General features: G+C 39.4%; 3 protein-coding genes and 2 long non-coding RNA genes across 14 annotated transcripts; 2 read left to right on the top strand and 3 right to left on the bottom strand.

Annotated features, from left to right (window-relative positions):
* Positions 1-17038: 17038 nt before the first annotated feature.
* On the bottom strand, positions 17039-67111 carry PLOD2 (procollagen-lysine,2-oxoglutarate 5-dioxygenase 2). Of its 3 annotated transcripts, none has more exons than XM_083848761.1 (20): positions 66757-67111; positions 53038-53129; positions 51512-51648; positions 45853-46016; positions 44605-44717; positions 42924-42987; positions 42066-42163; positions 39379-39480; positions 35268-35393; positions 34552-34673; positions 27493-27597; positions 26181-26306; positions 24787-24928; positions 23527-23589; positions 22199-22312; positions 21764-21829; positions 20686-20790; positions 19647-19793; positions 19281-19406; positions 17039-18170 (listed from the first exon to the last, which is right to left on the bottom strand). In XM_083848761.1, the coding sequence occupies exons 1-20, from the start codon at positions 66869-66871 to the stop codon at positions 18015-18017; spliced, it is 2283 nt and encodes a 760-aa protein (XP_083704887.1). In that variant the 5' UTR covers positions 66872-67111; the 3' UTR covers positions 17039-18014. The 3 variants fall into 3 exon arrangements, with proteins under 3 accessions (XP_083704887.1, XP_083704885.1, XP_083704886.1); XM_083848759.1 differs by having other exon boundaries at positions 53038-53132; positions 66766-67047; XM_083848760.1 differs by lacking the exon at positions 23527-23589 and having other exon boundaries at positions 66757-67103.
* A 22761-nt stretch (positions 67112-89872) lies between these two features.
* Positions 89873-103009, bottom strand: LOC310904445 (phospholipid scramblase 1-like). Of its 7 annotated transcripts, none has more exons than XM_083849191.1 (9): positions 102902-103009; positions 98363-98394; positions 97467-97568; positions 95442-95611; positions 94364-94406; positions 93044-93264; positions 92425-92586; positions 91244-91405; positions 89873-90303 (listed from the first exon to the last, which is right to left on the bottom strand). In XM_083849191.1, the coding sequence occupies exons 2-9, from the start codon at positions 98367-98369 to the stop codon at positions 90244-90246; spliced, it is 927 nt and encodes a 308-aa protein (XP_083705317.1). In that variant the 5' UTR covers positions 98370-98394; positions 102902-103009; the 3' UTR covers positions 89873-90243. The 7 variants fall into 7 exon arrangements, with proteins under 7 accessions (XP_083705317.1, XP_083705315.1, XP_083705319.1 ...); XM_083849189.1 differs by having other exon boundaries at positions 102702-103002; XM_083849193.1 differs by lacking the exon at positions 102902-103009 and adding an exon at positions 102702-102856 and having other exon boundaries at positions 98363-98389.
* Positions 102755-105311, top strand: LOC310904448. Its single transcript, XR_014588352.1, has 3 exons — positions 102755-102889; positions 103539-103651; positions 105174-105311. It is a non-coding gene; the product is annotated as an uncharacterized lncRNA (long non-coding RNA).
* A 2351-nt stretch (positions 105312-107662) lies between these two features.
* LOC310904446 (phospholipid scramblase family member 5-like) lies at positions 107663-262682 on the bottom strand. Of its 2 annotated transcripts, XR_014588350.1 has the most exons (16): positions 252282-252713; positions 215880-215925; positions 215286-215390; positions 134437-134663; positions 133626-133693; positions 130938-131089; positions 126968-127010; positions 125932-126152; positions 124688-124849; positions 123684-123845; positions 122632-122710; positions 120847-122545; positions 116417-119411; positions 116228-116256; positions 110418-111100; positions 107663-107800 (listed from the first exon to the last, which is right to left on the bottom strand). XR_014588350.1 is itself a non-coding variant. In XM_083849194.1 (12 exons), exons 5-11 carry the CDS (start codon positions 133636-133638, stop codon positions 122672-122674), a joined length of 792 nt encoding a protein of 263 aa, XP_083705320.1. In that variant the 5' UTR covers positions 133639-133693; positions 134437-134663; positions 215286-215390; positions 215880-215925; positions 261256-262682; the 3' UTR covers positions 120846-122545; positions 122632-122671. The 2 variants fall into 2 exon arrangements, 1 of the variants encoding a protein (XP_083705320.1); XM_083849194.1 differs by lacking the exons at positions 107663-107800; positions 110418-111100; positions 116228-116256; positions 116417-119411; positions 252282-252713 and adding an exon at positions 261256-262682 and having other exon boundaries at positions 120846-122545.
* On the top strand, positions 120823-123627 carry LOC310904447. Its single transcript, XR_014588351.1, has 3 exons — positions 120823-120934; positions 122329-122420; positions 123150-123627. It is a non-coding gene; the product is annotated as an uncharacterized lncRNA (long non-coding RNA).
* Positions 262683-279584: the final 16902 nt, after the last annotated feature.

Below are 279584 nucleotides of genomic sequence, written 5' to 3'. Positions count from 1 at the left end.
TTCTATTTACTGTTTTCAGATATATTGGCTCCTTGGTTGTGATGCTTTCAGAATGTGTTGATTATAAAATATTTTGATAAGCATTTTCTCCAGAAATTACATTTTAGCTAAAAATATAAGTAGAAACAACATGAGAAAAGGTTGTTTTATTATCTGTGGATCTCTATTGGAGGTTTTATTTTCTGTCACTATAGAAATGAGAAGTGTTTAGATCTTGGAAGAAATATCAATTATTAACAAACATGGTGAAGAAAGAAAGCACAGTTTTTCATGACAAATTACACCATAAGCAGAGTTCTGCACCCACGGCAGTCTGTTTGTCTCAGCCTCCCAAATACCTCCACGCCCATTGTGTATCAGCATGATGCTCGGTGCTGTCGTATCACTTCATTAGCCCAGAGCTTTGAGGTACATAGGATGCCCCATGTGCTTCTCAGGCTGCTCTGACTGCCACACTCCAGCTGTGAGTCTGCTCACTGCATGCCCCTGTGCAGTAATACGGGCACACATTGCCAACACCCGCTCCCATTCCTGCCATGTCCTGCCTCTGCTCTTGCTTATTATTTCTAGCAGATTCTACTACCTGTACCTAGAAGGAAACACTTTATTTTAGTAACTGACTGCAATCTGAAAGCATCACATGTCCAAAGTCTCAGACAGTGTTTGAGTGCCAAACACCCCCTGACCTGGCTTCTCAGCTGCTTAGGACCTGGCACATCTCCTGCTTCACTGCTCAGCTCCTCCCGAGTGTGGCTCCTCAGCCTCACTGAGAATCTGGCTCCAGGCTGTGCTCAGGATGTATGGAGACTATAAGTTACTGCTGAACAGGGACCTTCATGTAGCTACACTTGCTGGGCTACCAAGACTACTGAAAACCACCTGCATTAAACACTGTAGTTGATATGTTGCCCTAATAACTGAATTTCCTACTATCAAGATCATACAGTTCACATTCTCATCCTGTTATCCTTGTAATGTTTTCCTCAAGACAACCTCACAATTCAAAATCATAATCCTAATAATCTTTTTCCTGCAACACACTTAACTATGCAATACAGTTTAGGATGAGAAGCACAAAGAAAAAAACAGAGCTGCTATCTAGAGCCACTATCTATAACATATGACTTTGCCTTATTCTTTACAACATATTTCTCGTTGGCCACAAATTATAAAAGCGAATTTAGGGCAATTACTGATTAAGCGCAAATCAACAAAACACAAAGTCAGAGTAGATGCAAACCAATGCATCGGTAAATAGCCAGAGTCTATAACAACTCTAAATTAGCTAATTCGCTCCAATTCATTAATTTTTGAATTAGTAAACTGCACACCTGTGTTTGGCAAAGCCTGCTTGTTTCAGCTGCGGCTCAATGTTGCCCTCCTGTGGGCTGAGAAAAGGGAAAGCGTTGGTTTCTTCACACCTTTGACACACCAAGAAACATACGTGTGTGGACATCTTTCCAAATGTGATGGAGTGAATGAAGAGGAGCCAAGTCCCTGTGAATCATGTAAACTCTACATCCTTCCCCAGATTTATTCAATTCTGGTCTTCTTTCAGCACAAATCTGCTCCAAACCAGCCATAGGAATAAACATCAGCATCTTGCCAAATTATCCACAGCTCACAATGTGGTATGATTTTCTGGTATGACTTTTCAATATGGCTGACTTTCTCCCAGCTGAGGGAAGAAAAGTTATACCTGAAGTTTGCAGGAACAATGCGCTAATCTTCTAAACATTTTCAGCAAGTTTGTGAATTTGTGTCATCCTTTGCCTCCTGCCAGTACAGGTGCCTTACAACAGGGTCTTCAGTCTTGATGATGTCCCTGTGTAAAAAAACCTTTTGGCTTCCATTTTGATGAAGGCCTCTCCCTTGCCTACGGCTGAATTGCTCTGGGGACAGCATGCAGCCAGCTCAGACTTCAGTGAGTCTTCCCCTTCCCAAGGACAAGATAAAGGGGCAAATTCCCCACCACCAGGAAGTAGGAAAACCTGCAAAAACAGGGACTTGTGAAACAAAGACAGCCGTTAAGGACAAGACAATAATTGAGTTCTTCATGCTTGAAGCAACAGCTGAGAGAAATGATGGGAGTACCTCCATTATGGGCTATGGAGGAAAAGCACACACTCCTTTTTTCTGTGTGTGATGCAGGAGTAGTGACAGCTGTGAGGAATTCAAGGTACCTACAGCGTTTTGTTGTTCAAACCTTTAGTCATTCTTCCCACATCAAACCCACTACAGAACAGTGCTGGCTATGCTTTTCTTCCAGAGCATGTCAGTCACTGCGGCCAGGCTGACCCCGGAGCCTCCAGAGAGGCCTACACAGGGCTGAGGGACGGAAAAGGGGCCTGAGGCAGCCATGGGCAGAAACTGAGCTCCAGTCCCTGCCGTCAGGACAGCACAGGCCACCTCTGGGCCAGGACCACCTCAGGGAGACACGGTCCCAAGTCCAGCCTACTAAGACAGACTCTCCTCCTTCCTGAGCTGGTATTTTTGTCTCTCTGGAGCAAAATCACATTGAGCTCTGGGATGTTTATTTTCACTGAAGATGGAAGTTGTCCATAGCGCTGTCCTAAACCAAAAAAGGAGTTAAATCTTTAGCAATTGAGTTTGAATCTACACGTAGTCAACATGAAGCAACAGCTTGTGTAGTCTTGGGTCATTGGTAAATGCCACCTCTGAATTCAGAAATGAACTCTGTGGCTGGGCTCTGCTGATGCTATAGGCCAAACCAAAATCTCAAATCCAAACATAAACCCAAGCTGAGGAAGCTGAGGTCAGAAAATTGCGGCTTGGTTCTGTGTCTGGTTGCTACCAAGTCAAAGGCTTCCCTCTGGAAAACAGAGTGCTAATGATCAAGTGACAATCCAAATACAACCAACAAAGAAGCAACAAGAAAACATCTGGAAGCAATACGGGTTGGAAAAGAACACAGAGACGTGGCCAAATGCTTCATTGCCAAAGAGGCAAAAAAAAAAAAAGTGTATTAATGACAAGGGGCTTTTCCTTGTTTACTTTCAAAGAACATCAACAGAGCATCTGTACAGAATAAAAAACTAAGAGAGAAAGTACATACGTGGCTAGGGAATGAGGAAAGAAGAAGAAACTACTAGAAGAACAACTTCACAGTAAAGGAAAAGGCAGCTGTTTAACATGTAGTCATTTAAGATCTATGCGATAAATAGCATAATCAGTATTCATATATTTCTGTCCAATAAAACCTGTAAAAGCCCACATTTTTTCCTTAGCAATCACCAAGTTTATATCAGAAATTACTATGAGCTAGCAAACAAAGTCTAATTTCTCAAATTTCTATTGCTACAATCGATCTGTTGATTAAGCATCAGAATAATGCAAGGAGTCAAATTAGTGAAAAGCACTGCAAACTTTTACATTAATACATAGACAGTAGTGGATGCTGATAGAATGAATTAAAATTAATTCCCAGAGACTAGCTGGCAAAGAAAATATTTTGAAGCAGAGATAAATTTTAAGACAAACCTATGCACTTCCTGAAAAGGTAATTTTGCTACTGTTTGTTTGTAAAAGCCTGTTTTTTTTTGTTTGTTTTTTAGAAAAAAAAAGAAAAAAAAGAAAACCACCTCTGTTTCATTCTCCCACTGCTCCTTTAACAGAGTCATCACTGCCTGTCCCCTGGCAGGTCCTAGCAAAACAGAGAGATGCAGCGCAGATATTTACTCTGTGCTGTGATGTAAGGAGTAAGTAGCAGTAACATGCAGACTTGTTATGGCTCATAAAAAGAGATGCATTTTGCCATGTTGCCTGTTTCCCATTTCCCAACTCCCAGCGCCCATCTCTGGGTGGCTGAGACTCCCCCAGGGCAGTGGTAGCACTGCCTGCTCCTTCCCACTGTCCCTTCAGGCAGAGATCGTGGTGTGTGTCCTCAGGGACAAGCTTTGGTTCATGCCTTCCTGCTGAGCTCCCACCTCACAGCCTACGAACGCAGTGTACAGGAACCAACACCCTTCACAAAAAGTCAGGACAGAGGAAAATCTGTTGTCTGCAGGAATGGCTTTTTGAGGAGCTAGTTCTACAGCTGGAAGCACTTTAACCTACTGTCAAATTGTGTAACGGAGCAGGGGACAAATTATTGCCTCTTTCCAGCTCTGCTGAAGGTGAGTTCCTCAGGTTTTATTTTCTCCCTGAATCACTTCAGCTCTAGCCTAGTCCTCCAGTTAAAAACCCATTGTAGAAAGTGCCTTATCCAAATGACAATTCAAATAAAATATACTGCATGCAGACATTTATTTGTCCTTAAAAGTACCTTCTTTGATGGATATATACTTTCCATACACCTAGGAAATGAAACCCAAGCAGAGAAGAATTTGCAAGGAAGTGAGATCTGATGAGTAAGCAGCTGCTTTATTAGCAGCCATACAGCTCTTGATTTAGAGGTTTCATTCACTCTGAGCTGAAGAACATCTTGCCTGATGCTATAAATGTTGGCAAGAGCTAAAGACAGTAACAAGGACATTTTCATTGCAGCTCAGCCCTGTCGTTTGGGTCCAGTGAAGCTGAATGGGTGATAGAGGATGATGGTAGCAGCAATGCAGCAGTCATGAGCTTCCACATCTCTTTCTTTCCTGCAGTGGGGAAGGCTCTTGGGGGACAGCAGAGCCATGAGAAGCAGCAGCATTCCCAGCAGCTGCCTGGCAGCACTGGGCGTGCACTGCCTCTGCTTGTGATTTCCAGCCTCTTCACCAATGAAATCCTGGTCTCTCAAGAACTGCTTCATACTTTTAAAACTATCTGGATCATCAGACCATATTCAATCCTGGCCAAGAATGATCTCTCCAGATAAACACGGCATAAGTGACCTGGCTGAAAGCCCAGCTATGATGAGTACTGTATGATGGCCAGGGACTCTTGGGGGACACTGGAGAAGACCATGGCATTTGTGGAACAGTGCTGCCCTGTGGCACAAAAGCTGCTCAGCAGACATTAATATTCCCAGCAACCTGTTTGTGTGTGTGTGCGCTTTGTTTTTAATTAAAGAATCTGTTCTTTTTTCTGCCTTAACCTGAGTCAGTACAAGCAACCACAGCAGTTCCTGGGTAACTGAACAGATACTTGCTATATTTTGCATTCTTACAGGAAAGACAGTTATTAAACCTTTATGGTCCTTTGTTTTTTAGTGCATTTAGAAGGAACAGAAGTAACCACCATAAGTAACCACGAAACAGGATGAAGATTAAACCATCAAAAAATCCTTAAGTTTAGTTTATGAATTTCTTATTTTTCAGTCACTATTTTTAAAATGCTATCCCCACTCACCACAACTGAAAAGGAAATCATGCAACATGAAATGGTTCCATGTGGTCCAAAACCATAATTTCTCAGGTCATAAGGAAGAGGGAGTTGTTAATCTCCAGTAAGAAAGTGATTCTACAGTTATACCCCTCGATCTGCTGCACCAGTAAATTCAAATTCCAATCCAAAAATTCAAACTGGCTTTAATCACTAAGAAATTGCCTCTTCTCATGATAACGACTTCTTTTGACAATGAAATTACATTGAAACAATTGAACTTAGACAAGAGAAAATTTATGAGGTGAAAAAATGAAAACTTGGCCCTATCAGACAGTGGCTCAAGATCTAGCACAGAGCAGTTAAGGGAAATAGAATTATTTATTATTAACAATGAATCTTTATAAAACATAACAGCATGAGCAATTTACAGTTTTAAGGTTGATGTAAATCATTTTTCCATTTTGTCTTTTCCTCTGTAGCCTACACGCCACATAACCAGTTAGTTTGCTCACTGAAGTGTAGCAAGTTTCCATTTAACTTTTTTTTTTTTTTGGCTAAAGTGAGTAGGAAAAAACATCGGATTAGAGCTCATAAAAGTGGCTCTATCCACCTAAAACTCTTCCTGTTAAAGGACTGCAGGAAAGTGTTCTGTAGAAATATTTCTTAAAATATATTTTTAAGTTCTAAATTTTTTTTTGAACAGGCTTTGGGAAGGTACAAAAACATACGTATGCCTCAGTGGTCATGTAAGATATTTGACACTTTTTTGATAAGGATTTGAACAATTAAAACAAAACCAAACGACTTCAATTTTTGGAACAGTAAGTCATTTTAAAGAAACAAGACAAAACTTTACATTTAATCCTTGGAGAGAAGTTATTTTCTCACGTAAAAATAATTAGAAGAAAGACTTATGAAAGTGTTCCCACCTCCCAGGTAATTCATACATACCACATATGCCATCTGAAAAGGTAAATCCAACCAACATCTAGGAAAATAATAAACAATTTATTTTATCTGTCATATATTAACAAAGTCCCTATATTATTAATATTCAAACAAAGGTGTAAGTCAGAAATACTAACATTTCATTTGAGTGCCAAACAAGTGCATTAATGCCAGGTGCAGCAGAGATTTGGTACCATGGATTTGGAGTGTTCCCCACATACAAGACAAGGAAAGGGAAGAGATGCTCCCACGGCATTGCGTTGGCTGGCCTCGCTCTTGGCTCCAATGATCCAGAGATTTTGATTTCTTACCAGGAGACATTTTTAGAAAGAAGCAGAGCTGGACCGGGGAAGAGATCCTGCACTAGACATCAGCATGTTAGGAAAGTTTCTCTTGCTTTCTGCTTTGTGCATCGAGCTGGCTGAGAGCTGTGTCTGGTATTTGAAGCACGTCCCGTCCCACCAGCCCGCTTCCATCCCCCCAGGCTGGAGAGGGGCTGCCGGGAAGGCGCAGATGCATTGCGGATGCTCGCCTGGCCACCGAGTCACTCAGCTGGAGGTCAGAGCCAAGGCTGCAAACTGAGACGCTGCAGCCTCTTCCCAGATCTGGTGCCAAACAGTATGAACAAATCATTTTATTCTGAGCTTCAATTTTCCCATCTAGTTGCAAAATACTTTGACGCACTTAGATGAAAAGCTATACAAGTACTGCTGTATGAGTGGACACCACTTAATCCCCTTTCAGACTATGCTTTGCAACTACTACCTAAAACCGTGGTTATGCAGGCATTTTTCATGGTTTTCTTTTTCTTTTTTTAAGGCATATGCATCTAAATGGACAGTGTTCACAAGTGAATATTACCAGACTTGAATTCTAAAATTGTACCTTAATTATTAAGCTTAAGTATTTTTGAAACTATTATGTCTACCTTAATTTCTAGTATCATGATCCCTTTCTTTCTTTAGTAAGCATCTGTAAAATTCTATGTTGGCCACAGGATGGCAGACAGTATAAAGGCACTATTATGTTTTCAGCTTCTCACCAGGGAAAAAGCATGTACGTAAGGTAAAGCATTTTTTTCTTTCCATTGTCCTAATTTGCTCAATCTTTTATTAACTAGGTTAAATATTTGGACCTCCCCAGCAAATTATAGAAGACTGTTTATAGAACAGACATACTATGGAAATAAATTGAGAAAGATCATTTCAAGAAGAAACAAATCAGATGTGCAACACAAGTCAGATGTGCAAAAAAGCAGCAATTTGGAGGCGTGGGCCCAAAACAGATGTCCTTATTTTATTGTTCATACCTAGTGCTATTTTTATTGTGAGAAAATTAAAATTACTATACTTTTTATTCTTGCAAACAGCCTTAAGTAACCACCAAGTTAATTAAATTAAGGTCATTAATTAAATTAAGGTCCTGTTGTTGTGGGAATAATCAAAAATTACTCACAAATTAGAAGCATTTTCTTCCTTATTGTTTTTATTCTTGGTTCAAGTTTAGTGAATTTGAGATTAATAGCCTTCTGCCCCAACCTCTAAAGAAAATGAGCACTAAGTATCAGTAAATGTTACAGAACGCTTTCTTTGAGCTTCATGTGTTATGGTTTGGTCAAAGCATAATGCACTCTAGCTTGTAGAGGGCAGCAGTTCAGTTCAAACTGTTATAATGGTTCTTCAAATAATTTCCTGAGAGATGAGTACAGGCTTGACACAGTGCAAAGCAGTTCATCTAGTACCTATACAAGTCTTCCTACAGTCCTGAAGCTATTTGCAGTCTAAAAAGGTAAGGAAAGTTTTTCTTTGGCTCTTGGTTTGACTACATTTTTTTTCTGAATTGAAGGAGGGATGGAGACAAAGAGGAACTGGAGCATGGAAAAGCATTCCATGCAGAAACCATACTTCACAATTAAGTACCATTTATATTGCCAATGCTACTGGCTGGGTTGTTGGAGTGTTTTCTCCTTCCTCACAACACTTTATTACAAAGAAAAACATTCATAATTCAAAACTTAGGAGGTTGGAAAGCTGGCTGAAAAGGATGAATATTCTCTTTATCAAAGTTCACTTTATACGGAAGCTACCAACATGCTGAACTAAAGCCAGGTGGGGACATAGAAAGAAGCTCTGTATCTACAACCAATTTCCAGGTTCTTGAAAAAGTGAAATATTTAATAAAGTGGTAAGGAAGGACTGCAGGCATCTCTGTAATCGCTTTACCAGTGGACCACAGGCATTTAGGAAAATACTGGATTCAAGAAAGACGTTGGCAGAAAGTACAGAGAAATGCCATGTCCTAGTGCTCCACTTGTAACATGAAACATTCTACCAGGCAACACATGCAGAAGTCAGCACAGTGAAATTAAAAAATAATACACCAAACTCATCTAGAAGCTGATGACAAGGAAACAGAAAAGTAAACAAGTTGGGGGGGGAACTCTAGGAGTTCCCATTAGTGGCCTTATGAATAATCCTTGGTGCTTCGGATGACAAAACATGGCAAATGACAGCAGACAAGTTTGTTGGGGAATCAGCCTCATAGAGCAGACAATGAAAGACAGCAGAGGATCTGCTTAACTCTGACAATGCCAATCTTTTTCACCATTCCTTACAACTTAGCAACTGGATTGAAAAAAAGACACTAAATGCTATTTTTCTCCTTAATAGTAGAGCATGATATGCCATGTTGGTCACTCGCTTACTCAGTTCCACTGCCTTACACTTCTTTTTTTTCTTTTTTTTTTTACTGCAATAATATTCATTTCTTATGCATGAAGGCTTACAGCTTTACTTTGAATACAACCACTTGGCTCCACTGAAAAAAAAATAAATTTATTTCTTCCACTTTAAAAAACAAAACTGAAAATCAACCCAGTTTTCCTTCAGTAGATATTTTGGATCTGAAAACTTCATTATTGAAAGGAAAACATTCTTACGATTAGCAATAAATACTCTTCTTATCTCTTCTTGGACATTTAAGAGAAAAGATAAAAAAAACAGTAAAGTTTCCTATAACGTTTTTTCATAGGCAAATATTCTGTGGAAGGCATTCAGTCCAGAAGAGCTCCCTTGGCTTGTCTTTAAAGTAAATGAGTAGTGTTACAATATAGCATGCTGCACATAAAAACTTCAGCTTGAAGAAAAACATCAAAAAACGAAACAGCAAAAACAGTAGTTTTTTATATAGGAAAGATAAAACTCAACTTGTCTTTATAAAGTAAAAGTAATTACACTGTTCCGGTATCTATGTATGAGTTATAATACACAAGAAGATACTCTTCTCTAAAGTTTTTGTGAAGTGAAATATTTTCAGCATTATGAGACCAACTCCTTTTGCATGAGCAAAAAGCTGCAGTTCTCCTTTGCATATAGTATTTAGCTCCCATTATGTAAGGAAATCAAATAATTCTCTCTAATGGCATCTCCAGCACAAAACACGAGCTTTGCTTACTTCAGACCTCCAGCCTCACGGGGCACTGGATATACTTTGTCAACAGGACTTTCTTTATATATGCACACTCGGGTTATATATTTTATCTATTTATCACTTCTCACATTAATACATTTATTCCTATAGGCCTAGGGGCTTATATTTCTTAAGAACTACATGAACTTCCTTACTTCTTCTCTTAAATAAAAAAAAATCAAAAAAAATACAGTGTAGTAGACTGCCCCACACCAATGCAGTGAAAAAATCAGATTGGTTATCTGATTTTTTTTTTTTTTAATTAAGAGGCTTTTTGTAAGGTTTCACTTTCTTGGCTCTACCTTCTTTAAACTGTAAATTAGTTTTTAAACTTAACTCCAAACACTGCTACATATTCAAACCTGTCTTGCATTTTAGATCCATCTTTCCTACCTTAAGCTTCACTGCCCATATCGAAGAGAGCTTTTTATTTAATATTTTCAGGAAATCCATTCAAATCTCTAGGATTTTTACTGAAAATTCACTCAAATTGTACAGAAGCTCTACAATAAAAACACCTTCCTACTAAGCATAAATCAGTTTCACAAGTGGTGTTGAAATAGGACTTTGCCAACCACAAAGTTTTATGCAATTTTAATACAGCAAAGATGGCATGAGTTAAAGGATTTTTTTATTTTTTTATTTTTTTTTTTGGACTGAGACCTGAAGAACAACAATACTGGCAACAAACCTGTGCGAGACTCAGGCCAAGGCTGTTCTGTCCAAGACAAGCAGAACAAGAAGAGCAGCTTCTCCATTTCCTCATGGTGTTGCGCAGAGGTTGGAGTTACAGAAGCACTGACCACAGCGGGACAGGACCCTGTCTCCAGCAATGGTCAGAAGCAGGTCCCTGGGCAGGAGGCAACAACAGAGTAAAAACACAAGTCTTTACCTAGGTGGGCCCTTAAGCACCTGCAGTTTGGGGATGTTTTCTTAAAAACCCTCAGGGACTCTCTCACCCATGACCTTGAGCAGTCTGCTCTAGCAACCTGTGAACATCCACATCTTAAATACATGTCATGCAAAAAATCTTCGGACCCACTACTTTCATTTCATGCCTCCTTGCTCAATGTCTCTTCCAGTTAAAGGACTACCCCACTCACCACCTCCCCTCCATTTGAGGCCTCACAGACCTCTCTGACATCCTCTGCACCCAAAGAGTCTCAATACAAACCGTCACCTGCTTTGCAGGAAGAAAATTGATGAGCACTTCACGTATGAATTTTTCGCTAACTTATCAACTCATAGACAATTCCAAGTAAAGGATACTTTGAAGCTGTACACACACACTCACTCCAGCTGAAATTAATACTTGTACCAGCAACCTGCATTCACAAATTCAAATTATTGTTTAAAATCTATTCAAAAACAGATTCCTCTATTTGTCTTTTATTTAACTGTTAGCCTAGAATAACTTACTTGTAATGGAGTTTTAATGCCAGGCACGAGCCCCGTTAGGCAACAGTGCCACATGCAGTAGCATGCCCAGGGAGCTTCCTGGCTGAGGAACGATCACAAGGCTGCAAGTCCAGCCCTATGGTCGAATACCTGTGCTTTATGCTAACTCGTATTTTTGGTTGTCCATGAAGAGAGGACCCTTCAGGAAGCAAGTCTGCAGCTAGGAGTACTTCCTGATCTGAGAATTATTTTTAAAGAATGCTAAATCCATACAAAAATAAAAATAGGCCTTCAGGGTGCGGTATTTGGACAACATTCCTCAAGTGCCTCCTCAGGGCTCTGGTCATAAAAAAAATTCTCCATGCAGGTAGTAGTTTTGACATCTTAATGGCTGTAAAGTTTCCCTTTCCTCTGCAATATAATCTCTTTTTTTTTAAAAAAAAAAAAGAGCTTCTCTTTCCCAACATTTGAATGGTGCTATAGCTTTATAATGTCTTTTTTGTTCCTTTCAGACTAAAAGTAAATAAGAATGGGACCAACTTGGCAAGAATAGAACCATTTATTTGCTCAAGCAACATTTCAAGAATACCTGCAGAGCTATTTTGGAAACACAGTGGTATCTCTATTCAGCCTTCCACGTCTGTGTTTCCCAGCTTCAGGTAGGTTATGTCTGCCTACCGATGCAAAATGCACAGCATTTCCCTCACCTCTGTGTTCAGCTTGTATCTTGTTTTCCTATTTCTCCTTTACAATTTCTTTTGATGTGGATCAGTTAGTTCCTGGAAAGTTCCTTTATGTCAGTTTATTTACTTAAAATCAAGCCTTGGCTGCGTGCTTCCCTGTGCTCCCTAGCTTTCAGAACGTGGGAAACCCCTTTTTCCAAGTCTGAGGAGCACAATGGAAAACATCCCCTTTGCTGAACAAGACCGAGATACAGCCAGGCTTCGGAAGAGATCAAGCATGGATTTGTGTTCCTACACTCATGTGGACTGATGGATCATGAGGGGAAGACTAAAAACCCTCACTGAACACATAGCACGGCAGTGAAGCAGCTCAGTGGTTACCTGCTCCACCAGCCATGTGACAGGGCAGGACAGAAGGCTCGCCTGCAGCACCAGGGGAATGGCATTCACCAGTGGCTCACTGTGTCCATCTCATTCCACTGGCTCTATAAACTGCAAAAAAACAAGGTTATCAGGAAATATCTTCTATGCCTCATAGGGAAGCACACCACAGCTAGACCTTTGATATATAATAGCTCACCAACTCCTCTCCTAAGGCATCTTTCATTGCCACAGGAGCAGCAGTTACGTTTTACAATTCAAGGAGGCTTTAAAACAAAGATTCCTTGTCTCTGCCTCCCTCGCTGCTGCCTGTGTATATGCAAAACCAGTGCCTTTTTTTCCCTGTCCCTGAAAAACCAGTTCCTTTTTTAACCTGTCCCAGCTGGAAAGTTGAGATGTGACAAATGAATGAGATGCAAAGGGGGGCACAGTTTGGATCGAAAGTAACATGCACATGTACACATGCCTGAGTGATGAGGGCACAGGCAAAGAGAACCAAGAGTTCCTACCTTGTGTGGCCAAAACACTCATACAGACTAAGCGTACAGCTGCACAAGTATAAGAAGTAAGAATTTTCTCTTGTTCCAAGTAATGCTATCAAGATCTCTATTCTAATTCATGATGGCACAGCAAAGTCTGAGACAATATGAATCTGGAAATTTTAAGGCAAAATAATGTTTTAGGTATTAGGACCTTGACTGCCTGACCTACTTTATGTGGTACGTGTTTTAAAGAATAACCAACTTGCTTTATATATCTCATGATCCCTTGAGCTTGCAGAAGTGACTCAAAGATGAGTCTCTACGTTGGCTGTGCCAGAATTTCAGCATTGCATTTTGCACCCACTCACTGCATTCACCACTACTCCAAATTCTTCTAAGTGTTAAAATTAGCTTTCAGTAGCTTTTGCTTAACACTTTCTGCCCCAACTTCTCACACATGTTGCTTCATGCTTGTGACCCTTCCTTTGAAAAGCCACAATGCTCTCACACTTGGGATTTTAAACTCAGTAAGGATCAAAGTGCTGCCCATGATGCGACCAGTTTCCTCCATGCTGGCCAGGTCACAGCTTTGCTGCTTCTGAATCTGGACTGATGCCAGTAAAGGCTGTAAACATGCTGAGTGAAACCCTACCTTTGAACTCCTACCTTAATTTATTAAATAGCTTGATACTAATATGCTTTTATCAGATAGCTAGCTTATCTCATATTTGTTTCTGGTGCAAAATAATCCCAAGAGGTACTGCTTTAAGCACAGGCAGAACTGCTTCTCTGAAGTGATGCTCAATCCAGGAAACTAACTTTCCAAAAGTAATAAATTATTGAGGGAGAAAGCAAACGACGATCAACTCTCTACACATAGCAGCCTTAGGAACACGTCAAAAAATCAATTGCTTCTCAGATCTCCTTCTAGCTTATGGTCAAGGAACACGCTGTGCAGCTGTGCCGATGCTGCAATTCTCTGGGAAGAATTTTGAGGTTTCCTGAGCACTGACTCATCACCTCCTCATTTCCCCCTCCCAAGAATCACTAAAAGATAGACATCAATCTGTAAGTGGGATGTATTTATGCAGTTCTTAAAAACTATATCAAATGGGAATATAACTATAGAAAAAAAGAATACAGCTAACAAAAAAGGTTTCAATTAAGATGATAGAAGCATTTCTTTCCAATTGTGTATAACGTTTGATTTGTATTCAAGAACTGGATTTTGAAAATTGATAATGTTACAAGGTTCTCCATTACTGTTGAACAAGACAGTCTGCTTCATTAGATCCAGAATTACTCATTAAGGGGGGCTTTCTAGACTTCTCCCTCTAAGTATCTTTATCGCCTTATTTCCTACACATTGAAAAGAAAGCTATTGTGGAAGCTCTGCTTTGAATTAACATTTATTCCATGAATACTGTAAACTGGGGAAAAGACATGAAAAAGGCAGAATCAAATTGACTTTTGTTATTGCCTTACTGAAAATCCATCTTTCTTTTGGGCTTGTCAATCTTATTCTTATCAGTTCACAGTAAGAGTGGAGCAGTAATACTTTGGGGAAAAAAAGTGACAAATATTGGAATTCCTTGTTGTAAGTGATGTAAAAGGTTAAAAGTGTGAAAGTATTACTAAACATCCTGAATGTTATTTAGAAGTAGCAGAGTCTCACAAATATGAAGACAATCTATATCCTTTCAGTTAAAATAGTTAAGAAATCCTCTTTATCCATACGCCTCCTTCTACTGCCTCTTACCCATGCCATTCAAGTACTTAGCAGTGAAAAATAACGCTAGTGAAAGCAAAACAAACCAGATACTTTACAAACATCTCATCTGTTGCAGAGCACCTTTATGTCCCTGTACTCCCAAGGTCTCTCATACTCTTTCATACGCTTCTGGGATTAAAGTTACTGCTTTCTTTCTGAGGCACATACGCATGTCTCAAAATAAACACTGTTAGGGGACTGAAAAACCTTTTAAAACTGCTTTTAAAATTAATGAAAATTAAAAATAGTTTCTTAATAGTGACAGTTTGAGCTAGTGCACTGACATAATAGCAGTGTAGTAAAGCTTTCAGAATGAATTCAGGTGAACAATTAAGACCTTTTTTCCTGGTATCTGTCAGTTCTCAAGAAGTGATTTTAGACAACTCTGTACAATTCAAGCAAGTGGACAACCTTGTCAAGAACTTTTCTTAAAAAGATAATTTTTAGTAATGTGACCATGGGTCTCTTCCAATGAGTGTGCAATACATTAAATAAAGCATTACATCTGCAAGTGAATTAACAGATGAAAACAAATTTAACAATAAGTACAAATATTTATGTTGTGGGGGGAAAAGGCAGAAAGAAATCTAATGTGACTGAGTAGTATAAAATAAGACAAGTTATGAAAGAACCCTTTAAAAACTTCCCATGTTTTGTATTAAAGGATTGTCTTTTTTTTTGTTGCAGCTTTTCAAGAAAACTCCATGTAGAATTAAACTGTCTTTAACTGATCCAGTGATAAATAACACTACTCTGTTCTGAGTTAGTCTAACAGACTGCAGGCGAATGCTCAGAAAAAAAGCAATTAACAAAGGCTGCTTTCATTCTAAAGTCCTGAGGATTTTCTGGTCTGTAGCATTTGCCTAAGCACAGGCTATATATCCACAGATGCTCATTAAGAGGTGTTTTGTGTCTGGAAAGAAAGTTGGGGGGATACATTTGTCAACCTCTGATCATTATCCTGAAATGGAGAAGGGTTGAGAAGTGTACAGGAAATGAAAAGAAAGCAAAGAGTTTCCTGTGAGAAAACTTTTTTTCAAGTCAGCTCACTTGTATATTAGAGAAGTTACTACCTTTTGATGTATTTTCTTCAGTGTGACTTCAGGTATGGTTACAACCTACTTCTCAAAACAACCTGGTAGGGAAATAAACATGCATGTTTGGGGTAATATGATCGTCTTTGAACTTCTCTCCCAATCCTCTCAGCTCCAAGTAGAGCTTCTGTTTAGGAAACTTGATATGAAGCTTCTTCAGCAAGTAAAAAGTGATTTACTATTTAGACCAAAATCCTCCCTGCTAAAAATAAAGTTGGGCACAGACAAGAAATATCCATCCTGCTGGGGTTGTTCTGAAAGTGTAACACAATATTTGGTTCATAGGTGCCAACTCACAAGAGAAGTAACTTTGTAACAGTAACAAAGCAAATAAGCTGAAAACCAGCACCATCTTGGGAAGCTTCTAGCAATCTAAATGCATCTAGAACTCCTTGAAAAATAATCAATAAGTATAACTTCTGTAAGAATAAAGGCAACATGGAAAAAAATCCTAATACATTCAAGCAAAAGGTGTGTAGTGGGTTTACATGGCAATGTTTTGGTAGCAGGGGGCCATAGGGGTGGCTTCTGTGAGAAGGATCTAGAAGCTGCCCTATGTTAGTTAAGGGCCCCACTGCTGACCAGAGCTGAGCCAATAAGTAATGATGTTTTGCACCTCTGTGAGAGCATATTTAAGACAGAAAAAAAACACGCTGCGCCACACAGCAGCTGGGAGAGTGAGAAGAGTGAGGAACGGCCTTGCAGGCGCCAAGGTCAGTGCAGAAGGAGGGGGAGAGGTGCTCCAGGCGCCGGAGCAGAAGTCCCCTGCAGCCTGCGGTGAGGACCATGGTGAAGCAGGCTGTCCCCCTGCAGCCCATGGAGTACCACGGTGGAGCAGGGTTCCACCCTGCAGCCTGTGGAGGAGACCACGGTGGAGCAGGTGGACCTGCACCGACGGAGGCTGCGGCCTGTGGAAGACCCCTGCCGGAGCAGATTCCGGGCCGGACCTGTAGCCCGTGGAGAGGAGACCACGCAGGAGCAGGTGACCTGGCAGGAGCTGCTGCCCGTGGGGGATCCAGGTTGGAGCAGTTTGCTCCTGAGGGATGGACCCCTTGGTACGGACCCATATCTCGAGCAGTTCTTGAAGAGCTGCTGCCTGTGGGCAGCCCACGCCAGATCAGTTCAGCAAGGACTGCATCCCGTGGGAGGGACCCCACAGCACAGGGGACAAGAGTGACTGAGAAGGAGCGGCGGAGAAGCAGCGCTATAGACTGACCATAACCCCCGTTCCCCCATTCTCCTGCACCACTCAGGGGGAGGAGGTGGAAGAGGGTGGATGGGGGGGAAGGTGCTTTTGGTTTCTTTCCTTTGTTTCTCGCTTCTCTAGCTTGTTAGTAATAGGCAATAAATCTTACTATCTCCCTATGCTGAGTCTGTGTTGCCCGTCACGATAATTACTGTGTGATTTCCCTGTCCTTATCTCAACCCTTGAGCCCTTTTCATCATATTTTCTCCCCATTCCTCTTTGAGGAGGGGGAGTGAGAGCATGGTTATGGTGGAGCTCGGCTGCCCACCTGAGTAAAACCACCACAAGGTGTTACATTAATTTAAAATTACCCTTTATTTTTCACAAGATTTTCCAACATGTGCATTTTGGCACTGTAGACTTCGAGATAGTTTGCTTCAAGTTTCTTTAAATTACAAACAGTAGATACAGCAGGAATATTTTAAATGTATTTCTTTAAAATAAACGGCAAGTTAAGACCCTTAGGTTTAAAAGGGACTTCCACAATTTTCCTGATACAAAATTCAAGTAACTTTAAATACGAGTAGAAAATTGTCTTTATAAAAGATCCTGCTATTAAAATTTACCATCACTGCGAAAATAAATTTCTAGCATCAGTTGGGTTCAATTACACACTTAGAAAAATAACTATTTTAAGTGAAGGTCACTTGGTGAAGAAAAGTAAATTTTTAACAGGTTGAGTTCTTAAAACAAATGATAAAACCATTTTTCTTAGCTAAATTATTTAATCATTACTCCATCTCTGCATTTTTTTCCCTAAAGATGCACATTTCAGTACTTTAAGAAAACAGGCTACTGAGATGTTTTCCCTTAAATATATATACCAGTCTCTGGAATTATTGCTTAACCCCAATAAATGCATATGACATTCACTTTGTTTTTAGGCTGTGCTTTTTAATTAGTTGGTACCAAATATACACACTACACAATTTTAAATGTGTCACTTGAATAAAAACACAAGTTTCAGATAATTTTGCATCTAGGATTTTTTCCAAAATAGAAACAGATTCATTGTAAAATGCTTTTCCATTTTTCCTCCTCACCTACTCTTTAAGACAGCAAAATGGAAAAATAAGCAGGACATGTTTACTTTGTGACTCAAGGCTCAGAGCAGATATTGAGAAATTTAAAAACTTTGTTATTTAGCCCAAAGTAACCCTGCTGTCTAGGAACAGTAACTTAATTTCTTGTATCACCATCTTCCAGAAGAAAACTATAAATAAATGTTTAGGTAAAGAATCAAACACTGGTGTTGAAGAGGGCAAAATGAAATTATGGGTCAATAAACGATACTGCAATGTATCTCGTGCCATTCAAGATAGGAAGTCCTTCATGTAAATGAGTAAGTCTTCCTGGGTGCATGAAGCTCCATCCTTTCCTGGGTGACTCAATGGAGCAGTTGTACCTAAGAAATTTACATCCACCTCCCTGTAGCAAAAAAACAAAACCAACACCACACTTATTTATCATTACTTGTTTTATATGAATGAACAGGTTATTTATATTTATCCACAATTTAAAATATACTATTAATAGCCTATGATTAATAATAAATTTGTTTTTTTTTGTTTAAACTATCCATACTATGAATATTGTTCAAATTACACCATCTTCAAAGCAACACGTAACAGGCAAGCTTTAGCAATAATTAAGACTCCCCCTTGCTTTACTTTAGCATTCCCTGGATACCAACTCATTCAAGCTGCACCTCTGAGAAACAGATTTTCAGTAACATTACTGCAGATGATACAGAATAGCAAACCAATGTTCATAGGTCCTGTTCTAGAACTGCATCTCTATCCAGGAAAGCACGTAAACACTGCTAATTAAATAAATCAATCTAGCTGTTGATTTCAAACTGAAGCACTATTTTCTAAAGGAATACATTTGAGAAACATACGTATGGGTGTTAAGTGCAAATGATACAGGACACAGCCTTATAATGGTTAGGTTTCCCTACCAGTCAAAGCTGGATGTTATTGTTACTGCCCTGTCTCCATTTCCTGAGGGCTGTTTTATTTGAATAAGTATCATAGCAAAAAATAATTTATCGGGGGGGGGGGGGGGGGCGCGCGCGCGGGGGAGTAAGAAAGTAGTACAGTTGAAGATTTTGGTTTTGTGGCTGACCTGAAGAATTTTTTAAAAAAGAAAAAACTAAAGAAAAGCCACTTAAGAGAACTTGGTACTATTTAAAAAAGCTTGAAAAAAATTGTATTTCACTACATTAAGCGTTTCAAAAGTGTTAAAAGTGAACAGTTTTTATTAAACTCCTTTCCTCCACCATCTAAAGCCATTTTGACCAATTCAACTTTAGTGCATTAACAGGCATAGATCCCACAACAGAGGAAAATTAGTTCTCATCAAAACCACCAAGAAATAAAATATCTCGGCTTGTGTTGCACATCTTTTCCCCTTCAACACAGCCTTTCCCTTTCAACACAGCTTTTCAGTATGTCCATTTGGGCTCTACTATGAAAACAATATTAGACACTCCAAGAATGACATTTTTTAAATTCAGTAAGTTTGTTGCCAACTTACTTGAAAATCCTCTCCTACTTTGTTGAGTGCAATATTGATTGTGAATGTAGAGGAGTCGTGATGAGGTCTGAGTGACCGCTGTCTGTCAGGGCTGTATTTTACAACAAAATTCAATAAAGCATATCCCTGAAACAAAATATATAGTCAGACTTCAACATGCAAACTTCCAAGTCACACATAAGGTTGTTTTTTGTTGCTGTTTTTTGTTTCTCCATTTGAAGCTGAGTTAACACCACAATATTCATCTATAACTACTGCTACGCCACTTGTAAACATGCCGATCAACCTAAACAGGATACACTCATTAAAATACTTAGAATTAGTAATTGCATTTAGAGATTATCTGCAATACTTTTAAATACATACCTTGGTATAATAGCCAGCAAATACTTTTAGTGTCACTGGTGCAATAAACTCTCTTATGAAATGCAGCCATTCATTATCCAGTCCGATTTGCTTCATATGAATATCATCGGTTGGGACATTTTCATAACCTCCAGAAATACGGCTGTCCTAATGAAAACACCATAAATAGTCTTGAAATATGGGCATGGAATGCTTCTGGCACTTCCACAAACATTCATGATTCTGCAGAACCGCAAAACTGCAACAGAGCAGTGCTTTACTGGGCATATCTAAGCTTAACATACAGTAATCTCACAGCTAACTGCTGTGAGAAAAATTGCTGAAGTATCAATGATCAAGAATGATGTTTTTTTTTTAAGAAGGTGAGTCAGTATTTGGATGTTCTGCCCGTAAATAAGAGTTTCACTAGGGAACTGGTTTTAATTATTGAGATGTAGATGCAAAAAGTTAGATCAGATCAGAGCACAGGCCCCAGCTGTCATGATAATAAATATGGTAAAATAATTTTAAGAAAAAAGCATTTTTAAAAGACTTTCTAGAGGCTGCAACCTGCAGTAAAATCATGACTGCAACATATCTCCTTTGCAAGCATTTGTGAAATTAACAAACCTGTCTGTTTTTAGAACTTGGATTTAAGCAGTAGTTATGAATACTTTGAACTTGGTGCAAATACAAACACAGTATCTCCTAACACCTGTGGGTAACCACTTAGGGGGGCAAGTCTGACAAATCAGGATTTATGAGGTGAATGAGTAAAACTTCTCTGAACAGTTATCAAAGATCAGCCCTGGATAACTGCTGGATAACTACTACAGCTGCTGCAGCACTATTAAAGTCTGAATTTGTTACTTCAAGGCTAATTGAGGAATGTCTCAAAAACTACTGAACAAGCTACATAGTAGACAAAACTAGACATTTTTATACCATGCAGCAGATGTCTCAGGTCATTAGCATTTGTTGGAAAGTTTGTTTATTGCAGTACACTGTGACTTATTATAAATGTATTCTCTTAATAATGTTTATGTAGGCTGACACTTACTTGGTGTTTTCCGCCAGACCATTGTCCAAAATGTTCCATTTCTTCTACCAATTCATCACAGGCCGTGTCAGAAAATATGGGAAACCAAAAAACATCTGGACATGGCTACGAAAACACAAAATCTACATTCGTCTCTTTTAGTGGAGTTAAGTTACAACAGTTACCTTTTATTTTCAGCTGTAAAACCAACTCATGCCAACAACACTTTCACTTTTTTGGTCACTAAAGAATATCAGCCATTCTCTTCTGAGCCATAATTCAGATCTATTTAAATAATCAAGTTTTGTCTTGGTCCACAAGTGTATTTTCACAGAATGAAGCAAAAGCTATGAGCTACCTTGGAAGTTGTGACTCAGCTTTAACAGCTGCGTCAGTGTACCCAAATATTCTGTGTCTTGGTTGGTCTAATAGCCTGAGTCTTCTACATAAGAACTATTAAGAAAAACCTGTTTCAAAATTAACATGATTTCAAATACAAAAGCAATTTATCCCAGCTTTTTAATGAAGCCAAGTTTATTAAAACACTGTGCCTAATTTTCACAAAAATAGTCATCCAACACTGGTAAACAACTATCTTAAAAGCACTGTGTCCAGATCAGTTACATGAAAGCAAGCAGACAGACAGACAGGAAAAAACACTTAGTATCCAGCAAAAGGCTTCATCTCGGGTTGATGGTTACCAGATCTTATAGAATCCATACGGAAATGCAAACCCCAAGGAAAGCATCTGTAAGAGCTTGACTTTACCAGATACTAAAACCACAACAATCTTACAAAAATTTTATTAGGTCTTTTGCTAGTGGTACTAGCTCGCCCAACTAAACAAACTACAATTTTATTTTGGAGAAGGCTCTACTTCTACAATTACATTATTCTGAACAATCTAACAAATTTTTCTGGACTTCTCTCATCTCAATTTTCACAGTGACAGAAATTTAGTAGTGGTCCAAAACCTCAAACTGTTCAGCCACACACCAAAGCAACATTTGCATGGAAACAGCTACTATAATGCCAACTTATTATCAGTCAATCCCAAAAATAAGACGAGCACTCTTTGTCTAACAATAGTTATACCCACCTGTTCTACTATATTATCCGTGAAGATCTTTGAATAGTTGGGATTTATGTAGGTTTCCTTCCAGTCCTGGAAAGAATGATTTTAGAAGATTAAGAATTAATCTATTCTTTAAGTGGTAGAAAAAAGAATCATTTGTGCTCTGTTCATGTGCTTTGCTGAAAGCACAATTTCTTATAATCACAGAAGAAATGAATTTCATCATGTCTAAATCATGAATCCACAGCCTACATCAGGGCCATATCTCCAACTCCTTACTGCAGTCATCAGCATCAACTTATTGTCATCAAATGGGTGGTAGAGAACACCATTAAATATACAACCAATATTTAGTGCACAATAAGCAAATGTTTTCTGCGTAGTCTTTAAGTCCCAAGTACTTTACAATACATTATCTTTATATTTTAAAAAATGTTTAATCAATAATTAGATGCATACCACAGGATTTTCAAATATCTGCCAGAGGTCATTGTTATAGTGGGAGGTATTGTAATTGGCTGTGGAAATAAGTCTTCCAAATTCATGTCTGTTGGTGATGTACATGAAAACACCCTACACCAAAACAGAAAATGTCATTAGCAAAACCGTCCATCTTAGCAAAATACTTGACTCTAATCAAAAACTTGATTTCTTGTTTACAAGCATTGGATTGAATATATCTTTCAAGCAAGTTAAACAAAGACATTCATAATGCAAAAACATACAGAAAGGAGAAAACAGAAAAGATTGTTTTCCAGAAAACCTAAGCAGCCACACCAGAAGTATGTTCTCAAACTGAAGATATCCATACAAAAAAAGAAATCAATATCTAAGCTTTAGTTTCTAACTAAAAAACAAAAGAACAAGCTAAACAAAGTCCTAATGGAAATCAGAACAAGAAACATTATTTCAGAGTATTCACTATACGATCCTTCTGGTGAATTGGCCTGAAATAAAAAAAGGTATTGGCAAATACAGCACAAGAATACTCAGATCAGGGTGCAAAATAGCTGAGCACTTTCAAATATTATCCCCTTAGTAAACATTGGAAAAATATGTACAAAATATGAAGTGTGGTAATACAGTTTTATTATTAAACTGTTAACAGAAGATATTAAAAACTCCCTTGATTAGCAATGGTAGCAGAAAATATTTTAAAAAAGAAATTGATTATTCATTAAGTTTACTGTTTTTCAGACTTAAATCTCATTTCAGAAGCATTTGTGACCTAGATTTGCAGTAAATGAAGGCATTCCCATTCTGATATTGTTATTTCTTGGATATTATTTCTATGTTTTTGTCTGAAAAAGAGTTAAATTGTTAGAATGATAATGATTGTTAAATACATGCCCTATTTTGGGCACCTATCAAATCATAAAATAGCTGCAGCAGGGAGAATAAGGAGGGTCTGGCTCAAGAAAAACAGCTTAAAATGACACTGATTTCACAGCTACCCTGGGTTCATGGAGGAGCCCTGGCTGACCTCGTAGGGATTTTAGCTTTATTCCTTTCTAGGCCTGCTGAAACAATTTTAGCTGCTAGAACACAGTTTCAGCATGTCATGACCCCAGGAGCACTGAGAAACCGTCCTGGGGAAATAACTAGCCTAAATCATTTGGAGCTGGTCGTGAAGAACCTGTGCTGTTGCAAATTGGAACCTTACAAGACTGAAGAGAAAGCTGTAGTGATATTTTATGAAGAGTAAGTGGACAGAGGAAAATGATCTTCCTTTGGTAGAATAGCACTGCATGTAATAAGAACTAACAAATAAAAAAATAAATCAACACCTTTGGGGGTCTGAGCATATGGAATGCTTCCGAAGAAGGGGAGTCTTTTTCCCTTTGTAAAGTCTAAAATGAAGGAGAATCATCACATCAGTTTTCCGATACAGTTTCTTTCTCTTTGACCGAGTACTACTAGGTTTCCACAGTTACAATAGGGAAATAGCAGCCTTTGATCAAAAGCTGATATGCCTTTACAGACAACATGCATCTCCAAGCAAAGCTCAACGTACAAGTCAAAGCTGTTTCCACCAGCCCCTTCTTATCTGCTGCAATACAAAAACAAGCATGTACCAAACCATCTTACAGCACAGACTGGGAAAGAAGAAAAAGCGATTTTCTGATGAGCCAGTCAGATTAGTTGAACGAGCGCATGGGAAGCACAGGTCTGCAATAACTGATGCTGAGAAGGTTTGAATACAAGAGAATTGGATGGGGAGGTTCCAAGGAATCAGCACAAACAAAGGAAATCATGCCTTGTTATGAGGGGATAAAAAAAATTAATACTTGCCAACTTTTCTTGTTCAATTCAGCAAAATTATTTTTCAATGCTATAGTGTCTGGAAATAGGTCTGGTTTAGCTTGTATTTGTTTCTGTGCTGAAACTAGTGTAAATATCAGTAGAAATGTGGATTTACATACTCATTTTTACAGTACAAGTTAAGTTTCTCTCATTACTTACAAGTTTAATGGAAGTAACAAATTTCTGATACAGTTTTAATCAAACCTTGAAAAATTAGTAATTCACATCCTCTAAGAAGATTCCTACAATTTCACGTATCGCTCAGGTTTTTTTATACCAACATTGTCCATTATTGGTTTAAAAATGTATCAACTTATAAAATTGCAGAATATTCCAACTTAGTCTTCTAGAATTTTCATATTCTATCAGAATGTGCATAGTAAAGATCTATGTGCATTAATAAATTTGAAGTCATACACAGCAGAGAAGTTGAGTCGTCTTTCCTCCTGTTGAGGTTCCACCACCAAGGAAGGTCTTAACCTCAATAGGAAGTTTCAGTATGTTTAAATAAATCAAAACCACCACATAGCCAGTGCACTGCCACCGGAAAAACGTCCGATCTGTTCTTCTCAACAATTAAAAAAGATACACCTAAAATGTTCTATGTCACAAAAATTGGCCAGTACTTTGAATTAGAAGTAAAAATTTTAAAACCAAAATCAATTAATTGAAGCAGTCAAGTGTAGCATGACACAAAGAAGCCTGTGTGCATTTAAAAGCAAGCTGTTATAGATACACCTTACCATTTCCCTGGCGTTCCTACAGAAAGCCATATCAGGATCCAACTTATCACGTGTGAAGTAGTTCTTCTCTTTCATCTCTGATCTGAGGGTTTGTCCCTTAATCAAGTATATATTTGCCATATATGGAATATTCCATACTCCTCTGTAAAAAAAGCAAGTAACTCATTTCATAATAATTCAGGAGTTGGACTCGATCCTCATGGGTCCCTTCCAACTTGGGATATTCTATGATTCTAATTTGTTGTCTATTCTACTAAATCAGCATCTCTGTATTTGCTGATAAGACAAAGCAAGTTTCAAGGCAATGAAGCTGAAACATTCCCAAGACATCTGAAAAATTACAGCTGGACATCGAGAAGTCACATCTCAAATGTGGGCGTAGGCAGTAATTCAAAGTATTGTCATAAAAAATAAAAAGGTCAAGTTCCCTGAAGAGAGTTTTAACTACAAATGTACTTCATGTTTCCATATTTAAGGCAAACTCTAAATTATAATGTTATTCTACAATGGCAGATGGAAAAAGTAATTCTGAAACAGATTTTTAAATGGGTTGAAAAACTGTACTAAGGCTTCACACAGCTTGTCTGACCTCCTCACACAAACACCCACTGACCACAGCAGGCCATATATTTGAGTTTGGCCAATATCTACAACAAAGCAGTGCTGCTATAATGCATGCTTTGCAGATTCCCTCCCTCCCAAGGCCAGGCCTCCCAGCACCACGAGCACATCTTTCAGTGCTATTGAGAACAAGCCAGTTCTGTTCAAGCAATCTGTTTCAGACCTTTTTGTTCTTCCAAGGGCAACAAAAACACATCACCACATGGGAAAGTCAGGCTTAGAAGACCTTACAGCACATTCATTTAGGGTAAGGACAAACCTAAAAGGCTACAGCAGAAAAATGTTTCTCAAGAGGTCTGTAGGATATACCTGACAATATACAAGAAGAAACACCAGAACAAAGAAATTACAATAATTCAGTCCCTTGTTGATTAAGCATCTGCCTCAAAGAGATGAAGACATTTGATGAATGCAGAGATCATTTTTGACTAAGATTCCTGGGATAGTTGTTTTTTGCTATTTGTTTTGCTATTTTCCATATTATACACTACCAGCATAACCAGACACTATCAGACAGGTACTAGCAATGATTATATCCATGATGAATAACTCATTGTGTTTGCTTTTTTTTTTTTAATTTCAGGATGTGAACTTGGAAAAAAAAGAAAAATTTCTATGAAATAGAAAAAGCTGAACAATACAAATAACTTAAGGCCCTTCAGAAATAACACAGAAATAAGACTGTATAAAAATTTATATTAAAGTGTAAGAAAATGTTCCTAATAACCATACATGGGTGTCTTGACTTTAAAAATTAGCTTACAATTACTTACACTCTGTTCCCTTGGACAATATCAACATAATCTTCTGACCGAGCATAGTAGCCATCCGGGCTCAAAGCACCCCAGAAATTGGACCAAAGCTTCCCATGACGAGTTACAAGTGGAGCAATTATTTTTCTGCAAAGTGACATTGAATAAGAAAACATGAACTGTGATACATAAACGGTATGTCAAAACATACCAGCTTTTCTCACCTCAGAAAAGAGCATAGTTAAAACACGGGTGACTGTCAAACCTTATAGCAGCTATTCTGAGCTTGTGCTGGACAAAAAAGCATTCAGGCTCTCACATCCCAGAGACAAAATCAGTATACCAAATGCAACAATTCCCATAAACCAGAGGTGGCTTGAATTTCCATAATCAAAAAAATACTACTTACAGCACAGTGACATAAAAAGCATCACAATGCCAGAGACAAGAAAAAAATGGTGAAACTTCAGGTAGTGAAGTTATTCCAGGTTGAAAATTAGCTTACCCAAAATTTAACACTGCATCAAAATAGGGAAGTCCAGGTGACATACCTGAGATACCAGATTCATTACCAAGAAGCAGACACCACCAACCTAACATGGGGAGTTTCAAATTGGCAGAAGTGCACAGGCTGGGTACCATGGCCGTAGTATACAGAAAAGCAGGATCTCCTACAGGGCTGGGGCTCAGTGAGGCAGCACTGGGACTACCAGCAGGGATATCAGCTGGCCACACTGCTACACACTGCATGGCAAACAGCACTTCCATCAGGTGCAGCTGCCAAAAGCTGCTGCTGACTAAGTCACTGCTCAGTACAGCTTAAGAGATCATATTAAAACAAGGAGACACTGGTCATTACAGATGCTTTATCTACAATAAAAGATTTCTACTATGTTATCACATTTATGATTTTAAAATAAAGTAATATTACTGCAACACCAATAGTAAGCTATTGGTTCATGGTTTGTGGATTTCTTGTTTTGTTGGTATTTTTTTCGTTGTTGGTTTAAGCATAATGCTTGAACAACTTTTGAAATCATTATTCCTTGAAATATTGATTGATTTCACAAAACCTGTTTACACTATACCATTCTCTCCAGATCAATTTTGAAGCATTTGAAATTCACATCAGGAATTGTTGCCTGACAGGAACAAAATGCTTTGTGAATTGTTGGCCTCCAAGCCTGTTATGAGCCATGGCAATCAAATAGCACAGGTAAACAAAGAGGATCTAATTTTGCAAGAACAGAAAGGATCCTATTTTCACTGGAAGGGCCCCAGAGAATCCTTTCCAGTTGGAAGGCATTCTGTAAAATCAAGAGATATACTACACCTGTTCTGTTCTATCAGTAACTTTAAAGTCTTCGGGTTTGTCAATACAACATCTGCATCTATGCTGAAGTAATATTCACATGCTTTATCCTGGCGACAAAGGTCCCTAAAAAGACAAAAAGGAATGGTTAGCTTACTCATGTCCAGAAAAGGTGCACAAATGCCAGAAAAACACACCACAATCAATTACCCTAGTTGTACATTGCATAAAAATCCCTGTCATGTTATGCAGCAAAAGATAGGTAAGTTTAGATCACAGTACTGCGATAAACTAAAAAAACTAAAAGCATGGATCAGATGTCTTATACTTCTCTTTTAATAAAGGTGATCTCAAGCCTTCACCAAGTCCTGTAAGAGCTACTATGCTCTGTACTAATAGGAAACAAAGAAATCAGGCCACTACAACAGACACCTGGATACCAATGCCAATGCTCAGTAGTGGATAGCTAAAATATGAAATGTAAGCTTCTCCAGGAAATAACTGCACATGGCTGTCACACTGTCATTAGGCAAAGGTGGTACAGATGTGATCTGCTGATTTGAATAGTAATTGAATCTTTACAGAGAATGAAAGGCAAAAAGTAAAAAAGGAATATATGTAAAGACCTTTTCTTGGTCATTTTGTGACATACAACACCACCACAGTTGTTACAGTGAAGCATAAGACAAACGCATGGCTGCTGAACAGAATTTGGACAAAGGTGGTTTTTTTGTCCCATACGCTATTCCCATCAATTACGATTTTGATTTTATAAGAATAAATTATTTGCACAGATTTCCACGTATTCAACAGAAAGCTTCCATTAAACAGAAAATGAAACATTCTACCATAAATATAAGTCTAAGACAGACTACATATCACTACATATCTATGTTTTTGGCAGAAATACAATTGCTAGGCAAAGATTTGTTAAAGTGAATTGAGCCTCCCTCCACCACCAGAGTAGTAGGAGATTACAGTAAATCAAAGGTACTTTTCAAGAAATTGAAACAATTCCTCAAGTCATACTAGAGCAGCAGCTTTCTGTCATGCAAATGGTATTATTGATTTTGTCTATTCTCCCCACTATTATTTACAGACTTGCATCAACTCCATCATAACAGCTTGAAGTGTTAAAATTATTTTACTTTCATGCTTTGAATTGTCTACAAACGAGGTTTTGGTTCAAGTTCAATTTGACTTGATTGTTTCTGACCGGTTTTCTACAAAAGAAGAGACCCCTGCCACTTCAGGAGAAGACAAACAGCAGACATGACAGGTTACATACAAGTCACAGTGATCACTGGCATGGCTCCCTGCTTATATCTTCTCCCTTCCCTTCCACTACCTAACATAGCACTTGGATCAGCATTTAGGACATCCCTTGTAAGGATTATTTGTCAACACAACTGGGATCTCTTATCAAACTTTCTTATGCACAAAGGATTTCAGATGTATGACTTCATTGAAGTCAAAGAATTTAGGGCATTTTCCATCCATAAATTTAAGCAATCTTCCTCTTCAACCACTAAAGATGCGATGACTCAAAACAAATTTTTAAAGTTCCAAAGTGACAGAAATAGCATTCCCACTACTGCAGAAGTCAGTGTTTGGACACAAACCCACTGTTTAAATCTTTGGTCAGTCTCCATTTTTTTCTTAACATCTCCTTCACTGACAGTTTTCTGTCTTATGAATACACTCATAGGACTGGAATTCCTTAATCAGCACTGTCTCACATAATTGCTCCAACTTAAAGTGGCAGATTTTATTTCTGCCATAACACAGCCCAGCAATTAAGTCTTTATAGCATTTTCCATTAGTAGCCTACTCCATTCAAAGCTTTACAACTACTGAATGCAATTCACCTGTAGCTTTATTAGCATAACTACAATTGTTAGTAGTAACCTTTTATATTGCATTTGACATTAGTTAAATTCATTCCAAAAATATTCAAGTATCTTTATCCCCACTCTACTAATGAGGAAGCTAAACCTGACAGTGACAGACTGTGTCAGTCCAGGCTTCTAGCCACAGCACTGACCAGTACCTCCCCAGAAGGAGCAAAATCCTTTGCCATTAACAAAGATATGAATGGAATTCATGTTTTTAATTATGAACAATGTGAAGAAACAAACAAAAGAGATTTGTACGTAGTCATAGGCAAACACAGCTGGAAAACTGTTTACATTATTTTAGAATTTACGGTCCCTTAGCTTGCTTTTACCCTTTCTTAATTAGCCAGAATTCCATTAAACCTGGTTCAGTGTGTTTAGTGTTGACAAATTCTGTTCATCATTCACATATTAATCCAAAACAAAATACTAAATTAAAAGTTTCAGTCTAAGTTGTACTTGAACATTCAATAATACATTGAGAAGTCTTTAAAAGATTTACTGCCTTAGTCTGGAATTTTAGCAGTAGCACAAGTCACTAATATTAAGAAAGCTCTAACTTCAACCTTTATAAACAAGAATATTAAGTAAATTTTATCTTTATACCTATGATATATATTTATATGTGTATATACACACGGACTAAAAGAGGCCAAAAATGAAGGCTGCTATTGTGACCCTTTTTCCTCCTATTTCCTTCTACACAACACTGAAGACTAGATCACCAAATGACAAATGTACTAAATGATAATTATCCCTGCATTTCTAGGTACTAATCAAATGTAAAATACAAGTTTTGCCTTTGCATTTTAAGGTCACTAACAAAAGCCTCCATTAAAACACTTCCAGTTTCAGATATACAGAAAAAAATTGTAAAGATTTGTCAAAATGAAGACAACAAGCCTATTCATAGCAAATTCATGCATCTTTTCTTCAGGATTTCAATGTTTGCAAGTAGCTTCTCTGAGGGAATTTAAGTAATCTTGGATATTGTGGTGCTTTAAAGTATTACATTCTTATGATGTATGCTAATCTTTACAGATACAGAAATCCCAGATTACATTTGAAACTATTTAGTATGTGCATTCAGGCCACAGCAAGGAACAAGTGGAAAGTGCTTTCTAGCAATACTCTTATGTATAATAATATACTTCTTAATTGGCTTAAACCTTTGATGCACTTAAATGGCTAAAATCTTTAATGTACTTTCTTTACACTTTGTCTGCTTATAAACAAAGACCAAATGTTGAAAAGAAAGCTTGATTTTTGTACAAAAAAGTTATTTCAGTGTAGCTATTTAGTACATGTAGCACTTTTAGTAGAACACCAAGATACTTTATTGGAAGTTGGAAGTACAAAGAAAAGCTCAGCAGATTAGTTTACAGCATTTTGCACTCAACTATGACTTTACTGACAAACCATGAGCCCATCTAGCAACACTGACCTCATCTAAGAAGGATCAGGGTCACGGCTCTTCTGCTCATGAAGCTTTCCCCTGAGATCTTCTAATGGGTAACTTGTTAATATGGGAACATACTATCTACTCAAATGCATTAGCACTGAGTCATTTACATTTTGTTTAGATATAGTTTGAGTTCACAATTTATGATTTTCATATTCCTCACAGTTTGGAAGAATGATTCCAAATGTGGACTGTGGACTATGAGCCAAAGAGAGTACTCAGGCCATCCGATGGACCCCTGTAAGAAAAGGGGCCTACAATGCTCATTGACAGACTTGACATCATTGCTGCCATTTAGCATAGCATTTTGCATCTCTCAGTATCTCAGCCATAGCCATCGCTTCTCCCAAAGAAGCTCCTATCACCCATTACTGAAGATGAATAAATGTAGCCCCAGAATAGATAGAGCACTAACATTTAGTTTAGCATCTCAGACTTGGGTAACATCACCACAGTTACTGCAACTGGAAACTACTAAAGCAGATATGGGCGGGAAGTTGTTTTTCCTTTGCTACACTGGAAGTTCAAAATGCTGAGCCTGAAACCCAAAACCACCAAAGCATTCAGAAGCAGCAGCTCTGGAAAATCCAAGTCTGACACTTGACATCCAAGACACACAGATTTAATCCCCGTTCTTCCTTTAACAACAGCCAAAATATCTGCCTTATGGGCAGTGCTAAAAGAAGTTCGCCTGTGTCCAGTCCATCAGTAACCAACACTAAATGGGAGCCCTGAAACCTTGATGTAATATCCTGACTTTCAAGAAGCAAATAGATGACAAAATGCAGCTCAAAAATCTAACAGTGAGGTCATCGAACAGACCAACTAGTTCCAGTCTTTTTCCCAAAACTTTTGAAATCTTTCAGTATAAACTTCCATTAAAATATTCATATTCCCCCTAAAAGCAGAGGTAAATCACATTTTCAAGGAGTTCAGAAAAAAATAGTTCTATTGCTAATCGTTTTCACACAAAAAATCAAAAATAAAGAATCCCAATGTAAGTACTGGGGGGAAAGTTTAGAGAATAGCTTTTTACAAATAAAAATTCAGAGAAGTGAATGAGAAATTCATCTCTCTCTACTTCCTATTATTGCTTGTAAGTATCTCATACTGTTATTTTCCATTTTGTTGTAAATTCTTTAAAGATGGTTGGAATCTTAACTCCAAATAAGGCAAAACCACAACGATGAACCCAAGTGAAAATTTTCTTTAGAGGAAAAAACTGTAAGAACTTGTAAACATAGGTTAAAAAAGACAAGAAAGATGTGCTTTGAAGGGATATACATGGAGAGAGAAACTACACAGAAAACACGCAGCTAAGATTTCCTTCTTTTTATTCTACTTTACCTCCTCTCCCCATTTCTGCCTGTTGTAGTATAAGGAAAGTTGTGCACTCCTGTTGCCAATGTTGCTGAATTGTCAAAACAAGTCTTTGCTGACTACACGATTTTGGGTCTTTTCCAACACCTATACAACTACACCCCAAGCTCAGGAGAGGGCTTTTCCATATCAGTAGACAGCAAGAAAGTAAATGCCTTTTTATAGTTTATTATGTGAATGAGAAAAGTAGGCAGAAGTTTGCTGCATGGTTATGGGTGAAATTAAAAAAGTTATTTTCTCACATTTATATTGACATAAGAGTTTCATTCATTGAGAACCTCACGATTTATCACCAGTTTTTACTGAGCCAAGAAGTGGAAAAATGAAGTAAGAAGAAAATTGACCAAGTGAATTAAATACTCAGAAGTATTCTCCTGGAAACAAACTGGGTCTTCAGCTGAAGTTCTTTTCTTTTATTTTAACTCCAGGCAATGAATATAAACTGAAGACTGTTTTGCTGCTTCAGATAAACAGTTTTTGTGGGAAACATGCAAGTAAGGAGGCCAAATTCATTCTAAATCTACTATATATTAGAGAAAATTTAAAACTGCTAAATTGGAAAAAAGAGTCAGATGGAACAAAAATATCAATTGTGGATAGATGCAGGAGAGAGAAATACATCAATGCCTGCAAATCAAACCCTTAAAATTTGAAGAATCTCTTATCAAGTTATTCCCACCACAATATTATTGAGAAACAAATGAGGTTATGTTGGAAGCTAGTTGGAGGGTTGAAAGCAAATAAATTGTTTTTTTTTTTTAAAAAGCAATTGCCTTTCCCGCAAAAATCCCATACTTCTGAGTAAAATTAAAATGTAGTTGACCCCAGAGAAGTTGATAAGAAGGCTAACCAAGCAAACCAGGAATGCAAAGGAAGAAGCAGATGACCTGAAACTGACCTATCCCAGCCAAAATGAAAGGAGACATCAAATTATATCTACATTATTCAAACGAAAGATCCTACTACTAATGCTCATGCTTTATAAACACGTGAATGGCTGCTTCCACAGCCACGGACATTTATAATGTTTCCTAGAAAAGCTATGGGAGAGGCTAGGAGCTCAGCCAAATATCAATTTCTCAGTGGCTTGAGGACAACAAAACCCCATTCAAACAAATTTCCAATAGCATCACAAAGACTAGTCCTTTCATTTTTTCAGCTGATACTGTGAACAGCCTATGCAGTACTCTTAACCTCTGAATATAACAGAAAGGGGCCTCAAATTTATTTCTCTGCTCTTCTCATTCATTGAAGACTGGGAGGAGAGATGAATGCAAGAATTATATGAGAATAAAGCCTGCCCAATTACCACAGCAAGGTCTCAGTGGGATCCTGGTCTGTAAGACACTATAACCTGATGAATGGACCTACAGGGAGAACCACAAGCAACTCTAGCAGTGGCCAGTGCTGCAGTCACTAAGAGACCCAGTGGCATGCAGGTCTGACACAGGACACGTCCCAGGGTCAGATTCAGGCCCCGCAAGTGCCAGGTGTAAGCCTAGAGTCAGATTCCCTAGCAGGAGGGGGGAGGGCATAAGACAAAGTCAGTTGCAAGTTCTCTTTTTCTGAGAGCAGAAACTTGTACTAGAGCACTTCTAGAAGATCCCCATCTCTTTGATCCATAGGAAGAAATATAATTGTCACCTGTATACCCAGGTCCAGCTCTAACCGTATTTTTACTTAAAGGTGTGGACTAAGCCAACAAAACATCTGAAATTAAATGCATATCAAGTGCAAGGTGTAATTCTGTTCTGTAGAATCACTGACAACTCAGCTTGAAAGTGTTTTGGATAAAAATGAAAACATTTTTTGAAAATGCAATAATTAGAATTTCTACTTACATTTGCAACTACTACATAGTTACTGCTACACGTACTTTTCTGCACAAAAAAATATTAAAGTTCATTGTATCACATCATCTCTTTCACTTGAGAATGAAAGATTGAAAGCTTTAAGTATTTAAACCTTAAGAGTTCAAGCTGGTGACAGATATTTAAATATATAGTTTGTGCTGAGTATAATGTAAAAATAAACTGACATTTGTTATTTCTTCAGTCTACTATTGTCTGTGCCTTCATCAAAAGATGACAGACTATTGAAGTAGAACAGTCCAAACCAGAAAGATGTTTTCCACAAATGACCAACAGCTTTTATATTAAGCAGACACCATAAAATACTCGACAGTTCATATTTCATATCTAGGGTTTGTTCTACCACAAAAGCTCTCATTTCTACACTTTAAGATGTAAAATTGTTAGTATTTAAGATGCAAAGTAACATATGTTAAAGATGAAAAATGTTAGTGTGTGCAGAACTATAAAGGATTTATAAATTAGAAATTACATTCCCATGTTCCGGGCTTCTGCTTGACTCAGATTTTCTTCAGGTCCAACAATTTTTATATTTCTGATAATGTTCTTGGCTTTTTCCCAGAATTTCTTGATGTGCTTTTCATGGTAAACCTCCTGTAATCATGTTAACATTTTTGTAATGAATGAAAAGTACAAATTGCTGTGAAATCATAAACAGTGTCCAAGAACAAATTGTATTCTATCCTAAACAAACAGATGGAAAACAATATTTGAAGATATTCCAATATAGCTATCATTAAAGATCAAGCTCTTCTGTCCAAAGTTTTAGCAAGAGAACCCAACACATCAGCTATATAAATCAGAGCTGTACATCCAGACCAACAATGCAATTCACAAACTGTTTATGCAGTATTTTATCATAATACTTACTTTAACCCCCATCCTACAACCTCATAGGCACAGAGGAGTTTTTAAAGCACTCCAGAAGGGCTTCAGAGAGAGGGAGACTGTGCCCAGCCAGCGGAGGATGGCTCTTTGGCACCCCAGCTCCTGCCCATGACCATCCCTACTCTGCCATCCCCAGGGAGAGAGCACCCAGCAGGAAGGAAGCATTCAGCGCTACCAAGGTGGCTGGGGATGAAGCCACACTCAGCAGTGCTCACAATAAGGAAGTTTGGAATATCGCAAGCTTTTCATTCGTACTGCAACATCTAAAAATTACATTTTGCAGAATAGTAACATACTTACATTATTATGAATGAAGATACTGAGGGCCTCCTTTGGGTAGTCCAGTGTCAACAGTCTGTCTAAAAATTTAGGTAGGAAAGGAGTGGGTTGTTCTATGAAAACACCAATTTTTACTCTTGGATACTCCTAAAAAAATGATATTTTGACACAACCAGTAAGACTTGCCTCCTTTAAGGTTATTTTTATTAAAAAGCAACTAATATCATGCTGGAGTAAATTAGGCCACACATCTTCCCAACAATCAAAACCAACCAGCTCAGAGGTGTTATTGCCCATGTTTATGTTCATTATTTGACAGAACAAAGATAATGGATTTAAAATTGCTAAAAAACTTCAAATTCCAACAACAGAAAATGGAAGTAGAGAGTGTAAAAAGATTTGTAACATTTACTTATAAAAATATTAAAACAGCAATAAGTACATAATGAAATACACCCAGAACTGCAAAGTGTATATGTTTTTTAGAACTAACAAATATATATTAAACTTACAAGAAAACACAGGGAAATATTTTTTAAAGTAGTAGTTAAAGAATAAATACCACAACAACATTTTACTCATCTGTATCTTCATCTGAAGACTGCAAAACACTTGCACACACTTTTTTTTTCATGCACTATACCCACCACCCCCCAGCCATCATAAATGAGTTCCATGTTACTTCCCTGCTGATTTTGTCAAGACCTGTGATAAACCAGAGCAACTGCCCTTACACCAAAGGATACCGAAGTTTTCTCCACCGTATCTCATATGAATTCATATCTTTTAAACTCCTGGTTTGTATGTGTCCAGTATAGAGATCATGACCTCTAAAACAAAACTACACTCGTGTATTCTTAAAAATATATTACATTATTTGAAACAAAGAAATTTAACCTTGAAAGGCCTTTACTCGTGCAGAAATGCACTGATTCAAAGCTTCTTTGCACTTCTAAAGTGGACAGTCAGTCAACACCTGAACAACTACCAGAGAGAAAGCTTATATGCGTATAAGACTGCAAGTTAATTTTCCTTGAGCAAGTCCACATCCAGTTGAGAAGTGTCTGGATAAACAATCAGCACATGTTGAGGCTTCAGTGTCACTGCCTATGTCGGAAATCCAGAACACACTGGCAAGTGCACCAGCTAGGAAACATTAAAACACCAGCTTTTTATCCTGACTGCTTCCTATTTATGACTTCATTTGCAAACCCAACACGCACTCATCCAATATGCACTCATGCAGGCAACCTAATAACTTCCCAACAGCTGATGAAGACATGGACTCTGACATGTCCCAAAAGAAGCAATTGTAGTATTTGCTGGAAACCACCCCATTGTAACCTGGGTCAGAGTAACCAATACTGGTGATCGCAAGCAATGAGGGGAGCAGCCTTGCCATGAGGCTTACTGAGCTGAAAAAACATGTGCTACCAATAATAGAACTGCTACAATAATTTCTTCTGCATATTTTTCTGATTCTAAACCATTGCCCTCTTTTTTTTTTAGAGGAGAAAGAAGCAGGTTCAGGCTGGATCTGCAGAGGTTATAGGGACAAGCAGGAATCACTAATACTTCTGCAACATACTGAAGCATGAACTGCTTGGCTCCAATGTCTACACCAAAAAACTCAGGAGCATGATGAAAACTAAGTAGTGCATAAAAGACCGTAGATCCCTGCAAACTGTTTTCCCGTTATATCTCCTCAAAGCAGAGTTCATTGATCTAGGCCCTGGCTCACCATGCTTACAAGATTCAGATTACAGTGAGGTCAGAAAGAACAATTTTAATACCCAGAGCTTTCAGCAAATCAAGTCTGAAGTTTTGGTTCTTCCCAGTTATGCCCCAGCAAAAAACACTTCATAAGCATCCAGTCTACTGGTGGATGCTATATTTTCTGATAGATTTTCTCATTTTTATGAAGGTCATATGTTCACCTTTTAAAGTTCACTTCTTCCACTAGCAGAAGGTGAGCTTATGATGATTTTTGGAAGAAATGCAGGACAGTGTTCTGCGCAGTCAGAAGACAGAGTCCAGGAGTCCTTTTGACAGGAGGTGCCAATGAAGCAGGAGGCAGCAACAACATTATCCTTGCTGCTCACACCAGCAAGTCTCCACATCAGTAACAAATGTCAGGATTTAAGAAGTAGCTCTAGGGACATTAAGTTTGTTATTCAATTTAATTTAGGTTACTAAAATTATATCCCACTAAATAAGGCATCTACTCCAACTGCCTCCGGGTGCATCATAGGCTCTTCTGCTTGTCTAGTGCAGACTGACCTGCAGAGCCCACAGTGATGCTTCCACCCACCTCTGCTTCACATACATCACCCCAACCTTCACAGAGGGAAGGATATCCTCGTGGCCATGATGGAAAGCAGTATTGTTTCAGCTACTTGTTCTATATCAGAGTGCATCTGTTTTGTACTACTTCAGTCAAGGTCTGTAGGTAAGGCCCAGCCCAAAATAGAACAGCAACAGTCAATCAAGTCAAGAACCCATGCCAGAATTCATCTGAAGAAACTCAAAGCCCATAACATAGTTGGTATCGACAAATCTGATCCTGTACTTCCTTGTACAGAGAACCAAGTAAGTTCTCAGGAGATGAGTGCATCAATGCAGAAAGTCAAACAAAACCATACGGAAGGGCAATTACAGACCGAGAGCTGCTATTGCTTTTTTCTCTGAAGATTTCTTGTTAAGTAGCAACCAGCCAGGCCAGAACAGAAAGTGAGTTCTGAAAATGAAATATTGCTTGTAGTCAGAAAAGCCAGAAGTAAACACTTCCACAGAGACCAAGGAAGAGTCTTGCTATTTCTGCTGGCAAAGCAAGTGAGGTATGATGCCCAAAGAATGAGTTACAGTAAGGAAGACACATTCCAAGTAGATGTACTTGAACTATACAAAGCTATCCAGTAAATCATTGCAAGTTACTCCCCATTACTGGCTTTAAGGTAAACTACTTCCCAGCCATGTTTGAATTGCCAGCACTGTCAGATAGAACTGAGATAATCTCTTTTCCTGAGAAAAACTTTAAATTAGAGCTGAAAGTGCAAACAATTTCAACAGAACATCAGTAGTATACTGTATTTTCAAGTCAAAATTATATATGTATGTGAAAAGAATCTGAAAGTGATTACAATTTCAGCAGTAACTTTTTGAATTTATATCCTATTCCATAAGCTTCTTATTGTCCAGATATTTTCACTTCGTACTTTCAGGGCCAAACCAGCCACCACTTCTTTAATGCTATCCTCAATCTTCACAGCACTCTAAACACTTCTCATTCACATCTTCACTGCAGACAAGAAATGAAACTGCTTTAAGAATAATCTGAACATTCTTTTAAGTACAAGCCTTACATTTCCACATTGTAGATCTTAATATTTACTCTACCTAAAGTTTACTTAATACAAACTGAAAATTGTGCAAAGACATTATAGGTGTCATACTTGGAGCCAAAGAGTTAAAACAAGTTCCCAAATATCAGATACATGCACATATGTATTTAGGTGGGTTTGTCCTATGAGAATTTCTGAGACTTCACTAGTATCTGTTTTCATTTACATCAGATTTATTTCACATATATTGATTTACAGATATCTATATCATCCTTTACAAGGCAAAGAAATTGATTATTTCTCTATATCTCAGAAAACAGCAACTGCAAGCATGTAGCAGCTAACTGTTAATCACCTTTTGTAACAAATTATTAAACTGATGCATATTCTAGTGTTTTGGTGTTGTTTTTGTGAAGGTCTTTATTTAAAAATCTGAAAGATATAAAGAGCTTCCATACCTCCCCAAAATTCAAGTTATTCACTTGAATCTTGCACAATTCAGAAATGATTCATTCATCCTCAATGAACAGAAGTAAGGATCTGGAGAGCTTTTGGGGGAAGGGACTAGATTCAGTAATATTTGGGAAACCTATATTAAAATGCACACATGAAAATATTTCTAAAAGTATTGATATTTCCAGTAAGTTAAAATTCCTTCCTTATAGTTTCATATATCAGCCAAAATATCCTCAGGTTTCTAGAAAACATAATACTGCATACTGAAGACATTTTACTTCAGAAATCACTACACACCTTTCAAAATAGTGTTGCTCCAGTGAAAGTATTCTTACCTTTACTGTTGACAGGTCTAGTAAGTCTAAGTCACAAATACTGCATCCAGTTTCCCGTGTCCAAGCATTGGGGATATAGTTTCCCAAGTAATTCAAGTGAATCTGGTAAACAAATGACCAATTCAGGTTACTGAGATGTGCGTGTCATCAGTGAGTTGTACCTTTTACAGAATTCAGGCTTAACCATTTAATCCCATATACCTAATGGCAATAGGCTGTCTTTTAGATAAAAAAAATCAAACCAACATCCAAAAATACCCGATAAAAGTTTTTTACTTTATTTATAAACCAGAAATTATACTCTCCTAATACCTACATTTATGGTTTCAATTAAACAAAAAATTGTTTCAAGAATGCTTGTATGATGTACAAGAAACACGCTATAGATCATCTAGCTCTCAAAAGCTGCTGTGCATGATTTCGAACCAAAAAGATTATAGTTAATTCTTTTCCCAAATATCAGAATCAACCCTTAACACAAAACAGACAGATTGCCTATATGAAAAGCACATAGAAAATGTAGGTGTATTTCCTGAAGATATATGTTGACAGACTATGCCAAGACTCAGAAGCCAGCCAGTGGAATATGTTTTAAAGCAGCATCTACCTTCTTAACACATTTTGAATTGGCACCGAACTGTACTTTCTCTGTTGATGGAATGTCTGGGCTGCCCTGTCCTCCTGGATTCAACAACAAACTTGTGCAGAGCTTCACACTTCTCTATTACAATTTGCAATGGATCTCTTATACTACAGACAGTATACCTGAGGAAAGGCTGCTTGTCTACTGCCTTTATCAAAACTGGAAGGATAGAATATCATTTTGCATAGACAACACAGTCCAGACCAATATTCAGCCTGCATTTTACCACACTTCAGAAGGTTTGTGTATATTGAAAGCCATTCTTGACAGATTATAGAATTGTTTCAGAGATGTACAATAAAGTCTAGAAAAACTTTGGCGTAGATGAATAGTAGATGAATAGTAGATGAATAGTAGATGAATAGTAGATGAATAGTAGATGAATAGTAGATGAATAGTAGATGAATAGTAGATGAATAGTAGATGAATAGTAGATGAATAGTAGATGAATAGTAGATGAATAGTAGATGAATAGTAGATGAATAGTAGATGAATAGTAGATGAATAGTAGATGAATAGTAGATGAATAGTAGATGAATAGTAGATGAATAGTAGATGAATAGTAGATGAATAGTAGATGAATAGTAGATGAATAGTAGATGAAGTCACATAATTTGGTATCTATTTAAAAGAAGCATCTTCGACCAACGCAATTTGTTAATCTGCAAATCAGATTACTTACAAGAGAAAGTTCTTATAAACAACACTTTTACTTTTTGGAGCTGATTCTGGGAATTTAGTGCTAGTTTATTTACTAACTAGTGAAAACTTTTTCCAATCCCATTTTATTATCGTCTTTTTAATACTATTCTGTGCTTAAAACAGAAGAATCTAATCACAGATTGAGAAAGTGGTATTTAATAAAATTTTCTTTTGTTTTTAAAATGACAATTACATGTAGAGATTGAGTTTTGTTTAATGTAGCATACTTTGTGGATTGGCGTAAGGAGTTTCGGCCTAAGCTGTTTGCCCCACTGAAAAATACAGCATCTTTCTTTTCACTGGCAACATGAAAACCCCAACAAAGCCAATGATGATAACCAAACTGAGGTTCTAATTGAGGCAAAATAGCTGAAGCTATATAGAAGAATCGGGTCATGTATTTCACCACTACTGAGTAATTAATTATAGGCCAAACAAATAATGACATTAGTAAATTCACTAATTCATTATATGAAATACCACAGACAAAAAAACATTTGTTGGGATACTAATATGAGTTTCAAAACCTTTCATTCTCTTTAGAGGTATTTTTCTGAAAATAATGAGTTACATTAAGGAATGTGCATTCAGAAGAACTTAGGAAGTTGTGGTGCCCAACCCTTCTAATAGGCTATGTAGGCTATTAGAGATAATAGCCATGCGATTAAAAAATGCAGCTGCCATACAACCAAGATGTAGCCATTTCTCCCAAAAGAACTATGCCCAGTCCTTTGGACCATCAAATCCTTACAAATGGAGAGAAAATGTCAAATCAGATTTTCATATGGCAGAAACATAGTCCCAAAACTAGTGAGTCATTGTTACATTGAAGACAGTGATCAGTGTCACTGAAGATGCAACAAATGTGAGCTGCATGTATGCACCTATATGCAGTATATTTTTAATATGCATGTGTATACACACGCTCACGTAAGCAGGTCTGTGGTAGGATCAGACAATTGCTGTTTTGTACCCCAGTCTGCAGCTCTTGCTTAGACTTTTCTTCCCTACCATTTAATAAACAGATGGAAATTCTTCACTACCTTCAAGAATTATTTTGTGATAGCGAGAAAATTAACATCAGCTTATTTGCTTCTAATGTCTCATGCTCAATGAATTTGGGAGCAAAGTGAGCTGTTCCAGCAGTGATATCAAGTTACAGTGACAACAGAATGACATGGAGACTGCTGCTAGAATGGTTTGTTTATCCCTGCAAATTTTATTAACATTAATTGGAAGTGAGCAGTAGTGGTGCGCTACAACTGCTTCAGATTCTTCCATTGTTTTTGCCTGAAACAAAATTGCTGTCTTTGCACAAAACCAAAACTCAACTGTCACTCACTTTAGTTGGACTGTTTCCAAGAACAGTGACTGGTAATGTCTCATACGCAGAATTCCTTGCTCTTACTTTTCCTTCTTCAAATTTCAGAAGAACTTCATCTGCAGATTAATAAGGAACATACTGTAAAAAGTTTATAAAAAGCTAAAAATTCAGATTTCTTTAAGTTCTTGCTGACACAGTATGTCCTACTGTAGCTATCATTTTTAATGTTACTTATCTGGAAGTTTATCTGAGAGTTTTTCAGTTTTTAACCAGACCTTGAACTCTAAGTTCTTTACACCAAATGAGGCTACATTAAGCTTCAGAGTTTGCCATCAGCAGCCTTCAAAATTTGAATAAAGCCTGCTTAAAAGACTAATTTTGTCCAAAAGCTATTTATAAAGAAATTGCATGGTTATTTTAGATATGATCTGAATATAAAGCTGTTCTATAATTGGATGATAAACATAAGGAAAGAAGTTTGTACAAATGCAGTTTTCAATTTTAATTCAAGACAATTAAAGACAGGAAGTGACATATCATTCCACATTCATTTCAATATATATAACATCGAGAATGCAATTTTAATGAACATCCTTACTGCTGTAATTAAGTTTGTGAAAGGCTGATGGAAAAATGTTTCCTAACTTTGTATTTATTGTTAATTTCATTTATTTAAAGTTATTTTCCTATTTTATGTCTTTTTTTTTGTCAGTGGAACCAATCAACTATTAGAAGACCTGAAGACCTGTGATTAATATGGTAATCAGGTTTACCCATACAAATATTTCTTTGAAACAAAGAAGCATATTCTTAAGGAACTATGTTCATGATTAAGCAAAGAAAGTGTTAATAACACATTTAATGAAATACACTTACCAATAGCCCCATTTAGGGTCTGGAAAATGGTACATTTGTGGTCCAAAGTAATGTTTATGCGTTCCTGAAATAAAAGTAGCAAAGATGCTGAGGTATTCTAAAAGTCAATGCTTTTACTGTCATGCTACAGGCACATTACAGTGACAGCAAGTAATTGTGTTAAACTACTTTACATACTTAGCTCTCAGATTTAATTCTTGATTTTCTACTGTTAAGTTTTGCAGTTCTATAGTAATCAGTTTTATATATGTAAAAGCCTTATCTAAACTTGAATGATAAAGATCATAACTCTCCAAAGAAACTACAATTTGGCAATATAAGCCAAAGAAAATCTGCATCTTATCTTAAAGGATATTTACAATTATTAGACAAGCAACAAAACTTACTGGCAGTTCTTATCAAAATCATTGCATTTCACAGTTTTAAAAAAATAGAAGAATCAAACATAAGAATCATATCAGAACAGAAAATACCACTGACTTTAAAACATGCTCCTAGTAACAAGTTATTATACCTACCTGCATTCCTATTTAGCACACCTTGTTCTAAAGTTTTAACATGTTGATCAAAATACATAGCCTTTAAAATAGATTTTAAAGCACTTGTTTAGATATGATGACTGCTTTGAATCATCCAAGATTTCCTTATATATTCTACAGTTCTGGACATAACCATACAGGGAATCAGTGCTAATACAGGGCATAGCATCCCAAGCCAGAACTACAGGGGTGTTTTGAAGCACAGTGTAGTGGTACTCTGTGCTGAGGAATACACTTTGTCTACAATACTCTGTTCAGACAACTAATTGTTATTACTTCTGACTTTGGTGCAGAGTCAGCTCTAGCATCTCTACTCCCTGTCTTTTCAATTGCATATCTAGCATCTGACTTAACTTGCATAAAGACAGTTCAAACATTTCTGTACCTGGATGTACACATGCTCTACACTGCAGGAACAACTTGATAGAACTTAACAGAAAAACACATGTATTTCAAAGACTTTACATCTGTCTTAAGCGCACACACTCAAAATCATTCTCAAAATACCGCAATATCAGCTTGTAAAAGTCCTTTTGCATCTAAACTTCATTAAGGAGACTTAACCCTCTTTTTCCAGCATCAGGGCCATGTCTCTAACCTGCCATACTGTAATGCTGCTACCTGGCAAAGACCTTTGTTAAGCTATGGCTCGAAGGGGTCTCACCCCACAATTTACGATGCAGTCTTATAGAATGTATCCACATAAAAAGCTGAGGAGCCAGAGGCAGTTGCAGGCAGGACCTGAAATGGCAGCAAGCCAAAATTTAAAAAACACTAAATCAGCAAGTAGTTTAGTGAGACTCTGGAAAAATGCCACATTTTCTGACTGTCAAACTGTAGAGTACACGGGACCCTCATTGAGATAAATGTTCCTGATCACATACCTCAGAGCTATTATTTCTAACAACGAAGTACAGCCTGCCTGGATATGCTGGCAGCCTGAAATAATATTTCAAGTCATGATCCTTCAGAAGTCTGTTCATCATTCTGACAGTAGAAGCCTCCAGTGAACAAACAAGACTGTCAACATGGCATTCAGAAAAAAGGAGACAGTGCTCCTTTTATTTTTATCTCCTGATGTTCTATGAGGAGCAGCATGCTATTTCAAGCAGAAAGAAGTGAGAAAGCCAGTCACTACCTACCCGTGCCAATGGGTCAACATAGATTTTGGTGTAAAACAGCTGATCGTCATCATTATCCTGCAGATCCCATTGCTGCACAATACGATTTATATATGGAGCATAACCAATAAATCCTGCAATATCACACACAAATTATTTTCATAAAAAGCACTACTCTGCCAATGCTGCTTATCAGTCACGGACTTCATTCAGACTTCTGGTGCCAGCAAAGGAAAAGTATGAAGTTTACACAACTTGGCTCAAAAATTCAGTTTTCTTCCTGCGATATGCATTAGTTTTGTTTGAAAGAGTTCATAATTAAGGGTTATTTTTACACTATTTTAAGGGGAAAAACAGGAAATAGAGATGTGCCTTAGATGGTCCTGTGAGCTCCACAGCATGAGACTGGGCTACTGCTGCTCCCAAGAAAGAAGCCCATCTGTAGGAAAAAAGCTTCGTTTTTATCACTTCCTTCTGGCAGAGAAGCCTGAATCTAATCCTGCCAGAAGTACAAGCGGAATACAATTCAAACATGAAATGCATTACATTTAAGTGAAAACAGAAAGATAGGGATGATAGGTGAGGTAAAGAGAAAAAGATGTGGGGACAACCAGATCTGCACAGTGCTCAGCACCACATATCCAGAAAGAGTGATTTACCATGCTTTGTAGCAGGGAAATGTCAGCATCAATGCATGCATGTGTTAATCAGCTGCAAAATTAACAAAGTCAGCATTTAAAGGAGAAGTGACTCCAGAACTAACACTGCATTGAGATAAACTGGAGTAACCCACACTTCTCTTGGAACGAATGGCTCAAGCTGTGCTGATGGAGCAGGCAGCACCATCACCAGGGTGTCGAGATCCTTCAGAACAAGAGAGCCAAAGCAGGGAATTCTGATACAACTCACGACATGTCCCTGCAGATAGCTTGTACCCCTCGATCATTTCTGAAGGGGATCCAGTTGATTGCAACTGGGCAATCCCTGCATAGCACTCCACTGTAAGGCAGAGTTACACCCCAGACTGTACTTGATTTATGTGCTTTTCACACCAGTATTGCCAAAAATACCCTAAAAGTTTGAAGGAAATATATTCCTGAGCACAGACGAGCAGACATTCAAGGAGCAGGGAGTGGTAAACAGCAAATCCAATCTCCAATTTGTTCCTGGGGAGTTCAGGAACAACTACACAAAAAATACATAAAACAGACAGCCAAAGAGAGTCAATGTCAAGTTCAAGAGTTTAATGCATTCATAAATCACACTTGCCTCCTGAGTTCAGGAATCGTTTTCCGCTCCGGACAACAGGATACTTGTCAGCTAGCTTTTTATCTGGCCAAATTAGTCCATCTGCTGCAAACACCACTTTATGATTCGTTTCCTGAAATTTCTTTAGCAGTTCTTCAGGCCCCCCTGCAAAGATAACGTCGTAGCTGAAAATGCAGAAAAGATGTTCATTAGATTCATTTGTTGTTTTTGAACACAAACATTAAAATAAAAAGGGTTGGATTACTTAGCTTTTTAAAATCATATAGACAGCCATTTTATTCTGAAAAGTGACTCAAGAAATCATGCTGTATCATCATATAAAAATCCTATACCCTTCTAGGAGAATAAGTCCTCAATCAATACTATTTATCTAACAGTTTCTCCTTCTATTTACACTCATTTTTCTGAGCCTTCTACATTTTGGATGTTCTTCCTTCAGAGTTTGTCTGCCTGAAACTGGTTTTCAGATTTCATGTATTGAGTAACGCTTATGTAAGTATATTGTCCCCTTAGAAAACTTTTATGTTTAAAAGAACAAAATCTTTAATGTACAAAGAGTAGGACTGAAAAAATGATTTAGGTGACTTCCCAGCAAACGCAAGATGATTTTGTTCCAAAATACAATGGCGCAGACTCTCTTCTAGAAAGTCTTTTTAAGCATGTACTCTTGTTTCTCAACACAATCTAGTTATCCGTAAACTTAAACTGTGCTGCATCCTGACAATATATAGATTTCTGCTTTAATGGCTTTGATGCACTGAATACTTCAGAGGACTCTAAACTTCAGAGTATCTACTTATAAAAAACATCACCTGCTTTTATGCATTCATCAGATTTGGCTCCTAACTCTCAATGAGACCTACAGGTGGAGAGTTCATACCTAAAATCAGTAGTTATCCATAACCAGAGGTCAGCGCTAAACCAAAATAAAAGATATGCACAGGTTTAGCAAAGGTCACGTAGTACCACAAACCTAGCAGTTACGTGTTGTTGAATCAAAGCTAAATTAATGCCACTGAAAAAAACTCAAAATGAGTATAAATGATTAAATTATTTAGAGTATAACTCTTTGTTTGTACTTGATAGTACATATAAAAGCATGAATGCACAAACCACTTCAAGGTTCATTTTACATAGCATTCTATGACAAATATTGGAACCTGATCATAGCAGACTAATCTCTGGCAGGAAAAAAAAGTATTTGGATTTAATGTTACTGTCTCAGCCATAACTTGTGGGCATGTTCTTACTCCACAATCTTAGTCACCAAAAATCAGCAACCCTGGAATAGGGCAGAAGAAAGGTACAGGTCTGACCTTGATCAAGATCTTGTTCTCGCTAAGTATTTGAGCTGGGTTGAAAGGAAGGGCAGTAGTACCCACTCCAGCAATAAACAAAACTTTTTGCATTGCAATGTGTTGCTCAGCAACAGTGCCGAGAAATCAACCCTTCCTGCCTTCTGGTACTCCTTTATTACAGTTTTGAATTATTTTTAAAACATCCTTTCTTCAAAGGGGATTTCATGCAATTGGACTAAGACGACTGAACAACAGCTGGCTTACAAATGCAACAGATCTCCACCACAGAGCAAAGCATGAGCTCTGGAGAGGAAGTGTATTATGTAGTCTATATAAAGTAAGTGGTTTTCTGCAAACTGCTTTGTTTTTCTGTAACTTTGGCAGAAGAATGTAGGAAAAAATATAATGTACATTTTGGAGCTTCCCCAGTTTTACAAAAATGCCCATTTCAGCCCAAAATATACAGAATACTTCCCTCCCTTTCCCATTCAATTGGTGCAGCCCAATCAAAGCCAGAATGAGCATGAAGAACAAGGAAGAAACAGGAGACAAGTTGAAGAAGACAGACAATAACACAGATTTATCTTAGGCTTTAACTTAATAGCTTATGGCAGGCTGTGCTTCTCCTCTTTGATCAGGTTAGTGCTACTGCTGCAATGACTTACAGCTGCAGGAAGGAACCAAACACCCCTGGAACATTGCTTCCCGAGGAGTGTCATTCTGGAAAAGAAAGCCAAAGCTGAGCAACACACTGGGCTAGCCACAGGCTCTGCTTGGGAAAGGGATGTGCTACTTAATACAGCACAGTTTATAATACAAAGCACAGTACAGAGCTCAGAACAGCTAGACTGTATTAGCAATTATTGTAAACTTTACAAACTAAAGGATATTGTGCAAGAGCATGAATCCACCATGTACCTACATTTTCCAATGATTTTAAGATCATAGAATGTCCCAAGTTGGAAGGGATCCAGAAGAATCACGGCCCTCTATTTGGTGAGAAGGGCAAGTAAGGCTGTAACCTGCAGGCTTATTCCACACTCCCTCCCTAGGCAGGGCCTCCACCTTCCACCCCTTGCTGCCAGTCCCTCACCAGCTGCTTTACAAGGTTCTCTCTCCAGGCAACAGGAAAACTTCTAGAACCAAGCTAAAACCAATATAGCAACCACTTGCCTTGCTTACCTGCTACATCAGATTATGTTCAGTGTATCCGGCATTGAATTCCTACCATAAGGGAGGACCCACCTCAGGTCTATGCCACTAAGACCTTTGCAGAATGGGTCCCAGGACTATCCTTGAGAGCTGACACTTTCTAGGGATTGTGCACATGACCTGTGCTCTCATTTTGAGTAGGAGATCAGAATTGGCCAGAGGAGAGAAAGTAGAGATATATCCAGGAAGAAGCAGGCTGTCCTGGCAAGCTGGAGGAGCTCATATACTCTTATTTATTCTTCATAAATCCTTGTGATTAACTAAAAGGTAAGGGGGGGGGTAAGGGGGGGGGAAGAAAGTTTCCACAACTCCAGCCCCATTTCCTGAAGCTCCCAGATGGCAGATGTTCAGGGCTGGAATCCTTCCTTTCTTGCAGCCACAACCAGAACTGAATGTGCAAATTTTGCACCCACAGCTTTTACAACAATAAGGATTTGTTACTATTTGAGCTGCAGGGTAAGAGCTCGAAGTACAAGCAAGAGGGGGCTTGCTGGTAACCATGTGTAATGGTAATTCCTGTCTCACATTTTGTATTACTTACATGGACTATTAGACCCCCACAACCACCTTGCTGTTTGCAAAGTATCTCCACCAGAACCATACCTGACTAGCATTTTCTGCACATCTCAAAATGTTTATCCTTCACTTCCTGAGGAATGTTTAAAAAAGTGATTGAGATTTCAGAAATCTTCCATGACCCAAGTCGATTGCTGTGGGAGTTCTGGGTGAGCAGCCACAGCACCAACCATTTCAGTCCAGTCTACACTGGCCCTTAGCCAGTTCAATCTGAAATGCTCCAAAGTAAACCAGCAGTTAGCTCTTGCCAAAACAAACCTAATTTAAATAAACATCTGCAGGCAGAGTGTTTTGCTATCTGCACCTAGACACAAGCCATTCACTAAGGACCTGAGTAAGTTCAAACTATTTCTAGAGTTGCGAGCCACGTAAAAAACACCGCTCAGAAAATGGCAAGAAGCTACATTTAAACAAACAGCTCACTAGAAAGGACTTGCCTAGTTACAGTAAGTAAACTAGATGTTTCCTTCCCACCCCCCAGTTTAATATTTCAAATGCCTGGCCATTAATATAGTGAAAAATACTTGAAAAACAAAGGGAGTTCATCATATTTGACATTTCCAAATTTAGTGCTGTGTTTCCCAACATTTAAATTGCAAACCAGGATTCCTAAAAATGAAAACACTCCTTACAATTAAAACATAGGGCTAGAATCAGAAAGAAGACTTCCCTTCCCCCTTATTTGGAGGCTCTTCGACTAGCTTCAAGTCAATACATGCTTGGAATTATTGTCTTCAAGAACGTGGAAGGCCTGAAATTGCAAGTTTTCATGGAAAGAAAGATTATGGCATCTGTACTTCAATACACGTGGTCCTCCATACTCTCTCATCCATCCCTATCTAACAGCCCACCCCGAAGAGAAATTATGTTGGAGAAGAATTTCAGCTATACAAAAACCAATAACAAATTTGCATATTTTGCCATATAGGGAAAAATATTGAGGCATCATGATAAAAAATTTAAAAACAAGAAGAGTCAATGTACATAGCAATCGTTCTGGAAATATTTAATTCATTTCAGTCTAGTAAAGAACAAAATCCCCGAAATTACTCTTAAATGCATATCAAGCTTTGGAAGATCAGTAGAACAGTATAAACATGTTATATATTTACTTTTAGAAAGATACTTGATTTCCACTAATTGAATGCAAAACTGCTAATCAAGTCACTAAGAAAATAATTGAAGAAAATGAACATATAGCTCTAAACTGTATGTTATTTTTAAAGTCATTTTTAAAAATAAAATTTAAAAAGATATTTAAACCATTTCCCATATAAAGCTTGTTCATAAAGTGATTAAGATGACTTCGACATGGGCCTTCTAACTCTACCTCCTACTTATCACAAGAGGCTAAATTTAAGAAGAAAAAATGAATTGCATCTTTAAAACTGCTGCCAGTTTAATAGGCTACTCCAACTTTAACTTAGGCAAAGCAACAAGTGAACTTTTCATTAAATACTACTGTCTGACCACTTTTTCCTTGTGATGAGGTTTGCTGCACGGATCCTGACCAACTTCTGAATTGCAAAAGGGTCCCTCAAATTCTTCAGCTACCAAATGAAGAGAGGCAGGTTAAGTGCTGAAGGGAAATTCAGGAGCAGACACCCCAAACAAGTCGGTAACAGAGCACCAACCATGCATGGAGTTCCAGGCTTGCACTCAGCTGCCCCCAAAGAGCTGGCTGGCTGTGCTCAGGGTTGCATGCCTCTCATTCAGGGCCTGGTCCTGCACCCTCCTGTAGGATTCCTTCAGTGCTACAAGCCCACTCTGGCATGGAAGACTTCGGTGATGGCCTGAGCTGAGTTCTTAGCTGCTCAAATCATGCTCTTGTCACAGGAGCAAAAGAACAGGATGGAAAAAAAGGCAGAGAGGAGCTATGAAAAAAAATCTGGTTTTGAACACGTTTGTGCTCCCTGTTTTCTGAGACAGAAAGAAACCTATCTGGCCTCCAGTGAGGATGTTCAGGCATAGCCCTGCTATGAGCTGTAATCTGGCACCCCTCAGCAGCACTCTCCATCCGTGCTTCCACCACACAGGCAGCACAGGCACCAGGGGCCTATCTGGCACAAAGCCTCCCATCCGTTTCAGTTTTCTAGCATAAAAGGAGTTGTCTCCATAAGTGCTTTCTTTAAGAGCCCATTTTCCAGTTTCCTTCACATGACCGATACTTCACAGAACAAGATCATGCTCTGGTCCCAGCTGAGCACTTGATTTCTGGAGCTGCTTTTGCCACCCTTCACTTGCAGCTCCCAGCCACATCCCGCATTACAGCAGGGGAACAGGGGAAGGATACATGCTGAAAGCCTGTCAGCTCCAACAACTTTTTTCACTGCCTCAAGGCAGCAGAACTATGAGCAACTCTTACATCTGTAAATCCCTTAAAAATACCAGAAAAATCAGTGACTGCTCCAAGCACAATCTACTATTTTTATGAATGGAGAAAAATAGAAGCAAACTGTCTCAAATAAACAGAGAGGGGGAAAAGCAGCATGCAACTGTCAGCATGTCACATCAGCTACTTTTGAGTGCCTACCCAGACTAAAATGTAAAGGCAACAAGCCAGGTTCGCTCACCATTCAACAAACATTACAATCAAGTCCTCTTGATCAGCATAGCTTTCTATGCCTTCTTTCAGCAGTCGAACTTTCTGCCCTCCACCAATAGAGTTAGCCAGCTCACCACCTCTCCACTCTTCACCTTTTCCAAGTACCTGGAATAAGGAAAAAGCGCTTTTTGCTGGTACCAAAAACAAGAGGCTTTTTTAAGTAGACCCTTATTGAAAACAGATGTTAAAGCAGAAGCAACACATTAAAGCACAGCAAGCCAGCATTTCCAGCATCATAAGTTTTCCATGTCTGAAGCAGCATTCAGCACAATGACATCACTGCAAAAACACGAGACACATTTCTTAACCAAATAAGAAATGAGCATGCCTTCTTCAGAAAAAGGAAAAACTGAATAACTGTTTCAAAGTTTATATTAGAAAAAACATTCTGAATGAGACCTTTAAAAGACAATGTAATCGTTTTAGAAACAGGAAGTATAAGAGAGCTTGGATCAGGATATTATTAATAAAAAAACCAAGCTCCAGTTTTCCCAAAATCTCTCCAGAACACTTTTATAAAAAGTAAAGGATGGATTTCTCAATTTACAGAGTGCTGCTAAGATCTGGTAAACAAAATTATTCCCTAGCCAGGTCTTATAACCTATTACACCTTAAACCTTCTGTGGGTTTTGAGCATAAAGAACAAAAGATTTTTGGAACTCCTAATATATGCAAGAACTGCATTGCATAGTGTTTTAGACAATCTGCAAAGCTAATTGGCATACTCAGAGCCCAGGCTTCTCGGGTGCTTCAGCACCTCATTAAGGAAAGGTTCTCTCAGTCTTCCAAGTTCAGCATCAGATATTAAACTTCAGAGACTCAAATCACGTCTTAATTATAGTTTAGACACTGTGGTAAGCAAGCGGTAAGTTATCACAACACGATCTGAATTCCTGGATTTTCTCTTGCAGAAACAATTTGCGTGGAAGTTTACAAGGAGGTTAGTGCTTTCCTTTTTTCCCCAAGGTCACGTCGAGGCCAACCTCAATACGTGACATATGGAGATACAGAACAAGGCATAAGGGGCTGGGAAGAATGATAAACATTTTGTGCTCTCAGAGAATTACAGGTTCTCGGGAAGCACAAGGAAACTTGCAGTCTTGCAGTTGTGACCCTCCCTCCTTCCCCGCAGCAGGGCCTCAGCCTTGCTTAAGGAGGACAGGGACACCCAAAGCCTTTTGTGCTGCCGCTGCAGCTTCCAGAAGCAGTCATGCAGCTGCTCAGACAAAATAGGAGCACTGAAAAGCAAGGCTACATGATAAATCACAACAGAGCCTACAAGCAACTGAGGACACTGGCCACAGTATTTACTAACCTGCAAAAAATTTCCTAAGACAGTGGAAGGCGCACCCCCCAGAGGCAGCAGGGCCACCAACAGGGCTCTGTGACTCTTACCTTACCCCAGAGCACACCCAAGCCAACACACCTTCAGCTACTACTGTGCCGTCTTAAAGGCTGTGCAGTATGAATAACTGGCATGAGAACATACAGTACCTTCACTGTGTAGTTGAAGTGCCTTGCAGTTTGCATGAAGCGGTGAAAGCCATCAGTTTCTTTAGTTGCTACAGTAAAAACTAGGAGTTTATCTGTAAGACAAAAGGAAGGAACACATATTAGTATGTTTTCAGGCCACAGTTATAACAAAAGCACACTGTACAGCACTGGATCAAGGGCCTTTATGAGTCGCCTGCATCTGATTCAAAGAGATGAGGCAAACACGCTGTCATATTACAGGCATGAGATGTCATCACACAAGAACTTCTATGGACAAGGATGCTGCATTTAAAATTATCCTCAGGAAGAGGAAGCAAAGTAATATTGGCTCTGTAAACAACTGGCTCAAGAGATAAAAACAAAGCTAGTATGACTGCTGGACAGGAAGGAATCTTTGAAACAAAAATAGTTTATTACTTCTCCATCTGAGCTAATCCTGTCACCTCTTGTCACATGACTGAATGGTACCAGAGGACTTCACCTAGCAGTGGGCAGAGGAAACCAGTACCCTAGCAGGTTGCATGCAGTGCTTTTCAGTCCTTGGTCAGAGACAAGAGCGTGTTTGGTTTTTTTTTATTTGTTTTCCTGTTTTATTCAGAATCTGGTGTCTGCAGGTTATACCAGTTGTAATTTTGACCTCTTAACTGCATGCAAGCAAGTGACCCTGCAACCAACTTCCTTTTCATATCCCAGGGCTTTTGACATAGTTCAAGTGAGGCCATGAATTCCCATTACACAGCTTGATATTTCCCCAATTAAACGACTGAACAATGTTCCATACCCTATGCAATATACTGCATAATCGAGGTACATAATTGGAAGCTATCAAAAATACAGGACCCCTATCCAACAACAAGTATTTAATCAGACCTGCCTGGATCCCAGAGCACATTGCAGTTCCCCCGTTTGGTCTGAGTTCAAGTAACAGCTGCCCTCTGAACAGAGCCCAGGAGATCAGTCCATACAGAAAGTCAAATTAATCACCTCTAATGGGTATTCCAGACAGTGCCTGTTGTTGCCTCACTTTCCTATAAAACATCCTCTGGGTTTATCCTCACTAGCACAGTAACACTTGCTAGAGGTGGCTGCTGTGAAAAACATTTGTATTAACCCTTTGGTCTCTTCCACTCTTGCAGACTTCGCAGCCCTCAGATACACGAGAGCTCATCCTGAGTTTATTCAAGTCAACCACTGCTTGCCATTTTATTTTGCTTGACACCAGCAAAATTAACACACTAGATCCACTTCCTCCTTCACAGAAGAAATGCACCTTGCTAGTGATCTGTGTGATGCTCTACAGGCAAGCATGAGTGTACTTCAAAGGGTACCACCAAGCAATCCAGCAGAGCTAGCAAAAATAGCTGTAGGAACACAGACATAACTTGCAGAGCAACAAAAACACATTCTAATGAAATTCATATCTAATATAGCTGCAGCAGGCAAACCATGGAGATTTGTCTCAGGAGTTGCTGATTTCCCCACCACCACCACTGAAAGAAGACTTGCTTCAGCATCAGTAAGCAAGTCACTCCCACGAGCACTCCTGCCAGGTCAGACAGTGGTCTGGCAAGTCCATCCTCAGCAGCAGCCATGATGCTATGTATGAGACAGAGCAAGGATAAGGCAAGCATATAGAATCACAATCATTTAGGCTGGAAAAAACCTCTAAGATATCTAGTCCAAGCTTCAACCTAGTACTGACAAGTCCACAACTAAACCATGCCACTAAGTTCTATGTGCGCATGTTTCTTGAAGCCCTCCAGTGATGGTGGCTCAACCACTTCCCTGGGCAACTTATTCCAATGCTGCACAACCCTTTCAGTAAAGATATAATGGTATGTATATATGATGCTTTCTCTGCTTTTTCTACCAGTCTCAGTTTATGGGTTTTTGTGACCTGGATGTGGTTTCTCTATACCCTGAACCACTTGATCCATTTCTTTACCTTGCTCTTACCCAGTCATTCACCAATCTGATGTAAACCTTAAGCAATGACAGCCACACATGCCCAGTACCTACTCCATGAAAACCACAATTTTACTTGTTCAGAATAGACCTTTTACAGCTTTGCAATGGCACTGCCCAAGGTCAGCTGCAGTCAGCGCTACCTGCCCTACCCTCATTCATGATTTTGGGGACTTCTCTCATATCCTGCCCATCCAGCTTTTGTGGGGCTGTTCCACTCACTGACTGGTCCTAGAGAAGATTTAACCTGCTGGCTCTGCCAAACCAGATTAACACTCCTGCAACAGAGTACACAGCAAAGAAACTGGCAATACTTGAAATGCTTCAATCAACTTAACCTGGACACCCAAAAATTTGGAGAAGACAGTTTTAAAAGGTGTATTACACCATCTTTTTTCCATGAGAGCTAGGAGCCTTTTGTAAGCAAAAATCAGAAGAAAATCCCATGAGTATACCTCAGAAGGGCAAGACAACTCTCCCACAGGATTCCAGCACAATGCACTCATAGACATGCTGACTCACAGACAGACATAAGCACAGTAATAATAGTTCATTACGTTCTTTTAAAGGTCACACAATCTAAAGTAATTCTACAGGAGTGACCACAGAATGGTGGAAGAACATGATATCTTAGATTATGGCTAAAACAGAACTGATGACAGAAGGTAGGATTTTTCACTATGGAACAGATAAAGGAAAATCTGATCATACCAGACTGCACCACCAAGCCGAGTGAATCCATTACTGACAGCTTCCTAGATGAACAAGAAAAGCACCAACTATAACTGCGAAATTTGGTAGGGGTAGACATTTTTCAGTCTAGTCCTAGTCTTCAGTGGAACTTCCTGAGTAATGTACAGAGCAAGGATCTCAAAACCAGAACTTGACTACATGATGTAAGAGATAAGATACAGACTGCATCAGATCAATCTTATTTTATCCCCCATAGTAACTAAGTCTAACAGACAGAGTATTAAATAAATACATAAGTACAGTCTGGCAAGCACAAAATAATATACTATTCTCTATGGGATACTGTTACTCTGTTTTAAATGAGACCCACAGTAATTCCACCTACACACTGTTCATGCATTTCAAGAGTCACTGTGCAGTCTGGTATGCTACTTGAGTTTTGTGGAATAGGAGGAAAAAAAAAGATGTGTCAGAGGCTAAGGGATTCCAACCTGAGCCATATAGAGAAAGCAGGCCAGACAAATAATGCAGTTTATATTGACATGAAAATGAAAGAATCTGTATGACGCTCATAGTGAATGAAGCCATCTAAATAGACTGCCCGAGACAGTTTTGCAAACAGTCACAAAAAAACAGGAAGCTATTTTTATAAAGGTTCTGTTTACTTTGGAAATGCTTTCTTTTCAGCATACTTGCCAATGTTTTTTGTTGTTGTTTGTGTGTTTTTTTTAACAGATGAAGAGATTTACAATGCATTATTTCAATGTCTATGCTGCACTGCCACAGACCTTTACCTGCATGTGGTACTTAAATATTTTTTATGTGCAGCAGAATTGTAATTACAGCATTATTTAGAGTCTATTTAGAATTTGAGATTATTTACAGACTATTTAGTCTTTGGGGTTTTGTTTGTTTTGGTTCTTGGTTGGTTGGTTTTGTGTGCACACAGACTGGCCTGTTTCAAATAAAGAAGCAGAAAAGACACTTTTATCCTGTAACTAGTGCGCACAGAGAAGACATGGCAGAGTATACCTGTGCCCTGCAGGCCTCACCATGGCATTGGCCAGTTTCTCAGACCCCCAGCTACCACTGTGGCCAGGTACTCCCCAGTGAGTGAGCTACAAAATTCTCAGCCTCCACAGAAACACTGTGATGGCATCCCAGCTGAAGCAATACAGCTCTGCTTTGCCACTCAGCTTGGGTGCAAACCCCCCACCCTGCCCTCCACCCAGGGGCCTTCCCACAGGAGCTCTGCTGCATGGTCTTACACCCAGACTTGAGTTATCTGGCTTCTTTTGTCTGACTGGCCCCCTCATGGGAGGGACATGTGCACATGGCAGTTTTCTCCAACTGTAATAGCATCCCCAAAATACAAAAATACAGGAGAAACCACGAACGCAGCAGGCAGCCACTGCCCTGCCCACTCAGTCTGCCCAACAGGGCCTGCAGCCCACCACAGCCAGCATGGTTGTCACTGCAGGGGTCACCACGCCTGGCATTCGCTCCTGCAAGCGGAGTCAGTCCGTGTGAAAACAAAACGTAAACCCTATACTGAGGTTCAACAGGAAGGCATGGGAAGAAAAAAAATCTCTTCAGAGCTTCATGCCAGGTATGAGGGTGCTGAAGTTACTACAATGCAATTATTCCAGACAGCTTTCAGATAGTTACATTCACAAAACAGCTGTTCTGTTTTGAAAACAAGCCTGAGAGTGCGTGTTTGGCCAAGAAAAGTATATCCAGTGACAAGCAGAGTTCATTTTTACGTGCAAACTAGGAAACGTTTTAGTTCTCAAGTTGTGAAGGACAACATTGCATACAGAGCTCATGCAACACATTAAGAAACCCAGTGAATGTTTATCAAAACACTTCACTCCTTTTGTGCTGCTACTATCAGGGATCTGACTGTATCATAAATATTTATTTCCAGAAATAAGAGCCATAAGGAACGGGCAAAGTGCTCCAGTCCTCACACACCCACATGGTTCTTATTTATCGTGAGTGAACACTGACAGAGATTACTACGTAATTCCTACCAGGGGTTGTGGGCACTAGCACAGTAGCTTTAGAGCAGCCAAAAATGAGGCTGTTGCTTACAGCCACATGGGAGCTGACATTTAGCCCTCAGATTCAACTGCCGGGGACTTCTCTGGGGTAGGCATAAGCTGTAAAAAATCAAAGAACACCTGCACACAGCACCGTGTTATGCCATTGAATCCTATGCCTATCTGTAAAACTAGTGGCTTATAATGGTAAATAAATGATGACTGGTTCTTCAAAAATGGTTTGATCCATGTCCTAGTGTCTACACAACACAGTCTTATTGCAAAGTAATCCACCAAAGGTTTCCAGCAAACAAATGAACAAATTGCTAGAGGCTATGGAAAAGCTTTGGGGACTAGAAACCTAATAGGAACACCTCCATGGATTTTAAAAACAAATATATACACACTGTCAAAGATGGACTGAGATATTACAATTCTCTAGGGAAAGCCAGGTAACCTTGGCAGCTGTCTGTGTGACCTTAATCCAAGGTGTAGGTTGGGCAGATGCCTGGAGGGGAAAAGGCACGTGGATGCATTCAAGTGCAATAAAGAAGCTATGTAGTTGTGTCTGTTATTCTCCCAAACCTCTAGAGATGGGGGAGATAAACAGGATACAATTTTCCAAAAAAAAAAGACTTGATTTAACTTGCCTTTACACCACACTAGAATATGCTTCTCCATCACTGGAGAGATGAACTAAAATGTACCACAGCTGAAGAAGTGTTTTCAGTCTGGATTCCTCCTCTGTCACACATCAAGAGCACAGTCATGAGAAATGTTTAGAAGTATGGTAAACTGAGAAGTAGCTGTCAGAATGACACTAAACAGTCCCAGCTAACCACAGGCTTCTGATTGAACTTCTGCTATTATTTATTATTTCCACAGATTAACTGTTAATAAGAAAAAAATAAGGAAAGGTTTGTTTGGTTTTTGATTACAGCTTTCAATATGCCTGCTTATTCCCACAGCAGACAACCTACCCCATGGCCAATCACCAGAAACTCAGCAACACCATCCAATGTCTGCATCCAGAAGGGAATGAGAATGTAGCCAGTGGCCCAAATGGAACCTGAGGACTTGTCCTCACGCTATTTTCCTTCCTCATGCACCTCACATAAAGCACAGCGATCAAAAAAATGTATGTTCTGAGACTCTTTCAGTAGTCTGAATTAGAAACTAAATGAACAGATAATTAGCAGTTTGCTCATTCTTTCCATCCTCCCTGCTCTTCTGAAAAGGGAACATTTCTGTGCCTAGAGGAGAAATCGCCATCGGCAGCCACACACACAGCACAGAAACTTGCACACCAGCAGCTCCTGGGGATACCTCCCAGCATGTCACCAGGTGGTTTGGGGGATAAGTCATTTTAACATCATTGCCCCAAAAAGTAATTGGAGTTAAAGAAATATAATAGTGCAGGTTGAGTTGTATGCAGGTCAGCTGGTATGCTGTGAAAGCATGATCCACAAGTCATTCTAGATTTTCTTATAATTTCATGATAAAATAGTAAATTTTGGAAGAATTAAAGGCTATTTAGTAATAGACTACAACTAACCTCCTGTAATTTCTCTAACAGATGAGTTATATTTCTGGAAGTTATCCCAGAAAAATGTAAAATCCTGTCCAATATCTTCTGAACAAGACAAAACTTACAGAGATCCAAACAACTCAAAACTGCTATGCCAACTAAGAAGTCAGAATGCTAAAGACCACTTTCAAAACTCAGATTTTTAGCACAAAAGCTTTCACTTATCTTTCAGGAAGACAGTATTAAACTTCTCAAAAGGAAAACTTTTTCCTCTAAACAAAAGTTATAGCCTAGACCTTGAATCTTACGCCAAATAAACTTTTGAAAATCCACATACTCTAAAAAGATGAGAGTTGGAAACAGAATAAACCTATCATATGTAACATAACCATAATTACAAGTTATACCTACATATATATACTTGGCTAATGTAATCTAGCAGCAAACAAATAAGATCTTAAATACACAATGTGAAAAACACAAACTTTAAACACATACATCTACCCCATGGTACTTTACATGACTTACAGTCAAAGAAAGCAGTAAGCAAACTTAAGAGTTTCTGGTCAAATAAAGCTGCTAGCAAAATGAGGTGAAAGAGCCACATAATGTTTACTTCACCTCAGATTTTCTGAATAGCACTGAATGTACTAATAGCCAGCATGGTCTTTCTTAAGAAAGCTGTCCCTAGCCAGGCAACAGGACTAGTGAAGGCAGAAAGCCTTCAGAAGCCGTCTAGGGAAAGAAATATAAAATGTATGGAATGTATGATTTCCCAGTTTGTTACTTTCAAGCATCTGGTACTGTTGCAACTTCCTCAGTAACAATACACTTTGCCTGCTACAACCTTCTGCTACTTCTCATGTTGTGGTTTTTTTTTTTGAGGAACAAAGAAGCTGTACTAGCAGAAATTAGTGCTTACAGTTAGCAAAAGCTGCTCTGAATTTTCTCATAATACAGAACTTATACTAGATTAGCACTTACTAATACACAGTCCCTTAACAGGGTAGTAAGTTTATTTTTCATGCTATGTGAAATTGATGCTCTCTACAACTTAGGAAAAGATTTAACATTCAAGAGTCCCATTATTGTTGAAAAAACATCCAGAATCTAAATCAATCTATAAAGAGGCAAACAATGCTGTCTGTAACAGCGCATTTCAGCATCTAAAGTCCGCTATGAAAATAGTAAAGACTCCTCATACAAAGAAATCCTCTCCCTTTAACTCGCAGCCCACAGGATGCAGACAGGCAGTTCCCTCCTCCATACATCCTGGCTCCGCAGCAAGCTTGAGGTGCTGCTGCTTGCTGCCTGCCTTCTACCACATCATTTCTGATGTCACCTCAATACAGCATCTGAAATTTTTACATGGAAGTGACAAACTGTTGAATATAGCTGGTTTGAAAAATAATAATGAAAAAACACCACCCGTTGATCAACTCTGTGAGGCACATACACACTGTCAGATGAAGATCAGCAGCTACTCCCAATATTAATACTTAACCATTTTTAGAAAACATTTGCAAGTTGGTTCCGCCTCAGCTATTACATATATATATTTAATTATTTTCAGTTCAGTAGTACTGCTGGGACAGTCAACACAGGCTCATTAGGACCTGTGTGTGCACTCATCAATCACCGCAGCACTGGCCACTGCTCAGGCCCACACTCCTAACGCGAGACTTCCTGAACAAACCCAGGCACAAGCTGCAGCACTTACAGGTTTTTTCCACCAGCTGCAGGAGACTTGGGTGAGACCCTGTTTACTGAATCAGTCTGTAGTAGAACAAAGATAAGACCTATTTCTTAGTCTCCAGACAAGGAAAAGAACTATTAATGAATAGTTGCACATGGTATCTTTGCAAAGCATGAAGCAGCTCTCCAAGGAGAGCTGCCCAACTTCCTGACATGCAGCAAACAGATTGGGTGATGGGGTTACAGTAGTTTGAGTGCCCAGATGGCAGCTAGACACAGAAGTCCCTCTGAGAGTGGCAGGGATGGAGCCATGGCAGCGGCTGGGCGTGTTCATGCCTGTTGGACAGTCTGGCTGTGATCTGCCACCGAGGCTACACAGCTGGGGCCAGGGGACAACTAACATCAGCTGCCCGAGTGAGAAAGGTTACTCAGCTTCCATCTTTTAGTAGCCTTGCCCTCTGTCTCTCTCATAAATGTGTGTCTGGAGAAGAGCATGCTGCTGGCTAAGCTGTTATTCAGCAACTCCAGCTGTTTAAACAGGCAGTCACACACAGCACCAGACATCATTAAATCTTGGTTTTGGACAGCTAATCAAGCCATCAGTGAAACTCTGCAATTAAGACTTGCAATTGTGATTTCTCCTTTGACTAGTCTTTGTTTAACAAAGGAGAAAGTGGAGCTAGAGCTGTCTTGAAGAGGCATAACCAACCTGGATGCCTGCAACCGGCCTGCTTCCAGACACAGGACATTCAAAACACAGCCTCTGATCTCCACAGCCCAGCTTGGACCATTTCAATAACCAAACAGAAATGCAGGCCCCACAGCCCTGGGAGGAGAAAACCACACTTTTCAGAGGCCTTTTCTATGTGAAAGAGGGACTGCAACTCCACACTTGCAACAGAAAGGTAGTGCCTGTCCCAAGTGAGCCAGTCCTTCAAGCCACAGAACAGCACCAAAGACTTCTGTCCTGCTTCTGACACCAAACACCAGGACAGAGTATGAATGACGTGTATTTCAAGGCACTTTTAACATCAAACAGCTGACTAGCAACCTCAGTTACTAGGTTTATGGACCCAGTCCTGATCTTATGCAAACACATGTACAGTTGTTTTACAGTGATATAAGAAAGAATTAGTAAATTGCTTATGAAAGCCTAAAGAAATACTTTGTTGTATTAAACTTTCATGCTAGATTCATAACTAAACTATCTAGTTTCACATTTTTTTTTTTAAATGGCAAAGCACTTCAGTTGCTAAACAACAAGATACATTTATCTTCCACACAGTTGACTTCAGTGAGACCCTCTGATGGGCTGATTCAGTACACTGACACTTAGACCCACCCCAGGTACAAAATTAACTCTCAAAGGAACAGCACTTAAACACCAAATCTGTTTTTGTTTAGCACTTTCCTGTCTTTTTTCTTAGCTTGCATATTTTTCCCTGATCAAATGTCTGCATTACTTATAAATACAGCATATGTCAGCTTTAAAAACATATTTGCAGTTACATTTCAAGAATCAGTACTACCATCAAAAAGGACACACACCCATGTCCTACATCTGTTTTCTAAGAAAATCCACAGTGGACCAATAGAGTTGCAACTTATTACAAGGAAAAAAATGTTAGAACATTTTCAAAGGATAGCCTGAAAGAACTGGTGGGTCAACCACTAAAAGTTATTTTCTTTAGAGTTTTCCTATAAATTAGGATGTTTTAAGCCAAGGCAGAGTTCTACTGATTAGCCTTAAACTATTAAAGAAGTTGATCTGTAATTACTTTGTATTACATCACAAAAACAGCTGTGTTTTAAAAGAAATTTAAGTAATCCACGGTAATCTACAGTATCTTTGATTTTGATTTGAGTAGAAACAGATTGAAATGATCATATGTTAACTGCATAATTTATCTGCCAATAATCTAAATAGTTCAACAATTAGTAGATACCTAAATTTCTGCAGTCAGTGCTCATTTTGAAGCAATATGAAACTCTTAATTAAAAAAAAGATGTGCAAGCAGACAATGAGAACATGGAAAAGGCAGATTACTGTCAAGATTACCAAATGAAAGATTTATTCTATTTCTTTGTGTTTGTCATCCCCTCCCCCCCCCAGCTGCAAGTTATAACATGAATTCTAGCTCCTCAAAAGAAATAATCTGTTGATTTTATTTACGTAGTCTCCTCATGGCCAGTATAATCCCTACTTTTAAAAGTGAATTCACCATAAAGAAATACTGAAAAGCAGTTATATCACAGAACTTACAGCATAAACACCACAGTCGTGTCAGACTGTGCTTGCAAGCACATATTCCTCGATGATTAAGTGTCACTTATTCTATAGAGCTACGACATTCCTACGCACAGACACATTCCTGTTACCGATCTGTTTGGTCAATTTGTGCTCCATGCTGAAGGGAACTACGTTCTGTGTTTAAATTAAGAGGGAATAAAGATATTCTTCACTTTCAAAATCTCTCTCCTTGCTGGTCCCTCAAGAGCTATAAAAACAGACATTAAAAATGAAAATAAAAATGCCCTTACTGTGACCATAACTGCTCTTCATGCCAAGAGAAATTACTTGATGCACTGCTCCAGTGAATTAAGTTTTAAACAGATTAGCAGCTCAACAGAAATGGAAAGGTGTTCCTTCTGATCATGTAGTGTAATAGCAGTAGTTCAACAAACTAAACAGCTCCCTATGAAAAGGCTGAGTCACTTAAATAAGCAGGAGTGATGGTGAAAAAAAGACAAGAACTCAGACATAAATCATGGCTCTCCAGAATATTCAACCAGCGCAAAGAAAGATTTGAGAAATAATCACTTAGTTTAGATCCTTGACAGGAACGTTTCAGGCAAAACCTTCCTGGCTAGCATAACATGGTGGTCATTCCACTGCACCTTTACACAGTAACTTACAGCACCAAGTATTGATGATAGATGTCACAGCTGTTTTACTTTTTCCTGTTTTAATTAGAAATGCATTTTCTGGTTAAAGTTTCAGTGATCTTACTTGACTGCACCACATATCACAGCAAGAGCAATATCATATCCACCACTGTGGTCTACCTTCACCTAAGGAAAGTAAAAACCTGACCAAAAAGCTCAAGTTTATTACTATTATTTCTTCTCCATCAGAAGCTTCCATTGTGCAGCCTCTCAAACAGGTGCTACAAAGACCTCAGACTGCCAACAGCGTGCCTTCACACACAGCAATGTTTTCAAGGGGAAAACGTGTGATGGAAGGATGACTTTGTTGCTGTACCCTGACCCCAAATACCCCCCGGAAAATTGTGGTGAAGGTGCCTGGCACACGGGTAAACCAGCATGGCCAGGGCCCCGGGCACAGCCCTGCCTTTACCCCTCACTTGTCAGAAGCACATGGCAGCGCTCTCCTACTGTCCTCACAGGCACATCCTGTACAAAGGCACGGACCTCCTCAGGGACAGCACCAGCACAGCATCACAAGCTCTTGCAGCAGTTTCAGATACTGTGGTGACAAGCTGGGACAAAAGCAGTATCAGCATAGAAGCACAAAACAGAAAACTAGGCAAGAAGAGAAAGGTGTGGAGTGCTGTACTTACGGCCTCCACCAAACAGTCTTTCAGTTCTTTCAATGTGTTTAGATGCTGAAGTGATTAAATCCCCTTGCTTCTTTACTAGAGAGCCTCAGTGAAAGGGCTATAATCGCTGTCAGTCACAGTCATCAGTTTGGCCGAGCTCAAAATAAGTCAACAGTAATGGCAATAGTACATGCTGCATCTCTGGCGAGCCCCCCCACAGCTACACCCGTTACCTACTATTGCCCGAAGTGCTTGCAGCCAGCACAAGAAGCCACACGGCCTGGCCACGTCAGCACTGGAAGCCACCTCTGCTCCCCGCAACAAACCCCAAATCCCCACTCCTGCATTTGGGGGAGCACACACAGATGGCAGCGACCCACCCAGCCAGCTCAACGCTTTTACAACCTGTAGCAGCAACAGGACCATGCAGCCAAGTGACCAAGCCCACTGCCTCTGGGGAACGGACCCAATAAAGGAAGGGAAATTCACATTCTCAGTGGGAACTGAGAATGAAAAGTGTCTTTACCACTCCCTCTCCACATCTCCTTCAGCACTGCATGGTAAGCAACAGGTACACTATAAGCTTGGCGCAACAGGAATACACTGATGCCATTGTTCTACACTAAAACTTCTGTGTCTTCATCACCCAGGAGTCAGAGTCCATGTACACACACAAAGAATAGAAAGAAATAGACTAGACTAGAAAGTAAAGCCAGATTCCTAGAACTGAAAGCACACTAAGGGCTGTTCCTCTTCAAGCAAACACCACAGACTTGTGGATAACATTTAATGGTTAAAACTGGAACGAAAACAAGCAACACAGCAGGCAGCAGCTGGGGTCAAGGAGTGGTTTCCACTCAGCAGTTTGCTACAGTTCAATACAGACTGTTTTTGTGTAACATTTTTATTATTTATCTAGATGTAGCAGTCTGTTTATAGTTTGCTGAATCACAGTGCAACATCCACCACTCTGAACTACAGTCTCTGATTTTCACACCTTTGAACACCAGCAGGATTTAAAACCAGAACTCATTACTAGCCCAGCCATTAGCTTACATCAACATGAGATTCCACAGCTAAAACACCTAGCTTAAAAATGCATTGAATAGCTATTGCAGAGAACAAATGTAACTGTGATTGCTACAGCTGATGGCCAAGGGAGCCTGCCCTACAGTCTCACTGCCCTGACCGTAGACACAGGAGCTGAGTGTTTTGCCCAACACACACCCTAGGAGGCTGCAGCTCTGCAGGCCTGCTGTGGCCAGGACAGAGATGCTCAGGGTGTCCAGAGCGTGAGCAGCAGCGCACACTGCAGCCTTCAGGGAACCCCGCAGAATGACCAAAAGTAGCAAAAGAAAAAAACTGGGCATGAGCAGCGCCTGGTATCCATCCACACCAATTTTTTTCTTACACCGGTTATCAGCTAAGGCAGCAGATTTCCAGTCAAAAATCAGAACTTGCTAGAAATGAGATCGCAGGAAGGGGAGCTTCTTTCAGCACACCAAAAAGAAAATTAAGCCAGATAATAAAAATAACTTGATTACACTCCTGAGTAAACAAGGCAGGAAATAAAATTACTTCAGATTTCATGTGGTAACAGTCCAGTGGGATAGAATACCTTTCTATTTCTAGAATAGAGAAGAGAAATACAGACTCTAAAGCAGCACCAGCACAGGACCTATGTTCTGACACATAGTTTAATGCATATGTGTTTGGACACCTCTCTTTGAGAGAATTTCCTGTATACATTCTTTTATTTTACATGCTGAAGATAAAGTTGCTTTCTACCTTCTGGCTCCTCGAAGCCAAAGAGACTACAAAGCACAAGGAGCAATGAGAGAGTGAGACTCCGAGGGCCAGCTTGCTTTTTGCTGGAAGAAGGGCACTTCTCCAGGAGCTTCTAGAGTTTAGGGCAGAGGCGAACGGGCTGTGGTTTCCCTAGCAGTGGAAAAACCCGTGCCCATCACCACCTTGTCGGGGAGAAGGGAAGAAAGCGAGGGGGAGGGAGAAAGGCAGAGCCTCTGGCTTCCCAGCAGGGGATCTATTTTTACCCTCGTGCCTAGGCTGAGCCCCGCATCTCTCTGCGGGTACCGGCGCTCCTTCCGACAGCAACCTGGGGCGCTGCCTACCCCATAAAGCACGCGCACGAATTAAGCAATTAACCCATAACCGCGGCAGCTCCCAGCCTGCGCAGCGCGGCTCGCGGCTCTCCCTCCCGCACCGCTCCGCGCCTCACCTGCGGGGCCGGGGCCGGGGCCGGGCCCGGGGCTGCGCTCCGCCGCCGCCGGCAGCGCCAGGGCGAGCAGCAGCAGCAGGAGGAGGCGCGGGGGCCGGGCTCCGCTCCTCGCCATCTTCCCCCTCCGCACCCGCCGGCCTGCCGCCGCTCCCCGAGGGCTGGGGTGGGAAAGAAAAAATATTTAAAAAGGCGAAAAAAACGGTGCTAGGAACCTCCGCGGTACCGCTCCTCCTCCCGAGCGGGCAGGAAGCCAGTGCGCCGCCGCCCGCCCCAGCCTTTATAGGGCGCCGGGAGCGCAACGCCAGCCGCTGCCGCGCCCGGCCGCACGCCGCCGGGGGCGGGGCTGCCCGATAAATCGCGCCCTTTTGCGCACTAAGCCACGCCCCCTGGCCGATAAACCCCTCCTTCTGCGTTAAGCCCCGCCTGTGAGTCGCTAAGCCCCGCCCCCTGGCTGGGAGTACCCGTCCCCACGCACGTTGAGTGGAACAGCAGCTGGCGGGCCGTGCATTGCGCCTTGGAAATGTTCGAGCACTAAGGGCTGAATCCAAAAGAAAAATCAGTGCTGAAAGCAGGATTCATGTATTTAAGCCCCACTTGTGTAACAGTCAGGGAGACACCTCATTTTTTATCCTGAATGGTTCTATAGGCCTAGCAGATGGGCTTTTTTTGGACCCACGGATTAAAAATTAAAGAAAAAAACACGGGTGAAAGAAGGGAAAGCTTGACCCTGGCTCCTGCAGCAGTAAGAACGGGGTGCTTTTGCCTGGAAGCCAAAGCAGAAACCAGACCCAACACTACGTGCCCAGATGCTTTCACAGTTCTTTGGCAGGACTCACTCTGTCCGGCCCAGGCAGCACACAGGGCATGGGGGGAGAGCGAAGGAAGAGGGCAGGTCCTTGGTCCCACCAGCTCCTAGAGCAGAGAAGGCCCCACAGCAGTGGGGATGGGGAAACACTGAAAACCAAGTAACACAATGGTGAAGGCACAGTTGGTAACTTCAGGAAAAACACCAAAGCCCCTCACGTTCTTGGGCAATTACTTGTGACCTACTTTCTCCTGCCACCCCTGTCAGGCAGGCAGAGATTTACCAGAGAACAAACATCTTCTGACTGCAGACAGCATGAGCACAGCTCTGCACTCACCCACGTGCGGCCTCTGCTCACTCTTCCGAGGAGCAGCTCTGCTGCTGCTGAGTGCTCCCCCGCGCTACACAGGCTGCGCTGGCTGCCGGCGAGCAGTGCCGTGGCTGGGACGACACTGCAAGCACTTCTCTCTTGGTTGTTTTATTTTATTTTATTTTTTAAGAAAAAAGTTCAAAATATCAAGTAAGAAATTGGGCCTATGAAAAGTGAAGATGGAAAAAAATAGTTACTATGCTACAGCTATAGTCTTAAGGTAGAAAACAGGTAAGCAACTTTTAGAAAGAGTTGTCCTCAACAGATCAAACCTCACCTCAGATCCAGAACAGCTTAACAGTAACACTTGTACTGAGAGATATACAGAGTGTGTCATTAACAAGTTGAAAAATAAGAAGTCGTCAAGAAGGAATTAAATCAGAGGAGACATGTAGAACACTTAATACTACCAACCGTGAAAGAAATGACAGACTTCTTCTGTAACGCCTGAGGGGAAAAAGGACGGTTGGCCACCATTTCAGAATACCATGGAGCTGAGGTCATGGCTCCCACAGATGGGATGGGATGGAAAGCAGGCAAAGCTTCAGCCCTCAGGGTTGAGGGTAAAATCATCAGCTGAGTGTCATGTCCACACACAGTGCTCTGAGGAGCCACAGCCCGGCAGCTCACCTCTAGCAGCAGCAGCAGCAGCTAGTTTCAATGGAGATTGATACGCAGGTCCCAAAACAACACCGTTACCTGGACACCACTGAACAAAACAGGAGGCAGCATCTCAGAAAAACCCTAGGAGTATTTTAGGTATTAGGAGTATTAGGTATTTTGTTATCAAAAGTGCAGGTAGACAGTAGCAAGGGAGAATGAAAAGTGAAAGAAGGATGTAAATATACAATACTGAAAGAAAAGTAGATAGCTGGCAAGGACAGATTTCTAATGCATAACAAAAATGGGAGGAGAGAACAGTGATAGAAACAAACACAACTCGTATGTACAAGTTCAAACCCAGAATGTGACTAGAAACGTCTACATTTTCTTATTGTCCCTGGTCTCTTGTAAGCTAATTTTATTTTAGACTGTTCTTAGAAAATTCAAGCTTTTCCCCCAGGACAATGCAGAGCTGAAAGCAGTGCTTTCAAAGTGATAGATGTGGCCAAGACATCTCCTACCCCCAGAGGCTTCACTCAGACACTGCCTGATGGAAGGAAAAACGCTTGTGAAACTCCAGCGCTGAGCTCAAGCAGCTACGGAATGCCCAGGAGCTCTGTCTCGCCCTGCCTCTGCAGACACTCGGGTTAGAAATGCCACTGTTGTCCAGAAATACCAACTTCAAGGCGTGAACTGGCAGCTGGTGGTTAGCAGGGTCTGGGACTCTCCTGATACTATTGCAAGCAGCTCCAGTACTGTTACCGTTACAGTTCACTCAACATCTAAATCTCTGAACTGAGTAGGAACTTATTATTTAAAGAATAACACAGACAGTGTGCAATGTGCCATGCAAATATGCATATTGTACTACAGAAGTTAACTCCAGAAACAATTTCTAGAAGTGTCCCAAGAAACAGTCTCACATTGTCACCATTTGCTCCTTTGACTTTTGACCTTATCAACCTTTTTTTCATAAAGAATAAAACCTTTTTCCTTTGCAACAAGGCAATTTCTTCACGAGAAATGAATAAATTTGGTTAAGCAGGCATGGAGGAGGAGAGTTAATTCATTCCTGTTAGTTGTGGGGCTCTGAACATGGGAGCCCGAAGGATTTTCTTGTTCCAAAACTCCAGCAACAGTGAGCAAAACCAGAAAAGGGAGAAACTGCAAGCAGTCCTCTCTTCAGATAGTCACTGTGACAAGTGATTTTCTGTAACCACACAGTCAGTTGCCAAACTATTAATTTTTTTGCAGGCACAGTACATTTTCAACACATCAGCAATAACATCTAGGATTCAGCTGGCAGATATTTGGGCAAAATTCTATGAGACCTTTGCAGGAGACAACAGCTTCCTGATTTTTTAGAAATCTCCATTCCTTCAGTGACTTTTTCCTCAGATGCCCAGACACCTCTTTTACAGTCTCAGTGACTCCCTGCCTGTATTTGCATATCCCTACCTCCTTCTCCCCATCTGTTTCCTAGCTGTATGAAATCATCATAGGGCTGGCAACTTCCATCTTCTCTAAACCACCAACAATTTAACATTTCAACATACGCATAACTGGTGCAACGTGGAATGGAACCAGATGTTCATCACAATGCAAGCCCATCATCGCAGCCAGATGGAGGTAGGTCCCATCATAGGAAGCTGCCCTCTGAGTTTTGAAAGCTGTAGCTGTGCTTTCTAAGGACCAAACTGCAGCAGGGAAGGAAGGATCTTACTTGGCCCATGTAAATCAGCAGTAGTCAGAGCTTTGTTTGTTGCTTGAGATGTGCTAAACAGCTGTCACTTGTAGCGCAGTTAAGAGGAAAGGTTTGATTTCAAAGGCTTTTGAAATCAAAGACAAAGGTGGCAAAGCTTTTACATAGCACTTAGAAAGGAACAGCAGCTCTCTTTCTCTCCAAAGCAAGCTCTCCAGCTCCCCTGTACTCAGACATGGTGCATCTTCCACAAACTTTTTGCAGAGAAATTGTAAAAACTAACATGTAGAACAAACCAGGAAGACCAGAGATTACTTGCATCTTTTTCTAAGAGATCTTTTTCATATCTTCCAACTACTCTTTATTTCACTCTGTAAGAAAAACAGAAAACTGCAGACTGTGCTCCTGCTGGGCTTTTCCTGTTCTTGGACTCATCTCATTCCACAAGTCTAGGCCTTCAAACCTCCTCCTTCGTTCAGGAGCCCCACTATCATACCTTTTCCACAGGTGCTGAAATGAGGCAGCAGTGCTCACATGAAATATTGTAACACTGAAGTTGTTCAATAGACTGTGATAAAATCAAAAGCAAAGAAAAATAATGAGATTAGTCTGTGGAAAACTGTGGGATAGAGGAATTGTCAACAATTCACTATCAGCAGTACTTCAAGAATAAAAAAGAAATTTAATGCAAGAACCCTAAGTCCTATACCTCGATAAAGATCATAAAGGGTTTTCTAACAAATAGCGAATTTGACAAGTAATAATCCAGTCTATTTTTCTGGGCAAATGCCAGTCACTCCTCACATATTTTCAATTGCAGTAGTCATAACTTATTTGTTATGAAGAACAAGTTCATTCCTCTTCCATTCTGTTCCATCTTGTCCCTTCAAATGTCTTTCTAGTTTTATAACATTTGTCCTCTCCGTGTGTCACAGAGGTAATTCCATATCTCTGTGATTCCACTGCCTGGCTCAAGTGCATGTAAACGACAGAGTTAAATGGAAGGTTTTGGCTTCATGTGGTTATATCACTGCTCTAATTTAAGATAATATTTTATTACTGTCATGTAATAAACATTCGGTAACCTGAGTTTATCTTTGAGCTTAGATTAGTAAATCATACCTATTTTCCCAGTTAAATGATTTACTTTGTGTAATTTCTGAAAATACTGGTTTTGAATGATAAATTCAACACACATATCAATATTTTACATGAGTCAGGGGTAGCTGAAAATAGCAGGCTTTTATTATAGAATAATACTAAAAAATATATTCCAAAGAAATAGAAAGCTTAGAAAACCCTTTTCGGTTACAGAAAAAAATGCTCTACAGGTATATATCATTTAAATGCTTTTGTCTGTTTAACTTGAGCACAAGTCTGTGAAATACTAGAACTAAACAAAAAAGAAAAACAGCAATTCGTGGTTTTTTTTTTAAGAAAAAAGATCAAAATGAGCTTAAAGGCCCATCTGGCAATAATATAGCATTAAAATGTGCATCGCATTGCCTGACCTACTCTGTATATATGCGTCTTTAATAACGGCTGCTTTAGTAGTTCAACCGTAATAAGAAATCTTCCATAGACATTTTATTTTCCAAGAATCAAGCTTAATGTTACCAAAATTCCACTCTTACTGTCTGAAAATAGTTTCTCTTTGGTTGCCTCCCTTTAATTTATCCTCAACTTCAATCAGAATTGTCCTGGGAGCTGCCGCCCCAGTCTTGTTATTATGGGTATGATCCAGCCCATGACCGAGAGGCTCAGCACTCCTTGGGAGCGGTCGGAGCCACTGAGTTCAGGGGATGCTCAGCACCTTGCACTACTGAGCATGGAGTGAATCGCTCAGGCTAAATTCATTGGTTCTTTCCCAAGCCACCCAATCAGAAATTACTTTGTTTCATTCACTTATTTATAATTATAGCCATAAACAGCCCAAACGAGCAAAAGATTAATAGTGTTAGCAAGCATTTCCAGGGTATAATCAGCTGTCATCCCATAATTACTCAAAAGATCAACTGAGTGGCTTTGAAATTACAAGGAGAGTTACATTCCTTTACTGAGACTGAGCAGCAAGACATGAGTGCCCATGAAAAGCCGTGCTAAGTTTTTGTCTGCGGTCCATCCTTTGGCATTTATGACATGATTGCTCCAGCCTTGAGGTCCAATCCTGCACTACTTAAGTCAGCATGCATCATAAGTGAATAAATCCTGCTGACCTGACCTTAAACCAGATGTTTAAGACCTCCCTCAGTGAGGGAGGTCTGGTTTAAGGCCAGGTCTGATCCCCATTTTTTGCTTTCATTGCACTCATTTGTGCATGATTTATATAGGCACAAAAAGCTGAGAATTAAGCCCTGCAGAGTGTATCTTGTAAACCCTGCTGATCGGGGTTGATCTTGTAAAAATTTCAGTCCCGTCACCCCATAAACTATAAAATGCTTTGCAGAGCCTCAAATGAGTGGTGTTGAAATGGACAATTAATCATAATGAGCAATTTAGTCTTGCTTTTTTTATAGTTTAGAGATGCAGAAAATAATATAATGGAAAGGAACTGACATTCAAGAAAACTGGCTGAAAGAGAAAAAAAATAAACATTTACTGTGGAATGAATAGAAACTGGTGGAAAAAATGCATTTATAAAATCATCTAAAACTGGGAGTCTATGTGAGTGTTTGTGTCTCTGTCAACAAACCATCGTACTGTAAAAAATGTTCCTCTGAGTAAGTCTGTGGTATTAAACAGACTGAAGAGTGTCCCATGTGTTCAGCCAATAGAGGAGGGCCGGTCAGTGTGTGTTCTACAAAAGTTAGCCTAAAGCCTACTCTTTGTTTTTTCTGTGATTTCAGAAGCCTGGTCGAGGCTCCTAGAAAAGCAATTTGGGAAAACTGCAGGAGCAGGGAAGCTTGTCCCACAAGTATTCCCCTAAGGGAAGACATCACAATTCATATTCTCTCTTACTGGAATGTTTTTGGTCTAATTTTCTTTTCCTGACCCTTCTCTGGTAGTTTTATGACTGTTCCGCCTGTCTGCAATGATCTCATTCTCTCCAGCTGACTTATTTAAGGTAAATAGAAACTGCTGCCTGACAAAACCTAATTTTGACAGGTAGGACATTTTTTAGTAATTTAAGTTGATTTAAACAAAATTGCAATTAACTTCGTAGTCTTATTTCCTACTTCCTGTGTGACCTAAATGAGGAATCACAGATGGCCTCAGAATGACTTTTGGCAGAATTTCTGCAGCACTGGATTTGAGAAAGAAAGACAGGAGATGGGCTGGCGATGATTTTGCTCCTGCTACAGTCCCCTTACAGAAAGCCTTCAGCATTCCAGTTTTCAGGAGTCATTGTGTGACGGTCTCACCACAGGAAAGGCGAGGAAAAGCTGAGAGTCACAGATCTTACTTAATTTAGTGCCTCTCTGGTTGGTCAAAAAATCATATGGCTTTGCAGTGCCTAACTGTTTTGCCTCTTCACAAGAAAACCTTTTAAAGGGAAACAGAGGTGGCAGCCAATAAAAACAAAGTATGGAAAATAAGAATTCTATCTTTAAATGAACAGTTAAATACCATTACCAGGAAAGCTGAGGTTGTCAGCAGAATGTCCTTGACACAAGCAAGAAAGAAAGAAAGAAAATTTCATGACCAAAGCCGTAGGAGAATGTGCTTTTCTCCTTAGAAACATTTAGGAGCTTAATTCTGCCTTTGAGATATTTATTTTTTTATCATTCTATTCTTCATCTTGTTTTACCTGTGCACTTATTTTTATTTGGTAAAAGGGGATATGAAGGGAAGGTATGTTCACATTGGTAGTAGAAAAATGTTTCTGCAGAACAGGGGTTGCACCTATATAAGTGCACATAAGTGCCTGGCTTAGTTGCTGTCAGGGCAAGCATGAGATAGGAACAGATTCCAGCCTTTAGTATTAGAATGACCAGGAGTGGCTGAAACAACACAAAAGTTTTATGTTCTAGGTGGTGTACTGTGAAAGCAAGATGTATTCAGACTGGGTGCTTCTTCTCAATTGCACTTCTTAGGCAGCAAGCAAAAGCACGGACACCTTCTTTGAGATGGACAGCTTGACTGGGAGGCATGCTGCGAGCAGCAGCGTGCTTATGGTAAATGCAATCCACTCTGCATTCAAGACAAACAATATGCAGTTTAGTGTTTGCCTATCTGCTGTTCAGGGAATGATGGACTGGAATAAATTAAGAACTTCCAGTAGAGCCTCAAGAGGGTTCTTTTCAAATGATTTGGTAATTTAATTTATTATTTCTTTTTAGCCTATCACTCAACAGAAGCCAGAACGATGGCTACTTTGGATCTTTGAAATAGTTTCTCAGAGACCGAAGTTTTGCTGCTATAGTTTGGTTGCTCAGGAAGATTATGATAATTCTGATGATTTGTCAGGTTGGCAAAACCTGTCATTGGAAGTACATTTTGCTCCTGTAGTCTGGGCTGTATGAGGGTATTTTCAGAGGTGATCTGGCGGCTTCGCTTCCAGATAATCTTTGAGCCTGTATTGCTCAAGGCAACCTACAGATTGATTCTACATTAGGGAATGTGATGGAATGAAATTCCTTCCTATTTAAAGAAAAATAAACAAACTTCCATTATGTACTGGAAGAAGGCAGCAATCTCCTCCAGAATGGGGAGAACGTTGTGATCAATAGCAGGAGTCACAAATAGCCCAGCAGTGTGCCAGTGCTGTGAATGGCTGTTCATAAAATCACAAGCAGGATTAAGAATGCAGGCAAAACTGCACATAGCCTGAGAATCACAAGCCAATAAGCCTGCGTCATTGTCTTGCTGTTCCTTCTTCCTTAGGCCATCAAAGAGGATATGTGTAGTATAGAAGGCTGCAGCCAAAATCACTTTCATGGAGTTTATAAGAGTAGAACTCACAATACTCAAGTTAATAGTGTCCGCAGGTACACTGTGCAAGGCAGACTCCATCTGAGGGTGCCTAAAGAAGGAGAGAAAGTTGGTAGGCACAGAACACACATCCCCAGCACACTCCTTGGAAGTGGCCAGGTAAAAGCAATCCCGTTGTCATAGCACAGAAAAGTGGTACACAAGAACCCTTCGCTTGTATCAATGTAGGAATAGTCTTGCCTTTGAGATATTTCCACGTTAACAAAGTTCTTTCATATAGCCACACAGAAATATGGAGAACCTTATAGCTTCTATACCTGACTCTGGCAGGCAGCTACCTAGCAAATTATCACCTCTGCAAAACCGTTACTTACAGGAAAGTCTGACTTACTAGCACGGTTCTCATATTGTGCTTACATCTCCTAGAACTGAGAATCCTGCTGAAATAAGGCCTGCAGCACTCACTATGGCTCAGCTGTAACATTTACCACACATAGTGGGGAATGTTGTTCTTAATTCTTGCATTTGGGTTCCCAGAGTGGGATTTGTACACCTGATCCAGGAAAAGAAAAAAGAAAGAAAAAAAAAAAGTAATACTGTTCTCGTTGCACTGCTATTAGCCTAGTCTCAAGATAAACACCTCTTTCAAAAGCTCTGAGGGTCAGTACCTATTTCATTCTCTTGTGTTTCATGACAGGGACACGTGACTATCTCTAGCTCAGTCCCCTTTTGTCATGCTTTATCTTTTGGTCTGCCAGCTCTGTATGGAGATGACTCAACTGCCTCTAAGTCTGCCAGTCTGCTCCAACCTGGACCAGAGCTCAGAAACAGCAGCATTCATTTCCAGGACTTTGGTAAATGCATTCAAAAATGAATACAACATTTCCAGTCATGTGGCCTTCATCTTTTTTCAAGATCCTTTTGAAGCTGTTAGTTCATGAGATTCAAGAATCGGGTCCCAGGACTGTAGATCACTCGATCATCTCTCTCTGGCTGAATTTTTCTTCTTGCCAGTTGGAGTGTGTGTACCTAAATGGAACAAGGGTCAAGGGAGTTGCTGGATCCAGCCCCTGCAGATCAGTGCCATCTGAAAGATTTCAGGCTGCCAGATGACATAAAAGCCATGGTTTCCACTTCTCAAAGTAGTGTCTGGGTAAGTCATTTTGAAATTGTAGTGCATGCATGGAACTAGGAACTACTACAAATGTTACTAGTTTCTCATCTGAAGGCAAGGTGATTTGTTTTAATCCTGCCATCCTAAGTAGCACATCAATACTATAAGCACCTTTGGAAGATTTTCAAGATAATAAAAAGCACTAAGGTGTCTTTCTTCAGACAGGAACATTAAGGAATCCCAGTAGATTATTATTAGTTCAATTTTATTATTGCTATCAGTTTGGTAAATTTGCTACTGCTTGTCTCTGGAGGAGCATCAGACACCATGCATCGCAGTGACGGTCTGCAAAAGCCCACCGAGCAACACCCTGGCTAGCAGGGGACAAGTCAGCTGAATGATGATAAGACTATTTTTAAATATTTACTGAACTATGAGGGCTCCTCAAAACACTAGATAAAGCCATTATGAGGCATTAGTATTGCCACAGACTGTTCACATTACCCAGTTTTAAGACACAATAGTGAGAACCTCCCCAGCTTTCCAATCCACATGATAGAAATCACTTGCTCACAAACCAAAACATAATCTTTAAATTGCCCCATGTTTGAAGTAGCTACTGAAGCCAGAGAGAGCACTATGATGCAATTTCCAAAAGAAAACAAAGACAAGACAAAGGCAGATAAAAACTCCCCTCTAAATCACAGAAACCCAGGAAAAAATCGTATACCACTAAAGATAGGCTTCTGCATAATCTCAGTTGCTGCCTTTTTCTCCTCTTGATACCTTGTGTTTTTCCAAATTAGGGTCAGACGGGATGAAGATTCACATTGTTTTAGTAAGAGCAGGCTATTTAATCCTGCTCTTTTTATCTTCCTTCTGCTGTTCATTAGCAGCCCAGCTTGCTGTGTGTCAAGATGCATTTGATCTGCTGAGTTATTACAAATGCTTCTCCACTGTCTAGTATTTAGATGGAAAATTTTGCAAAGTTTATGCTGTTGGGAAAGTAAAGATTTTTTTGGCTGCAAATGGGGTGGGTAAAGGGAGAGGAGGGGAGGGATGTGGCGAATCACATAGTTCTCAAACATAATTCTAATGTGTCGTTCCCCCTATGCTCTAGGACTATAATTGCGACATCTAATGGTGCAGCTGAATATAAGCTTCCATAAACAAGCGCTGTGCATTTGAACTCAACTGCACGTAGGCCATCCACACACTTTTTCCACTCTGGCTGTTTCTCCTTGCAGCCAATTGGGGAAGATGTTTTGGCCACAACTCTGCTGTAGATTACTCCACATTTTGGTCTGATTGGATCGAGGAAAAAAATACTGGTTAAATGTCCATGATTTTCAGCCAGCATGCCAAGAACCTCAGAGGAGGCTCACTCCCTCTCCTTTGAAAGGAATCAGTGCTCCCAGGCTGACCTCCAAAGCAGAGCTCTGCTTGTGAGAGCATGTACTCTTTGACAGTGAATTTACTAAAGCCTTCGAAATTTTACTGGCTCTGATTGCTTTTGATATAGTGCAGACAGGGAATACTAGCTTTACAATCGCCGTTTATATCATTTACTCTTTTTCTTTTTGTCCCAGAGAAAGACTAATCTTTTTCCCAAGGAATTTCTCTGAAGTGAGTCACAGAAGTCAGCTGCTGTCCAGGCAATTACAGGAAAGATGGATTTACATTTTATGTGCATTTTTAGGAAAACTCTTCTGTCACATCATACATCTCAATGACTAAATTAGGTCATTCCTTTCCTTTTTGCCTCCTTGTGTTGTAGAAGAAAACAGATGTGATCTATCAGTCTGTCATTATGGAAGAGATTGATTCCAAGTTTGTCCATCCACTTCTAACTCCACACAGACCACAGTCTGTGATTCCCATCAGTTTGGTCCTCCATAACCAGCAAGCATGTCTGGGCAGAGAAAAGCTTTGATAGTTTGGTGAGTAAACATTTGAGAAACACCTAATTTAGATGACGGATGGATGACAGCAAGGCTGCAGCATCTCTCTGTGACATGGTCTTCTCTTAACCCACTGAAAAATATTTGGCATTCAGCAAAGATTCAGAAAACAGGTACTAGTAAATAGGAGTTGCTTCTCCACATATGCTGTGCCTGAGATGTCTGTCCACGACAAGTCACTTCGGGTACAGCATGCATCACTGGGCAGCAGGAACTACAGTCACACTGCACAGAACCTTGGTCCTCTCCAGGTGCCCCGATTCTGCACCTGGCAGCAGTGCTACAGGGAATCCTGTGCCTTTTCAGTGGTAATAGGAAATGCAAATACAGCTTTAAAGGGGATGATTCCCATGAATGCCTTCTACAGATTTTAAACTTATGGAATAAATTCTTAATCTTGCACTAAAACTCACCCAGGAGTTACATACATGAAGTTTTAAACAAAAGTACCCCTTTGCACTAGCCATCTGCTCAGTCACTAGCGAGGGACTAATGGGACTTAGCTCAGTTACTGCTCTACAGGCACAGGGATCTCCAAGGAAGAGGCCACTGTCTAACTACATCTGATGCAATCATTAACTCAAGTATCATTATCTAGAGAATTTCATGATACCTGAAAATATTAAAACCCTGACCACAAACATGCTGGATTAACAGAAGTGTAGCAACTTCGTAATACTACTTGGTTGCTCTTATTTCTTTCTTTTTAGGGGAAAAAATGTAAGTCTTTTATTTAAATGCAAGAGACACTTGATTACTTGTTCTAACCTGAATGTCACACTCAATACATTCCTCTTACATACCCTCATATTAGAGACAAGACCATGAGTTAGATTAACACACGGCCAACTCGAGCAAGTCCAGGAGGTTCATAACGCACCTAGATGATAACTTCTTGGTGCAGGTGCTAAGGGAGCCAACTAGGAAAGGTGCCCTCCTAGATCTGTTGCTGGAGAACAGAGAGGGTCTTGTGGGGGACATGGCAATTGGCAGCCATCTCGGTCATAGTGACCATGAAGTGGTTGAGTTTAAAATTTATGGTGACAGAAGGAAAACTGCCACCAAAACTTCAGCCCTGGATATGGTGAAAGCAGACTTCAGGCTGCTCAGGGAACTAGTCAGCAAGGTCCCCTGGGAAACTGCTTTTGAAGGCATTGGCATCCATCAGTGCTGGTCAGTCTTTAAGCACTGCCTCCTAAAAGCACAAGATCAGGCAATTCCAAAACATCAGAAGTCAAGCAGGCGGGGCAGAAGGCCGGTCTGGCTGACCAGGGAACTTCTACTGGAGCTTAGGCGAAAAAAGAAAGTGTACGGCTGCTGGAAGGAGGGTCAGGCGACGTGGAAGGAATACAGGGATGCTGTTCATGTTTGTAGGGAGAAAATTCGTGTGGCCAAAGCCCAACTAGAGTTGAAGCTGGCCATGTCTGTGGGAGACAATAAAAAAGGTTTTTTTAAATATATGAACAGAAAAAGGAGAACCAAAGAAAACATAGGTCCGCTACTTCATGGGGAAGGTCTCCTCACAGACAATGACATAGGCAAAGCAGAGATGTTTAATGCCTTCTTTGCCTCTGTCTTCAACACTGATGATGGGCTTCGGGACCCAGGGTGCCCTGAGCTGGAGGACCATGATGGTGGGAATGATAAACTCCCAACTGACCCTGAATGTGTGCAGGATTTGCTGCTACACCTGGATCCATACAAGTCTGTGGATCTGGATGGAATTCATCCCAGGGTGCTTAAAGAACTGGCTGACGTCATCGCGGGACCTCTCTCAATTATTTTTCAACGATCTTGGGAATCTGGAGAGGTCCCAGTAGACTGGAAGCTGGCAAATGTTGTGCCAATTTTCAAGAAGAGCAAGAAAGAAGACCCCAGCAATTACAGGCCTGTCAGTCTCACATCAGTGCCTGGTAAAATTATGGAGAAGATGATCCTTGAGGTTACTGAAGCGCACCTGGGGGACAATGCAGTCATTGGTCCCAGCCAGCATGGGTTCATGAGGGGTAGGTCCTGCCTAACAAATTTGATTTCCTTTTATGATAAGATCACCCATCTAGTCGATCAAGGGAAACCAGCTGATGTGATCTTTTTGGACTTCAGCAAAGCTTTTGACATGGTTTCCCATAGGATCCTACTGGACAAAATGTCCAGCATACAACTTAACAAAAACATCATATGATGGGTGAGCAATTGGCTGATGGGCAGGGCTCAAAGGATTGTGGTAAATGGGGCCACATCTGGCTGGCGGATGGTCACTAGTGGGGTCCCTCCAGGCTCCATTTTAGGGCCAGTTCTCTTCAATGTTTTCACAAATGATTTGGATGTAGGACTAGAGGGTGTTTTGAGCAAATTTGCTGACGACACCAAACTTGGAGGAGTTGTGGACTCGGATGAGGGTGGAAAGGCCTTACAGAGAGATCTGGACAGATTGGAGAGCTGGGCGATCACCAACCGCATGAAGTTTAACAAGAGCAAGTGCTGGGTCCTGCACTTGGAATGGGGCAACCCTGGCTATATGTACAGACTGGGCGACGAAATGCTGGAGAGTAGCCCTGCAGAGAGGGATCTGGGGGTTGTGGTTGACAGCAAGTTGAGTATGAGCCAGCAGTGTGCCCTGGCAGCCAGGAGGGCCAACCGTATCCTGGGGTGCATCAAGCACGGCACTGCTAGTCAGTTGAGGGAAGTGATTGTCCTGCTCTACTCTGCGCTGCTGCGGCCTCACCTTGAGTACTGTGTGCAGTTCTGGGCACCACAGTACAAAAAGGATGTAAAACTGCTGGAGAGTGTCCAGAGGAGGGCGACGAAGATGGTGAAGGGCCTAGAGGGGAAGACATATGAGGAGTGGCTGAGGTCACTGGGCCTGTTCAGCCTGGAGAAGAGGAGGCTGAGGGGAGTCCTCATCGCAGTCTACAACTTCCTCGTGAGGGGGAGTGGAGAGGCAGGGGACCTATTCTCCTTAATCACCAGTGATAGGATCTGCGGGAACGGTGTCAAGCTGAGGCAGGGGAGGTTTAGGCTGGACATCAGGAAGAGGCTCTTCACCGAGAGGGTGGTGGCACACTGGAACAGGCTCCCCAGTGAAGCAGTCACTGTACCAAGCCTGTCTGAATTTAAGAAGTGATTGGACTGTGCACTTAAGTCACATGGTCTAAACTTTTGGGTAGATCTGTGCGGTGCCAGGAGTTGGACTTGATGATCCCTATGGGTCCCTTCCGACTCGGGATATTCTATGATTCTGTGATTTTAGTCCTCAGCAGACTGAACTGTTGACACCATGCTGACCGCCTGTTAGAAGTCACCAACTATTACTGGCATTTCGTGGGAGTTTGTAGGAAGGCATTTGCAAATGCTTTATCAGTACAGCCTTACCTCAGCAGGAAAAAGGACAGGTAGCATCAGTTGTTGTGGCCTGGCCACATATGTATATGTATGTCATATTCCTCCATATGTATGCCATATTCCTCCTGGCTGAAGAGAAAATACTTTAGTTGGTATGAACAGCAGGTGGGTAGCGCAGGTGGAGAGGAAGGTGATGGTCTCAGGGAGGGGATGAAGTTTCAGGAAATGTGACAATTTTCCACATACCTGTAATGAGGTAGCACCAAAGCATGTCTTCAGGGAAAGCACTCATCACGTTTTCTTAACCACTCCAGACTGCAGCTCAATTATGGTGAGATTTCAAGCCCTGTTACTTTTAGCATAATTCTCTTGCATCTTTTCCATTGCCAGCAGGTATATTGTATTTTTACACTAGTCATATAGTCAGATTCTAATCTCAAATGTTTATTAACCAAAAATCTCCTCATCTGTGCCTGGACAGAAATACTGGTGTGGCTGGATCTGAGCTGAGGCACAGAGATTCATCCATGATGCTAGGTGTCCTCTGGACTGGACACTTCGTTGGCTTTGACTTTTCTGAGCTCAATAGGATTTTGACGTCAAATATATTTCATTGATGTTTACACCTCATTACACCTTTTTGAAAAGATAAAAACTTGACCAGTGCATATTTCTGTTAGCAAATATGGCTTGAGTTTATCTGATAGCGAAAGCTTTTGTTGAATTTCACTATAAAATTACTCAAGTGCTAATCCCCAGGAAAAAAAAATATATTTGCTGTAAAGATTTCGTATTTGCAGCTTAAGAGTTGTTGATTAGTTCATGTTTTACTTTGGCACTGCATGGTAGTGGCTCCCTTAAAGCACACATAACCGCTGATGATTTCATAATTTATTTTTCAGAACTTTAATATGCACTGTTGCACAAACTGCTCCTGCAACTTAACTTACTGCTTAGAAAGTTGAATAACATAAATGGAGCACAGACAACATACATAAAGTTAGTTGATTTATTCAACAGAGATTTTACCTTCCTCTCTCTTGCTCCATTTTCTACCATGGAAATACTATTTGCTTTTTTTTTTTTTTTTTTTTTTTCCACGGGAAAATGTGTGCTGCAGTGCACAGGTAAATTCTTGTTCATTTCAATGTCTGACTTTATTGCTTGGTGCATTTTAATGTTAGCTCACCACCTCTCACAGCCTTTCCAAAATTTGTTCAGTGGAAAAAGAGGACAGGGCACAGTGAGCCCTTGTCTGTGTTGAACAGCTTTGCTTCTATTTCTTTTCTATCCTAATCTGGCAACAAGCAGAATACAGACACAAACACAGTGCCAGCAAGCTCAGCCTCAGTCCACCAAATGTCCTACGTTTTCCAGGAGCCACAAATTCTGCTTCCTGAAAAATGAGAAATTTGATGTAACAATGAAGCCTTGGTTCCATTGCATAGCCACGCTCAACAAGATTTAAAAAAAAAATAAATACTGAAGTCACTGTTGTACACCAGTTAAAAAGCAGGATGGGCTGCAGGAATAAAAGACAAAAGGATTTTGGAATCATAGAATTATAGAATCATTCAGGTTGGAAAAGACCTCTAACATCATCTAGTCCAACCTTTAACCTAGTACTGACAAGTCCCCCCTATACCATGCTACTAAGTTCTACATACACACGTTTCTTGAAGACCTCCAGGGACAGTAACTTAACCACTTCCCTGAGCAGCCTATTCCAATGCCACACAACTGTTTCAGTAGAGAAATTTCTCCTAGTATCCAACCTAAACCTCTCCTGGTGCAACTTAAGGACATTTCCCCTCATCTTATCACTTGCTGCCTGGGAGAAGAACTCAATCCCCACCTCACTATAGCCTCCTTTAAGGAAATTGTCAAGTGTGATACCGTCTCCCCTGAGCCTCCCTTTCTTTAGGTTAAACAACCCCAGTTCCCTCAGCTGCTCCTCATAAGACTTGTTTTCTAGACCCTTCACCAGCTTTGTTGCCTTTCTTTGGACATGCTCCAGCACCTCGATGTCCTTCATGTAGTGAAGCTACACTTCAGCTGCTAAGGTGTAGGTCTCTGTCAAATGTACACAGCACTTGCAGTATTAGGATTTATTCTGCTCAAATTCCCTCGGCCAAGCGTTGTTCCGTGTCACACGATGTGGTTGGAGAGCCACAGCAAAACCAGGAGACAGTGCCTGAGCTGAACTAATGGCTGCACAGGCTGGGAAAAGTCACCGACAGCTGATGGAGCCACTGAGAGAACGCAAAGGCTGTGGGACTGAGCTCATCAGTAGTGCACATGACACTTCAGGTAGGCAATGGGCTGCAATGAAAGGGAAAGCAAACCACCATAAAGCCATGTTCATGCAAGTCCGAGTACTTCGGCAGGTTGTACTAAGTCAAACTGTGCCCCAAAATCCCAGCACTCAGGAAGAACTTTAGACTTGCACATGAGGAACTGTGCTTAGAGCAGGAACACATAACCAGGATCTCAGCTACAAACCACCACTGAACTGACATGCCAGGTACACATAATATGGTGCTGTAAACCAGGACAAGGCAGCCCCAATTCCTGCAGCATGCGGGCACGTACCTCAGGCTCAGCACGGACTGCCCTCTGCGTGCACTGCCAGCCTCCAAGCACTGCCTGTTTGCTCCTCAAAATGAACAGCAATCAACAACAGAGAAATGCTGACTTCTTTGGCTGCTTCCCGCTGCCCTAGTTCAATAACTAGGTCAGTTAAAGGTTAAACCAGCTGAGGCATGAGCAGCAAGCTTAAATGCAATTTAAAAAAAAAAAGGCAAAACACGTCCATAGGCTTTTGACACCATTTCCCACAACATTCTCCTCAAGAAACTGGCTGCTCGTGGCTTGGACTGGCGTACGCTTTGTTGGGTTAAAAACTGGCTGGATGGCTGGGCCCAAAGAGTTGTGGTGAATGGAGCCAAATCCAGTTGGAGGCCGGTTACTAGTGGAGTCCCCCAGGGCTCAGTGCTGGGGCTGGTCTTCTTTAATATCTTTATCGATGACCTGGATGAGGGGATCGAGTGCACCCTCAGTAAGTTTGCAGATGACACCAAGTTAGGCGCGTGTGTCGATCTGCTCGAGGGAAGGAAGGCTCTGCAGGAGGGTCTGGATAGGCTGGACCGATGGGCTGAGGTCAACTGTATGAAGTTCAACAAGGCCAAATGCCGGGTCCTGCATCTGGGGCGTAACAACCCCAAGCAGTGCTACAGGCTGGGAGATGAGTGGCTGGAAAGCTGCCTGGCCAAGAAGGACCTGGGAATACTGGTTGATAGGCAGCTGAATATGAGCCAGCAGTGTGCTCAGGTGGCCAAGAAGGCCAACAGCATCCTGGCTTGCATAAGAAGCAGTGTGGCCAGCAGGTCTAGGGAGGTGATTGTCCCCCTGTACTCGGCTCTGGTGAGGCCGCACCTCGAGTACTGTGTTCAGTTTTGGGCCCCTCGCTACAAGAAGGACATGGAGGTGCTCGAGAGAGTCCAGAGAAGGGCAACGAAGCTGGTGAGGGGTCTGGAGAACAAGTCTTATGAGGAGCGGCTGAGGGAGCTGGGATTGTTCAGCCTCGAGAAGAGGAGGCTCAGGGGAGACCTCATCGCTCTCTATAGGTACCTTAAAGGAGGCTATAGAGAGGTGGGGGTTGGTCTATTCTCCCATGTGCCTGGTGACAGGACGAGGGGGAATGGGCTAAAGTTGCGCCAGGGGAGGTTTAAGTTGGATGTTAGGAAGAACTTCTTTACCGAAAGGGTTGTTAGGCATTGGAATGGACTGCCCAGGGAAGTGGTTGAGTCACCATCCCTGGAGGTCTTTAAAAGACGTTTAGATGTAGCCCTTAGTGATACGGTTTAGTGTAGGACTTGTTAGTGTTAGGGCTGAGGTTGGACTAGATGATCTTGGAGGTCTCTTCCAACCTAGACGATTCTGTGATTCTGTGATTCGATTCTGTGACATCCAGAGCCTTGGGGCGGGAGGGCAGCCCCAGCCTGGCTCACCTCTCCCTTGCCTGCTTCCCTGTGCACTTGCGGTCCTGGGGCTGCTCGGTCCCCGTCATGGCCACGCACACTGAAGCCACCTCATGTCTACAGGGTCAAATTCACCTCGGAGGTAAATCAGTGACAATAAACCAGCAATGAAACCAGCCTGTGTACTTTCATGGTTGTTCCTGTGATACATTAATAACTTTCTCGTTCTGCAGTAAATTATGTCAGAAATCATAATCCAATTCCAAATTCTTTCATTTACTAAGTCTAATGCAACTTCAAGTGCACTACACTGTATTTGGCTGGATTTCCTTAATCAATCATGGTTTAGCATACTTCCACATTCACCTTTTAATTCGCCTAGCGGTACGTAGCCGCATCGAGGCTCAGGATTTTGCAGCTTTGGTGGGAAAGCCCATCCAGCTTTCCACACGCATGTAGGGAAAACATACTTTGGAGACAGCGTAATCTGCAGTTCTTCCACCGAGAACAGCAGGACGACAGCTAGCGACAGCCGAGGGAAGCGAGGAGCGCAGGCCGCAGCAGCACAGGCGCCATCCCCGCGCTCGCAGTGCCACCTACCGCCCGCAGACCCCCGCATGGCGCCTGAGGAGCCGGGCACAGGCCTCAGCACCACGGTGGCTGGTCCTGCAATGTCCTCTGTGTACTTCCCCCTCCTTGCTGTCTTTAAAACACCGTGCTAAAAATAAAATGCAGAAAAAATATGGTAACGAACCTAAACCAAGTGATCTGTCAAGTATCTCTGTTGAACACAGGGTACAGGATCTCCAGAACAAAACCTGTATGGGTGTCTTTCATGCAGATGACACACAGGTTTCTTCAAAATGATCATAGAAACAGGGATAGGAGCAATCCTGAGGAAATAAATAAATAAATATAAAAATCAAGATACCTTACATTTTATATATTACATGGAGGTTTGGGGTTTCTTCACTTTTTTTTTTTTTTTCCTCACCTTCTCTTCTACTCAGAACCAAACACTTGGAAACAACAGATTCACCGGCCCAAAGATTCACCATCATTTTTCTGCGTGCTGGGGAGGCAGGAGGCTCCTAGGAGAGAGCTTTGCTTTGTTTTACTTCAATATCACTGGCAGTGAACAATGTAACAGAAGAAAACAAGAGAGAATGGGAGGGGAAAAAGAGGGATAAGCCATAAGGAGAAGAAAAGAAGCTTCTTTCCAAAAGAAGCTTTATAGCCAAATAACCCAACAAAAACTTCAGGTGCTCAGTCTATTTGTTTGTGACTTGCACAAACAGGATACAACAAAAATTAGCTGTGGCCATCCAGAAGATATACAAGTAGCACGTAAGTCCAGAAGCAGCCTCTTGAAGCTTAGGGCCAAGCAAAGACTTAGCTGCCTGCCTTCTACCACAATACTATTTCCATAGTTTTGGAGGTGGAATGTAAAAAATGGAACCATGTGGAGTAATGCATCTGAATCCAGAGCGTTCTGATCCAGTATATAAGCATAGAGTGTAGGAGCATGTATCATGAAAGCATGCCCTTATACAGACTGATCTAAGACAACAGATCTCTCTAATAGCTGGCCTCTTCCCTCCACCCCAGAAGGGCTGCAGCTTTTTCTTTATTTCACTGGCCAGTTGTTATTTTGTTTTGCTTTAATACCTCTCACTCTAATGTATCACTAATTCCAAGATCAGGTCTCATTACATGATTGCTTTTTTTGACTGAAGTGGCTTCTTCATCTTGTCGCATAGTTTCCCCTCCATGCAGGAAGTCTCTGTTTCCTTCTCCTGATCATGAGAGCTTCCTTTATGTGTGAGCCCTTGGCTCTACAACTTCCACCCTGGCATCATCCACTTATCTTTAGCATTCAACAATTTCATAAGTATTTCTGTCACAAAGCATTAACATTCATATTCATACAATGCCCATTAGTAGCCAAACACTTAAGCCATACAATTCTATAATACATTCCCTTGAACAGACTTGATTTTTATCAATGCCCGTTTCCAATGAATTGCACACCTGCACTTAACAGTAAACAATCTAAGTTCCTCTAGAAAAGAGGACAAGCTCAGGAAAACCAACTGCTTTCCCCTCTCCTGAACCACCTTTATTGTTCAGTCCCTGCTCCTGCTGTCAGCTTTTCAGCTTTGGTGAAAGTTATTCTCATTAAGAAAACCAATACAAGGTATGTAAGGCACTTATGGGCTGGCCTTGGGTCTACAAAAGGACACTTTTTAAAAACTTCTCTGTTAGGAATACAGACAACTTTAGGAGACCAGCTGGAACATAATATACTTTAAAACGATGGTACTCCTCATCTCCAGTTCGCAGTATTATTCTCTCTCGTCAATTAGCAGAAAAACAGTTTTGCAATTTTGCTTTGGTACTAAGGAAAGGGTAGGGATTTTTTTTTTTTCTTTTCTTGCTTATAATTTTGGTTTCTGGGAAACTGAAATTAACCACACATTTTTTACCGAGAAACATTGTGTAAATTATGCCTTTCTCTGCCCTATATACCCTAGGGTTTCATTAAGTGACTGTATCTCTTGTACAGCTGGAGATGAAAATCTTACAGGGATGATACAGATGGATAGGTCATTAACAGCACTAGAGAAATCCATCTGCAAATCTCACTCTATAAAGGTTTTATGTAACAGTTTTATCTAACTGAGGTGGAATTGAGTAACAGGCAGCACGCTAAAGGACTTCTCATGCTTTCCAAAGCCTGGATTTATGACTAGGGGGATAAATCATTGTATTGCTTACAGGCCGATGGATGAAAAGTGGGAATTTCTAGAGCCTGGTTATTTACTAAGTATGGAAGCTGTTATGGGTTCTCCAGAATGAAGAAAGACTGCTCAAAGAATGATCTGTTTTGCACTTAGCACAACCACTTTCAGAAATGCACAAGTGAATATAGATGCTTCCAGCAGCTCTTGAAAAATTTAAGGAGTAATAGTTTTTCAATTAAATATATTAGGAAAAGGTAAATGACTATGACAGTGGTAAGATACCATTTGGTTAACTAAAGAGTTATGCTATGGTAGCTTTAGTTAGGATTTCTCATGCAATATTTTCAGCGTCATGAGACATTGAAACAAGGCGAAAACTTCAGAGCTGTGGAACCTAGTATCAGAACTATTCAGGTGATGGAAAGCTCCCCTAGTCCAGGGGTCTCTGCATGCCTTCAAGACTCAAGATTATGGAATTTCTCCCCTGTTCTTATAGCAATTCTGGCAAACCTAAGAGGCTTAGCTCGTATTTCTTTCTTACTTACAATACATATTTTTCCTACATCTCGATGTGAAGCTGGACATTCACAACTATTTCCATTCTCAAATTCTTCTCTTACTGCTCTACAGAGATGTATGTGAATGTTTCTAATTTTGCATGCAGGCTGGGCTGATGGTGCTTTCAGGCCTCATGGAACAGCACAACTGTTTCCTAAGAACAGCACTGATTAACCAAAGCCTATCTCCAACAATCTTCAAAGACCACTATATTCAAGGAATTTTGTTGTTAGCAGCAGAAGTTAACCACAATGTGGCATAATAGACAATTTTAAAGAATTTTGTAACAGTATACATTGTTATCATGGGTTTATGCTATTCTTAGAACATCTAAGAGTCACAGTACATAGCAGCAATGTCACTCCTCTGCTCTTTGACTGGCCAGGAGCCATCAATAAATTGAAAATCATGAACAAAAGAAATCTTTAACAAAATTAGAATACAACTCAAAATACTGGCAAGAACCTCTCCTTGTAGTTAGATCCCAAGAACTGCTATGCGCACATTCTTGTGTGAAGTTGCGGTAAGAAGCAGCGGCTTCTCCATTGCCTGCACTTTTAAATAAAGTTATAAATGACAAGATATAGATGTGCCATTTCATGCATCTGCTTTTGAAGTGGGATTGTTCTGTTTATTACTCCTGCACCATCATATCTACAGACTTGCAAACTGTGAAAACTATGGACTAAGTGACTGAAGAAACTGAAAAGAAAAACTACTTTTTCCTTGACTCAGGAAAAAAAAAAAACAAAACACACACAAGGCAATTACTAGAGGATTATTAAATAGAAGCAACCACAGGCATTTATCTTTCCAGTCTCCTCTAACTTCTGTTGTTGAAAATCAAAACCTTAAGTTTTAAAACAGCGAAGGAAAATTAGGGAACTGTTACACTAAATGAGTCATATTTGACAGCTGATTCATCACAAGATTAATACAATTCTGCAATGATTTCTGATAGCTCTGTTGATTTTGAATACTTTGTTTTGACTGGATATACTTGATAAGCTGGAAACAACAATATAAACACCAAGCCAAAACTATCAAAGAAGGATACACAGGAAAAGATCAGGACCTCTTTATTAGGCTGACTGCTTATATTAATATTGAACAAAAAAAGTAGTCCTTTTTTTTTTTTTTTTTTTAGGAATTACAATAAGAATTTTTAATAAACAATTCCAAATTTCTTGGAAAAAGGTTGCTATATATTGTTATACACTACAGTATTTATCTGTACAGGCAAAGGATGCTTATTTTAATACTACAAATAATATAATTAGATTACAAAAACAGAAGCTAGACAATAAAGCTCTTAGTTTACAGAAATATAATTAAAAGCACAAGATATACATTTTTCATATTCTCACGGGAGCTCTGCACTCTGCTGGAAAGCTGGGTGGTTTATTTTCTTCCTTCTAAATAAAAAGTTCTAGATTTCACTGCCACACTCCTGTTCGCTGTGGGTTATCACCAATACGCTCAAAAAACATGAAATCCTAAGAAGAAAACAAAAAGCAAACAAAAACAGTATTTTTAAAATCTGGTTCTTAGTTCATGGTTATTTTGCAAGATATTCAAAGCACCTTCCCCTCAGAAACCTGAGATGATGAGAAGCAGCTGGGGGTACCCCTCTCCAGCCCCTATCCCTGGGTGTCTTGTAGAGGTAAAAGGACATCCACAGAGAGAAAAAGAGGTGATGAAAGCTGCAGATGGAAAATTCAAATTATCACTAATGGAAATTATACTTCCTTAGGATTTCCATCCTGTCTTCCTTCAGCCTGACTCAGTATCTTCAATTTCACCTCAAACTGGAATCTATCATAATTGCCATTAACTTTAGTTCACAGAAGAGGAGGGGGAGAAGCACATTTTCTGTGCCTGGAGTCCTCATTCGTACTCACTACTCTTCATGCACATCATAGCACCCGAACACACACGGCTAAAGAAAACCTGGTTCATGAGCTGGGCTGTAAAAACTGGTGAGAACTTTCCAAACGCAGATGCTGTGTATGTACCTTTCCTCTCCGTCTCGAGCCCTGCCAACATGGAAACAATGCACTTTTGAAGTGATCTATTCTGGCTTTGGTTGAGTCTCTTGGCTACTGCTGATCTGCACTTTTCTGGTCTCACCATCCACATAAACATGCTTGTCTCTAAAAAGTCTGTAAAGCAGTCATCCTTTTACAGGATTTCTCAATCCCAACACATATGAAGCTGTTCTTAAATAGTTAGCACTTCATGTAGTCTAAAATAAGCTTATTATCTGAAATGCTTCTTTGTTGCACTCCCTCCAGGGTTAGCTTTATGCACAGGAAGTCCACAACAAACCCTCACTCACTTTGAGAAGCTCAGAGTCAAACTCTTTACCAATCACAGTTTGAACGCTGAGATGAAGAAGTCAATTCATATTCAAGGATTAGTAAATTAGAGACTTACGATAAGAAAGCAAGCGCCAATCATGACTGCCTTCATTTTTACATCAAGGTCCATTGGGAACGCAACTCCAAAGTTATCTGCATCTGTAAACGCTTCTTTCAAAAACCCAGTCCACTGCTTAGAAATCTTCCCAATGGTAGAAATCTCATCCAAAGTCTTCACCTAGTTTAATAAACAATTAAAAAAAAAACTGCAACAATTCCATCATTCACAATATTCCCAAATTATTTTCATTATAGATCTAATTGAAAGCTTTAAATTGTGTTATTTAAATTAATGCAGTCACTGAATGCAGCCATTTGTATAAAAAGACAACCCTGACTATCACAAAGTCAGTCTGAATTAAGACATCTAATTCTAAATCTGACTGCAACATTCAATGTTTTAACAGTACTGGAGGACAGCTACTGCATGCAAGCACGCACACATCCCATTGGGAATGTTGTCTTTTAGCCGAGAGTGAATTAGTTTCTCCTGCCATACCTCAGGAATGGCTCAAGTGAAAAATCAAACAAATTACATTCTCCTGTTCCAAAGCAGAGGTTAACCCTTTTCCTGAAATTGTATCCTGTGTTCTGAATCGCGTGAAAGACTAATCCCCAAAATAAAATCATACTAAATTTGCTTTAGCAATGATTTGCTACATCACTTTAAACAATGCAGTAGACTAGTGTCTACTAGTTAATCTGGATGAAAATACTGATGCATCAATACCTTATTTTTAAATGAAAGTTGTAATTCTTCACTCATTCTAGTCAAGGTTTCAGCTGTAAATAATGTTCATTTACTTGTTACTGAATTATTATTGTATGATTGAATGAGTGGTTGCAGAAAGTCATTTTAATAAACAGCTGATACAACCGAGAATAACTTTTTTTTTTGTTAGGAACTAACATAATGGATTCAAAAGATTTTGCTTTAAATATATCTATTAAGAGATCTGTGTGCAATCACAAGGAATCAGATCATTGATGAGTGGCTTTAAGATGCCATTTCCGGAAATTTGGCTGGCTTATTTAGAATGATCTAGAGAAGTGAATTGATTTTATTGTATTAAATATTATGTTCTCCTTACTTAATACATACTACAGTACAGCTGACTGATAGTAAGCGAAGCAACAAACTATTGTCAAACTACTATTTGAAAGAAGATATATACGAACAATTTTTGCACTGCATACCTCAAAATTAACATCCTCACAACAGCTGCAGACAACACATGGGCCACTAATTTTCAGTACATCCATTCTTCTCTCATCTTGAATAGTGAACTTGGGTAGGCAGGGATGCCAGTTCTGGACAACGTAACCAACTGGTGTTCCTGGAGGTGCCTGAATTTCTATCTTCACAGGAGAAAGAAAACCCCCATGTGAAGCAGTTCATGCTTTGATATGTTTGTTAGACAAAATCCCACACTAACACGCAAACCAAGCACAGTTTATTTTTCCACAACAATCCAGCTTTCCAATGAAGCTGCATGGGTTTTTCTGTGAGTGTTTTAAAAAAACTACAAAACTGCAAATCCAAATGCAACTTCTGCCCTCACTGAAAGCAGGAGAATACACCTAAGGCTATAGAACATACAAGCTATGTGTCTGCAGTGGAAAGATCAAAGTCTAGTAAAGGAAATACTCTGGACATCCTGAAAGCATTCAGTGAATACCTCACAGAATGCAGCTACTACAAACCCATCAGTAAAAGCTCTGAGTAGGCTCAGATTTGAGGCCTCAGAAGTTTCAACATCCCATAATTATTAACAGGAAAAACAAAATCATCCCTTATACTGAGGGAGCAACTCACCTCCTGTAAGCAGCAGGGGAAACAACACGACGAACACCTCAGGGGTCTCTGCAGTGTTATCACCTCACGACCCAGATTGTCCATAATCCTTATGGTGAAAGGTCGTGATGGCCCACAGCAGTTCCTTGTACAGCAGTCAGTGTCCTCTACCGCAAAATACACCCTTTGCCCCAACGTATTCTTGATTTCGTATTTGTTGTTTGATTCAAATCCAAGGAAAACTGAAAGACAATAACAAAACTGTTAATTCCTTAGGTGTGTCTATGTGAAAAACAGTAAGAAAAGCCACCATGCTACTCCTACACTACTGTTTGGGAAGGCCTCATTCAGAGTCTGTCAGAGGCAGCTACTGGCAAAGGGCCCTCAAGCAGGCCAGCCCCACAGAGAATTTCAGTGAGGACAAGCCACCGTGAACACGGCAACATAGAAAGAGCACAGGAATGTCCGTCAGCTCCCCTCCTACCAGACATGGGCCCCCCACACTGCCAGAGTGAGCACTGCCACTCTAAGTCACATGGCATGGAAGGTTCTTAGGGAAGAGCTGAAGGTGTGAAAATTAGGAAGACTTTTAAGTTTAGTGGTGAAGCAAGAAAAGGGCTCCAGAGGGCATGAATATGTTCAGAATGAGAAAGCCAAGAAAAGGCCTCACAGTCAAGATTCACAGCAGCACAAATAGAAAATAGCAAGAGCCAGGGCTGAAATTTTGATTAATTTCTCCAACAAATAAGAGTACCCTTGAAGCATTATGGAAAGCAAAAGCAGCAGCATTAGGTGTCAGCTGAGACGGAAGGTCCATTTCATTTCTTCTGTTTGAAAGACACTGATAACACGACTTTGATATTCTTAAAGCGAACAGAATGACAGGAGCAGAAGGAAAGTAGTTCAATTCACTAAAAGAGCAAGATTGCCTGGAAATGCAATTGGAGCAGCATGCCAGCCCAATGGATTACATGGGGTAAGAGGAGACATAAAAAGATCTTTAAGTAGGGAAGAGAGGAAAGCTGAGATCAAGAATAAATAGCATGGGAGATTAGTGATTTCAGCTATAACTGGTTACAAAGATTACTCAGTTGCATTGCTGTGTATCTTTTAAGCTATAGAACCAGTTTAAAATCTTTTTCTACCCTCCTGTTTCCTTCTTCCCTCCTCTCCTCCACAAGTTCTGTGGGAATTAAGACAGGTAAGAGGCAGGAAAGAGAGACGGAGCAATCCATGAAAGGATCTATTTTAAATAAGTAGCGTCAAAGAAAGTCTAAACTTTAGAGTTTTTGGGACTCTTAGATTTAAATATTTCCTCTGCGATAAACACTTTTCACTTACTCTCAAGAAGTTCGGTTTGCTGATGAATTAGTATCTGGTCAATCTGTTCATGGTTGAAAAATGAAACAGAATAAACAGTTAAAAAGTTATAACTAAGAGAAATCTAGTTTTAAGAAGCATTGTTGATGTTTTTTTCAGAATGTAGATTTATGGAGCAACACATTTCCTAAAGACGGATCATCTACTAGCAAAGCTATGGACATGGCTCACATCCTCCCTGTCCTGTCCTCTGTCAGTAGAGCAGAACAGTGTTTCAGAGCACCACAGAAATGGTAAGAGCTGTACCCAAGCTGGTCTGGTTACAAGCACACAGGATGAACATGCCTGTGTTCCTTTCAGGACTTGGTGTAGCTCAGTATTGCTACAGAGGCTGACGTATCCCCGCACACCACACATCCCAGATAGCTACGTCAGGAATTTGTACAGAGAGAAGCAGGAGTCACCAGCATGAAATTCAGAAATTTTAGAGCAGAAGCTCAGCTACTGCTCAGCTCTGAGTGAAACTCAGGAAGCTTTTTTTTTTCCCCCCTTTAGAGCAATTTGCAAAACTGGCAATATATTGGTATTAAGTTCCCAGTAATAAGACAAAGTGTGCTTTTACAGTACGAGAGTGTATCCTGTGATGTATCCTGCAACATGGGAGCAATTCTCATTTTGCTACTAACATTCTCTAAGTTTGTGAAGCTTGACTAGTGTCTGAGAAAGCATCACGCGGAAAAGTAAGCACTTCTAAGGTGCTTCAGGTACCCACATTATGTGTATCTGTTCTAAACACCTTGCCAAATCGCATTACTTCTCACGAACAGTAGCTTTAGAAACAGGAAAGATGTATAATACATCCAAGCCCCCTACCCTTCAGCATCTCACTTGGCAGGAGCACAGGTACCCCATAACGTGCTCTGGCCATAACAGGCACCTTCATATTCAAAAGTGCATCACTCACATTACAAAAGGCCTTACTTAGCAGCCCAAAAGACAGATGCAACAAAGGCAGGTGTGTTCTTTAGCTTTCCCACAGATGTAGGCTGCTTCTCAGGTGACCATCTGTTCCCTGGGGAAGAAGGAAGGCTGCAGGTACCTGTGTGAGGTATTCCAGCCCAGGAGGGCAGTTGGGAGGAGGAGGAGGGATGGGCATCCAGATTGTCCCATCCTTGGCGGTGGGCTGGTTCTGGATGGGTGGACCACCCAGACCAGGTGGGCCTCCCATGGGCTGTGACTGGAAACCATAGGGCCCTGCTCCAGCACCACCTAAGTGTAAGGAGAGATACAGTTAGGAAACTTAGGTCTTGCTGCACCATGGATCTTCAAAAAGACTTGTTTACTTTTCTGAAGCATGAAGATCCTCAGATCCAAGGAAGTCATGATGGACAGGAATGTTCTAATCCCTCCAGACAAAAACAAGTTAAATAAATAAATGTGTTACTCTTGTATATAGCAGAAATTTTATTCATGCAAAAATAAATAAATAAATAAATAAGATTATTTCTAAGTAAAGACAACACAATACATTACAATACAGGAAAAGTATTTGCTCAATAGACAACTTGTAAATATCAGAGGAATTTTAAGACAGAATTTTCCTAGAATAACACCTTCTACTTCCGTGATAAGAAACATCCTTTCAGCAAAATTCACCTCCAGCTTAAAACTAAATGAGTGGGATCCAAAACTAGTACATTTCCACTTGTTGAATGGATTCTCACCCGAAACTCGGGAAATCCACAACTCCCTCGTGCAGGAGGTACACAGCAAAGAAGGAAAAAACCCCAGGGCATACGAGGGCCAAGGCAGCGCTCTCCAAGCCACGCTCCTGCAGCAGACCCCAGTCATGTAAGCACCCAGCCCCGCAGATGGCGCCCGCAGCACGGAACGGCCCTGGCGGCTGCATCCCCTGCAGCTGGGGCAGCTGACGCTGCTGTTACTGGAAGTTATGAAACAGGAACTGTAGATTTTCCCTACCCAGTAGACAGATAAGACCTTCAATCAGATGCAGAGGAATTTTGTATTTTACTCAGAAGCACACAGAAACAAGTAGAAACCACCAAGAACACTTTTGCAGAGCTGTACAAAGACAACTAATTCGAGATGCTGACTCATAGATTTACCTTTAGCACCAGTAGTTCAGCACCAATGTTTCATACTACGTTATAAAACATGGGCTGTTATATGTGGAAGATGATGCTGTGGCCATAAGCCAGGTGATGAACAGAGCAGTGGCTTAAAGCTTGTAGCCAGCAGGAACACTCACCCCAGGTGAGGATCCACCCTTACGAAACACTCCCTCGTACATCTGAGCACAGGCCTTGCACACACACTGACTGCCATTGTGTAAGTGTATGTGCGCAATTATTTGGAACAAAAATATGCTCCCCTGACCTTTGTAGTACAGGTAGCACCAGCTCTTTCCTTGCTGAAGGCTAGCTGAACTTGGAGAACTCAGATTTCCTTGCTACAAGACACGCAAGATTTAACTTATGTACAACACAGAAACCTAAGCCAAACATTTTGCACTTTATCCATAACTTACGCTTTGAGAGCTTGACTGTTAGATGTTGCTCATTGTGATTTGGTTCTTCAGAAAACAGTTAGATGCCAGGACATGAGAAACTATTTACAAGTGCTGTGTTTTGAACGTGGAACATAAGATAGAAAAAGTGGAAAGGAAATGAAAGTGTACATGCAAAGTACAGCAAAAGGGTAGGAAACAGGAACAGGATCCACATGACCAGGAGAACTGTGAAAGGAAAATCCAGTTCATTTTTCTTCAGAAATCCAGAACTAACATTTTAATTTAAAAAATCTGATAATCAGCAAGAAGCTGCCATACATTAGTTGCTTTGCACCAGTGACACCTCCCTAACAAACTCCCACTGGTGACCAGTGAGGAATAACATCCAGCATTTTAAACTTCCGCTGCTGGCACTGCTCAGCACACACTAACACCAAGAAGGAAAGAGTAAGACTTTGAGCAAAATAGAAGTTACTAGAAACTCTACAGAATTAATATCAGAAAAGTAAATCGAAGATGGTTGCTCTGGTGAAACCTCCTGCTCCCCATGCTTATCTCCTAACGAAATAGCAGATCTGTAGCCAAGCAACCTACCTTGGAAATTCCCAGGTGCATACTCCGGGTAGCCATAGGGGACCTGATTTCCCTGTGCATAGCCAACATTTGCAAATCCAGGTGCCAGTGCAGGGTTATGTGCTGGAAGAATGCAACATATATTTTGAGTATTGCTCATTTCCTCCTACACATAGGGGGAAAGATCCCCAAGCTGTCGCCTTCTTCAAAGTAGATGTATAAAAATTAAGCTATTTTCTGAATAGCAAAAACTATATAATAAGCTTGTATTTTATGCAAAATATGTGTATTAAAGCATAGCATGACTTAAGAGTTCTGACCCTTAAAGTGCAGAAAAAAGACGGGCATTACACTTGATGTCATCATGTCACACTATCACAGAACCATTTCAGTCTGGAAGGGATCTCTGGAAGTCACCTAAAGCCCAGACAAGCAGGGTCAGCTCACTTGCTGTCTGGATCAGAGGGGCCTTGTTCATTTATATTCACAAGAAGGCTCTAACGCAAAAAAACTGGCAGCAAACTGACAGGCTGCACTCCTGTACAGAACAGACTGGTTAATGAGCCATTCTTCACTACATAAAACATTTTCTCCCAAGTTCTCTAACCTGTAACATGCTAACTCATCACCAGCTGACTCAGAGTTATGGATTAAGTAACAAGGTCAGCTTGTACGCAGAAGTAGCCTGCATTTCAATACGATTAATTAATTTATTTTTTACTAAACCTCAGAAATTAAGATTTTAAAATGTAAGCTATATACTTTGTAAATTATTAAATTTTAAAATTTAAATCATTCAAACATCTACCATAAGTTAGGCAAACTTATAGCTAAGCTAATATTGCTTGAACATCCCTGAAGAAACCATATTATCTTTGATATGACAAAAGACGACATTTGGTTTATATTTTACTCACCTTGCATTGCTGGAGATCTGCTTATAACTGTTCTGCAAAACAAAATATATATTTATTATTTTTTGAATGAATTACTTTTGTGTGATGTTACACAGTTTTAAATTAGTGATCAAAGATATTTGCATGTCTAAATTATATGGGACAGATTAATTATAAATACAAGCTAAAATAACTTTAAATATCTCAGCTTCCTTCTAGGTCAAGCCTCTACCACAAAATTAATCTGAATTATCTTTGCCTGCTGCCTTCATGCTTTGTGTATCCTGAAATCGTCCTCAACTCAGCGGAAAGCATCAGGATGTACAGTTATTTCATTGCAGTGCAGGACTACATTGTGCAACTATGCAAAACCACCAGGCAACTCATATGAACAAATGGAACAGTAATTTCAGAGCAACTACTTTCATTATTGATATGGACTACAAAACCTGCTTGGGTAAAACCTGAAGCAGCTGTGACACCTGCCACCTACTCAGCTGATGCTATTCCACTTCTGAAGTGGTACTATCAAGTATCACATATGAATTTTTTTTTTTTGTCTCCACACATAATAAGAGGTGGGCTTGCACAGGCAAATGGGTATCCACAGCAGAATGCCAGGAGGAAAAGGGCCAGCTGCTTGTCTTTTTCTTTCTACTCTTCCGGGGTCTCCAAAAGGAGTTAAAAAAAAATACAGTAAAACCTAGTAATATATTTTGTCTGTTACAGTTCATCCAATTATTTCAGTTCAGCAGAGATGCTCATCCAAAGCTGGGAATTAAACTGAAACTGAAAAGAGTTCCTTCCTGCTTCTGACTCCCACAGCAAAAGCTGTATCCAGGAGGATGAATGGTTGTGAGATGATATGGCACCCAGCTCACTTGCCAGCTTTCACACAACGTCCTCTTTGTTTAATAATTAGTTTTAAAAGTGTTCTTTTTTAATATCCTTTATCTTCTGTACTAGCATACCTTACTAACAAAAATATCACACTGTTTTATGTATTTTGATTCTAGTCCCATATGAATAACGTTTTAAAAAAATAGTAATATAAAATGATTTGATATTATGCATCTAATCTAAAAAGGAAAGAAAAAAACACTGAAAGAACACATTCAAAGTATGTAACTTAAACCTTGTTCTTGCTGTTGATAATCTAGTGTGGCATGTTTAATGTATGTCCATATTAAAACATGGTGACAAAACTTCTGGCTTGTAGGAATATGCAAATTCAAGATGATTTAAAAAAATGTTATTTTAACTAGCAAAAGATCAGTTTATCAGTTTACACTGTGAGACGTTCCATGTACTTGAATTTCAGTGAAACATTAAGAATTACAACTGAACCCTTTCATAAAGGGCAAATAGGGTCAGAATCATATGATTTATTTTACAGCCATTCATACACTCCTCTGTGCAATATATGATTCAGAAAATGTTGAAATGTGCTCTACAGATAGCAAAGCAATAAAGACTTTACAGAGCTCAACCCCCATTTCATCCAACACGATGCTAAAGAGATATTTTTAACATAATTCTCTTTTCTTCTATTGCTTTTTATTGACTCCTTCTACGGCTCTTGATTCAGCCACCAAGATTAACACAACACTGTCAGTCACACCTTCCTTTTCATCCAACTAGTTTAAAAAGATTGTGAAACAAACAAACAAAAAAATCTGAAGTACCAAAGGAACAAGGAACAAAAACTTGTTTTTCTCTGCCATTATATTACACGACTTATTGTTCAGCCACCTTCTTACGTACAGGGAAATTCCCAACTAGTGAAGAAAATGTAGCAACAGGCAAAAGGCAATTGCGCCATTGAAAAAAATGTCTTGGTCCCTAGCTGCCTCGGTTACGTAGAGCAACGTAAGATCAGTGATTCAAAGCCTACATTTTCATTTTGGTTTAATAAAGAGCTTTACATGCTGCTGTGTGGTACTAGCTCTAGTAGCAGTTTTTAAATAAATATAGGCAGCAACCACTGAAACGTATTTACAGAGCAGAGAAAAGTAAAAGTACTTTGCTAATACAAGAGAAGGAAGAATGCTAGTTCTTTGTAATGGAGATAAAATTCCACAGACTTAAAAGAAAGTTTCAGCAAATAGATAGCCATCACTGAATTAATTTTGGTTTATACCAATATACCAACAAAAACAGTAGCTGCATGAATCCCTTATGCTGTGCTGGCCACATGCAGCAACCTGCATTCAGGACATAAATCCAGAGCAAGATCCACTGGAGGCAGTAGCCTGGCTCCAGCATCCCAGCAGCAGGAACTGCGTATCTTTGCGTTCATTTCCTGAAAAGCCTAAAGGCCTGAAAGAACCTGATGTCCCAAATGACCTTTAAACATTCCCAACCTAAATTACGCTACAATTATAAGGGTCCTTCAAATGCCATGGTACCACCTGAGGCACCTGTTGCTCACACACATCCCCATGGGAGGGCAGGCAAGGAGGGGACCTGGCTGGGGCTCCAGCACCCACCTGCTGGGGCTATTCTGGGCCAGGGTTAGGGAAGGGAACACATGCCGGGAAAAGCCTCACCACTCTGCTCAAGCTTTGTCCTGTTTTGGCTGAGATTCCCGTAGTAACTTACAGCTCGGGCCTCACAGGAGATATAAATATCCTCCCCCTGCCAGAGGGGTTACGTTTCTCAGTTCAGCTTTACCCAGGGAAAAGCAGAAGCCACTTCCCTGGCAGGAAGCAAGTAGTGGGAAAACCAAGAGCGCTTCTCGCAAAGCAGCTGCCCCAGTAGCAGCCCTTAGGAAATGCCATCTCTGGACAACCTGGCTGCCGGCTGCCTCTCCCAGCACAGCCAGCACCGCCACCTCAGCGTCAAACACGAGTGACAGGGCCCAGCCACCCCACAAACAGACCGCTCCTTCGGGGGCCCACAGCAGTGCACTGCCAGGACACCAGCCCCAAGCCCCACACGTGCCTCAGCGCTTGCGAGATGAAGGGGCCCAGGAGGCCTCGCTCGCGATACCTCAAGCGCTGCGCTGTCTAGGGTCAGTGCCGCCCGTCCTCCTCCACACCCTGGGGAGATCTCAGGCTCTTCCTTCCGCTCTCAGAGCTCACACTGAAGTGCTGCAACAGCCCAAAGGCAGCACACACCCAACCAGCTCCTTGCTTTCCTGCAGTGTTACTCTAACAGGCACAGAAGCAGCCTTCAGCAGCACCCAGGTGCGAGGCACAGCAGCTTTCCCTCCCCACGAGGTCTGAGACCAAGTACCTAAGGGTCAGCCAAAACCTTCTAGAAAGGCAGTTAAGGAAATGCAGGTTCTGAACAAAACTGGAACAAAACAGTTCCAGTTCAGAGAACAACAGAAAGGGAACAACAGCCTGAGGCTGTTGTTCCTTTTTAATGGACGGCAGAACACCCATAGTTCATTTTCAGGTTTTAAGAACTGCATCACACAGCTTCTCATTTTCCAGAGCTCACTTACCCTGATACACGTCTGTAGCTAGGCTGCAACTAATTTAGAGACATCTTAATTCACTTAACTGCAGAGCTTCCGCTTTTTATCTGGAAAATAATGCTGGCTTCATTCATGACCACCACTTTCATTTCTTACCCTGCTGCATAAGAGACTGCCGTGAGCACACTAACACAAGCCCCTAAGCACTAACGTCATGCACAGCGTCACTTAAATACCAAAACAGGCCCTTTCTGAGAAGGTTTACGATTTGAAAAACAGAATGCTGAATACCTGTAAAGCACACGTTAGTTCACCCTAGGTAGCTCTATGGTACTTTTTTGATAACCGTGTTCGACTAACCAAACCCTTGATTTAACCCCAACTCCAGAAACACAGCATACTTAAAAAAAATCATCCGGGTGATGGAATTAAAAACTGTTTCCCGTTGAAGTTACCGAAACAGCCCGTCCGGAAGGCAGGGCGCAGCGATCAGCCTGGCCCCTTGCGGACCCCAACCCTAAGGGCCGGCAGCGCCAGCACCGGGGCAGCGCCGAGCCGAGCCGAGCCGTGCCGAGCCCCTGCGACCACCACCGCCCGAGCCGTGCCTGCCACTCGCAGCTCGCCCAAGCGGCCATCAGCAAGACGTTTCCGTAACCCCCTCCCCATAATCTGCAAGCAGGAGGGGTGCTTCGCCACCTCTAACAACTAGCTACCGCAAAAGAGAGGCATTTTGTCACTCACGGCGCAATCCCCGAATAGCCAAACGTGGCCATCCTGACCATTCCCGTCCCTATGACGGAAGCCCAGAAACCTTACAGGAGCCCCTAGAACAAACCCCACGCGGTGGGCACACGCTCACCTCCCCAGGAGACCCCACCCCTCCCGCACCAGTCCCCGCTCCGTTCCTCGTCGCCGCAGCGCAGCACCCGGCCCTACCCGGCCTTGCTCGGCCCTACCCAGTCCCCCGGAGCGGAGCGGGAGCGGGCGGCGAACGCCGCCGCCCCCGGGGCCGGCAGGGGCGGGGAGGGAGCGGAGCCTGGCCGCGGTGTCGCGTTCGTGCGTCAGGGGCAGCCCCCGGCAGCCCCCGCCCGGCCTCAGCCCTCCGCTGGCGGCGGAACGGAAGGGCAAGTATTTACTGAAGTGAAGGGCCGCTGTAGTTCCAGAAGGTTTTCTTGCAAAGGCAGAAATTTAAGGTGGCAGCAGCTCTCTGGGCTTAACTCAAACAACACGTGCTCTGACGTTAAGGAGGGTTGGCTCTCCGGTCCTGCGCGTGTAGGTGTTGGCTTTTACATGCGGATCAAATGCTTACTCACGGTCAGCTACAAGCCTAAAAAGCATAGCCTAGGCTTCCCATGGTGTTAACAAGACCACGTCCTGCCAACACATTTTCTAGTAATACCTAAATGCTCAGCAAAGACAGCTGGTTTCTCATAAATACATATCACAATGGGAAAAAAATAATCACTAAAACATGTTTGATTAGTGCTTACCCTGAAACACTATTTCTGAAAGATTTCCTGAAAACATATTTTATATATATATAGGTTTTGCTTGTATTTTATTTTATTTGTATTTATTTATTTCTATTTTATTTATGATTACCTTGCCTTTGGTTCATTCTAATGCCTGACACTATCATAGTACTTACCAATAGAATGGCACTAGTTGGAGAAATACTGGATAGTGCCATGGATTCATAACGCTTGAGGAAACACTGTTTTTAAGTCTGAAATGGTCCAAAGTTTCTAAAAAGTCTCTCGTCTCTTTTTCAAGCTGTTTTATTTCAAGAACATTTGCCTCTGGATAGCTCCCCCAAAAATGAGTCTTACAAAGAGGCAGCTTCATGATGCAGACTCCAGATGCAGAACATGATTGCGAGAAATATGGTAAGGAAAGGGGGCCCCGTATTATATTAGGCCAAGCAGGACAGAGAACACTTTAATTTCAAAACTGCCTGAATACAAACAGATTTTGTGGGTGGACCAAAATTTACTGTACTTTCCTGTTTCCATGTAAAGTCTGTGGAGCCACACAGACTTTAATCCGTTAACAGCCCATCAGTGATGAAGCATGCCAAGGCCCAAAAAGAGTACCAGGAGAGCTGCTGGTGGTCCCTCATGTAAGAGCACATGGAGTTTGGGACCCAAAGGCCTACCATACCTATGTATGTGTATATATATAATATATGATTTTTATATTTTTATATATTATTTATATAGATAACACGTATAAAAGACATTTATATTTCATCAAAAGTGTCCCATTTGGTGGATGAGGTCAGACTGAGACAGGGAAGTGTTAAATCCTTCACTTACAGCTCAGCTTTTTATTGGAAAGGCTGCGTTATCAAAAAACATATTACAAGTATTTTCAGGTTAAAGATTATTAAAAGATGCAGTGAACATAAATGTCACCTAGATAAACCATGGATATATTTAAGTGAAATGCCTGATTTTATAAGGGTCATAGTAGATTTATGTCAACGATAATCACGTTATATTTCAGTGTTACAGATAAACTAGTAAAACATATTGCAGAGGATCAGCTTGCAGAGACATTTCTTTACATGCCATTTAAGATTTACATGGAAGTCCTATTGTTTACAAATGTGTAGTCTATTTTTACTGTAATGGATTGTTATTTACATATTAATGACATCTTACTATTTAAATTCCAGATTTTTTTCTAACATGTTACAGAGAATAACAAAATATTTTCCTAAGCTTTAAATCTAATACTGAATTATCCTACTAGTTTCTTTAATGTTTTTGATTTCCAAGTCATTCAGTGAACATTATAAATTGAACATTTTTTTTTTTTTAAGTATTAGTTTAATAAAAGTATTAAGGACTTTTAGGGACTTCTAAACTTCTGTTCTTATTGTTGAAAGTCATTCAGAAGACTGGGTATTATTACATGTATAATGTGTACAGGTGGAGGTAAAAAATAATGAGATACAATATCTAAGCCTTATTTTCAGGATAGCAGAATTATAATAATAATAATAATAATAATAATAATAAAAACCATTCCTATAAAACATAGCTGTCAAAAAAGTCAGAAAAAAATATATTAGGCTGAGAAAGTATATTGCTTAATTCCTTGAATGCCTGGAAGCAATCTTGTTATTAAGTGAAATAGTGGAAGACCTTTAACTGAAATACAAAGTATTTCACCTCATGAAATCCCAGTCTTCTCGGATTAGTTTTCACACAGTTTTTGAAACAACAGACATTTCCTCTTAGTGACTGTTAGTTTTACACAAAATTTCTGTTTAGAGACCTTTACTCACAGATAATTCAGTAAGAAAATACTTAATATGTATCAACAAGTAGAAAGTGCTTTAAATTCCAGTCTTATTATCTGAATCATAGCTCTTGTAATATGATTCAAATGCATTTTTTGCAGTGTGTGAAGATGCAAGCCAAGGCATTAGGTGGCTATGGAGCAGTTGGCAGCTAGGCCTCAAGTACAGCAACATGAGGCTGCTCAGCTTGCACATCTCCATGCCAAGCCACCATCTTGTCTCTGGGCCTCTTGAGAGAGTCTGAACCTCCCCTTTGTGGCGGAGGGCGTTATGGCACTCCTGGAGAAGATTATTGGTTTTGGTTCATCCAAGAGGGATCCAGTCTACGCTGCTCCAGTGGTGTGACCTGAGACAGCTGTGCCACGCACACCACGGTGTGGTTTGCTACAAAAACACATCCAGGCTGCAGTGCTGATGGAGCTGCTCAGTCTCCCTGATACCATCAGAGCTGGCCCAGGATGTCAACGCTAAGTATTTGAAAACTTGCATACATCTGGAAAAGTTGTAGGAACTTTTTCGGATTGCAGCAATTGCAGCAAAGTCAACCTTGTAGTAAAACTCAGCAGCAAGGAGCACTATCCATTCGGTGAGCAGCCTCTGCCTGTCCCAGCTCTGCCTCCTTGAGCCGGAGCCCCACACGTGAGCAGTGCTGGGGCAAGGAGCGCTCATTCGGCCTTCAGCTTCTGCCTGCAGTCACGCCAAGCCCCAAGAAGAGAGAGCTCTCAGTCACATTACGGTGATGTTGATATTAAAGTGTATGTTGTTTACAGATCCACATTACTTAACATTCACTTAAAAAACAAAACAAACAAAACAAAATTTTTATCAAAATGTATTACTCTGCTTCAATAGAAAAAGAAACACAACCCAAACCTAACAACATCTACTCCTTCAAAGTCTTTCTTTTTCTCTGTCCTGGTTTCAACTGGGATAGAGTTAATTTGCTTTACTGTAGCTGATATGGTGCTGTTTGGGATTTAGGGTGAAAATAATGTCAACAACAACGATGTTTTAATTGCTACTTAGCAGTGCTTACACTATGTCAAGGACTTTTGGCTTCTCATGCAGCCATGCCAATGAGGAGGCTGGGGGTGCACCATGAGCTGGGAGGGGACAGAATCAGGACAGCTGACCCAAGCTGGCCAATGTCCCACACCATGTGGCATCATGCTGAACAATAAAATGGGGGGAGTTGGCCAGGGTGGGGTGGCTGCTGCCGCTTGGGGACTGGCTGGGCATCAGTTGGCTGGTAGTGAGTAATTCTGTTGTGCATCTCTTGTGGTTTTGTTTGTTTAATTCTAGTTTTCTTCCCTTTCTTATTAAACTGTCCTTATCTCAACTCACAAGTTCTCACACTTCTACCTTTTTCCAGTGCTCTCCCCCATCCCGCTATGCAAGAGTGAGTGAATGGCTGTGTGGTGCTTAGCTGCCTGCCACAACATGCTCTCCCAGAGATAAAGGGCTGAAAGGACATTGTATAGCTGATTGTAAAATGAAAACAAAAACAAAAACAAAAACAACCAACCCTAACGCTTAGCTTTTCTCCTTATATTTACATTTTTCTATCTCCAAACGCAGAATATTTTCCCCCCATCCATCAAAGGTTTGAACCACAAAATTCAAGCAGTACAATAAATATTTAAATTGTGATGAATTTGAATTATAATTGACTTTTTCGGTAACTATACTTCTAGCTACACACTCATTTTTATCCATGGAATACATGGTTACATATATAAGTACAGGTGTTAACCCCAAGCTTTGTGTCCACATCAAAAGGGCAATAAATGATATCTGAAATAATTTTACTTTGCTTTTAAGGCACCACCTCAGAGGGAAAATAAACACACACACACACGTAATCCACAGTTATGGGAACAAGAAGAAATAAAAACTGAACTGTTCAGGAAAAAAAGCACTTGGAGCAATTTGGCTCGTGTTGATTGCAGTGTTGGTGAACTCACCTTTTTCATCCTTTTCTATACATTCATGTAATCCATGCTGGGGCTGCTGGTGTTCATGTATGTCTCTGTAAAGCAAGCTTTTCTTAATTTAAAACAGACAAATCTAATCACAGTAATTTGTGCATTCATATATCCCAAGACTGGGAATTAAATTTGAATCCCTACTAAAGAAAACAGAAATGAGTAAATGAAGGTCACTTTGAAGCCTTATATACTCTACAGCCTCTCTCTTCTATCTCCCGAAATAACTTCTACTTCCCCAAATATGGTCTTTATTACAATATTCAACAAAAAATTCTAGTCACGCACCAAATTTCACTTAGACACTGGACATGTCAAGAATTTGGGGATTTTATTTTGCTGGTTTCCTCAGGTACATAAAAATCTAATCTGGAGCTGTCATTTTTCCACACATCTGCATTGAATCCACTAAGAGGATTAATACTGAATAACAAGATATAGGTTTTAAATATTTTGTAAGCAATAGGTATAGAAATATGTTGACATGGTTGGAAAGTCATAAATCCATAGTAGTGTATTATACTAGTATTCCTTTCTAATGGAAATGAAATAGTTGCAATTAGCTCAGTTCAGACTTATACCCAGAAATTTAAATTCTATTGCCTAGCAAACATGGCTGTTTGATGTAGGTATGAACATTATTTCCTACATGATGATCTTTGTCTTGTCAAGGAGAGCAGAGTTAGCAGTATATCCCTTCTTCTTCCTCTCAGACATTTTTCAGTAGGAAGAAACCTAATCACCTGCAGGGGCAGAAGAAATATGCTGTGTTTCATACAACGCAACGTAAATCATCAGTCTTTGCTGTATCAAATAATACCCAACTTGTTTTCTTATCCAACTGGAATCACTGGTGTCACAACTGGCAGTCAGTGTTTGCCTGCCAGTGATCACACAGAGCCTCTTTATTTGTTCCAGTGAGCAGATTTAATCAGTGCCTTGAACATTTGGGACAGAGATTGGAATTGCTTCAAAAGAAGTGAGAAAAGGACTGTGCTCCTAGTAAGTTATTCTTTAGGTTTATCACACTTAACTGAAAAGAAACACTATTTGCAGGTTCTTGACCCCATTTTTGATGTACGTTGCATATGTTCATCATACTCAGAATATCACTTACTACTACTTCAGCCTCTCTGGTACCTTGTTGGATCCTGTGTTACCCAACCATGACGATGAGACATCAACCATGTTGATAAAACATGATGAGACTAATAATACCCAACAACCACTAGTGTGTCAGAGGTGACACACATGTAGCAAAAGGCAGTTTAAATCTAAACTTTTTTTTTTTTTAATAGATAAATTACTATTATTATTTCTTTGATGTGGAACTGGGGCAAATGGATCCCATCACAAAAACAGCTGACAGGCAGAGAAATGAGCCGACATCTCCGAAGTCCCTGTTGTGCTCTCTTTTTGGCTATGTGATTAGGCCTTCCCTAAGATAATAAAAACTGTATTCATGAAGCCAGAAGAGGCAGCTAACACATTATCTCTGTACTAAAGATTTGTATCTGTGGTAACAGGACTATTAACTTATCTGATTTCATTTAGCGATGTCAGGTTAGCCATCACGCCTGTAGTCTGACAAATTACTTTTACATTCTCCTTTGAGAAGCAAAATGGGTGAAAATGATATTAGTATTGTTGTATTTTTGTTAAATCAGCATCCTGATAAGAGGGTTTTATGCTTAAGAATTCCAAATCACACAAAGCAGTGGTCTGGTCCTCGCCTGCTGACCTGCGGCATGTTTCCTCAGGCTGGCACTGCCAGTGGAGATAATCATCTAAACAGGAAAAGCCATTCCCAGAGTGAATGGGCAGCCATTGTTATCCATCTTTTCTCAAGTTGGTTAATGGGGAAAACAACAATGGAACAGCAGTAGAACCAATACAACAAACTTGATTTTTCTACTAAATGTTTTTTGTGCCAAACCCATTTCTTATGCTGAGGAAGAAGCTATAATAAAGTTTTACTGCAGACAGTCAGACACGTTTTTGAATGTCAGCACTGAAATACAAACCAGCATAAGCTGCTTTAGAGTGAGAAACCAGGGTATAGGGAGGAAAAGAACAACTCAACGAAGAAATAGGCCATTACAGTTTGCAACATTTAGGATTAACTTGGATACCACAAATTTAAAATGCAGCTTGTGTAAATCCTGTTTTCCACTAAAGCAAAACTCTTACTGCAAATAGATATTAGGGGCACCGTTTTCATAGTCATGATTTTTTCCTAAAAAGCGTAAGTAATACAAGCTTAAGTAATACATCAGGAAAGCCAGCTCCAGCCAGATCCCCACACCTCACCCCGCAGGCATGCAATGCAGCTCCACATGTCAAAGCGCGCGCTCTGAATTTCCAGGCAATTTAAATTGTCCACAGTTGTTTTTAAGCTTTTTGCACAAGCCAAGGTCTTGCATTTAAGCCTTGTCCCAGGCAACCTCCAACCCCACAGAAGCGATGCAATGCCCACATCCCTGCTCACTGCTCTCCCTGCAGCATGACCCCACAACCAGCAAGGAGCGTGCAGGGGCTGTGCTGGCCAAATGCCTCCAGACCTGGCATTGCTAAGGTGCACAAGCATGGAATTGTGGCCACTCAGTTATGTTGGGACACCTGAGGCCTTGAATTGGTGTCTATCTCCTTTTTTGAAAGCTACATGAAATGTCACAAAGGGGCAGCTGTGTGCCAATCCCGTCCACTCCCCAGCCCACCTCTGTTCCAGCACAGCAAAGAATATCTGAAAGCACCCAGCCCACACCTGCTTTCATTTACAGTTACTAGTCTTTTTGAATCCTTGCATTGTTTTTGAATTTGGTATTATGAAAAATATAATGCCCTTTACATCACTGTCCTTAACCTTGCACCCTATCTCTGTCAGGGAGATGCTAAAGGAAGGTGAAACCACAAATGGGGTTGGTTTCTGATTGCTCTGTAAAATACACTGGCACTTGCTTCTTTTTATCAACCTGAGGATGAATGTTGCAATACCTAAACACATAACCAGGCTAAGCACACGAGGTTATTAAAACCAATAAAGTCCAAGTCAAAGATTTATTTCATAAGTGATTCATCTGATAAGAATGTACTGGGGTCACTGAGGACTTCATTTGTTAAGAAGATAGTTAAGAAGTTGTAAAGATAGAAGGGCCACTTGATCTGAAAGGGTTTATGATATGAACTTGCAGGTCAGTTAAGAACCCAGGACCAGGCACTGCTGCTCACAGAAAGCTGGGAGGTGCAGGGAGGTCTGGAAGCTGGGAAGGAAAATACATAAGGAAAATGGAGCAGATTTACATCAGACATAAAGCCTGTTAAGTCCTAGATACCAATGTCAGTTACAGTAAACTCTCTTACCTCATATGGATTGCCTTGGATGTGGAGTAATTACACATGAAGAAATTGCTCATCAAAGCAGAAAACTCACTCTCAGGCTGGGACCATTCGTTAGAAATCCTGAGCACAGTTTTCATGGGATTCAAATTTAGCCCTACTAGTTCTTGAACCAAAATTGCCAGATTTGTTACTCACAGCCCTGGAGACATTCTCCCTGGCTCGGGCTCTCACATGGCATTATAAATTGTATTTGCCAGCCAGTTCCTGATTCAGCTGTCGAACATAATTGAGCTGCTGGTTGCCAGTGATGGAGGAGATGCCCTCTCCTAACCATGTCTGAACACAGCCTCCGTGTCTGTGCCAGGACAGGTCCTGCTGGGAGCTCCCTGCAGAAGGCTGCCAGCGCTTCCCGCTGCAAAGAGGTCTGCAGGTGCTGCTGGAGGAGGTTTGGTGCCCTGCTGCCTGACGTGGGAAAGGGGCCCTCTCTCCTGCTGGAGACAGCATCTTGCAGTCATCATCAGAGGCTTGCAGTCTCTGCGAGTGAAGTGGGATGAGCCGGGCCACAAGTTTCTGGAACCAATACACTCTTTAGGCAGACCTTCAAAATTCAGATCTGGAGGAATTTAGCCAGTGCCTCCACCTATTTCTGCAGGTTTTCTTAAGACATTTTTTCCTTCCTTCATCATCTTCTCTCAGTGATATTCCTTAAGTACAAAATAACAGAGCATTATTGCTTGAACAGATCAACAGTGCATTAGAAAACTGTGACTACACCAAGCAGATGTTTATTCTGTAATGAAGGTTTACCATATTTTTTCCGATGAGCTTATATTTATACAGACGTGAGAGAGGGAGTTAGGAGAATCTTATCAAGTAGAGATAGAGCGCTGACAGCATTAAACTAGGATGCTACTTAGTGTCTTTACTAACTATGGTGCATTGTGCAAATTAACTAAAGCAGGAAGCCTTGGGCCCCTTACCAAGGTCAGTCTCCTAATAAGTGTGAGCCTATCTTAAGAAACTGGTAGAAACTGGTCCTGCGGATGGACAAGAGCCAAGGAGCAACTGAGTCTGTGCAAAGACAAGAGGTCAGCTACTGGTGAAGAGGAAGAGCCATCAGTCTTCACAGAATCACAGAATCGTCTAGGTTGGAAGAGACCTCCAAGATCATCTAGTCCAACCTCAGCCCTAACACTAACAAGTCCTCCACTAAACCATATCACTAAGGGCTACATCTAAACGTCTTTTAAAGACCTCCAGGGATGGTGACTCAACCACCTCCCTGGGCAGTCCATTCCAATGCCTAACAACCCTTTCAGTAAAGAAGTTCTTCCTAACATCCAACTTAAACCTCCCCTGGCGCAACTTTAGCCCATTCCCCCTCGTCCTGTCACCAGGCACGTGGGAGAATAGACCAACCCCCACCTCTCTACAGCCTCCTTTAAGGTACCTATAGAGAGCGATGAGGTCGCCCCTGAGCCTCCTCTTCTCGAGGCTGAACAACCCCAGCTCCCTCAGCCGCTCCTCATAAGACTTGTTCTCCAGACCCCTCACCAGCTTCGTTGCCCTTCTCTGGACTCTCTCGAGCACCTCCATGTCCTTCTTGTAGCGAGGGGCCCAAAACTGAACACAGTACTCGAGGTGCGGCCTCACCAGAGCCGAGTACAGGGGGACAATCACCTCCCTAGACCTGCTGGCCACACTGCTTCTTATGCAAGCCAGGATGCTGTTGGCCTTCTTGGCCACCTGAGCACACTGCTGGCTCATATTCAGCTGCCTATCAACCAGTACTCCCAGGTCCTTCTTGGCCAGGCAGCTTTCCAACCACTCATCTCCCAGCCTGTAGCACTGCTTGGGGTTGTTACGTCCCAGATGCACGACCCGGCACTTGGCCTTGTTGAACTTCATGCAGTTGACCTCAGCCCATCGGTCCAGCCTATCCAGATCCTCCTGCAGAGCCTTCCTTCCCTCGAGCAGATTGACACACGCGCCTAACTTGGTGTCATCTGCAAACTTACTGAGGGTGCACTCAATCCCCTCATCCAGGTCATCGATAAAGATATTAACGAAGACCGGCCCCAGCACTGAGCCCTGGGGGACTCCACTAGTAACCGGCCTCCAACTGGATTTGGCTCCATTCACCACAACTCTTTGGGCCTGGCCATCCAGCCAGTTTTTAACCCAACAAAGCGTACGCCAGTCCAAGCCACGAGCAGCCAGTTTCTTGAGGAGAATGTTGTGGGAAACGGTGTCAAAAGCCTTACTGAAGTCAAGGTAGATCACATCCACAGCCTTCCCCTCATCCACCAAGCGCGTCACTTGGTCATAGAAGGAGATCAGGTTCGTCAAGCAGGACCTACCTTTCATAAACCCATGCTGACTGGGCCTGATCGCCTGGTTGCCCTGCAAGTGCCGCGTGATGACACTCAAGATAATCTGCTCCATGAGCTTCCCTGGCACTGAGGTCAAGCTAACAGGCCTATAGTTCCCTGGGTCTACCCTCCAGCCCTTCTTGTAGATGGGCGTCACGTTTGCTAGCCGCCAGTCAACTGGGACCTCCCCTGATAGCCAGGACTGCTGATAAATGATGGAAAGCAGCTTGGCCAGCTCCTCCGCCAGTTCGCTCAGTACCCTCGGGTGGATCCCATCTGGCCCCATCAACTTGCGTACATCCAAGTGCTGTAGCAGGTTGACAACCATTTCCTCATGGATATCGAGGGCCACATCCTGCTCCCCATCCCCTTCCACCAGCTCAGGGTACCAGGTATCCAGAGAACAACCGGTCTTGCCGCTAAAGACTGAGGCAAAGAAAGCATTGAGCACCTCAGCCTTTTCCTCATCTTTTGTAACTAAGTTTCCCCCCGCATCCAGTAAAGGATGGAGATTCTCCTTAGTCCTCCTTTTTGTGTTGATGTATTTGTAAAAACGTTTTTTGTTATCTTTAACGGCAGTAGCCAGATTGAGCTCCAGATGAGCTTTGGCCTTTCTAATTTTGTCCCTGCACAGCCTCGCAACATCCTTATAGTCCTCTTGAGTAGCCTGCCCCCTTTTCCAAAGATTATAAACCCTCCTTTTTCTCCTAAGCTCGAGCCACAACTCTCTGCTCAGCCAGGCCGGTCTAGTTCCGCGTCAGCTCGTCTTTGGGCACGTGGGGACAGACCACTCCTGAGCCATTAAGATTTCCTTCTTGAGGAGTGCCCAGCCTTCCTGGACTCCTTTGCCCTTCAGAACCTCCTCCCAAGGGACTCTGCCAACCAGTGTCCTGAACAGCTCAAAGTCAGCCCTCGGGAAGTCCAAGACAGTGGTTTTACTGGTTATCTTCATCTCCACAACCCCCGACGACCACCACCAGAATACATTGCGCAACTGCAGATGGGAGGAGTTTATGGAAATGACTCCTTGGAACTAATTTTAATATGAAGCAGGGGGGGAGGGGGAGAGGGACACAGGACAGGTTATGAATATGTATAGGCGTATTGTGAAACTTCATGCATATGTAACTCTTTACTGCATATAACCAAGCCAAGTTGCCGCGTCAGGCACGCACAACTTTGGCAAGACTACCCCCCATTCTGCCCAGTGCTGAATAAACATACCTACTTTACAATCTTACTGATTGTGGAGTCCGTTTTCTGCAAGTCACGTAATTAAACTGAACACTTAGTTGAAAGAGTTTATTTATCTTGCTAGGAATATTTCATTCTCCCTGCACCCTCCTCTGCCTCCTTCCCGTTCTGCTCCCATGACAGCCTCACTCTTTCCTGAAAGTTACCGTATAGTTTTGCAGTGATTCATATCCGTCGGGTTCTTCCTCTTCCCTAACTTCACAATCATTTGACCTTTCACTGACATCATGACAATGGTCTTACGGTGGTGACAGCTCAACTATAAAATGCATTGTTCCTAAAATGAGCCAAACCTGGTCCTTACAAGAGTAGACTGAACAAAGGACTCAAAGCGCTTGAGACAAAGTATTTTGAGGCTGCTTTTGCAAGCAGGTTAATATGAAGTCAGGTCACACCTACGCCTATTTTTTCCCCCAGCCATATAGCCACACCTTCTTATGCTAACAGTCTCCCAGCTGGTCTGAGTGTGGAAGTCGTGTGAATATAACCATAGGAAGAGATAATTTTTTGTGTTGGAAAACAAACAAACAAAAAAATCAAGGCAAAATTACTATGTGCCACTGGTTCCAACTACTGCAGCTAAAAGCAAACAATTTTAGCTTACAAAAAGCTTTTGTGGATCACGTACAACTTTAGGTGTAACACTTACCAGCACATTTAACGTCAGCTTATCAGCCTGGTGTTCTCTGCTGTTTCTGAACAAATCCTGTGCCAGAAGACACACCCTGTCTGTTTACACAAGAACTGCTCTCTGCAGTCAGTTTTCCAAGCCCTGTTTTTTTTCTGGTCTCTTGGCCTCACATTATTTTCCTGAATTGTTAATGTTTCTCTGTCACACGCTGTTTACTGTTAGTTAGCAAAGCCAGAAGAAAACACACCTGTTCAAGGTCTCCTTAACACGAAGCACAGTACCACTTCCCATGTGCTTTTAATTATGTGAGCACAGGTCTGATAGTACAATGATGACAAATGTCCACGTGGATGAAGGGCATTGGGAATGATGTGTTGTGCAGACCATCAAAAATAAAAGGTGTCTCTAATTTTCTATTAGGCTATATAAAGAAAGCAAAGGAATCAAACTGTGATACCGCATTGACTTCGCTGGGACAACATCCACAGCACAGGTGTCAGAAGGATGAAAGACACTGTGCACCACAAGTTCCTGTTGGCCTTTCACTTTTCTGGTGTATTATCTTGCTGCCCTTGACAGTCTGCAGTGATAAGGGCTGTGACAAAGCTGTCTGATAGGCAACCATTTAATGTATTAGTGTATTTGCTAAATTATTAATTCAAGTAATAACCTGATTGTTCTGCATCCCACTAAACTTGTCTTTATCTACCTGTTGCACTGTCAGAGCATTGGAGTGATGCCACTCCCACATGGTGGGCTCAATTATTTTAAGTGGAAATGTTTCAGAACAAAATAAATATCAGAACGAAAGAGTTCCAAGCTCTGAGAAGTTTAAAGTGCATATCTGGTTCTTGATTCAAATACATTTTAAAAATTCCCTCGCATCACAAACACTAATGTTGTCTAACCCTAGCCCTATGTTGGAGGAAAACTTACAGTTCCAGGTGGGGGATTGCTGCCCTGGTGCTGAGCAATGCTGAAGGTTAGGGAAGGCATCCCTTGTGGCTCTTACTGAGTTCCCATATGCTCAAAGCCTTTATCTACAACTACATGAAACTAGAGGTAGGACAGAAGGTGGAAAAAAAAAAAGCTCAAAAAACATATTTTTCACTTCTATCCTATACACTCAGGAAGCTGTCTGTATAATAGCAAAAAAATCCCTCCTGAAAATGAAAGGAAATAGGATTACTCTTTCTAAAATAAAACAGTATTTTGTCACTTTGAATCCTTCTCTTGGATTCAGAAGTAGCAATAAAAAATGCTCGAAACATTCAGTTGAATTCTAGAAATGCATGAAGCATATGAAGCATTTCTGGAAATGATCCTTAGTCTGATCTCAGACTGCATTTCTTATTTCAGTCCTTTATGGCCCTTATATCAGGGGCATAATCATTAAAGATGGCTGCACAAAATGATTCCTGATGGCAAAATAAATGTAATTCTTCATTGGGCATGAGATGAGACATGGGTAGAAAGGTAACACATTCATTAGAATTGTCTAAAAATTCCCCAAGCTTCTGTGAGCAATTCATGAACAACTGGGAAAATACTTATGAAGCAACACTGGAACTTACCATATACACACCAACGTTTTCTTTCTCACCTGAAACAAACAAACAAACAAACGACAAAACAAAACAAAAAGATATCCAGGTTAATTTCTGACTAGAGAGGAGTATTTCTGTGTGGAGCAATGGCTACCAGTGGTACCTTGTGGTTTTTATTTTAACACAAAACAACCGTACTGTAAGTACAGCACTTACCTGATGTGGTCGGCATGGAGTAAAAAGGCCCTGCCAGTAATATCTCAGGGTGGAAACATGCATCAAGCTAACATGTCCTGTTGAAATGACTTGTGGGATATTTTTTTTCCTTCAATAACTGCCATTTGCTGTAATAAAAACACTGTTAGTCGTGCTATGACTGACCGACAGAAAGTTAACGATGGATCATTTGTGGTGAGGCCATCCCTATTTTCCAGCCTCGTGTTCCCAAAACGCAGGGGGAAGGGAAGCCTCGGCCTGGGGCCAGCTGGGTGGCAGCGACATTCTCGTGGGGCCACCTTGTGGCTCCCTGCACTTCTCTGTCCTTTGCTTTTCCATAATGCCATTGTGCTTTCTTGCACACTAAGCCTAGCCTGTCAACGTTTACTAGCAAGCACAGTCAATAATGTCCCACAGGTGAGCAGGGACGTTCCTCCCAGTTAGGATGTCATGTGAGAACTCAGGTGGTCTCGATGATGTCTTTTATTACATAGTTATTTGAGGATTAATACAATAAAATATGTATATTATAAAGCCAATACTGACAAAGTAGCCAGGTCAGCACCAGTGCTGCCTTGCTCCATGGCCAGTCCTGGGATGTGGTTCCACATGGGAAACAGTGCTCTGATACGAAACTTGCTGGGACCTTTTTAGGTTCATTGCATTGGATAGTCCCAGGTACAATAACACTGCAGGTTCAGTACAAAATCTGTATCATTCAGGTAGACTTCATGGGTATCAAGGCAAATTCCTACAGAAATACTAAAATGTCAGTGTTCGTACTCCTTTGTAAGAAGAAAATGGAAGAGAATGAGGGTGAGAAGTCTCTTTTACCATTTTTGCAAAGAGACTGGAATGTAAGACCTAGTTGTGAATGGAGATGAATTTTCGATGGCAACCCAGGAGATGCACAACAATGAAGTCACCTGCAGATGCCCTCTTCGCAGTGCCAAGAGTTTCCTCTTGAACGTCTATTCCAAAGGAATGGACACATTTTTGGGTACAGTCACTGGGCATGTGTCAGTCTGTCCATCTGACCTTTATTTTGTAAGAGGTTAGTACTGTGCTTACAAACGCACCCTAACAAATATGGAAAAGATAGCAGAAAATTGTATCTGTCCTGGCTGTCTCTCTCTCTCTCAAAAAAAAAAAAAAAAAAAGGTATTAGTCTCTTTAGCAAATTGTTTTGTTAGCTTCATTTAAGAAGAGTGAAAGAATAAAATGGTGGCAAATAAACAAGTCCATCTCACAGCAATTGCTAACAGAGTACCTCAACAATGATTTGGCATTAAGGAAGCTATTCTTAAGAGGGATCAAGTTTAGCAAAGCATCTTGGATTTCAGGAAAAATAACAAATCTCTTTTCACAGAATATAGGGTAACTTTTCCTAAGGATCTAAAGTCCTTACCTCTACCCTGGAGCCACTTTTAAGGAAGGGAAAAGTACATTTAAAAGCCTAGAGCTGATCTTTGAATTAAACTAGTATGTATCATTCTAACAGAGAATATATCATTCTAATTGAAAGGAAAGCAATACAAGTAAGAAGACTGTTAATAGGAGGAAATTGCATTTTGTTTTTCCTAAAGAGAGATACCACTTATCTCCATTAGAAAATGATTATTTTGCATCATTTCTAGGTTTGTCTAATTCTAAAATAAATAATTAAAAAGATCTTTTTCAATATACTCATCAAAGTAATTCAAAGAAAAGCACTTTCACATACCACAAATTATTAGATAACCAAAGATCTCAGAGCCTGCAGAGATGCTGTGTTGCTACTCTTGCCATGGACAAAGCAGCTCCCTCCCAGGTACTGGTGTCACCTGGGGTAGTGGCAGTACTGGGGGTTTCCATCTCCATCCATGGTGATAGACCACGATGATACGGCACATGGACAAAGCTATTTCACTAAGAGAAAACTTCCCCACACTTCTAGGGACCCCACCACAAAGCAGTTTCCTTTAGACACATCACTTTGTTTCTGCAGAAGGTGGGGAATGCCTTGGGACTGCAGCTTCTCCCCTCCCCACCTGTGGAAGTTGTAGAGATGTTCCAGGTGCAGAATAGATTTTGGACCGACAAAAAGAAGAACCCTCTTTATGGTAGACTGGATTCTGCCTGTGCATCTACCAGATCTCACAAAATACGTCACCATGACTCACCTGTAAATTGCGGGCAATAAAGACAATCAAGCATCTTATGCCAAAGGTTTAATATCAGGCAACAAAGAAAAAATCCTCCATTTAAGTTTAGAAATCAATTAGAGGTTAAAAGCATGTTGATCTTTAATCAGTGTCCTGGGTACACCTGTAGAAAGCTAAATATTCTAATAATGAACTGTTGCTGCCACCTACTGCACACAAGAATTATGTACTACCCAGATCCACAGCTAGCCATCAAATGGGAAAGTAGTCGCTTGGCTGAATTAAGTAAAATTTCTCTTTCATTAGAACAAACATATTTCTTTCTAGATGTTCAGGACGTGACTCTGCTTTAGACAGTATCTGTTCTCCTTTGGGGGAATACAAAATTCTTTGGAGCGCCACTCATGGCATTGGGGAATTGTGAAACGGGGGTTTTGTAAAGAGTTCATGTAGCTTCCATCACATGAAATTCATTGGCGTTAATAAGAACGTTAGTAGAATTTCTTATTACGTAGAAAATGTTTGTAGTACATTAACTTTTCTTTAGTAATATCACTTAGGATTTCATCGTTTGGCAGCATAAATTCCTGCCCTCCCATGGCAACTGTAGTTTAAGTGAAGAACTTCCAGTTGAAAAACTGCTGGCATTGGCACTAGATTTATACCAGGATGCTGAAGTTAGGACCAAAGTCAAGCAGGCTGCTGAGGAAGTTCTCCTAGTCAGCAAGAGCTGCCCCAGCCCCTCTGCTTTGTTTTATTCAGGGACTTAGCCTGTTTCTGTATGTCTCAGAAGCTGTCCCTGGCTGTAAACAGGGGCATTCATACATCCCTACACATCTGTTACTTTTTTCCTTTAAAAAAATAAAAAAAGAAAAAGAAAAATAATGTGTATTAGCATACAAAACCAGCAACAAAATCACTAAGCACAAGAAATACAATACCATCATCTGGTTGCAATATATAAAATATATAAAAGTATGCATCATTCACCTACAGGGCATATGTGGATACTCATGGCCAAATTCAGCCCTGCAGGTAAAGACAACCTTGTTTTGTATTGACTTCAGTGTGTTTGAACACATTTGCATTAAAGACGTCTTTGGCTGCTAAGGGTCATCAGAGGGCTGGAAACTGGAAGAAGAGTGGCTGATAACCCAGGACCAGCTGCTCTCACCAGGCCCTGAGTTCAGCCACACACACCACGAGTACAAGAACATGGTGTTACGTGAGACCCAACACTGTTGCTACAGTACAGTTACTTCTGTATAAGGTAGCAAGGTGATTTAAAGGGATAAATTAAAACAGCAATCTGGCTCTTTTCACAGAATCATCTAGGTTGGAAGAGACCTCCAAGATCATCTAGTCCAACCTCTGCCCTAACACTAACAAGTCCTCCACTAAACCATATCACTAAGCTCTACATCTAAACGTTTTTTAAAGACCTCCAGGGATGGCGACTCAACCACCTCCCTGGGCAGCCCATTCCAATGCCTAACAACCCTTTCAGTAAAGAAGTACTTCCTAACATCCAACCTAAACCTCCCCTGGCACAACTTTAGCCCATTCCCCCTCGTCCTGTCACCAGGCACGTGGGAGAATAGACCAACCCCCACCTCTCTACAGCCTCCTTTTAGGTACCTATAGAGAGCGATGAGGTCTCCCCTGAGCCTCCTCTTCTCCAGGCTGAACAACCCCAGCTCCCTCAGCCGCTCCTCGTAAGACTTGTTCTCCAGACCCCTCACCAGCTTCGTTGCCCTTCTCTGGACTCTCTCAAGCACCTCCATGTCCTTCTTGTAGCGAGGGGCCCAAAACTGAACACAGTACTCGAGGTGTGGCCTCACCAGAGCCGAGTACAGGGGGACAATCACCTCCCTAGACCTGCTGGCCACACTGCTTCTTATGCAAGCCAGGATGCTGTTGGCCTTCTTGGCCACCTGAGCACACTGCTGGCTCATATTCAGCTGCCTATCAACCAGTACTCCCAGGTCCTTCTCTGCCAGGCAGCTTTCCAGCCACTCATCTCCCAGCCTGTAGCGCTGCTTGGGGTTGTTGCAGCCCAGGTGCAGGACCCGGCACTTGGCCTTGTTGAACTTCATGCAGTTTTCCTCAGTCTGCATTAGATGAAGTCAGGAGTAAAAGGACTGAATTTAGTAGAATTACACCAGTGTGTAACTAGTGAGAAGAGCAAATTGCCGTGTCAACTGTACCTCTCTGCAAAACTATAAATTTCCACAGGAGGGAGCTTCTTGCCCACTAAACCCATAGGTAGAGAACACGGAAACGTACCAGGAGGGGAGATAGCAGTGCTTCCCTGGAGCTCACCACTGCAGCTGGCTCTAGCCTGATCTGCTGCTAGGAATTATAGTGAGAGCTGGTAAGAAAACGGTTAACAAATAATGATGATTGTCAGAGCTTGTTAACCACAATTATTTTCAAGACATATGTAAATCTGTATAAATATCCAAGTCTGATATATAATCTAAAACATACTGTTTAAATCTATAAGCGTTCCTGAGCTAATTTCACTATGGGAACATTAGTTGCTGCTTCCTGGCTTCACTGTGTTTGAATTCATATCCATGAACATTAAATTAAAATTAGTCTAAATATTTGTTGAGAATTAATCACCTGATAAATTTAGCTCTTTTTCATTTTTATGAATAATTCATCATCTCCTCTCCCTTCCGTTGATGTGTTTGGTTATTTACAAGAATTGAATTACCAGTTCACGCTACAAAATCCTGCATTCCAGGGGATTTGTAAAATCTTCTCCTTGTGAACCTGACTGGTGATTATGGCAGCGTTTGGTTTTACCACCAGTATTTTATGGTGCTGTTCTGCTTCTTGAAGGACTCATTGTAGTTTTTAAGAGAGATGTAAGCAACATTGCACAGCAAATACTTTGCAACAAAAGCTTTTCTGTGTATATCTTGTGTGTATCATGGATGTTCCTAGACAGGAAGCCTGTATTAGTAAAAGCCTGTTGGTGTGAATGATTAGGAACAATATTATGAGGTGTGACTGCAGGAATGAACAGCTATTTAAAACTTACCTGAAATAGAAAAAGCTGCTATTGCATAGTCCTGTCATTCCCTTTGCCAAAGGGAAAGAACAATTCTGTCCCTGGAAGGCGTTTTGCTCTAGAGTGGCCTGAGGTAAGGCTGAATGAGAAGTTATCTACCACCAGTTATTAGGAAGAGGACAAAAAAAAAAAAAAAACAAAAAAAAAAAACCAAGATTTTTGTTCATGGGAACAAGAATCCTTCACACTAAACAGTTCAAATGTTAAGTGATTTGTGCACCTCTAGCACATAGGGGATGACTCTCTCTCAAACCTTATTTCCTGCCTTCAGTATAGGCAGTGAAAATCCAGATTTTCTGAATGGAATTTGTGTTCCCCACTCTAGTGTTGGAAGCCTAATTTCTGGCTGCTGCTCATTAAATAAGTCTTTGCCATAAAATTAAATTACTAGCAAACATATTTCCCTTTTTTTCAACTTACTTAAATAGATACCATCTTGAAGTTCCCATTGGGTGATGTCTTTATATTTGTTGCTTTCAAACTCAGTTTGTTGCTATTAATTAAATAACAAATCAGAAAATTACTTCTAAAATTATGAAAAAGCAAAAGCAAAACCCACACAACACACCTTCATGTGGTTAGTAACTGGTACCAGCACTCACAGAGCATCAAAGGGTTCTTTAAACATAGACTTTCATCAGTGACGCTGCAAGCCTTCATCTAATCTTTCATGATTTCCCATGCAGGAACATCAAAAGGGAAAGAAGAGAATAGCACTGTTCCAAAGCAACAGTGCTCTGTGGGAGAAGTATATGTTTAGCTACAATGCATATGAAATGTAAGTGGCAAATTATTATTTACATGAGAAATATTTTAATAAACAACATCATTAGCTCCCTTTCTTTTCCTGTACGGAACAAGGATTTGTGCAGTTTAAAATGATGTCCAAAGCTCAAGGGATTTCTGGAAGAAAATGAAAAAGAATTAGAAAGTATCTAACATATAAGTCTTCAAAGCAAGAAGATCAATTTATGTTCATTTTTACTTACTGAAACACATTCTGCATATTTTATTGTTTCTGTCATCCTGTTATAATCCATCCAGAGAGTTTTCAAAGAACATTAAGTCCTACAAATAAACAAACTGTGAATATAAGGAAGGTACAAAAATGCAACAATTAATGTCAAAAGTCATGTTTGTAGGCTTTTATTACCTAAAGTAATTAGGTCAGTCGATCAATTTATATTGTTTTGCTACTGAGCAGGCAGAGTTTCAGAGGACAATCCAAAAATCTTAAGTACCATGAGTTACATTTCTAACCTAATAAAAACTAAATATCTGAGCTGTTGCTGTTTTAAAGCAAATACTTTCTAGTGAATAATTTACATAATTTTGTCCTTTTGTGTTTTCTGATGTATTTACTGCAGATGACTGATACCATTGCATGCTACTATTAACATGTTAAAGTTGACAAAAGCAGCAAGCATTAAGAAAACTACAGTATTCTCTTTTTCGTATGTAATTCTTTTCTTACAATTAATTTCACAAGAGATTTTTTTATTTTTAGGAGAAATCATATGACCTGAATACTATACATGCAAAACACTCAACAGAGTTATTGAAGAGGCGGCTGCCTCCCTCCCCACCAAGGAGTCCCAGCTGGGGACCAGGTTTGAACAGTTAATTTTTGGAGGGTTGGTTTTGCCCTGGATCTTAAGAACTGGACTCAGCGTTTTAAATTGCCACCAGAGCTACCATAACCTTTGTTATGGATCGTACACCCGTACAAACACAGCAGATAAGAAGCTTGGGGGAGTTTGCTACATTTGATATTTGATCCTGTCATGCAAGATATTGAACTACACGTAGAGTACTATTTTAAAAGTTTAATGAACAAAATATTACAAAAATAGAAAAACTAAAAATGGAATGACAAAAAATAAATAAATAAAAGGTTTCCAGTGAACTGTTATCCTTCAGGTAGTGGTTTGATTTTTCACTGCATGTATGCCTTTGTAGAATCAGAGCTGACAGCAAGGGCCCCTTTGTTCCCACAGACTGCCCAGCTCCATGGGACTACCTCTTGATTTTTCATACTTACGATGAGGAAACATGCACCAATCATCACTGCCTTGATTTTCACATCAAGATCTACTGGGACCTGGATCCCAAAGTTGGCAGTGTTGGTAAAGACATTGTTTACAAATCCAGACCAGTACTTGGAAATTTTGCCAATTGTTGACATTTCATTGAGAACTTTTACCTGCACCAATGAAAGACAGGAAAAAAACTAAATGTAAATAAATCTAATACGCACTGATTATATCCCCACAGAATTAATGACTGCCCCAGTATGCAGAGTATGCCATAGTTGTCAGGCTGTTCTTTTCTTCTTGTCATTGAAATGCTCTATTAGTTTCAGATTTACTTTTAGGAATGGCACACAAGAAAGGGTCTCTCTTACACATTTGGAGATATCTTCAGAGATGATGGAAAAGTGGAGGAAGGCAATTGTGAAAATTTACACCAATTCTTCTTTCATAACAGATTTTATTCCCCATTTTGTGTTTCTGATGTGCTCCAAGTCACAGTAGCATCACTGCTGTGGACCACTGTCCCCCACAACTGACAGATATGTTCTTGATTATGCAGCCATCTTCATGTTTCTCAGACTATACTGAAAATTGGGACATTTCCTACTGAACTCTTCTGATGTGGCTAACAACACAGAAGTACTCTTATGAATCTTTAACTAAGAGAAAGAGCTTTGTTCACATTAGAAACCTCTGTCCATGGTTTCTTCAATCATCTCCCATTCTCCCTCTCATCTCATAGATCTCCCTCTAAATATTTCAGTGGTTTTTCAGAATTACTTTTCTCCTGACAAATGATGTTAAATGGATGCAGAATTGTCACTCCTGTTCAGAAAACACCTGCAGGAATCTGCACGTAGAAGTCAGGAACACCAATGCACATCGTTGTAGTTCTGTTCCCAAATTATTTCAGTGTACTTAATATTTTTAAGGGTAGAATAGTAGGATTTTTGAGTGAGAAATTCATTCAAAGCAGTAACCTTAAAATTCTTAACACTCATAAGTAACATACCTCAAACTCAACATCTTCAAAACAGCCACAGGTTGCATATGGGCCAATTATTTTTAGGACATCTTCTTTGCTTTCATTCTGTATAGTAAACTTAGGCAGAAAAGGGTCCCAGTTCTGTACAACGTACCCAGCTATTGTACCTGGTGGGGACTGCACTTCTAGCTATCAAACAAAGCAAAACAAAATCTTATAAACTAGCTTTATATTAGTGTATTTTTCCATAATACTGTATCATTTAGATAACTGCAAAATATTTATTTACTGAACGTAATTATGTATAATTTTACTGAACCATGAACTGGATATCTAATGGCTGTCTAATGGTGTTTTTAAATACAGTGAACAATGCAAACCTCAAAAGCTGCACCAGAAGCTAACATCAATGTGAGATTTGAGAAAAGTCATATAATGTAATACGAAAGTATTGTAATCAGCGAGTATCCTATAGGCTTTTTTATGAAGTAATTGTGCTACCAAGGACCTTTTTTTTCTAAAATCCTGATGCAGAACCAATAAAATAGGTAGGTGAGTCACCCTATAAAACATTTTCATAAAATAAGAAAGGTGCATGAGTAGAAGAGAAAAATGGAATGGAAAAATCTGATTCTGTGTTTTTCACTCAAAGAAGCTTTTTTTTTTTTTTTTTTTTTTTCTGCAATTTCCAAGAAGTATATAGCCCGAAAGAGGCAGACCCATAGCACAATGCATCGGCTTTCTTGTATCTGCCTCCCAATCACACCCATGCACTGACGGCTCCAGGAATTTTTCATCTTTCCCACTCTGGGCTTGCAGTGAGTGACACACACCTGTAGCACTAACAGATGTTAGTCTGATCAGAGCAAACAGTGTTTTAGGGCATTACCTAACTGGAGAAATCTGTATTGTCAGATATAAGGGTCTATTTGGGATGCCCATGAGGGAAGAAGCATGCTGGGAGCATCACATGTAAAAGGATCTTGTTTGCCAATAATTGCTTCTAAATGAAGGCCTATTTGTAAGAATGGTCTTTAAAGGAAGTGAGAACATAGCCCGGTAGCCACTATAAGGGTTTTATTCTCCTCCCACTTGTAATGTTGCCTGGGCACACGCAGAGGCGAGAACAGAAGCCGCCCTCCGCACAGCCTGGGGCTGGGATGCGGCTGGGAATTCCTTTCTGCCATCCTCACTGAGGTCGCACAAAGCTTAATTAATGCTGAGCACATGCAGTGAGATGCTCGGACAAAAGGCAATTAGGCAGCACTCACCTCTTGCAGGAAGCAGGGGAACCAGCAGCTGTTGCATCTCAAGGGTCTATTCACTGTAATCACTTCTCGGCCTGAGTTATCAGCGATCCTTATGGTGAAAGACCTTATAGGCGAACACAAGTTACGATCAAAGCAACCATTTTCTTCCACTGCAAAGTAAACTCTTTGTCCCAAATGGTTTTTTATCTCATATTTGCTGCAGGTCTCTGTGCCAAGTATGGCTAATAAAGCAAAACAAGTCGGATGTTACCGTAACGTAATGTTAGAATTAGAGGTAGCCTCTGCCAAGACTCACCAAATTCAGCTTTGCATACAAGTTTACAGCTTCAGTCTTCTCTGCAGTATATATTCTAAATTCTATGAACAGAGACTATTTAAAAAAAAATGTTTTGAAATTACACAAAGTACAATAATAATGAAATAATAATGTCAGCTCTGTATTTTGAAAGAACATTTAGTTCAAAGACTTTGGTTTGCTGTACACTGAAGTATAGATCACAAAATAGAATTCATGTCCTGAGTTTTGGTTTTGGATTCTTCTTTGTAACCTGTGAGGAATAATGATATGAGGCTATCCCTCTTCATTGACAACTTGCACTCAGAGAGGTACCCAAGAATCAGGCCAAAAACATTTCAAGTGGGAGAAACGCATTTAAAAATGGTTTACTTGTAGAATTTGAAACTTCAAAATTTTGAGGAACTATGTAAATAAAATTATGCTTCATTTTGTTTTCTGACCTTTCTTTCTCTATTCACTTGTAGTATGTTAGTTGCTGTTAAGGACAACAACCATCTTTCCAATCCATGGAAAAAATTAATCTCTAATAACTTTGAGAGAGGGGTTTTAGGGCTGAAGCAGAGGCTCTTTGTAATCCTCCTTTCCTCATTTCACCATACTACCACCACATTAGAGGCCTGACGCAAGGTCAGCAGAAGGCTTTGCAATGACTCCAGCAAGATGGGGAGAAGACTTGAAAGCCCTTTGGAGATATCTGTGTACCAGCACCGTTAGAGCATGATAAGGATTGCACCATACCTTCAAGGAGCTCCACCTGCTGATGAATAATTATCCGGTCCAGCTGTTTAAAAACAAAAAACAAAAAACAAGGTAGTGAGTGTTGGAAGGGCCTACAGCTGCCAGTGATCACCTGCCCATTTATATTTCTTTCCCTTCAGAGTTCCTCAGAGAAGTCCTCACTGCCTGAAACTGTCCTCATCTATGAACTGGTTACAAATGTAGGAGAAAAACTCTTTGCCATGACACCCAGCTCCTCTGTGCTTATTGTCCCTCTGCCATACTCTGCTTTAGAAAACAATCACCAGTATTACAAAGCCTTAATTTCAGTCTACCTTGATTTCAGCCCACCTTCCAGTTTTATGTGACTTTTTGTGCATGTTTTTGTGCATTGCTACTTCCTTCTACTCAAAACCCTGGTAGGTATCAGAAACCTGACACAGGGTTTTGCCATTACTCACAGCTGAAGTCAAAAAGCATGTGGCAGACTTCTGAGACCAGCATGTCACAGTTCTCTGGCATTTGTATATTTTATGATTGACAAATCTTACCCGGTACACGTTCCAACTGTTGCAGCCATTTATCAATTCCAGTCATCTCCTGCAGCTAGTGCAAGCAGCAAAGAAAAACTGGTAAGAGAGAAACTTCTGTATCCCTTTCATTAATCTCTGAAATGTGCATGCCAGAAATAATAAAAAATATTTGGACTTAAAAATCTTCTCCCAAGAATATTTGCTGTTTGTCATTTAGATTTCATGAGATATGAGAAGCCTTGGAGCTCATGGGAAGTTGGTACAGAGCTCTGCTGATGAAAAATGAATAAACAGGTTAAAGATGGCAGGGCTATTTTAAAATTTTAGTATTGATTTAATATGGATTCCTTTCCTCCACATAGATTTTCACAGGGAAAAGAAAAATAATGAGCCTGTATTGTTAAAAGCTTTGAGTGATTTTGCTCCGTGTATCAGTTTGTTGTGTCCCAGGCAGAGGCAATATTTAGACAACACAGCAGAACCACTTGTTAGGCTTGTTTGTTTTGCCTTGTTTCTGCAAGACAGCCGTTCTGATGCATCTTTTATTGGGACACTTGTGGATTAAGGGAATTCTGCACTGCATTTGAAAGCATCCAAAGCCCTTTGGTTTACATGGGTCTCGGTCCTCTTGAGCTCAGATGTGTTTAAATTCCTTATACACAGCTAATTGTCAGAACTTAGCTTTGTCAGTATTAAATTTACATCTGATCAGTCTAAAAAAATCTAAACAAAGAAACTTCTTACAAAATTGGTTAAGCCTGGATAGTGGCACAACACAATGTTGAGCTTCTTGGAAAATTCATCTCAGGTCTCTTCCATCTATTCCTGCTCTGGGCAAAGGTTTCCTTGACCTTTGGGATAGACACTGCACAATTCCAAGAACTATGGCTGTGATCTGGAAGTTAATCATGGTTTTTGGGTAACCTGTCTTGTAGAAAAGTGTTTAGAGTGTCACTTTTGTGGTAGTTACAGAAAGCATGGTATCAGTGTACCAGGGCAGAAGCGGTATATTGCCAGTCTCTGAAGCGCTTTGAACAGCCAAGTGCATTGCTCCACAGCCTGGCTGGCTTCAGGTGTGTATTTCCAGAGGGAAATACTTCTTTCTGGCTTTAACAAGACAGGTATTTTCTTTTCCTCTCACCCATCACTATATGCTGGGCCCCTGAGTTCCTGTTTTGTATAAGACTGCGGGGATCTCACAGCAAGTACAAGTAGCATCCCGCACCAAAACATTCTGCAACGCATGGAAACATTAGCTGTGGTATACGCCAATAATCCAGAGGAGGGGAGGTTTGAATCTCTAAATAGATCTAAATACAAGAGAGCAGAGGACTGGATTACTTCAAAAAAATTCATCTAGAAAAGTAGAATCAATAGAATGAGGGAGAAGGGAGAGTTGTTCTCCTTCCACAGCTTCCCTGGCCAGCAGGAGCGACAGTGAGGGCCAGACTGACCACATCCTCTCACAAATGCAGCATCATGGGCAGTGACACAGTAGACATGGACCCACGAGTCATCCTTGGACCTCCCTTATTCCAGCAGACTGGATTCAAAGCTTGAATCAGTAACAAAAATCCTAGTGAGCAGAAATCTTCAGTGCAACACTAAGAGGTGCAATCGCCATTTTGTTGTTACTGTCCCCTAGCCCTTACTCCAGGGGATGCTGTCAGACCACATTAACAGCCAGACCTGACCTTGGAGAAGCTGAACCTCGGTGAAGATTGCTTAACACTCTTCAGCCACTCTCCAGCAAGCAGATGTGTTTTTTTTTTTTTCTTACACAATGAAAATCCTTAACAGAAAATCTGCAGTGGGTTGTTCAAGGGCAACATGATTGTGTCAGGAAGCCAGGCTGGCTCAGCATTGCATACCCTCTTTACTCTCTTCAGACAGCAGAGCAAATTGAGAATAATTAGGAAGGGCTGCAGCACAGGCACATGGTTATTAGGCTGAGAACAAGCATGAATGAAGTCTTGAGTTCTAGTTATAGTTCTGACAGCTCCTTGCTCTTTTGTCTTTGTGTCAGATGTAAAGCTTCTGTAAAATGGAGAAATAGAATGTGCTTGCCCACATTGTACGGCTAAAGATGAGGTGTAATTCATGTTCATGCAGAAGACTGAATATGTAACCTGGCAAGTATTTACTATCACAATCACTTTTTGACTAAAAAATGTAGCTCGACGGTCTGTGAACAAATGCTTCTGTAATTGACAACACATATCATTTTGTGCACAGGCACCATGAAATGAAAATCGTAACTCCACATGAAAGATAATTTCTGAAGGGTCTCCTGGTTTTGTTAGCTATCTAAGTGGCTTAGGTTCCAAATATAAAATGCATTCAGTTTCTGCTTCTAAACCAAGCTACAGACAAGCATATTTGAAATAGAGCCCTCAAGTGAAACAAGCATTTCTCAGCACTACCAAAGCACAAACACAGCAGAAGTGTGTGCATCGGAATCACCGTCATCTGACTACACGGTGAGCCTGATTCTGCCCCCTGCCACACCAGCTGGGATGCATGAAGTGTTACTCAGTGTATGTAAGAGTGACAGTATCCGGCCATTTGTGAAATGCAAACTGGAGACAGTGTCAAAGCAGTAGCCAGGGGTGGACCTCCAAAAAAAAAAAAAAAAAAAATCAGGAAAAGATGAAACTTTTGGAACTGACCTGCAGAAGCTATGGAGCTGCAGACCACCACTGATCGGAGCTCCAGGAGCTGTGTGGTTTCACAGAGCAAGGTGAACAGGTGTACATTTAGCACCAGGACTAAAATGTCTTTACCATTCCCTTTCCCTCCCCTGCCTGTGACTTTAGCTTCCATTTCCATGCAGTTCTCTGCCTTTGGCACTAGCCCTTTCCTGCCCCACAGCCCAAAACAGAGTGGGTGTGGGTCTGCAGCTGCCCAGGCTTTCACTCACCGAGTCATCCCCTTGGGAGCTGGCTTTCCCAGGACCCTCCCTCTAACCTTGAGGGCACTGTCCTGGTGGGCACAAGGAATTTGCTCAGAAGACCTGCATGTTCCCAAAAGGATGGAATGTGACAGTTCCTTTTGCACACTGCTTGTTTTCATCAACCAGACTAGTTTTGAGGTCAACCGGAGTTTGGCAGTGGTTTCCCTGGGAGTGAGCTCTTAAGGGGCTGGAAGGAAACTGGGCGGGACAATGAGAGGGATAAAAGTTATGATCAGGAAAAAACAAGTCCTAGAGACAGGAAAATCATGTTTGGGGGACAAGGAGAACTGCACACAAAACAAATGGTTTTCCATAAAAATGAATGGCAGCAATGAAGGAAGAGTCCTATGCTCCTTATTTCATTGTAATATCAGACAACCAAAAAGCTTCCCCTTCTCCAACTCCCCCTCCACAAGAAAAAAAAAAAAGAACACTCCCCCACCCCCCAAATTTATCTGTCTACGATGAAAACAGAACAGTTCTAGCATTTGGAAATATTCAGGACCTGATTCAGGTACTCCAGACCAGGTGGCAAGTTATGAGCATGTGATGTTTGCTTCCAGAGGCTTATGGGTTCAACAGGATTATCTTGTTCAGGAAGGCCAGAAGAACCAGGGAGGTAATCCTTAAAGACTGGGTTTGTTTGTTGTTGAGATTCTGCAGGAGGAGAAAATAAATTAAAAAAAATCAGAAATGAACAGCGTCGAACAGCAGCTAGCTGCTCGGATCCAAACTGGGACACTAGTGTCACATTCTGCCTGGGACTATGTCAGCATTTTAGTTCAGATGAAGAGCAAGGATCTGAAGTGAATCTCCTGACGCTCCCTCACTTCCAGCACTCCGGTTCACCCTACAAAGCTGTCTTGGAGCTTGCAAACTGAGATCCCTTCAGATGAAACTAAACCTAGAGATGCTGGGACAGCTCATCCATGGGACAAGGCTGGAGCTGAGCCAAGCTCACACATGGAGTGGCCGTGGGCTCCTGAGCATGGGCTGCTCAGCACTGCTCCCGCTGTGCTGATGTCCACCCAGCTACTTGTCAGGGCTGGCTTCCCTTCCAGCATCTTAAGGGCATGCATGTTTTCTCTTTAATTAGAGATACTTTCCAGGGATCTCAGATTCCCCATGCTACATGTTACAGCTGTGGTATGAAAAGTCTACAGCTTCTTCCAGTGCATTATTCATTAATCTTAACAGGAGATCAGATAAGAGTAAGCTGCATTTTCTGGTCTGCTGTTGCAAACCCTTCTTTTAGGACACAATGCTGGTTACCCTGACTAGTGCTGCTGGAGGTAACGTGAGCATTTACTGTTACTGGCACCCCTGTGCATCAATCTACTCATATACACAGGCATCTTCTCTCTCCGTGCAGCAAGCTCCTTGGCCATTTGATTCTACACTCCCATCGGTTTCACTATCAGCATCTTTCCACAGACTTCAGTAACACTAACTCTGCTGGAACAAGCAAGAGCCAGCTGAAGCTCTCAGCATGTATATTGCAAGTCCTTGTATTAAACTGATCCCCCGTGACTCAGCAAGAAAGCAGTCTCCAGACTGATCATTTTTATCTCCTGCATAACAATACTTGGGCACAATGAGGCCTGAGCTCCAGAAGGAATTTGGGCTCTAGGTCTGAAGATCTGTTTTGCAGGTGTGGGTTTAAATGAGATCCTTTAGCTTTATTTGAACCCAGTGTGGCTGATTCATCATTTAATCATATTTTGATCTTAATTTGCCTTTGCAGCCACTGCTTTCCTTCAAAGTCTGAGACCACAGGAAGAAGAAGCAACCTTTTGAATTTGTAGCTGGCTTTTAAAAATGTATAACTGGGTGATAAATATTTTATATGCTCTTCTGCATCATTTTACCTCACAGGGTTCTGTTACTGCCATAACTCTTGTTGTTACATGAAATGCCATGAAGTGGTCGAGTGTCTGTGTTATTCTTGGATAATAAAGAGAAAAAAGACAACAAATTGCAGTTCTACCTGTCAAATTTTAAGCTATACAAAAATCAAGCAGTAAATATATTAAATATTGATGACAACCTAAGGTACTCTGAGGCTCTGTCTATTTTTTGTGGTTCTTTCCTATTTCATTTACGGTATGGGAGAACTTAAAAGTTACCACATGATACAGTGAGCATTCCGTACAATCATAATGTAGGGAGCTACTGGCTCCTAACAGAAGCATATTATCAACTTCCTTCATTATGAAACTATTTTACACAACGTGAATATTTTGTTGCTTCTGTTAGTTGCTATACATTAAAATACACATAACCAGATCTTTTATATGGCTAAAAACAAGCAAAATGTATACTCCTCAGGGAAAAACATATGTTCCAATAGTACAACAATGCCCTTAAATCTGTCTGCTGCTGTATAAATTCAAACACTGAAAATTCTGAATGTCTTAAGTATGTTGTGGGGGGGAATGAGGATGGTAAACATTTGGCAAACACACAGACATTGCTGGAGCTCCCTGGGCCCGCATCTGCCTCCATACATAACACCAGGGTGACCTCTATGGGGTTGCATTCACATTAAGAAAAAACAGATTTGTGTCTTTCTGCTTAGTTTTAGTATTTGTCAGAATAGAAAAAATGAATTTTGATGGCTTGTTAGATCAGCATACTACTATATATCTGATCGTATAGTGGTTATCTGTAGCCCTGAATACCCAATGGGCTCCAGCTCAAAGACAATACATGACAAAAATGAACCCAGATAGAAGTAACCTAGTTAAATTCAGTTCTCCTTCAGATATTTATTTTCCTATATTACTCTGGGCAGTTTTGAAAGTGAAAAGCATTTGCTGATTTTGTATTTTCAAAGTGGAATAGGAAAGAATAGTGCAAAAATCTGTGTTAATCTTGGATCAGTACATGTCTTTCCATACAGCCTATACTGACAGGTTTAAACACAAACATACAAACACACCATTTTCTGACTGAATGCACATGCTAACATTTTGTAACATATATTATTCAAATAACATTCCAGTATAGATTTTAGTCTCCTCAGGAGCCTCTTGAATGCTGAAAAATTAAAGGAAGCCAAAACAACCGTGCTTTGGCTGCTGTGGTTTTAGCCTGAAACTCTCATTTCATCAGACTGCTGATTGCTGGAAACGTATGAGACTGTAGTTTTCTGTAAACATGATCTAAAAATACAGACTATAGATGCACTTACCTTGAGAGGCCATGAAGCTTCCTGAGTTACTTCTTCAAAGGAAGGCAGGTTAAAAGAAAAGGCTTTTCCTGTTGCAGCAAAGAAAAAAAGAGCACAGCATGCACAAAACTTCAGAAGGTGTCTGTCTACTTCATATCAGCTTACAAAGAACTGGAGGAAATGTATTGCCTTTTTCATGTTCCAGAACACTGCATTTTATGTCGATGGACAACAGGGGGAGATGATGCTAACAAACAAGGAAAATATTATTCATTTAAAGTCATTTGCACCAATGGAAAGATGAAGTGTTTTGTGCATACAAAGAGACAAAACTTCAACGTAACCACCAGGTAACAGAATGCTTTAGACCTAAAATTCCACTTTATAATGTATGTATATATTCCGTGACTATACAAATTCTGTCTTTATAATTCAATATTTATGTTTCTGTTTCTGCAGGTATCCAGCAAGGACAGAGGAGCTAATTACCTGCAGTTCCCTACTGCTGGCCCTCAGTCAACAAACCATGTGCTTAGAGCAGGGGGAGCTACCTGGGCTTTCTCTCTGCACTCCAATGGTGGGGCATCACTGTCCCCTGCAAGGGACATCACTGAGCCCCAGAAAAGGACCCTGTGCCAGCCCCTCCACAGCCCCTTGACATGAGGGGCTCTGCTGCTGATCCCTGTGAGGTGTTCAAACTGCATGGATGAATTAAAACTCACTGTCTGTGCTCTGCTCTGGATGAGCACAGTCCAGTCCAAAAAGTACCACACGTAATTACCCGCATTGCACCGAGCAGAAGGGAGAAGGAGGGAGAGTAACCTTGACTTACCAGCTCATATTTCTACCTCAAGTGCCCAAGTCGCCATGGAGATCACGCACGTGTGAGCCGCAGACAGATATGATGCATGGCTGCAAAAACGGCAGAGCCTGAGCAGAGGGCGCGGAGGATCAGGGTGAGGTGCTGGGGACCATTTTCTATCCTGTTACTGCAGGTCCTATCAGTTTGAAACGGTCTGTAGGGGCACATCCGAGCAGATTTAACTCCAGAGGGTACAGCTGAGGAAGATACGGACAAGGAAGAATCCATGAAGGAAGAATACAGAGAAACCCTAATAATAATAATAATAATAATAATACAAACACGGAACCCATTTTTTATTGACTGTATTAGTAAATTCAAATCCCACAGGTCTCCCAGTGAAACGTGAAAATCTGGCTGTGCAAAACCTCCCCGCACTTTGTCGTTGCACACTTGGGAAGTCACTGGGCAGTGCAGCCCTACCCAGCTGATCCTGGCTGGGCTCACCCTTGGAAACACAGCGTGGAGGGAGAAGGCAGCCCACAGACAAAGGAACTTTGGCTACTGAAAAATGCCACACTAAACAAATCCCTCCAGACTGGGAAGAAGTTTGACATCACTGGAAAGAAAGATTAGGAATGACTAAAAGTTTTTTGCTTCCTTTCTCCTTGTCAAAGATGTGCTTATTCAGAGCAAGGATTTAACCTGGGGAGCAGGCACAAAGCTTAAACAAGCTTCCTGAAGAAGAAAGGAAGAGGGAAAGCTCTGGGAAAATATCGTAAACATAACTTTGAAAACAATGGATAGAAAATTTCAAAAAGCAACTCAGGTACGGCACTAACCCAGCTTTGAAAATGAAAAAAGACTTGCTTTACCTCCCAGAAAACCAAACCAAAAAAAAACCAATACTTCTGTCAACACATAAAGCAAGTGTGGTGCAGTAAGAAAAACGTGCCTAAAACAGACAAAACACACACTTAGAGATATATGCTGAAGGAAAAGCTTTCAAACATTTGCAGAGTCTTTTGTGAGAACTCCAACCAGCTCTCTGGCTAGTCCTTGCCATCCCCAACCCGTGGTTGTAGGGGCCTGGGGCAGCCCAGCCCAGCCGTGGGAGCCCTCTGCTTTGCCCACTGCAGCCAGTAGCAGCCCGCGGGCAGGAGGGCAGCAGGGTGGCTGGGCTGCCCCAGCACGGGCACAGGGAGGAGCTGCCGAGGCTCCTTCCAGAGCACGGGCTCCCTCTAGGAGCTGGAGCCGCCGTGGTGGCACAGGCAGGTCCACGCGCTGGCAGGGACCAGGCTTCGTTATTCCGCTGCTCATGAAATGAACATTTCCCTGAAGCAGTTCTGCCCCAAAGAACTAATTTCCTGGCATTATTTACAAAATTGCAGTAAACAGGTGATAGAAAGATACAAAGTGTGGCTCAAAGTGCGTTTTATGTTTTTCCATTTCTTTCACAGATTTCCATATCTTTCACAATGTCCCCTCTTACCACATTGGTGTTTCTTTTTTTTTTTTTTTTTTTTTTTTTTTTTTTTTGTTGAAACAATCATTTTAGTAGATTACATCAAGGGATTTCTGCAGGAATTGAAAACAAGTTTTGCATTGAGATAGGTCTTTACAATTAAAATTTTGTATTTAATAGTTTATTTCATCTCAATTTATCTTTTTATTAAGTACTCACATATTGTTCAAAAACTGCTCCAGCTGTGATTAAAGGCAGCCTCACTAAGGACTGCAGCAACAGAAGACTTATTTATCATATTTATCCACAAACACAAGCATCCTTTGGTGCTATTTAAAAATACATAGAGAAAAACTACAAACAAGGGAGGAACATTTAAAGAATTATATATAACTATTTCTAGACAACTTTTAAGGACAAGCAGAATGGCAGCACCCAAATTCTGCCAAGACACTGAGCTGGGAACCTTTGCCCCCTGTTGAAGGCTTCAGGGCTCACTGCCTACATTTGCTTCATTACTAGGAAGGAACACTAACACTGAGCCTGCTCCCTTCCTCTGTATTAAGGTGCTGGACACCTGTAACATGTTTGCAGGTATTAATAATTGGTGTGTAACAGAAACTGAGTGTGCGTATGTGCATTGCCTTTAACTGAAATATAAATTTGCTCCATCCCATGCTGTGAAGTTTATAAAGATTGATGAACAAATCATTGGAAGTTGCAAGTTAGCACCTTGGTAGATCTATTAAAATCAAAAAGGCTTTGAGATCAGGGCAAGCAATGCTTGGCTGGAGGAATTTATATGTCTAGACACCTTCCTATTTTTTTTTCTTTAAAATTTGCTGATCAAGAAGGAAATAAAGTATATTTAGCTTTTAATGCCTTAATATCTAATTATTTTTGTTTGATTTTACTAGAAGAGGTGTTGGATCAGGTAATGGTTCCCCTTAGATCATTATTTACCTGTTTCTGTCCTGCAGTTAGCACAGGTATATATGGTATTTATCACAAAGTAATTGTTTCTGTTGTACAAAAAAATGTTGCTTTCATACTGCATCCCATATTAATAAGAAACTTTCAGAAGCTTTCAGTTCATTAGACTGCCACACATTTACGCTATTGTAGTTGTGACACTGTGCATTTCAGGCCAACCATTTGCTTATATTGAATATTTCAACAATTGTCTTCCTTGCACTCGTTATCAGTATTTGATGTAAAAGAAAAACAGACAACTCTTTTCTATAACCACCTCTTCTCCAGAAACGCAGAGATCCATTCCTATGTTTGTGTCATAAGCTGACACAACCACCTTTACAATTAATGGGTATATATTACACAAAGTACTGCAGCCTGTAGGAAACATGTCCACGGACTAAGATATTGTCTCAGACAGCGCAGAGCCAAAACACACATGTCCCTCCTGAAAGTGTAGAGTCTCAGTCAACCAGGTGGGTCCATAGGGAAAAGATACCGTATGGCTTAATGTAGATGCTGCTTTTCTACAGCCTAATCGCTCTTAGTTTCTTCACCGGCTTTGAAAATTCATTAGGTAAAATCAGAGTTGTTGTTATCAGAAAACACTGTATATTTTGGATGCTTTTGTGTGGGGATGACCAGGAGATTGCCTTAAAAACACTGACTGAGCTACATCACTAACATAGCCACCCCCAGCTGACCACAGTATTTGCCATCATATGACACTTTCCAGCAATGAAAGACAGTTCATTAAGGTGCAGTAAATTTTGGCAGTCATTAAGATGATTGCCTGATGGTTGGGTTTTCTAGTTCCATTTGTCATACAAACCAGCATTGCTTCATTACTCTGGCAGGCTGCTGGAGTGATTGTTCAAAAATTAACCTCTGGAAGCACAGACCCAGTGACATAGAGGTGAACAGGTTTGTGCTCCTTTAGAGCACATTAGGTGTTTGTTAGGTGAACAGTCCTGGCACCCACATGAAGGTCAAATCAAAATTATCAGTTGATCTCCTCTGCATTTTTGGAAGTCACCATTCAATATTCTAATTCCAACTTCAAACTAAATAAATGTTGGGGGGAGGGTGGGGTGGGGATGAGAGAAGAGAAGTGGATAAGATAACCACACGATTTAATGATATAATGGTAACTCTATTAGGACATCAAAATTAATTTTGGTTTCCCCGAGGTATCTTATTTTAATTAACAAATCCACGATCCTGCTCTATTAATTAGCATACTGAAAGAATAATAAGTTTCAGATGAGCTTAACTCTAATAAAGCTTTTCAAGCCATAAAATAAGTAAAATAAAATAAAAGGAATTAAGGATCTCATTCCAATTTGTTTTCTCCATTTAGCAACAAGATTTAGAAATTTTACCCAATGCTACAGCAGAACTATTACACATATTTTAAAATTTGAAAACATTTGGGTTTTGCATTTATTGTGTTTCAGACACGCTACTTATTGAATGGATGACAGTGGCCTGCTTACCAAGAAAAATAATTCTTAGAGGATACCGGCTAATTTTATTTTCCATACTATTTACTAGTATTAAAACTGACAACCCATGGGATAACACACGGATTTTTAAACATCCTTATGCACTGCTGGTTTTCCAACAAACCTGCAAAACAGTACGTAACTCATGAGCATCCCATTGTGACAAATCAAAATCTAGGGATGTATCTGGAACACAAGCTTCTCAGAAGGTGTTGTGCACCTTGGCTTACCTGAACTATTCAGTGGTCACCAAGTGCCTGATACGCTACTGGTCAAGTCACATTTTTCTAGTCTGCTCAACGCAGCACTAGATCTGGAGAGCTGAATCTTTTTTTCCCAAATTTGTTTCCTGTTCCTCTCTCCTTGTATCACAGTTCATTCACTGGTGAAAAATCACAGAAAAATTTTTGAATTTGTTCTACAGTTGCTAGAAGTGACAGATTTGTACTTTAAATAATTGCCAAGCATTTTGCAGATTCCCCATTATGTAAAACAAGAAGAGAGAATAAAATATTAGCAAGCTGCCAAAGGTTTAGGTTAGCAAAATAAGCTAAGGAGAAAACTTCTACATAGATGAAATTGATGCTCATTGTTTCAGAACCATTTGTCCTATACACACACAGCCTGTTTCTTTGACCTAGCACCATCTGCAAGCAAACCAGAGTGAGAGGCCAGTAGGAAGATATGCATGCACAATTTGGCTTTAAAGATTTCAAACTGACAGGTTGAGTATTTTCTGTACTTCACTGAAGAACAAAAGTCACAATAGTTACTGAATAAAAGAGAAAAATAGCATTAATAGAACACGTAGAAAAAGTTGAGCAATTGAAAAATAAGGGAAAATACGTGAACTTCACTAGTACAGTTGCCAGCTCTGTCACTGCACAGAGTTCCTCTCTTCCAGCCATCGTGGCAGGAATAGCTCCATGCCCATAACAAGGTGCTTGGACCCTTAAAGTTGTTCCTGCTCTTCCTCTGTCTCAGTTGCCTTGGGTTTGTCTTGGGCTGCCGCATTTCCTACATCCCCTTCATGGGATCCCCAGTGAAAACCTGGTGCTGCGCTGCTGCTGCCGCACATAGGGGAATGACGGAGAGTCTCTCTGAAGGCAGTCAGAGCATGGAGTGCTCAATATCACAGACAACAACTTTTTGAAAGAATGGCTAAAGCCTTAGCTATGTTTACTTTATTTTTGTGATGGCATTTTCAGCTCCCTTCCATCTCCACACGGTCCCCTGAGGAAGCCTAGTTTGCAGGTTCCTCTTGTATCTGGAGTTTTTCCTCAGCCACCTCACAGCAAGCATTGTTTGCGTTTATTTTCAACACATTTGTGTCCCAGGTACATTAAAGGAATTCTTTCCTCAGAAAAAAATGATTAACACCCTATGATCATTGTCCTTTTCTAAAGGCTTTGTAACGCCTTTGATAGTTTACTCCTATTGTTTTATCTTCCTGTAACAACCTTAAACATGGAAGACAGAGACCATGGAGGAAGTGAACTTCTTCACTACTTGCTGTAGTTTTGAATGAGGGTTCCAATTTCTCAGGACTGAGATTTTTGCTATGGTGGGATTGGCACAGATGGCACCATTCCTTCTCTAAAATAATAATAATAGTAATAATAACAAACACATTTCCATAAGTGCCGGGTCTCACAGTTATTGCATATCTGGTAAAAGTACAGAACTCCATTCTCCAGATTTGTTCCAAAGAACTGGAATTTAAAAGACAGCTTTTTACACATGCCATTTTCATGTGGTAACCATACTAATTTACTCTAATACTTACATTTTAAATACAGTGGATATGGGAAAAGTTGGATATCATGACCTGGAAATGTAATGAATTATACTTGCAGCAAATGAGAATTAATCAAATATTGGATGAAATTCTGCTCTCATTTACTCCAGCATAACAGTTTATTCTAGTGACTGGGACGTGAATGTGGTCTCTTCTATATTTTTTTTTAGACAAAGAATTATACATTTTATAGACTCCAACATTTGGTTAATGGTTACTAAATCTGGCATTTACAGAGACATTAGAAAAGATGGCATTTATTTGCGATTTTATTTCCCTCATAGTGAAACGTGGAATCCATACAGCTGTACAATGAAGATGATTAGAATTGCTAGAAATGAAGGCTTCCTGGGAAAAAAAAAATCAATAGCATAGTTTAACTACATGAACCATAATTGCATTATTAGCTCTGCTGTGCGCTACCACAGGAAAGCTAATGACATGATTCTGAAGAAGCTTTATAGATTATGGAAAACTATATAACCTCTTGAGCTCCCATTGACAACATAACTCATTTGAGATCCTGGACATTATGGGAAGGAAAACTGCCTCATTTTTCACAAACCTTCTGAATACATCTTTTCGAGAATTTTAAATATTAACTGTACATATGCCCATGGACCAGTAGCTGGAATAACAATTACCACGTGCTTAAACTTAGCTGTGGCAAATTTAGCAGTGAATTGTGTTTCAGTGCCAGTTCAACAAATACACTGGCTGTTGCAAGAGGAGGGAGGGAGAGGAGGCACTCCCCACTCCAGACATACTCTGGAACTGAGAGGTAGCAAGAGGATTAATACCATAAACTGTTGGTGACATTTATTTATTTATTTTAGTTCTAAATATACTTACTGCTAGGTATTTACTGCCCTACAGTTTGCTACCTGAATTTCAACTTAAAAGCAGAGGTCCAAAATAATTTTCATTACATTTTGACAAAATGCGAAACAGAACAAGTCATTCCCTCTTTGTTCTTTATCCTTCTTTCCTACCCAATACCCAGGTTCCAAAGACAAATATTTGAAAAAACATGTCTCCAGTAGCTATTGCAACAGAGGAATGGCATTATAAGAATTAAGTCTGGAAACACCAACTGATCCATGACATAATCCCAAAACTTTGGGTTTAGGAGACATCTCATCTGCTCAACCACATTACTTCTACCCTACGTGAATAATCCACTTGCACACACGTGCTCTTCAGCCCCCTAGGGACCTAAAGTGGCCAGTTTATGTTCGTATTATATCTGTGCATCCATTTATACTGGTGGGTGTGCTCCAGTTGCTGCTGGTTCACCACTGTACAAGGATCAGTTTCATTTGTACTCTGGGAAGGTTCGAAAGGAACTTTGTGGCCATCCAAGGGAACTGATGATCTGCAAGTCTTGGATGACCTGGTTGTCCCTGCTCATTGCCTTCACGGTTCCATGGCAGGCTGCTGTACGTGTTTCTCGCAGGTCGGACCGCTTTGCCCATACTTTCAGATCACAACAGATGATATGTCTGCTCCCCCCCCTCCCCCAAGTGCAGCATTGCTTTTGCTCTTATTGTGACCAGGAAATCAAAGAAACTGACAGGTCAAAGGGGGAAGACCTGCATTTAGACTGGATGTGGGGAGGCAGAGGAAAAGAACTCTGAACGGAAAACAGCTAATTTACCAGCAAAATGTCCTATCATTGTTTATTCATTATCTTCTGTGTCTCTTGCTGCTGAGGCAACTTACTATTCTGCAAACTTAAGAATATGTTATGCCCTCTTCTGTTTAAAAGGGTTTTCATGCTGAAGGAAACACTAACTTGCTAAATGAAATTTTCTAACAAGGGAACACCTAAATGGACTTACAGTCATGACATGTACAAGATATGGTGGATAAAAAGCTATTATTTGCAAAGGCTGTGGGAAAACAGTGCTGAATTAATATATGGAGTTTTTTTTTTAACTGGGTCCCGAGGAAACATACAGGCTTTTTGTTGTTGTTTGCTTTTTTTTTTTTTTTCCCCCTCCAGGTTTGTAGTTTCTACTGTCAAATTCTGCTGGCTTTACTTATGTGTGGTAAAATGTTGCCATCAAGTGGCCATTTACTCAACTACAGAGCACCCTCTCCCCTCTGGGGCAGGTGCTTGGCTTTCTTTAGGCGACCTCCTCCATCAGACCCCAGTCCAGTACATAAATGTATTCACCCAGCTGCTACTGGCTCTGCAATTACAGTACTTAAAAACACTTTTGATCCCAATTGCTTTGAATCTCCAAAAAGGAGGAGGAGATTCAGAGCATCTAAATTAGCAGCATCTGACCTCTTTATTAAGAAAATCCAGCCAGCTATTTTTCCCTCTGTAGCTGAGGAGCATAACGTAATTCTGATTCAACTGAAGAAAAGTATGTAGGGAAGTACTCCTCATAATGCTGTTGTACATACTCCCTTGCAAACCATAGGGGGCATTATGTTACCATGGTTCATACTTCTAATTTATCAATTTAGAATGATGCTCTGTTATCAAGATTCATCAGGCTCTCAAAAGTCCTATATTTGCACAAGCTCAAGAAATAAAGGCAGAAAATGATATTCTACATACTCTGCCTTGTCAAATGTTTCCGGACATCCAAAAGAAAGGGTGCATATCCTGTGTTATAACCTGCAACTTATTTTAGATCCATTTATGTACCCTGAAATATGTAGATTAATCTGTAATGTGCCCCCAAAAAATGAGTTGTTGTGTAAATGTACAAAGTTAGCAAGGGATTAACCTATGGAAAGAGATGAGAAAGATAGCATGACAGCATTCCCTCACTCGCTGTTGACTTAAGAAGAAATGCACCTGCAGCAGTGCTGGGAGAGGGCAGGATGGCCCTGATCCACCTGTGCCTTCGCACAGCATATCAAACCCAAGTGGGAGAACCTGCAGTCTGCAATGCCAAGCCACATTAATTTGGCTTTGCCACCACACTGCAGCCAGCCTCCTGGCTCCTGTGATACCCACCACAGCCAGCAGAAGTCCCACGGACTCGGTGCAGGACATGCCATGGGTTCCACTGCCTGGGAGACTTTGGGCAGAAGCACACATTTGTCCCTTCTCATATGGCTGTGCAACTGGCACCATGAGCACAGGTCAGTAAAAGTGGTGGTTTCAGTAAAACCCTTGTGAGCCTGCACTCGAGCTGACTAGTACAGCACACAGCCGGGTGCCATGTTGGTGTGCGGAGAGGGTTAACGTGTTAATCGGTACAGCTGCTTCAGGAGCCCGACTTAATAATCTTTGCATGCTTACTGCAGAGACAGGGTTTGAGGATCTTGTAAACAGCAGAATTAAAGGCAATTTCAAAATTGGCTCACAATTTTTGTTTATGGGAATTTTCTTTAAGGCAGCAAGAAGGAAGACTTTCAAATGAAATATTCATTGTGACTTAGCCCAAATTTAGGTAAAAAAAACAAAAACAAAAACAAAAAAAAAAAAAACAGGCACTAATTAGCAACCTTGGTGTTGAATCTAAAATTATTTTAAACTTTAGTCTAATAGAAAAAGGTTGATTGCCCCAAAGAACAAATCCCCTTCTGATGTAACAGACTTTCTTTAGGTTAAAAGATATAGAATGAAAATAAAATCTGCAGATTTAGTAGGCTGATTTAACAATAAATATTTAGACCCCTTCAGAAAGAAGGCCACCTGTTGAGGATGAGATTTGATACGCTGTGTGGCCTCAGATCTCCACAGTTTCTTGTTCAAATATAGTTGCAGAAACACCATACAGGAGAAATGGGCAAAATCAAAAGTACTAAATTGTAAAATAACAATCAAGGTGGCAAAAAAATAAAATAGCCATTTTTACTAACAATCTTTGGGAAAATGCATTTTTTTAGTATTCATAATCTCACTATTAATTATAGGCATTCTAAGGAAAGGAACAAGAGATGATAATGAAAGAGGTAGAAGCATTCTGTAGTAAAACATACCTTCCTGAACAACTTCGAGGAACAAACTAACAATTTGCTAAGATAGCACCCCCAGCTAAAAACTGAACTCTATTTTTTACTTTTGAGAAAGCTGGCTTAGTGTCATACCATCCAGTTTCTCTCCCATCCTTGTAGCACAAACCCCCCTCAGAGTCTTACAGGAGGTACTGCCACTTTCTGGTCCATCTCCCACACCACATTTAGGCCACCAAATGCTCCAAGCCAGCTGCATCTTTCTAACAACCAACACTGCCTGATACCCATAACAAAGGTAAGGTGTGACTGCTTACTGACAGATGATTTTCACTATCTCACAATGAGAAAAAAAAAAAAGAAAAAAAGTGAGATAGTACTGCAAATGCAGCAGAAGACAACCTCTGGTATAAGAAGAGTGCCAGCTCCAGGACCATCAGCAAAGTGCTGGCTGTACTGCACTGAGACGTAACTGATAGAACAAGGAGAGAGTTCAGTGCTCTTGACACCTACAAAAACATTACCAAGAGAAAAAAAAGAGAGATGGGGCCATCTAATTGTATAATATTGGAAAAATACTTGCATAATTACAGAGCTACAGTGACAGCTGCTTACAATGTCCGCTATCACACGCTGCAGGTGGTAATTTATCCATAGGTTTTCCATTCATCTGAATAGAAAACAGCAGGGGGTGGCATCTTGGCATTCCACATAATGGCAGACACTTTAAGCAACTACCATGCACGAGGTCCCCATTTTAATTTTGGGGAAAGGATATAGCCTCGTCTATTGCTAAGTGCCAATTTTAGGGCTCTGTATTCTTTATTGTCAGAGATGTCACAGGACAAATAGGAGATGAGCAGGAAACACCAGCAAAGTTCCTAGGACCTGATTATAGACCTGATTTCCCTTAAGATGCATGTATGATGATGCATGTAAGATGCATGCAAGATGAGTGTATTTTACAGGAGATGGTAAAGGAGAGCTCTGCCATTTAAAATTCTGAAATACCTATAAAATACTCTAAAATACCAGCAAGTGGGAAGACAACTGTTGGCAGTTTGAAATAATAATGTATATATGAAAAAGCTTTCTTTGTTATTTTATTTATACCTCAATTATGTCACTTTTAAAAACACAGTGTGGAAAGAAGGGCATATCTCAGTGAATATACTTTCACCTCCTTCATGCATATGAGTATACAAAATTCACCTCAGGGTCAGAAATCAAATGGTTATTATGGCTTCAGAAGGAACATCACACATGCAGAGCTCTGTGGTGTCTCACAATATAGTCTCTTCATCTCTTCAGTTACCATCCACTCTTTATTAATAAGCAGTGAGCTCAAAACAGAGCACAGCTTTAATCCTGCACTTCTTTTGAGCAGGACGGTGAGCCTTGCTTACAGCCCCCTCTTAGTGGTATCCACACACCATGCTTTTAATTCTATTTATTTTTTATTTCCATTTAAAAGTATATGTTTTCACATTTTCCTTAGTATATTTTAATGACTTGTTGAGCAATGTTATCACAGACGTATCACCTTGGTTTTACCATGCTTGGTGAACTGAGAGTTTTCAGCAATGACAGAATCCAGCCACCGCCATGCCTGTTATTCCCAATGCTGCTAAGGAAAAACTGGCAGACTCACTGTCACTTTTGCAGCTGGGTGGCATTTATGAGGTGTTTCACGTTCTCACAGCACTAACTTGCAGCACAGAAAAGCACAAAACTGTCATTTTAATTGGAGTAATCATAGGTATCATTCTTGCCACTGTATATTACATTAAGTTAATGAACTTTGAGAGAGACACTCAAACACATCATCGCGATCAGCCCAATTCATTATAAACTGTATGCCTCATTTACATGGATTCCTAGTTTATTTTACTGTGGATGGGGAATATGCATCCCCTGCAATCAGCTCAACTTTTTCTTCCACACTCAAATTATTGCTTCTGAGAGACAGGCTGATGTTAGAGGAAACAAAAGCATAAAAGGAATACACTAAACTGGTACTTGCATTCAAGATTGGACTGCTAAATATGAAGGAAACATAAAATAAGGTTTTGAAAAGCTGTACTCTTATTCTTTTACTTCCATATTTGTCACAGGGATGGTGAGGCAGCTTTTGCTGCCATCCATCAGTGATTCCCTCAAGAACCGTGCACACCAGCAGCCTGTGCAGTGGGAGGGATCCCACCTCACAGCCTTTGGGCTCGTTTCTCTGCCTCCCTTCCCCATACAGCCCAACTTGATTTAAAAAGAAAATAATCACAGATGTTTTAAAGTTAAAATTAGCTTGAAGGAAAATGGAACATCTCAAAAAGAAAGAAAAAAAAAAGGTCTCTTCACTACAGCTCGTTCTCCAAACAATCTCTTCTAACAGTTGGCTGAGGAACTCTCCCATCTATACTTTCTCATTTTACTTGCTGTGCAAATACATAGAAAAGTAGTTTTAATTATTCACATAATCTATTTTATTTTATCTTATTTCATTTTATTTTTAATCTCATCCACCCTCTGTCTTATAACCAAGTCATATTCTTACTTTCTTCTGACTGTTTGGGTCAGCTTTAGGGTGGCAACATTTGACAGCACCTCAGATTTAGGTATTGCCACCAAATGCTTTGCTTGTACTTCTTTGTGACTTGTATTTTTAGAGCATCATGGTTTTTACATCTAAAAACAAATACTTGTAGTTGTTGTGATCCATATGCCCTCCTTTTGAGGTAGATTATTACAAAAACTTACAACACTGATGTAAACAGAAGCTTGGCAAGAGCATGGTAAACAAAAAGACTTATCCTAGCACTCCAATTTTCAGGCAAAAAGTAATTAGTGGGAAAATAGGACTTAAAGTCCAAGGTGCTCAAAAGGCAGCTCTGACTTTCCTGATGCCAAGCAATCCCAAATCTGCTTCCCCTGCACAATTGTGCACAATTGTGCAGGGGTAGGGCACGCTCTGCATGGTACTTGCTTTCAGCATGGATCCTTGGATACCCTGGAATGCTCGGTTCACAGGCATGGGCATGTGCTGCCTTTCAAACCATGGTGTTTACAGGTTGTGCTCTCCTTGCTGAGGCCATGACAGCACTGTCAAGTGTTGTCATCCTGAAGCTGACCCAAATGGTCTCATTGCATGGAGACGTCTGCTCACCTTACCAGCAATGCAGCACCAATTTTCCTGTTCTCAAAAATTTGTTATCTGTCTGCTCACTCCTATGCCCCTTTGCAAGTTTTGTTCAATAATCAGAAAATATGAATATGACTTGCTTATAAGACAGTGGGTGGATGAGAATTAAAAAAAAAGAAAACATCAAAATGGATGATGTGAATAATTAAAACCACTTTTCTATGTACTGAAGGAACAGAAACCACAAAGATGAAAGTGAGGTGGCTTGTTTTATTAGTTGCCTAACCAATCAATACCATCCGTCAGCAGCAACTGTATAAACACATCCCCTCAGCAAAGCCTTTGTAGAGCCACCTGCACCCTGATCCACACTGAACCTCAGTGACATTTTAAACATTCTCATGAGAAGTTTCCTTCATTCAGTGAATACAGCACAATGCATGGCTGAACAAATTACTGGAACATATGCAGTGGTAAGTTGAGGATTTTCAAGCAGTAGTTTAAGTATTTTGTATTTTTTTTTTATTAACCGATGCTTTGTTTTAACATTTGAAACCCCCATATTCATTTCCGCCTGTGTTCTAACTGAATTTCTTTCCTTTGCACACTTTGCAGTTTGAGACACAACAGGCTAATTCCCCAGCCACCGTAAATCAGTTTAGCTGCCCTGAACTCAGCGGAGAGAGTTGGATTCAATCTAGCTGAGGATTTAGGTTATTGCATTTTAAAGTTTTTAAAACATGTCTTGAACAGTTATTTATTATTGAGCTATCAGGTTTATTTATTTTTTGTAATGTTTGACAGAGTCAGAGGAGTGAATTGTCATTGCAGTAAGCAGGGGGTTATGCGCACAATTCTCATTAACAGTAGTATTTTTCTTGTGATTTTGCAATGCCAGTGCCAGCTAATCAGTCCTAACTTTCATGCTTCTGCATGCACAAACCAGAATGGATAGGACCAGAAGGAAGGTGAAGGGAAAGTACTATGCCAAAAAAAAAAAAATTATTTCATCACTGGATTTCACAATCCCCAAGTGATGTGAACCACAATATTTAACAATATATCATACAGAATTTAAGGTAGCCGTTACTGTATCCAGTCTGCTCTCAGTCTCATGGTTTGTCCTGTGGAGTATTCCCTTTAATGTAAAGATAGGCTTGGATATATTAAAACCAAACCAAACCAACCAACCAAAAAAAACTATAATTATATTTTTAAGTCCTTATTAAAGATAATCTTCTGCCAAAACAAGAGGTTTACTTTCCTATTCGGGCCTGAAATCAGTAGGCATTTCCTAAATAACAGAAATACAATAAACCACAAGTGCTTAATGCATCTGCATTAAAGGGAAAAAACAAAAAAAAAAATTCAATCACAGCCAGTCTCCTCCACCTATATTTCCAGAATGTTGTTTAGTTTTGCTGCTCCGTTATCAGAATTTAATCCAAGAGCAAGGTTTAGAGAAGTTGCACAAGTATTTTTAAGAAGCATTTTTTTGTTTTTCTTTTCCTTCTCTGCCCAACCATACATGCAAGAACACCAGTGCTGTGTATTCAACATTTATATTTTTTCTTCCTGCACTATACTGGCAAATTCCTCACCAACACTTTCAGTGGCACCTATGCTTGTTTCTCAGTTACTAACATTCATTGTCATTCATCAATGCTTTGCCATATTGGGTCTTTAAAGTAGGTGACATTATAACACTAACAGGGACATAGAAGTGGCAGAAACCCAAGAAGAGAACATTGATGGATCTGCTAAGCTTTCTTGTGAAACTCCCAGTGATTCTTCCTTCTAGCTCAGTCAAGAGAGAACATTCATTAGTAATCCTCTTTCTTGTCGTCAAGGCCAGGAGAAGAAAAAATCCAAGCCAAACTCTGAAAGTATTAATTCAGAATCAATTTTGACAAAGGAGAAATCCAAATTTCTTAACAGGCCTTGGAACTGAAGTAAGAAAGGAAGTATGACTTTGAAGTTCTGTAGATGGGATCCACTGGTATGATACAAAGCACTGTACCTGCAGAATTCAGTCAAAATATTTGATAAAACATCTTTTGCTTCCTTAAAAAATGTATTTTTAATGAAATTGAAATATTTCAACCAAATGCTTGCACGAAGTGATATTCAGTGTATCCCATAAATCTCCCATGGGAGACTGAAGTAGTAAAATGGGTTAAAACACTAAGAGTTTGTCAGAAAACTTGTTTTTATAGTAAATGTGGAAGGAATTCCTTGCCAACATTGTGAGATTATCAGGCTCCACACTGCCTGGTTAAGCAATCCTATGCCCCTTTCCCTACACAGACCTTCCAGTGCAATAACCACCTAATAATTCATTGCTAGATGTGTCAAAAAACAACAAAACAGAAAATGCTATAGGCAGAACATGCAAAATCTCCTCATAAATCAGTAATCATCTTTCTCAGTGCACTTCCTAGAACAGAAAAAGCATTACTGGAAGCACTGGCTAAGCAAATACCTCAAATTCTAGCCTCTTTCTGACCTTACCAAAAGTATAACACAACATGACGCTTTTTTTCCTCTGCTACTGAAAACGTGGAAACTGTATATTCAAGTTTAGAACAGCTTTTTTTTTTTTTTTCCTTCAGGTTTGGAAATCTTTGTTCTAATTGGTATGTTTTGGAATCTGACTTTGCATTCACCTACACAGAGCATGCACTAGCACACGCATAATTTGGGGGATTGGGTTAAATAGCAGAAACATTGCTGCCTGCAAGATTTAGTTTTATACTTTCCACTGTACAGCAGAGAACAGTGCTCAAAATCTTATCATCTTCTAATGAACTAAAATAAACATTGGGAAAAAGAACTAAACAATATTGTTTTAAAATGGAAGAAACTCAAAGATTCTGCTGTCAAGATCATACACTGCACAATACAAAAAACATCTTAAATGATCACATCCCACTGTAGTATAAAATCATTTTGAAAAAGCACCTTTTTCTGTCACCTTGTCTGACAAGCTTTATGTATTTTATTTGTATGCAAGTGAATGGCAGTTTATTGTGTCCCAGAGGATGAAGTATTAATGATCATTTGCTCCCTGCTGTGTGGCCTGTCATAATTTTGCAGCAAGACTGACAGAAGTAACAACCAATCAGTATGCTAATACTGGCCTGACACTGGCCACTCAGTCCATTTAAACCAAAGGTCTTTGCCAAATCCTTAGGTAATTTTCATTAAAAAAATGCAATTTATGATAGCATCTGCAAATTGCTAGATAGAAGCAGACTAAACAAACCATGTATTTCCTTTGTGTAGCAGTCAGACTTCTATCTCAGCAGGTGTTTTCTAGAAAAAAAGACTTCCAATCTGAAAGCCCATTTTGGTCAGCAAGAATCAATCTCTAAAACATTCAGCAATTTGTTATATCAATATCTTAACATGGCGAATTCCTTGCAGGATATAAGAATTAAATCCAGTTCTGACAAGTAAATAGAAGGCAGAATTTTTTAAAATGATAGTTGAAAGTCAAATGTCAAAAAATCCCACAGATTTGTACAATGTGATGTCATTCATTTCTCTTTTCTCTGCAGTGCTGCCTGCTTCATTTTACCTTCAGGCTTGTGGAAAAACCCAGATAAAGACGGTTGTTACCAACTCTGACACACAAATAACCTCACATTTTAGTAGTCATTTCGTATCAAACAGCCCCACAGTAGACACACTCTGTGCTATTAAAAAAGTTTCAAGAAAATGATTTCTGAGCATTTGCTGAGCATGAGGACATATGATTACAGGGGAGATTAGCAAATCTCGGTATTGACAGTCAGCTGCCATACACTTCCCCTCTCCCCACCTCCCCAAAAAGAGCTGTGTCTTTCAAAGCAACTACATTTTATTCTTACTCACGTGGAAACAACACAGAGTCCCACTATCCCCGGAATTAGTTTGAAAACAAAATCCTGATGTGAATGAAGCTTAGTGAAAAAAAAAAAAAAAAGACACTGGGGGAGGGAGCAAGCAAAATAATAATAATAAAAAAACCATCCTGACAGGTGCACATCAGCTTGAGACAAAACCCTGCCTCCTTGGCGACAAACAGGCTGTGACAAGGTGCAACATGCCTGATGGACCCTACCTGAAGACAGCAGCATTATCAGCTACCTTCATGTTGCTTTCTTCCCAGACCTAATGACAGTTAACATCACTCAGGTGTTGCAGCTATAGCATTTTGATGTAAATTAAATATATACATTGCAAAGACATTTGTATAAATGGAATAAGAAAGGGAAAGATACTTGTTTGCTGCCTGCTGTTCTTTATATGCAAATCTTAGTATATTACATGGCAACATAGTTGCCTTCCATAGCCACATAAATGTTTTACTGTTTTATGAGATGTTTGCAATAAATGTGATTGATGATGATTTTTTTTTCATAATTGCCTATTAGAAATACACTATTTTGGTGACAAATCCTTTAGGGATATCTCACAGTTTCAAAACTGAAGCGAATGAGAGGTACCTGCACCAAGAACTGGGTGGTGCTGCTAACAAATGTCAAAAATGCACAGTCAATCTGTTGGTTAATTTTACTCATACATTTCTTTAAGCTTGTTAGCTTCCTTTCCAGGTTTACTGAGTTTTGCATTTTAATCAGATACAAAGATGTATAAAAATACTGCTACTGTACCTTAGGGCAGGCAAATAGCTTTAAGCTACACACACAAATAGTCACAAGGGTGAATAGCTATAATTATATTGGAGTGCATCCAAGAAATCAGCTATTCTGTTTATACTTATTGCCTCTTTGAATTTATGTGCACTTCAAGCAAACATACTGTAAACTGATTTTAATACTAAAACTGTTGACCTTACTATTGCAGCTCATTGTCTATTTTTCGTACAATTGCTGTTGTGCTGAAAAAGATATAAACGTCAGGGTAAAATAACATATAGCAGGAAAACTCTGGACTGTTTACAAATATCAGATATCACTAACAGTCACTTAAAAATGTAAGAATGTTAGAAAGATCTTTGGCCTATGGTTTTAAAATCAAATTCTGTCCTGAGCAATTCTGAAATCAGTAGAGATGTACAAACAAAAGAATCCAGCCCTATCCTTTTGATATACATAGTCATTTTGAAATGCTAGGTATCAGTAGGATTCCTCCAGCGCAAGCCACATCAGAGGGTGGAGACAGCTGCATGAATGCTCTAAAGGTCATACATGGATTTGCACTCATTATTGGCCCTTGTAATATAGTTTTCAGAGGTTTGGTTCCACTGTTTATATCATACCTCTCCACATATAAGAAGCAGACGTCAGGAAAGCAGGAGCATAGATGTTTCCATGAAGAATGTGAATTGAATTTCAGAACAAAACATAATCGGGTCCCTCTTATCTATATACCTCTCTTATACCCTATTCACAAAATATCAAAGTAGGATACATAGACAAACTCATGTTTTGGTCTTGCAACTGAACTTTTCCAGGACCTGCTCCCAGTCATCGTTTTGTTTTAGATTTTGATGGAACTTCTCAGTGCTTCAGTTTTCCAAACATTAAGACAAACAGTGGGAATTCCTTTTGCACCACTTTGACATCTAGCAATCAAAATTACTAGGAACATATTATTGCTTATGAAAATGCATCATCCACTCATTAGTGTTGTTCACAAAATACTAGTAACATGTCATGAAAATCAATGGGTGAATATAATACCCAGAAAGTATGCAAATAATCATGTAGGACAGAAAATCTTCTGCAACATTGAATTACAAGAAAGTAATTCAGTGTCATCTATGATTTTCAAATACATATATGCAACAGTCAACTCTTTCTAGTTAAATTACAGCAAACAAAAGTAGCAATTGTAGGCTAGTAAATGAATGGAACTAAACCCAGAAATTATTAGTCACAGATTTGCATAACAATATATTTTTTTCTTCTAGTTTAATCCAATTAAGAGGAAATTTGTCCATTTTTTTGCCAAATAAATTAGATTTAACATATTAACTTGGGAAGACATCAGAGGAAATTTACTAGGTTCATTAGGCTTAGGAAATTAAGTTACAGAAAATTGTGCTTCCTTGTAATAGATTTAAGCAGTAATATTTAGCAGTCTGCCAAAAACGCACATTTCTCATACAAGTAGATATCTTATGACCAGAAAGAGCCACTACTTCTTCACAGAACCTGCAGTCATGATTTTGGAAATGGGAAGCCTGCTCCTACTTCTGAGAGCTTCTGAAATATTTAGAGAGCTCAAGAGAATGGAAAGGAAATAGTCAATCGTATCCACAAAAATGAAACACTTGTCCATTATCTGGGGTAATGGTAGGCAGGGATACTCTGAGTTACAGGAAAAAACAGGGAAATAAATGCTGAGGACACTCGAGGTTGGGCAAGCACGTGTTAAACCTCACTCAGCACACACTGGCCCTTGGCACTGGCTCACAAAAAAACAAGGTATCTTGCACCTGCCCACCACGTTCCCTGGAGGCCTGGGCAGAGGTGGACAGCCGACCCAACTCACTCAGCACCCATATCAGGCTTGGTGCGGCTTCTCCGAATTCACAGCAAGATGAACCCACAACCCCCACAAAACTCCCACGGTATCTAACAATATCATCAAGGTACAGAAGTGAAAATAAACAGTTTAAGATACTTGAGATATATTCTGGAAGACTGCAGGCATGACCAAGGAATTCAGGATAATCTGCACAATACTTTATACAAGTATTCGCACAATGCTACCTTTGAGCAACTTCCAATAACAAGTTAAGCAAGGTGGCCGCTAAGTAACTCTGTTCTGTCCTTTCCCCAAGTAGATGAGCACATTAATCAGAACTATTTTGTAGAAACTCGCTTGTCAATGTTTTCCTATTGAAAAAGAGCAACGTGAATGAAATGAGAACTAGTAGGAAACAATTTTCTTGCCTTGTAAGGAGGTTGAAGAGCAACATCTTTGCCAAACAGGCAAAGAAGGAATCCCAACCATTCCATGGGCATATCCAAGGCCATGACATCCCAGAGATATTCCTACTCTGAAATAGGCCAAGGATTTTGTTATCCTATGGGAGAGAAAGAAATTACACCCATTTTTGTCCACTCACAGGTTGCAACACAATAAACATTAAGAACTATCAGTTTAGCCCCTAACCTAAATAGGAAAAGAAGTATTTGAGCTGCTGTCTCCTCCTCCCAAGCAGGAAGGCAAAACCACTAAATGACCTTCTGGGACAGCATTGTCCATTCTTGGGAAATTCCATTGTAGAGGTACAAAAGTTTTCCGAAAAGTGTTGGTGTAACTGTACCATATTCCTGCAAATAACTGGTTTTTAAAAACTAATTTTTGACATGACATTTAAAAAATGGATTGAACTCTGAAACAAAACTGCCTTGCACATGAAGCAAAAATTGGAAAAGTGTCTCATGATCATTCTCAATAATAGTGGGGAAGACATTGTTCACTGGGAGTTTCTTTCTATCAAAATCATTTATTCTGGCTATGTGAGCATTAATTTGAGTAGCAGACTAAAGCGGCAACCTCCTTATGATGTCACATGAATATGCACTGTTAAAGCTTAGATGAAACGCAGTCTGAATTGCATAGCCAAATTTGGCCAAAATATCACATATTATGAAGCTCCATTGGTAAAAATGCATGGAAAGGTATAAAAATAATTCCTTGATCAACATACATAGATAAATTGGGATCTCACAGTCACAAAGTCTATCCAGATAAGAATGCAGTAGTGCAGACTCCATAGAACATCCTCAGCTTTTAACGCCTAAATTCACACATCTTCATTACTTCATTGGCACCGGACCAGAGACATACTTGTGTTTGGAGAAAATACCACCTCCCAGTAACTGAGGGTTTTTACAGCAGGCCTCCTGTGGCCCTTAAATAACTTCTCATAAGAAGGTTGCTCTGGAGCACCTCTTGGAGTCAGACTTTCAGCAAAGAGGAACAGAGTAGGACAGACCTGTAGCAAGTGATTACAACTGCATTTGGACTAAACAGTGTTTGTGGTCAGACTCCAGATTTGCATTCCTCTCTTCCACTGATGTATGAAATGCCACAACTGGAGTTCTTACTACTACCCTTCTTTATGACTTTCTTTCTTCAGACAAGTGTTTTTTGCCTGCTATTGCTCTCCCAGTTAGGTAGTAGACAATTTGATTTGCAGAAGAATGCATAGAGGACTTGAATTGCTTATTCCAAACTACTACCAGCACCAATATAATGCTCCAACAGGCAACCTCAGCTCCCAGAAGAGTTCGTCTAAGCATGATCTGCAAGTATCAAACAAATAGCACTTCATCAGATATGCTAGTAAGACAGCATTTCAAGAAGTGGTGCTAGCCATGGATTTAAAATTCTTTATTTGGTAATAAGAATAATAAATTGATGATTGAAACATTCTGGCATGTCATACTGGCACTTGGCATAACTGCTAAACAGACAGAACAGTAGGACTGTGGTATGTGAGGTTTCTTTTTCCCTGTTCTCCTTCAGCAGTATTCCTGAATTTTATATGTATTTTCAGTCCTGTTTTCATGATTGTCTTCAAGGATAGGCTGTCATATGTAACTACTGACGTACTTGGTGATATCTAGGAGTGAAGAGGCTACAAAGTCTGTGGGAAAGTGGAAGATTATCCCTGGTAATTTTACATGCAACTGTGTCATATTCTGAAGATGTGCTTTTTTGATTATATGGCATCATACAGCTGTGATGCACAGGATCATAAATACTCATAGTTAAAATTACTTCTAGTAAAAAAGCATTTGGGATCAATAAGGTTGTGAAAGTAAATGCAACATGAGAATGGAATCTTCTAGGAAACTAGCCAGCCAAGACAGTATTAACAAAGACCAAACATTTGTGTGAAGTTCTGCAATCTTTAACTTGTGCCACATTTTATCTACAAAGATTCAAAACAGCCAAGATTCAAAACAAGCTGTTTAGCAACAGGGATGATTCTTTCAGGACATCCTAGGGACATCCTAACTATCCTGGGACAAGGGTAACCAAAAGGGATCTTTTTTGCTGCTGCTTCTGATTTCCTACACTTCTTGTCCTTTGATGAATTTGTCTGACTTCCCCACTTGAAAAGGACACAGGGCTGAAAAAAGTACCTGGAACACATACAAGCACCACAAGGGCTTGTATAATTCCTTAATGTCTTGTACTTGGCTAACAAGAAACTAACAGAGATCAGCACAAAAAGAGGAGAAAGGAATCCAGCACAGGGTTGTGTTTTTAGTTGATCTATATTCTGGAGCTGGGCAGGTAGAAATTGTTCAAATGGAAGATTGCCTTATTAAGTGATGATGGATATTTAGTTGGATATTTGGACCACTAGTTCCCTTACATACTGTAAAAGGGAACAAGCCACTTTAACATCTCATCTGGGATCCGATGTGGACTTTTTAATAACTTGCTTAAGACACCTGGCAAAGAGGTCTGTTATTTTTCAACTAAGAACTCACAAGAAGGAATATGCTCACAAGTATCAGTTGCATCCCTGAATTTTGTGAAAGGCTTGCTTGAAACTACTTTAAACACCAAATTCATCCCACATAAAATATGAATTCTACAGCACTTACTCCTAAAGCTCGCACAGCTGGGGCTTTGACCCTAGTGAAGCAGATGGTATAGATGGCTTAGCATATATTTTCAGAATCCATGTAAATAAAAAGCACACTATCATATTAACTTCTTTATTATTGTTCCTTGCAACAACAGTGGTCAGTGAAGGAGAAAAACAGTTTCTAAAGATTCCGATTTTCTGGACATTTTAGAGGTGTCTTAGAATATATATTGTGGTCTATAAAACCATCCTTCACATTTGATGAATAAGCTTACAAGTCACCATCTGGAAATTATCAAAATTCACAGGAACTAGAAAATATATACACAGAGTGGTTTCATTATTTCCTACCCTTCTGCATCACCTCCTATATTTAGGAAGACAGAATCTCTCTCTCTCATTTTTTTTTTTAAATACTTGAGCAGAAGATTAATCTCTTAGAAAGGATGACCAGAGTAAGAATATAATGAATCAAACCAGACAACAGTGGTTTTCAATTCTTGGCCATCCCCTCCCCCTTCCCAGTCCCATGTTCCCATTATGCTAACAAATGCCACTATCCCCATGCACTAAGGTACAGGCTGTCTCACAAGATACTGTCATCCCTGGTGAGCTCAATTTGACAGTTTGCCCATGCAACTCAGATAATCTGTGGCCTAATGAAGGCTTTGCTTTCTTTTTTCTCTCTAATTATCACCTCTTTATTGCCATGCATTGGGAAGCCTGATTCACCCTCCCCAATCCAGCACTGTGCTAAACGTTTTCTTTTTTTTGAGGTTTGCAAAATACCTGGTATTATCATTGCAAAACATCAGCTAAAACAGTGAAAAGTATAATTTCAGTTTGGGGCTGTTTTTTACTGGAATAAAAAAATAATAAAATAATAATAATAATAAAAAAACAGTTTTCACACAATTATTTTAGGCCTGTGGGGATTGATTCATTAAAAAATAACTTTGTAGCTTCCATGGTTTGATGCCAGTAGAATCATTAAAATAATGTCTTATATTTCTTAATATGAGAATTCTCATTAACATGATACATCCACTATTACCATATTCATCATAAATTTGGTGCCAACAATTTCCAGAGTGACTTCCACATAAAAAGGGTGATTGGAGAAGTAATAATTGAAATAGACATTAACAAAGACAGTTTGATTATTAATACCCAATCCCAATGCTTCTTATGATAGCTTCAGTATGAATTGGTCTTTCCTACCTGTAATATTTATTTTCCTATGAAACTTTGAAAATAAAGAATGAAAAGTCTAAACAGCTACTGTAGGTCAAAGGGTACAGAAAAAAAATAATGACTTTTATTTTATTCTTTAAAGGAAGACTGTATATTTCAGGTAATATACACAGAGTAGCTTTGCTTAAGAAACTATCTCAAGGTTCTGTGAATTTTTAACAGTGCCCTTTATAAATGTTTCAGGGGCTATAGAAATGAGACAGGCCTATAAGAAGTTTAATGGGTCCCTGTTTAGCCATTTGTAATGGGGATTTAACTGCTTTGTTTGTGAGCTTCAGCCAAGAAAACAGATTACCTTCATCAAGTACTAATACTCCAGAGTCAATCCAAACTCTGCTCAGCTATGGAAAGGTATCATGGGATGTCAATAAGTATTATAAACACTAATCCAGCAAACCTGTCAGCTGCTTTATAAAAAAAAATGTATCTAAATCCAAGCTCCAAGTTCAGCACTGCTCTTCCATGTCCAAAGCTTTAAAAAAAAATGTGATGGATCATCAGGGGCACATTTCAAAATTCAAAATATTGTAGTTGTAATTGAAACCCTTGAAGTGAAAGTGATGCTATCTGAACACCAGCAGGCTAAAGCATTAAGGATTAATAAAATAATAATTTCAAGGCCTTGGTAATGTCATCATATCCACCACTTCCATCACAACATTCTCCTTCCTATATTCATCGTGTCCAGCTCATAGGAATTAAGCTCTTGCCAGCAGAGGGGAGGGGCGGGGAGTGTAGTACCACCACGCAGCTCATCTGGGACACCCAGACCCTACAGGACAAGTCAGAGCTACAGTTGTATTGCCATGACACCCTGCAAACAACTCTGTTGCTTACAAATCTTAAACCAGTATGTAGGGACCAAGAAGGGAGGTTTTCCCCCAGCTTCCTCTCTGGAATTACTTGCACAGAGGACACTTGCACCAGCCAGGACTGCTCCCGCAGGAAGTCCTGCAGCTGAAGCACTGCGGTATGGGCTCAGCCTTTCAAAGCACTAAGCAACATGACCCACCAAAACACTTACCAGTCTGCTTAACTACCTTTATTTCTCATTGACTTTCGATAGATGATGGATGCGCCTTAGCAGGCGCGTTAGAAAATTACACTAGCAATGCCACACAGCACACTGGAAGATGGAGCCCAGCCCATAAAAATCTGCATTATTGCTGCTTGTGCTATGCATAAGCAGAAACTTCCTAAAAAAAAAAAAAAAGAGAGAGAGAGAGAGGGAAGGAGTATCTCATGTGCTTTCAACTTTATTTCTGTCTCCTCTCCTGGAGCAATTATTTGCTAAATATTTCTGATGGCATTATTTATATAAAGGTGAAACTGTTCTCAGAAAGTTTAGGAAGCTATAGCAGATTGCTATCATATAGCTCTTACACTTAATACATATTGTATACTTGACAGTAAATATTCCTATAAAGAAGAATGTTCAGTGAAGGAAAAATTATAAGAGTTATATGTGATTGGCATATGGAAAAATATAAAGAGAACACTATTTGCATAAGAGTACATTAAGAGAATTTCTTTTATGTTTATTCAACAAATGTTTCCTAAAAGGTTTTCCTCCAAACCAAGCAATTTAATTTTCTTTTTAATGTTATTCTCAGTGGTTATAAACTTAATTAGTTTCTTAAGCTTCACATTTATTTGCATGTGAGACAAATGTAATCTGTTCTTAGTATAACTTTTTGAAATCAAAATATGGACTAAAAAGGTACAAGTTTGATTAGTGGAATAGATACTGTAGCAAGTAATCATAGCAATGAGATGTTAATTGGTGTCTGGGTGGTTCTATTCATAGCAACAATAGGCCTTAATAACACCCAGTGTCCTCTACTGCTCAACAGTATTTTGCCTTCCCATTTATCATACTGAGAATTATATTGTTCTCAAACTTCTTGCCTGTCTTAACAACGGAAAGGTATATAAAATGAGTCAGGCACCTGAGGCTTTTTGAGGCAGACAAATTCAGAAGGAACATGCTATAGTTTGCTGTAACTCCTGTTGCTTTCTGGAAGTTAGCAGACTGAAAACAGTTTAAGTTTTTTCCACAGAGCACAATTTTTATTTTTTTCCCTGCAAATCCTGCTCCACATATGTCCCCTTACGGACCAAGGGACTGAAGTGGTGCTTGGCCAAATAGAAAATGGACCAGGATGAGTCCCAGGTACAGCCATTCCCCTCTCCAAACCTCATGCAGGGAAGGACAACATTGAAGGCTCGACATGACCTTCACCAGCCTAATCACTGCTGCTTTCACTCCTCTCAACCATTACAACCCTCACATACAAGTAGTGTTGAACTGGAAGCCAGACAACCCCCATGCCTCAAAGCGGGAACATGCAGGTGGAGCAGAGGGCACAGGCCTCTGTGCCCAGCTTCTGCCAGCCGGTGGGCCTAGCAGCCACACTGCCCCTTTGCAGCAGTCCCAGGTGCATGAGGAGGTGCAGGAGTCCCAGAAAATGCACCCCCTGTAACCATACCTCCTTGCCTCCATGGCAGCGTGTACTCTTTATTTCTACTCATTTTTTGAAGTGAATGCTGCTCCTCTCTCCCCATTCCCCTGCTTCCATCTGTGGAGTTTCCAATTATCTGGTCAAATTTATGCTCAGCTGCCTTTAATTTGCAGTCCCCCCTCTCACAGTATTTATCCTATTTCACCCACAAGTGAAGATTTTTTTTTGCCTGGGTAATTTCATTTTATTGATACTTCTGTTTTTGTCTTTCTACCAGAAATCTGGGATTCACATTAACTACCTTCCCTCTCATTTTCCACTAATAGCATGCCCCTTAGTGAGTCAGCAATACTTCTATCAGGAGCCTTTTCTGTTTCCCCTCAGAATTTCAGTGTTTAATACATCTGAACATCTACCAATTTTGAAAGTTACTACATGGATAGGAAGGGTAGTATGTTGCACAAGTGAAGCAGCCTTGAATGTTAGAAAAATCAAGGTTCCTGTTTTCCAATTTAATTTTTTCTTCAATTAAAAAAAAAAAAAGGAATAAAGAGGTTTTAGAAAAGTTGAATCCATAAAAGTCCCATCCACACTCTCCATATCTTTGAATTTTTGTTCTGGGAGGAAACTTTAACCCTTCTAAAATGTTAAACCATTTCGGCAATTGTTATTAGAGAACATTTTTCTCCAACTTGTGTATCAGGAAGCCGTACTCACCCCATAGCTCCAGTCATACAAAGCCAGTGTCATACATACAAAACACTTAATCTCTTGCAATAAAGAAACGATTAACCTAAGGTAGTTTTCACTTTTTCAATGAACTGCCTGAAAGCAAACAACTCCTGCATGTAAAATAGGCTCCTGATCCCCTGAAATTTATTAACTAAAACAATTACAATCAATTAACACTCTTCAAAGGGTTGTTGCAATCCAAAGAAATAACAAAATCAGCCAGGTGACCTTTAGCATTAATATATGCCAGAACATTTACATATTAATTTCATATTTAAAAAAAGATGACTCCAGGCCCTGATCCTACGCTGATGTGAATAAATAAAGCTGAATATGATGGAACAACAGGGAGCTAAGCAGCACCAACCAGCTAAGGATGTAGCACTCCGACATGTTCCAAGAGAAGAGTGTATCAAAGGAATAACTAAAGTATTCAATATCAAAATTATGAAAAATGAGATGCTGAACTACAATTGCACTATGCAAAAAAATGGAAAAAATAGGAAGTAAAGACTGTAAGGCCACACAAGGACACACAATAGATTCAGCTTCTATTCACCCAACATTCCTCATTGAAAAACCTTATGAGCGAGGAGATTTCCTTCATTTTAAGAGATGTGAAATAAATCTTAATTTCTTTCATATATGTAATTTCTGCATTGTTTCCCCTCACAAACATTCAGGTTAGGCTGTACAGATTGATTACAGCTGCTCACAAGAATTGTCTTATTGCTCTTCCCTGATGACTTTTGTTGATCAGTGTGCTGACTAAATTTAATTAGGTGAGTTTTTTGTTTGTTTTTCTTTTTTTTTTTCTTTATGATTACTAAAATAAGTTGCTTAGTAGTTTAGGAGTTTTACTTATAATACCAGAGTTCCTTTTAGAAACTTGTTTCACAAACACTTCTTTTCAGAATGGTATAACCCTCTTCTTTAAAAATTACATATAGCTTGTGTTTTCTTAAATTGCATCCAATACAATTTTCATTACCTTCTACATACACAGCACTGTAGATTACTAAGGAGCCAGCAAGTTCATTGTTGCCAAGGCTCTCATGTCTTTCCCATCCCTATACGGGGCAAAATCCCAGAGAATTTATATTTACATGACTGATTATATAAGGCATCAGGATCTAACATTTATTCTGGTCTTTTAACTTGTTAATAACTGATTAACTCAGTGGTGAGAGAGAGGCCAAAGCACAGACATCTGCAAGTACAGAACGTGTTTTATATGCAAACAGCTGTGCCATGTTCAGCACAAGCTGATAAACCATAAAATGGGGAGTTGTCATCCATGTACTGAAACGTATTTCTTGACCATCTCCAAATGTTGCACAGCGACATACTAAAGAGTTTTACCCAAAACGTTGCACTGCTGGCTGTTTACTGCAGGAAATTTTGCTCACTGGTTAGAAAGTGTTAGAAAAGACTTGAGTCTGCTTCCACCAATTCTACTGTCTCTTATGTGTCAGAAAACCTCCAAGAGGCAAGTGTCACTATTCATCGTCTATCGATGCAAAATAAATGTTTCTCCATGAAAATAACTATATAGAACACAGTATTTCATCACTTTGAAAAAGTGTCATTTCATTTCCATTGCATTTAAAGCTGAAGGAGTCCAAAAAACCCTACCTGCTGCCCTCCAGTTATTTCCTGTCTCCCCTCAGGCATATATTTAGGATGTATCTGAAGTGTATGTCACATTATGTGCCTGCATAGGCATATTACATACCTACAGACCAGTAAAATGTTACATGAGTAGCATTTAGCTGTAAGCTTTTAACAGCAGCAGTCGGTACCAAATATTTTTGGTACATACAAATGCAGAAATACCAAATACTTTCAAACTACTCAAGAGAAATGATTAGTGGAGCCTGCTCTTGCCCAGTGGTTGACACAGTGCCAGGCTGATGCATGAGCACCACTCCTGACAATGAATGAAGACATCCCACAAAGCTACTCACAGACTTCTTGCTACAACTAAGAATTGGGGCCACTTTGCAGACAGTCCAAAGGGAAGAATCCATCCCTGCCTCTGGGGTGAAGGAGGAGGTGGAAGGCAATGGTCTTCTGCACAGCAGTCTGGTTTGGGCAGGCACCATGGCCCATATACAGGAAGACACCAGAAGTTCACAAGTCAACCAAGGGTCAGTGCATACAGTCTGAAGGATATTACACTTTGTATGATCCAATTTCTATGTTGGGGCCCAAGAGGAGAACAAAGCTACAGTAACCAAGATCAACTTACTCTGAATAAGATATTCACAAGCGAAAAGGGATTGCAGTTATGTGCATTAATAAGATACTTCTAGCTTATTAAACTAAGCCTCCCCCAATTGTCCCTTTGTAGTCAAGCCATCCAGCTCAGCAGCTTGCACTTAATACTAGCCAAGTTGCCTTAATGTGACCTTTTATTAGCCCAAAATCTCTTTCAAAGTATCATAGATAATTCTTTGCTATGAGAGAGAAAAAAATAGGCTGGCAAGCTGAGCTGAAGAAGAAGATGGGTCTGCCCCTGTCACAGAGTATGCTGTGATGTTTACAGACCCAAAGTGCAAAATGTCAGGTCTCTTTTCCTGCTTGAAGGATAGGAGCGTAGTTTGCTGAAAGAAAAGATCAATTGATCTAGCATTTAGACATGACCAATGTAGTTATACAGCAAAGGCGAGCAGGACTAGCATGCATGCAGTTCAGAGAAGGAAAAGCTTATGAACTGATCTTTCATTGCTACAAAGGGCTTTGGCCATAGAAAGAAGACTGAATATCTCCAGTATAATATCTCTTTTCTCTGAGCAGATAATTTGACTGTATTTATAACATAAGAGGGATCTGTACCTGTAGCAGGATTTGCAGACAGCCTACGTCAGCTGTAGGAAGTACAGGGGTAACTGAGCGCTGAGACTCAGATCTCTCTCAATACAGCCAGTGATGGGGGGGACATACATCTCCAAAACTTGGCAAGGCCACACTTCATAATAAGATAGCCCACTGGTGCACACTCCCTTGCACAGGATTCTACCTTGTGAACCTCCACCCCTCCCCACTACACCTACAAGGATTGCATTTGAAGCCTATGAAAATTTCACCCAGTTGCAAACTCAGCAACAGTCCTGCTAACATTCCCTCTCTGTTCACTGTTTTCCTCCTATTGGACTCAGCTTTCCACTGATCTTGAACATCTGAGTCTAGCCAGACTAGAGGAACTCCAAATACTTTACTATACAAGTAGTATAATGAAAATTTATTCAATCTTTTGTTGCTTTTGAGAGGCTCTCTCTGGGAAGGTCTCAGGACTGAGATCCAGTTTCTGATCAAAATCTACCTCATGCTTGATGAACAAGCTCTTAAGAATATTTCCTATAAGACTTAAAAACGCGTACAAAAAAAAAAAACTACAGAAAAAAGAAAGGGTTGATGTAATTGCCTGTGTATTTGTTCTCATTCCAAATATTGTTAACATAGCTTTATTGATTTTAGTGACAGTTAGTGACCCTTACTCTTTAAGGAAATGATTAAAAAAAAAAGTGAGCCAGAAAATTTTCTTTGAATACATCTTAGATAATACAGCTTTTTAAATTAGTAATCAGAATTCTGCTGAGGATTATATGTCTCTATTAAAATGTACAGAAAATTTATATTGTTTTCTAGCACCTCTAATAAAGGAAGTATGATCCCTTATGTTTCCAGTATTAGCTTAAAATTATGATTAAACATTGAAATACTGAGTTTTCTTCAGAGTTAAAATGACTTGTGCTAATGTTCAAAACTCACTGAAGTAGAAAAAATATTTCAATTAGTGGATAAAGAAATTTCAGCAAGACTAATGGCAAGCAAGTACTATAGATTTGCTACAAGCTTATAATTGCCCACACTGACCCAGTGTCTCCGCACCTCATGTTACCAGCTGTCCCACTTCATCTTAAACTCTTCCTGTCAGCAAGTGAAAGAGAATACACTTGCATGTTAATTATTTTTCATCTCATCACAAAATTTTTTTTTTGTATAGTATCACATAAATTAAAGAAGAAAAAAAAATAATCCTAATAGGAGAATTCTAAAACATGACATGCCTGTTGTAAGGTGTTTTCCATGTAAGATGCAACTATGACAATGAGGCTTGTAATTAAAATTCCCTGAGTTGGAATAAAATTTCATTTCATGAGTGATGCTTATGCAATGGCAATATATGCAGAACACACTTTTGTTCTGTTAGATATATATATATTATAATATAATATATATTAGTTACACAGAGCAGAGGAAATTTGTAGTGAACTCTACTGCCTCGCTATGGTAACAGGTAGATCTATTCTGTCACTTCAGTGATGAGTTGGAAATTAGCCATAGGACTGCTGCACCATCCTCAGCTCTTGGAGGCTGCACTATATTCCTTTGTGCCTTCCAGCACTTGCCATCACTACCATTTTATTTCAAAATAAACAATGCCACCCAGAAAGGTAGCAGACCCAAACTGGCCTCTCTTACTGGCCAGAGCAAGTACCAGTTCCTGGGGAAGGAGCATCAGGTGGGAGCCTTTGGTGGAGAGATGGGAAAGCCTTGGTCATCTCTGGGATGAGGAATTTACAGAGAATCCGCAAACCAGTAGTCTCTCTTTCTGGGTAGATTCACCTTCCAGACAGAAGATCAGATCATTAAATCAACTTTCAGAGAGGATCGCGGCTCATGGAAAGCTGATCCTCATGCCTTAATGAAGAGATGAGAGACCTTAGCCTGAAGGAGGAAGAAGTGCAGCCTAGACGATCCTGTGCCCACTGCAGTGCCCAAGACCTCTGCTCAGGCAACAAAGGCAGAACATGTAGAAAACAGCACACTTTTGTCTCCTTTTCCTAGCTACTCCACTAGCAAAGCTGATGCAGATAAGTTTTATATCTATAATGGATAAGAATACAGCTGTCTATAGCACAGGTTTGTGTCTCTCTGTCGGTCAGTTAATTCAGCTGTACTGCATGCTGTTGAATTTGCCCAAAGTAGTTATTATGCTCATGAAAAGTGGATGAAGTTTATAGAATGGTGCATCTCCTGATTCATACATCTGAGATCAGTTATGCTATACAAATTGGAAAAGTGAGATAATTGCTTTATATCTATGAAAAATAGATTGTTTTTATTCACTAACATGCAAACAAAATACTGCTGGAATAAAAAAGATGAAAATACAAGACAATCTATTGCTAGTTAAATTCAATATATTGAATAATGATGGGGAAAAAAAAAAGCTCTAGCTTTTCTAATAGACCAAGAGCAGTTGAAATAAACACATACATTTCTGATGGTCTGAATAGTGAATAAGATGGAACAGAAATCTTAGAGAACACGTTTTCTTATAGAAAACTATGCTATTCACCATCAGCAACAATTAATTCAGATGAGTCAAAGAAGTTTTCATTATATGAATTGACAACTGACTTTTTTTTTCAGCACCTTTATAATAATTCCATGTAAATTACAGGTACTAAATATAAAACTTCACAAGGAACAGTCATGGTACTATATACTGTAATTCCAATAGATTTCTAAATAGAGAAATAAGGGATAATCTTTATTTTCTGGATTCCAATGTACTAAGATCATAATGTTATAAAGGTTTTGCAACTATTGCCTAAGATAAAATTCTGAATTCTAAACTGCTTGCATTTTAACTTCAGAATTCACCTCATTCGTTGAAATGTTACCTCAATGTCTATTTAGGTTTTGCCTTGAGCAAAGAATTATTGGGCTTTTTGTTTTATTTTATTTTTCATTTTTACATTTAAAAGCTGTCTGCTGCTAAAATGAAGCTATTTAATCCCTTGTCATCACATGGCCATAAAAATTGCAGGCAGACAGAAGTTAGCAATGGCTGCTTCACAGGCCCCACAGCAATGCATGGTAACAGATTTTCAAAGCATTTCAAAGAGTCCAGTTTCCATCTGTGTTTGGTGAAGGGTGCAAAAACCTTGGGGCCATCTGAAAACTCTGCTTCATCTCTAACACTTGGAATAACAAAGGTGTTATTTTTCAAAGCCACATTCTCCCCTCCTGGGGTGGCTCTGCGGATATAGTTCAGGGAAGGTGGGAAACCTCAGAGTAGATATTCTCCTTCTAGATTTTGCCTCCTTCAGGGAGTTCTTTTGAGGATGTCACAATGGTGGCCTATATAACATGGGTTACTGCCAGCAGAGGCCAACAGTTAACGAACCTTATAGGCAAATTCTTTCTTCTGATTTCAGTACAAAAATCTGCAGAAAAACAGCATCTATGTTCCCCCCACACACCCTCTTCTTCAAGCCCAGTAGTGTTATTTGATCAAAAGAAAGTAGAGGGTGCTCTACACCCGTTGTACAACCCAGAACTGTGCAACGTAACGCAGGTATCTTTTACATCCAGCTAAACCAGCTTCACTAAACAAAACAATATGAAAGCATTAACAAGGAGGATGATTAGTTTGCTTTCTTCTTGATAAGTAGCCAGTTGCTAATCTGCACCTTATTGTCATACACAGGACAAGTGTTCCTCTGATGTTTATTTTAACTTTGCAGCTGCATAAAGTCAAAAAAAAAAACAAAAAAAAAAAAACCACTAACTTGCTAATTATTTGCTAGGCATTTCCTGTAATATTACTTTATGAATCATCTACTATTGCACTTCTTGTCACCTGGTGTCACACAAACACATACAAAACCAGAAATATAGAGGACAAATTGACCAGAAAACATTGATATACATGGAAAGAACATAAACCGTGAGAAATTCCTTAAAACTAAACAGTTCTGGGCAATAAAGACTTCTGAAGTAAAAAATTCCAACTCTAGGCATAACAGAACATGAAAGATATTCTTAAAAAACATTTTTGTTTGCCCAAATGCTGCAATGTATGTATAGTATCTTTGTTTACACTGAAGTCTAGGTGCTCACTTGGGGTCATACCAAAGTTTCATAAGTTCATTTTGGTATATGCACATCAATTTTAATGAGCTTTGATTCAGTTGACTTCTAACCTAGCCAGCGTGGTTGCGGTCAGTATAATTTCATGAGTTTGAAAGGAGTGCATATCTGTTCAGTTTAGTATTTCTTTTAAAGTCTGAGATACCTCTATATGGAGGAGTGGGTGAATGGTTTTGACTTCTTTGGTGTTCTTGTATGCATGTCTTTAAACAGTGTCCTCAGGGGAAATTGCTTGATTTATAAAGATGTGTTTTCCCCTAGGTAGGTTACTTGGTGGTATCTGCTCCAGCAAGACTTCAAGACAGTTTTGAACTTAGCCTTCTTGACTATTTCATTTTCTAGAATTGGATCCATCTTTAATATGCTCTTCCAAACATCCCTTGAGACTTCTCCTTCCTTCTCTTTAAGACAACATGATTATTTTCTAGCACCAACTATCTTCCATTAGCGTTATGCAAATCATTTCAGTGGTAATAAACCAACACAAAATCAGCATGAAAGAGATCTGTTCCAAGGTCCCTGCCTCTTTTGCAGTGCTGAAATTGGTGGGTGGGAGTGCAGATGATAGTTTGTTTTGGGGAGGAGGTGTAATGCACCATCTGTTCCCAGTACTGGTAGTAATCAAAGCAGAAGAGAGCATAAGTACTCTATCCTTATACCACCTTTCCAAGAGCCCATGGCTTATTTTCTAGATTTGAATGAAATTGCATGCCTACCATTGCCTACAGGCACCACTGTTTGTCCACAGACATTTCTCTGTTTCTTGCGGGGCTCCAGGCATCCTTGGCTTTTTTGTTGAAAGCCTCTCTCTTGGGGGCAATCTCTACCTTGACTTGCATCATGTTGCTACCCCTCTGACATCATTGCAGATGAAAGTCAGGACAGAAATTGGCCTTCAAATAATACATTTTAGCATAAAATTTAAGATTAAATATTAACTCTTCATAGTTTTATCATTAACTCTACTATTTAGCTAATGCTTGGATCACAGAGTTGGAACAATACAGTACCAAAACAAAAACTAGATTGTTTCTTTTTGGCATGTGCTTTTCTGTCTGTATATTAATTATCCTATTGTTCTGAGCAATGTAATATTATAATTCAGCAAGCACTGGATTACAGTAATTCTGATTTCTGAATAAAGATAGTTGTTTCTGGCAGAAGACTTTCCAAGGCACTGGAAGACTTTAGAAAACACAAACGACACCAAAATTTGGCTTAATAGAAAATAGGGCTAGTCTCTGTGCTTTTGCATAAACTTTTTCAGGACTTGTTCAGTGTCCTTGCACATACTATTCAATATATAGGAATTGCCAGGGAACGGGGAGCAGTGACATTTTTGGTGGGAAGGGGAGTACTTTGAAGTCATGCATTGTTCTCTCTCTTCTAGTTCTTATACACTTCCCATCACCATGGTAACTGACTGCTGCACTGAAAGAGGAAACCTGCCTGGAATTTGTTTTTGAGTCATGCATGTACTGTTACAACAGTGGTTTCTGACTAAATTATTAATTTCATGTCATCATCTAGCTTAGAAAAGGTATGCAAAATTGCAGCAGCTGAGTAGCTAACCCCTGACAAAAATGTCTTTAGTGCACACAGGTTGAAAGCAAATCACTATTTTAAACTGAAGGGATTAAGTATCGCAGTAAAATATGCTATTAATCTAAGGTAACTTTACACAGATTCTTATATCTTGTACTGTGAGCAATAGCAAGACCACTTCTGAAAGTTGCCATTTAAAGTTTAGGCATGCAGCTCATTGGAAAATATTGCTTATACAATTATTGCTTACTATGCAAACAGACTGTTCAAATATACTTACGCTCTAGATATGCTATATATTTGGAAATCAATAGTTAAATCATATATAGAGGCCAAGTAAAAAAAAAAAAAAAACACAAACACAGCACTACCTAGTGGGTACAGAAAGTCTAAAGTGACCAAGAGCTGTTCTTTTCAAAAGGGAAAGATGAGGAATATCAAATTATCAGGGCTATGTTGGCAAGAGAATGCTTAACACATCACAGTACTAATCCCTGACCAGTGGCACTGCAGGGGCTTGGACCAATGTGTTTTTAAACTCATCTACAGAAGGTGCTACATCTAAAATCCAGCTCAGGCAGTCTAAAATTTGGTTTCCTGCTGTCAGTACTACTGTGCCTAAGGTAACATGGAAAACCATGTCCAACATTGACCAAATCCAGACTGGCACAGATAAAACCTGCCTCTTCCTGCAAATTTTAGAAAATCCTTGTGCAGGGAGATGTCCCTTGTGTGTTTTAATGCTCCAGCTACTCTAACATTTAAAATGAGTTAATAGAAAAAAAGTAATGGTTTATGCCTCCCTTCACACTCTGTGTTGTTAGGTATCATCATAAAAGTATGAAAACTATTCTGTTAATGTAAGGTGTGCCATTTACTAGGCAAAGAATTTTCTTTATGTTGCAGTAGCTGTACATATGACAGTAAATCGTCTCCACACATTAAGCCCCTAGACATTTCCAAAAAAAATAATAATCCACTTCAAATTCCTTTTTATGCCTCTTACCAAGGGATGTGAAAGTTATGAAGTGGTCTTTTATGCATTGGCTTTAGCACAATCCAACCCTATGCATATGCAAGTAATATATATTCAAGAAAAAAGTAGCACCCATATATTGTATTGAGCCATTATCATATAGGCACACAAACAAAATAGACATTAAAAAGCAGACTGTATATGCATAAATTGAATGGGAAATCAGGCCTGCCCCTTTTACACAAAAACATTTGTTCTTTCTTAAGAAAACAAGAGTTATATACATGTTAGCTTAATTCAGATGTCTACCCAGCGACTGACCTGGGGCTGGAGTGTACACAGGCAAAATTTCACCCAAGGTTTCATCAAAATCAGCTGATGTTTTTCAGGTCCATTGACACTACTGTGGCTGTAGCTCACAAAGGGATAAGGTAGTTTTTACCTATGCAGTTCTGAAAGTACCAGGATGGTAACTGCTAATATGAAACCCAGTCTGAGACACCAAATACCAAAACTGTTGATCTATATCGAGCCTAATACCAAAGATATTTGGCTAGTGGCAATCAGGAGTTGATCCAATATTACTTTAGTCATGTATATATGAACACTTCAGCATAGACATGATTTTAACTATGTTACCAACATTAGATAAAAGCAAGAATGTCAAGACAGCTCTACTGAATCTGCCCTTTTTTTTTTTTTTTTTTTTTTTTTTTAAGATCCCCTATATTTAAAACTCTTCCTGTTCTTGTCTGCAAACCCAATTCCCATTGATTAGGAAGCAACAAATTGATCATTTTTAATTAGAAAAATTACTACTCATTAATAAATACTTACATACTCCCTTGAAGGATATAAAGTGCTACCAAAAAAACAAACAAACAAAAATAGACTACTATTCACATTTCCTCTTTAGTTCATTTCCTCACAACATCCACTATACAAATCAGGACAACTGAGCAGAGTAATTTGACCTTAGTAACTAAAGAGGAATAAAATTCAAACCCATTTAAAGAGAGACTATGACTTGCAGGTCCCTTTATTTTATTCACTAAAAAATACACCATCACAAGTGGATCATCTATAATCAAACAAATTACAAGAAACATCTTTTCCCAACTTTTGACCTGAACTGTATCTTTTAAAAACTACATAGTTTGAGAAGAAAAGAGATAAAAAAAGAGCAAAAATAAAAGTACCACTTTTATTAAGTGCTTCTTTATAAGCAGAGGGAAAAGGCTCTGCAAGTGTTGATGTAAAATCAGAACACCATGACGTAGAGGCAGAGCTCAGCTTCTGCAAGCTATGCCCGCAGTCTGCACCTGTCCAGGGCCAAGTAACCACATTATCACCAGGCTGCACCAAACTCAATAATTGCTGTTTTTAAGTTGGCATGCTTCAGCATTATGCCATACCAGCATGACAAGATGTCCTCAAGCTGGAACAGATCTGCATCCAGTTCAGGAAACAAACAAAAAAATCGTGCCCTTCTGCACTTACATACGTGCCCATTTGTTGTGGTTTAACCCGGCTGGCAGCTAAACACCACACAGCCGTTCGCTCACCCTCCCCCCTCCCTCTCTGGGATGGGGGAGAGAAACGGGAAAGTGAAGCCGGTGAGTTGAGATAAAGACAGTTTATTAAGACAGGAATATAATAATAACAATAATAATAATAATAGTGATAATGATAATAGTATTAATAATAATGATGTGTAAGAAAACAAGTGATGCACAATGCAATTGCTCACCACCCGCTGACCGATGCCCAGCCTATCCCCGAGCAGCCGGCCCCCCACCCCGGCCAGCCACCCCTATATATTGTTTAGCATGACGCCAGATGGTATGGAATACCCCTTTGGCCAGTTTGGGTCAGCTGTCCTGGGTCTGTCCCCTCCCAGCTCCTGCTGCACCCCCAGCCTGCTCGCTGGCAGGACAGAGCGAGAAGCCGAAAAGTCCTTGGCCTGGTGTAAACACTGCTCTGCAACAATTAAAACATCAGCATGTTATCAGCGCTCTTCTCATCCTTATCCAAAACATAGCACCCCACCAGCTACTAGGAGGAAAATTAACTCTGTCCTAACTGGAACCAGGACACCGTTGTACAGAGTTGCCCTTAAATCAAGATACATTATCCAACTTTTAAGAGATACTACCATTCTTCATTATCAGTGAAGAGGTACTAATGTTAATAAAGCTCATGCAGATGTTCAGGGTTTAAAATTCATCCTCTGGAGGTTGGTTGTGACTACTGTAACACCCTCTGATGCACTGTGTTCAATGCACGGACAGTCATTCATGTGACCCAATTTATGCAGACTGGATTAAAGTGCATAACGTTTCTACCTATTATTAGGTTTCTTTTCTGCATGGATCTAGACTACATCATTCAATAAAGCACAATCCATTTAAAACAGACTACTTATAAGCACATATTGCTTATCTATATAAATCAGGCTCTAGGTAAAGCTACAAGCACTCAGACCTAGAGATTAAAATGGCCAGACTCTACTTAAATTTCAATCCTAAAACATTTTTAACATATGTTTTCAAGCATTTTCTCCATTCTTTTTGCATCCACGCAGTATGGGGTAAGCACACAGAGGAGGTGAGGATGACATCCCCAGCCCCAGCCAAGAAGTAGCTAAGTACCTAGTACCCTGTGCAGTACCTCAGCAGTCACTAAACTGCAGGACTTTCCAGGAGCTCAGCTGTGCCACAGCTCACCCCAACCCCAAGAGCCTCGTACAGCCCTGTGCACAGGCAGGCACACTGAACAGAAGCAGTGCAGAAGCTATAGGTGACCACAGAAGAGAAACAGACCTTCACCATTCCTTATCCAAAACTGCCTGCAGATTTAAAACCCTTCTTTTTCACAGCAGATTTTCCCTTTGATAGATACAGGAAATTCATGTTTCTCCATCCTTTTGTACTTGAACTTCATCACAATTGAGCTTTTAGGGGCTGGCCTTCACATGTGTCTTTTGCTCACCTGACTTCTTCCTCAGCCACAGTTACGTACCTCCTTCTTTATTTGGGGCATAATTCTGACACTTCTGTCATTCACATGGGAGCTATTCTCCTCTTGCTTTCATTACACCACTGAAAGTTGACTTGTACAAAACAGAGCTACCTTTCCTGTCTTGTATGATATTAGTATCCTCTGCAAATGTAGTTACTGGTTGTTGTTACTGCTCTGACTTAGTGCTCTGTGCACTTAGTCACATGGTCTAAACTTTTGGGCAGACCTCTGCAGTGCCAGGAGTTGGACTTGATGATCCTTATGGGTCCCTTCCAACTCAGAATATTCTATGATTCTATGACAACTAAACCATCAGTGTGTTATCAGCACTACTCTCATCCTAAATCCAAAACACAGCACCATGCCAGCTACCTGGATGAAAATTAACAGTACCCCAACTGAAACCAGGGCATTATTGTAGTCCTTCAAAAACTTAGATTTTCCTGGAAGCCATCACTAAGAGATTAACATACAGAGGTGAGAGTTATTTACACCTAACTACAATGAATTTATATCTGGTTGTTGCTCACCTAGGCAGACATGTGAGAACAATCCTTACAAAAAAGATACATACACTTGTATTAAACAGGTACATTTGCCTTAATATGGGAAATTAATTTATATCTCTTTGCAGTTATAGCATTGCAGTCTAAAGGGGAGCCTGCATTCGGCTGCTAGATATTCCCATCCCACTCAAATGAACTCAAAAATCTGTTTTCTGTCCATGCTATGAAAAGATCAGCTAAAGTAGATTTAACTGATTAGCAAAGCACCCCATCTGGTAGGAGGACTCCATGCATGTCCTTCATGCACCAACATCTGATGCTCCTAATCAGGAGCCTTACAATCCAAATTCAGCAGCTCTGTCAGTAGGTTAGAGAGGAGTTCACTTTCTGACCAACAGCATCAACAATACAGAGCTCATCACAGCTTGAACATTTTTGCGCTTGCATTAGCCAGCTGTAAGCAGATTGTTGAAGCAATCCTTCTATTGGTCCAGGGAGAGGGAGGGACACAACACAGATTTGACCATTTTGCATTTATCGAGAGGGGTGAAAGGGAACACCACAGACCTTCATTTAACGCATCAGGAGATGCCCCCTCGTGTCAGACAATACTCAAGTGGATGGATCCATGGTCTCTTACAAGATGCCTAATTCCACTAATAATAATCCCCTATAATAGGCTCATGTCTTGAGCAAGAGCCACTAATCTGACTCCTCCTGCCCTTATTCTAACCAGCAGTCAGGGAATCTTCATCCCTCCATCTCTGAGCTACAGACTGCGTCAACAGGAATTAAGCAGACACCTGTGATACCACCTGCTGCAATCTCTAATTCTGTGTCACATAACCACTTGGGTCATTTTATAGTTCATTTAGTGCCACAGGAGGAGTTGGGAGGGAAACCATTGCTACTTCCTACCATCTGCAAGGTATGAAGGTACCCTTACAGCTCATGGGATTACCAGTCAGGTCAGGAAGATTTTTTTTTCTTGGTCTGTGTATCTTCCTACTCACCTTTGGTTCTACGTTATAGTAAACTATATGTGCTGTATCAATTGTTGATATACTCAAGAGCCAAAGTGATATACTTTAGCCCTCTGAGTATAAACATTACCAATTTTGTTTTGAAACTGCAACAGTTAAAGACATTGGGAACCACGTGTGAAAAAGAAAATTCCTGGGTCACGGCCCAGCATGAAAGAGCTCTACCTGATTAGATTATATGAGAGGCAGCCTTCTGCTCCAACAGAAGAGCAGTTCACTAATCCTTATCTTTATTCTTGCCCCTTCCCTCCCCCCACAGCAAAAAAATAACAAAAGGCCCTTAAAACATTTTAATAACCTTTCTTCTTTTCTAGTTCTCTTCGCAAGAGGTAGAGGAGACAATTTTATGTAGAAAGTCACTCTTCTTGCATACTTCCTTCAAGTTGCCCCAAGGCAATATATAACTGGAAAGTTCTGTTCACGATACAGAGTAGCGTGGAAAATTCTGACTCTTCAAACCTGTCCTGTGATTTGCAGGGACACACCATGCAAGCTGGTTTTTCCATATGCAGCGATGTTAAACTGTTCATGATTTAAGATGTTACAAGTTACTTCTCAAGAGAGGAATGGAAAGAGTGCATGATAGTTCAACATCCCATAGCAGAACATGTGCAATTAAAAAAAATGCTTTCATGCAGTCACTGGTAACTCGAGGTTAAAGAGACCAAGTGTCAGACAAGCCACTGGAGAAGAACTGTTTCAAATATATTTATATCATAAGACAAAATATGCAGGAAAATATGGACATTATCAAATCCTATTGATTTAAGTGAGGACTTGCATTTCACATGACCAAGGTAGGGGTGGGTTGTTTTGGTGGTGTTTTTTTGTTGTTGAAACAAAAACGGAAGAAAAAAGAAAAGGAAAAGAAAAATGAAGGAGGGCGAGAGGGCTGGCCACCATAAGGAAACATGATTCTGGAAAACTGATAAATAATATTTCAAGTAACTTGCTCTGTAATGTTTCTCTCTAGAAACGTGAGCCAGACATATTTGAAGTCATAAGAAGTTCAATGTACAGAACCGATTTAAAACAAACTGAAAAAGCAGGAATACAGTGCAGCCTTTGTTGAAGTGTAGCTGAAATCCATTTTTTCCTCATAATGATATATTAAGCACCAAACTGGTGGGCAGCTTGGGGGACTTGGTTAAAGATAATGTTTACTGCACTGTGACATTTACCTTAATTGCAGTAGATTGTCATTTCCTATACATGAAATTAATACCAGAACTTGCTCCCATGGGTGCTTATGTGTAGCGTTTTTTTTTTGTTTTTTTTTTTTTTCTTCAGGGCACATCATACAAGTGTGGAAAAAAAGAGTATTGTAATACACAAGGATAGATAGGGAAACAAAAACCGAGATAGGTACATGTACCAATGGCAGCATCTGTATTAGCCAGCCTAAACTGTAGGCCAGGAAATATTATGTTGCTATTCATAGCTATTAAGAGGTTACATGGGCTAACAAGTGACTCAATTTGAAATACCACATCTTTGTGTGAGCTAAGGCATTCTCACAGCAACATGAAAAGAGAACAGAAATACAAAGAAAAAATGGAGATTGGAAACACCTCTTACTGAATCTGAGATATGAGTGGTTCATAAAGAGCCACTCACAGCAGATGCTCAGCTCTGAGATCTCACAGAGTTCTGTGCTGGTACCATGAGTGTGGAAGAAAGCTCAGAATTGACTTTCACACAGTATCACAGATTTCTAGGTTGGAAGAGACCTCAAGATCATCGAGTCCAACCTCCGACCTAACACTAAGTACTCCACTAAACCATATCGCTAAGCTCTACATCTAAACGTCTTTTAAAGACCTCCAGGGATGGCGACTCAACCACCTCCCTGGGCAGCCCATTCCAATGCTTAATAACCCTTTCGGTAAAGAAGTACTTCCTAACATCCAACCTAAAACTCCCCTGTCGCAACTTTCGCCCATTCCCCCTCGTCCTGTCACCAGGCACGTAGGAGAACAGACCAACCCCCACCTCTTTACAGCCTCCTTTAAGGTAACTGTAGAGAGCGATAAGGTCTCCCCTGAGCCTCCTCTTCTCCAGGCTGAACAAGCCCAGCTCCCTCAGCCGCTCCTCGTAAGACTTGTACTCCAGACCCCTCACCAGCTTGGTCGCCCTTCTCTGGACTCGCTCGAGCACGTCCATGTCCTTCTTGTAGCGAGGGGCCCAAAATTGAACACAGTACTCGAGGTGCGGCCTCACCAGAGCCGAGTATAGGGGCACAATCACTTCCCTAGACCTGCTGGCCACACTGCTTCTTATGCAGGCCAGGATGCTGTTGGCCTTCTTGGCCACCTGGGCACACTGCTGGCTCATCTTCAGCTGACTATCAACCAATACTCCCAGGTCCCTCTCGGCCAGGCAGCTTTCCAGCCACTCATCTCCCAGCCTGTAGCTCTGCTTGGGGTTGTTGCAGCCCAGGTGCAGGACCCGGCACTTGGCCTTGTTGAACTTCATACAGTTGACCTCAGCCCATCGCTCCAGCCTATCCAGAGCCTCCTGCAGAGCCTTCCTGCCCTCGAGCAGATCGACACACGCACTTAGCTTGGTGTCATCTGCAAACTTACTGAGGGTGCACTGGACACCCTCATCCAGATCATCGATAAAGATATTAAAGAGGACCGGCCCCAGTACCGAGCCCTGGGGGACACCACTAGTGACCGGCCTCCAACCAGATTTGACTCCATTCACCACAACTCTCTGGGCCCGGCTATCCAGCCAGTTTCTAACCCAGCGAAGCGTACGCCAGTCCAAGCCCCGAGCAGCCAGTTTCTTGAGGAGAATGTTGTGGGGAACTGTGTCAAAAGCCTTACTGAGGTCAAGGTAAACCACATCCACAGCCTTTCCCTCATCCACCAAGCGCGTCACTTGGTCATAGAAGGAGATCAGGTTCGTCAAGCAGGACCTGCCTTTCATAAGCCCATGCTGACTGGGCCTGATCGCCTGCTTGCCCTGCAAGTGCCACGTGATGACCCTCAAGATAATCTGCTCCATGAGCTTTCCTGGCACTGAGGTCAAACTGACAGGCCTATAGTTCCCCGGGTCTGCCCTGCGGCCCTTCTTATAGATGGGCGTCACATTGGCTAGCCGCCAGTCAACTGGGACCTCCCCCGATAGCCAGGACTGCCGATAAATGATGGAAAGCGGCTCGGCCAGCTCCTCCGCCAGTTCTTTCAGTACCCTCGGGTGCATCCCATCCGGCCCCATCGACTTGCGCACATCCAAGCTCCGTAGCAGGTCGCCAACCATTTCCTCATGGATATTGAGGGCCACATCCTGCTCCCCATCCCCTTCCACCAGCTCAAGGCACTGGGTATCCAGAGAACAACCGGTATTGCCGCTAAAGACTGAGGCAAAGGCGGCATTAAGCACCTCAGCCTTTTCCTCATCCTTAGTAACTAGGTTTCCCCTCGCATCCAGTAAAGGATGGAGATTCTCCTTAGTCCTCCATTTCGCGTTGATATATTTGTAAAAGGATTTTTTGTTGTCTTTAACGGCAGTAGCCAGGTTGAGCTCCAGATGAGCTTTGGCCTTTCTAATTTTCTCCCTGCACAGCCTCGCTACATCCTTGTAGTCCTCCTCAGTGGCCCGCCCTTTTTTCCAAAGATTATAAACCCTCTTTTTTCTGCTAAGCACAAGCCGCAACTCTCTGTTGAGCCAGGCCGGTCTTCTTCCACGCCGGCTCGTCTTTGGACACGTGGGGACGGACCGCTTCTGTGCCATCACGATTTCCTTCTTGAGGAGCGCCCAGCCTTCCTGGACTCCTCTGCCCTTCAGAACCGCCTCCCAAGGGACTCGGCCAACCAGCGTCCTGAGCAAACCAGCGTCCTGACTTTAATTAGGGCAATTCCAAATGCTTTAATTTATTTGACTTGAGTCACTAAGTTTTATGTCAGATTGTGTCCCTGAAGGAAGTTAAATACTCTTTTGAGTGCACCTTCCACCTCTAAAATAAGAATCAACTTGGAAAATTGTTTTGTTTTAAAAAAGCAAAATTTTCTATTTTTAAATGTAATACACACCTACAGATAACTTGGATGAGCACAAATCAAAGATAACAGTGGTAAAAAGTTGTTTTATTGGCATCATACTGTTTACATTCTTAATTTCTATGGTTTGTATCCCCAACAAGAACATTTTAAGCCTGGTTCTTTTGTAGACTCACAAATGTGCTTTACAGAAGTACAGACAATCCTACTGAAATAAATGGGAAAGAACAGCAGGTAAAATTAAGAATGAGTTTTCACAGAGTGAAGATTCTATTCTCTTAATACATTCCAATTCTGAATCGTTTTGTATAGAATAAATATTAATTTTTACATAATTACCCAAAGATTACAGAAGTTAAAACTTTTTAGCAAAGCTTAAACCTTAGACCCCTTTCAAACAATCCACCTATTTCTTAGTGCTCTCCTTAGTATCAGATTTGCCATGTACTCTGAAAAAGAAGAATTAAAAGTTAAGATAAAGCTCTATTTTTACAGTTAACACCATAACTGAATCCCTTATATAAACTCTGTGGATGCAGATTTTGACATTATTACTGTTTTGTGTGTAGACAGCTCCTACTTGGTTCCTTTCCAAGCAGACAAAGCCTTGGTTGTTACTGCTGTGGGGACTTCAATCTTAATCTGCATCCATTTCTACTCTGAGCAAGTTCTGTCATCTCAGACTTCATCTCTTCAGGGAAGGCTTGCATCACTTTCCATGTTTTTGTTAAAGAAATGGAGTAATACACTGAAAGACATACAGCAAGCATAAGAGATGATTTTGTCTGTTATGGTAGTGCTAAGCTGCATGCCAGCTTCATTGATTCAGCTTAGTGACTTTCATATGAATAGAAGTGATCTGAAAAAAACAAAAACATTACTCAGGAATATTAAACAGTGCTCTTATAAGCATGCCTTGTTACTTGTTTTAAGATTACTGAATCTGTTCGCACAGTCAGTCTGAGATGGATAAGCTATAAATTCCTAACAGAAAAGCTTATTTTCACTTTACAAGTCTGGGAATGTTGATGTTCAAGGGCAGCTAAGTTTTTCCATCCCAGTTTGTCCCATCTTTTATCTTCAGCAAGTTCTGTTGCTACGGGGAACACCAAGGCTTTGAAACATCATTTTTACTCTGTACAATGTGCTTCTTAATGGTTTTATTCCATTTTGCTTATCGAACTCATAAGCCAACTATCGATCCTACTGAGATCTTGTGAGTAAAGATTAAAGCATTCCAACATGCTTGTCTACAGGTGTGCCATGTTGAATTATGATCTTCGCATAATTCATAGAATGAAAAAGTTGCACCAAGAAACCAACTGTTAATCAGTGTATAGGCACAGGAGATCAGTCTTTGATTCGTATATTCACAAATCCTGTTTACTTGGCCACATTAGAGAGCAGACGGGTGTTCTGGAATGGATTCTTAGAAATGATGGATGTAATTGTCAAAACTGCCAAGGTCAATGTATAATGTTCAAAAAAGAACCAACTCATTTCAAGCACCTTCCATTTATCATTCATGCAATTTGACCCCCAGTTCTCTTTGTAATAACATAGTATGAGGGAACAACTGCTGTGTTCATTCCTATATACTCCTGTGGACTTTTAAATATCATGCAGGTCACAGCCTTTCCAAAAGACTGAGGACATTTGTATATAACCTTTTTTCCTAGCTAAAGTATGTCAAAGCTATTAGATGAAGCCTGACTTTAATAAGAGTAAGATAATTCCTATAGAATTGTTATGCTGCAGTACTATATACATTTGAAAGGAACTTGTTGCAGAATTTGTTTTTTTTTCATTTAAGTGCAAATTGATAAGTTTTGGAAAACATACCTAAATAATTTGCTTTTCAGGTCTGGGATGTTCCTGCCGTTGATGATATATCTTAGTTGCTTAACATCATGCTGTGGAATATAAGCCAACACTAAATAATGGGTGTTAGGGAAAAACTGTCCCTGTGCGCAGTTTAGTCCAGAAGTCAGCCATTTCTTCTAAATACCAGCCTTGCTCATAGTCAGGATACTGAATCAAGGGGAATGGCCTGGGAGTTTGCCTTGGTATGTAGGTCTAATTATCTGGAAGTAATTCATAGTGTTCTAACTTTCAGATTTAAAGATAGAAGCTAAAATTCCTAAAAATTTACAATTAAGTCTGGCATTCTAGAAGCTCATAATCACCAGTTTTTGGTATTGTTTTTCATAATGGTGGATAAAGGGTGTTTCTGGCATTTTTGGGTTATCACTGCATGCACTTTTGTTACTTGACTTTGTAACTTTTACGACTCTAATACACAGCCATACAAACTAGTAGAGTAAGCTTGAATATAGACATTCAGCAGGTCAATTTCTCTCTGATTAGAAATCAGGACTTTGATTCACCATTGCAGACGGTTCAAATTTCTTTTTGAAATAAAAAATAGACATAACTTATGTAACAACTTTTTTTTTCTTTTCTGGAGCATAGGAAAATAAACAGTCTGCTTGTCAAAGAAACAACACACTTTAGTTCATATTCTATTGAACAATTAAGAACCAAGAGAAGTCTGAGAGTAATAAAACCCAGCAGGTATAACTGAACACTGTGAATAGTTGGCACCAAATAGCTTACTGAAGGTAGTGGAGAGGCCTGTGACCATCAGGCACAGGAATAACTTCAAACACATTCTTTAATCCTTCCACCTCCAATAAGAAAGTCTGGATGATGAAATGGCATTCTGCACTAAGGTCTGTACTCAGGAAAGCATCTCTCAAACAGAAGTTTAAAGAAACAATACTTACTAAGTTTTCTTTCATTCTTACACCATTATCTTTTATTGAAAAGGTAACAACCAGCCATGCACATCTGTTGGGATATCATCTCTCCCAAATAAATGAGTTCATTTGTCCTCAAGCACATGACATTGTAATAGAGTGGGTAGGAGGTTTGCATAATTGCTTCATTTCTCATATAACATTGAAATAAGGCAGTTAGTTGTGGGTGAAGAAACTGTGACATCAGCCTGAATGACAACAGAAAGATGCATAGGGAAGCAAACATCTGACATACCAGAAGATTGTATTAAGATTGTCTAAATTTTTGCACCTTACCATTGAAGCGTGTTCTCAATAACAGAGCTTTCTACTCAAGAGGCACTTGCTCCAAAAACACTCTTAAAAATAGAATAAAATATGAGATATAAAGCAGACAGCCTCCAGAAAAATGGTGATAACTTCAGCTTACATGATCAAGAAGTCTTTGCAGAGGTGAAAGGAGTAAAAGCTGCTGTTCACAAGGAACTTCAAAAATATGGCAGGGAAGAACAAACAGGGCATAGGAGCTCTACATCCCCTCACAGAATCCACATAGTCGCTGAAGGCTATAAATCTGCAAACTATTTGAAAGACAGGCTGCCATGGGATGTCAAAGTGGTCTCCCTGACAGATAGACATTTATCAGACTTAAACATGACTTATATTTAAGCATTTCACCTGCCAGGAACCCAGCTGATGTGCTCCAACACAACTGGACAACTGGGAGAGTTGCTTCAGATCCTCACTCCTGATCTCCACTGAAGTGCTAGCACAGAGCACAGAGATCCCCATGGCTCAGGAGGGTGACTTGTGAGCCCAAAGCTTTTTTGGAAGTAAGAGCGCTGCACAGGCACACTGGGACATCTGTCTGGCAGCTCAACTATAGCTTATGGTTTGGAACTGGCTTATATGTCAGGAATACATGTGGTGCTAACTTGAAGAGGTCTGTGCTCAACCAAGCTCATAAGTCCACCCTTTTTGTAGCAAATTAACATGCATTAGGGCAAAACCTTTTGATCATTTCAGAATAAAAGTATGAGAATGTACTTCATTTGTGATCAGTACAAGAGGAGATGAATTAATCTGATTAGCTTTATAACCTTTTGCACCCTATTGCTCTTTCAGCCAACTTGATATTCAGGTGTAAATCCACTGTAGAGACAAAAGCATGCTTTGTAAACAGCAGCAGCTTTTAAGTATAACCCGTGCTGCAGGTAGAGTTTGGGCAATGCTGCTTTTGTACATAAATCTCAGTCAACAAATAAGATATATAACTTTAAAAAGTAGCATAGGAAAGCATACAAATCAGTAATGCTGATGAAACTACAGGTTATACACTTCCAGTGCATCACGACAGACTACTGCAGGCTCTAGCCTCTATATGTGGAATTTATCAGGAAGAACCTGTGGCAGCAACTAATCAGTAACCACAAATATCAGGGACACCCGGAGGCAAGATTGCACCCCTGCAGATATGCTACACAACACTGGATAAAAGGCACACTAATGATGAGGGCTCATGCTTAGGTACTAGATATGATCCACTTACTTGCCTTCAAATTAGATCACGTAAGCTTGGAGTGCAAACCCATGGAGCTATTTCATTAGAGGGGTTATACATGCTTCAGGTGCCAGCCTTACACTACTAGGCAGTAACTGTGTATTACTCTGGCCATCAGTACCCTTCACACACAGGTAGTGGTGTCAAAAGTTATCACTTGCAGAAAAGAACTGTGAAAGATGTGAATACAAGTGTCAAGTTCTCTCTCTAGTGTACAGTGCTCCTCGACTATACTTGCATATATTGCTTTACCTCAGAGACAGTATATGCGAACAGAAGCTGCTTTTCCATCTCACCTTCTTTATATCTGCCGAGCTCTCTGCTGAGCTATTACTATTTAGCTTTTATAGAAGCAGGAAGTGTTATTGCTTGATGGTCCTACCTCAACCAAAATAGCACCCACACCTCATAAAAGAACAGGTGAATTAGCAATTAGGATACTAAACAGCAGGCCCTGCCCTGAGATATCTATTGTACGATACCACTGTGAAACATTGGGCAAGACTCTGCCCAAATCCCTGCATGAGAGACTGAATGGCAGAACTTCTGTACCTGACAGGGTGCTGTGCAGTAAGCCTTAACTCTGAAAAGCTTGGACACTTCCTCCGAGATGAGGGGTTTAACTTCCTACAAATACAAACAGCACAAAACAGTTATTGCAGGGCATTCCTGTAAGATTCCATCCATTCAAAGCATGCAAGACAATGGTTATCTGATGCATGATCTGATCTGTAGTGCAGTGAAGAATTTAATCTATACACTGCTACAAAAAGGTATTGGAGAAGAGTAACTGCAAGAAGTAAGATGGCTCTCATTAATGAATTGAGCTTTATGTGCAGAATGTGCACCCTCCCTACAGTATAAATGTACCAAAACAGATGTCTACAACTGCATAGCTATTTAATTGAAGAAGCACAGAAAGGCAAGATCATTTTCTTTATTAGAAGGCTAGCTTCTGTCAGGTGTCAAATTTGTTCCTTCTTGAACTTAAGCCATCCAACCCTTAAAAAGCATAAACAGGATGTTCTAATAATCTGTGGATGTACAATTCCTTCAAGAGTCTCCTACACTCCCAGCTCTCTTGCAGTCATAGCAATTTTTAAAAGGTAGAAATCCCTATTTCATAGCAATCTGGTTATATCACAATAGTACATGCTTTTACAATTTTCTGATGTAAATACAGTTGATAAGTGCTTCTCTTGTACATGCAAGAAATGATTTCATCTTCACTGTTTATCAACCAAGATATGAAAGGAGAAGTGAGTAATTATATTTCTGCTTCCATTTTTTGCTAGCATTGTCAGATAATTCAGGCTGTGTTACTGTAGGCTTCTGCAAAACAAACCAAAGGGACGGTAGTGTCAGAACAGAAAACGGAAGAAGAAAGTCAGCTTTGAAGTCTACCTGTACATTTTCACTGCACTGCCAGCTCTGAGCTCATTTTGAAATCAAAGAATGATCATAAAAAATTTGAAGCAATCAGACGCATTGCTACATGGAGACTTCACATCAACTTTTCTTTTTAGCATGGAAAAGTAAAAACCCTGATGTGTTGAGATGGAGACTACAAGCAAATTAGTTACATCTAGGATATAATTAATGTTTTCAGCATTTCAGTGTAGAAAAACACTTTAAAAACTTCTAAAAATAGAGGATTATTTTCTTGAATGTATAAGTATGAAAGCCTGTCATTTTCATGCAGCAGTGACAATTTTGAAATCTCAGCAGATGTGCTGTTAAAGTTATTAATTTCACCAAGATGATCAAGAATGCTTTGCTCAGCTCTTCTGCCAGCATTAGAACAATAACAAATCAAGTTCTAAATTTAAATACCTGTTGTCCTCAACACTGGAATTTGTTTTACCTTCCATGCTTTGATTCTTATGGTTTTAAATGAGACAGTGGCAACAATTTAAAAGTGTTATAAATGCTTGAGTAAATGAACAGGAGGACAGTGGGCACTCCAGTTATATTTAGCAAGCCACGATATCTCAGGAAGCAGAGCTTTAGCTGCTTGTAACCCTCCTGTGAAAACATCTGGACATTAACACCTGGGAGAGCCAGCTTCAATGGAAAGGAAAATGACTTGAATGGGTTACATCTGACAACATATCATATAGAGGGAGACAGTGAAATAGAAGGCTGTACAAGTGTCAGACATGCTCTGTTCAATACTTGCTTACTGGGACACGGTAGATTTTAAGATTTGGTAATCTGTTATTCAAGACAAATTCACTAATGTTATGTAACCCAATAAAATACTTGGTTAACAGCATCCCATTCAGCGCAAGACAAAAAAAGCTGCTGTCAATATTCCTTTTAATTAACCCAATAGTATTAGCTGCTTATGACTTCATTCCCCTCGGTCCCAGTGGGCAACCTGAAAAGCAATTCTCACTATTACTTAGCTCCCGTGGCGTAATCCACAAGAGGCTGTCAGCTTGCCACTGTTTGTGACCTCTGACCCAATCACTTTCTTCCTTTTAACATTACTACCTTTGCACATTTAATGAACTTTGTACATGGTTAAAAAGATGTCAGCACAGAGAAACGATGGTTCCTGCTGTGAAAAGGCTCCATTGTTTCTATAAGCCTAATTGACCTTTCACATCACAGAAAATGAGGAAAAAAATCAATATAGTTACTTAGTCACCAGTCCAATGCTATCTTTTATAATTAATACGCTAACCACATTGCTTTTGAAACACTGACACCCAAACACCCTTCCATGTACAAAAATGGATTCTCATTAATAACCATTATATTAATCACTGTTGCCCAGAACTGGAACCTGACTGCAAAATCCCCTGGTGGAAATTGCTACAATCGTTCAAACTACAGGAATGAATATTTTTTTTTTGGCATAATTACTGCTGTCTTCTTATTGAAAAATATCCATTAGATTGCAGCTTTTAGTTACGTAAATCAAGTTGATTAATTTTTAATTCTTACCATTTATATGACATTGCACAAGTTAAGATTTTTGATAATTTAAATGATTAGCTGAACAATTATTAAAGCAACTTGCAGTAGTTCAAATATTCATTTAGTTACTAGAAGAGCCATACACCATTAACTTCCAATTAAAATAAAGTTGGGAAATTGTAAATGCTGATACAATAAAAAATATACATATGTTCTTGCCAATAAAGTAGTGTACCACTGTGAAAATATTGCGCTAACTTCAGCTGAAAGCAGGCAGTTCATCTAGTACAAGCTTTCTGCAGCTGCTCCATGAGTGAGGAGGAAGAAATCCTCTTACATGTCGGGAAGCCATTGGGAAGAGGCATACAATAGTGGCACAGCACTTCCGTGCTGTGTCCCCAGTCCTCTGAGATGGGAGCACAAACCAGCTGCCAGGTCCCTGTACTGGCTCAGCTCAAGCCAGCAGTTCAGCCAGCAGCCTATTCCACAGCCTACTCTGGTATTTTGGGACACCCACACAACTTTTCTGCCTGGGTTTGCACATACTTTTGTGTTAAAGCACCCAGAACTGGCCAGTAGGCATCTCCACTCCCATTTGGTGTCCAGGTTGGTGTTCCTCGTCCTGTGTCCTGAACCACATCAGCAGACCACTGAGCCCAGCACATACCACAGCAATCACTATTACATTTCTAGTAGCAGTATCCTCCAAAAAAAAAGTCATCCAGTTTTTATTTAATAGTCCAGTGGTTAGACTAACTCCCTCCTGAGTACAAAGGGATTTCATTTCACATCTTACACTGCTTCCCTTGAATGTCTACATCTGAGCTGTGTACTTGAAGCATTCTGAGTTTGGCCTGAAAACCTTCATCTGATAAACATCACCTAATCAGGAGCTGCTTCACTGAAATCAGAGCTACCAAACAACCAAACAAAAAGCAGAGCTGTCCTGCTAATGCTAAGCAATAAGTCATTTCCAACATTAAGTCCACACCTACACTGTCTTAAACATATGCCAGTAAAATTCAGTTATATTTTTCTGACCAATCTTCTGCCAGCTTGTCAATCAAAATCTTCAAGTGTGCTGTTGTGGTTTAACCCGGCTGGCAGCTAAACACCACACAGCCGTTCACTCACCCTCCCCCCTCCCTCTCTGGGATGGGGGAGAGAAACGGGAAAGTGAAGCCTGTGAGTTGAGATAAAGACAGTTTATTAAGACAGGAAAATAATAATAATAATAACAACAACAACAACAATAATAGTATTAATAATAACAATATATACGAAACAAGTGATGCACAACGCAATTGCTCACCACCCGCTGACCGATGCCCAGCCTATCCCCAAGCAGCCGGCCCCCCACCCCGGCCAGCCACCCCTATGTATTGTTTAGCATGACGCCAGATGGTATGGAATACCCCTTTGGCCAGTTTGGGTCAGCTGTCCTGGGTCTGTCCCCTCCCAGCTCCTGCTGCACCCCCAGCCTGCTCACTGGCAGGACAGAGCGAGAAGCTGAAAAGTCCTTGGCTTGGTGTAAACACTGCTCTGCAACAATTAAAACATCAGCATGTTATCAGCGCTCTTCTCATCCTAATCCAAAACATAGCACCCTACCAGCTACTAGGAGGAAAATTAACTCTGTCCTAACTGAAACCAGGACATATGCATACATTGTTGCTGACATTCTTCCAGTTGCATATGTACCTCTCAACTCTTCCAGTTACAGTGAGGTTTGATTCAAATGTTTTTCCCGAGGAAATAGAAAGAGGACAGCATGTCCTCTTGGTGCAGGTGTTAAATGATCTGGTTCAGGATCCAGAGGCAATATTGCCATACAGAAGACATACTTAAGTCATCCCACATGTCTGCTCAGAGCTTCCTCACACACATCTTCACTGTACTGCACCACATGGGCCTCCTCTGAGAGGCCACATTAAAGAATATATGGAATATAGATATTTCTTAAAGAAAAGCATTGGATTTATTTTGGAAACTACATTCTTGAGATTAAGTAGTTAGCCTCATTGAACCTCATTTGCCGAAAGACAAGATTAAAGATCAAAAAATAGACCTTTTGGGTTTTAGGGTTTTGTTTGTTTACACAAATTGTAACATTGACATTGTCACAGGGAAGACCATCACCTATAAGACTTACAGGAACTCTATAGAGAAGAACTGTATGCTGAGCATAAAATACCTGTATCTGCTTGGTTTTGAACTTTCTTATTTTTTGCCTTTCTAGCTCCCATTGTTAAAACTCAACACAACTTCTTCACTAACCAGGTAAATTACCATACCCCTGAGGTATTAGCAATTCTGTACCCTACCTCCTCTCCTGTCCCTGTGTTCCTTCCCTCCCACTCCCCACCTCCGATGGGAAAATCTAGGCTTCAGATGAGACTGGAACTTAAACACAGCTTACCCTGAAATATAAGATTTTAGGAAAAAAGTGAAAACTCTAGGAATGAAAGGGGTAAATGTTCAAAATACTCTCTGTGAACTTAAACTACTTGCAGAGGACTTTCATCACAATGATAAAGAGTCCAGGAAAAAACTCTAGAACATTATTAGAAAGAACAATTGCCTTACAGAAATTTCCAGTGTACCATGGAGCCTCCTCACTTAAGGGAGCTTCTAAAATAATGCTGCAATACTTCTGATGAGCAGCAAACAAGTTCCGATACAATCAAATGTTTTCTTATATCACATTATCCAAATTCATTAACATTTGTGCTGTAAAATGCAGTTTTCTCCTAGATTAATTATAACCAGAAGTTGGCATTGATATTAAGCTGATGTGACCGACTGCAGTGGAAAACAATTCTTAAGCTTTCTAATTTTGTTACTACTGATATTTGTGGATTTGGACTGGTCATAAGACCACATACTTTGCAGGCATTTCTATCTACCGAAAATAAAATGGAAATATTGAAACTTAGAACTGGTGATTTCCAACCTATTACCTTATCTTTGTATATACATGGCAGACTGCATCTATACACAATCATATTTTCTTTGCATTCATCCTTCAAGCACTAGAACAAGAGAAATTTTAACACAGCCTCATACTTGCATTCTCACATGGGTACCTTGGTACCTGTTTTCAAACAGAAGCTGAAGTAGGGGGTTGAAAAAGATCAGGCACAGTTGAAGTAAAAAAAATCTTTCAGGAAAGCCTTAGAAGAAAATCAGAAGAGATCAAATGAAACATAGGATTTCAGTGTCTTAGTTTTTCATTTTAAAGCACCTATCTATCCTTCTGTAGACTACTTAAGTGTACATACCTAAAAAGTTAGGAATAACTTAAATAGCCTTAAATGACAACTCTCCCCCCTAGAGATCAAAATTTATTCTAAACACTCTGCTTAGGTGTTTGAAGATTCAGGATATTCGACTTTAGGGAAAAGTGTTTTTTTTTTTTTTTTTAAAGAAAAATTTTATTTCTGGAATACTGGGGGGAGGGGTATGAGTCAGTTCAATACCGTTCTTTAGATTAGTGTTATCAACATGTGAAGGATAACATCTCCACAAAGAGAACAGGCAGTACGAGCTGCTACTCTATCAATTAAATCTTGGCATTCGTTATGCTTGTCCTTTTCCTGCCCCTTTCTTCCTTGGTGGTCTTCTGATATTTTTCTTAATAGCAGCAGCCAAAAAGAAAAAAAGAAAAGATACTAGAGGCAATTTCTTTGGTACAGTCACAAGCAGACTTTTTTTTTTTGTAGTTTAATATTTGAAACTGCAGCCCTTGTAACTTCAAGGGGCCACCACTCCACTATTTACACAGATGTTAGAGAAGGCAGCCTGTAACCAGCTACCTCCGCCCCTGTGGTCACCTTTGCCTCTGAGCAGTCTTTGGGAGGTACATTAATAACATTTGTGTTAGATACCCATTTCTAAGTTACATTATTTGCATTTCATGTTGTCTGTGTGGAAAGTAACTTAATACATATCTGTGATGCAGGGAGATGTTGACTTAGTATTTTATGATTAGTTCAATTGGCGACCAGTGGGTTTCACAGGCTAGCATCAATACTGCATATAGTCACAGAGCAGTCGAGATATAATTCAGGTTTTCCAGAAGAACTGCACACATAAGTTAGGAATACATTTAAAAGGGATAATAAACAGCCAGCTACAAAGCAGAAATAAAAATGATCCAATTTTTAAATTTCACTTATTGAAATTAGAGCAAAATATTTTCAGGAAAGGCCAAATAAAAGACCATGGCAGCCAGAGCATATATACATTTCCTTTTAAAAATTCATAATTGATTGGTAATGCAATTGAACAAGAAATTTTGTCTTTTCTGACCATCTTTCTTTGGCTATTTGAAATGCTCCAAAGAAGCAACAGTACTGTTAATAGAAGTATTAGAGGGGCTTACACATTTCTTTTGATTTTTCCTTTTAATTCACTCCTCTTACACTATGGAATACAGAATAAAATTGGTAGCGGGCTTATTCCATAGGACCTTCCTGCCTCTTTAATCTTCAGCTTTGCCTTCTGAGCTCCTGCAGGTGCCCGTGCCCCGCTGGCAGGGCAAGTGCAGGTCTCCCGCTGGGAATTTTACTCAGCCAGGTGTCACACAGCCCCGCTGAGCCACAAACACTAAGCAGAACCTGCCAGGGGAATATTTGCATTGTGGCTTTTCCTTTCAAATCAAAAGGTGTTAAAGATGTCATTGAAGAGCTTAGACTAGTGACTAAGCATTTTCTGTAGTTCAGTCTCTCGTGGCCTAACTTAGTCATATGGCCTCCTGCAGGTACGACTAATAACTCCAGCTCTAGTGCCTATATCTTTTCACACCTTTTTACCAAGAAGAAAGCATTGTCTTCAATTGTCCACCAGCCCTAATCCTCTCTCAGCAAGAAGCTTGTTAGCATAATTGGAGAGAAGAAACCAAAAAGGTGCATTATGTGCATCTATGTGTTTCTTTTTTCAGTAAGTGAGGCTGTTTGGATGAAAGACCACTGTATTTATTGCACTAATCCAGCACCTACAGGTTTCCTCGATAGAACTAAGTCTCTACCTTCTCAGACTTCGATTTAATGCAAGTGATGCTAATCACAGCCATAACTGTGAGAATGACAGTCACCATTCTAGAGAAAGACTTGCAGAAGTGAATGTTAGACTCACTGTCCAGAAATAACCATGGACACTGTCTGGCACCCCTGAATTCAACCTCAGCTTCTTGGTCACTTAGTAAACTGCAAAACTGATTGCAAAGAAATTACTTAAAATTAGGTTTTTAACTTTTCCAAGAACAAAGATTTTTAGCATCTTCCCAGACACTGGAAGCTAAGAAAGTATGAAGGTAATGAGCCCTAAAAACTTCCAAGGCATTTTCACTCTTCTACCATCTTAGTCCTTAATGACAAGCAGTTAAAGGACTATAAGCAACGATAAAAGAAAGCCAACCGTCCATCACAGGCACTTTATATTAGGATTTACTTCACATTTTAGTTTTCATCTCTCTTGAATAACAAGACAAATACCAAAATAAGTACAATTTACCATTGGATTACATAGTTCATCAAGCTAGTAGAAGAATTTTTGGTATTTCTACTCACATAACTGAGAACAACAAAGCCAGATCAGAAAGAACAAGCAACAGGGACATATTTGGCTACTCTCTAATACATCAAGTATGACATGACTTACAGTAGCTTGGGTACCATCTGGTTCATTCCTAGTACAGTCCAGGGAAACATGAAACTAAGTCTGAAGCACCAGTGTGCTACAGCTTCTCTTGAGTATATGCAACTTGCAGACTACCCTGACTACCCTTTGCTTTGAGCCAGGTCTAAACCAAAAATTGTCAAGAAATCTTGTTATTTTGGAAGCTTTTGGATTTAAGATGTCCTTGTGAACATGCACATAAAAACACTTGCAGAGTAACTTATGGAGGTGAGGTTGCCTTCCCTCTGAGGCCCTTACAGACGTAGTCACAGAATTACCCAGCCACTATTTCCCTGCCATGTCCTGCCTACACACACCCCTTTCCTGCATGGAATCTGTATGCATTCCCTCACCCCACTAGCAATAACACTTTAGCAAGATAGCTTGGAAAATATAAGTTCCCCTACTTTCCACTTATCCAGACACTGCTATGCACCATCTTTCATCAGAAGTAACAGATCAAATTAGTACAGAATAGGAAACTTTGATTCAAATACACATTTCTGCAACCTTCTCTGTGTTTTCTTTTGGTTTTGGTTTTGCTGCTTTAAGTGACTGCAAATTCTTAAACTGAATCCTGAGAAGAAATCTAAAGTTTTACACACTTGAAGGCAAAGAAGTTTAAAAACAGTGCAATGATATGCTCATTATCAGGGGTATCTATATTATTTTATTTCATTTTAAATGTCTGGATCAGGAATGACAAGAAAACTATTTTTTTCTTATTGAGTACACATGAACAGGTATTACATTACATATAGGGCATACTAATACAGAATTGAGCAGTGCCTACCCTCGTGTGAGGTGAAAATGTGTGTGGTTATGGAAACTTCTCATTATACTTTAACTTCTACTTACACATAGAGTAACTGTAAACAGTTATCCATCCTTGCAAACTTTGTACTACTCTGTGGTGCTTGCAAACCAGATAAGATACCTAAACTTCCTTAGCTTTACACTGAAAAAACTGACACTTTTAGTCTACTTTGGGGATGCATCTTTATCATACAGAAAATTTTCAACAGTTGTTTTCAAGTGAATATACTCCATTGCTACAGTTACAGAGCTTGAAGAGCTGCTGAGGATGGGTCCTAAGTACCTCAAATTGAATCCTTCCTATGTATTCAGGCACTTAGTGCATCAGGTATGTCTGAGCAACATACAGGTCTGCAAGTAAAATTAAGCATTTATACACATGATAAAATTCCATGTGCTTTGGTCTTAGTCTCCTTTGATCATTGGTCATGCGTGGAGGTCCCTCCATGACCGCATGAGGGAGGGCTCTTGCACTACAGTAGGAATGTGACCTATCACAGGTTTGTGTTTATCATTGCTAAGTTCAGTGAAATGTTTTGCTACCAATCACATCATCTTTGGTTTTCTACAGCACATTGCTATATGTGACAAGATGAGGGAAGTTATTCAATTTCAGTTAAGTGGGTTTTTACTCTATTCTGAGCTCCTAAAACCAAAAGTTTTTCTTCATTTCAGCACAACACCACTCTCAGAATACCAACAAGTACCCCCTTTCATACTGAAAATGCAGTATATATGCAACCTATTCAGATTTTCAGTCTTTCCTTACATCAGAAGTCCCTGACCACCCTAGTATTAAAGAGCCGGGGATGGAGGAATTGAAGCAAATAGTAGAACCCATGCAAAACAAATCCCAAATCACAGAACTATACAAAATAAACATTTTATCAACTATAAAATAAAAAATAAAAAATAAAAAACAAAGTGAGAAGACTGTGAAATGAAAAATACAAATCCTAGAGGCTCAGTAAACTTTGTTATTTGTGCTATCAAAACTCTAGAACCCAAGGACTGAGAGTTGCATACACATTACTCAGTTTTAATCCCCAGTATTAGGCAGCTCACTTTCCATAGCTGTAAATACATACATATACAGACAATGGAAAGCTTTGACTTACCCTGACAAATGATCCTAGCAAAATTAGACAAGTAACTTGGCCAGCTATAGTGATAGCAGTGTTCCTCTCCTTGATCACTCATAAATCATTGCAGAGGTCTATTTAGGGATTCAGACTTTACTGAAATACCTGATGTCAAAGTAAATCACTACGACCATTGTCCTCATGTGAACACACTTTTCAATAAAGAATTACCTTAGACTCCAGCAGAATGCCTACTACATGCTTTTGCAGATCCAGAAGATGCATTTCCTTAATGGTTTTCCAGGACACTATCAGTATTAAATATATATCAGTCATTATATGTAAATACACATAACAGTTTTAACATAACAGATCCTTCCCTCTGCAGGAAAGAAAAGGAAAATCCATCAAAGAATGGTGCATAGGGAAATCAAATATCAAATGCTTCCTGCTTCCAAACAGAGATGTAATATTCTGCGAATGACTGACCTGGTTCTGACCTTGATCATGGTAAGAAATTTGTTTTGGTAGTCTGCTGTAGCCAGCAACCTGCAGAGCAGTTTGGGAATCCTACCAGAGGGAGTTCTCAATGCTGTAGTTAAAAAGCACATTTGTTTATGTGAAGATACTATTGCAGATATGGTATTGCAATAATATATTTAAGATTGCTTGACAAATACATTAAAAGAAAGCTAGATAATTAAATACATAAGCATGAAAGGCTTCTTGAAGATAACATAAGGTGAGATGTAACACTCACTGCTGTGATTCCTGTAACAAAGGCAGCATTAGAACAACATTAGTGGTTTTACTTATAGCCAGACAACAAAATCAAATAAATTTTTCTCACTCCATTTATGCACTGTTGACCCCAGGTACTGCAAAGTTCAGAGAAGAGTTCAGCTTTCTGTAAAAAGCACTAAGTGTACATATTACCTTCATATAAAGCATGAGAAAATACTGGGAAGCTGAACAAAGCATAAACATTTTAATGTTTAACAGACACAAGTTCACTTTAATTTTTGCATTGTGTAACTTATTTCTGCTTTCCATGAAAAAGTTTAAATTAAAAAATATTCAAAGTACAAAATTCCGTTACTTTTCATTTGAAGACGTTTGATACTGATTAGATATACACTGAGTAAATATTGCAAATAAGTACCTTTTAGGACCCTTAAATGTGATTACTATGTGTCTGAAGTTTTAAGTCATTTTTCCCCTCAGAACCAGGGTTTTGTTATGTGGTGTGACAAAATATACAAGAAGCATGATCCTGCAATCTTTGTCCTCCCAAAATTCATTGCTTTGAAAGAAATGTAGGGAGGCAACATCAGAACTCAAGATAGTCGGGTAACATATGTCAGTAATAAATTACACCATTCACAGACATCCTGAAGCAAAGGTGATGCTCAGCTAGTGGCTTGAGCAGACCTGAGAACCAAGAGCAAAAAAAGAATGATGCTGCTCAGAAAACATACAGAAAAGATGGGTAACCAACAGCAAATATCTGCGGAAATCTGAAACTTAGAATAAGTAAGAGTTCAATTGGTCTACAGACTTTCAGGTAAGATCAAGCAATTAAACAAAAAGCCCAAACTACTAGACCAGCTTTATTGACACATTGCCCCTCTAACAAGGATGCTTCAATCCTTTTTCATGCAAACACTGCCACTCTGCCACTGTACACTGTTCCATCACTTGGGAACTCTGTTATAACATGCACCCCAACAATACAGAAGAGCTCTCTGTAGAAATACTCAGCCAACAACCTATAGTAGAGTCTTTGTTCACCACTGAAATCACCAAATTGCCTGGGGAGCAAAGGCAGAAAAGAGCTGCCAGCCAGGATGAGCTGGCTCAAGAAAAAGAGGACACTGTATTGGTTCATTGCTGGAGATGTTCCCTGCCTAACATAAGAATGCAGAGCAGTGCTTCTGCTGGGGAATGTGAAGGACACCCAGAGTGATTTTAGCAGTTGGAGGCAGCACAGCTCTAGCTGGCTTATGCCATGAAGACTGAGCAGGAAATGTGAAAACTCTCCCTGTGTGGAGATGAAAGGGCACAAGAAAAAGAACTGCAAAAGGTTGCATTTGTTACACAGGTATGAAAAGGCACCGATAACCAGAAAAAGCTTTTATGGCTTCACCAAAAAAGGTGGGAATCTTACCTCAGCATAATGGTAATTATGTATAACGCATAACGTGTTCTCAGCTCCAGTGTGATGGTGTTTATATTTCAGGTGTAGTGTGATTTTAACTTTAGTGGGTTGGTGATTAAATTTAAGGTATATATGAATAATACATAGGGAGTGAAAAGGGCAATATTATAAACAAAAGAAGTGAAATAACCAGTTGGAGATGTTGTTACAGAACTCTGAAAGTGCAAGCTTCCAGATGTTTATGTTCACCAGCTTAAAAGATTAATGAGAATACTAAAGATTTATACCCACCCCCTGGATCAGAATACAAGTAGGGTTTTCTAGGCATGAATCTGGCCACTTCCTGAAAGAGGCAATTTTCCAGGTTCAGTGTGGTTGAAGCTAACTGGCCTGCAATTAGCTGGACTCAAAGCCATTTAAATTCAGTCCTGACTGAACCTCGAGGGAAAATTGCCACACTGGCACATAAGACATTTTAATCTTTGGAAAAATTTCATGGCATAAATAACATTTTTCTGCATATTGTATTCTTGGATTAGCAATGATTATGGAGACTGCACTATCTTTCAAGCTCTAAAGCAGCTTCTAGAGCAGAGAGATAAAACACAAAAGACAATATCTAGACATTTTGCCTACCACTGCCTGCACTTACAAACATTTTTTCCCCCCTCACTGTTACTCTGGCATTCTTCACAACTAAAATTAAATAACAAAAATGTCAACCAAGATCCATTTACCAACACCAGAAAATAAGCCTTCCATCACAGGAATTCAATCAGTCCACCTAATCTGAAACACCGTGTAACAGTTATACATAGTGGCACCAAAAAGCAGGAACTGATGTCATACTCGCTATTCCTACCCTAGCCAAGACAATCTCTTACCAAAAACTAAGCCTACGCTTCCATACCACTGCTACACTTACTGTCATCACAGAACATTTTACAATAGTTTTTCTTGACTGGCTGGCTGCCATTAGATAATGTAATAGCATTCACTTCTGGATATTCCTGTTCTGGGGAATGAACCATCCGGCTTTTGATGATTCACACTTGCCTGTTGACATTCATGATGAATGCACTTCCTTCACTCTGCGAAACACAGAAACACCAAAATCATTGCTTCAACAGGCTAAGCCAATATTGCAAGTTTTCCCCTTCACAAAGGGATCTCAGTCATTAGCACCCCTCTCTAAAATAGCATCATTTTCCCATTACCCACCATGGGTTCATGACCATGACATCCATATAAATCACCTACCACTTCCAGTAAACCCCTCCTATTTCCAAGCCAAAGCAGCACAAGCAAAGCCTCCAAATCAGCTGTTTTCTGGTCAAGGCTCAGAGCTACCCTATGCCTCCCCCTCCAGTAACCAGTCAAGCAAGCCCAGATGCAGCCTGTTATAGCCCCCATGCATAAGTGGGGCTGTGCCCCACAGGTGTTCAGCTTTCTGGGTGAGTGCTGCCATTTACTTTTCATGGGCAGTATGGGGATATTGAGAGCTGAGAACCTCCTTGAGCCGTGTTCAGAAGTTAATACGTTTCAGAGTATAAAGTGTGCTGTGGGTTATCTCAAAATTTTTCAGGTACTACTATAGCTGGCTGTCTATTAACATAACTCTTTATCTACAACTGGAAAGAAAACCTTTCACAAATTCACCTCCCTGCATTTACTTTTGCTGACCTAAGGCTGTCTTGCTAAGAGAGAGCAATGAGTTTTGATAGCTCAATGGCTTGTTATCATATCAGAGAACTAATGGTCATCCATTACATGGATGACTTTTATACACAACCTGATGTGCAGAGATACTGAGCAGAAATGGTCACTCAGAATATACTCTGATGTTGCCCAAAATATCCAAACTTGCGTAACTGCAGGTAATTTCTGAACTGTCAAGTATGGGTCAAAATTCAAGTTGATTGTACAAGACATTTTTACAAGTTGACTTTGTCCCAGATATGTGTTTCAAACACTCCTATACTCCAAGGAGAACAAGGCTTGGATGTTGTTTTGGGAGGAAGCAGTAAATCAGTATTTTTAAGTGGGACATGGCGCTTTCAAAAGTCACTCCAGATACTCCATATTTACTCATCTTAGAGGCATTGCTTTAGCAGTTAATGTAGGTTGGAGTAGTTCTGCAGCAGCTCCTGGTAGGCTGAATGCAATGTGTGTGTGTGTCATCAACTCTCCAGTCAACTCTTCATTCTCTGAGAATGAGAGACTTGGCCATAGCTAATGCAAATGCCCAAAGAAGAAAAGTGTTACAAAATTCAAACCCAGAGTACTACATATGTATCTCACAGCTTCTCCATAAGAAATCAGGCTTGGTTTAGTTAGACTAACTAACTAACTCCAAAACATTATGAATTTGGTTGTATCAAAGCTGTTTCCTGCAGAGCTATTTGGTATGCCTACATTATGCTCTAAGCACCTCGGTACCAAGATTTTATTATACAAAGGCCAGTGTTAGCCCTGAATATGTCCATACATTGTTACAGCTGAATACCTGCCTGAAATAGCCCTTCTAAAATCTGGTAGCTACCAAAAGAGTGTTTCCATATGGGCAGTTCGATGGGCATAACCTGAGTGGACTTCGCAGATGCCTGATGGATCTGACTGCCTTGGAGACAGCATACTACTCCTCCACCTCCTGCCAGGCAGCACTGGGGCTGAACATATATTCCACTGTCATGGGTAGAGCAGGTATATTTTCTCAGGCCCTGTGTGGTAGGAGACCAGCTGCACTTGCTGACTCCTGAGAGCAGCTTCTGTCTTGTTGCACTTGAGTTAATACATGGAGTGTTCCTGAGCAGTCACTGCATCCATGGCCCAAGTAATTCACAATCCAGCTCACTAAAAGCTGGCCACATCAGCCTTCAAAACACCATTTCTACTCAGGTGAACAGAAAAGAGGCAACAGCCAATAGATGTAGCAATAATTTCCCACATAGTTATTAACACGCATATATTGGTTGATAATGAAAAAAAAAAAAAAAAAGAATAACTGTATAGCTTATTTCTTTCATTAATACTGTTTTATTTAATAATTTCTGTGAAAGCGTTTGATGCCAAGCACCAGGATATCAGATCAGGTCACCATATAAAATTAGTTTGACATGACTGCTTTTAAAAAAGCAGGCTTTTTAAAGATATTCTCCTTCTCAATGTGAAGTTAGGGACGTAGGAATCACTAGATGAAACTATAAAAGTACACCTTACGCACTAAAAAAAACTAGATTATCATCAAAGTGTTTAGTCTTGTCTTACAAAATATGTAAGAATTCACTATTTCATTTTTCTTTGTTTTTCTTCTCTTCATGAGGAAAGATAATTTTTGTAGACCTGTCTCATGAAACCATGTCCCTAGTTTAGAGACTTCATTTACAAACTTCTTTGCAACTTCTGAATTGTTGATGTTGCTGAAGACAACAGACACCGTGACACCAGTGGTACGCCCACATCCAAGTGCAGCCCCATCTGGCACAGGTTGAGGTGCCAGTTGCCATGAAGACCCTGGTTCAGGCGCCAGCCGTGCTTACAGGCTGCTGTGCTTCAGCTAATACATCCTGTGAGAGGCTGCCAAGTGCAGCAGTGAATACTGCTCAGGTAATGAACTTAAACTCTGTTTGGCAAGCTACATAGCACAGGACTGCCTCACGAGATAAGACCATCGCCAAATCACAAATCTAGCCACTACATGCACTTTTACAGCGTAGGCATTCCTACAGGTCAAAACCTGGCCTGACAGGTACTAATCATTTTCTTGATATAAATTCAGCTTGGGGACTAATCTAGGAAATGGAAACTTTGGAAAACTTTTGACAACTTTTTAGATTCAGTAAACCATTAGTCTGTCGCTCTACTTTAAAAAGTAATAAGACAATTTTAGAAACCACTCAAGCACTAGGCACAGGTTGGATCTGTCCAAGTTTCTTCATCTTTCTCATTCAGAATACATACATGCTCTAAAACATTCACCATACTCTAAAAACACTGTTATATGATCACTCTAATATCAACTTTAAAAGCGTTCCACTGTAAAGTTAAATTCTATATTTCAGATGCTGTATTCAGATTCTCACAAAGATAATTATTAGGAGTATTATCTAATAGGCTGGCTGGTGGTTGAGTTGCACTTAGTTATTTTTCAGAAACAAAACATTTTTATGGTTATTATGGTGAGATTATTATTTTTTCTGTGCTGCTAGTTTTTGGCTGACAGAATGGTACTGGAATTTACTAAAATTAATTCAAATAATAATTATATTCAAAAATCTGAATTGTTTTGCATGGCAAAATGAGAAAGATGTAAAGGCTTTTGTTTGCTGATTTTTTTAATTTTATTTACAGCAAAGTTAATGTTTCAATTATTTGTAGTTATGTGTAGTAGTTGTCTATTTGGTAAAGTATAACTGAGATTGTTATAGGACTTTTAGATTATAAGCAGGATATCTATGATTAAAATATATTCTTTACAAGTTGTTTTTTTTTTCCTTTTAGTTATCTTTCACTTTCATCTGATGGAGAGTAAAAGGTAAAACAAGCTTTTGTTGTTTACTGTACATCTGGAGTATAAAAAAAGCACAGTATGAGGAAAGGATACTCCATGAAACACTATGTCAGAAACATTCGCAGTCAAAATTTCAAAAATAGCAAGATGTTAGATAGATAATTAAAATGTCTTCCAGGTCTAAACCATAGGGAGCTTGAGTTTTAATCATGTAGAGTATATTCATGAGAAGTTTTCTCTTTTATCTACATGATCAGATTTTGATGCTTTCTTTTAGGAAGAAATAAGATCCTGGTCTGGAGCACAAACATTGTTAACATTTCGTATGTATTGGCAAAGCTCACAGAATTGAGTGCTTGAGTAGAAATCCCATTTCTGTTTACCTTTTCTGTGAGAGGGATCTGCAAAAAAGTTCAGGCTCTGTCTCCCCTCTGGGCACAACTGTCCTCTCTGGATCAGTCGGGCTGGAAAGCGGCAGCATGGAGGAACCTTTCTGCAAGTGACTCGGTGCCTACGCAGCAATGTCACCAGAGAAGAACCAAAGCCTTGTTTTACTGTGAGCCAAAGATCTAGCCTTGAAAGGCTTAATAAAAAGCCTGCTGAAATAACAAGGTAAATGTTATTTACAGGGGACATTTCTGCTGTAAGGCCTTGTTCTGAGCTGTAGAAAAACTAGAATGAGCTTAGTGGGGAAAAATAAGATTAGCCATTTTTTCATAACTAAGAAGATGGTTTCACGGCTAAAGCAATTCACTAATCTTATTTTCTAATTCTGCCACATCTTTTGTTAACTCATTTTTCATCTTGTAGCCCGTATATAACCATAACATTTAAATAATGTTACATTTGTATCTGAACCATCTTCATCTCTGCCTAGTCAGATCTAATTATTGAGTAGTATTTTAAAAGCTACTGCAATTTTAAGGAACAATTTAGATCTAGGCTATGCTAAGAGAAAAGAAAACACATCAGTGCCAAATTAGGCTCTGATGAAGCTCTTGATCACTTTCTCTTTTCCTGACAAAAACAGAAGGTACTAGCAATGCTGAGAAGGCCTGCGTCCTCAATGAACAGATGTTAATAGCAAAGAGCATCTTCCTCATGTTAAGTAGCCAAAAGAGAAGAAGAGGGTTTGCAGCCATTGATAATGATACCCATACATCATGCATGCTAAATCATGACTAAATAATTAAAATCTGTGCATGATATGTGTTTCAGGTGAGAAAAGCCAGTTTTAGTGGTCAGAGGAAATGAAATGCAGCTTCACAAAAGTGATCATCGTTGAACATACAGAGCGTTGCAATGCGCTCAAGGAAAATTAAACTGGAAAAAAGGCAATCAACTGTGAGTTTCTTATTCAGGAATTGGAGATGGTGATTCTGGGGATGTTTGCCTTCCAGTTATTTTGATGCATTATCTGAATATGCACAAATGGCTGGAGAGAGTGAAAGGAGGGCTGTAACACACAGAAAGATCTCCCAGGCAAGGCTGGTGGCCAAGCCATGTGTGCTGCCTCACGTCACCACACAGCCTCTGCTCCTCAGAGGTTAAACCACTGATATTTCCTGCAGTGAGGGAAGGATCTGAGCAGAGGCAACTGTAGCCCTTTACAAATGCTACACTCTGTATTCTCCATAGTCTTCATTCTACCAGCTCTGTGCTTCAGGGGCACTGGAGCAATGGTAAAGCCCCAAACCTGCCCAAGAACACCTTGCCTGGCTCCCAGGCTCCTTTTTGTGCCTCACACCAACACAGAGACTCCCGTCACACATCTGTGTGCAGAAACAGGGGTGAAGGTTTCGTTTCCCGAAGGATGCCCACGTGCTGCAACCAGCTGAACTCGCCAAGACCCATGCAGAGAGCATCTTATCTCACGTCTCATAAAATGAGGGCTACAAAGGCAGGGCAGCTTTGTTAGCTGTCACACAGACCTTTCCTTCAAAGACCAGGGTGGGAGGGAAACTGTTATTCAAAACATGAAGGAAGTGGTTGAAATTAATTTTTCCTCCCATCCATTTCTAGAAATTGATCAAGTGGATTTTGAGGAATGTGGGAATATACCTGCTCTGTGAAAAGTGTATTGACTTGGAGCATTAATACCTAAAGTGTAGCAGTGTTTTGTCTTGAACAAACTAAAACTGAATTCACTGGATAAATTTGCATAAGCATATGTTGCAAAAACATTGAGAACTATGGCAATAAGAACATATTAGAAAATAAATTAGGAACTTACCTAGCAATAAATGGCTATTTCCTAGGAAGAACATATGTGCTGGACTCACATACATTGCTTTTCTGAGATTAGTCCTCTTTGAAATTAATCTAAATTATGAAGGGAAAAAGAAGCTACATCTGTATGTCATGATATCATAGCAATCCACCTGTTTCAACCAGTTCTAAGCTCATGAACATCAACATTACACGAAACATTTAATTTTCAAAAAAATTTAAACTAAAAACTGGAGAGAAAATTTTAATTTGTTTTGCAATTAATTGTTCATACGACAATACTGAGAAAAGCGAGCTTTGTTTTCCAAGTACAGTTGTGGTGCCCTGATATTAATTGCAAAATAAGTACAATAATACAAATCATATATTTCTAATGATCCTCATTTTCTCTTCATACTTTTCTATTATATTCATCCTCTTAAAGCACTAAAGTGTCAGACAGCAGATGCATGCCTATTTTAATATTTATTTTTTAACCAAGGCACTCTTTTCCATGAACACACACTCCAGAGAGTTTGTGCAGGTTAAAACCAATGTATTTCAGTTATAGCAGGAAAGTTCTAATTTTGTAATTGTTTTCTACAGTGTAGTATTTGACTAAGGCATGGACAAACAAGGCATATTTCTGAGGCTTCTGGGACTTTCTTCTATATTCTATTTCTTGCTTCACCTCCAATAACCTTACACTCTGTAGCGTGCTCCAGCTTAATGATGTAATTTAATCTAAGATTATTCTTTCTGTACAGCTGTGGTAGTAGTCAAAGACTGTGGCCAAAGAATTATTAGAGTTAAAATAGCAGCAAGACATCAACAGAACGTCTGACAAAGTGTTCCTAAATGGTGTGATGTTTAACTAGTTATCCACTGGTTACATCTTCATGAGAAACCAAAAAGGTTCTTACAAATGTCTGAATTGAAATATACTTGTGGGACAACAGGTAGTCATCCATACCAGGAGATAGGAATAGTTCAGAGGGATATGTTTCAGTTCTCCTTTATGTCACTTGAAATGTGTCTATTGGCTTTAGCAGGCAATGGAGAGAATGCCAATGGAGTGACGGTACATGAGGAGTCTTCCAACTAGAATTAAACAGAAATAAAGGAATCTATCCTTTTTCTGCATTATTTAGCTTTTTGTTTTTTACTCTATACTTATATTTTTCCCCATTCTGGTAGGGTTTTTTTTTGTGTTTTTTTTTTTTGTTTGATTGTTTGTTTGTTTTTTCCCTGTAAGAGTCACTACTTAATTTAAATATTTCTTAGCACTAATAGATTGAGGCTTTATTTTATATTCTTGCCTCAAACTGAAGTTATTTCACTCAGATGTATCTGCATTGTTAGAATACTAAATTGCTTTTTAGAACTGTATAAAGTAAACATTAGGTTGGACTGCCAGTTGAAGCTGAATCTGAAAAGCATAAAGGAAAAAAAGTATACCAAAATCCAGACATTGCAGATTATAGTTTTCAGCAATTGTCCTTCTAAGAGGTTTGTGTGTGTGTGTGAGTAAACACCAAAAAGAAAAAAAAAAACACTAAAAAAAATTGGACACTTTTGAGAGTCATAAAGCAATTATTTAGTGTACAATAACAACTGTAAAGTCTCTAGACAAAATAAGTAAAATGGAGAAGAGTATATTAGTACAAGCATATTTTGCTGACTAAGAAAACACTCTTAATTGTAGAGAAAGGAATCTTTTAAACTAACATGATAAGGTACATGAAAAAATATTATTAGCTACTGTTATTTTTAGTAAGTAGTTTAGGTTGATTTATTCATTTAGGTAATTATGTACCACAATATTAGTAATTTGGAGTTAAATTGAATTAGGAAACACAGAATAAATTGAAACTGTAGTCATATTTCTTTCTCACTGTGTAACGAACAGAGATGTATTGATGTAAGTTCTAAGTGTACTACATAAGTTAAATTCCCTAGACTGCAATTTGATCGAAAAGCATTAGACATTTACTTAGGTTATAATAGGTCCTTGCCATTGGATGGCAGTAAAATTCTACATCAATCACTACAAGCAAAGTGAAGCTAGGAAAAACAATAGGATTTTTCCTTTTTAATTTAAGAGTAGAAAGCTTGAGAGGGGGATGGTGATGCTTTAAATGCTGTGATAAGCACTAATATTAAAATGTTTCCTTTTTCTATGTTAAGAGCATTTTAGAAATAGTAAACTCAATTTTCTATTATGTGGAAAATCCTTTATTTTTTTCTTGAAAAGAAAAAGAAAATCCAAGCATATTGAAAAGACACAATGCAAATACCCTCTATTTATTGCTACTTAACTATCAGAGGTTTTTATATAGATGTTTTGTTTACTTTTTTACTCAATGTGATTTGTTAAATTGTGTACAATATGCAAATTATTTTTTCAGTAATCAGCCTGCTGCAGTAGCATTGTAGAATATTACTTCTTTTCTTTTGCATCTTATGTTATTATTGCTAATACTGTGACCTCCCCAAAAGAATCCCATTTTCAATAAGAAAAAATCAAGTTCTTTCTGTATGTACACATGAAAACGGCAGAAGAACATGAAACATGTTCTTTGTATGGAGAGAGCCTTTTTATGCAGCAATTGCATACCATGAGTCATATTTTGCCACCTTTGCTCATGCTCATTCTGGGGTCAATACCCAGTCAAGTTTCTGGAAACCTAGCCTATGAAGGAATTAAGTTTCTGTAAGGTGATGCACACTGAAGATAACCATGACATTTAAACAAAATGAGCATATTTATCACTATGCCTTGACCTTGACTAGCAAAGTCAAGATTTAGACCAACAGTAAGTGCAAGGTATTTTTTTTAATTAATACTAACAAATAATAAAATATGATTACCATGTTCTTAAGATACTCGTTATATAAACTACACATTAAATAAAGGGAAAAAAAAAAGATTATCTATCAAATTATCTTACAAAATTATTTTACTTTTTAAAACGCCTACCAAAAATATTATTAGGAGGGTTTCAAAAACACATGTGCAACATAGTTTCACTTTTAAATGCGGGAGTCCTAATCAATGAAAATCACTAGAAATATTCTGAATACAATTACTTTTACATTAACTGCACTGGTTTTGGATTAAGCCCTTTTCATATTAAAAATAGATTTTATGTGGTTAGCAAATATACAGAATTATACATTTATAAGATTGAATTAAATAGACCAAGAAATGTGTTCAGCATATGGTCTTATACGAAGAAATATAAATTCTTATGTCTTCATTTAGTGTTTTTAAATTTTTTTTATAGATTTAGTATGTTGAATTGCAATCTAAATGGCCATAAAATGAGTCAACTGTTTTTCACAATGTATTCAGGGTGGTCTAACTAAAACTAAAGGCTATTAATCAGGATTTCCTGGGATCAAACCACAGACTCCCTGGCAATTTATTCACTCACTTTATGTTTAAAGTCTGTTAAAAGTTTATAGCTTTTCAAAGATCATATTAGGCATTAAAATTTGGAAGTCATGTCACAACAACCGTTATGGGAAAAAGAGAGAAAATGGCTTATCACTAACTCTTTCTTATAAAATAATTTGTAAAACGTACACAATGGAACAATATTAAACTGTTTGTTTTTTTGTTTGTTTGGTTGGTTTTTATGACAGTGACAGTAAAGCGAAGCATTGCTATAAACTTGGTAATACAGTCAGTTTCACCCACAAGGACTTTTAAGTACAATGCCCCAGAACTGAAATAAGAAATCCCCACAAAAATATTTCCACACACACACACATTAAGGCCATGATCCTGAAATGTACTATCAATTTTAGGGGTTTGAGCAGTCCCTCATAAGTCAGTTGAATTACTCATATATTTAAGATAAGCGTGTACTATCAAGATTTTGTTGTTGAAATCCCCCAAGTACATGGGACTAAATCTCCAGAGGTCCAGAACACTATAAATTTGCTTATATTCAGTGAGATTGAACAGCCAGCAATTAGTTGTTCATATTCTTCCCACATTTGATTTTAGTCCAAAAAGCATCATTAAGGCCCATGAGGAGAATTTCTTGTGGTGTTCAGAATTCTTCATGCATCAGAATTTGAGATTCTTGTCATTTCACAGAAGGGGTTTGGTGCCATACAAGATCAGACTGCATCTGAAATAAAATTCACAGTGCTATTTTATGTAAAATAAACCTGTCAAAAGATCATATTCTTCTAGAGGCTTGTGTTGAGCCTGCATTTCTTTACTAGCAAGAAAATTGACAAGCTACTGCATCATAGCTAATCACCCTCAGTAATATAAATGAAGTCCATGTAATGACTAATGGCCTTTCAACTGCCGTGCAGACATGTCTATCCAGTATCTGATCTTACTTAAAGCATTCTCCAATCCCATTCTACTTTTCAAATCCTAACTTGCTATCTTATTAAAAAAAAAAAAAAAAAAAGGAAGGGGTGTGTGACAGTGTGAAAGTTTCAGTCATCTTCAGCCTACACTTTGGAAGTGTGCTTTAGCTTTGCAAGAAGAAAATACTAAATTTACATTGTCAAAAAACTTGAAGAAATACAATGAAATGACGCACAGTGTGCTAAAATTATTTAGCTCAAATGAAGTGAAAACAACTTCTACGGTCTTTTTTTGTGTACAATGGCCAGCTGCACACAGAGTAGCTGAACCTAAGAACTGCACACTTTTAATAAAATACTGTAGCATATACACTTTTAAAATTAAAAATGTACATTAAAAATAAAGACTTGGGTACCTCAGTAAATAGAACAATGCACAGACAGCAACAGGGTTATACTGACTAATACTAATGACTAGGAAGCGTAACTGCTTGTTGGTTGATTATTTTGTTCTCCAAATCAAATTTCTTGGCATCCAGATATTCAAACCACACTAAGTGTGCTCTGTGGACAAGGGATGGGAAGGTGTGGGGAGAGTGGTGTAAAACCACTAGTAAGATATCCTAAAGGAAAATGAAAATTTCAGAGTTGGATGAGTTGTGGACATCTGACTAATAAAAAATTGGTGGAAGCGGACTGGGAAAAGTGTGCAGAGAGCCAAAGAATAAAGCAGTACGGCAGGAAGTTAGAGAGTCAATAAGGTGGACGAAGTCTAGTGTTGAAATGTCAATGAGTCATCGCAGTGGGGAGGCAGCTGGATTGCAGGTGCTGAGCTCAGGGAACTATGGCAACACCAGCAGAGAAGTTTTTCTGAATGTCAGAATTTAGTACCATCATCAAAGTGCAGGGCTGGCGTAAGGTAGGTGCTGAGTGCTTCTGTTAGCACTCCTACTTTTCCCCTGTGCTGGCAGAGCTTCCTACCAGGGAGCCAAAGGATTTTAGTCTTCCCTTCCAAACAAAAAAATTAAACACAATTTCCACAAACTCTCAAAAAATGTTGTCCAGCAATTATAATTTTAATTGTTGAATTTTAAAAGAGCTACTTATCTCTCAAAACTCTTCTTATTCTAAAGAATCTGAAATACAATTATGTCTTGATGTAACTGTACTAACAACAAACTAACTCAGGACATTACTGCTAAAAAGAGAAACTCTCATTTCGCTCCTTCAGACTTATATCTTTAAAATAGGTATCTAATTTACACTCTGCTCAGTGTGGCAATGTGCAATTTCCTATGAAAATCTCAGCCCAAGACACATTGGATTCAGTAGATATTAATTCACTTTTCATGGAGACTGGGTTCTAGAGAACTGAAACATACACTCACCTTCTATGATTTAGTAAGTCACTGCATTGACTGGTAATATATCACTTTTATTCCCTGAAGAATACCAGCTCAAATTTTGGGCACACCACCTTGTGTCAATCACAATAGAAAAAAACTTATATTGACCAACACTTGAAAAGGGATCTGAGTAAGCAATGACTAGCTGAAAAAGTCAAATTGAAGTTTTCCTTGTGCAGGAGCATGTCATTAATATATTTTTAATGCCCAAAACTGGTCTTAGTCTTACAGAGCTTTGCTGTCTGTGCAAAATCCAGTACAGAATCCCAGAAGGAATAGAACTGATGTGTTGATTTAATTCTGTAAGATTCTAATCATCTTCTCTTCCAAGTACTGCAATATCAGCTCAGACCAAAAGAAGCAGTCTGCAATTTTTTGAAGAAATTGAGATTATTTCCTAGTCTCTTCTGTACTTTTTGATGCCATAAACGCTCCCCCCAAGGGAATCAAGAGGCTGAAACTTTTATGTTAGGTCATTAAGTTGGGCAGTATGGGTGATCTGACTTGATAAATGCTAATTATTAGTGTCTCCTTTCATCAGTTTAAGCATTTGCATACACAGAAGACTTCCAAAACAGACAAGTTTTGCTCATGTTTGGAGAGGAAGTGTGAAGGATCTGTACTTCCAAATGGGTCTCAGTGCTAATGCAGGATGTACATTCCTTCAGTCAAATAACAGACACAAAATTATGCCAAGAAGTCATTAGCTATAAAATAAGTAGCAGGAATCAGGTTCTAAAAATAGATTGTGAAGACAATCAAGTAATTCAGAAACTGTGATACCCTTACTTGAAACACAAATAATTACCAAAATAGTAAAAACAACTTGTCAATAATCTATATTTCAAGAATTAACAATTCTGCGCAGAAACAACGAAATGCAAGTCATCTACAAGAGCACTCCCTAGAAGCAGTTCTTTTTGTAATTAACAAGAATCAGCTACAGACTCTCTCCAAAGGATGTCTCCAGTAGTGGATAGTGTCTGGCAGCACGGGTGCACCATGTATCTGCTCAGCTCTTCTCTGCCCTGCAAGGATGCCCTTTTGCTTTTGGTGTGTCCCAAAGCACCAGGTATGTGACTGCAGATACCTGCAGCTACCACACAGCCCTCTTCAAGGTGATTACGCGTGTCAATTAGACCATTGGCTGCCAATGAATTTTTTCATTTCCTGAGCACAGACTTCCATACATAAGCAAGTCCCAACTTAATTTCAAGTCATGATTAGTTTTTGACAACATTTACGATCTCTGAATTTGTATTTATTTTGAGGCTCTTGATATGCAAATCACTTATGCTAAATTCTGCAGCTTTGACTCAGTTTAGATTATCAGCGTTTACCTGCAAATATTTGAATAAACACAAGTGAGACCATCCTTTTACAACCCTTTTAAGATCAAAGAGTTGGTATTCTGCCTTTGAGGCTTGTCAGTTTAAAACCTGCACTAACAATTAAAGGATTCCCCCTCCTCCCTTTCTGCTGTCTTCTTCCCCACTTCAAAACCAAGAATGAAAAGATTCCACCCTGCAAGAAATGTCCAGCTTTATACCAGAACTTCTCAGTAATGAGTAAAACTGTGCAGTTCTGCAGTATTGTTTCAATGCTCTTCTGTTTAATGGGCTCCATCCTGCATGGCTAAAACCTCATGATGAAAAAAGGGCTCGGGTGAGATCTAAGCTTTCATTAAAATTAGGTTTATTTAGTGCCATTTCACTAGGAATACCGCAGGAATTTTTCCCAGGGTAGTTAATATCAAAACACCATAAGAATAACACTGTATGTGTGAGTAAGTGTTAATATGCTTACTGCTGACATCCTTCAGTCCAAAAGATGGAATTTTCTGCTCCTTGGATAGGTAGAATAGGTTGTCATGTTTTTCATAGGCATACAAATGGGAGGCACTTCTATTGCTTTACACCAGTATTTCTGAGCCACCGTGACCCGCCTGATGGGAATGTAGAGACTACAGAGAAGACAGAAGCAGCCCACTTCAGTTTTTTAGGAGAAAGAGGGTATCTTTTGTTTGCAGTAAGAGAATGCTCATTGTCAGTTTTGGAGAATTTATGTTGTTGGTTGTTATTTTTTTATTAAAAAATAATTTTTCAATCTGAAAACATTCCAGAGGAGGATAGAATAATTGGCCATTTCATGGTCTGACAGTTTCTTGACTGGCAGACTGCAATAGCCATTTTTAGCCATGGCAATAAATGTGGAACAATTCTGAGTATTTACTGTACCTTACAAATATGATTACATGATTTTTCTCTTTTAAAAATAGCTACCCATACCTATGGGAAGGATGGAGCTATAAATGCTCATGGTCTTGAGGCTGTGCTTCAGCAACCATCTACCACCCACACTTGTCCACCCAAGCTTTTTTCCTTCTGAAAGGGCAAGTAGCAGGACTCTAAAACAATATATTTGTGCTACCACAGAGACAGAAAATAGCATTTTCTGTGTTATTTCCATGACTGCAGATGGGTGGGAATGAGCATAAAAACAGGCCATTCTCTAGCTGCCCTAAAGAAAAGAGAATAGTTTTACATGTGGAAATGAGTATTAGAAGTATAAAAATGATAAAATATATAGATGAATACAGCTTGAATTGCTAATGGATTCCAGTTCACTCTAGGTTTGAGATATGGTTCACTGCTTTGCACAGTCTTATTGAAGATATTTTTGTAACTTTTCTAGTGCTGTGAGAAAAGAAAAAAAATCTGTTTGAAGGGTATAAATACCTATGTTTTTTGATCTTTTATTTGATAACCAGTATTTTAATTTCTTACCGTTGTATCTCAACTATACAGATTAAAAATAATTTTCATTACAGGGTATTTCCTATAGTGAAGTGTCTCTGTAAAGATGCATCATAATCATCCTCCATAGAGGTTAATGTGGTTTCTCTGTGATGCAATAACCAGCCTTGGGAAACTCTCTTGAGGTTTTTCTGTTCCTCTCTGGTTTCTTAAATGGACTTGAGAAATGAAAAGAAACCAGGGTGCTTCTGAGCTGTACCTGGCTATGTGCTGCCAACCTCAAGGTCATTAGCAGCTGAGCTAAGGATTCCCATCCAAGACAAGTGAACATAAAGATTATATTTTCACTATAACCTCTGACTTGTGCATGTAACATGGTAACACCTGGGCTTCTGCATTATTTAAAAATGATTACATTTTCACTGTTCATAAAATCTCCTGGGTTACATACCAGAATTCAGCTAACAGTAAAGGCCTTTGTTATTATAGGCACCTAGAATACAAGTTTGGTAATTCATTTGAAAAAATAAGTACATAATTAATTGCAAACTAAATTAAGATATAAAAAAAAAATCTAGAAAGTATGCATCATGACTGATTAAATTTAATTTGTTGCTGTTTAACTGCTTCCTCCCTTATAGTAAATTCTTCACACTGTCTCTTCAGTGACTCTGGTACTCGGTGTACTACTTTTATAATTGTATCGGACTTATAACAGTATGCCCAGCTACTGGCTTATACTAGTGGCTGAAGGGTCATGAAGTAAATTAAAGAGCATGATTAATAATCATAGAATCATCCAAGTTGGAAAAGACATTCAAGATCACCAAGACCAACTGTTAACCTGACCAGCTGAGTCCCATCACTAAACTATGTCCCTTAGTGCCATGCCCACACATCTCTTCATAGAATCATAGAATCATTAAGGTTGGAAAAGACCTCCAAGATCATCTGGTCCAACCATCATCCTACTACCAATATCACCCATTAAACCATGTCCCTAAGCACCACGTCCAGCCTTTCCTTAAACACCCCCAGGGATGGTGACTCCACTACCTTCCTGGGCAACCTGTTCCAATGCCCAACTACTCTTTCTGAGAAGAAATTTCTCCTAATTTTCAATCCAAACCTCCCCTGGTGCAACCTGAGGTCATTCCCTCTAGTCCTATTGCTAGTTATCTGCGAGAAGAGACCAACAACCAGCTCCCCACAAAGTTCCTTTCAGGTAGTTGTAGAGAGTAATAAGGTCTCCCCTGAGCCTCCTTTTCTCCAGACTAAATAACCCCAGTTCCCTCATCAGCTCCTCACAGAACTTGTTCCAGGCCTTTCACCAGCTTCGTAGCCCTTCTCTGAGCAAACTCCAGGGCCTCAATGTCTTTCTGTAGAGAGGGACCCAAAACTGAACACAGTAGTCAAGGTATGGCCTCACCAGAGCAGAGTACAGGGGGACAATCACCTCCCTGGCCCTGCTGGATACGCTATTCCTGATACAAGCCAGGATGCCATTGGCCTTCTTGGCCACCTGGGCACACTGCTGGCTCATGTTCAGAAATACCTCTTAAATACCTCCAGGGATGGGGATTCCACCACTTCCGTGTACAGACCATCCTAATGCTTAACCACACTCTCAGTGAAGAAATTCTTCCTGATATCCAGTCTAAACCTCCCATGGCACAACTTGAGACGATTTCCTCACATCCTATCACTTGCCACCTGAGAAAAGAGACCAAAACCCTCCTCATTGCAACCTCTTTCAGGTAGTTGTAGACAGTGAAGAGGTCTCCCATCAGCCTCCGCTTCTCCAGAATAAAGAACTCCAGTGCCTTCAGTTGCTCCTCATAAGCCTCGATTTCTAGTCCCTTCACCAGCTTTGTCGCTCTTCTCTGCACATTCTTGAGCAACTCAATATCCTTCCTGTAGTGAGGGGCCCATCAGTCTCTCCAGTGCTGAGTACAAAGTCACAAACCCTTCTCTAGTCCTGCTGGCCACACTATTTCTGAGGCAGGCCAGGATGCCATTAGCCTTCTTGGCCACCTGGGCACACTGCTGGCTCACATTCAGCCTGCTGCCGACCAGCACCCTCAGGTTCTTTTCTGCTGGACAGCTTTCCAACCATGCTGACCCAGGCCTATATCACTGCATCGGGTTGTTATGATCCAAATGCAGGACCTGGCACTTACTCTTGCTGAATTTCATACGATGGACCCAGACCATTGATCCAGCCCACCCAAATCCCTCTGCAAAACGTCCCTGCCCTCAGGCAGATCAATGGTCCTGACTAACTGGGTATCATCAGCAAACATACCCTTAACCAGATCATTCATAAAAATGTTAAATAAAACTGGCCCCCTTGTTCTGGAGAACACCAGTATTGAGTGGTTACCGATCAGATTTAATTCCATTCACAACGATCCCTTGGACCCAGCCATTCAGCCAATTCGTCACCCAGAGAACTGTATACCTGTATACCTATATAATATTCCATTAGTTGCCAAAAAAAAAAAAAAAAGTCAGCTGATGCTTTCAGACCTCTAGGACACTGAATATTTGCAAATAAATCAGTCCTAACTCTTTTTCATTGGCAAGTTACATAGTCCAATTGTTTCATCAGTTTGTATTTGAGGAATTAGAAACACTAAGACAGTTTTCCAATGCAAAGCAAAATGCTTACTTTGCATTCTTGCTGATGTTTGAGAAAGACTTGCAGTTGCATAAATAGAATGTTATCAAAATATCGCAAAATAGGCTAAATAGTGAGATACCAGATATTATCGCAACACATTGAAATATTTAACCTGTGATCAAGAGTTCAAAACAACCTCTATCAAAGAGATAACTGTATTTATTGTAGGTATCATTCTGTAGACTGAAAAATACTTGGGAAAATGATTAGATTGCATGAAATAAATTGGCGTTCTTATTTCAAAGAGAGAGAGAGAGAGAACATCATGTGTTAGAAATAAAGCAGAAAACTACATAATGCTTAAGTGGCCTTTTCAAGCCTTGCCCATAATGCCAGTGACATACTGCTCCAGTGGGAATACTAGAAGGAGCTGCATCTCAAAGAGACTTTATGACTTTTATGTATTTCCCAATCACATAATGTTCATTAGGACATGTTCTTTAGAGAAGACAACTCAAACTTTTCTCCTAATTTTGGCTAAAGAAGTAAGCAGTAACTCAGGTGTATATGAGAACTACAATGGAATGTGATTCTTCCATTTTTATTTGAATAGAATTACCAAATGAATCAATGAACTCAAACGATAAAAAATACAAGACACTGGTATGAAATAGCAAAAGCAGAAAGTGACCACAAATATCCAATAGGAAGGCTGGAAAATAGAGATCACAGTCAAGTCTCACAATTACCTTGATGCCTATTTATTCAGAATATTTTCAGAATATTTTCAGAAAACTGACATCCAACAACACTTCTGACTTTAACTGCAATTATTTTAAGAAATAAATACCAGCATTTCTTTACATGGAGATGAATTTCACGTTAATCATAATTTAAACCTATCATGGACATTTAAACCTAATCATAGAAGTCTTCAATGTAGAACAACCACGGAAACTGACAGAGCTGTTCCAGCTCTGGAGGAACTTATTAGCTGCACACATAGCCCAGCTACATGTGTTAGAACTTCACTGGTTAAATCAGACGCATAACATTATGCAGGTAAGTACTCTGACAAGCCTTTAAGTCACCCAACTGCATCTGACTGATAGATGATTTTTCATCTCTCCTGTGCTGTCTTTGGTGGCAATCAGCCATACCTTCAGAGGACTGTTGTTCTTGCAGCTCCTCATGTGGCATCTGACCTTCCTCAGGGACACCCAGGTGAGCAGATTCGGGGTACTCCTTACTTCTGAGGCCACAGCCTGCAAGGAATTACAAAAACATTCCTATTGCCACGTGTCAGGTTTGACAGGGGTGGTCTGCAGGCAATACCCACCACCACACACATCAAGGCTGTACTAACCTGAAAAAAATGTGGAAGGGACTCTAGGACACCAGGTGCCACAATTGGTAAATACTAGCTAAGATCCATTGTAGATCTCTAATAAAATTACTGTCACCAGTTCTACTGCTAAACATTTACCATGATTAAGGAAAAAGTAATGATCATATTGCTTCAATGAGAATATTTTCAGAACAGAAGTTCCAGTATAACAATACATATATTGTTAATAACAATTATGAATATAAGTATCGTAGTAACATCCAAAATGCACTAATACTTCCAAAAATCTCTTTTAGAGCATTCAGCAGAGAAAAATAGAGTGGACTTGAATGTCAATTGTCTAAAGTATGCTTTTGAACATGAAAGATTTAATAGGGCTTTGATATAGAAAAATAGAAAACTTTACCTTATGTTCTTACTTGAAAAGCTTCAGTGAAAATTTGGCCATTAACCTGAAGGGAATGAGGATGCATATGTTTTAATATATATAATTATGTCTGCTTTATGAAACAAAGATGTCTATATGGCACCAAACTGAGTTCCAAACACAAAAGATGAATTTCTACTGAGAATTGACATTAAAAAATAATGAATAGAAATATTTCCATGAAGCTTGGCAGGAATATGTACACTGTAGATGAACAACTATTTTAACAAATGTTCAATAGAAGAATCCAGAATCCATGAAGAAATAGCATAACTGCTGATGTCTGATTCCATTAGGATCAGCACCAATGCACTACTAAATTATTACAGGATATTTTATAAAAGGTTATTGATGATTTAGTGGCAGGCTAGGTTATGTAGCTTACAAGCTGTCATCTTTAAGGTGAGGCCAAAAGCGAGCCCAAGGATATATTCTAAAAGAAAATGTAACAATTATTATGGCATGTGTGTCAGCAAAGTTCATATGATTCATTGTCCTTCTGGTAATAGGAAAGCTGTCAGTGGGTGCTCTTGGGCATGGTTCAGCTGACTATATAAAGAATGTTCTCTTAAACATTCACCTACGGCTTGCGATTCAGAGGTTGCTTGTCTGATTAAATGGAAAGGAGGTAATTTAAAAGCATCTTCCTTTCCAAATCTGTTACTGTCAATTGGCTTTGGTTCAGAGGTTTCCAATCTGAAGTACATGAGGTGGCTGCAGAAGAACTCTATTAAATATTCCTACATAAAATGTTTTCTTAGCCCAGGTCAGCTCCCCTATGCACTTTTGATGTATTAGAACTTTAACATTTAACTGAATTGACAATTGATGGGTTTTATAATCAATTTGCACAAAGGATGTGCCATTCTCAAGTAAACTCACCATTTATTAAATATAATGATAAAGAGGATCATATCAGGTGGGGGTTAGTGCAGTGTTTTTTTCCTCTGTGGTTCATATATTGTGCAAGATACACCTGTGATATAATCTGGTATAAAACTGGGCTGAAGCTCAGCTCCATTTCAGTATTAAGTAAATGAAAGTTATGAATCTAGTTAAAATGGAGAGTGTCAACCTAACCGTTCAAGAGAGGGCAAAAATAAATCTGTGGCATATTTTCCTTAATGTTTTGCCACAGGGTGATTTCTGAACTCACAGCACAGATGTTTTAAATATGATACAACCTATCTGCTACAATGTTCTATGTTAATTCCTTCAGAAAAGTGTACTAATTTAGGGACGGTTATGTTTTCTTTTGATGAAGTATCTCATCTTCCACCAGTGTTTCCAGGAACTTTTTCACTTTTTTTTTTTGTGTGTGTGTGGTTTTTTGTGTTTTTTTTTTTTTTTCTTTAATGGGTAATGTTGGAATGAAGTGGCAGGGTCTTTCACAGAAAGGCTAACTTACAGTAGTTTTTGTATAATGCTCTACGGATGTAGATGTTCCCCATATGTGAAGAGACTAGAAACTTAGTTTTGTCTCTGGGTATTCATTCACCATATAAATCTCCCAACACATTCTTATCTGCTATGTAAATAAGATGTGGAATTCCAATAGTGTCTCAGCATTCTACAGCAGATGGTATAGTGAGATTTACCACACCATTACATTTAATGGGATTGAATTCATTTGGATTTCTTGATGTTCACTCTGTCCTTCTCTGAGCAGCAGTGTTGCCAATGCTCCTGATTATGTATGATTTGAGAGAGTGCTTAAAGAAGAAAAAAACCTTTATCTTAGAAATATGAGTATTTTCTGTCAAATTTTAAAGTGTGTATGTATTGCATTTCACAGGATTTATGAGCCCTATGAGAAAAGGATATTTAATGAATATTCAACAAAGAACTTGAAGTCATTACACGCTAAGATTTTTGTAAATATCAGCTATCCAGTTAACTGTTTTAGTACTAGCATCATTATATATTCATTTGGAAAGAAATGAGCTTTTTACCTTACCACATCATTGCAGAGTGAAAACAACAAAAAGTATCTATGTTCAGAAAAAAAAAATCTTTTAAAAACATAATCCTTTTTTTTATTTTAATTTCCTAGTAAAGCTGGCTCACTATATGCAATAATTGTACTAAATTAATAAATATTTTCAAAATCAAAGTGCAAACTGACACTGTTAAAATATAATTAAAAATGACAGTGTAAAACACTGTCAACTTCTTCTAGTAAACTGTCTTCTCAAAAAATGCTGCTGCAAATGCCTTGATCTGCTTGTTCCACAAATTGCTGTGAACCCAAAATGACAACTAAAATGTATACAGATGTTGTACGCAGTCATACATTAGCTGGTGCTTTAAATTATTTTGTCTGCTTAGCATTCTATTATTTCTGCAATACCATGTGTGGCCTAAAAATTTACTCAAAGCAATCTTGTGAATTTTATCATGCTATTGCTACCATTCTTCATGGTAGTCATATAGACCACCAAAGTACTCCATACTGGATATGTGAATGAGATAAAACATATCTTTTCACAATTAAACTTAGTGAGGATTTCAGAATTTTTCCACCTTAAAAATACTGAGCTTTGTAATTAATATGTATATATATGTATTTCTGAATTCAGGATCTCTTGTGCCTGAAGCCTAACTGTTTTATAAATCATGTTATTAATTGCAAATCAGTCATCTTATTGGCCATAACACATTCTTTACTACAGTGCCAAGCAAGGACAGCAATAATGCTGAATCTACCATACACAAATGAAAAAGCTTTAATTACCATGATGTATGACAAACACCTCACTTTTCTCAAAAGCTTGAACAGGCAATAATATCACCTCCGTGGATGATGTGGTTCACACCCAGAAATCCTATTCCAATGGGCACCACAACTTTTGCTTTGAAGATAGATGAAACATGCAATGTCAAAATTGTGGAACTAATGAAGTACTATTGAAAACTCTGAAATATTGATGTTTTTACCTAAATGATATTGGATCACAGGATAAATAGGCAATTCCACCAAATCACCAAACTGAAACGCAACAGAGCCACAGTCGCATCAGAAACACCGGGCTGGGTTTGAGGGGTGGAGGCTGAAGGATTTCCATGTTATCCTCCAGACCCACAGCAAGAGTCAAAACAAGAGTCAAAACACAAAATCAAAATTGTCTGTTTGAAAATTCTTGTTTTATGAAAAGGCAGAGTAATAACAGAGAAATATTTTGAAGGAAAATTATGCAAGCTCTAGTTTACAGCAAACTGCCATCTCCCAACAACTCAACATGAGTGCTACGAGCTGGTTTTGCCCACACAAGTCATTTTACTGGCAGTAGTAGGGAAAGCACAGCAGCAGCAAGACATGCCTAATTGTTGCCCAATGATCACATGTTGCTGTAATGTGTGTGCACTGACTGAACACTAACCAAATTTAATCATTAGGAAATATCTCTGCTTTACTGTGACTATCAATAGCTTTATCTACAAAAGAAAATGACAGAGCTGAAAAAAATCACAGAAGTAGCAGTATGGTATTCTTGATACATTTCTACTACAGCTTATAATTGAAGTAAAAATAAGAGCTCTATAGATCTTTCATTTCAGTGAAACTTCACTGACAAACTTTTTTCCCCTTCAAAGAAAATATCTTCAGAAACAGCAGCCCTACTTTTCCACTGTCTCTAAATTGTTTCTTCACTCTCTGGCTTTGATGGCAATTAGATCAGACTATCAGTATATCCCATTTTTATATGGCTTACCCATAGCTCTTTTTACCTTCTGTCAAAGATATTAATTATATACAATACGTTAATGATATATCCATATTGTCATTTGTCATTAAGAAAATTAGCTACAGGAGGTTGCTGTAGGCCCAAAGATGGTTTCTTATTTTCTTTGATTTATTCTTACCAGAGGGTGGCTATAAGATTGGTTGTTTGTGAGGAAGGGGGAAAAAAACAGTTAGCATAGCTGGTTTTCCATACTAAAAACAAACAAACAAAACTTTAAAAGCTCAAGCACATGTTATTTTTCCTACGTTTATATTCTCACAGTGAAAAAACTGGGTGGTGGACTAAGCACTTCCCATCTAAAACCAGTAGTCAAAACTGTTCCATACACTAATCCTAATATTTTTAAGTATATCTTTCATATATGAACTCCAAAGCTTTCTGAAGTGTTTTTAGGACTTTTTAAACAGAAAAGTCCCCAAGAAAGAAAAATAACAGTTTCAAGTTAATTCCAGTTTGTTTTAATGTTGAACTTCTAATGACTTATGCTGGTTTAAACTGAGTAGTGACTCCCCATGAGATGAACCAAGGAAGGATTGTTTCATTCTGAATAAGTACTCAGAGTTTGAGTGTGTATTTGGATCAGGATTTTTTCTTTGAAAACTCATGAAAATAGATTTTGTGTAAGATACTATTGGCACTTGTTTCTGGACTATCAGAAGATCTCCATTATTTAATGTATCCTTTGCAGTCCTAGTAACATGAAAAACACTGGAGAAAAAGTTCACAGTGTTCATACATCAAAGTCTTTAGATTCTGACTTTTTGTAAAAGTGACAAATTCATGAGTCATGATTCATGAGATCTGTTCTGCTCTTTTTTCTTTCCTTTTTTTTTTTTAATTTTCTTTTTATTTTTTTTTGTTCTATTTTCTATGTGGTTTTGTGGTTTGGAATCTCCCAAGAAGGGGTATAGAGACAACAAATGCAGAAGGGAATTTAAGGGTAAACTTAGCTGTGATAAATTTGAGTTGCACCTTTATCTAGTCAATGCATCATTTAGTTACACCACCTAGTTACATCAAATTAATTTATCCAACCTTTTTTTTTTTTTTTTTTGGAGGACATGAACATTGCATAAAAATTATTGATACTCAAGTGAATTAAGAAACAGCAAATGAAATGGCTTTCATTTAATTTCTTGGGGGCTGTTGCATAAGGAACAAAGGATAAATATGTCTGCACAGACAGTGAAACCAGCCCAAAGAATGAAAGGGAATTCTCCAGTGAGATACACTTGATATATTACAAGAGTTACTCTCCCTTCTTTATTGTAATCCCATGGTAAAGCAAACTTATCTACACTTGCTAAAGTTGCTTGCTGACTCATATGCTATGGTTATTCATACTAGTCAAGTTACCTATGTAACTTGGAACTGCCTGAATAGTTTTTTGTGTTTGTTTGTTTTCAATGTGTGTTTTTTGTTGTTGTTTTGTTTTACTTTAAAAAATCACAGATGAAAAATTAATCTCCTCTTCCTACATTTTCCTCAGTTTAAGTTAAGGATTGGTATACATGTCACTTAAATTATTCTGAAAAATAAATGACAGTATTTAACTACAGTTCTCCATTAGAAGTATAAATTAGCTCTGTTTACATGTCAGTTTCTTATTAAGATTCTTTTAGAAACTCATGGTTTCTGGGAAGAGTAAGAGGGTGCTGACTTAAGTCGGCATTCTACACACTATGCATAGGTTTTTGACAGCTGTCATGGAGATGCTAACCCAGTCCATTCTCGCTATTTACCAAGAACTGAATTCAGACAGGAAATAAAGGCTCAGATCTCCACTGAAGTATCTATGATAGAAACTTCAGATGGGAAAACATTTTCCAATTAGTGAAAGCCAGTTTCTACCTACGTCTTTGATCACACAGTGAGCAACTTCTTGTTCTACAGATGGTACCACTGCCATCAGGACATCCTGCTGCAGAGTCAGGTGCTAGACTGTGAATTTCGTATCTAAACCTGACCCTAAGGACATTTGTAGTTCTTAAGGAGGACTATTCTTCTGTAACACCAAAGGAAACATTTTTATCATTCCTTTTGTTGTTTGATAGTCACCATTTTGATATTTATCTTTTTTTTAATCATATCACTAAAGTGAAAATTTCACTTACTTCTTCCATTATATTTTTGTGAGGGATACTCTAAATTTCACATGACTCATGTAGTTGTGAACAAGTTAAATTTGAACCAAAGACTGAACCTAGAATCTTGCAAATCAAAAGGCACTGCAGGTACTCTGTGTTCTTGTTAGTCAGTCTGTAGGATTTAGATAGGGAAAAAAAATTAAAACAGGAAAATAATATACTGTTAAAGTTGATTAGCTGCCTGTAGTCTCCTAGATACAGAAGATTTCCTCCTTTTGCACAGCAGGTGCATGCATGACTTATGCAGGCAAAGTTCAATTTTGTAAAGGTTAAATTTGATCAAATTGATTAAATACAGATTTTTCTTCCATTCTATCAGTACCAGATTTATGCTTACTGGTTAGAAACCTGTTTCTCAAAAGCCATGGTCATTTCCCCACTTTATTGTGTCTGATTGTTAAGTATCTATGATTTCAAATAAAGAAACAATCCTTTTATGTGTAACTCTAAAATACATTAAGTAGCACCCTGCAAAAATGTTCCTGTCCACCTGTGACAAAGAAAATAAGTAGAAATTAATTTCTCCCAGCCCACCATATTTGGCATATCAATGCTAAGACCAGGTGAAATGCTTACTTTAGGTAAAAGTACTTTTTCTTTTCAGCAGGTCAAAGTGTTCAAAAGTATCACACACTGAGAGAAATTACATTTCTCAGCTGGTCAAAACTGAAAACACAGATCTAGGACCTGCAAATGTTTGAAATCTGGCTAAGCATTACATCCATGATTAGCAGTGCTTACTCTGACAGAGACTCTTGTATGGATCAAGTTAAACATATGACTGAGGTTTGCAAAGGACTGGGGCAAAAACTATCCCCATCACTGGGAGACTGCAGGAATTAAATTCCCACTGGAAGTGGCTGGTAGTGAACAGTGCTCAACACCTTGTGGAAGATGTTTGGCCTAGGGGCAGACTGCGTTTGCACCTGGGCTGATGGCTGGTTGTGGGCAAGGTTTCAGCTCCTCACCATGAAAAATCTTTGCGCACCCAGGAATTATAATGGAATTTATTCAGGGTCATTAACTACGTAGAGACAGCTGTGAGCACCACTAAGATTTACTTAGCGTGAGGATATAAGAATTAACCAATCTCCTAGATTACAGATACAAATTTGTGCTCCAAATCCATTCAGATCAATGCTAAATGAATCATTAATATTCTGTATGAAGCAGAAAATGAAGCCGATGAAAGCTGAACCCACTACCTTGTCATTACATTCTCTATTACCACAAGTTCATCCAAAATTGCAAATCATTACCGCTTCTCCGGCATCTGCTACACTCCACTGCTGTCCCTGGAGCACTCAGAGAGTCAAATATGTGTACTAAAGCATAAAACTACTAACACCACTCATCCATGGTTACACAGACACATCTGAACATTACTTTAAAAGTGTCATAGACCTTATATTTATCGTTCTGAATAAACATTAGTCTCATGAACAGAGAAGCACCAAAGTCTGGAGACTGGTAATTACTCACAGGATAGGTACACTGCCATTAGCTGCAATGAAAGCCTCGCTGTGTTTCCATGTCAGTGGATTTTGGTACTAAGGAACAGTATCTTGCCTCAGACAGGAGAATTTAACTCCATGCTTCTTTAGTCTTATGTACTTAGGCAATAGGACCGTAACATTGTGGAATGTTTGACTGGGTTTTGACACAAATTGCACGAGACATGGTACATAGGTAATGCAACGCATACAGGCTCTATCTTTAGTCCAAGCCTTTTATATATTCTCAGAAACTAATATTTGGGCCAACAGAAATATTTCATGACATTTTCATTTTCTCAAAAATGGTAATCCCTCCTGATGAGATTCCAAAATAAAATTTTGATGCTTTCAATGGCATTTTGTATTTTTTAAAAGTGTTTTAATCTGTATTTTGATTTTAAAAGCTAAATACTTTTATAGATTAAAAATACATTTTAATATTAATATTTTAATGAAAAATTGACACATTTTTGTAACTTTCTTTTTCAGATTAGACAAAGAGAAAATTCAGTGACTGAGCCCTTGCAATGTAATTTCCTGTGAATAAAGATTCAATTGTCTATCTGATATTAACATGATAATAAGTTGATTTAAAAAAAAAGGGTTATCTAGAGTACCATATTTCTAATTAAGAGAGACAAGAATCTTTTCAAAATGACTTCCTTATACTCTAATATAAGTCTGTGATGCACAGCAGCAAGATATTAGGGCAATCAGAACCCAGAACCAAGGTTGATTCTCAGATATTTCTGTAAATTGCCATTTGAAGGATTGTGATCCAGGAAGAAATATACATTCACCCAAGACTCCAAAATGCATTGATGCTCACTATATTCACAAGAGAGCAGAAATTTTGTTCAGTAACACAACAATTCCTGTCTGGCTTTTTAACCCACATCATCTGAAACCACCAAAAAATGGGAGGTACCTCTGTAGTGCCATTCAAAAATTAAATGTTGGACTCATTTCAGTCTTTCACTGATGTGCAAGGAAGACAAGAATAACAACGTTATGAAGATACTGAAGTGTCCCACTATTTCCCTGACAGCCTCACTACCAAAACCCAACGTGTGTTTTGGCATAATGCTGCTTCAGGGCTGATGGAAGTGTGATTATTCTGGTTTACATCAGCTACCAGCCTGACCCAGTGCCTTTGGTGCTGGCCTCTAAGGGATGAGCTTGGCAGCCTGGATGGCTCAAGAACAGAGCAGAGAATACACCAAAGCCTGGTGGGCTGCCTTTACACTTACAAAGTGCCCAAAGCATGGAAATCAGGGCAAGAGGCTCTGCATGCCAACTGCATCTGAGGAAATGCACCATAAGGCTTTTTATAACTCATCTCTCAGCCTCACAGAAGGCAATAGGCAGCCTTTTTTTTTTTTTCTTCAATAAAAATCTGCCTCTCTACTTTGCTCATATTCAGCTCACAATCAGATGCTATGCAGATCAGTGCCCAAAATATCAATCCAGCCAAATGTTTGCCAGAACTTTAGGGAAAACTTACAGTCTCAGAACTATTTGCATTCTGAGCTGAATGTTTTAATTTCAACCCCACTGACATCTGCTATGTTTTCACAATCTTTTAGATGGGTTACTCTGATTATTAGCAAGTAACCAGTGTGATCTTACTTTTCTTTTTACTTCTCCCTCCTGCTAATATGGAAAGGCAGCAAACTATGCCTGAACCTGCCAAAATTGGTTCCTCCTGATTGATTTGGCATTTTAGGGTTTATTTTTATTTGTTTGTTATTTTGAAGTTTACTTTCCAGTGCCCACCCGTCCTTGGGAGAATAGAATGTGCATGCCATGCAGATATCTCTCAAGATCTATTCCAGTTACTTTTGATCTCCAGACTTTGCTGGCACATTTCCTTCCCAGTTTCCATTTGCCACCTTAGTCCCTTTTCCTTTTTTTTTTTTCCAAGTCCACAAACAAATTTTTCTGCAAAAGACCTTTCACTGATGTATCCTCCTTTCTTTGCAGATTATCTTCCCTGAGCTTTTCATTAGCAGCTGCCAATCTCATCTATTTATCAGCTGGCACAAACTGCTGGATTTTCTCTCTTTCCAGACCTGTACTTCAAATCAGCCTGGGCACTCCAAGCTGGAAAAAGAGGTGATGGTGAAGACAATCAAGGGGATTCACATTGAAATATAGAAGCAGCAGGCAGCAGCTGTGGCCCTTGAACAATAAAAAGCTTAGAAATTTCACCTTTTTAATTTGTCTAATAAAAATGGATGATACTAGTGTGGGATAGATTCTAGCTGCTTCAGGCTGGTGTTTGGATGAGCAACAACTCAAGGATCCTCAGGAGTCCTCACTTAAGAGAGTGCTGATTCTCCCTCTGGTTTGCTTTCCAATACATGGGAAGCACTAATGATGTTTTAAATCAAAGCACATCTCAAATATTAATGATGTTTCAATGTGCCTCCCATTTAACGTAAAGCAGCACATAGCACTTTTCAGCTATTTTTTTAAAATAGATTTTACGCTCTAACTGGCATTAGCAGGAGACCTCTGAGTGGCATTAACATATTAAGGGTGCTTAGTTCCCTGCCTGTCTTTATCCCAGCCACCCAATGAGTAACAGCTACAGTCAAGCTGGTAGAAAATCCTCACAGAACCGGTTTCAAATGCAAACACTTTTTATGCCCTTTGGTTTAGTGCATCTTTTTATTTTATATTTTTATAGGGCTTGGCTGTCAGGAGAGACATATCACATCACAGTGTTTATATATAATGCCATTACAAAGACTTCATGTTTAGCTGCAGCTCACAAGGGTTGTTTTCCTTTTGGGGGGTAGTTTGTGCCAAAATGAGAGGAAATAGCATTTCCTCCGAGAGTAATGAGCAGCTGGTGCTTTTGCCCTGGTGTTTATAGGATGTAATAGGCACAGTGGCACATTTGGAACTGGTTGGGGAGAAAACTAAATGCTGCTTTCTTTTATCTTTATCACCCCCTTTCCCACGAAGGTTTTTCAGTCTCTATGGTTTATACTAATTTTAGAAAATGCAATATAAATAAAACCACAGCACTTTACCACAATGCAGTAGGATATTACAATGTGTGCGTGGTAAAGATGGACTGTTTTTATCAACTGGAATCATAAAAACTAAGACAATAAAATATTTTTAAAACTTCTCCAAATAGTTCTTGGAAGAATTAAAGCAAAGGGAGTGCATCTGGAAATCATACTTGGAGACAAACCAGTGAAATTGCCAAAAACCGTACATCTGCTCTCTTGGCCATTGTTTGACCTTAGCTATGCATTCATAGCTGCCATTCTTACTCCATGAAACTTTAATCCAGAACAACAGTAGAGGAACTTTAAAGCACCAATTTCTCCTAAAAACATTTACTAGTTTCCCACTCAGTGTAAATTGGTATAGCTCATTGACTGTGATAGAGCAATGCAACTCTTCAAAACTGATATAAACCCATTCAAACAGAACCAGGATCTGCTCCTTTATGCACAGCACTTCAAACTGACTGATTAGACCATTATGCATTGTGAATAGGGTGGCAAACACTGTTGCACAGATAATGTCCTCTTCATCAGCTGTACTAATTGGTATTTGTGGTGATCTTGTAAACGTTGTGTAAACTAATGACATGCACTTGATAGCAGTTCAGTAGCCAAAGACTATTTATTTGTGTTGATATAATGTGATGAAACACATAATTATCTACCCCGCTAGTAACAGCGCTCCTTACATGGATCACCACTAATACAACAAGTTATGTCATCCTTGAGTAATGACGTCATATTGGTGATTTTAGAAATGAGGTTATGGGCAAGCAAAGAGCAATATTCTTCCTTGATGGCTGCATAAAAAAGAATTTTAAGGGTGGCACTTAGACATTATTTGGCTAATAAGCAAGTCCAAACACATGTTAATGGAATTGTTTTTGTGTATAGGTTATGACTATGTAAAACTGTTGCCACTTTTTAGTTAATTTTTGTTTTTCTGAAGTAATGGGCATCCACAAAAGCAAATTAGACCTAGGGCATTTATGTAGGGCACACAAATGTGAATCTAAAAGCCTGCCGTTAAGAACCTAATTTGTAAAATGTGGGTTTTAACATTTCATGGGGGAAATGTATCATGGTCACAACCATGCTTTTGGAAACCTCCACATGGGTTGTAGTTCCTCACAATGTTCACAGTATCCACGAGACAAGAAGCCTCTGCATTAGCCTGAGTGTTATTTTCTTGGGCCATATTAAATCCTTGCAGTGATTCAAGATGGTTTCAGGCTGTGCTGCAAGCTGAAGGTTCAGACCCAGTATACTGGGTTCAACGTGTCTGGATCATCTTAGGCATTGTTTAACCCAGTCAGTATTTCTGATGTACTTCTGAAATGAAACAAGACGAAGCTGGTTGTTGGCATGAGGCACCTTGCACAAGCCAAGGAAGCATTATCCCATGAAGACTCCTGCTTCACCAGTGTCACTCGAGAGAAGGGCTTCTTGTTGTAACTTGGATCACTGTCACCATCACCTAGAGGCTGGCTCAGTTAGCACACAATGAAGTACTACTGTTGTTTCCTTACCTCTCCCACATATTCCATCTTTTGATGTCTCCCTCAGTATGTTATGAAAGACAAGATTCTCACCTGCCCTGAGACCAAAACTTCCTGCCTTATCCAGCACTTGCCATGCCTTCCTTTCTCTTGTCATCACCAACTTGCCTTCTTGGACATCTGTTGAACCTCAAAGTCCACTTACCTTAGTTCTTTCACTGCAGTATGTGACACCTTGCTTCTAAGTAGATCCGCTTCTTGAGAGCTATGGGAAAAAACTCCTCATCCAGTACGAGAAGAAAATATTGGTCCATACCTACAGCCACGTCTCAACTATTAGCTGTGTGGTACTGGAATATATTGTGACCAGTTTTCTGATGAAAACATCTATCTTGCTTTTCAGTCAGTGGGAAGCTGAGCACATTGCAACCCCCACCATTACTGATTCTTCTTTTTCTTTTTTCTTTCCTCTGTATTTGGATTTTTACATGTTTTAAATAAGCTGCAATAAGATCCCAAATAAACCTGGATTGCCAGATCTTGTCCTATGAAACTTGTCATACTTCAAGACTACGTTTCTTTTGAAGTTACGGGTCATTGTACCACTCACTCCAAGAGTTAGCTGGATCCTACTTATGCTGATGATTCTTTTAAAAAGTGTCTTAAATGACTCCTTCAGAGAAAAGGGGACTGCAGTACTACTTGCATTTTTTTTAGAATTATGATCATTACATTATTTTCCAGAAGAGATCAGGTGTGCTCCAGCCTGACCTCTGCTACTTCACGCAGCCCTCAGAGCAAGCAACCCCAGAGAACTCCAGAGCTCCTCCTGCTTACAGCAATTACTTATGATACAAAAGAAATCTTTTGGAAAACTGTCTCAGAGAAAAATACAACACTTTAGGCTTCTAGTCCCCAGACTGCATGGTTAAATAGCATTTAGAAGTCAAAACAGACAAGCAACTAGTATGAACATTTGTACAATCCCTCTGAGAATGGAGAGAGGTTTTCTAACATTAGCAACCCCTTTAGGAGGATTTCTGTTTCATAAATGCTTTTCATACTGTTCTGCCCCTTCCTTTAAGCTCTTCCCATCTAGTTCACTGCTCTCTTTTTTTAGAAGCTGTAAGATGGTAGCTGCCAGGGTCACAAGGTTTTGCTTTACCTTACACAGGAGGGCTCTGATAAGAGAGTTAAATAACTACCGGTAACTAATACTCAATATTATTCAACTTGGCTGATGGAAACTCTGCCAAAGGCACATTCCTTACAAAAATCTAGGTCTCAAACACCATTAGTTTTCCTGTGTTTTATTTTATTATTATTATTAATTCACCCCATCATTAGCTCATATTTGACATAGTAATCTTCCATAGCTTCCCTGGAGTAAGACGGGGAAGAGGCTTTATAAGCTATAGGAAAAAAAGCACTGAGTAATGCTTGCTACCAGTAGTCTGTGCACAAACTTTCCCTGGAATTCATCTCCTTGATGGAGGAAAGATATGGCACATCTCACAATGTCCATCCCTTTGCTCCATTATCTACCTTTGCTCCAAGGTAGATAATCTGGAGCTTTAGTTTACATTTAATGAATCATCTTCACCTGTTGTACCTATAGGAAAGGATTTTATTTTATTTGTTTCTTGATTATGATTTCCAGCTCGATCTACCACTGTACTAATTGGTACACACAATAATATTCTCATGCATACAGAACAGTCACTTTGAGCTCTGGGCCCAGGATTATAATGTGCTGCCTAATTTCAAACTCACACAGCCTAGAAGTGCCACTCTTTTCTGTTTTCAGTCCCTTCAACACTCCCCAAGGGCAGGGCTGTGTTTGTCTCTGCTCATCTTGCTCAGCCCAGCTTGGGGCAGTCTCAGACCTGATCCAAAATCCCCAAAGGCTGATTCAGCTACCTGGGATCAGGAGAACACAGGATTATCTCAACAGCCTGGCCATGGCATCAGCAAAACAATTGAAGGTGGTGAATAAGCTGTACCCATTTAAAACACAGTATTTTACTTGAAGTATGCTCTGTGAAGTGCTTGCCACTGTGACGTACACGTGCTTATCATGTCCAAAATTCTTCAAATAGCTTGCAGTCAGCTGGCTACAGACCAATGGCAGGTACAATAAAGGTCTATGTCCTCAGCAGCACTCAGGTAGTTATCTGTACTGAATGTATGTGTACGGCTTCATGTACGATGTTTGTGACAAGCCAAGCCCCAATAACTGCCAGGAAGAGTCCTGAAGGGCACACACTTATCAGCTCCTTTACATTCTGTTTCAGCTGTTTTTAAAGCCCAAAATAACCTTCCCTATGATTCATCAGCCATAAACCCACTGGAATATTCTGCAGAGAGTCGATCAATTTGTCATGCCAGGATTGCACAGATCAGTAAAAGAACAAGTGATACATTATAATTGCACGTAAAAAGACTGGAATGATCTTTGCATCTTTATTTACTTCTGTTAGAAAATGTCTTAGCAGACTTAGCCATTAACATTTTCTGCTTTCTCAAGGAAAAGATAATTTATCCTCTTAAAGATATTAGACTCCTGTGTATTGTTTTTCCCCATTTGGTATCCTTGATTCCCCCTTCTTAACAGTTGAGTGCTTGCAATCAGCACACAATGACACTTACTAAAAACAACTGAACTACAACACCCCACCATAATGTTGCTCTAATACCATATATAACACCATATAACACCAGCAATGTGGAGCAGCTTCACTGTGCACAGACTCAAGTCTCTCCATACCTACATCTGTTTTCTTTTCCCTCTGGTACATCTGCTGTGGAGCGTGACCCCTGCTGAGCACAATGAGACCCAAACTCGTGTCTTTTGCTGTAATTCTGAGCCCCAATTCAAACTCCAGTGCTTGGCTTTAATTTCTCAGAAACTGACAGATGCTGGATCAACACAACGTGCAGAAAACTGTGTGTCATGTTCTGCTGTCTTTGTTATGCTTATTATACTCTATCAGAGAGGTGGCCAACAAACAAATTCTGTAGCACACCTTCTTGTTACATTATATGCCACATTGCCAGCTACAAGAGAAATATATGAGACACATATGGGAAAAGGGAGAAGAAATGTTAGCTGGCTAATCTATATAACAGACATCGCTAAATTTCAGTGCTGCACTATTTGCTTCAAGCAGAAACAGATAGAAAAACATTCACTGATGAAATTATCATTTTTTTCTGCTAAATTATGTCCTTATTAGTGACAGACATACATGTAAATATAGGAATAGACTGAAGCAGCTACTTCATCAGTATTACAAGAACAGGAAACAGGAAAACTTGGATATTCTTGAGGTCCCTGAGCTCTGCAATTCCTCCTCTGCAGTTCCACAGAGTGCAAGAAAGTCCAAGACAATTTCACTGGTAGCCCTTCCTCTCCCCAGAAGTAGGAAGAGAAAAATACAAATCCTGATCCAACAGAGAGGAGAAATCTTGGATTTGTGCCAAGGATCCTTATGTATATTTAATTATACAGGTCTAATGAATGAATAACTTCTGAAGTGCTCTATAGCCTGGTCCTTAAGATAAAGCTAATTCAATCCTTACTGTGCTTTGCTTTCCTCACTTGATTTATCCGTAGAATATATAACAGTTGGCCAACATCACCGGGAGTAAGAGAAACCTATTCCTACTGCAGTGAAAAAGATGGGTTTTACACCTGTGCACGTTTCTTTAGACAGGCACAGTTCACCAGTGCTGGAGACACGTTACAGAGCTAAACCAACTTTTAACACCCAGAATGGCTGTTCCATATATCTCTAGATATAAATCTCTGGAGAGATCCAACAGATCTTATAAATATTGAAACTTCCCAGCCATGTACATGAAGAGTTAGTCCCAGGTGATCTGGCTTACACGTCCTTCCCTGCATATGGAAGTGGGGGAGCAGTTTACCAGGCTAAGCACTTCAAGGCACCTCAGACCTTCGCTCTTCCATTAGTAGACTTCAAATTCCTCCTTCTGAAGCCAGTTATTTCCTACACCCCCACTCTCTGGGAGATGTTTCTCATCTCAGAGAGGCTGAGGAGCAGAACGGTTACTGCTCACAAAGGAAGGCTTCTCCTGAATCCACCCTCTGTGCTCCATCCACCAGATTGCAATCCTTCCCTGCTTAATATGAAACACTTTGCTTTTTTGGCAGGCTGTTTTCCTAGAAGGCAGGCTGATGAGAAGATCAGGGGAAAACCTGGAAGGTTTTTGACAGATTTAGCTGCATATTCTTAGTAAAAACAATTTAATATTGTTAAAATTATAATTGACAGTAGTCCTGGAGGACATTTTGTGACTTGGTAAAAAGCTACGCTGAGCTAACGTATAAGGTGTTTCCTGTTTATTTAGAAAAGTGGGAAAATGTTATGAATACAACTTATGCCGTGCTTTTCAGATGATGAAAAGTTTGATTGGCTTAGCAAGCTTTTTATATAAGAATTTTTACTTTTCTTCTCTGGCAGTTTTCCACATTTTTTCTTTAAGTCCACCCTCTCCCCATATCATTCTTTGCTTTTGAAAAAAATGCAGAAAGTAAATAAGTGAACAATAATTTTTTCTTTGGGAAAAAATATTTTTTTCTTTCACCAAACAAAAAAAAATTATTATTTTTTTATGGTGACTTTTGATTGTAAAGCTAAGCATTCAAACAATTTTGAGAGCTCTATTTTTATTTATGTAGTATGGAATAGATTTAGGGTCTTTTCAATGCTAGTTTAAATTTTAAGCATTGGGGGGAAATGTCCATATTGTGCTGTGCAGCACAGGGCTGCATGACAGCATGCCTGTGCATCGAGGGCAGGCTGCAGTTGCTTGAGCCATTGCTCTATCCACAGGGAACAGAGCAGACCAACCAGGGCTCTGCATGATAAACAAACGAAAGCTCAACTCTTTCTCCATGTAATATTTCATATATTAGAAACCCACATATGAAAATACAATGATTAGGAAACTAGCATGCTCCCGGACTACTGAGCTAACAGTAGCTCATCTGAGCAGCATGTTTTACATTGCTTTCATATCTATAAGGCACTGGCAAGCTGTCAAAATAACACCAGCAAAGCAGTCAAGCACTATGCAAAGCAGACTTTTGGAGAACTGCACTTCTGTCAGATATTACAAAGACCTTGTGTTATAACCGAGACTTTCTTTTCTCACTGTTTTAGATTTGACCATAATATTTTTATGACGTGTGATTTGACAACGTTGGTTAAGCAGCACTAACTGCTTCCAGTCTACATGGTCTTGTTGATAGTTGTCCTAATACATGCTAACACTTGCAAGAAACTATGTGCAAACATGATATAGTAGTAAAAATAAGACTGAGGGTTTACTAATATTAAACATACCAAGAGGTTTCAGAGTACTTTTAGGTAACAAATGTCCACATATTTAATTACAAATACAGCTCTATTTCTCATGACACCCCTAATTTTCCTACTGGTCATTTATTCTAAATACAGTTTTTCCATTCCTTAATATTTGTTATCCTTCTTACCTAAATTAAGATTGCTGGGGAAGAACCATAGTTGAGCAATGAATAGATTCATGCCGACATAGCACAAAAAATGTAATATTATGAATGATATAGGATTGTAGCATATTATTTATTGGACAAAAGACTTAAGAAATTTGGTGGTACTCAAGCAAATGATTAGGCTGTCATTGCTAACTGCGGTAGCAGAGGGCCTGTTTTCTGAGACATTGCAGCTTTGGGAGCTATTTAGACTCATTTATATTGTGTGTAAAATAAACATCATCTGTGTGAATGGTGAGTGTGAAATGTTAGAGATTTACACCTACTTCATATTCATGTAATGCTCCTTTAAGTAATTATAGAGATGAACAAAACTGGCTAGACAGTATTCTTATGGTTAGCATTTGTAGGGAGGAAGCCTGGAAAACTTGGCTTTCCCTCGTCTTCACAGCCACTGCAAAGAAATTCAAAGGAGAAATAAAATGCTGCCAGTGTCTTCTGAAACTGATGTAAGAGACAGCTATGCTCTGATGTAAATGAGATTAAGCCTAAAGAAGAAATAGACTGACAGAGAATTTAAAGACCTAACCTGTTTTCTTCTTTTTAATTCTGAAAAAGAAAATGAGGTTGTAGTAGCAACTAAGCCTACAACAGTCTCAGAGCTTTCTCTTCTGTCTCTTGTACGAACATAATTGTTAAAAGCTCAGTGACAACTCCTCTCCATGAGGGTTAGAAAGGAAATTGTGGAATTCCACTCTCAGATCTCCCCTCTTGCAGATTTTGGACAACAAGGGCTTAGGTCTGCTCCAAATCTCCCTCTGCAGCCACAGATTTAATTGCTGATCAGTCCACCTTCATGGGTGCTTCTTAACTCTGCTCCAGAGTCCAAATTCAAAACAATGTCTGTGCTTGCTATTCTAGTTTATGTGCCTAACATATTCCGATTCATCTGAAGTTTAGGAACCCAAATAATTTGTTTAATCTTGACCTGACCACCTTCCTCCTATAGTCATCCACCCACTAGTCACCAAAACACAGGGATAAATTCATTTAACTTTCAAGCTGAGTTCTCCAATCTTTTAATTAGTATCCAGTTTAGGTCACAGTGAACAGGGAGCATAATGAATAAATCATTATCCTTACTCCATGCTTTATCTGGTTGCCCCTGCTACTGCCTACTTTCTTTAGTGTATTATTGGAGCAAATGTACTTCAGCTTTGTGTAGATGTTAGAGAAGATGGCCCACATATGCTGTAGCTAGCGTGTATGTAGCATGTTGTCACCAAAGCAACATCTGTCTGATGACTCAGAGTAGAAGCGGTTCTGTTTGTTCTGTGTTGAAGAGACAAATGCTACTTTGATGTCCTAGCAAGCATCACAGTACCAGACATATGCACAACAGAGACAACTGCAAGCAGCACGATCTGGTTTCGTTTCATATATTTTAGGTATTTTTACCAAAGTTAAAAAAAAGTTTAATTCTCAAAGTAGTGAACCATTTTGTGACATCTCTAAATAGAATAGCCCTCCTCCTTTCTTTAACACACTGACCATCAATACACCAAAACCTAACCCTGCCAGAAATAATGAGGACAAGTTCTGCTCATTTACACAAAGGAAGCAAACTGCTGACATGTGTCCTGTCTAAATACATGATTTTCAAACTATCCCAAGTGAGTTTTTAGAAACATAAAGAAAAATAATTAATATAATGCTAAGGGCTATAGAAGTACCATATTTTTGCTGTATAATGCTCCTCCAAATGGTATTCACAGCTGACTTGTGAATTCACAGTTCTCAGTTCCCAGCTTCACACACCTTTAAGAAATCTAATTTTCTGCAGATGGCTGCACATAGCATTCTTGGAAAATCAGGAGCCTTTCAGGTGTTTCAAGATGAGTCTCCTGAGATTAAGGCACCAAATTATATTTGTCACTCTACAGAGCATAAGCCTGAAAGTCCAGCTCAAGGCATCCATTATCCAGATGAGCTGACAAGCTCCTGCCAATCATTCTGGCCAGCAGCAGAGCCAGGATGCCAGAGAGTGCGGGGGCTCGGGGACAGAGGACAGAGAGTGAATACTTTTCGGTCCATGCCTAAATAGATTAGGGGGAAGAAGAGCCTCCTGCTAGTTAAGCATGGAGATACAGCTTCCAGGGAGGAGACAGAATCAGCAGGGAGCAAAGCTTGCCAAAGATAGTTTCTAACAGCCAGTTCAGAAATCATCTGTGATTTTAACAACCAGTTGTGCTGAAATATGCTCCAGCGGAGTTCTGCAGCTAGTTATGTTATAATGGAAAGAGCCTGTAGCCAGTTTGCAATCCAACTGCCTAAAAAGAGCAGAAATTAGAGGGTATACAGCCACTACACCCAATGTGCCAGCTTGGGCACACTGTTCTTTCAGCACAGAGCTGCCCTCCCTGGAGGAAGCAGTAGATGAAGCCTCCTACTACAGCCTGAGGTACAGTCTTCAGCAAGAGGGCAAATCAAACCCTAAGGAGTGCAGAGTCAGCTAAATTAAAATGTCATCTTCCTACAATAGTGTTACTGCAGTCATAGTATGCTCATCATCTCTATGAAGAGTTTTTACTGCTGTTTGTGCAATAACATCCCATCCTGAAATGGCGTTTGTTAACTTTGCACCATATTTCATTAGCTCCTGCCATTTCCCATCACAATCTCTTTGAATTGCAGAATGTTATTCAATCTAGTTACTATTTGGATTTCTTCCAGAGCTGTATGGCTGTGAGAACAGCACAGAAAATAACAACATTGGCTTGTATTATTTTTGACAGCTCCCTTTGTTGTTTTCTGATGATGATAAATGTGTGGTGAAATAGCTGAGAATGTAATCAACAGTGCTGATTTGGTATTCACCTATATTACACTACAGTATATCCTTTGCAATTTTAGTAGTCCAAGCCCTTTTATGTTCCTCATACTGCAGTTGTTACTATTGTTAGGGCAATTTTTTCCCTCATCAAAACCAAAGTGAAGCTAGAAAACTTCTGTGCAAGTTCAGAGTGGAGCAAAAGACAAAATTTAGCCCCATTATTTCCTTAGAAATTTTCAACAACTCCTGAAAAACACCAAAGATAAATGAAAAGCAAGATAAAAGACAGCTTTTCTTAGCAGAGTGCAAGGTAAACTTCATAAATCGAACTTTTCATCATATAACTATAATATTGTAGCTTAGACTGAGCAACTATAGCATCCCTAAATTGTTTTACATTAAAAAAATGCTTATCACTTAAACCTTTGTTCTGGAGGTTTTCATGTTATTCACCAGTACAAGGACATTTTTGGTAGTTTTCTAATACTGTGACAGATAAAGCTGACCAAACAATTTATGTGGAGGATTGGGTTGTTATCAAAGGGTTCCACATCACACTAACATTTATTTCTGGCTTTAAATGCAGCTGATCAGAGCCCAAATATTTGCCTGGTTTGTGTAAGCAACAGTCTGACAAAACCGTATCCCAATTTTGCAGTAGATGTAAGACTGAAATCCCTCCCTTAATTAATCAGTTAAGTACATAACTTGATTTTAATTTTGGTTTCAGCTTGTCTTCCTTCTTTCTGCCTTTAGCTTAGAAAGTTAAATCTGTTACTGTGAAATTAAACAATTTAAGACTGAAGTGGTATTAAATTTGGAAACAAAAACTGTAAGGAGAGGGATGCTTAAAAATCCCTGTCCTGTGGCAGATTTGATAGGACACCGCCCCTCAGTCTGTGGTCTCAGGCTAGGTTCTGCACACTGTGCTAGCACGGACTGCAAGGGCTGTATTTTATCCTAACTTCACTAGACCAGCTGCAGAGAAAATTCAACAATAAAATTCAAATTATGTTTGTCATAAGCTTCTGCTCTTTCATCGCTACATTTGTGTACATGAATTGTAATATACTAGCAAGAATGTCCCCTGACATGGAGCTGATTTTTATATCCATTAAATTTACCACTAGCTTTACAGATGCCACAATCTCTTTTATTCCAGCTCTAGCAATTATAACGTAATCTGTGCTAACACTGCAGATTACTAGGGCAATTTTGAAGATAAATGATCACATCTCCATTTCCATCTGCTGGTCCAATCAGGAAAATGGTGAGAATAAACCCTAGCCCTTATATTGGTACATTTTGGTGCTTGCCTACCAGTCTACACAGTCAATTGTACTGGCCATGCAAAGAACAATTCCAATGAAGATAAGAAGAAAGCTCTCAATTCCCCACTGACTTATATCTTCATTTTAAAAAAATATTATAAAGGTCTAAACATTTCTCTTTTTTCATCATTGGGCATGTTCCCAGTCATGAGCAACATACAGTTTTCCTGCTTAATAGGAGACTTTTCTAGATGTGAATTTAGCACATTTCTATATTTCTATATATCTACATTTGCCATAATTACAAGCTCTGGTCAGAGTCCTTGTGCAAGCCCCAGCCACAAGCATTCTGTCTTGTCCAAGCACTGTGATACAGTCAGGGCACTCCTTTGCATCTGGTTTTGTTGCTCTAGACTATACCTATCTACCAGTTTACAGACCATAGCTGACAAAAGAAACATGTTCAAAACATGCTTAGATGTCACTTGATTTTAGAGCACATACTAAGCAGCCAAAACCAAATCACATCTCCCTGCCAAATCCAACAATTTTCTCTGCTTCCCCTCCGTCCCCCGCCCGCCTCTGTCTCTCTCTAAAAAGCCTGTCTGATGAAGGTTTTTCAAGAAAATTAGGTTTGCAAATCTCCAGAATAAAATGATATGAGGTCGTACATAACTGCTTAGACATTTCTGATGTTGTCAGGTGCAAAGTTTCATACTGCTGAAATGTGTTTCAATTCAATGATCAGAAAACAAAAATATTTGGGGGATATGCAAACTAGAAGAACAATGCAACTGTATTTTCAAGGGAATTATTTGCAGCACATTCTACTAGTAATTATTTTTTGTTCTGGTTTGCAGCGCTTCTGCTTCTGGCATCTCATCTCCTTCACAGCAGCCAGCAATTGAATTAGAATCATTGCTGAACAGCAAGAAAATCTGTCATAGAAGTCATTCAACATAGAAGATGTTGACAGACAACTTTGTTCTGTTCTCATTTTTATTTTCCCTTTATTGTATTTACAACTGAAAGTCCACACCTAGAAGCAAGCAGAAAGACATAAATCATATTTGTCTAGCCTCCTTCTCCTTTATCCTGCTTTTGTCTTTAATAGAGCTAGTATTCAGCCTCTTGCATTGGGAGGAAATAGCCAGCCACCAGTCTTTACTACCTACTGCGTCTGGCGGCATGTCAAAAGTGCACCTTTTCTCCAGCACACTGCGGTACTGGTGCATGTCTCCTGGTATCATCCTGAATGACTAACAGGAGTAAAAGATGATCAAATTCTTCTCTTACAGATACTGGATATCACTGTTCTTTGTCATACCAGGGAGCTCGGTGGCATGGACATCACAACACCAAGAGCACCTGGCCCACGGACCTGCCATCTGAAGATTAACCTATCAAAGATGCATTTCATAAAAAAAAACATTGGAGGTTATGTGAGCTGTTGTTTTTATTTTTCCCCTTGGATAAGCCCAGTGTCTTACTATGTAACTCACAGATTACAGAATGCTTTCACAGACACAAGCAGGCACAGAGCCCTCTGAAATGGTGAGCACTTGTAAAAGCTGGCAAAATTTGTCCACATTGCTCCCCATCCCACCCCTACCATGACATTGCATAACCTGAGATTATAGCAATATTGAAAAATTGACAACCCTAAAGGTGAGGGAAATGGAGACTGAGTCAGCGAAGTAAATGCATCTCTTCCTATTAAAAACTGCAAAATACAAGGACTACCAAAGACTACCTCCAGAGACAGGCACCCTTCAGTAGTTGATTGGCAGAAGAAAACTGCACACAGCAAGCTTGATGCAGCTCATGTCTACCAGACACTTTACAAATAAAACACCTCCCTCCAAAACTAAAGAACAAAACTTCTAAGAACTACCTCTGCAGAAATAAATGTGTCCTACTTTCTCTATAAAACGCAGGTATGGAAGACCATTCAGCTGCCCCACTGACTGAAGCCAACTTACAATTAATTCACCAATATCTTTTAATCTGTTGCACCTCAGATAAAAGCACTGATGTAGAACAAGCAACAAATCCCTTTGTGGCAAGGTGGATCTGGCTCATGATATGTCTCAAGTTCTTCTGGGGAAGCAAACCTTTGTGGGCTGGTGACTTGTTTTGACATACAGCACGGTACAGATCATACAGTTGCCCTCACTTCACAGCTCTGCAAATATGAATAATGCAGGGCTACACTGTCAGAGACAGGAACGAGCTCTTCATCCTCTGCCATCAGCAGCAAACTACCATGCCAAAACACCATTTTGTGAACACTCTTGGGAAAAGTTTCCTTCCCATTTCTGTCCCTCTTCCACAGAACAAAGACCATTATCATATACTTATGGTAAAAAAGGAAGGAGAACAACACACTCCCTTATCCTTAAGCACACACAGAAAACACTTCTCATAATGTAGTTTATTAAAGAAAAATGAAAAAGGGATCTGAAAATTAGGCCAAAATGCTCACAAACTGGTAGAGCCCACTAAGCTGTGATAAGTGAACTGTGCCCTGATGCATCTATGTTGACTATGCTTTGGACGAGTTCATTCAGAGTTGGTAGTTCTGAGGCATCCCACACGTCTTAGCTCTCTGGATTGCAAGAGCAGACATGGGACATACACAGTACCAACTGAAGGCAAACGTATGTTCTGAAAGCAAAAGTGAAAAGTTATCTGTGCAAACATCTCCATTTGCATGTATTGGTGATCAATTTATGGTCTTATTTACATTTGTATAGTCAAGAATCAAAAAAGGTGTAAACAAACACCATGCAAAATTTGTCCTCTTTTATAAAAAAATCAGCAACAGAACAAATGATGAAAACTAGAAAACACCACTTGATATTAGCTCCCTGACAAAGAATGTTTTTCCCTCAGCAGAAAGCAAGATTAACTGGGGAAATAGAATGTTGTGGTTTTTTTTTTTCCCTTCAGGAACAGCGTTCAAATGCAGAGACATTTTCTTTCTGGTGACAGTGACTGCTTCTCAAAAACACGTTGACTGCACTTCCTTTGTATAGGCACAATTTTTACATACTCCCATACCATAACATGCATCAGGCCCATTACTGACACTGTTATTGCTATCTCTGGTAGTTTTAGACAGAAGGGGGACCACAGCACTAAGATAATCACTAGTCTTGCTGATAGGTCAGATCGTGTTGGCAGGGGCAGGGGGAGAAGTGAGGAAGAGTGACATGGGCTTTGATCATACGTGGTCCAACTTGATCTCATTCATATCAGTTCTGTTAGGATCACTTTTAAAGCATACGCTCTCCAATACTGAGAAATTTCCTACTTTACTGTCCCGGTTTACATGCTTTAAACTCACATAGCACATGCAGAGTGTCCACTTAGACACACATACACACACAGATAATCCCAAGTTAAGCAGAAACGATGTACATCTAGATTTTCTTGTGGTCACAGGTCTATTCATACAAATGCACAATTAGATTAGGCTGCACAGAAATTATTTTAGAGAAATGGTACAAGCTAGTTTGCAAGAACAAACTAAAGTGCTAGAGCTCAATATAATGGCTTGGCATGAAGAGCAATTGGATAAAGTCATTAAAAGATTTAGATAACTTTTATAATTTAACAAATTGAGATTGTAAAGAACTGTATTAACTACCAGTCCAACAAGAACCAAGTGACAACCATTTTTGGTTTTCAACTAACTTTAAATTCAGAATAGATATAAAACTAAGAAGTGTTTCTGTATTTGCTTGTGGGGGGAAGTTATGACATATATCTTCGATGTAATCACTTAAAAAGCCATTGTAACAGGGAGAAATTATCTAATACTACAGGGAAAAAAAAAAAGAGAATTTTCTCATCATCTTCTGAAAAAACTTTCAGCTGGATGTTATCATCTTGTAACTTTGTAAATGGCTTGGTTTAAGGGGGGTTATCATTCACCTCTAATGCCCAGGACACCGGTATGCCAGCCAACTTTCTCTAATAATAATCTGTCCTTCTCCCTTTTAAGTCACAGCATTTAAGAGTATTGCCAGATGAGTATTAAAAGGGTTTTGTATTCACATGCCATTTTTTCACTTGCTTTTATTTAACACATGTTAATGTCTTTATAATGCAGAGAAAGCATTGCTAAGAAATAGCTGGCCCATGGGACTGGAAAGGTGATCTGAAGGTTTCCCCTGCTGGGTCACTTGCTACGTATCCGGCTTACGTCTCCGGTTGACAATAAATTAAAGTTATTGCCATTCAACAGGTGTGCAACAGCCTATGTAAAATGAGTTGGTGTGCTGAGCACTGCTGTTGGTAGGCAGGTGTCCACAGCATGCAAACATGCTCACTGCCAGCACCCACCCTGGCAGTCCCAGGAGGGAGGTCAGGACTTGCCCAGATGCAGAGCATGGCCCTTTTGCTCTTACAGGTGGTCCTTCTGCTTCACTGGTGAAGCACGTGGGCAATACCACAGAGGAAAGCACAGAGCTTCCCACCATGTGTGGTACTCCTCAGTAAGCACCTTCACTTTCCCTGCCAACAGCCAGGGATGTGCTATAAGAACTTAGCATCTGAATTTACAATTTTTTGTAAATTTACATAATGTTACAGTTATGTAAATATTATACATTATCCTGACTATCTTAGCTTATAATTATAAAATCTAAATCATTGATTAAATATGGGAGATCATCCTGCTTGATTTCTTTAAATGTTGGAGTGGCAAACAGCTCCCCGCAGAAAGGAGCCCAGAGAACACTTTTTACATGCTCCCTGTGGGAAGCTGGATGCCTTCAAAGGAGTCAGAAGGGAAAAACACAGGAGGTATTCTGGCTCTGCTTCTTTCTCTGCCATGGCCAGCAACACCAGGAGGACTTGTTTGTAAGGAAAGAAATGGAGTTCCAATATGATCAGATGAAGAACAGCAGGAAAAAATCCTACTAAAAATAAAAATCTATTAAAAAGGGAAAACTGACTTTTCCAAACTTCCAGAAATCCACACCTCATAATAAAATACTATCATAGAAATAAGTGATGTTTCCTGACTTGAAATTATTTGCTTTGTTCCCATTTCTTTTTATCAAGGTAAATGCTTTTTATATTTTTAATGCAAGACCCAGGGGACATTAAATAACAACATAAGAAATTGACTGCAAACACAATGCTGTCGTTACAAAAAAGACTGTGATAGAATACAGGGAAGTAAATGTGGGTAACGAGACCATGTTCAGACACATGATTGAATAAATCTGAGGGGGGTGGGGGGAGAGAAAGAGAGAAAAAAATCACACTCATGCTTCAGGAAAGTCTGGAGATAACAGACAGAAAACAACAGTATTCCAGCATGGGCAGGTTACACAAGTGATTATTGAAAGTGTATGAAAAGGAGGTCAGAACACAGATGAATGGGAATTGTTTTCATTAAATGGCCAAAAAAAAAAAGGTTAAAAAATAAAATCTGTTTTATGTCAAACTGCGATCTTACTTGAGTGCAATAAAAAGTGTGTTTTTTGTTTTTTTTTTTCAATTTTTTTTTCCCTTTTCTAATTCAACTTAGTTTGTAATAAACAATGGAAACAGCTATTTTAAGAATCAAATAAGACATCATGCTAGGAGTCCAAGCCAGTACATAATAGTCAGAATACAAAGAGTTATTTTCACCTTTCTCTCAAACATCTCTGGCTTGCTCAAGACAATTATTTGACTTTTTGTATCATAATTCCATTATCATAGAGTGATCATGTATGCAGATCATTTCTGGAAAATGCCAGATACAGATAATCAGATTACACAGGTCTCTTTATACTGCCCATTGTGTCAATTTCTATGCTTTTTCCAAAATGTCGGTCTGCTAGAATTTCCCAAACATATGTTTTTGTTTTTTTCCATCTTGTGATTTCTCAAAAGCGTTTTTCTTCCTGCGTTTTTATGCTTCCACTGTTCTGCAGTGTATAAGGTAGCTAAGCAAGGTCAATTACTGTGCTAAGAGTTTCAATAAACTTACTCTCAGAAGCAACATCTTTCTTAAACTCTAATCTTTACTGTTCCACTACTTTGACAGTTGCCATTGAGCACTACAAGAAGAAGAATTAGGTAATTGTATCTAATTGTGTTCTCCCTGGCTGTTGTTTAAACAAAAAGCCTTTCAGTTGTTGTGGAAAGTATTAACAGCAGACCTTTGCTGACCTTCTAGAGCCATTTGGGAAAACTTGACATTACACAGAAGCTTACTCAAACAAGCCATAATTAAGTTGAGAGTGGAGTGACACCACTTACAAGAGAAAACTAAGTATGGCCATTTAATCCAAAAATTAAGGACTCTGGGGAGCACAAAAGTTTACCTCTACTAAAACAATTATGTTTTTCTGCTAGATGAAGAGACGATATAAATGGAATATTCATGTTCTTTTCAACATCACTACTCTTCGCTGCTCTTCCAAAACTGGAAGGGGCAATCAAAAGACCTTTCAAACTAATGTTTTGCATTCAATTATGTAGAAGCATTTGCTTTGTCTTTAAATAACCTGTCAATCATTCACAAGGTAAAGGCCAAATTCTGATTGCTGTTATGTACCCAGTAGTCCCAAGGACTAACTGAAGCATAGAGGCCTTGGCAGATTCAGGACAGCAGTACTTTATCTCCAGCTGAACATATTAATGTCTTCCCTATCCCTTCCTTCATCCATCTCCCGCTATCTTACTTTTAACAATGAATATGCAATGTGAAATGTAAGCATGTCTGGAATCCAAACATATCTTGCATAAACTTCAGTGTGTGTCAAAAAAAATATCAAGTTTACCACAGTTCTGTCTAAAACAAAATATTAAGCTTTATATTTGCATAAAGGTTATTTCAGAAATGTTCCCACATGCTTCCTTTTACAAAACTCCTAATTTAATATCCAAAAAAAAAAACCCAAAACCATACAAAATTGTTCCCCAAATATATACTGTAATCCATGCATCTTTTGTACCCCTGAAATAATAAATGAGGTATTCCTCAGAAAAGAGCATGCCTCAGAAAAATCACGCAGCCAGCCCTCCCCCTTTTGCCTCAGATTCAGCCATATCTACTTCTCAGAGTGTTTCATTGCATCAGACAATCTCTCCACTCTGAGCTGCAAGAACCAGTTATGCTGCCTAGCTGACCTGGTCTTGACTTTTTTGTGTTCTTTCAGCTTTGCCAGTCATGCCAGCTTTCATACCCCTTTAATCTCCTCCCAAGGCTACCTTCTGTACATCCTAACGCCTGAAAACTATTTAAAATCTATTTGCCCTCAATGTATTTAAATTATTTCTAGAAAAAGCTCACTCCTTCAACATTGTATATAAAAGCCTAGAATGGAATATTAAAATATTTTCGTGTTCTACTCATCTCAGAATACACTATCCTAAAGCTCCAGAAACTGGAGTTAAATGAATTCTGACAAGTTGAGTGTGTGACCAAAGGGAGTAGATACTCAGTCATGTTCCTGTGATTAAGGACTATTTTAATGCGATGTAGATGAATTGACTTGAGACTACCACGGTGATTTGTGAGAAGTTTTACATTTCACTATGGTTGTTGTAACCCTATCATAAGATATTATTTTGAAAGGTATTCAAACCCTGTGATTTCAGGCACTTGGTTTTATTTATTTATTTTTAAATACAAGGATGAATTAGAAAATAAGTCTTCCTATTGCTCCTCCACAGTCCCTGGAAGAGGCAAGATCTTCTGGATGACAGGTCAAAGTAAGACCTTCTTAATTTCTCCCTTCAAGATCCTGTGTCCCTCAAATGCCTCTCAAGAAAGAGAAGTCAGCTAACTTATTCACTAAAATCAGGTTACATGAATCCCCCTTTGAGGCTACCACTTGCAAAAATGTGTTATTTCAGAAGGTGATAAAAGACAGTAGGTTGATTTGGGGAGGGGAAGGAATTGTTTTCTTTTTATCCAAAATTTGTTCCATTGTAAGAAGGTTTCTGTAAACACACTCAACCAAAACAGAATGGAAGTAAAATAGTTTTAAATTATTCTTATTTAAAAAAAAATATATAATGCCAGAGTATTAAATGCTTTCAAAATCTTGCAAACCAAACAGAAAGAGAATGGATTTGTTTTAATGCATCCAAAACAGCCTTTTTATTTATTTATTTATTTTGAATTAGAAAGAAAAGAATTACATAGTAACCTAGCAAATCAATATAAAGTCCTTCTACGGTGAATCTATTTGTGGCTGATTCTTTAATGTTATCCTTTTTGATACACAGTAGGAGCAGAGGGTTAGAGGTAACTTTTCTATCCCCCAGAATTATTCAGCTAGTAAACTAGATGAAGGATAATTTTCACTGGAATGAAAATTTGTGACTACAGTAGAAACACCATCCAGAACAGATCTCCCCAAAATACTCTTGTTGATTGAAAAATTCTATTTCTCGGCACCAGAATGCTCACAAGTTTCCATTAAACTCGAGCAAAATGTTATCTAGCAGGGAAGGAGATAAAGAAAGTGAGATAACACATAATAAACACCATTACCATAAAATATAATCTGTTAAACAGGGCTCACTTAGGATTCAGAACAGGACCCTCATACAGGAGAGAACTGGATCTCACTATGCTACATCTCAGGAGTGTTCCCAAATCTCCATTCTATCTAGCCAGCCTCTCTCACTCAAACTCTTCTTTTGTTTTGTATCCTAAATTTTCTCCCAGTTTAGGATAATTTCTGTTCATGGGAGCAGAAGAGCTCAATAGCAGAAAAATTGAATTCAGGTCCCTTCCTCCAGTGAATATCAAATCGTCTGGCATGCAGAACAGAAAATAAGTTATTTAGAATGATTATTCAGTAGCTAGATGGTTAGACACCCTGACCTCCCACCCTGCGTTGGGCGGGGCTTGAATGAAGGCTTCCTCCCACATCTTGCCTAATACAGCCAGAAATCTGGGGAATGCAAGCCTTCCTCAGAATTTTCATGACAAGACTTCTAAAGAACACACCTTATTCACCTTCAGTACAAAAATTTTATAAAATCTTAAAATTATTTGTGATGTTGGCTAATCTATTTCTTCACACATTTCATATTAGATTCCAGTTTCATCTACAGTGTCGTGAAAACTGTCATGAAAAGTATTTTTATAGATACTGAGCTATAGCATCAACTTTAAAATGTTTTCATTGTGCACCCAGAGTCTCACAGAATTAGCAGGATTTATACTTTGATGTGAAGATAACAGGAAAGCTTTTAGGAAATCTAACCTTTATTAAGTTCAGATGAAATCTATATTCAGTACTAAAATAAGATGCCATTGCCTAAAGGAAGCTGAATTCGCTTCCTGATAAACACATTGTTAAGTCTTAAATTCACTTTTATCCAAAACAATGCAAAAAAATTTTATTCTTTCATTTTCTATAATGAAATATTATATTTTTCTCTGATGTGCCAAACAATATCATAAACACTTTTCATTTCCGTCTTATTCCTTTGATTTTTTTCCCCCTTAAAAAGCACCAAATTGCTTAGAACTCATTTCATTCATGGCTTTAATAATTTAAATATATATATATATATATGTATAAAATAAAACAACCAAGCAAATCATAAAACACAAATAAGCCCTTCTGACAAATGTGAGCTAGAAGAAAAAAAAAAAAAAACTTGTTTCTAAAACACATTATTATGTAGATATTTTGTTTGTTGTTTGTTTCATAAAAGGTCTGATAGATGAAAATTTTATGTGCAGCTTTCACATAGAGAAGATAGAGAAACAATTAAAGCTTACTATAAGTGTTGTCTCTCTTACTACTCCTGGCCTCAGTAAAATTAAGAACTGCATTTTGAAGCAGTGAAAGCAAGTTGTGCCATAGATGTCCTTTGTCGTGTTACCAGAGATCTTGAGAAAACAAAGTAGTCTTTGGTTCAGTATCAGTTATATCTACAAGTTTGGAGGCAACACAAATTTGGCAGTCAGGGAATTGGATAAAAAAAATAAAATACCTTTGCTATGCATTTTCTTGTCATAATTTTCTTGCAGATGCTACATAAAGTTAAAGATGTGTTGACACAGAAGAGAGTTAGTTCTAAGGCAAGAAGACAACAAGGACACTAAAATGCTGACTACCAGAGGAACTTTCCTTACTTGCAGGAGTTTCCTACTAGGTTTTTGTGAATATTTGATCTCATCTAACACTTTATTGAGGACGTCAGAGAGCAGAGGTCTCTTGGGACCATCACTTGCCCTACAGCAAATGTGGGCCACAAGCTGGCGTGGCTTCTCAGCTAAGAAACCACTTGCCCAGAGCACATCTTTCCCATTCAGAAGGCCTGGTATCTGCATGGTGTATTCCCCACTAGCTCAACCTAAACCTCCAACAGTGCTACCCAAAAATATAATTTAGTATAAAGTTTGGAATTCAGGCATTTGAATTTAGGCTTGTGAAAACCAACAAGAAGGATCAGAAAATTACTTACTGGTAGCAAGTGTACACACGGCATGCTGTCCCTGATAGCCAGTTCACTGATATCAGAATAGTTACGGTCACTGAAGGCCAAGTGTTCTAATTTTCAGATATCGCTATATTGTAACCTCAGTATTTTCTTCTCTGGCATATAAATTTATTTATTTCTATTTCTACTAATATTACTTAGCAAAAAAAAGTGACATTACTGATAGGAAGTGGTTTGTTAAGAAAAAGGTTGATGTCCAAATATTTGTCACTTATACTAAAGAATCCTGTTTTTGCATTTATTATCACATTATTATTTTTTTGGTATACTGAAGGGGAAAAAAAAATAAGATTTATCTTTTTATTCATAATACAGTGAAGCTGAATGGTGACCAGTTTCCTACTGAACCACTGAACAGATTTTTCTACATTTCCAGGAAATTCAATTTTAGGGAAAAAAAATGAATTGCATCAATACACTTTACTTTGTATTTTTCCCTTATATTGCAGAGAACATAGTTACATTGCAAGAAATCAGAGACTGTTAAAATTAGGCAACATAAAATAACTTTGAGTGATATGGTTGTACAAGGTAAATTAAACATATTCCTAAGAACTACTTGTTTTGTGTGAATTGTGACCTTCCATTTAGCAGCAGTGCCACAACAGTTGTTTTATGTTACATAAGAAATATTACTGCGTGTCTCCATGTAACACATTACACCAATCTAAATATTTGATATAATATTTTATAGTTTGGGGTTTAACATTAGTATCAAATTCCCTAAACTAATAACTGAATCTTTAAAACTCACAAAACAAAACAGTTACCCAAGTGGAAAACATCTTAAAAGCTCTCTGTAGTTGGGAATAAAGCTTTATTAAATACAACTGTTCTGACACAATGAATGTACTTACCGTAATACCTACGGGCTTACACCATTACTGCTCTCTTGAACAATTCCCTAAGTGGATATATATAATTTAGCACACCAAGGTCTCTCAAAATATACTGTCTTACAAGTTTGTCAGTGTCTATCAGCTCTAGCTAAGTTCATAGTAGGAAACATCTCTGCCTTTAACAAAACCATGTAATTGAATTTGGAAGGTTTGTTAAGGAGTTTATATAAATACTATAAAAACATAAAGCCTAGCATCTGGAAAATTCTGTTACTGACTTCCAAACATCAGGCAAAACATTATAAAATCAGTGTCCTCAGAAAACCAAACAGAAAGTCTTAATAGGGAAATGATGGGGAGAACCAAACAATTCCCAAATAAATTTCAATTGAGACTCTTCAGCTCACATATTTTCTGTATTAACATATCAGAAGAGTTTACCTGAACAAAGTTTCAAGTATGGAAATATCAAAGAATTTTTTGTTCAATATTTATATATAGACACAACTGTATTTAAACTGATATTTTTCTCAAACTAAAATAAAATTTCACTCACATAGATTATTCCTCTTGTAACATCATAAGAAAAATAGCAAATTCTGCGTTCAGAAAAAAAATATATAACCCATCAAATGACCTAAACAATACCACATACTGAATGCAAAAACAAAATAGTCTTTGTCATGAATAATCTGCCCAGCTACAATCAAAAGAATCCAAGGATACTTTATGCAAACAGAATTCTTCCATGTGAATATCATGAATCCATGTTCAATGACAGCATGAAATTTTCAAAGTATCTTCAGTGGGCTTTGACTTAAGTTCAACACAAGAATTGCTGTGGCAGAATATATATTTCAAAGTTACATGAAACTCTTCTGTGACATTACCTCTAATGTTTCATTTTTTGCCAGTGTTAAAAAAAAGGAAAAACAACAGTATGTGAAAAAAAAGGAAATTCACAAGAAAGAATCTGATTCCGTGTATGTGTGTATAAATATACAGCTCCTTACTATTCCGCTTTTCTACAAAAGATGTTTCCAGAATGTTTGTAAATCATGCAGATACAAGCAGTTTCCTACCCTGTATAAATCACTGACAGCACTTCCCTGTAGAATGCATTCCTCCTACTCCCCGTTAGTCTTAAATGGCAATAAACACAACAGTTTGGTTTTGTTTTAACAGAAGTGAAAATTATTCTTGAATTTTGCAAATTTATCCAGACATTTTGCATTTGTTTCTAGTTTCACAGTTTCCATTTTTTACGGAAGATATGCTTCCTCCTATTTTAATCATAGCACATTGTAATGTTCTTGTTGTGTTGTTACACTGTTGTGTTGATGCATGAATAGAAATGGAAGTTCAATTCCACCTTTAAGGCTGGGGGAGAGGGAAGACACTTCACATCAGCAACTCATACAAGTGTTCTTCATGTTTTTTTATTTATCTTTAAAAAAAAAAACAATAAAAAAACACAGACACACACAAGCCCATATATTTCCTTCTTATTTCAAAATAAGGTGACCCAACTAAAGAACAAGAAGCAAGATGCAGACTAAGAAAAAAGTTTTAGGCTCCAGTATTTCTTCCGCTTCCCTTGCGGTGTGAAACGGTCTTAATTTAGAAGAAAGTAATGCCCTGAGCCTCTCAGCCTTTACAGGAGAAAAGGGAAAAAAAGTCATTCTGCAAAGCTTGTTAAACATAATCTACACCACACCACAAGTGAGGTTTGCCAGCATTATAAAATGTAAGTAGCCATGTCTCCTGCTAAACCAATGGGTAGCTGCTCTCGTCCTTTGTGCTGCACACACAGGCACCATTCAGAGGCCACAGTCACCTGCATCTCACAGGAGCTGTTACTAATTATTCGTTATTAATAACCACCTTTAGGGACGCCAAGATCAAAGATTAGACCACGCACTGTTCCCACATGTAACAGGCGGCAGGGCCCACACCAGCCATGCACGCTTCAAAGCAGCTGCAGGCAGAGGAGCAGCCACAACAGGGCCTCAGCCATGCTAGGGTTTGCCATGTCCTCCTCCTGCCTTTCTCCTTTTTAGCTGGCCTTCACTGGGAGCTTGGTGGGTGGGTGACAAGGGATCCCAAGCTCACTGGATTGCAGCCATCTAGCTGCTTTTTTGGAACAGGGAGATAATGTTTTCTTCTCTGTCTGATGCATCCATGGGGAATATTTTCCTTCATTTTCTGTCTTCCAAAAGCATCCCCAGACACCATCCACCACCCTCCTCGCAGGAGAAGGGGTTTGAGCTCACAGTGGCAATTCTAGGACCACATAAGGACTCGGAAGGGGGACCTCCCTTGTGCAGGACAGATCGTGGAAGCGCACTCATCTTGGACGAACAAGTTCACTTCCCTGAGATGTTAAATTAATACATGTGCAGCCTGGTTAAACCACACTCTTAAATCTTGTCTTTCTTCACCATCTGTGACAAGATTCTTCTCTTTGAAACTATTAAGAGAAGTTGACCTTTTGTGCTTACATGCATTTCCTCTGTTGAGTCTTTAGACTCATCATTCTGCCGTGTTGCTGCTTTCCTGAGGATGATGGTATATAAATAGGCAAGCTCAAAAGATCTTTCAGATCAGTTTGACGATTTGTCTTCCTCAATAATATGAGATGATAGTAACGTAAATTTTCTCTTCTTCAAAAACTTGGCAGAGCCGAACATACTGAACTATGTTGTTTAATGATTTCTAAAGGAGCCCTGATTTAAAGACTGGAAAAAACTGTGCAAAGTTTGGAAACATCTGGTACTAATATAATACCTATTCCAATCAAAAAAGACTGATTAAACACTACAGCAACAGGTGGTGCAAACACTAGTAAGTCAATTTTAATAAGAGGTCAACACCTTCAGCTCCTCATTTTTCTTTCCATAAGTACTAATAAATTCCTCTCAACAGGTGTGAGGGTAGGATGTCTAATTACATTGTTCACATGCAAAGGTCTAGTAGTTCTCTGTTCAAAATTTCTCTTGAAAGAAAAGGAAAGAGCTTCCAATGGTTTAAATGTCTGTGGTGGTTTTACTCAGGTGGGCAACTGAGCTCCACCACAACCGCTCTCTCACTCCCCCTCCTCAAAGAGGAATGGGGAGAAAATATGATGAAAAGGGCTCAAGGGTTGAGATAAGGACAGGGAAATCACACAGTAATTATCGTGACGGGAAAAACAGACTCAGCATAGGGAGATAGTAAGATTTATTGCCTATTACTAACAAGCTAGAGAAGCGAGAAACAAAGGAAAGAAACCAAAAGCACCTCCTCCCCCCAAGAAGTGCAGGGGAATGGGGGAACAGGGGTTATGGTCAGTCTATAGCACTTCTTCTCGGTCACTCTTGTCCCCTGTGCTGTGGGGTCCCTCCCACGAGATGCAGTCCTTGGTGAACTGATTCGGCATGGGCTTCCCACAGGCAGCAGCTCTTCAAGAACTGCTCCAGATATGGGTCCGTACCAAGGGGTCCATCCCTCAGGAGCAAACTGCTCCAACCTGGATCCCCCACGGGCAGCAGCTCCTGCCAGCTCACCTGCTCCTGCGTGGGCTCCTCTCCACGGGCTACAGGTCCGGCCCGGAATCTGCTCCGGCAGGGGTCTTCCACAGGCCGCAGCCTCCGTCGGTGCAGGTCCACCTGCTCCACCGTGGTCTCCTCCACAGGCTGCAGCGTGGAACCCTGCTCCACCGTGGTACTCCATGGGCTGCAGGGGGACAGCCTGCTTCACCATGGTCCTCACCACAGGCCGCAGGGGACTTCTGCTCCTGCGCCTGGAGCACCTCTCCCCCTCCTCCTTCACTGACCTTGGCGCCTGCAAGGCTGTTCCTCACTCCTCTCACTCTCCCAGCTGCTGTGTGGCGCAGCGTGTTTTTTCCTGTCTTAAATATGCTCTCACAGAGGCGCAAAACAACATCACTTATTGGCTCAGCTCTGGTCAGCAGTGGGGCCCTTACCAAACATGGGGCAGCTTCTAGATCCTTCTCACAGAAGGCACCCGTATGGCCCCCTGCTACCAAAACCTTGCCATGTAAACCCACTATAGTGTCATCCCTGACTTCCTCTTCCATTTTCTTTTCATGTCTATTATTCAGGTCATGGCTGTTTATGGGAATCTGACTGGAAAAAGTACCAGACACTGCACAGTACTTCTCCAGGAAGAAAAAGCTCTATAAAAAGTTTCTAGGACTAGGGAAAGAAAAAAATACAAAAGTGGGACCTGGTTCCAGTCTGCTAGGGCTTTCCCTTCAGAGTAGTCAACCTATATTTTTATTCCAGGGTGTACTTAATGATTAATTTTTAAATACTGTATTTATTTATTTTTATTTTAACACTAAAGAATACCAAACAAAGAATGTAGTGTTCTTTGTAATGCTTTGTAAAGCTGGGACAAACTTTTCTTGGTACCTGAAATGAAAATGACACTTCAGAGTTGTGTTCTGGTTTGACCAGATGAAATAGGATAAAGATGCTCTAAATAAAACAAGATCTTCAGGCTAAAAGATAAGACACTTAACTAAATGGTTCCTATGCTTCTTACTGTTTACAAGAGCTTTTCATTGCCTGCCACACGGACCATTTTCACAAGAAATCCCAAGGGGTGATATGTTGTGGAAATATGAAATAAAGTAGAGAGTATCAAGGGAGCAATTATATCAAAATCCAAAAAAAGAAAACACTTCTCTGAATCAATAAGGAAAAACTGTCCTCCAATGCACTATGTATGGGTTGGAAGGTCCAACACAGAAGTAAATAAACTAACACAGTTATTACTCTGCAGGGACGGGAGTCTGAATAAGTGCTTATTCTAGTTGTTTGGCAACACTGAACTGATTACAGCTGGTGGGGGGTAGGGGGAATCTGAAAGCTGAGGAAACTATACCAAAACACAGCAAATCAGGAAAGTACAGAGAGAATTTGTGGTCCTGGAGGGTCATGCTCGAACAGTACAGGGCAGCCTAGTGTGGGGAGTAATCCTTAGCTGTACCGCAGCAAGGATGCCCCTGGAACAAGCTGCCTCTCAAGGGGAGATCACATCACTTTCCACTAGTTGCAACGCTGTCAGCCAAAGCAAGTACAAAAGGAGGAAAAAAAAAATTTTGCCATAATCCACTAATAGAAGGAAAAATGTCTGCTTTCTTGCCCTCTGTGAGGGCAGCATTTCCTCAGTATCAACAAGTGACACAGTTCACATGCTGCACATGTTGGTGCATCTTTTCCAGCCACCTTTGCTTGCATTTGGTCAAGTCCTGTCTGAAAATCCAACTGAATAAATACCCTGTGCGCTCCTCTGGCCTGCACTGCTACCCACAGCCTCGGCCACACCTCTCCTTCCCCAAACCACATGGGCTTTTGTTAATGAAAACCTATACCAAGAAATCTTCCACCTGATGGCTTCACCCTAAGAGTTCAGGATCAAGTTGGATTGCTTGGGCAAAACTTTTTTCACTTCTAACCATCAGTATTTAAAACATGATGTTCCATCCTAAATGGTCTCTCTTGAGCTCAGAATCACCAAAAAAAAAACCTCTAAAAATTCCTCTGGATTCAGTCTTACATTCTTTTAGCACAGCTGGGTACCTGCTTTCTGACCAGGAAGTCTTTTTAGTTCTGAGAGCCTTTAACAACAACAACCTGGCTTGCTGTAGAACTACACCTTTCTTTGTTTATTTATTAATTATGAATAATTAGAGAGGATACTCCCAGGAGAAAGTTGTTGTGTTTTCAAGGTGGATATTTTAAGAACATTCATTTTTAATATGAGACCAACTAAGCAATCCTCATTCAATCCATTCTCAGCCAAAGTTCAGGGATATTTATAAATGCCTATGAAGGCATGTTTAGAAGGACAATGTAAAACAGAACAAAATATGTTTGAATTTAAGAAAAAGAAAAACATTTCCATTGAGAAATCAGTTGCACTAAAATCCAAACAGTAGAACAAATATAGGGTTTAATAAAAGTCTGATTGGCATTTCTTTTTCCTAATTCCTATTTACCACTTGTGGCCTGAAGGCAACATACAAACAGCTTTTGCTCCATTTTAATTACATGGATTAAAAAGCTATTATTAAAACAGAAGCTTCAAATTTCTGCTACCCCCTCCCCCACAGCTATATTGATATAATAGGGTTACTAAATCAATAGTAACCCTATTATATATATTAGTATATATATTATTATATATTATTATATATATTAGTATAGTAACCCTATTTTATATATATATGTATATATTTGAGTTTATGAATTATTTTCCTCACTTCCTTATGAGTCAGGGAAAAAAATTGGGAGGGGGGAGAGAAAACAGCTGTATACAGAACTTTTCAGATATTGCAACAGGAATTTCCTTTCCCCACCCCACATCTCATGACCAGAACGAAGTGGAGAGGAGAAAAAGAATTAGCATACACAGATAAAAACCACTTCGTTACAGGGAGAAGAAATTGCTTCCTGGTACTCATGAGTAATTTTTCAGCAACAAGATATTAAATTAGTAGGGAAAATATCTGTAAGAAATCATCCTTTTTCCTAAGAATGTGTAGGTTTCAGTGGTTGGCCAGGGCATCTAAATTGTCAACATGACCAATGTGATGGCACAAGAGCTGATGTAAAGGTAAAAGACAAGACAACACACTCATCTGCTTTAAAAAATAAAAAATGATGATCTACAGGGTAAGTATCTTGTTAAATATTTGCAGTATCAGTAAATAATTCTAAGGAAGTATTGCTGTCAAAATAAAAATTACTTTGATTTCAAACCAAATCCACCTGAATCAAAATATATTGTCCCACAGTAAGTTTTAGAAATGTTGTGGAGCATCTCTTATCCACTGTAAAGCAGAGTCTAGAGCTTCATAAATCAGAAAGATATGCCAGCAGGCTTATGCCTTTACTGTACAATGGGTCCATTTGGTCTGTCCTGCTAATTACACAGAAACAACTTTCTGATAGACTTGATCAAAAGGGAATAGATAGTTATGATTTTTTGCTGATATCTGCCAAAGATAGTTATGATTTTTTCTCCTTCTGGGAGTAGATTAATTTACCCAAGATTGTGCCATACTATGCTGCAGATACCAGAAGTTTCCAGAACTCAAGGAAATAATTTAGACAACATTAATGGGAAAAAAATGAACAAAGTGTCATTAAACACAGATAAAACTTCTAACTCAGCAGTTCTCTGAATCACAGACTTCTGAAGGCTGTGAGAGAAAAAAAATACATATTTTCCCCAATCTTTCATTTTACAGCTTTTAAGCAGCTGTGCATTTGTGTTCAGAAAGAAGGGAGTCTAAGGCCTAAAGCATTACCTATTGATATCAATGAGGCTTTTTTGTTTGTTTGTTTAATGATTTAATATATTTAAATTCAATCCAAGATGTAAATGCTCATTTCACTATATTGCTTAGCAAATATCTGGAAGCAAAATGTCTTTCATGAGATTGCTGTCATGTTATATGGGAAGACAAATACGTTTGTTATAGTTGAACATGCAAACCAAAAGACAGGGTGGGATTTATATTACCAGCTCGTGCCAAAGACTGATTGGTGAAGGTCAGCAGAGCTGCAGTATTCTTCAGGGAGGGATTGAACTCATTTTACTTTTGTTATCCAATTACTTTGGTTTTTAATCTCAAATAGTTATCTAGGCCCTCTTTATAGTCAGTGGAGAGAACCTCAGAAATCCTGTACTAAAAGGAGGCTGAAAGAGTCAGCTGCTTGAAATACCTGTCCACTGACTACAATGGTTCTTAAATGATTGGTTTTGGTTAGAATTATGAATTCTGGACGACAGAAACGTAGGTGAATGAATTCTACCCATTTTGTCACTTTTCACACCTAGCACTCTTTGAGCTGCTTAAGGGAGGGCTGCCCCCATGTACCACTATAGGATCTGACCCATCTCTTAATGGCAACAAGGGAGCCTTTAGAAAGCACTGGAAGAGTCCATGCCTGAGTGCCTGCGGCTCCCTAATGTGGAAAGAAAATTTTAGTCATTATTCCTTATGAGAGTGATACACAGCCTCTTATAAACTGAAAAGGCAAGGCACATTTCTAATGCAGTCTCAAAAAGCAAATCATTATGTATATCATTTTGTATAAACATAGTCATCAAGGGAATTTGCAATAGATTTATACCAACATTTTAATAAGTTTCATAAGAAAGAGATTCATCAAATAAAAATAATGAATGATGGAATTAAAGAACCACTGAAAATTGCTAATGTGTTTAATCATCTCAACATCTATATTTATATATGACAAATTTGGATGATATAGTGAGTGTAATTCCATTTCAACTCTTTAAGCTGGGATTGCATTTTAGGATGCTCCACAAAAGCAAAGCCAGAGCTTGCCTTGTCTAGAGGCAAACAAAGTAGGGATCTCTGACCATTTGTGTGAGTGCACTTGATTAACTGAATATCTGGATGTAGGAGAAGATTTCAATGAGCAAAAGTCATGTGTGAGCCAAAGAGAAAATAACGAGACCGGTGCTATGTGGAAAAATGAAAAGAGTGAACAAAAAAGCTGTAAGGTGTAATAAACCCTGACATTTTTCTGTGACCTAGAACCACACCTAAATAACCCGACCATTAAGCTAGTCACTTAGCTGGGCTCACAGATGCTAAATCCAACAGTGGATACACACAAGGACAGACAAATATGGTTAACTCAATCCATGCTGTAATCCTGAAAACCTCTGCTCAGTTGCTTTGCTGCACTGAAAGTTTTTAAGTACAAAAAGATTTTTTCTGATCTTTGTGTTTTGTCCTTTCTTTTGACTCACAATATCTCATCTCCCCATCCCAAGTAGGTCTGCTCTGCCTTGAAGAAAAACAAATCCAGGGAAAGCATGTGGAAGATGCCGGGGCCAGGAGCAGAGCCTGGCTGGGAGCATCACCTCATATATCAGCACTTGTCCTATTTCTGGGTCCCAGTCCTACAAAAGGAGGTGACATCTCCCTCAGAATCACTTGCTCAAGTGTAATTTTTGTATTTTTCAGACAAACGCATCCACAAACACTTGGACTGCTGACACTCCTTTTAGACAGACTCTATCCTAAGGCCTCCATTGGTTTTTAAGGTTATAGTCCTCTCCTGGCCTGACTCATCACCAGGATAACATCAGTCCCCACTGTAAGCAGCTCACCCTGATACCCAGCCACGGGAGAGTGGCTGGAACCAGAACTTCCAGCAAAAAACTTTTGCCTGCACTGCCTATGAAAGCTATCTGGGTGAACAAAGGCAAGAAAATCTGCCAATAGAAATCAAGAGCAGAAAATCTGGACATGTCGAAGATAAGGCTATATGATGGCCCTATTTATAACTGACCATATGGCAATTGATTTCCTGGTGCTCACACAGGACATCTCCGTGACTCTAGCCTCTGTGCTTCTTTGCACCTCACTCTTTTGCCAGGTTTATTTATACTTTTCCCCAGCTCTGAAGGCAAATCAAGTTAATTGGCTATTACATGAGATTAAGCAAAATAACTAAAGGAAACGAGAATATAATGCTCTGATTCACTGTGCATCATTCTCCATGGGAACTGTGTAATGACATGAAAGCTTTTCCTGCACAAAGCAAGGAGAGCTCTACTTTTCCTGCTGTATGCAGGACTGAATGATAGTGCAGGTTTATACCTGTATAACTACTCAAATGCTCATTCCTACCCAAAGTTTCACACAACTTTCCATTAAACCTTGCCTTTCAATTTGAGACATACTTAGCACCCCCAAAACTAAAGGATTATCTTAAATGCCTGCCAATTTTGCAACTGCGTGATGAAACAAATAACAAATTAAATTATTTTTTTATTGAACACTGTACAATATTAGTCCATTTGGAATAGAGATAAGGAATTAAACAGCCAAAAAAGGCCTTTCCAGTCAATGATCTAAGATGAAGAGATGCCTGGGGGAGAAGACACAAATTTGGAGTGTAGGAAATGAAAAACAATTAGAAGAATTAAAATAATTGTATTTTCCATGAGGGGAAAATAGAGATATGGGATAAATTACCAAGATGGGTTTCTAGAACAAACAGTGCAGCATTCAAAATGGTAATAATGGGGTTTCAAGTAGAGCTATGAGAAAACCTGCTTAGTGAGCATAAATTCAACTTTAAAAAAATTCTAATCACAAATTTGGTGAACCTAGGGAGAGGTTAATTAAGGTTAGCAGAAACAAAGAGGGTAAGGACAAGGCCTACTGCAGCAGTTTCCTCCACCTTCTCAAATTTCCAGCAACTGGAAACAAAAGAATGACTGCAGAGACTGTGGGTGCAAGTAGGGGAGAGTGTAATGTTATCTTGTTCTCTCATCCTATGCTTAACTCACTTCCCAAAAACATTAAGTGATGCAATCTTCATAGCGATGCAACCATTTTTATGAGCTATAATTCTTTTGAAAAGGTGGTGTTGATTTGCTAATTAGCAAGATTGACATATCTGACAGGTGAAACTTATTGTTAATCAAGTGGCACAGAATAGATTGAACCAAATAATATATTCCCTGTTTTTTCTCATGGGCTCAGATTTATCCATTAATTTTTGCTTCCCTAAACACTAAATATAGGCTGAGAATTAAAGAATAGTATCCTACAGTGTATGGTCCTCATGCTTAAGCTGGTTTCCTTCAAAACTACAATCCATTTATCTGCAGATCAAAAGTATGTGCTATCCCTGTCTTTTCATCATATGTAGTAAGTTGGGATTTGGATAAAAAAATAAAATTCATCACTGTCTAATGCAGGTTTCCCTCTTTTAGTCTTGGTCTTGCCCACTTGTATAAGGTGGGATGCTATACTTCTACACAGATTGCAGATTTCACTCAAGTACCAGTTTCTCAATTCCTTGTGTACATGGATACACATCAGAATAATCTGAAACGTGAACCCTCAGCAGTACTTGCAGAAGTAGCCAGTAGCCAAGAGTTAATTTTGGAGACAAAATACTGCAAAACCCTCATAGTACTAAACCCTTTCAGCTGACTATGGCAATATCTAAGTTACTAAAATAACACCTGTAGAGGACATCAGTTGGTGCTAGGAGCCCAGTCTCACCACTGCACGTGCTTTAGGGGGGTTACTTCAGACTAGCATTTGCAGGCTCAGAGGGAGCACCAGCACATCCAGCTTCTCCATCACCACAAGCTGCCAGGGACCATTGTTTTTGTCATCTGCAGTTCACTCTGGTATTTGTGTTACTGCAAAATTCTTTATCACTTATTAGTCTTTCACTCTGAGCCCATTATCATCACAATTAAGAAGGAGATCAGAGGAGTTAATTAGTTGATAGCCTGTTCACCATTGCTCCAGTGTTATCAGTTTCCTAGCTTCTGGTTGTTTTTGTTTGTTTGTTTTTTAATTAACCAGTTCATAACATCAGGACTGGTACTCACTTCAAAAATTACATTTGTAGAGTCCAAAACAAGGGGAATAAAATACTAATGAATTTATGTTGCGTTTATTTATACTTCAGGATTTTAAGGACACTTTTAACATTTTGGGAGACCTAGTTCATTTTTCTCCTACTGAGTTAGGATAAAACAGGATAGAGTGCCCTGGTACAGAGTAGCAAAGCAGAAGTTATAAACAGAAGACTCTGCTGTCCTCCAGTCTTAAGATTAATTGCATTTTCATGAAGATTTTTTTACACCCCATTCACCTTCTATCCCTCTGCATTAACTCCTCACCCTGAGTTTTAACAAATGACTCATCCTTACTAACTCAGCCCTGTCAACTTTCTTTTGGTACATAATATTTCAATAGATAATACAGTATAAGGGAGTCTCCACTAGTCAACTTGATTAGTCATAGCCTCCTCTTTGCTTATCATGCTATTTTATCTATTTTAAAGTCATCTGGAATGTATTCCCTGCTCTGGTTCATACTGTGTTACTTAATGTTGGAAGTCCTGAACAAGACATACTTTATTTGTAAAATTCTGGAACGGCCTAGCTTTAACCAAATGCTGCAAGCACTGAGCTTTACACTTTACTTGAATTTTGTTAACAGCTTAAAGCCAGCTTCACTAACTCCCTGAAGCATCCCTTTCAATAAAACATATCTTTAAGAACTCAGACCCTTTCCACCACCACATACAGGACTACAGTAAAATAAGCTCTACCATCCTATAATCCTCCAGATCTCTGCTGCCACATCACCTACAAACACACCTTGTGTTCTCTCAGAAATCTCCGTCTCTTTCAGAAAACTGCATTTCTTAGAATTCCCCTCTTCACCAGTATCACCACACTGGTTTCAGGTCACTTTTTTTTTTTTAATTATTTTTTTAAACATTTGCTTGAAGAAGTGTTTGAAGTTAAAAGGTGGGATGAAGACGTACTTATGTTCAAAGAGTTCTTCGTAGTTATTACTGAATACATTAACAACACAAACGTAACACTGACCCCCACAGTACCCCCATTCTCCCTCTCAAAAATAAAGTTGTTTTTTTTAAAAAAAAAACTAAATACATTGCGCTATATAAAGAAAAAGTTACCTACCATTTATCCACTCAGTGCATCTATTCTATGCTTAAGGTTTCTGAATATAGGCAGCAAGGAAGGAAGGATTCCCCAGGTTTTTTACATTTATCAGATGGCCAAGTGTCACCTCCCTAAAACTAGTTTCACACACTTTAATTGCTTGTTAGTTCAGCCAACCTGCCTTCAGTTGCAAGATCATTTTTATTGTAATTATGATAGACATGGTTACTTAATGAAAAAAAAAGAAAAGAAAAAAAGAATATTATTACCCTACCACCTTCATTTACAGAATGTGCTGTCTTCTTAGTTATAAAAAAAAAAAAAACAGAGAGATTTGTTCCTAATTAACCTAAAAAGGCTATTCATAGAAAAGGGCCCATTTGTGATCTGATTAAAGTAGTCTGAAATCTTTGGGCCAAATTAGAAAATCTTGTGAAGTATCTATTGTGTTAAAACACTTATCTTTCTTCCTACTCCCCACTCTCCCCTTTTTTTTTTTTTGTACACCAATATATTGCCTTTAAAATGAATTTTTTTTCCCTTCCAAACACCACAATAAAATTGAATAATATGTTTACATGCTAAGGCACTAAACATAGGCTTTTGCAAAATATCCACACAGTGTGTAGCAGAACGGGAGCTAGCTACAATTTTCATATGGCCATTATTAAGTGTGAGCAGACTACAAATCTTTGCATGTTGACTTCCAATTCTCAGTTGACTTTTATTCTGTACCCCACTGAAATTCATGGGGATGTAGTTGTGAGCCAGTCATTATGAAACTTGGCCCTGAATGGGTTAAACAATAAGGATTAAACCCTGATCTCATTGAAGTTAATGGCAGGGCTCTTCTTCACATCAGCTGGTTCAGGATTTCACCCTAGGTCATATGGCAGAATTTTAACCTCTGTTTGAGGAGAAAATGAATTAACTGTCACATGCCAGACAGATGAACACAAAGCAAATTAATCTGTAACCAGAAAACAAGCCACAGGGAACATCACCATCACACACAGCTCCATACATCAAGAGACCTTCTGTTCAGTATTAAAGCTATGAAGGTGCCTCTTTCTCCCTACAGCTCCACAGTCTAGAAGCCTTCTTTGAACGAGTTTCAGGAGACGTCTCTGCTGCCAGCTCCTTTCCATGAAGGAAGTCCAATGGCAACATCTCCCTGATTCCTGATTAATTAGCGGGCTATCCTGCAAACTCACAATGTGTGTTCCATGTAGAAGTGGGCTCTGGCACTGGTCCAACCCAAAGTGTAGGAAGCCAAGTGAAAAATTCTCACCAGTAATAAAAACAGTTAGGGTAATGGAGCTTTTCAAAAAAGAAAAACATTTCATTTGCACTTTGCATTTTCCTTCAAAACAGATGGATGTTCTGAATATGAGTAAATACTAGAATGGGTTGAAAAATGAGCATATTTTGCTAAGAAATTTAAAAATTAAAAAAAAAAAAGGTTTACTCCATTCAAACTTTGAAAAGTTTGAGTTCAAAATTTGTCAATCCACCTTGGACAACATTGTAAAATGTTTTTAAGAGCTGACTCCCGTGCCTCTGAATAGTCCATACTGGAATACAATCAGAAACTATTTCCAGTGCTATTAACAAAGATTAAAATCTCGCTAAACCTTTATGCCACTCTGATAAGGCAGTAAACTTCTAAGAGTAGGGTCAATGCCAGAGTATTAGCTCTCACTTATGGGGCTTCTAAAAGTGATAAGTAGAGTTGAACAACTGGCCATAAAGTAGCAACAAAATCTGTTAATCAGCAGCATGCAGCAAGGCTGCAGAGAAGGCAGTGCTCAAAAAGTTTTGCTTGTTTCTCATGTCTTTTTTACTCTTTACTTTCCATGTACCTCAAAACTTGATCTATACCAAGCATTATTTAAATAGATGAAATTCTGTTCTCTCTCTGTTGGTCTTAACATTCCTGCAAAGTAAGGAAAATAAATGCAGAAGTGGGGAGGTTATTATGACAACTCCTACACTCCATTAAATTCTCTCAGGAAAGTATAAAGTGTGATAAGACAAACAGACTGAAGAAAATGCCCTAAAACCAGAAAGTGACTACCAGTAAATGGTACAGCAAATAGGCAGACTGTGAAACTGATCAGCATATATGGGACAGCCCACTCTGCCCAGGACTGGGGAAAAGGTGTACAATTCCCCACTGCTGAATCACCAGATCTTTCACTCCCCAGAGGCTGCATGGGTCCATTCCCCAGTGCGAGCAGAAGGCAAGATGAGGCTTTGGTAAGCAGAAACCTGCCTTGCCCACTCCACGGCCTTTGCTGTTTGCAGAGGGTGTGGAGCTGGGAGCAGGACCCAGCTCCATCCCTCAGTCCCTAGCAGCTGCAAACAGATGCCAGCTCCTTCACACTTTTCAGGGCAGCACAAAGGGATCAGGCTGTGGTGCTCTTGTTCACATTTAACATGTCTTTTTTCCTTTCTCTCTCTCTCTCTTTTTTTTTTTTTTTTTTTTCAGAAATGACAGGATTTTTAGGACTGGAGGCACATCCAAATAGTGTCAGAAAAAGGAAAGGTTTTGATTACAGTTAGTTATCTGGCACTATCTATCTAGAAATGTCTGAACAAATAACTCCAATGTCAGATGCTGTAGTTCTGGCAGAGTAAAGAAATACGATTAGATCTGGCTGTCCAGATGTCCCAACTTTGAGAATAATATTTTTAAGCACGAACTCATGTACTGCTGCTGTCATGTACTTCAATAGGCTTATTTTATTCCCGTGGGCTATAAATTGTAATAAAATTGAACCAGATAAATGGTTAGAACTGGCCTCTCTTCTGTCATACATTATTTCAATAGAAAACTAGGGTCTTTGTGGGTACAGACCTGAAACTTCTTCCAAGTGCTGACCTGCAGGTACTGGTCATTCTGCTCTTGCAGAGCTATCCAAAAATAAGACCTCCTAGTTTCTATTTCTTTGCTCTTCTTTGAATGCACATTTCCAACTGCCATATGGTGCTTTTTAATTATATTTATATAAATAAACTTTTACATATAGACATACAAACCTATTAATTTCTTCATATTGTCATTTCCAATTATTTTCACCTGCTTTCATTCTTTTTCGTTTCTAGGACCACTGAGATAGCAATGGCTCCTATCACACAGTTTTAGCTGCTTACCAGTTATTTTTGTCTTGGTGGGTTGATTCAGATGAAAATCTTTGTGCCGGTTATGTCGGTGTTATTAGGTTTATGAAATTCTCATGCTTATTTACAAAAGCAAATGCTTGAACATAAGTAATGAAGTAAGTCATTGCCTTTTCTTCTGATTTAAAGAAGATAGCTTTATATGAACAAGCTCCTGAGAATATGTGTTTTTCTGAACTGCTATCTATACTTTTTTTCTTTAACAGGAAAGACAAGCCCAAGACACGGAAGTGGGGTGTCTCATTTTTGCCTAAATCTTGTGCTATTTAGATCCAAGTTTCAACTTTATATGTACATCAGAAATGAACGTTGAGAAAGCAGTTTTGACAGTAGGTGAGTGAAGTTCTCCACTAAAATTTGCAGCCAGGTTGCTTTTTCCTGAAATGAATACGCAAAAGGCTGCTTTTGCTTTCTCTCTAAAATTGTTCACAGGATTGTTCACATTATTTGCGCAGAGGTTTATATAAATGCACACACTCACATAATCTCAAAAACTTTATTTTTTTGTCTATGTGTACCAAAAAAAAAAAAAAAGACAAATATTTTAATCTCTTATTTTTTTCTTAATGTCTAGCTAGAAAGTTCAATTACAGCCTCTCTACTTATAAAAATCATACAAAGGCTTCAAGTCTCAGCATGTTCCAGCAGTAAAGTGCAAACAATCCTGCGGTTACAAAGGCTACTTTGCTGAACCTCATTCCTTCTTCTCTCTCTCCCACCAGCTGAATAAATGAGAGACATATTTAGCAGCTTCAGTAGAAACTATTTTCTCATGCTCCCACTAACAAATCAGGGCACAAAATGACAGTAAGTCACAGGATAGGAGCAAAGGACACAAATAACTAAATCAGAATTGATAAGGGAGGATGAAATGAATAAGGAAAAAAAAAAAAACCACTAAACCCTAAATTCAGGTAGCAGATGAAATCTAAGCATCACAAAAGAAGCAGACAACAAGATGATAGAACATCAAAAAATAATGTATTACAACCTTTTAAAATCATGTTTCCATTCATTATCATATTAGAGGAACAGAAAATGATAGCAATAACATATATTTTAAAATTAGCTTTTTTTCCATTACTCCTGATGCTTCATCCAGCACAGAGAGAACACTACCAAAAAAGAAAGCCACAATACTGTAACTCAGGCACTGATTTGGTTGGAAAAGGATTACTTGCAGTGAATAAAACTTACTAAAATCTCACAGTAGAGCAGTGTATTTTTCATGTTTTGATTCAAGTTCATATCTAAACAAGATTAACCCTTTGCAAAGCACCCCCCAGTGCAGGACTGCATCCATGGCTTCTTTGGGAGGGGGGCAGGCTCTCCCCATCCAGTGAAGCTCTCACCCAGTCCTGCAGAAACTGCTTCAGGGAGATCAGTTTCTGGAAGTCATTGGTTAACTTCCTATCAAGCAGCTTTACACATTTGCAAGAATAAAAAGTTAGTCAAAACTAACATAGCCCCACGATAGCCCCCAGCAACTGCTCTCCAGATGGATGCTGCTCTTTGCTGTGTGGCCCAAGGAGCCTCTGCAGCCCCTCCCCAGCAGCAGCTTGCTTTCTGGTACTTGCTATTTCTGGTGGCAAGGAAGAAAATGACATCTGGCATGTTTTGAATTAGAATGACTAAAGATTTTCCCCAAAACAGTACATTTAAATATATACAGGTCTCATTCAAAAATGGCACAATTCAGGATTGATTTCTATGACCTTTACCACAGGCAATAAATTTCAGACGGAAGACAGAGTGAGGTAGACTGTCCTAATTGCTCCGCATAGCCACAATTAATCTATAGCCTCACTGCCAGGTTTTAATTTGCAGCTGAAACTACCTCAGCACATCAAAGATAGTGATTCACCTCTCCACTAATCAAAATTTTAAGAGCCACTACCAATAGTAATTAGAGAGCTAAGGCCAATCATTATTCGATTCAGCATTAATTAAACAATATTATAACAGTTTTCATTCGGTTCTCTGAGTGCACCAGGAATTTCACTAGAATGGGTCTCATAGATTTTAACTACTTTTCCAGGAATGTTTTGCTCAGTGTAATTAAACTCTCTCAGTCCCTCAGTAACTACAAAATTCAACCCCCTTTCATTGTTACACAATGAAGAACAATGAACGTTCACAGTGATTTGAATGGTTCTCCCTTCTAATAATGATCAGGGAAAAAGCAGCTAGGTCCAGCTTTGTACTTTTCAGTGATTAGATAGATACTTAGGAAAAGGCAACGTAACAGACAATATATACAGATGCTATAAATCATGTAGGTCCATTGAGTGCAGACAGTTTAGAATTAAGGAAACAATTTCTTAAAAGCAGATGTGCCAGTACTTCTAACACCACTGTGGAGATCTTCAGTGACTCTTTCCACTCTATAGCATTTACAGAGGGTCCTATTTTAAATTTTTGGCTTGTCTCTAGTTGGAAAAAACAATGGTAAACTGGAGTCCAGCAGTTCTTCATATCCTCATGAAACAGATTTGGGGAAGGAGAGAAACACCAAATCCTCAGCTTCAGTAAAATGACCAAATGGATACACAGTACGAGATCATACCACCTTAAAATCTGGCTCTGGTTATGTGTATATGCATAAGGCTAAGACAGAAATCTGATCAAACATTTTAAAAATGTAACAAAAATCTTGATTATTAAAAAAAAAAAGGATAAGAAAGAAATGCGCATGATGAAATGAATAGTATTGAGCCCTTATTTGACCTTTATTTGCAACCAAAAATCAGCATATAATTTGCTTAAAATACATATATATGTTATAGCTCTTTCTACTTAGGACAAATACTGTGAGGAGATAGTGTAAACCAAAAAAAAGAGACAACAGTGATTTTATATGGGGTTGCTCATTGCTTTAAGTACCCACAAGGTACCACTCTGAATGCCATACAGGCAAGTGGGATAAGAGGTATAGCTAAAATGAAAGAAGTCAAAGCAAACCCTGTAGGATTTCAGCTTGAGGCATCTTCCTGTGGACTCAACCCTGGAGGTGCTGCTGCATGACCTCCTGGGTAGCTGAACAAGCATACTACACCATGAATAATTGGCAGCTAGGGCAAATCAGTTGTGTGACTAACACACAGGGATTTGCGGAGAACGTAACAGCTGTGTTTCAGACCCCAAGTTAAGCTCAGTTTGTTCCTAAGATGCCTTCAAATAATACATTGATTAAATCTTCCAGACACTTAGCTGTAGCTGCAGCTATGGAAATGACAAATGTTAAGCTCTAATTGTCCATGTTCTGTACAACCCTCTTCTTTTTACCAAACCCTTCCTCTCTTGTTACTTTGTGTGCCTTAAAAGATGGCATAAATGATATGCAATGGGCTCCAGGGCGGATGTGAATGGCACTGGTGCTAAAACAAGGTTTTGCAACAGGATAATGAGGGACAAGATGTAATGAAACATGAGCTTCCAAGTTAACCTACCTGTCATGGTTTGTTTCCTAAGGAAAGAATAGAACAGTGACAGTGCTCAGCTTCAAATCAAAATATTTTATTGCCATGCCAGGCTGTACAAATGTTGTCCATGTGTAAGAAAGCAGAAACCTTGGGTAACTGTCAGCAACAGATACAACATAGGACGCATCTGCCCAAGATAACACTTCACAGTGTGTTTGGAGTTTTATCCCCTGTGTCCATTTGTCATAATTGTCCATTTCTAAGTTGGTGGCAGGTTGCTACATAGCATGATGCTATCCCTGCCGTCTCTTTCCTTTCTCCTAGGGTTATACACAGTTTTTCCTCATCGTTTTTTAATGGAAAGTCTTTTATCATTTCTGGTAATGTAAGCAAGTATCTTCCTAACAATATCTTATACTACTCATACTGGAACAGAAAGTGCCTTTTCTTTAGTGTTGCCATTTCTTGCCACATGGGCTGCACTGTCTCCCTTGTTCCAGTTCTCCTTTGTAGCAAATGATTCCGGATTTAATTAGCATCCCCCTTAGTTTTGCTTTATGACTGTAATCAAAGACCGTAGAGAGTATCAGTATTTCTCTTTGTCTCTAGTCTGTGCTTCTAGGTTTCTTGCATACTGTCCCAAATGGTTAAATATGTTAGTGGAGGCTGATGTTAACATAACTTGGAAGAAAGATTCAGTCTGATCCTTATTAGAAGCTGAATGTCGTTTTTGCTTGTTAAATAGCAAGGCAATTTTGTTCTGGTATCCTAAGCCTTGCTATAAAGCAGGAAGAGATTGATGTGATAACCTAATCCAACCTCCTGTACATTATCTTGTACAAGACAGTGCCCTTTATCCTCATTTTTTAAACTTATTTGTACAATGAACTTTCCAACATGCAAAAAAGATCTTTCACATACTATGGTGCCAGATTGCCACGTGAAATGAAGCTCAAGTATCAGCAGCAGCACTGCTACATTCGGAATCCTCAACCCAGGAATTACCATCTTGTCCCCAAGATTGTGCAATACTCAGCTTCTTGGCCGCACCCATCACAAACATGATTCAACAGCAGTAGTATCCATGCCCAAAAGATAACGTTATATTTCTGATGTCTAGCTAGCTAGAATACTGGAGTGGCCATATAAAAGCAAATAATAACCTTTGTTTACATTTTGTCCTGCTCCCTGATCTGTCTCAGAAACTTCTGAAAATACCCCAGGAGATTCAGAAACCTGTCCAAGGCTTCACAAGAAATAAAAGGGGAGGCATGGCTCTCAGATATGCTAGGCTACCTCCCCTCATACAGAGGTATATAGAACTATACATGTACATTTCCCATGTTTTTCAAAGGTGAGTGCCTCCTGTATGCCCATATTTCTGAGTACCATAAAGATTTGTGTTTTCCAGGAACAGCTAAGAGCTTCTCCACAGTCATGGCATGTGATGGCAGAGGGCAGGGAGCTCCCATCCCCTTCTCCCTTGAGCTCCTCTATTAAAAAATGACTCTGCATTTTGTGCCCCTTTAGACTTGGTGTGGTGATGAAAGAATTCACGTTAAAAATTAAAAAAAAAAAAAAAAGAAACGATTGCCAATCTTTGCTAAACAAAGATTTTTTTGCTTGTTATCATTATTCAATGTGGGAGAGAGAAACACTAAAGAAAAGGCTCAAATATATGGAAACTTTGAACTCCATGGATCAACATTTGTTACATAAGAAGGTTTTTCAAAATAACTAGTTCTCCACAAAAACAATAAAGAGATAACCCTGCTTTAACAAGACTCCATATGTTTGGGCTTTTTTTGTATTCTTTTTGTGTGTATGTTTTATTTCTTGCATCATGAGTCATGAGATGCAGTCAAGGAATTAATTTGAAGCTTGAAAGCTAAAAGGAAAAGAATCCGATATGTGTAGTTCTGCAGCCTCAGATTCTTGTATCTAACTACATAACATATTTTCTTTCCACAGGAGGTAGTTATGACAAATTAGAAGTCTGAAAATTTTCTGATGGTGTAAAGGCTCCAGCTGTCACTAGGGAGATAGTGATCAGATTTCATAGCTGCGTGGTCCCATGGCACCACTAAGAGTTCCATATGGTCATCCAAATGTTTCAACTAAACCCACAAAAAAATTCCACGATGGCTTTTGCTTTTAGAAAATAAAACTCTGCATGTAGGAATTTTTCATAAAGTGATGCCGATAAACAAAACTTTCTTGATTTGGTTGTCTGAGAAGAAAATCATTATTACACTAATTTTCTTTGTTTCAGGTTCAAGTGGATAGAAATAGCAGCCGTACAGGACACATGCCTCAGCTCTAACTTTTTAATCTTGCACAACTTACATAACACGGGGTTGGCTGGTAAGTGGACATGCAATGAATAATTAAGGTGTGTATATGTACTTGGTGATAAACAGTAATTTCTTCAAACCACTTCCCTTTTGGTATAAAACCACTTCTGTTAAATTGTTAATGCTATTACTGTGGATAGAGACTCTTCCATTCATGTCAAAGATGTCAGCATAAGCCTCACACAATAACAAATGACAAATGCATAATTTATTGATTCTTAAATGGCTATGTCCTTGGATGTATTTCTTATAACTAATTTGCTTGGAGACACATCTGGCTCCTGAAGATAGCATCTGTTTTAAAGAAGGTCAGTGCTATATTTTAAAGTTAAAGGCAGAAGAGCATAATCTTTTATCTGCTTTGTTTCTCTGCCCTTTTAGCCTAGAAATTAAAATAACTCTCAGTCAATTCTGTCTACTGATTTTTATATCAAATCAAAAATTGTGCAATCTGTTGTTCAGTTTTGAAACAACAATAAAAGTGTGCACACACATTGTGCTAACAAAGTATACAGGGAGAGAATGTATAGGTTTCAAGTGACTGCCTACTGTATGAACTGAACTATTTAGAAAAGGAATTAAATCTAATTCTGTTGCTGCATCTTTTCATTAATATTTCTATTCTACAAAGGTTACTCAATCTATTTCAATAAATGGTGCTAACGTACCCAGAATTTGTTTTATTCAGATGCACTGCTTATGAGCATGAGTCTAAAATCTTCTTGCATAAAATTTGCAAACATCGAATACTGCAGTGTTTATTCTCTTATTAGGCCACAAACCGTGACCTCTTTCCCAATTATTCTTGTACATACAAAGTCTGATCCTGAACATGTTTTGTCATTTCTACATGATATTTTTGCACATATACACTCCAAGTGCTTTCAACCTGTGCATCTTAGTAAATTCAGCAAATTTCCACTGAATTTTAGCAGTATGTATTTTTACCCACCTTTTGGTGGGTACACTGAAATATAAAACTGGAACAATAAAATATAAACAAATGCTTAAAATCAGCTTGAATTTTGCATTTAAATAGGCAGACACACGTACAAATGGTTTAGAAACTGACATTTTAACTCTGTGATGAACAGCTAGGCACTTTTTGCTTTTATATTTCACCTTGCAACATACACAAAATGTTTAATTATTTGAGGATTAATGGAGGTAGTTTATAATTAAGCTGAAGTATGAACTGATGTCATCATCTCAGTATGATGATGTACACTTTTATGCCAAAGCACCTGTTGTTTTGGAAGGAAGCAGCTGATATCATTATCTACCCAGCCAGATAGCCTAGTTTCCTGCTGCTTAAAAAATTATCCTAAGGGTTACCTAAGTTGGGGTAATACAGCATTTACTTTTTCATGCTCAGGATAGGAGAGAATGCATAAAATCGCTTTATTCTCAGTCAAAGGCAGAAAGGGGAGGAGGGTGGGATGGATTAATCATGCTAAAACTGTTAATATTTATTTGTGTGGAAAACATACCTTGCTTTTTTTTTTTTTCATGCATACATATACATGTTCAATGGTAGTATAACAGATACAGAAATGCATATATGATTGGACAAGACCCCTTTATATAGCACAAAGGAGCACATCCTCTGCTTCGCTGTGTCTGTTTTTCACCATATGATTAACTCTGACCAATGTATAGCAAAGGTTAACACCAGTGGGGGATTTCTCCTGCATAGAGGTGGTCAGCTGGCAATCTGCCCATCACTCCTGATGTTAAGATGAAAAGACTTTTCTGGGCTGATTTGGGTAGCTGTGATAGAGGGACTCTGATATGGCTGGTGTGTTATGGCCATGAGGTCATTGCAAGGTCTTATGCCAATACTATAAATTAAAGCCGCACGCATGACGACTCAACAGCACTGATTCAGGGATCTACAACCAGCCTTGGGAGACCCATCCTTCCATCCGTCCAAGAGCAGGCTGACAGAACATGGAACCATGCCCAGAGTGTTTTTAGCATGCCTCCAACTATCAGGCTTTCATCCGAATTGTGGTGCTATGCCAAAGTTGTTCATTTGGGTTCGTGTCAACCTGCACTACTATAAGGAAAGACAAGATGAAACACTAGGGAATGTGGCTTTTGGGAATTTTTGCCTCTCCCTGAATGATAGTTTTCTTGCTTTCTGAGCCACGTGATGCTACATTCAACACATTTTCTTTTTGCAACAGTCTCTGTTGTGTAAAGGTAGCATCAATACATTCTGTGTCATTTTCTGAGCAGGTGCAATATAACGCATTTTCTAAGACGAGTCACCTACATAAAAGAAATAGTTGAAGTTTTGCTGTTTTGCTTAATTCAGTCCTATTTTGTCTTTTCTTCCTTTATTTCTCATTTGTATTGCCTTTTCACAGAATCACAGAAAAGGTTTGAAAAAACCTCCAAGATCATCTGGTCCAACCGTCCCCTAACCACCAATATTACCCACTAAACCACATCGGTAAGAACCACATCCAACCTTTCCCTAAACACTCCCAAGGATGGTGACTCCACCACCTCCCTGGGCAACCTTTTCCAATGTACACTTCATCCATCCAGCTTTCAAACACTAGAACATCTCTTCTCTCTGCTTTCAATTTCCTTTCAAGAATATTCCTATGGCTGCTCTTTCCATAGGCCTGATGTCATTTTAGAAGGAAACACAGGCTAGTATGAGGTAGAATTCCCAACCCTCCACATCTTCTGGGACATCCTTTTGCTTCTTAGATCATCCCACCCAATAATATGAATAAAGAAACTTTTGACAGAACAAGTTGTGACTGAAAGAATCTTGCAGTCTTTATCCTCACATCTTACATCCAGTTTTCCCCAGAACGTTTCCTGTTGGTTCCTCCACAGCTGTCTTAGGGAAATAATGTTTCTTGAGTGTAACTATTTAGGTCTTGCCAAGAACGGGGGACATCTGGCTTCTGTGCTGTGTTTCATCCGTCTGCACTTTATCTCTATTTTGCAGTTTCCCTGTTTCATTTTCAGGAACATTTCCAGGTCTCTCTTCCTTTCTCATGATCTATTATTATTTTCCCCTTGATTTTGCTATGTGCATTTATGATAATAATAAGAGTATTATCTTAGTGATCTTAGATTCTTAAGTGATCTTCAGTAAATAACAACACCAAAATATATACTTACTTATTCCTTTTACTCCACAACACCTCACTGGAGTTAACGTGGCTGTCTTAGTACTAACAAGCATTACGAATTTAGCACCAGTTTGGGGGCTTTGTATTTGTATTACAATTTGTAATATATGCAATAGACTAATCAATGTTTCTAAGGTATTCTTACTGAGTTTCATATCAGATGGGAAATAAGGTGTAGTAGCTTCATGTCAGAGGAACACTTACGATGGTGTTTTATAATGAGGGCATGCTAGAGATCAAATTAGTATCCTAAATGGGCAAGAGTTCAGCACCGTAACCATCATGACGTTGTGTGCATTAGCTCTGTATGTGCAAGGGAGAAAGACACCTGTCTAGACATTTATAGATATTGAAAGTTACAGCCATCAGCACTGAATGAAGTTAAGACTTACTCTAATCTTCTTCCTGTCCCTTTCAGATCATAAAACTGCCTTGCCAGTTAGGTTTTCAGTAAGTTATTTAATAACGCAGAAAGCTATACTGCCACACCGAATGTACAGTTACTGCCTGTGGGTATGCAGTGTGTTTACAGCTGGTGCATTCTAAGCCTTCAATGCTATTTTTCTATTTGCTAGACTTCAAAGAAAGTATGGCATGCTGTTTTTCATGATACCTTGCTCTAGTATCTGACTAGCATAATGAAATGCTGACTATGGGTAACAATATAAATTTCTCTTCTTTTCTTTTTCTTTTCTTCCCAGACCAGATTGCAATACTTAGTTTCTCTAATATTATTTCAGGTAATAAGAAAAATGACACTCGAAAAGTTTGAAAGTATTTGCAGAAATTAGAAATAAATTTCTAACTTAGATGACAATGTGCGCATCTCCATGTTGTGTGCTTCTAACCAGTGACAATGTGTGTATCTCCATGATTTAAAAAAAAAAAAAAAAGGGGGGGGGGAAGTAAAAAAAAGTGAAATATGTCCTATGCTTCCAAGAATTAGAAAACTAGTTATCAATATATAAACAACCCAAGGGTAATTAATTACAAATTTGTATTCAATCATTTAAATGGCTGTAAGTTACACATCCCCTCATTTTTTCTTTCTTTTCCCCAAAATAACTTTGTTTTTAAAAACAAGCTTTTAACGTAAAGCTCAAATCAAACTAAGATTGAACTTTTGTGTTGAGCTAAAGAGAGAAAAACATGGATGTATTATCAAAATATTTTTGTGCTGTTTGACCTTGGAATTACATGGATCTTTCTTTTGCAAACTTGAGTGCATGGCTTCCACTATTGACACTTTTTCATTTCTGGATCATTAGCTGCATCAGTAATGATTACTTAATTATTACTTGAATAAATATTAAGTAATCTGAAGACCTCCTCTGACACTGCCATTTCAGGAATATTTTGTGTGTACTAATTTTTAGCTCATGTTCTTTTACAGAATTTCTAAAATCCCACCCAAGAAAATCTTGACAATCAATACTTTAATCTTTATTAATTGTTTGCTTCTGAATTCTTTGGATCAATGAAAGTTTTGTCTAGACACTGCCTCAATAAGAGGCTCCTTAATTTAACACCAAACTGAGCAATTTCTAGAGGTAGAAGTCCTCCGTATAAAAGTCTTAATCAAAGTTTTAGAATTTACTTTCTTCAAAATTAATTTCCTTCTGTACACTGAAATGTGATGGTAACAAAGAATAAGCAGAACCACCGACATCCATTTCATTCTGGTCCCTCACCAGTAGCTGAAGATACAGACCAGCTGCAACAACACAAGAACGTTCAATCTAATGCTGGATCAAGTACAGCAATTGCCTTTCTGTTTTCTCTATTGAAGATGTTTGTTTTGTGTTTTACTTTTATGAGGACAAAAAGATCCTTTTTGAATCTAGTATCTACATTCTGGGAATTTCTCTACTAACATGCTATGTTTCTCTTCTTCTGAACTAAAAATAAAATTATTTGACATAAAAGCTTGGGAAAAATGTGAACCAAAGTGAATCATGTGCCATATTGCTCTTTGGAATATCAAGGCTATATTCCCTGCTGGAATAAACTGACATCAGTCTTTTGAGTTCAATGGAGCTGTTCTAGCCCACACTAGCAGGGAATTATGGAGCAGCTTGGTTTTGTTATATAAATTAAACTGATGTGTACTGGATCATTATGGCTATGGATTGCGTATGACCTGATTCCTGTAAGTACGTGGGTTAAACTTACATGAGTTTAATTTTATATTTTATATGATAATATTATGGAAAGGTAAATAACACCTTGATTCTTTGGAGTATGGGGAAGGATGTTTCATAAGGGGTGACATCTGTCCCAAAGAAGACATCTGCCTCTTTAATGTTTGTGTCTCTCATGCTATAATTGACTTGGTTAACTTAGTATAATCTTTTATTGACATGGAAATTCCATTTTCCACCTCTGAAACATTTGAGATATTTACAAATGAATAAGTGTAAATAAACCACTAATTTTTTGATGAGTTCTCAGCATTTTTGCATACACATCTTTCTTGCATAACCAGGAAGTTATCTTCTTAGCAGTGATCTTCTCCCTGCTATTGAAGGAGATGAAAAGGGAGCCCTAGAGAATAGAGCTTGATCTAATAGAACCTGAGCTTGATGGATTTCGTTATGGTTTGCCTGCATAAGAAGTTAGGTAGGCCTCTGTAGGGAAAGGAAATACCTTTAGAGATACTGCTGCTTGCAGAGGTCCGTTAGTTCTTCATTGAGGCACAGATAGAAGAAAACATCAGATAAAATCATAACTCAGCATTGGTTTTAAGGAAAACTGTATGCACCATCTTTTCACCATTCCATGACAACCCCTTCAAATATTTTAAGCCACCACAGAGGGGGTTGGCTGGACAAGGATCTTTCACCAACAACTTATCTGCTATGGAGTGGGCTTTCAGACCAAACTGTACAACCTCTGTGTGTCTGGACAATGTAAGCTAGCTTGAACTGAATTCAAAACAACTGAGATGTTTTTCAAACTGCTATATTAACTTCAGCCAGCTGATCTGAATTTCTGTGTTTTAAAAGTTCCTTTTCTCTTCCTTGTTTTCAAATAAACTAGCATTGGAGGCTGAAAGCACTTTTGTTGTCCTCACTGTAAGAAAAGATACAATCAGCCTTACTTCATGGCCACACCTGGCTTGCTATCATAATTAGGTATCCCAGTAAAGGCTTGGAAAGCAAACAAAAACAAGCTTTCTCTTCCTGACTTCAGCTTTCTATGTTGTACAGACCTGAATCCTTTCAGCCTCCTGATTGATAACTGTGCCTTTCCATGGCTGTTTGAGATAATCATGTGGAAAATCAGTGCAAATGATGCATGTTTAATTGGGGCACTACCAGAAATCCAGCATATCTGTCCTGACCTCTCTGGGAGAAACCTGAATCCACTTTGAAAGTCAACCAACAATTTCTGGCAGAGCTGAAGACACTCAAGCCTGTGATAGCAAATAAGTGGCATACTTGATGCCTGGCAAAAATGTGAGCCGTTCAAATTGCTTGAGCTCCAGTAAACTTATGGCAAAGAAAATATTAAATTGTTTTTAGTACAAGTATTGATTGGTAAAATTTGTTCTTTCTTGTGAATATATCAGGAGGGATCATGCAATGATCAGAGCCTAACTCCCCAATTAGCATATGTTATCTGCATTCTGCTGCTCTCTGAGAAACTGGCTCTACAAATGTTGTTTATGTCCTTCTTTGTGAATACAGCCATCACAAGCACCAGCCAGGACTTCACACTTCCTTGGTTTTAAACTTTGAGCTAGGGTGAGTAGGGAGGGGAAGAAGAAAGCTCCAGAGAAACCCCTAGTGAGCATTGTCCATCTGCTCTCTTTGGATGAAACTTAGTAGCTACTTAGAAAATAATCAACTGTTGTATGAGCTCTGTAGAACTGCCATACTGGTTCACAGCAAAATATTAGTCAGACAAAGCAAATGTTATATAATCTCATCTCAAATAATATTGCACCATGGTTGTGAACTGTCAAGTGATACCTTTTGTGCTACGAAAGCTCTCAGATGCTACACCAACAAGACATTTGTTATGTCCTCACTAGAATGTGTTTCATTATCAAGACATTCGTGTGCCTATTAAAAATACATTGCTGTTTCTAGACTACTTGTAGCAACAGGTAAAGACATTTATGGCTAGGAGAAGCTGCTTCTTTGCTGAGCCTGTCAGAATACTTTTGTGTCAATAGACAATATATGCGCATAGCTCTAATGGGGATCTCTCTGTTGTGGTACCCTGTCATTTTGAGAGCGCCTTGCCCTCCATGCCCTGTGAGCATTTCTTACAGTTAAAATCAACATGCCTGAGTTCTTGTTTCCAACTTTCAGTAATGTTTATTATTGTTTGTCAGCAACTCAGCTCTGCTGGAAAAACCTCCTTCGGTGAATAATGAAGTCATTCCCACAGTGACTGCTGGGTTCCAAAATTTTCAGTACTCTACCTATGGCTATTTAGCTGTACATGAGAGGTGCAGAAAATCTTACTTTTCATGGCCCATAAATAAACACCCAATCCAACACTTCAGCACATTTCTAATTGTAATGCAGCGTGTAATGTTTCAGTGCACAATACAGATGTTTTCAGTTATTATATGAAGAGGAGACAATGATGGTTAAGTATGTGTTTGCATTATAGTCACGGCATGAAATCATTATGTTCAACTTTCCTGATCATTTTCTTCATAGAAAAAATAAAATTCTGTTCAGCCGTGATTCTCTCCCACATGGAACTAGTTGCAGAAAAGTCAAAGACATCCATTTATAGCCTGTATACTTATAGCAAAATAAAAGGTAAAAGCTCTGTTTAAACATTGGACTCTTCCCTGTTATTCATATACTATTGTTTAGTTTAAATGAGCCTGAGGGTACCAGGATGTAAGTAATAGCACAGTTTTCCCATGGGATTTTTATCCTCTGCGATAACAGCCCTAGTAGCTGTCTCCCTTGGCCCACCCACACTGGAGGTTTAAGACACAACTGTCCTCAATGAAGCACCAAAGCATTCTCATGCAAACACCAGGGTAGTACTGAGTCTGTTCCTTTGATACCAGTTCTCATTAGCTTTACTCTGCCTTCAGTCCTCTCCTTTCTCCCCTACTCTCCTTCCATGTCAGTAGTCTTTTGTCATTTTAAAAAACTACCCAACTAAACCTTCTGCTGTCATTTCCTTTCCTATTCCAGAGCTATCTCCCTGTATATCTGCCTAACTCCAGTAAATTATTACTTGATGAGAAAAACTCATTAGTTACTTATAAAAAGGCCTGACTTCGCAAACAGATATTTTTATGAGTTCTATTTGTGTAAGCACAAATAACTATTTTGGTTATCTGAACAAGCCACATGAATACACATAGGCAGTAAAAATCTGGGCAAATCCAGACCATAGCTTGGGACCATATTAACTTTAGAAAAAACAAACCTTAAATAACAAAACGTTTGATATTCCTAGACTGGTAGAGTTGGGTTTCTCTTTTCAAGAAGACTTATGTTTTGAGACCATTTGTGATGTACAAACACAGATGAAGTAACAGAGAAAAGCATTCTGAGATATTGAAATGAAAACAGAGAAATCGGAAGAGATCCAAAGCAACTGGACCACTGGAAGTGGTCCAGCAAGTCATACAAATAAACAAAGTAACCTTTAAATCTTCTGTTATGCCTTTCTTTTCTTAAAGTACAGAACTGATGCAAGGAGACAAGACGGAATAAAGGAGGTGAATTGGTGGCATAGTCCAGCACAGGCTTGATTTTAAATATAGCATACACTAAAATACTTGAACCAGGTAAAGAATAAAAGAGAACAAGATGTTTGTTGCATGTATTAACTGAAAATATTTCAGAAGAAAATGGAAGGCCAAAGGGTTCAGAGACAGTGACTTGAAAGAAAACTTTAACTTTCAGTTGACGTCTGATGATATGAAAGTGATCAAAAACCTCAGATTTCAAAACTGAGATTTCAAAACTGATGAGATTTCAGAGCCAGGGAAATTTCACATTTCATTGATGAAATTATTATACTGCAAGAATTAATTGGCCCTAATTTGAATGTGCATACATGTAAATGTTTTTAAAATTCAAATATTAGAGAAACTCTAGGAAAAGAAGCAGCAGTTAAAAGACATGAAAAAATAACAATAGAGTGAGCTGGCTGTAATGGTTAATGTTTTTCAATAGATTCAGTCTGATTTCTGATGTAAATCACTCTCAAACAAAAGATTTTTAGATTAAGTTTATTCGAAA

This window comes from Anser anser (assembly GCF_964211835.1).
Source record: "Anser anser genome assembly, chromosome: 9".
In the NCBI taxonomy this organism is placed as follows: Eukaryota; Metazoa; Chordata; class Aves; order Anseriformes; family Anatidae; genus Anser; species Anser anser.
The sequence above is the reverse complement of the archived record's forward strand: the minus strand, read 5'-3'. Positions and strand labels throughout refer to the sequence as shown.

Coding starts and splice junctions, on each gene's coding strand:
- PLOD2 (XM_083848761.1), bottom strand. CDS start 66,871: ATGGCGAGGAGCGGAGCCCGGCCCCCGCGCCTCCTCCTGCTGCTGCTG. Junction 27,598..34,551: donor GAAGCCCGGAACATGGGAAT/GTAATTTCTAAT, acceptor TTGTCTTTTTAG/GGACCTTTGTCGCCAGGATA. Junction 21,830..22,198: donor AGATATTTGAAAATCCTGTG/GTATGCATCTAA, acceptor CATTCTTTCCAG/GACTGGAAGGAAACCTACAT.
- LOC310904445 (XM_083849187.1), bottom strand. CDS start 102,547: ATGGTCAGGATGGCCACGTTTGGCTATTCGGGGATTGCGCC. Junction 94,407..95,441: donor GGCTGGAATACCTCACACAG/GTACCTGCAGCC, acceptor AACCATGAACAG/ATTGACCAGATACTAATTCA. Junction 92,587..93,043: donor TCCCCTGCTGCTTACAGGAG/GTGAGTTGCTCC, acceptor TCTCCTGTGAAG/ATAGAAATTCAGGCACCTCC.
- LOC310904446 (XM_083849194.1), bottom strand. Junction 127,011..130,937: donor GTCTGGAGTACCTGAATCAG/GTCCTGAATATT, acceptor GTTTTTAAACAG/CTGGACCGGATAATTATTCA. Junction 124,850..125,931: donor TCCCCTGCTTCCTGCAAGAG/GTGAGTGCTGCC, acceptor TTTGTTTGATAG/CTAGAAGTGCAGTCCCCACC.